This window comes from Coregonus clupeaformis, chromosome 21 (assembly GCF_020615455.1).
Source record: "Coregonus clupeaformis isolate EN_2021a chromosome 21, ASM2061545v1, whole genome shotgun sequence".
NCBI lineage: Eukaryota > Metazoa > Chordata > Actinopteri > Salmoniformes > Salmonidae > Coregonus > Coregonus clupeaformis.
This window is the reverse complement of record NC_059212.1, coordinates 5,672,895-5,961,252: the sequence shown is the minus strand read 5'-3', so window position 1 is coordinate 5,961,252 and position 288,358 is coordinate 5,672,895. Positions and strand designations below refer to the sequence as shown.

Below are 288,358 nucleotides of genomic sequence, written 5' to 3'. Positions count from 1 at the left end.
CTCCCTCCTGAGTAACCTAACCCTAACCCTCTCTCTCTCCGGAGTAACCTAACCCTAACTCTCTCTCCCTCCGGAGTAACCTAACCCTAACCCTCTCTCCCTCCTGAGTAACCTAACCCTAACCCTCTCTCTCTCCGGAGTAACCTAACCCTAACTCTCTCTCCCTCCAGAGTAACCTAACCCTAACCCTCTCTCCCTCCTGAGGAACCTAACCCTCTCTCTCTCCGGAGTAACCTAACCCCTAACCCTCTCTCTCTCCGGAGTAAGCTAACCCTAACCCTCTCTCCCTCCTGAGTAACCTAACCCTAACCTCTCTCCCTCCGGAGTAACCTAACCCTCTCTCCCTCCGGAGTAACCTAACCCTCTCTCCCTCCGGAGTAACCTAACCCTAACCCTCTCTCCCTCCTGAGTAACCTAACCCTAACCCTCTTTCTCTCCGGAGTAACCTAACCCTAACCCTCTCTCCCTCCGGAGTAACCTAACCCTAACCCTCTCTCCCTCCTGAGTAACCTAACCCTCTCTCTCTCCGGAGTAACCTAACCCTAACCCTCTCTCTCTCCGGAGTAACCTAACCCTCTCTCCCTCCTTAGTAACCTAACCCTAACCCTCTCTCTCTCCGGAGTAACCTAACCCTAACTCTCTCTCCCTCCGGAGTAACCTAACCCTAACCCTCTCTCCCTCCTGAGTAACCTAACCTAACCCTCTCTCTCTCCGGAGTAACCTAACCCTAACTCTCTCTCCCTCCGGAGTAACCTAACCCTAACCCTCTCTCCCTCCTGAGTAACCTAACCCTAACCCTCTCTCTCTCCGGAGTAACCTAACCCTAACTCTCTCTCCCTCCAGAGTAACCTAACCCTAACCCTCTCTCCCTCCTGAGGAACCTAACCCTCTCTCTCTCCGGAGTAACCTAACCCTAACCCTCTCTCTCTCCGGAGTAAGCTAACCCTAACCCTCTCTCCCTCCTTAGTAACCTAACCCTCTCTCTCTCCGGAGTAACCTAACCCTCTCTCTCTCCGGAGTAACCTAACCCTAACCCTCTCTCCCTCCGGAGTAACCTAACCCTAACCCTCTCTCTCTCCGGAGTAACCTAACCCTAACCCTCTCTCCCTCCGGAGTAACCTAACCCTAACCCTCTCTCTCTCCGGAGTAACCTAACCCTAACCCTCTCTCCCTCCGGAGTAACCTAACTCTAACCCTCTCTCCCTCCGGAGTAACCTAACCCTAACCCTCTCTCCCTCCGGAGTAACCTAACTCTAACCCTCTCTCCCTCCTTAGTAACCTAACCCTCTCTCTCTCCGGAGTAACCTAACCCTAACCCTCTCTCTCTCCGGAGTAACCTAACCCTAACCCTCTCTCCCTCCTGAGTAACCTAACCCTAACCCTCTCTCCCTCCGGAGTAACCTAACCCTAACCCTCTCTCCCTCCGGAGTAACCTAACCCTCTCTCCCTCCGGAGTAACCTAACCCTAACCCTCTCTCCCTCCTGAGTAACCTAACCCTAACCCTCTCTCCCTCCTGAGTAACCTAACCCTAACCCTCTCTCCCTCCTGAGTAACCTAACCCTCTCTCCCTCCGGAGTAACCTAACCCTAACCCTCTCTCCCTCCTGAGTAACCTAACCCTAACCCTCTCTCCCTCCTGAGTAACCTAACCCTAACCCTCTCTCTCCGGAGTAACCTAACCCTAACCCTCTCTCTCTCCGGAGTAACCTAACCCTAACCCTCTCTCCCTCCTGAGTAACCTAACCCTAACCCTCTCTCCCTCCGGAGTAACCTAACCCTAACCCTCTCTCCCTCCGGAGTAACCTAACCCTCTCTCCCTCCGGAGTAACCTAACCCTAACCCTCTCTCCCTCCTGAGTAACCTAACCCTAACCCTCTCTCCCTCCTGAGTAACCTAACCCTAACCCTCTCTCCTCCGGAGTAACCTAACCCTCTCTCCCTCCGGAGTAACCTAACCCTAACCCTCTCTCCCTCCGGAGTAACCTAACCCTAACCCTCTCTCCCTCCTGAGTAACCTAACCCTAACCCTCTCTCCCTCCTGAGTAACCTAACCCTAACCCTCTCTCTCCGGAGTAACCTAACCCTAACCCTCTCTCTCTCCGGAGTAACCTAACCCTAACCCTCTCTCCCTCCTGAGTAACCTAACCCTAACCCTCTCTCCCTCCGGAGTAACCTAACCCCTAACCCTCTCTCCCTCCGGAGTAACCTAACCCTCTCTCTCCCTCCGGAGTAACCTAACCCTAACCCTCTCTCCCTCCTGAGTAACCTAACCCTAACCCTCTCTCCCTCCTGAGTAACCTAACCCTAACCCTCTCTCCCTCCGGAGTAACCTAACCCTAACCCTCTCTCCCTCCGGAGTAACCTAACCCTAACCCTCTCTCCCTCCTGAGTAACCTAACCCTAACCCTCTCTCCCTCCTGAGTAACCTAACCCTCACCCTCTCTCCCTCCTGAGTAACCTAACCCTAACCCTCTCTCTCCGGAGTAACCTAACCCTAACCCTCTCTCTCCGGAGTAACCTAACCCTAACCCTCTCTCCCTCCAGATGATAAGAGGGCTTGATGGCACGGCCTCACTACTCCCTAGTACTCTGCCTCCAATTAGGCTGCAGGGACAAACAAAGTAGTTCTTCCTTTTTATATATTTCCCCACGGCTCTTTCATACAGAGTAGGGATGAAATCTTAGACGCAGGCGTTCCTTTCAGAAGTTGGAACGTCTAAATGATTAAAGTCTTGCTTTCCCTTTCAGCTCCAGTCAACCCTCACTTGAGTAAGTACATCTCTTATATATATAGTATATCACTCCTATGAATGGACCCCCTAACCCTTAGGCAGTTTGATCCAAATATTTAATAAGACAAGCCAACCAAAATGTTTTAATTAAAAAACGGCCAGAGATTAAGAAAAAGGTAGTGTTATACACAGTTTATAATGTTATACACAGTTTATAATGTTATACACAGTTCAGTTTATAATGTTATACACAGTTTATAATGTTATACACAGTTTATAATGTTATACACAGTTCAGTTTATAATGTTATACACAGTTTATAATGTTATACACAGTTTATAATGTTAGACACAGTTCAGTTTATAATGTTATACACAGTTTATAATGTTATACACAGTTTATAATGTTATACACAGTTTATAATGTTATACACTTTATAATGTTATACACAGTTTATAATGTTATACACAGTTTATAATGTTATACACTTTATAATGTTATACACAGTTTATAATGTTATACACAGTTTATAATGTTATACACAGTTTATAATGTTATACACAGTTTATAATGTTATACACAGTTCAGTTTATAATGTTATGCACAGTTTGTATATGTTATGCACCGTATTTTTTTTGTTGAAAAATAAAATATTTCCTATGAATACCGTCTTCATAATGCATTATAAGCACATTTCATAATCGTCAGTAAGATGTTTGAACATGCATAAAGTCTATCTTTCCTGACATTCATGTACAGTAGCATCTAAATGTCTTCTCTGTGTGTCTTCCCCATCAGGAGAGTTCCAGTGCAGCTTTGAGGACGAGGCCGTGTGTATGTTCACCCAGGACAAGACGGAGGACTTTGACTGGACCCGACACAGCGCCGCCACCAGAAACACCAAGTATACGCCCAACACCGGGCCCAGCAGTGACCGAGTCGGCTCCAAGCAAGGTTAGCACACACACAAATGTACATTCACACGCATGCACACTCTCACCCAACTCTTATCTTTCAACTAATTTATCCATTCTGTTCTGCTCTCATGTAGTTGTAGAGCCCTGCACGGGCCTGAATTTTAAGCCCAAGCCCTACCCATGCCCGCAACATTCATGCCTTACCCTACCCAGACCCGATTGCTTCTGCCAAATGTAAGGCCCGGCCCTGCCCAAAACCCAAAATCAGAAATTACTTCCACCGTTAGTAAATCGATTTAGCTGCTCCTCTCCGTCTGTCACTCACTCCCTGCGTTCATGGTGGCTCTGCGTCTGTGAGTATCCATAGCAACGGCTCCGCTTGGGCTGCTCTCCTCAATGAAGAGACATGAGAGAGCAGTTAGCTGTTAGCTACTTTGTCACTCTAAACTCTGACAAAACTCAAGGAACATTATTATTTTCTGTGAAATAATCTCTCCTGTCTTATATTTGATGATGTTGAAGCGCTTCTGACACCATGTTATTATGATCTTAGTCAGATATGACTGTACTGCGCAGCAGAGCACAAGCAAAATGTTAGTGATCAATTGAGTGATACCCGAGCCCTTCCTGTTCCCTAGTTATTGATGAAAAAACAGGCCTTACCCACATCATGGTCAATGTAGTTGACATTGACCATGATGGTGTACAGTGATGAGATGACATATCAGGAGGTCCAACTATTGTAAATAGTCATGTCGCTAAATCATGCCGCTTGTCATTTGCATAACATTGGTACTTTCTCAACTCTGGTCGCCAAATCTATAGTTGTCAAATTGCTAAATCCAGTAGTAAACAATTAGAATCCTTTGTTAGTGATGGCCTGACAGAAAAACATAGATTAATTGTTGTTTGACACTGCAATTACAAAGGGACAGCCTCAGCCTGCTGCTTTAGTCAGGCCAGTATACATGGGCGTTTATGTGGCAAACATTTCAAGGACATTTATGCAACTGCATTGATGAATGGAAACCATGTTTTAAACAATGTTTGAAATGTATTTTCTATTCTCTCCATGTTACCTACAGTACTGAAAACCATGCATACCATGCTATGGGATGTGGGACATGGGATGCATTCAGAATAGAATCAATAGATCTCTTTCTTTCTTAATACAGTATTTTCACAAAGCAACACAGAAGTCAACACAAAGAGTACAATACAATGCATTCTGTAAATCTGAGAAGGCCACTTCTGGGAAGTGTTCATGGTTCTTGCTATGTACAGTGTTGCCATGGTAGGGAGGGAGGGAGGTTCTGATAGATTGTTTCTGGAGTTGATATTCCAGCAGGTCCGGGAGGTCAAGGACAGTGTTCAGTTTTGTTCAGTTGTCATATACACATGATCTACGTGGGCACACAGTGCAATGAAATGCTGACTTGCAGGTTTACCTCTCAACAATGCTACAACAATAAGTGAATGAAACAGTAATAAAAAGCTCAATGAATGAAAAAAAGGATACAAATTTAGCAAAACATATAATGCAAGAAGGCACACAAACAGATTGAAGTGCTGCAGGCTAGTAAATACAGCCAGTCTAGCTGAAGGCTAGTAAATACAGCCAGTCTAGCTGAAGGCTGGTAAATACAGCCAGTCTAGTTGAAGGCTAGTAAATACAGCCAGTCTAGTTGAAGGCTAGTAAATACAGCCAGTCTAGTTGAAGGCTGGTAAATACAGCCAGTCTAGTTGAAGGCTAGTAAATACAGCCAGTCCAGTTGAAGGCTAGTAAATACAGCCAGTCTAGTTGAAGGCTAGTAAATACAGCCAGTCTAGTTGAAGGCTGGTAAATACAGCCAGTCTAGTTGAAGGCTGGTAAATACAGCCAGTCTAGTTGAAGGCTAGTAAATACAGCCAGTCTAGTTGAAGGCTAGTAAATACAGCCAGTCTAGCTGAAGGCTGGTAAATACAGCCAGTCTAGCTGAAGGCTGGTAAATACAGCCAGTCTAGCTGAAGGCTAGTAAATACAGCCAGTCTAGCTGAAGGCTGGTAAATACAGCCAGTCTAGTTGAAGGCTAGTAAATACAGCCAGTCTAGTTGAAGGCTAGTAAATACAGCCAGTCTAGTTGAAGGCTGGTAAATACAGCCAGTCTAGCTGAAGGCTAGTAAATACAGCCAGTCTAGCTGAAGGCTGGTAAATACAGCCAGTCTAGCTGAAGGCTGGTAAATACAGCCAGTCTAGTTGAAGGCTGGTAAATACAGCCAGTCTAGTTGAAGGCTAGTAAATACAGCCAGTCTAGCTGAAGGCTGGTAAATACAGCCAGTCTAGCTGAAGGCTGGTAAATACAGCCAGTCTAGTTGAAGGCTAGTAAATACAGCCAGTCTAGCTGAAGGCTAGTAAATACAGCCAGTCTAGCTGAAGGCTGGTAAATACAGCCAGTCTAGCTGAAGGCTGGTAAATACAGCCAGTCTAGTTGAAGGCTAGTAAATACAGCCAGTCTAGCTGAAGGCTGGTAAATACAGCCAGTCTAGTTGAAGGCTAGTAAATACAGCCAGTCTAGCTGAAGGCTAGTAAATACAGCCAGTCTAGCTGCAGGCTAGTAAATACAGCCAGTCTAGTTGAAGGCTAGTAAATACAGCCAGTCTAGCTGAAGGCTGGTAAATACAGCCAGTCTAGTTGAAGGCTAGTAAATACAGCCAGTCTAGTTGAAGGCTGGTAAATACAGCCAGTCTAGTTGAAGGCTGGTAAATACAGCCAGTCTAGTTGAAGGCTGGTAAATACAGCCAGTCTAGTTGAAGGCTAGTAAATACAGCCAGTCTAGCTGAAGGCTGGTAAATACAGCCAGTCTAGTTGAAGGCTGGTAAATACAGCCAGTCTAGTTGAAGGCTAGTAAATACAGCCAGTCTAGTTGAAGGCTGGTAAATACAGCCAGTCTAGTTGAAGGCTAGTAAATACAGCCAGTCTAGTTGAAGGCTAGTAAATACAGCCAGTCTAGCTGAAGGCTGGTAAATACAGCCAGTCTAGTTGAAGGCTGGTAAATACAGCCAGTCTAGTTGAAGGCTAGTAAATACAGCCAGTCTAGTTGAAGGCTGGTAAATACAGCCAGTCTAGCTGCAGGCTAGTAAATACAGCCAGTCTAGCTGCAGGCTAGTAAATACAGCCAGTCTAGCTGAAGGCTAGTAAATACAGCCAGTCTAGTTGAAGGCTGGTAAATACAGCCAGTCTAGTTGAAGGCTAGTAAATACAGCCAGTCTAGCTGAAGGCTAGTAAATACAGCCAGTCTAGTTGAAGGCTGGTAAATACAGCCAGTCTAGTTGAAGGCTAGTAAATACAGCCAGTCTAGTTGAAGGCTAGTAAATACAGCCAGTCTAGCTGAAGGCTAGTAAATACAGCCAGTCTAGTTGAAGGCTGGTAAATACAGCCAGTCTAGTTGAAGGCTGGTAAATACAGCCAGTCTAGCTGCAGGCTAGTAAATACAGCCAGTCTAGTTGAAGGCTAGTAAATACAGCCAGTCTAGTTGAAGGCTGGTAAATACAGCCAGTCTAGCTGCAGGCTAGTAAATACAGCCAGTCTAGCTGAAGGCTGGTAAATACAGCCAGTCTAGCTGAAGGCTAGTAAATACAGCCAGTCTAGCTGAAGGCTGGTAAATACAGCCAGTCTAGCTGAAGGCTGGTAAATACAGCCAGTCTAGTTGAAGGCTAGTAAATACAGCCAGTCTAGCTGAAGGCTAGTAAATACAGCCAGTCTAGCTGAAGGCTGGTAAATACAGCCAGTCTAGCTGAAGGCTGGTAAATACAGCCAGTCTAGCTGCAGGCTAGTAAATACAGCCAGTCTAGCTGCAGGCTAGTAAATACAGCCAGTCTAGCTGCAGGCTAGTAAATACAGCCAGTCTAGCTGCAGGCTAGTAAATACAGCCAGTCTAGCTGAAGGCTAGTAAATACAGCCAGTCTAGCTGCAGGCTAGTAAATACAGCCAGTCTAGCTGAAGGCTAGTAAATACAGCCAGTCTAGTTGAAGGCTAGTAAATACAGCCAGTCTAGTTGAAGGCTGGTAAATACAGCCAGTCTAGTTGAAGGCTAGTAAATACAGCCAGTCTAGTTGAAGGCTAGTAAATACAGCCAGTCTAGTTGAAGGCTAGTAAATACAGCCAGTCTAGCTGAAGGCTGGTAAATACAGCCAGTCTAGTTGAAGGCTAGTAAATACAGCCAGTCTAGCTGAAGGCTGGTAAATACAGCCAGTCTAGTTGAAGGCTAGTAAATACAGCCAGTCTAGCTGAAGTCTAGTAAATACAGCCAGTCTAGTTGAAGGCTAGTAAATACAGCCAGTCTAGTTGAAGGCTAGTAAATACAGCCAGTCTAGTTGAAGGCTAGTAAATACAGCCAGTCTAGTTGAAGGCTAGTAAATACAGCCAGTCTAGTTGAAGGCTAGTAAATACAGCCAGTCTAGTTGAAGGCTAGTAAATACAGCCAGTCTAGCTGAAGGCTGGTAAATACAGCCAGTCTAGCTGAAGGCTGGTAAATACAGCCAGTCTAGTTGAAGGCTAGTAAATACAGCCAGTCTAGCTGAAGGCTAGTAAATACAGCCAGTCTAGTTGAAGGCTAGTAAATACAGCCAGTCTAGTTGAAGGCTAGTAAATACAGCCAGTCTAGTTGAAGGCTAGTAAATACAGCCAGTCTAGTTGAAGGCTGGTAAATACAGCCAGTCTAGTTGAAGGCTAGTAAATACAGCCAGTCTAGCTGAAGGCTGGTAAATACAGCCAGTCTAGTTGAAGGCTGGTAAATACAGCCAGTCTAGTTGAAGGCTGGTAAATACAGCCAGTCTAGTTGAAGGCTGGTAAATACAGCCAGTCTAGTTGAAGGCTAGTAAATACAGCCAGTCTAGCTGAAGGCTAGTAAATACAGCCAGTCTAGCTGAAGGCTGGTAAATACAGCCAGTCTAGCTGAAGGCTGGTAAATACAGCCAGTCTAGCTGAAGGCTGGTAAATACAGCCAGTCTAGTTGAAGGCTGGTAAATACAGCCAGTCTAGTTGAAGGCTGGTAAATACAGCCAGTCTAGTTGAAGGCTAGTAAATACAGCCAGTCTAGCTGAAGGCTAGTAAATACAGCCAGTTAGCTTCATAATTGCAATCAATTAGCCCAAGTCATGAAAATAATTTAACACTTAAGCGCTTATCAGAGTCCAAAACATTTACGTGTCCGCACAGCAGTGTTCTAGAATACTGGACTATTGGCTTTCAATTCTCAGCCTGGCTCAAGACATTCCTCCAACCGCCACCCCATTCAAATGAATAGAAGACACCTACTCAGAGCCACAGTGTTAGGGAATTATGGGGAGGTGGGCGGTCGGGCTGTGCGTCCCTCGCGGACGGTAGTCTCAGAGCCATGTATCTATGGCACAATGGGCCGCAGCTTTGGACTCTGAATTACACTTCAGCCAACAGGTATATGATGCAATTATAATGCATTGTAAGACTTGTCATACGCAAGTCTACTTTACGTATCATATGTTAGTTTTCTTTGCAGTTGCCATTTGTACTTTTCTTTACTGAAGTTGGTATGCTCCCCTGTTGTATAGTACCTCCTCCTCCTCCGCCCCATCGCCGCCCCATCGCCGCCGCCGCCTCCTCCTCTGCCCCTTCTCATCCTCCTCCTCCGCCCCATCTCATCCTCCTCCTCTGCCCCATCTCATCCTCCTCCTCTGCCCCATCTCATCCTCCTCCTCCGCCCCATCTCATCCTCCTCCTCTGCCCCTTCTCATCCTCCTCCTCTGCCCCATTTCATCCTCCTCCTCCTCCTCCTCCGCCCCATCTCATCCTCCTCCTCCGCCCCATCTCATCCTCCTCCTCCGCCCCATTTCATCCTCCTCCTCCGCCCCATCTCATCCTCCTCCTCCGCCCCATCTCATCCTCCTCCTCCGCCCCATTTCATCCTCCTCCTCCGCCCCATCTCATCCTCCTCCTCCTCATCTCCTCCTCCTCCGCCCCATCTCCTCCTCATCTCATCCTCCTCCTCCTCCTCTGTTCTGTGTCTTTATTGGGTATGGTAGCTGTGATGGACATCTGCAGCACTGCGGGGATGGCTGTGACATTTCCTTTAGAGAGCGGGCAGCATTATGAAATATGAGTGTCTGTCACTGCCTGCCCGTCGACATCCGCCTTAAGGGAACTAGCAGTAGCCATTCCCCCCAAAGTACAATCTCCCGCAATTCCATCCACTCGTTAAATGCCAAAAAATAAAGTCGTTAAATAAACCAATTAATCGGTGGGACTCCTCGGGGATACATTTGTTTAAGTGTTTTAGGGCATGTTAAGATGGATTATGTTAGAAATAATGCATTACTTTTAATTATCCAAGGCATTACGATGAAACACTTGGCTCACAGTTTCCCAACGTTACTTGCTCTAAGAAGGTGAAACGGTCTTCTTTTTCTTCCTTCTGATTGGTATCCACGGATAAGGCCTGTATTATGGATTGCACTGTATACAATGTCAGACAGAGGGTTGCAGTGCAGAAACCTCTCCCAATACCACAACAGTTTATGGCCTTCTAACGGCAGTGCCTAAGCTGCAAACTTGTAGCAGTTATTAGAGAGATGAACTCTGCCGTTTGGTTTAGAATTCTGATGGTCTCTCCATTGCAGTGGAACGCCATCACATCAGACCTGGGTTCAAATAGTATTTGTTGTCATTCAAATACTTGTATCTTTAGCTGTGCTTGCCTGGCGCAATTGCACCAATAATCCCAAATGTGCAAAGCCAGCCCTTCTGGCACTCGAGGCAGACTTAATGAAACTATCAATGTATTTGAAAGAAGATAAATATTAATGGAACCCAGGTCAGAATCACATTACCATGGCAGGACAGAGAGGGTTACCATGGCAGGACAGAGAGGGTTACCATGGCAGGGCAGAGAGGGTTACCATGGCAGGACAGAGAGGGTTACCATGGCAGGACAGAGAGGGTTACCATGGAAGGACAGAGAGGGTTACCATGGCAGGACAGAGAGGGTTACCATGGAAGGACAGAGAGGGTTACCATGGCAGGACAGAGAGGGTTACCATGGAAGGACAGAGAGGGTTACCATGGCAGGACAGAGAGGGTTACCATGGAAGGACAGAGAGGGTTACCATGGCAGGACAGAGAGGGTTACCATGGAAGGACAGAGAGGGTTACTTTTTGGGGTTTTACATACAATATGTTGCATTGTTCAGTCAGTGACTTTGTTTTACCATCATACAGCTTTCTACTTTGATTGTCGTTGTTTTGCCAACATACAGCTTTCTACTTTGATTGTCGTTGTTTTGCCAACATACAGGTTTCTACATGTACATCGAGACGTCTCGACCGCGCCTGGAGGGAGAAAAGGCCCGACTGTTGACCCCCACTTTCAACGTCGCCCCCAAAAGCCCCTATGGGACTGTGACGTCCTCTCCAACCTATTGCTTTGGCTTCTACTACCATATGTATGGGAAACACATAGGTAAGATGCCTGGGTGCTAGCAGGCATGGTATGTATGGTACAAGGATGAATGCAAATGAAGTGCTATAGCTTTTTCATCAGGCCAATCTATTTCAGCATGGAGGGAGTGGGTTTGACTTGTTAATACCTACCTGCTAGCTTTCAATCAGCATCCACTTGCAATCTTATCCCCCACTTCCCTGTTCGGTACCTCCCTGATGATTAGATAAAAGTGTTTGCTTACCACTTAAGTTGTACACCCACCTTTCTTTTTTTAAAATTTGACAACCACTCAATAACACTTCAATGCCAGAATATCTGAAGCCCCCTGGGCGTTGGTGAAAAATTGCAGTTGAACTCTCACTATTTCTGGGTTTTTACGACCATTCCATTAAAATATGAATAACTTTATCCTCCGTCAAATTCTATTCAGGCTCCTCTGCTTATGTGACCAAGGTTGCTGTTTCACACCCCTGCTCTCCTGTTGGCGCAGTGTCTTAATCAGACAGACAGTTGCACTTGAGCGATGGGTGTGACCCCTGACCTGCCAGACACGCTTGTAACCACAATTTTCTGCTCCACAAAGCTGTCGCGATTCTGAATAGGACGTGTCAAAGGGCCCTCTCTCTCTCTGCTCTCTCAGCCTCAGCAACCAGCAGCCCAGAGTCAGAAATGTATCCTAACCTGTCTGTTTCCTTTCACTGGTTTCTGTTAGAGAAAGAAAGGTAACCTGCATTCAGAGCTTTTTTTGATTATGTGCAGAATGTGTGACTGGGTGGTGGAGAGACTGAGTTCTCATTTGAAGTAGAGGGCATTTTGCAGGAGTTTGTTGTTGGTGTCATTTGATCATGCAGTGAGATCTTGCAGACACTGTAGCGTTTTTGGGGACATTACTCTAGTATTTACTACAGTGTTTTTATGTGGATAATACTGTTGTATTTACTATAGTATTCTACAATATACTACAAAATTCTACACAGATGGTCAGGGGACCGGAAAATAATTATAAGAATTTGTAGACTGCATATTGATCACAACTAAGCCCAAAAAATAAATTGTATTTGAAAATAACAATCATTTCATACCTGAGACACGATCACATATGTCTTCTCTCTTGTGTGGGAATACTTGGGAACAGATTTCCTAAAGTAAACTCATTTTTAGCTGAATTCCTTTTTTTTTAACCAAAAACTAAAATCACCCCCAAAATGTTTGTGTATTGCATTCTATAGTAAGCACTACATGATCGAGGGATACTACAGTGTGGAGTATAGTATTATACAGTATACTACAGAATTACATAGAATTCTATAGTAAGTACTATAGTATTCTATAGTAAACTGTAGTATTTTTTCATGTGGGTCTATACATCAGAGCACTCTATTTGGCATCACCTCGTTTGTACTGAAAAGAAACATACAAGATTTCACTTCCATGATCATCCCTTGACAAGTAAATTATATTGTCAAATGAATCCATTGTGATACATCCCACTCTCTCATTAAAAGCCATAACTCAATAATGGGAGGTTAATGTGTAGACCCCTTGAATCATTTAGTATTTTCAGTTAGGCTACAGTGGGGAAAAAAAGTATTTAGTCAGCCACTCGTTACCTGTATTAATGGCACCTGTTTGAACTTGTTATTAGTATAAAAGACACCTGTCCACAACCTCAAACAGTCACACTCCAAACTCCACTATGGCCAAGACCAAAGAGCTGTCAAAGGACACCAGAAACAAAATTGTAGACCTGCACCAGGCTGGGAAGACTGAATCTGCAATAGGTAAGCAGCTTGGTTTGAAGAAATCAACTGTGGGAGCAATTATTAGGAAATGGAAGACATACAAGACCACTGATAATCTCCCTCGATCTGGGGCTCCACGCAAGATCTCACCCCGTGGGGTCAAAATGATCACAAGAACGGTGAGCAAAAATCCCAGAACCACACGGGGGGACCTAGTGAATGACCTGCAGAGAGCTGGGACCAAAGTAACAAAGCCTACCATCAGTAACACACTACGCCGCCAGGGACTCAAATCCTGCAGTGCCAGACGTGTCCCCCTGCTTAAGCCAGTACATGTCCAGGCCCGTCTGAAGTTTGCTAGAGTGCATTTGGATGATCCAGAAGAGGATTGGGAGAATGTCATATGGTCAGATGAAACCAAAATAGAACACCATACCTACTGTGAAGCATGGGGGTGGAAACATCATGCTTTGGGGCTGTTTTTCTGCAAAGGGACCAGGACGACTGATCCGTGTAAAGGAAAGAATGAATGGGGCCATGTATCGTGAGATTTTGAGTGAAAACCTCCTTCCATCAGCAAGGGCATTGAAGATGAAACGTGGCTGGGTCTTTCAGCATGACAATGATCCCAAACACACCGCCCGGGCAACGAAGGAGTGGCTTCGTAAGAAGCATTTCAAGGTCCTGGAGTGGCCTAGCCAGTCTCCAGATCTCAACCCCATAGAAAATCTTTGGAGGGAGTTGAAAGTCTGTGTTGCCCAGCGACAGCCCCAAAACATCACTGCTCTAGAGGAGATCTGCATGGAGGAATGGGCCAAAATACCAGCAACAGTGTGTGAAAACCTTGTGAAGACTTACAGAAAACGTTTGACCTGTGTCATTGCCAACAAAGGGTATATAACAAAGTATTGAGAAACTTTTGTTATTGACCAAATACTTATTTTCCACCATAATTTGCAAATAAATTCATTAAAAATCCTACAATGTGATTTTCTGGATTTTATTTTCTCATTTTGTCTGTCATAGTTGATGTGTACCTATGATGAAAATTACAGGCCTCTCTCATCTTTTTAAGTGGGAGAACTTGCACAATTGGTGGCTGACTAAATACTTTTTTTCCCCACTGTATGTGTTTTTTTATCAGGTCATACATTAATAATTATAAAAACTATAATCTATAAATAAGGAGATGTGCTGCCATGATGAGGCCATAGATGATATCAGATCTGGGTTCAAATTGTACTTGAACTCTTTCAAATACTTAAGCTGTGTTTGATTGAGCTTCCCTGGCACAATGTGGTCCATAAAGTGCTTGATGTTTTCTCCTCTAGGGGCGTTGAAGGCGTACTTACGGCAGAAGGGCCAGTCAGGCGCAGACAGTTCCGTGTGGACCCTGGTCGGGAACCAAGGGGACCGATGGAAGCAAGCCAAAGTCAACATTCACCCAACAGCCTCTTTCCAGGTGGGTACAGCTCTTTGGGAGGAGCAGTGGGTCACCAATGCAGAACTACGGTGGCCCTAAGGTACAAAGTACAAAACTGCCTTCATCTGTGCTTCCTCTCTTATGCCCATGTCTTATATAAACATGTCTTATATATTTTGCTATATGCTTCACAGAATTAGTCATTATTTGTAGCAGAAAGACATTTAAGCAGTTTGTGTTAACATGTTTTGTCTTTGTCCTTCGTATCCTGTTTTGGTAGTTGGTTCTGGAAGGAATTCGTGGTCCCGGTATAGAAGGGGATATCGCCATAGATGATGTCACCATTGAGGAAGGAGAATGTAAAGACCCTCCACCCAACAGTAAGTGCTATTTTTTTGGGGGGGGCATGACAACCATGACAACCATGGACCTATACATCATCCAGAACCAATCAATCATGAAGAGGCAAGCCTTATAACATACATTTATATCATTCCTCTTAGGAATTATAAATCAAGTACTAAATCAGGTATTGTTAGCTCTTCAAAACAGGTTTACTCACCAAGAGTATATGCCACTGTATTCTGGTTTCAGGCATCGTCAGGCATCATCAGTGAAAATACATTTTAGAGGTTATGAATAAACATCTGCGTCGAAATATTATGCATGCCAGAAAATTGGACTGTCTGATTGACCTAAAAAGACAAATCTAATTTTCATTCCCTCGTTACTTACATTACTTAAATTATGTTAAATCTCCTCCCAAATGGTAGATATCAGCCTCATTAAATATTAGCCGTTAGATGCACTGCCGCTTGTACACTGGAGACTGTCGGCTGGGTCTCTTTGCTGATAAACAAGGTTCCGTACAAATGCTACTAATGGAAATGTTTTTAAGAACCTCTTAACTGTTTGTCGAATTGTCTCACACAGTACTTGATGTATTTCGACAGTAAGTATAATGCATACTTGTTGCTGAGCTGCCACTTAAGTATTTGTGAGTCTACATCAGGAGAAATCACATTACATCTACATGCCAGAGGAGACTCCTCCAGAGAAGAAGAGGACGGTCCTCTTCAGAACAACTAAAAACAATCAAATATATTCAAAAGTCTTCCTTAAATCAAACACGGAATTGTACACGTTACCCACACGTCATCCCATTAGCTTAATTAAAACGTTTTGAAATTTATTTTCATACATCAGCCTCCCTAGATTATCTACATCACTATCTTTTTCTTTCTCTGTCCCTACAGATCTGAGGTCACTGGCTCCTCCCACCGCGCACCATATATGGCAGTTATTGGTCACACTGACCCTGATGTTTGTGGGTCATCAGAGGTGACGCCTCTCTCCCAGGAGGAGCAACCTGATGCCGGCCCCACCCCTGTGGAAGAATCTGCAGCCTTTCACTGTCTAAACCCCCAAAACGACCAAAGATTCAGTCTTCAGGAGAGCAGCAGCAGTCCAGCGCTGGTCCAGGTTGGAGCAGGAAACAAAAAAACTCTGTCAATCTGGATTTTTCTGAAATATGCACAGAGAACATTTCAAGGTCAGGACTCCAGGGTCAGTATGGAGAGCCGGGTTCTCCATAGTAGACGCTGCTGTAGTACGGGCTCCACTTCATATTTTCTCTCCCCAAGGTGAAGCCAGCGAGGCAGAGTGTGGGTGCCGTCATTGTGTATATTGGCTCGAGGATTCGGAACGGAATAGTACATTTCTGTAAAGCACAAGGACGCATGTTGTGGTCCCATTTCTTTCTTTCCATTTTCATATGTGGTTTTGTTTGCTGCTTGTCAAGCCCAAGGAATTATGATAATTGATTGCTTAATGAGATGGGTGTAGAAGAGGTTGATTTTATGTTAAGAGTATAAATGTACGAAATTCGCTCAACAACCCACACTGACCCGAAGCTATTTTCTCATGAATATGTTAGAGACTGCTATTCCTCTTGCGTTGTCGCTTTCACCCCTTTTAAAACTCAAAGGCTGCCTGGGGTCGGATTCATCAAAATGTGGATAAACAAACACATGTGCGTACCTTCTACCCAGAGGCTAAACTTTGACTGCTTAGTGCGTTATATGCATATCTGTAAGTTAATTAATCACAATTATTCCTTTGTGTGTTTTCTTTTAGTTTTTACCTTTGAGGTTGCTTAATGTTGGTTTCATTAAAAAGTGCGTACACTTGTTAGATAGGTTACTCTATTATGCAGTGGCTGAACTATGGTGCATTGTATGCCTGGTGGAACCAACCTCTGGACTCCTCGTAGTCAACTCTATGTGATCGAGACCTTAGATCCTTTCGAAGTACTGTAGCGGCTTCTCTGTGTCCCAGCTGCCCTTAACTTCCAGAATGTGATTTAATGAACAGTGACATGACATATCTCTTCCGTTATCTAAAAGGGATTGATGAGGGATTATAAAACTGAAGTACTCTAGCTTGTATTAACAATGGTAATTGCAATCCAGTCATTTGAATGAAAAGGTTAACTTTTATCCTCATCTCCTTGTTTTTCACTTTCCATTACCTAGCTTCTCGATTGGAGCCTGCTTTCTCCGTTCACCTCCTGACCAATCACGAATCGGTCAGGTCACGTGTGACGCTTAAAGACCAGGGCCCAGTTTCCCAAAAGCATCTCAAGGCTAAATTCATCGTTAGAACCTTCGTAGGAGCATGGTTAAATCTTCGAGCTGTTTCCCAAAACCATCGTTATTAACGGTTGCACTTGAAAATGCTTGAAATCTAACGCCTGCCTCAGACCACTTGTAGAACAGCTAAATGCATCGTTAGATGCTTTTTTTTTGCCCTCCTGCGTCACTTTATACACAGAAAATCTCAGCTAAACATAGAATCACATGGTTTATCCGCGCCGATAACGTCAGAACAAAGTTGACTACAAATACAAAGTTGCCAATGTCTTTTCAATTGATCAAAACAAGCGACGTAGAGTATAAGAAGATGCTTGAAATTAAAACCGAAACGACTGCATTCAAATATAAATACAGGAGGCTATAGGCCTATTTCAATCACATTGAAATACTGTACATTTCATGTTCAATCAATTGAGTTCTATTTTGCTACTTGTAGGCTATTGTCTGTAATTTGTCTCAATATATTTCATGATGTGTAGCCTAATATGTGCTCAAATGATGTGCTAAATCTTGATTTAGTGCATTATTATAGGGTAAACATTAGAACAAGCCAACCTCAATATTTGAAGCCATAGGTGATAAAATCTTTCTAGGAGCTGATCCATTGTCAGTGTTGTTGAATAATTCTAATGTTAAGGTATACTTTGAATGGGGAAAGCTGATCTGAGATCAGCGCTGCCTTCCTTTCCATCCTATCGGTATCGACACATGCCTCAACGACGCACTTAGAGAACGTTCTCTCTTCGTCCGTTGTAGGAAAGCTGCATTGTTAAAAACACTTGTAAGCCTAAATTACATCGCTATCAGGAAACCGGGCCCAGGTGCATCGTTATTTACGAGCCAACTTTTGAAGTGTTTCCCAAACAAGCACGTAGAGAGAATGTTTGCTAAGTGTGTCGTTAGACAATGTGTCGATACTGACAGGATCGAAGGTAATGCACTGCTGCTCTCGGATCGGCTTTCTCCATTAAAATCTTACCTTATCATTATAATCATTCCACAATACGGACGATGGATCAGCTCCTAGAGAGATATTAGCGTTGTTAAAACACTGGAATCATCCTCTCCTAACGTACCTTACGTTAAGGACACGTGGTCATCAGGTAGCCTAGCGGTTAAGAGCGTTGGGCCAGTAACCAAAAGGTCACTGGTTCGAATCACCGAGCCTACTAGGTGAAAAATCTGTGGATATGCCCTTGAGCAAGGCACTTAACCCTAGTTGATTCTGTAAGTCTCTCTGGAAAAGAGTGTCTGCTAAATGTCAAAAAAGTATAATGAAAAAAATACTGGAGGAAATTCAAGCTTATTTGAATTCAGGTTGTAGTAGTTTCTCTCTTGCAACTGCCAAGATTAACACCCGTTTTCAATACAAGTCATTGTCCTGACCTTTGATTTCAGCATGGCTCAGTAAAGCATATAAAAATAGGTACAAAAAAGAAAAACCTTGAATGTCAATGCTATCTTTCTTTCCCTGCATGAGTTGTCTCATTGATCATGATACTGTGCCCGTGCATGCTTGTGGCAGTCTTCGGAAGGTTACTTTATGAGCAGTCGAAAGAGCAGGTTTTTGCATCTTTTGGTCCGATCTCAACAGCTAGTCCTCTCGGGATGAGATAAGACGCTGCTGTCTGCCATGAAATCAAGTGCCTTCAGACTTAGTGGAAGATTGCGTGAGTGGAAAAACCGACATGGGCTTGTTTACCATACAAGCATTTGCCCCTTAGGCACATTTTATAGAGAAAGAAACAATCATGCTGTAATCTGCAGCTAACTCTAGAATCAAGGGTCAACTATGCATGTGGTGGCACAGTGTCAAGGTATGGATGTCTACACGGCTCTCTTTATTTTGACCTAGGAGAATGACTTACTGCCCTTGATGGTCAAGGCTTTTGGAGTGGGACTTGTGCTCAACCAGAGGAAGGACGGTGGCTTTGTCCGAGTGACTGAGTGAGAACGGGGAGTTCTTAGAAATAAGCAATGGGATCCGACAAAAAAACTACTTGGAGGGAAGGGAGGCTTTTGAAGTCTCCCCATTCATTTCAGCTGGACCCGCTGAGAAAGACATTTTTGCGACTTCGTCCAGGGACTGTAAATGGAAGACCTTTCAGGTGTGACTCTTACGGCTGATAATGGCCTTGGTTTACCTGGGTGTCTGTCAGTCGATTAGATCAGACTGTGTGGTTCTCACAGACCTATTTTAGTACTCAAATGAGAGTGTAACTCTACTTTTACAGAAACGGTAAAGACCTTGGAACTACCTGAGACCATGAGTTACCGTAACCAGCTGGTTTTTGAAAAAAACGTATTGTAAAATTACTCTACTATTGTTCGTAAAAATGTTTTGGGAGAAAAGTTTTACATTTCCCTTTTCATTTGGGGATTTTTTTTACAATTATTTTCTGATTCCTTTTTCTTTACAGAGTAATCAGAAATAGGCTATAAGGGCCCGATTCTGACTTAGGAAATTAGGCCTTTCTTACTCAAGCCTTTCCTAGGCACTTCTCAGTAGTTGGTATTCAGACTTACCTTATGAAGGCATGTTAAGGGCTTTGCAGGCGTGGTTCTTTAGCGAGCAATGAATAAATGTATTTCAACTGCTGAAAACCCTCCCTCTAGCTGGCCAACGGATTTTCTCGTGGAGTTTTCATTCAATAGGGTATTCAGTACATTTATCTTAAGCCATCCCATTAAATACGTTGTACCTTTTTAATACGAATTTTGGCGACAGCGAACGGGTTCAGAATATTAGGGATCAATTAAAGAAGTCCATCTAAATATTGTATATGCATCGTCTCCATTTCAGCACCAATTGGTAGATTTTAAAATACTCTGATCTTGTAGATTATTTAGGTTTCGGAGAATATTTATGATTAATAAAAAACAGGTTTGGAGAGCCTTTAGGCAAGAAAGAAAGAAAACGGTGGTATGATTCATTCAGAAAATTGCCACATTCAATTCTTTAACCCATGGTAATATTGGAAGATTAGTGTACATAGAATTATAATAGGGAGAATAGTGTACCATAGTAGGCTATACCCTCGTCTGTTGCCTGCACTAACCATGGAACTGTGTGATGACACAGCCAAGTACTGCACCATGTGTCGGCTTCAAACTGTTACAGCTTGGTCTGCGCTCAGCGCCATAACAATTTAAATCTTTAAAAATATATATTATCAACTGTTACTAATGATCATCATCAACAACCACACGGCCGTGACGGCGTTTACACAGGAAGCAAATGAAGGTTAACGAAACAATGGAATGACATTTAAATTGCAACTGAAGGGAACTAACAGTAAATTGTCAGTTGAATATGTGTTGTTATTAGGCCTACTGATGGTCGATACTGATAGTGGCTAATATTTAACATGATAGAAATAGGAAACAGGGAAAGTCAGGGGTAGCCTATAATTAAGACATTAGAGAGTGCCCATCCCTGCAAGTTAAAATGCAGTACAATTTAAATTCTGCATAATGGCACAGCATTTCATCAACTTTACTGTGGGTATGTTGATATGTTGATATGCTTCAGTTTGCTGCCATATGACTTGTTTCACATTTGTCTCCAGCGACTATAAGGTAAAATAAATCTAAAACAAGTGTCATTTAATATTTATAATTCCCTTATCCAAACGGAATACTAATTTATCTAGCTCTTCTTAATAGCTCTTATCAAGCTGTAAATAACAGTGCATGGAGAATGGTGTTATTTCTAGCGGAAAAAATAAAGTAGATGCCCTTTTCCACTTGGAACCGGTAGGTTCGCTAGACCTTATTCATGGTTTCCTCTCACGTAAAGGTGGTGGAATCATTAGGGAATTCAAGTCAGTCAGAAAATGGCGTGTCTTTAGACTCACCTCCGCCACACCTTCATTTATTCGATCTCCACCCAGAACGAATAGCAGGTGAATAGCGTGCTGTTCTCATGCTTAAGTTCAAGGTCAGAATACGGGTAGAGAGAACAGTGTGTAAAAGGGAAATACGTTCCATTAACCCACGCTTAACTCAAGTCAGAATCGGACCCTAAGCAAATACATTTGGTGAAAAGATTCTATAAGAAACCATTTGTCATTCAAAAAGCACAAGATGACACAAAACCGATGACAAACTGATTTTTACTAAATGTAGTACATTTCTCACACAGATTTAGGCCTATACAGTTCCTCTCAGCAACCTGTTAAAATAGAAGAAAATATCTTCTTCTCTGTTCAATGAAATTATTAATGTAAATCATAGCATGTATGGTCACTTCTAATAATGGAAAATATAACATTTCATCGAACAGTTAGCTTTATAACTTCCATTCCCCCATGTCTCTCAATTCAATATCTGATGGCATTGTTTATCTACAAATTTGTGCAGACATTAAAGGGAAAATCCACTCAAACTATATTTTGTATATATTTTTTTAATTAGTCATGCCGCGTTCAAAACAACTCGGAACTGGGAAATCTCAGACTTCAGTGCTTTTAAAACAATGGGAAACTCGGAAAGAAACAAGCTCGGACTGGGAAAAATAGTTTTGAACGGTCATCCAATTCGGAATTTGAAGTCGGAAACTCTGCATCTCTCTAAAGCGCTGACTTTCTGACCTGAAGATCATTGACATCATGATTTGACCTTGTTTCTTCCTGAGTTCCCAGTTGTTTTGAAAGCACCATCATTTCAAGAAGCAAAGTGTCACTGATTCTTGAAAGTCCAATATCTTGAAAACATCACTGCTGACATGCAAAACATTGTGGGACTCTATCAACAGTAGAATATAGTTTTTGGGTGGATTTTACCTCACGACTACTGGTGTTTATTATTTCAAAGGAATGGATACAGATACAGCAGATACATTTTTCAACTCTCCTCACCATTGCTTCTGGTCCACTCTGTCATTCTATACTGAACAAAAATATAAACGCAACGTTAAGCAGGGCTGCCCAACCCTCTTCCTGGAGATCTGCCGTCCTGTGGGTTTTCAGTCCAACCCTAATTTAACACACCGGATTCTACTTATTAGCTGCTCAACAAGACCTTAACTAGCTAAATCAGATATGCGAAATTAGGATTGGACTGAAAACCTACAGGACAGTAGATCTCCAGGAAGAGGGTTGCGCAGCCCTGATGTAAAGTGTTGGTCCCATGATTCATGAGCTGAAATAAAAGATCCCAGAAAGTTTCCATATGCACAAAAAGCTTATTTCTCTCAAATTTGGTGCACAAATTTGTTTACATCCCTGTTAGTGAGCATTTCTCCTTTGCCAAGATATTCCATCCACCTGACAGGTGTGGCATATCAAGAAGTTGATTAAGCAGCATGATCATTACACAGGTGCACCTTGTGCTGGGGACAATAAGAGGCCACTCTAAAATGTGCAGTTGTGTCACACAACACAATGCCACAGATGTCTCAAGTGTTGAGGGACCGTGCAATTGGCATGTTGACTGCAGGAATGTCCAACAGCGCTGTTGCCAGAGAGTTTACTGTTCATTTCTCTACCATAAGCCGCCTCCAACATCGTTTTAGAGAATTTGGCAGTACATCTTACTGGCCTCACAATCGCAGACCATGTGTAACCATGGCAGCCCAGGACCTCCACATCCGGCTTCTTCACCTGCGGGATCGTCTGAGGAGGGGTGGGGGGGGGGGGTGCTGATAAAGCCCTTTTGTGGGGAAAAACTCATTCTGATTGGCTGGGCCTGGCTCCCAAGTTGGTGTGCCTATGCCCTCCCAGGCCCACCCCTGGCTGCGCCCCTGCCCAGTCATTTGAAATCTATAGATTAGGGCCTAATTATCTAAATTGACTGATTTTCTTCTATGAACTGTAACGCAGTAAAATCTTTGAAATTGTTGCATGTTGCGTTTATATTTTTGTTCAGTATACATAAGTACCATCAGCAAACTGATTTATTCGATTGATTTCATTGCATGTTGATTAATTTTTTTCTCCCCCAGCCTACCATCTTGAGCCAAGCGAGAGTTTCAATTATACCGTAAAAAATAAACAAATGCAGTGAGGGAAAAAAGTATCTGATCCCCTGCTGATTTTGTACGTTTGCCCACTGACAAAGAAATTATCAGTCTATAATTTTAATGGTAGGTTTATTTGAACAGTGAGAGACAGAATAACAACAAAATAATCCAGAAAAACGCATGTCAAAAATGTTATAAATTGATTTGTATTTTTAATGAGTGAAATAAGTATTTGACCCCCTCTCAATCAGAAAGATTTCTGGCTCCCAGGTGTCTTTTATACAGGTAACGAGCTGAGATTAGGAGCACACTCTTAAAGGGAGTTTGTTACCTGTATAAAAGACACCTGTCCACAGAAGCAATCAATCAATCAGATTCCAAACTCTCCACCATGGCCAAGACCAAAGAGCTCTCCAAGGATGTCAGGGACAAGATTGTAGACCTACACAAGGCTGGAATGGGCTACAAAACCATCGCCAAGCAGCTTGGTGAGAAGGTGACAACAGTTGGTGGGATTATTTGCAAATGGAAGAAACACAAAAGAACTGTCAATCTCCCTTGGCCTGGGGCTCCATGCAAGATCTCACCTCGTGGACTTGCAATGATCATGAGAACGGTGAGGAATCAGCCCAGAACTACACGGGATGATCTCAAGGCAGCTGGGACCATAGTCACCAAGAAAACAATTGGTAACACACTATGCCGTGAAAGGACTGAAATCCTGCAGTGCCCGCAAGGTCCCCCGCTCAAGAAAGCACATATACAGGCCCGTCTGAAGTTTGCCAATGAACATCTGAATGATTCAGAGGAGAACTGGGTGAAAGTGTTGTGGTCAGATGAGACCAAAATGGAGCTCTTTGGCATCAACTCAACTCGTCGTGTTTGGAGGAGGAGGAATGCTGCCTATGATCCCAAGAACACCATCCCCACCGTCAAACATGGAGGTGGAAACATTATGCTTTGGGGGTGTTTTTCTGCTAAGGGGACAGGACAACTTCACCGCATCAAAGGGACGATGGACGGGGCCATGTACCGTCAAATCTTGGGTGAGAACCTCCTTCCCTCAGCCAGGGCATTGAAAATGGGTCTTTGACCCAAAACACACGGCCAAGGCAACAAAGGAGTGGCTCAACAAGAAGCACATTAAGGTCCTGGAGTGGCCTAGCCAGTCTCCAGACCTTAATCCCATAGAAAATCTTTAGAGGGAGCTGAAGGTTCGAGTTGCCAAACGTCAGGCTCGAAACCTTAATGACTTGGAGAAGATCTGCAAAGAGGAGTGGGACAAAATCCCTCCTGAGATGTGTGCAAACCTGGTGGCCAACTACAAGAAACGTCTGACCTCTGTGATTGCCAACAAGGGTTTTGCCACCAAGTACTAAGTCATGTTTTGCAGAGGGGTCAAATACTTATTTCCCTCATTAAAATGCAAATCAATTTATAACATTTTTGACATGCGTTTTTCTGGATTTTTTTGTTGTTATTCTGTCTCTTACTGTTCAAATAAACCTACCATTAAAATTATAGACTGATCATGTCTTTTTCAGTGGGCAAACGTACCAAATCAGCAGGGGATCAAATACTTTTTTCCCTCACTGTATATTCTATTGTACAGCAGATTTCAACTGGCACTTTAACTCAATAATGCATTTGCTCTAATGGGAACAAAATAAATGTATTATTTGGTGTAATCATTCTCTTGACAACAACACCCCAGAACAGAACTTTGTCTAACTTTATCAGAAATAATATTTTTTTAGAACTATAATTATCTGCAATAGACTTCCTGTCATAATTTGGATTTGATTTCCCAGATGATTACATTGCATTAATATGAATAAATACCCTTCAAATGTCTCCATCCTGTGCCATCTGTTTATTAGACAACTATTAGTCAGTGAAATGATCGGTAATATTTCATCATGTTGTTACTCATCACCAGAAAATACATCTTTGAAGAATGTGTCTGATTAGTGAGTTGATGAGAGAGATGTATTTATTATTTACAGTGATCTATAAAAATACTGAATAGGACCAAATAGTTCCTTTTCAGTAGAGTTCTTTAGACTTCTCACAATTCTTTGATTCCAAGAAAGCCCCTACACCTGATAACTGTCTTCTAGCCACAGAGCACCATTGCATCTTCTGTTAACGTTAATTATTGGTGTTTCCTGTCCCTTGGCCTTCGGTTAGCCCCTGCTAAACAACTCAATATTTATTTCATACACTGTAAGCCCTGGGGATACCTTACCAACCTTACCTTGAGTTGAAATGCAATGTGTATACAGCTTGTGTTCTCACCATTAATGCATTGTTTATGTATTCAGTAAGTAAACATTATTTCCCGGGCCACCTGTCACGGTTCAGACAGACGACAAGAGGACCACAATTAGTCCACACCAGAAAGTTTATTTAAACTTAAGGGGAAAGGGATGTAGGGAGGAGTGAAGGCTCCAGGGGTTATCCCGTCCGATGTGCTGGGTCTGTGCCTCCCCCAGTGGCAGCGATGCGTCCGATGACGCCGGTGGTTGGTGGTCCAGGAAGTCCTGGGGGGAGGAAACACAGACACAACGGGGCGGAATGGAAACCAGGCAGCAGTACAGTTCAAGGGAAATCCAAAATACGTAGTAGCAAGGCAGAAGGCTGGTCAGAGTTACCGGGATTGAAGAGTAGTCAGGAGTCGTACTGGCAGAAGCAGGTCTGGATCTCCTGAGGCAGAAGAGTATCCAAAAACCAGGCAGGTCCGGGGTCACAAAACCAGGGTGAGCCAGAAGCGCGAGCAAACAGGTTCCGGGTGTGAGCTTTGCAGACGATCTGACACCGGAGAGCTGAAAGACAGGGCCTTAAATACTGGGAGAGGTTAGTGGGTAATGCAGCGCAGCTGGCAGAGTAATTAGAGCCGAGCAGAGCAGGGACAGGTGGAGCTAGTTAGGCTGAGTAGAGAGAGTGGTGAGCAGAGTGGAAGAACTTAAGGTGGTAACCCAGTGGAGTGAGAGGGCTCATGACAGAACCCCCCCCCCAAGGGACGGCCCCAGAAGTCCCAAGAGCAACACCACGCCGGGCGGGAGGAGGGGAGCCGGAGGAGGGCTAGAACTCCTCCGAACGGTCCGAGCGAACGTCCTCATCCTCGGAGGAAGCCGGAGGGCCGTGGTCGGGAGATGGGACAGGTCCCGAGACAGGATCAGGCACAGGACAGGAAGCCGAGCGGGCAGGACGGTTAGGGATCCCTCTGGGGCGGCCCCTACGGATTGCAGGTTGATCAGGATGCCGTTGGTGGAAAGCGGTGATGAGAGTCCTATCCACAATCCGACTAGCTGGCACCCAGGTCCTTTCCTCAGGTCCATAGCCCTCCCAGTCAATGAGGTACTGGAGACCCCTACCCCTCCGTCTGGACCGAAGCAGGCGGCGGACGGTGTAAACCAGACCACCATCGACCGAGCCGTGGAGGAGGAGGACAAGGCGCAGCAGGGACCAGCGGACTCCTGGGCACAGGCAGGGGCTGCAGCAATCCAGCTGGGGGGCTGGCAGAACGACTTGTGTTGGTTGCAGATGGGGCAGGCTTGGACGAATTCCCGTACATCCTTCCTCAGAGAGGGCCACCAGAACCTCTGGGCGAGCAGGTTGTAAGTGCGGGTGGAGCCAGGGTGACAAGCTAGGCGGGGAGTCATGTCCCCACTGAACGACCTGGGACCTCAGGTCTTCGGGGACAAAAGGCGGTCAGCTGGGCAAGTGCTGGGACCTGGCTGGTTACGGAGAGCCTCCAGCACCTGTTCCTCAACAGCCCAGGTCAGAGCTGCAACGATGCAGGGACTTGGCAGAATCGACACAGGGTCCTTGGAGGGGTCAGGAGCGGAGTTAGTAGGTACTGGCCGAGGGGGTAGTGCGGGCGGCAAGCAGGCAGGTTCGGTGGCAGTCCTCTCCCCACTCCCTGATCACCCCGGTCACCCAGTCGAGCTGAGGGTTGTGCCGGGCGGAGCCATGGGTAACCCAGGATGAGGGGTTGGCCTGGAGAGGGGAGCAGGTGAAACTGGATAGTTTCTTGATGGTTTCCGGACAGACCCATCGAGACCGGGGCCGTGACATGAGTGACCGATCCGAGTAAGTGTCCGTCCAGTGCCCGGGCAGGAATAGGAGGTGTCAAACGGAGGTTCTCCAGTCCCAGTTGGCGTGCCAGCTTGATGTCCATTATGTTGGCTTCGGGCGCCAGAATCCACCAGAGCAGCCAGGGTGTGAGTTGGAGTCAGGGAGGCGGAGGTGAACTTGCAGCAGGGGGTTTGCGGTCGGAGGACTGGATGGTCGTTGAACTCAACCGGACTCCCCCTATGCCCGGTGAGCTTCGGCCCTTTAAAGGGCAGGTTACCACACGATGTCCATCACCTCCACAATAGAGGCAGAGGTTTGAGGTGAAGCTGTCGCTGGCGCTCTGCAGGAGTGAGAGAGGCTCGCCCAATCTCCATAGGCTCAGACTGATCAAGCTGACCTGGGTGAGTGGCAGTAGATGACAGGAGCCCAGTCGGATCTCTCCGAATGCCGGTAGTAGGTGGACCTTGGCGCCCCCTCCCACGACGACGGGTCTGTATCCTACTGTCGATCCTGACAGTCAGTGCGATGGCTTCATCAAGAGTGGAAGGCAGTTCATGGGAGACCAACTCGTCCTTGATATAGTCAGCCAAACTATGGAAGAACGCGTCCACCAACGAGGGTGTGTTCCAAGAACTTCGTCTAGCCAGGGTTCGGAAGTCGATGGAATGGTCTGCGACTGTACGTCTGCCTTGTCGAATACTGAACAGTTCACGAGACGCCTCTGCGGTTGGGGAATCCAGGTCAAACACCTTCAGCATCTCCTCAGCAAACAGGTCGAAGGTTGCACATGCGGGGTTTGACGTTCGAACTCTGCTGTTCCCCAGAGTCGAGCTCGGCCCGTCAGGTGAGTGATGGCATACCCAACTTTAGCCCCCTCCGTGGCGAAGGTCCTTGGCTGCAAGGAGAACTGAAGTCGGCAGCTAGTCAGGAATGGCCGGACCTGGGTTGAATCGCCGTTGAACCGCTCGGGGTTACCAATCTTGGGTTCCGGAGCAGCGGCTGCAATGACCGGGGCAGGTAACTCGGGGGCAGGGCTGGTGGGCAGACTGGCTGGGGTCAGGTTGGTGAGGAGTTGAATGATCATGGCGAGTTGTTGTTGCTGCTGCTGGGACTGCTGCTGGTGCTGCAGGAACTGCTGATGCTGTTGGTGGCCGACCTGAAGCAGAGAGGGAGATGACGCTCGCTCATGCGGCCTAGCTCTCTCTCAGTGTGTTCCAGGCGTAGCATGGCGGTGGGTTGCTCAGGCTCTTCGGTTTCCATGTCGGGGGAAGTGTGCGCTGAGTCCATGATGGTCAGATCGCACTGTCACGGTTCAGACAGACGACAAGAGGACCACAATTGCGTCACACCAGAAAGTTTATTTAAACTTAAGGGGAAAGGGATGTAGGGAGTGAGTGAAGGCTCCAGGGGTTATCCCGTCCGATGTGCTGGGTCTGTGCCTCCCCCAGTGGCAGCGATGCGTCCGATGACGCCGGTGGTTGGTGGTCCAGAAGTCCTGGGGGAGGAAACACAGACACAACGGGGCGGAATGAAACCAGGCAGCAGTACAGTTCAAGGGAAATCCAAAATACGTAGTAGCAAGGCAGAAGGCTGGTCAGAGTTACCGGGATTGAAGAGTAGTCAGGAGTCGTACTGGCAGAAGCAGGTCTGGATCTCCTGAGGCAGAAGAGTATCCAAAACCAGGCAGGTCCGGGGTCACAAAACCAGGGTGAGCCAGAAGCGCGAGCAAACAGGTTCCGGTGTGAGCTTTGCAGACGATCTGACACCGGAGAGCTGAAAGACAGGGCCTTAAATACTGGGAGAGGTTAGTGGGTAATGCAGCGCAGCTGGCAGAGTAATTAGAGCCGAGCAGAGCAGGGACAGGTGGAGCTAGTTAGGCTGAGTAGAGAGAGTGGTGAGCAGAGTGGAAGAACTTAAGGTGGTAACCCAGTGGAGTGAGAGGGCTCATGACACCACCAGGCAAAGCGTCTTCTCTCGGTGCAGACGAGATGCTGGACATTGTTTACATCTGGCCAGGAGGGCCCCCATCTGCTCCCAGGTACAGTACAAAGACTCGCTCATGCATAATAGCCGGTAACATTTGGCCCCGTTGATAGCTAGTCTAAAGTTAACCTGAATGTTCTTAAAGCGTGAACACAGTAGGTCTGATGGGTTTTTCCCTTCCTAATCCAGAACTGTTATCTCACGTGTTATACAGTATGAAGATTACTCTTGAGCCTTAAGGGTTTTGCAGGATTTATATATACTGAACAAAAATATAAACGTAACAATTTCAAAGATTTTACTGAGTTACAGTTAATATAAGGAAATCAGTCAATTGAAATTAATTAGGCCCTAATCTATGGATTTCACATGACTGGGCAGGGATGCAGCGATGGGTGGGCCTTGGAGGGCATAGGCACACCCACTTGGCAGCCAGGCCCACCCACTGGGGAGCCAGGCCCTGCCAATCAGAATGAGTTTTTCCACCACAAAAGGGCTTTATTACAGACAGAAATACTCCTCAGCTCCCCCCTCAGACGATCCCGCAGGTGAAGAAGCTGGATGTGGAGGTCCTGGGCTGGCGTAGTTACACGTGGTCTGCGGTTGTGAGGCTGGTTGGACGTACTGCCAAATGATCTAAAACGGCGTTGGAGGCAGCTTATGGTAGAGAAATGAACATTCAATTATCTGGCAACAGCTCTGGTGGACATTCCTGCAGTCAGCATGCCAATTGTACACTCCCTCAAAACTTGAGACATCTGTGGCATTGTGTTGTGTGACAAAACTGCACATTTTAAAGTGGCCTTTTATTGTCACCAGCACAAGGTGCACCTGTGTAATGATTATGCTGTTTAATCAGCTTCTTGATACGCCACACCTGTCAGGTGGATGGAATATCTTGGCAAAGGAGAAATGCTCACTATCAGGGATGTTATCAAATTTGTGCACGAACCTTGAGATAAATAAGCTTTTTGTGAGTCTGGAAATTTCAGGCATTTTTTTTTCTTCAGCTCATGAAACATGGGACCAACATGTTTATATTTTTGTTCAGTGTAGTTTTCATAGCTAGTCACGATCACAGTGAAGCGACAACACAGTATCCTGGGTCTGGATCTGACGCTGACTGACACTGCATACATTGGAGAAGACTTGGGTTCAAATAGTATTTGAAATCCTTTTCAAAATATTTCAAATACTTTAGCTGTGGTCGATGAAGATTGCCTGCCGCAATGGAACCAATGGAATAGTCCTAAAAGTGCAAACTTCGCCCATCTGTCACTCCAACCAGGCTCAAGCAAATGCTCAAAGTATTTTAATACTATCTAAACCCATCCGTTGAGGATGTTTATTCCAGGGGAAATACTGTTCATCTCTAAACCCATCCGTTGAGGATGTTTATTCCAGGAGAAATACTGTTCACGTCTAAACCCATCCGTTGAGGATGTTTATTCCAGGGGAAATACTGTTCATCTCTAAACCCATCTGTTGAGGATGTTTATTCCAGGGGAAATACTGTTCATCTCTAAACCCATCCGTTGAGGATGTTTATTCCAGGGGAAATACTGTTCACGTCTAAACCCATCCGTTGAGGATGTTTATTCCAGGGGAAATACTGTTCATCTCTAAACCCATCCGTTGAGGATGTTTATTCCAGGGGAAATACTGTTCATCTCTAAACCCATCTGTTGAGGATGTTTATTCCAGGGGAAATACTGTTCATCTCTAAACCCATCCGTTGAGGATGTTTATTCCAGGGGAAATACTGTTCACGTCTAAACCCATCCGTTGAGGATGTTTATTCCAGGGGAAATACTGTTCACGTCTAAACCCATCCGTTGAGGATGTTTATTCCAGGGGAAATACTGTTCATCTCTAAACCCATCCGTTGAGGATGTTTATTCCAGGGGAAATACTGTTCACGTCTAAACCCATCCGTTGAGGATGTTTATTGATATTGAGGGTTATTTTCTTGTATGAGAAGAAAACACAAAAGTTATTAGACAGAACATGCTGATTGGTTATCACACAATTTATGCTGCATAATCCAGGTGTGTACAGTAATAATCCAGGTGTGTAATGTAAATGTACAGTACACGTTTACCAGATCCTGTCATGGCATCCTGTCAAATCAAATCAAATCAAATTGTATTTGTCACATACACGTGTTTAGCAGATGTTATAACGGGTGTAGCGAAATGCCTCCGACAGTGCAGTAATATCTAACAAGTAATATCTAACAATTTCACAACATATACCCAATACACACAAAACTAGTAAAGAATGGAATTTAAGAATATATACATATATGGACAAGCAATGACAGAGCGGGATGGACTAAGATACAGTAGAATATTATAGAATAGAATACAGTATATACATATAGTGCAAGATATGGAAACATGATTAAAGTGACTAGTGTTCCATTTCTTAAAGTGGCCAGTGATTTCAATAGGCAGAAGCAGCCTCTGATGTGCTAGTGATGGCTATTTAACAGTCTGATGGCCTTGAGATAGAAGCTGTTTTTCATTCTCTCGGTCCCAGCTTTGATGCACCTGTACTGACCTTGCCTTCTGGATGATAGCGGGGTGAACAGGCAGTGGCTCGGGTGGTTGATGTCCTTAATGATATTTTTGTCCTTCCTGAGACATCGGGTGCTGTATGTGTCTTGGAGGGCGGGTAGTTTGACCCCGGTAATGCGTTCGGCAGACCGCACCACCCTCTGGAGAGCCCTGTGGTTGCAGGCGGTGCAGTTGCCGTACCAGGAGGTGATACAGATACGACAGGATGCTCTCAATTGTGCATCTGTAAAAGTTTGTGAGGGTTTTATGTGCCAAGCCGAATTTATTTAGCCTTCTGAGGTTGAAGAGGCTCTGTTGTGCCTTCTTCACCACACTGTCTGCGTGGATGGTCATGGCATCCTATCATGGCATCCTGTCATAGCATCCTATCATCAGTATCACAGGCTGATGCTGTAATTGTATGGCCTGGCATGGAGGCAGTGTCACCTCCATTAACGCTAGGGTGGAAGAGTGATAGCCAAGTTACAGGTCACGGTGATGAAAGATATGGAGGCTGTGGAGACACGTACATTTCCCAGCTGCCTTCTAAGCTGACATTGAGATTTTTCTTTCCACTATAGATGGTATTCTCCAAGGCCTTTCGATAATATTTTACATACTTCTGTTTGTTTGTTTATCTACTGCAGGGATGGGCAACTGGTGGCCCACAAAGGCCCTTGAATCAATCCCCCCTTGTTACGTCCGTAAGTTAGTTTAGCGGCCAGCTATCTGAACTTGTTATATCATGGTCGAATTACCGGCCGGGGGGCCCCCGTTGATTTTGTTAGTCAGTCTCACTCAGATATCATATTAAAAACTGAAAACATTTCTATCCACGCTATGGCAAAATGTGTAGTTATAAAATTGTAAAAACAATTCTCCTGAACTTATTTCGGTTTGCCATAACAAAGGGGTTGACAACTTAATGACTCAAGACAAACATTTGTCTAAACATAATTCTTTATGGGGTATTGTGTGTAGGCCAGTGACACAAAATCATTTAAATTCAGGCTGTAACACAATAAAATGTGGAAAAAGTCAAGGGGTGTGAATACTTTCTGAAGGCACTGTAAGTTCAGGAGTAAAAAAAAATCTTAAGTCACATAAATTGCATGGACTCACTCTGTGTGCAATAATAGTCTTTAACATGAATTTTGAATGACTACCTCATCTCTGTACCCCACACATACAATTATCTGTAAGGTCCCTCAGTCAAGCAGTGAATTTCAAACACGGATTCAACCACAAAGAACACAGAGGTTTTCCAATAGTTCGCAAAGAAGGACCCCTATTGGTAGATGGGGGGGAAAAAAAGAAGATGAAGAGGATGAAGATACAGGCGTCCTTCCTAACTCAGTTGAGGAAGGAAACCACTCAGATATCACCGTGAAGCCAATGGTGATTTTAAAAACAGTTACAGAGTTTAATGGCTGTGTTAGAAGAAAACTGAGGATGGATCCACAACATTGTAGTTACTCCACAATACTAACCTAATTGACAGAGTGAAAAGAAGGAAGCCTGTACAGAATAAAAAATATTCCAAAACATGCATCCTGTTTGCAATAAGGCACTAAAGTAATGCTGCAAAAATGTGTCAAAGAAATGAACTTTTTGTCCTGAATACAAAGCGTTATGTTTGGGGAAAATCCAACACAACACATCATTGAGTAGTCACGCTTCATATTTTCAAGCATGGTTGTGGCCTGCATCATGTTATGGGTATGCTTGTCATCGGTAAGGACTAGGGAGTTTTTTTTAAAGATAAAAATAAATGGAATAGAGCTAAGCACAAGTAAAAACCTAGAGGAAAACTTGGTTCAGTCTGCTTTCCAACAGACACTGGGAGAAAAATTCACCTTTCAGCAGGACAATAACCTAAAACACAAGGCCAAATATACACTGGAGTTGCTTACTGAGATGACATTGAATGTTCCTGAGTGGCCTAGTTAAAGTTTTTTGACATAAATCGGCTTGATAATCTATGGCAAGACTTGAAAATGGCTGTCTAGTAATGATTAACAACCAACTTGACAGAGCTTGATTAATTTTAAGAGTTATGTGCAAATATTGTACAATCCAGGTGTGCAAAGCTCTTAGAGACTTACCCAAAAAGACTCACAGCTGTAATCGCTGCAAAAGTTGATTCTAACATGTATTGACTCAGGGGGTTGAATACTTATCTAATCAAGATATTTTAGTGTTTTATCTTCCATAATGTTTATAAAATGTTAGTATTTTCCTTCCACTTTGACATTACAGAGTATTTTGTGTAGATTGTTGACAAAAAAAATACAATTAAATCTATTTTAATCCCACTTTAACACAACAAAATGTGGAAAAAGTCAGGGGTGTGAATACTTTCTGAAGGCACTGTATATTTGTGAATACACTTATTATTTAAATGCTGTAGCAATGGTAGAATGTGCTTTGCCGTATGCGCAGTCAGATTATATATTTCCTCCAGCATTAAATTAAATTTAAATTCAAGTCACAAATCAAGAGATAACTATGCTAATCATACTGTCAACAAAACACTGGAATAGATCAATATGTATTTCCAACATTTGCATTTCTTCTGACTTTAACATTACCCTAAGCATTCATAGTTCAATATTTTCACAAAGGTATACGTTTGATCCCGGATGAGCCCGCAAATGTTGGAAAATATCCTTCTATTAATAACTTTTCCTATGGCCTACAGCTTCCTGTTGCCTTATATTTTGCTCCTGTTGTGGTCAGAGTGGGATGAGAAAGAAGATAGTTACTTCTAATCTTATCCAGATTCCCTCCCGCGTCTCCGATATGAACATCCTCACCTCGGGGAACCTTTTAAGACGAGGACACATCAAAGGAAATTAGAAGGCTTTGAACTGGTGGTCCTCATTTGATCCCTCTCGTGTTCATGTTCTAAAATAACTTTGGAGAATCTTTGTAAAGAGGAGGTTGGATTTCCTTGCTTTCCACAGATTGAAGTCACCATCTATAGTCTGGGTTCAGTTACATCACTATATGGAGACGACAATCTGGAGTTTATTGGCTGTTCAGACCCCTTTATCAGAGCCCTCAGGATCCCATATTTTAATAGAAAACAATCTTCAGAAGTACATACTGCATTTGTTTGATTTATTAGCTATTGTTATTCAAGATATTACATACCACTTTCCGAGGGGTCTCAGGGAGAGTTGGGATATGCAAAAAAACACATTTCCAATTCACAGATGCGTACAATACACACTCGTTCATGTGTGAAATAGGACAAATATAATCACCCACCAAATTATTTGTTATTATTATTATTTTCAATTGTTGAACTTGAGTGTCAAACACCCTTTGTCATGATTGATTTCCTCCAAAAGTATCTCACAGCTTTGCTTCTCTGAAATACACTCCCCACATCATGGACAATATACGTGTGGTATATTATAATATATACTATTGGGAAGTGGGAAACTGTGAAGTGCGAAGTTGTAAATCCGACATGATTGTGTTCAAGTGCTTTAGAAGTCAGAAAAATTATTCAACCGATAAGATTTTAGGTAAGCTAGCAAACATTGCTAATAATAAGGTTAGCTAGCTTGCTTAAAGCTGGAGTACTTATTGGTGAAACTACCACGTCCGGTTGCGATATTACATCAACAATGAAGTTACCGCAAACAACGATCACTGTTTTTCCCTCTGACATCATAGCACGCGCGATAGAACAGTAGAACAGCGTTTTGATGCGCGAAGCTCCCCATCCTGCCCCACCTCGGTTTCGTCAACAAAACAATAACAGCAGTGGCGCTGTTTACCCCTACTGTGGATTCTATCTTTAAAATTGACACTATGGTCAAACTTGCTACATTATCTATATTGATAAATTTGTAATTGTCAAACATTTTATTTGTTGTCACCGTTTGGTTTAAAAGGTCAGTGGTGAAACATCACAACTCAGCAACTCGGGTAAAAACGTTTTTTGGAAGTTTACCACTGGTAATTACGACTTGGGGGTCGTTCAAGTGAAACTTCCAGTCTGAACTACAAAGTTCTGATAACTCTGATAGCATGTAAACGCCCCACATGTTTCCTTCATATTTGCCAAAAAGTGTGGGTAATGTGAATTAATTGAACTCAATGATTTTCCACCCTTTGCCCATAGCCTGATGGCGTAGTCCAGGGGTAGACAACCCTGGTCCTGGATGGCCGCAGGCACTTCATGTTTTTGATTTAACCGAGCTGGAAGACCAGGTGTGTTGACTTTAGGTAATCACTGAGCTGATCAATTAGCTAAGTAGCTCAGTGTGGCGTCTAATTGGGGCAAAGTCCTGCAGTACCTGCAGCAATCCAGGACCAGTGTTGCCTACCCCTGGCGTAATCGGTGATGATTTGAGGCCTTTCCATTAGGTTATGTCTAAAGTGTAATTTATGGTCTGAAGGCCCCACCCAACAAGCTAGTCCATTTGTCACTTGTGACAACCCCACCACACAAATGTACATCTCGATGTAAAAACTGGAATATAATTACAATCAGACAGCTACCTTGTTGACCACACTCCTTTATTTACCATGTAAAAGCACGGGGAACTTGGACTGAATAGCTACGATACGTCATCCTTAAATGGATTTTCAATTTGGTGTGTTAAGTGGATCAAAGTTAGACCACTATACTGTCTGGAAATTCACTTGCGTATTAGCCATAAGTGGGTTGCTCAGTTCTAGGAAATTATTGTGATTATAGACTGGGTAGTAACAACGCCAGGACATTTCCTAATTTCTCATTTCTGTTACGTTGTTATTGTATACGTGTTCTCAATGACTTAACTAGTTAAATAGAATCATGCTGTGCACTTACCTCAAGTCAGGACTCTCGCTTGTGTACTTGGCCAACTGATGTCTCCATAAAGCTTTGTTTCGATTTATATGGATGATGTCACTCCATGCCTGGCGGTGATGTAATCTGTTCCGTGAGGTAGATTTAGTGGTGGGTCAATGCAGCAGTAATGGTCGGCTATTGAATGAGGGGGATAATACATGAGTGATACAGTGCATGCAAAATACCCACTAAACACGATTAACAGATTGCTCTGTGATACCTTTTACAGGAAGAGGTCTTAAATTGTACTATGCACTGTTGTCCTTTTTTGCTATTGTGTTGATGGAAAGCATACACAATCAAAGTCTCTCAGAATGTCAATCTGAAATCAGAATATGGGTGTGTCTGAAATGACACCCTATTCCCTATAAAGTGCACTACTTTTGACCATGGTGCTATAGGGAATAGGGTGCCTTTTCGGATACAGAATAAAGCATGACTATTACTGTCCAATCCCTGACTGAGTCTTTGTTAAGTTGTGTTCTGATGCGTGGTCTCTGTGTAGGCCAAAGCTCTCTTCCACCGGGGTTCTCTGTGTAGGCCAAAGCTCTCTTCCACCGGGGTTCTCTGTGTAGGCCAAAGCTCTCTTCCACCGGGGTTCTCTGTGTAGGCCAAAGCTCTCTTCCACCGGGGTTCTCTGTGTAGGCCAAAGCTCTCTTCCACCGGGGTTCTCTCTGTGTAGGCCAAAGCTCTCTTCCACCGGGGTTCTCTGTGTAGGCCAAAGCTCTCTTCCACCGGGGTTCTCTGTGTAGGCCAAAGCTCTCTCTTCCACCGGGGTTCTCTGTGTAGGCTAAAGCTCTCTTCCACCGGGGTTCTCTGTGTAGGCCAAAGCTCTCTTCCACCGGGGTTCTCTGTGTAGGCCAAAGCTCTCTTCCACCGGGGTTCTCTGTGTAGGCCAAAGCTCTCTTCCACTGGGGTTCTCTGTGTAGGCCAAAGCTCTCTTCCACTGGGGTTCTCTGTGTAGCCCTGAAGCTTCTACCACTGGGGTTCTCTGTGTAGGCCAAAGCTCTCTTCCACTGGGGTTCTCTGTGTAGGCCAAAGCTCTCTTCCACCGGGGTTCTCTGTGTAGGCCAAAGCTCTCTTCCACCGGGGTTCTCTGTGTAGCCCTGAAGCTTCTACCACTAACCAACCCTGTTTTGTTTTACCCTTCAGGAGGTCATCACCTAGCAGAAATACATTTGAAATTGTAGGCGCTGTGTTTAATCTCTACGGTGTCATGCACTGGAGCAAAACTCCCACTGGAGAAAAACTCCCAATTGCTTTGAAAAATATCAAACGAAAAACACAAATGCAGTGTTTGAAACATATGGAATAAAAACATGAGCTGTGGTCTCAGTACGGGGTGGTTCTGCTATCTGCTGCTTTGGTCTCTGACCTACAGAGAGACCAACAGCAGGGAATCGGCTGCTCTGGTCTTCTCTTTCATCTGGCCACGGGTTAACCTGAGCAAAATCTTGAAAATGTCAATGGAGTTTGTTTGACTGTGACCGTACTACACTGTCACTTTGGGTATGGGTGAATAAAATATGAATGGCAACGGGGGTGAGGCCTTCAAACACTGCGCTGGAAAATAGCACCCGGAGGAGGAGGAGGAGGAGGAGGAGGAGGAGGAGGAGGAGGAAGGAGGGAGGCACACACAGGCAAGACAGACTGCCATTATCATGGCGGATCTGGGACACACTTGCGAAACAAGTGTTGTCTGTTAATTATTTATCTGATGTATCAGTGCTAAAAATGCTCATTATTGCTCAAAGAATTGCCTGTATACTAAAATGTCCCTTTCTCAACGGCACAGTCTCAAAATTCAGGCACATGGATCATACATCCCATTACCTTTGAACTACTGAATTCATCAGGAAGGCAAAGGACATATAAAGGACATATAAATATTTATCTTTGACATCCTGGGCGTCATTCTCCAAGATTCACTTTATAGAACACTCATGCCTCTATGCAGTCACACTCATGCACACACACACACACACACACACACACACACACACACACACAACACACAAACACACACACACACACACACACACACAACAACAACAACAACAACAACAACAACAACAACAACAACAACAACAACAACAACAACAACAACAACAACAACAACAACAACAACAACAACAACAACAACAACAACAGCAGCAGCAGCAGCAGCAGCAGCAGCAGCAGCAGCAGCAGCAGCAGCAGCAGCAGCAGCAGCAGCAGCAGCAGCTCCTCCTCCCCGGGGGCCCAGTGTGACAGTCCCCTGCACCTCTCCAAAATCTGTGTGTGAGTCTTTCGTCGGGGTTGGGTTAAAAGCGGAAGTCAGTTGGACCTTGTGAGTAATTGACCAATAAAGTGATCTTAATCTTTACAATGCGGGGTAGTTTTGATGTAGCCTGGTCCCAGATAGGTTTGTGCTGTCTCACAAGGACCATAATAGTTGTCAATACAGCACAAAAATGATTCTGGGACCAGGCTAGTTTGATAACGTTAATTTACACAAAGCATCATGGGTGAAATTTGGCAAAGCCCAGGTCACAGAAGACAACTAATTTGCTGAGACACTGTTTATTAATGAAGATGAATATTGTCATATACACACTGCACACCTCGATCAATAATACCCTCCTGCCGTGCTGTTGCTATCCATGTTCATTATTCGGACCAATGCTGGTTCAGTAGCTGCACCAATCAATGTAACTTTAAAAAATAAAATCTATTTAAAATGTAAAGGACATATAACCAGTACTTCTATAATCTCGTACAGTGCATTGCACCACATCACACTTGAAGCAGAATGCGGTACGGCACTTCATCAAAGGACAGTCATGTTTTGGTCCCGCCATTCGTCTCTTAATGGCCAATCTGCCTTTTTCTCAGAGTAATCACCTTCTTTCTCTTTAAAGTATTCACTTTCATCTCCTCGATGATTTAGAGAGAGACACACCGAGGACCTTCATGAAAATATGTTTTCGTTTGTGGATGTTACCCTTAGAACTTATGGGGGCAGTTACGCTGACATGCATATGAATCCGTCCTGCGTTGATGAGAGAGCTAGTCGTTGAAGGAATTCAATTTCAGAATGTGTCTTCGACACCGCCCCTCAGCACTGTTGAATAAAGAAAAGCTTTCGGGTCTCCATCGTATTTCATCTGTGATCAGATTGAATAGGCAATCATCCCATCTCATTTGACATTTTAGTCATTTAGCAGACGCTCTTATCCAGAGCGACTTACAGTTAGTGAGTGCATACATTTTTCATACTGGCCCCCCGTGGGAATCGAACCCACAACCCTGGGGTTGCAAGCGGGTTAGGGTCAAGGAGTTCCATAATGGGTTAGGGCCAACGAGTTCTATAATGGGTCAGGGTTAGGGTCACGGAGTTATAGAATGGGTTAGGGTCAAGGAGTTCTATAATGGGTCAGGGTTAGGGTCAAGGAGTTCTATAATGGGTTAGGGTCAAGGAGTTCTATAATGGGTCAGGGTGAGGGTCAAGGAGTTCTATAATGGGTTAGGGTTAGGGTCAAGGAGTTATAGAATGGGTCAGGGTTAGGGTCAAGGAGTTATATAATGAGTCAGGGTTAGGGTCAAGGAGTTATATAATGGGTCAGGGTTAGGGTCAAGGAGTTCTATAATGAGTCAGGGTCAAGGAGTTCTATAATGGTTCAGGGTTAGGGTCAAGGAGTTCTATAATGAGTCAGGGTGAGGGTCAAGGAGTTCTATAATGGGTCAGGGTCAAGGAGTTCTATAATGGGTCAGGGTCAAGGAGTTCTATAATGAGTCAGGGTCAAGGAGTTCTATAATGGTTCAGGGTGAGGGTCAAGGAGTTCTATAATGGGTCAGGGTTAGGGTCAAGGAGTTCTATAATGGGTCAGGGTTAGGGTCAAGGAGTTCTATAATGAGTCAGGGTGAGGGTCAAGGAGTTCTATAATGGGTTAGGGTTAGGGTCAAGGAGTTCTATAATGGGTTAGGGTGAGGGTCAAGGAGTTCTATAATGGGTTAGGGTTAGGGTCAAGGAGTTCTATAATGGGTCAGGGTGAGGGTCAAGGAGTTCTATAATGAGTCATGGTCAAGGAGTTCTATAATTGTTCAGGGTGAGGGTCAAGGAGTTCTATAATGAGTCAGGGTGAGGGTCAAGGAGTTCTATAATGGGTCAGAGTTAGGGTCAAGCAGTTTTATAATGGGTCAGGGTTAGGGTCAAGGAGTTCTATAATGAGTCAGGGTTAGGGTCAATGAGTTCTATAATGGGTGAGGGTGAGGGTCAAGGAGTTCTATAATGGGTTAGGGTCAAGGAATTATATAATGAGTCAGGGTGAGGGTCAAGGAGTTCTATAATGGGTCAGGGTTAGGGTCAAGGAGTTCTATAATGGGTCAGGGTTAGGGTCAAGGAGTTCTATAATGGGTCAGGGTTAGGGTCAAGGAGTTCTATAATGAGTCAGGGTTAGGGTCAATGAGTTCTATAATGGGTCAGGGTTAGGGTCAATGAGTTCTATAATGAGTCAGGGTCAAGGAGTTCTATAATGAGTCAGGGTGAGGGTCAAGGAGTTCTATAATGGGTCAGGGTTAGGGTCAAGGAGTTCTATAATGGGTTAGGGTCAAGGAGTTCTATAATGAGTCAGGGTCAGGGTCAATGAGTTCTATAATGAGTCAGGGTCAAGTAGTTCTATAAGGGTTCAGGGTCAAGTAGTTCTATAATGGGTTAGGGTCAATGAGTTATATAATGAGTCAGGGTCAAGGAGTTCTATAATGGGTCAGGGTTAGGGTCAAGGAGTTCTATAATGGGTCAGGGTGAGGGTCAAGGAGTTCTATAATGGGTCAGGGTGAGGGTCAAGGAGTTATATAATGAGTCAGGGTTAGGGTCAAGGAGTTATATAATGGGTCAGGGTGAGGGTCAAGGAGTTATATAATGAGTCAGGGTTAGGGTCAAGGAGTTCTATAATGAGTCAGGGTCAAGGAGTTCTATAATGGGTCAGGGTTAGGGTCAAGGAGTTCTATAATGGGTCAGGGTTAGGGTCAAGGAGTTCTATAATGGGTCAGGGTTAGGGTCAAGGAGTTATATAATGAGTCAGGGTTAGGGTCAAGGAGTTCTATAATGGGTCAGGGTCAAGGAGTTATATAATGAGTCAGGGTTAGGGTCAAGGAGTTCTATAATGGGTCAGGGTGAGGGTCAAGGAGTTATATAATGAGTCAGGGTGAGGGTCAAGGAGTTCTATAATGGGTCAGGGTGAGGGTCAAGGAGTTATATAATGAGTCAGGGTGAGGGTCAAGGAGTTCTATAATGGTTCAGGGTGAAGGTCAAGTAGTTCTATAATGGTTTAGGGTCCAGTTGTTCTATAATGGGGTGAGGGTCAATGAGTTATATAATGAGTCAGGGTTAGGGTCAAGGAGTTCTATAATGGGTCAGGGTTAGGGTCAAGGAGTTCTATAATGGGTTAGGGTCAAGGAGTTCTATAATGAGTCAGGGTGAGGGTCAAGGAGTTCTATAATGAGTCAGGGTCAATGAGTTCTATAATGAGTCAGGGTTAGGGTCAAGGAGTTCTATAATGGGTGAGGGTCAAGGAGTTCTATAATGGTTCAGGGTTAGGGTCAAGGAGTTATATAATGAGTCAGGGTCAAGGAGTTCTATAATGGGTTAGGGTCAAGGAGTTCTATAATGGGTCAGGGTGAGGGTCAAGGAGTTCTATAATGAGTCAGGGTTAGGGTCAAGGAGTTCTATAATGAGTCAGGGTTAGGGTCAAGGAGTTCTATAATGAGTCATGGTCAAGGAGTTCTATAATGGGTCAGGGTGAGGGTCAAGGAGTTCTATAATGGGTCAGGGTTAGGGTCAAGGAGTTCTATAATGAGTCAGGGTCAAGGAGTTCTATAATGGGTCAGGGTGAAGGTCAAGTAGTTATATAATGGTTTAGGGTCCAGTTGTTCTATAATGGGGTGAGGGTCAAGGAGTTCTATAATGGTTCAGGGTGAGGGTCAAGGAGTTCTATAATGGGTCAGGGTGAGGGTCAAGTTCTATAATGGTTCAGGGTTAGGGTCAAGGAGTTCTATAATGGTTCAGGGTGAGGGTCAAGGAGTTCTATAATGAGTCAGGGTCAAGGAGTTCTATAATGGTTCAGGGTGAGGGTCAAGGAGTTCTATATTGAGTCAGGGTTAGGGTCAAGGAGTTCTATAATGAGTCAGGGTTAGGGTCAAGGAGTTCTATATTGAGTCAGGGTTAGGGTCAAGGAGTTCTATATTGAGTCAGGGTTAGGGTCAAGGAGTTCTATAATGAGTCAGGGTGAGGGTCAAGGAGTTCTATAATGAGTCAAAATGCAACACTTTATATTTAGGTATTTAGGCATGAGATTTTCCAGGGGCGCAACTTTGGTTTTAGAAGTGGGGGGGACATATTTGTAGTTATTATTATTATTTTATCCAGTCGGAAAAACACTCCAAACAGCCTACCCGACCGCTCGGATACGTCCGCATGGTCCTAAAGCACACTGTTGCCTTGTTTTGTATCACATTCCAATGAAAAAACTGAGGGGGGGGGGGGGACATGTCCCCCCCATCCCCAGTGAAAGTTGCGCCCCTGAGATTTTCCCAAGAGCTCTTAAGGTGGGATATGGCAGGAATTTAATTAGAGTACTTACAAATTGTAGTGGAACATTTCTGGAGGCTCCATAAAACAAACGAAATCCTGTGTGTGAGTGATGTGCGAGGGCTGCCTACCTTGCACCTGAAGACAGGAGATAACAGGAGTTCTCCTATGTTCCTGCCACTGATTGTTTATCCCGAAGTCCAGATTCACTCTTCTTTAACGTCAAACTCCTCCCACAACCAAGTGATTAGGAACTGCCTTCCTATAATCTGGCGTCTCTTAATTCTCTCTTGTTCAGATATGCCTCTATAAATGCCCGTATAAATGCCTCTATAAATGCCTGTATAAATTCCTGTATAAAGGCTTCAGAAATCATTAATCAGCAAATGTCATGCTATGTAAAGTGTTATGCTACATTTGACAAAGCACCAGATTTAATGAGCTTTTATGTCACACTTTATGTAGTAATGACTTTTGCTTATAAGTGATACAGTATGTGATAGACGTGTTCTTCATGAATGCCCTATAAAGCCATTATAATGTGTTTAGGGTGACAGACATGTTCTTCATGAATGCCCTATAAAGCCATTATAATGTGTTATTTAGCGTGATAGACTTTAATAAGATAACTAAAATGTCCTGTGCCAGAACTCAATAATAACCAGCCTGTTCTGATTTAAAGCATCCTCCAATGGGGTTACATGTTATGAAAGGGAGAAGGACCTCTGCCAACCTCAACGGGCCCGACTTCAAAAAAATGATGACCTAAATGATGGTTCACTCACTCACACGCGTAACGGTGTGTCATAAAACAAGTCATAGTGCAACAGCACATTGGCTATGCTCAGTTGCATTTAACGATGGGCAGAATATATATAGTCTCTGTGCACCACTGGTATGTGTGTAGCGCGCTGTATAGATAGGGTGCCATTTGGGGCGCACTCTAACTGAAAACGTGGGTCAAAGAAAGTCTCATTGAGTACAATGGTGTTATCTTACAATGGCAGTCCTGCCCTGAACTACCTGGGCAGAGATGAGAGGGACTCAGGTTATCCCCAAATGTAAACAAATGACGGCGCTAAAACCAATGTGCCTTCAGAAAGTATTCACACCCCTTGATGTATTCCACAATTTGTTGTGTTACAGCCTGAATTCAAAATGGATAAAATATATGTTTTTTTTTTTTATAACCCAGCTACACACAATACCCCATAATCACAAAGTGAAAACATGTTTTTAGAGATGTTTGCAAATTTATTGAAAATTAAATACAGAAATATCTAATTTACATAAGAATTCACACCCCTGAGTCAATACTTTGTAGAAGTACCTTTGGCGGTGATTACAGCTGTGAGTCTTTTTGGGTAAGTCTCTAAGAGCTTTGAAAACCTGGATTGTACAATATTTGCCCATTATTCTTTTTAAAAGTCTTCAAGCTCTGGCAAGTTGATTGTTGATCATTGCTAGACAGCCATTTTCAAGTCTTGACATAGATTTTCAAGGTGATTTAAGTCAAAACTGTAACTAGGCCACTCAGGAACATTCAATGTTGTCTTGGTAAGCAACTCCAGCGTAGAACTGTCCTTGTGCTTTAGGTTATTGTCTTGCTGAAAGGTGAATTTGTCTCCCAGTGTCTGCTGGAAAGCAGACTGAACCAGGTTTTGCTTGTGCTTATAGCTGTATTCCGTTACTTTTTATCCTAAAAAACTCCCTAGTCCTTGCAGATGACAAGCATACCCATAACCTAATGCAACCACCACCATGCTTGAAAATATGAAGAGTGGTACTCGGTGATGATTTTCCCTAAACATACAGTAACGCTTTGTATTCAGGACAAAAAGTTAAATTATTTGCCTCATTTTTTGTCTTGTTGCAAACAGGATGCATGTTTTTTGGATGTAGCTCAGTTGGTAGAGCATGGCGTTTGCAACGCCAGGGTTGTGGGTTCGATTCCCACGGGGGGTATGACATTTTTTTAATAAATAAAATAATGTATGCACTCACTAACTGTAAGTCGCTCTGGATAAGAGCGTCTGCTAAATTACTAAAATGTAAATGTAAAATGTTTTGGAATATTTTTTATTCTGTAAAGGCTTCATTCTTTTCACTCTGTCAATTAGGTTAGTATTGTGGAGTGTTGTGCAATGTTGTGGATCCATCCTCAGTTTTCTCATATCACAACCATTCAACTCTGTAACTGTTTTAAAATCACCATTGGCCTCATGGTGAAATCCCTGAGCAGTTTCCTTCCTCTCGGCAACTGAGTTAGGAAGGACGCCTGTATCTTTGTAGTGACTAGGTGTATTGGTAAACCATCCAAAACCATCTACCAATCATTGCCCTTCTTTGTGAGGCATTGAAAAACCTCCCTGGTCTTTGTGGTTGAATCTGTGCTTAAAATTCACTACTCGATTGAGGGACCTTACAGATAATTGTATGTGTGGGTACAGAGATGGGGTAGTCATTCAAAAATCATATTAACCACTATAATTGAACACGGAATGAATCCATGCAACTGATTATGCAATTTGTTAAGCACATTTAGTCCTGAACTTATTTAGGCTTGCCATATCAAAGGGGTTGAATACGTATTGACTGAAGACAGGGCGGGGTTGTGTGTGTGTGTGTGTGTGTGTGTGGATGTGTGTGTGTGGATGTGTGTGTGTGGATGTGTTTAACTATTCTTGTGGGAACCAGAAGTCCCCACAAGAATAGTAAACTAACAAAAATTTGACCAACTGGGGACATTTTGTTAGTCCCCACGAGGGTTTAGGGTTAAGGTTAGAATTAGTGTTAGGGTTAGAATTAGGTTTAGGGTTAGGGTTAGGAGCTAGGGTTAGGTTTAGGGTTAGGGTTAGGAGCTAGGGTTAAAGTTAGGGTTAGGGTTAGGGGTTAGGGAAAATAGGATTTTGAATGGGACTGATTTTGAGTGTGTCCCCACAAGGTTAGCTGTACAAGACTGTGGGGAGAACAAGTATTTGATACACTGCCGATTTTGCAGGTTTTCCTACTTACAAAGCATGTAGAGGTCTGTAATTTTTATCATAGGTACACTTCAACTGTGAGAGACGGAATCTAAAACTAAAATCCAGAAAATCATATTGTATGATTTTTAAGCAATTAATTTGCATTTTATTGCATGACATAAGTATTTGATCACCTACCCACCAGTAAGAATTCCGGCTCTCACAGACCTGTTAGTTTTTCTTTAAGAAGCCCTCCTGTTCTCCACTCATTACCTGTATTAACTGCACCTGTTTGAACTCGTTACCTGTATAAAGACACCTGTCCACACACTCAATCAAACAGACTCCAACCTCTCCACAATGGCCAAGACCAGAGAGCTGTGTAAGGACATCAGGGATAAAATTGTAGACCTGCACAAGGCTGGGATGGGCTACAGGACAATAGGCAAGCAGCTTGGTGAGAAGGCAACAACTGTTGGCGCAATCAGGGACGGCCTGTTCAATAGGGCGATATGGGCGACGCACTGCCAAACGGGAAAAGGAAGGGATTTTTTTCTAATCAATTATATCACGGCAACAGTACTAGTTATCAGTGTTCTAATCTGATCTGACTGCCACTAAATGTCAAATCAGGCTAAAGTCGTGCTTCAAATGGCCCCGCCCGTTTTTGGGGCGATTTCAGTCAGGTTGAAAATCGCCCAGAAGTCTCTCATAGCCTGTCATGTAAAATCTATTTTTTCAAATTTCAAAGCTTTCAATACATTCTCTATGGGTGTCTGTGGGCTTGCACTTACGCGCTTTCGTCATACGTGACGTAACCATGAACGTAACTAAGAAAATAGCAGCTAGCAGCGTCTCTGTTGCGACCTGCAGTGTGGCGTTATTTTATGTTTTTAATTTGTAGACTTAGTTTACAAACATTCTGCCAACCATGGATTTTTACAGTGGTGGGTTTTGGACTGATCTTGTTGATCGTGTACATACCCGCTACGAACGGACTAAATAATGAAAACGCTGCTGGCAGCGGAATCCAATACAGCTGGGAGACTTGGCTGGATGACAGAGTCCCGGACAGAGAAGTGGAGCCGGCCGGCTTCACCCTGGTCAGAGCGGACCGCGATCCTGGTAAGAGAGCGACTCTGTACCCCCGACATTGAACTGCTTTCTGTGTCACTGCGACCTTACTATCTGCCCCGTGAGTTCCCCCAATTGTTTGTTACCGTTGTGTACTGTTGATAATCACAAGTTTACTGGAGAACTGAGACCAAGTAGAGACTTTGGACAGGGTGGATATGGTATAATAAAGGCAGTTTATTCAGAGGTAAAGATATCTGGAATCGCGTGCACGGACCCGTTCGTCAAACTCTTAGGGAGCTATCTGAAGAGAGCCCCGAAAACATTGTGTGCAGACATTTTATACAATAAATGATGTAGGTTGAATCTAGTAGTTCTGATCTTCTGATTGGTCCTGATGAGTTGGGCGAGGTCCCCTCCACTGTTGCATTGGCTCTGAGTCGGGTTCTCTGTCTTCAAATGTTCAGCCTAAAGAGAGGGGATTTTTGTGTGTGTGTGTGTGTGTGTTTAACAGTGATGATGTGTGTGTGTGTGTGTGTCCTCAGAGCAAGAACTCGTGAGTTGGAAGAACTGAGAGACCTATGGCGTGGGTGTTGTCCTTGGCCACCTGCTGACAAGGCTGACAAGATAGGACTCTTTTGTCCATTGTTATAGGATAGGAACAGCATTGATTGAAAACAAACGCCCAACACAAAATGGGTCATGCACAAGATTTTAGTCAGACCAAGCTATAACATTATATATTTACTACGACAGTACATTCAACCAAAAGCTAATATAACAAAGGCATCAGAGATTATTTATAATCTGTCACAGAAACTGGAATCCATCTCCCCAGATCAGTCAATAAATGCTTCTGGTATTGACTTATATGCTGCCCCTGTCTTCATGTTGTTGCTGGACATATCTTTTTTAAAATGTGTGTAGGTCACCTAAATCATCAGAAAAATTGCCCCTCCTGAGAATTTTTTCAGGAGCCGCCACTGGGCGCAATTATTAGAAAATGGAAGAAGTTCAAGATGACGGTCAATCACCCTCGGTCTGGGGCTCCATGCAAGATCTCACCTTGTGGGGCATCAATGATCATGAGGAAGGTGAGGGATCAGCCCAGAACTACACGGTAGGACCTGGTCAATGACCTGAAGAGAGCTGGGACCACAGTCTCAAAGAAAACCTTTAGTAACACACTACGCCGTCATGGATTAAAATTCTGCAGCGCACGCAAGGTCCCCCTGCTCAAGCCAGCGCATGTCCAGGCCCGTCTGAAGTTTGCCAATGACCATCTGGATGATCCAGAGGAGGAATGGGAGAAGGTCATGTGGTCTGATGAGACAAAAATAGAGCTTTTTGGTCTAAACTCCACTCGCCGTGTTTGGAGGAAGAAGAAGGATGAGTACAACCCCAAAAACACCATCCCAACCGTGAAGCATGGAGGTGGAAACATCATTCTTTGGGGATGCTTTTCTGCAAAGGGGACAGGACGACTGCACCGTATTGAGGGGAGGATGGATGGGGCCATGTATCGCGAGATCTTGGCCAACAACCTCCTTCCCTCAGTAAGAGCATTGAAGATGGGTCGTGGCTGGGTCTTCCAGCATGACAACGACCCGAAACACACAGCCAGGGCAACTAAGGAGTGGCTCCATAAGAAGCATCTCAAGGTCCTGGAGTGGCCTAGCCAGTCTCCAGACCTGAACCCTATATAAAATCTTTGGAGGGAGCTGAAAGTCCGTATTGCTCAACGACAGCCCCGAAACCTGAAGGATCTGGAGAAGGTCTGTATGGAGGAGTGGGCCAAAATCCCTGCTGCAGTGTGTGCAAACCTGGTCAAGACCTACAGGAAACGTATGATCTCTGTAATTGCAAACAAAGGTTTCTGTACCAAATATTAAGTTATTATTTTCTGATGTATCAAATACTTATGTCATGCAATAAAATGCAAATTAATTACTTAAAAATCATACAATGTGATTTTCTTGATTTTTGTTTTAGATTCCGTCTCTCACAGTTGAAGTGTACCTATGATAAAAATTACAGACCTCTACATGCTTTGTAAGTAGGAAAACCTGCAAAATCGGCAGTGTATCAAATACTTGTTCTCCCCACTGTATGTGTATGTTTAAAGAGCAGAGGGTCAACAGCTCCAACTCAATAACATAGTCCTTAAACCTACAAGAGCAGGCAGAGGTGCATTTCCCAGTATCAGCACCAGTGGCCAGCAGATAAGAAATGATGAATGCAGATTGTTCCCTCCCTGACAATACCATTAGTCTATAGTGAGTTACCACTCTTTGTTCCAGTTCTGTTTCTGCTCTAACTCTCAGGGCCTGGAAACAGCAGTGACTGATAGCTGATGCCTCTAATCCTGACCCTATGCATGAAAACCAAATGGGCTGCTGCTATCAGACAGACGCCCACTGACAAATAGGCTAGGGAATGGGGATCTACCTACCCCGAGAGAGAGAGCGAGCGAGGCAGGGAGAGAGCCATCTATGTCCACCCTTGATTTAAAATAACCACCTTTGGGGATTTCATATTTATGATTTAGTATTTTAGCAAACAGCTTCACCGTACAGCTCAGATTTATCAGTGACTGAAGAGTAATTGTCGATAGAAATTTGATTTTTAAATTTTTTTTAAATAGACAGTTCGACTATCTCTTAATGTACGGATAAACTGCCATGTCTGTTGCCCGATTCATTTTATTTTGAAGGTTATTTTGTTGATTCGAATGTGACATCAGTTTAGTTCATGCAAATTAAGTGGTTGGTGGTAATTTCCAAGAATACTTTTATTTATTGTGTTAGCCAATACTAATAAGGTATTTAAGAAGCTACGAATGCATTACTACTAATGAGTAATTTATCATAAAAAGGACGTTTCTTGAATTAATGTTAACATATGGATTGCAGTCATGTTGCCAAGTTTGTGGTTATGTCTTGTCTTCAATCAGGAGCTTTATTGGCAGGTATCCCCCCCCTTGGACAATAGCAAAAATATCTCACACCCTCCTCTCTAAAGCCTCGTTTACACCATGGGCTAACGTGAGTTTCCTGATCTGATCAATATGATCCAATCACTATCTGATCAAGGTTTGTCATGTCTACACATTGTATTAAAACACGCCTCTTATCCATCCACTGTGTCCACATTGTGACCAGATTAGTTGGTGCCTCCCTGCACTGATGTAGTCAAGTCACCAAACCTTGAGTACGAGTCAAGTCCCAAGTCCCTAGTGTTCGAGTCTGAGTCCAAGTCAGAGCCCTTTAGTCACGAGTCAAGTCACGAGTCCCTTGGTAGTGCTAAAAGTCGTTGTCCAACCATTTTCTAAGCTTAATTGAATCACAGTGTTGCACATTTGTAAGGGTAAATAGATAATACAGCTATCTAACATTTGCTGCTTCAGCTAATGTGGAGTGGTTGAAAAACGAGTTAATAACTCCAACCTAAGTGTATGTAAACTTCCGACTTCAAATGTATATACAGTTGAAGTCGGAAGTTTACATACACCTTAGCCAAATACATTTAAACTCATTTTTTCACAATTCCTGACATTTAATCCTAGTTAAGATTCCCTGTCTTAGGTCAGTTAGGATCACCACTTTATTTTAAGAATGTGAAATGTCAGAATAATAGTAGAAAGAGTGATTTATTTCAGCTTTTATTTCTTTCATCACCTTCCCAGTGGGTCAGAAGTTTACATACACTCAATTAGTATTTGGTAGCATTGCCTTTCAATTGTGTAACTTGGGTCAAACGTTTCGGGTAGCCTTCCACAAGCTTCCCACAATAAATTGGGAATCACTGGGAATGTGATGAAATAAATAAAACCTGAAATAAATCATTCTGTCTACTGTTATTCTGACATTTCACATTCTTAAAATAAAGTGGTGATCCTAACTGACCTAAGACAGGGAATCTTAACTAGGATTAAATGTCAGAAATTGTGAAAAATGGAGTTTAAATGTATTTGGCTAAGGTGTATGTAAACTTCCGACTTCAACTGTATATATATTTACAAAAAAATACATATGGGGTATTGGAAATTATGCAGACAATTACATTGATGGAAGCTACAATCTACCCTCAAAAAAAAAAAGATCTGAGTCCTAGACTCGAGTATTACAACACTGCCTCCCTGTATGCAAATTATCTTACTGATATTATTTTTAAAATAATATGTAGTTATTTTATGACAATTACTGATGACATAAGTCAATGGTGCGGCCAGTATAACGATGATTTAAATGGTCGACCATCCAGATCTGTTTACACTTGGGTCTGGATTCAATCTGTATCGCTGAATTTCAGCGTTACCAGCGTGATTGAAATTTAAAGGAAATGTTCCAGCGTAACGCTTCAGCGATGCAGATTGAATTCAGCCCTTGATTGATATCCACACAATGCGTGCCGACTTCCTCCGGAGGTGATCAGGAAGATCTGATCACAATGTGTCTTTTAATCGTCTACACAGGACGGGTCTAAATAGGTTGGCACAATCAGAATGTAGACAAGATCAGGACAAAGAGCGCATGTTAGCACCAGGTATAAACAGGGCTTCAAAGTATTTTACTAGTTTCTTGTGCAATAGGAAAGGAATGTTTTTATTTTTTTACATTCTACCTTCATAGGCTAATGAATCAACCAACAGCTGATCTTAGTATGTTCTCACCACATGTTGATGACACTGTAGTTTACAGTGACTTTGGGAAGGACACATCTTTATTTGAGAAATTACTTTTTACACAACTCCTCTTTCACTGGGTGTACAATATGTAGCCTACTGAACTTTGACTGTCCAACACCCATACTGCCATTTTGGGGACACAGAAGGTCACACACATAGTAACCCCTTTCATTAATCTCTCAGTCCACAGCTGAAATTCAATGTGTTTTTTTTTTTTTTTTTTTTTTACAAGCATGTAGTATGAAAAATGTGAAGTGGTAAGGCTTCACCAACACAAGGAGCTAGTGTAGCATTCACACCAGAAAACAAATAAAGCATTTGTTTCTCAGTCATGCCGTCTTACTTTCTAATGACGTCTGATCTGAGCACTCTGAATGATTATTCCTGCCCCGTCTTTAGAGTACTTTTTAAAATTACACATTGAATAATGTATCACATCAAATCTGATCAAAAACATTTTTTGGCACGAGGTGTATTTTATTTATAAAGAAGTCCATCATAAATATATCTTTCTGTTCTGTCATCTCTCAGAGGATACCATTAGAACCTAAATTCAGAAAAATAATAATTTATTAATTGTGTTTCTCCACGCTTTGAGCGAGTTATGAAATAGGAATGGTCTCTCTTTGTATTCAGGGGTCTTCAACCCAATATTCCTATCATCCAGTACAGGCTTAGAAAAGAAAGTGCTATCTAGAACCTAAAAGGGGTTTTCGGCTGTCCCCATAGGAGAACCCTTTGAATAACTATTTTTGGTTCCAGGTAGAACCCTTTTGGGTTCCATGAAGAACCATTTCCACAGGAGGGTTCTACATGAAACCCAAAAAGGATTCTACCTGGAACCAAAAAGGGTTATCCTATGGGGAAATCTGAAGAAGTCTTCTCCCTAAGAGGGTAGTGTAGTGCCCTACTCAAGGGCTGTGCAGACCTTACAGGGGGCAGATGCTTAAAATCTACTGCTGTGGCAGTACTTTTCATATTTAAACTAGGTAGCTTGCTACACACAATCTCTGTACAGGGCAGACTGGGTAAAAAGGCACAACCGGGCGCACGTGAGCTCCGTACAGGGCAGACCAACAGCCCCAAACCAACGGACGGGGTTGACGGTTGAGAACTTGACGATGTCACAACGACTTGCGGGTTCAGAACAACGACAAAAACGGTATACAATTTTGCTTTTATTATACCACCATCCAAAAGGGCACTTGACAAGCAGAGGGGCAAAGGAGCATGTACTCAGCACAGGTAGAATCCTTTATTTCACAACTCCGCCAAGCTATCTTTCGCAAAATTCATTCAACGACTAGGCTACAACTCTAAGAACTAATTGGGTACAACGATGATAACATGACCAAGAGTATCCATTACAAAGATAAATAAGTGGATAAACCCATGTAACTGATCTATTGAAATGCCATTGCTATGTTATCATGGGTTTCCAGCACTTCCCAATCAAAATTAGAACGGATACTGTCAGTAGGCCTGCGTGTGCAAAGTCTCTAGCGAGACAAACAAGGCTCATAGATTATTTAAGCATTATTTACAGTGTTCTGTATTACAAATGTAAGCAATGCATCATATTTGTAAATTACATCGAAAGCTATCCTCACGCAAAGCACTCTCCACTATACATTTGTATTCCGTTGCATGTTAGCGTAAGCATTTTAGTGGGTGTGCAATACTGCTCAGTCTGAACTCCAAAAAAATCATTAAATAGAGTACGGTACAGCCACATCGGTCAGCGATGCTATAGAGTACGGTACAGCCACATCGGTCAGCGATGCTATAGAGTACGGTACAGCCACATAGGTCAGCGATGCTATAGAGTACGGTACAGCCACATCGGTCAGCGATGCTATAGAGTACGGTACAGCCACATCGGTCAGCGATGCTATAGAGTACGGTACAGCCACATCGGTCAGCGATGCTATAGAGTACGGTACAGCCACATCGGTCAGCGATGCTATAGAGTACGGTACAGCCACATCGGTCAGCGATGCTATAGAGTACGGTACAGCCACATAGGTCAGCGATGCTATAGAGTACGGTACAGCCACATAGGTCAGCGATGCTATAGCTAACTGCTGAATATCTCTCAAACTGTTATGCCTTAACTTTTCTGATATATTATTTATGTTCAAATCAATTGGCACTCCAAAAGGAATCCTTAATTACCCAACGGAATAATGCCGTATAGTCACTTTAACGTTCTTGACTGGTAAATCGCCCAACAACAAAGGTCAGAAGCCTCTTTTTCATTGGCCTACTTCTGTTAACATTGAACAAACATGACAGTTAGATTGGGAAGTATCCACAACAGCATAATATGTCATACTAGCATTTTCTATTTGTGCATACATGGGATAAACTTTTGTACTTTGTCTAAAGCTATAGAAAGCATTCTGGGATTGTTTGCAGTCTGTATTTGTTTGGTTTAGCACCAGGTTACTCTTGAGATGTTTAAACCCAGCTATGCATCCACACCCGACTCAGTTACACCAGCTCTGTCAGGAGGAATGGGCCAAAATTCCCCCCAACTTATTGTGGGAAGCTTGTGGAAGGCTACCCGAAACGTTTGACCCAAGTTAAACAATTTAAAGACAATGCTACCAAATACTAATTGAGTGTATGTAAACTTCTGACCCACTGGGAATGTGATGAAAGAAATAAAAGCTGTTTGGTTTAGCACCAGGTCCCTCAGATGTTTAAACCCAGCTATGCATCCACACCACATGTGGCCAGAATAAAGTGGATGAAAAGATTTCAAGAACAAAAAAACAAAAATGACCCTCACAAAAAATACAAAGGTTTCTCACCCTCACAAAAAATTCTAAGGTTTCTCCCATATATGCACAAATAGACATAATACTATTATAAAATATATTTGTGGTGCCTTGTGAATGATAAACATATTTACAGTGACTGAAGAAAACGGAAATTGATAAGCAGTTAATTTAGTTGATGGGCAGTCCTTTGTTGTCAATAACGGAAGTATTTGCAGATTTGAATTTTGCTATTGTTGATTTCTAGAAGTAGGAAGTTGCCCTGCTGTGAGATGATTGAACAGATTGCTTGTGCCAAATTCTTCACTTATATTTGACACATTTAGTATTTTAGACTGTATTTATTAATGATGCTCTCATATTGTCCGATTTTCTAGCTTGTGCTGCGAATGATCTGTGACCTTGTTGTTACCATTTATGCCTGTGTTAATGTTGTCTTTTAAAGAGCTCAATAGAAGAAGAAAAAATGCAGAATAAGGCCAATAAAGTCAACTGATAAATCAGCACTGTGGGGTTATCTGAACAACAACAGTCATTTCCATTCTCGTCTGCCTCATGTTGTGAAGACATTTTGTCTCGTGACAACCCCACAGAGTGATGGATGGTTTGACCTAGCTGAATGCTAAATATTTCAGAGCTTCAATAAACCGTGAAACTCAGAGAGGGGATTGAGCCACATTACATTCAACCCCTGTGAAACAGAAACTAATTACCCTTACAATGAACTTTTTAACTAAGACGTCGAGAGAGTAGAAGCCCATCTGAAGAGGGCGTTCATCTTCTGAGTGTGCGTTTAAACAGCACAGTGCTTGTTTGCTTCTATCAAACTGAGTGGAACTACGCGTTTCAGATAAGATTCTAGGTTCAATTCAAGGTTATGGGTTGAATTCCCACAGGGATCACAGACTCATACTAAAAATGTATGCACCATTTGCTAAGTGGTATACATTAGTGTTATAAGATCATTCTAAACAGACTGAGAGCAACATTGCATTCTAAAAGAGTGTCAGTACTTTATGCCCAAATAGTCAGAATGATGACTGCGTGCTGTAGGCAAATGCATCCCAACTTCTGATCACAATGGCACATTGTGGTAGGGTAAACTACACGTGGTCCTCTGTAGCTCTATTGGTAGAGCATGGCGCTTGTAACGCCAGGGTAGTGGGTTCGATCCCCGGGACCACCCATACGTAAAAATGTATGCACACGACTGTAAGTCGCTGTTACGGATACAGGTATCCTGTGTCTTTTTGTGTTTTTCCTCTCCTTCTGCCCTAATCACAGGTGTCCTGTATGTTCCTGATTGGTGGTCGTTGAGGTGTCTGCTGATTGCTAAGGTGGACCAATCAGTGAACATTCCTCTGCATTGCACCACCTGTTGCTGGTTTTTCAATCACACATCCCATTGTTAAAAAGCCGGTCAGTTGTGTTTGTTGTTAGATACTATTTTCGTATGGATACTGTGGTGTCCTGTATTTTGTTTACTCACTAAGTTGCTGGTTACTCTGTTTGGTAACTTTGTGTGTTTCTGGGAAAAGGGGAGTTTAAGCAAGTTGCCCTTGGGCGTACATTACCCGTAGGAAGAAATCTGTCTAAAAACACTAGTTAGACCTGAGCGGACCACCCACTGTACTTTTGTATGATTAGCAGTAGCTTAGCGGTTCTTGAGGCAGGCAAGATCAGTTTAGGGGTGTTTTACACTATTGTTTCATTTCTTGGGTCCTGCTCAGCCCTTTTCCCAAACCTTTACCGTGTGTTCAGCAATAAACCTTTTATGTTTGACGGTAGTTTATGGTTGTCGTGTAGTTTTTGTTCTCACTGTTCCATGTCACGATTCTAATTTGCATGAATTATGTTACGGGTCTCTTCTCCATCCACCCTAGACGTTTAAAGCCACGGGGTTTGTAACAGTCGCTTTGGATAAAAGCGTCTGCTAAATGGCATATTATTTATATTTTACATCTGTGGGTGGCAACAAAGGTATAAAACGAGAAGTGTGCATACATTTGTCCTTCATTTCACTTTTCAAGGCACTTCCTACTTCCACACAGGTGGGATATGTGGAAGGGGTATGCAGCTTTCGAAATGCATCTCTCTGGACCATCACAAAGATAGCAAGGCAATGTGCTCCAACAGGCTACAGGAAATGATTGACTGACCGACTCTTTGCCATGTGTGTACTGCCCTCTTGAGGCAACTCAGTAGAAGACGGGACGAGATCTGTGATCACTGGAGACTCAACACATCAGTTCATGCCGTAATAGTAGTTGTGTTCAACCACAGAGAAAGCTTTCAGTAGTGCAACTATAATATGGTTCTTTAATCAATCTTAAAACTGATAATCAGCTAATTTTATTGTCAATTGTATTGTCTTTCGTCAAAAAATGTTTTGTTATTGCCAGTAGGAAAATGTATGCACTCACTAAACTGTAAGTCGCTCTGGATAAGAGTGTCTGCTAAATGACTAAAATGTAAAAATGTTGTTTTTGTGCACAATCATTTATTCTGTTCAACCCAATCAAGCGTACACAAGATTCAAACAAAAAATATTGTATAAAATGTCTAATTCTGAATCTGTTCCTGTGTTCTGAACGGTTTGTTTCCCTGTTCTATACACATCCTGTTGACCCTGTTGACCTCACAGAGGTATTGACTTACTAAATATCCTCATAATTTCAGCTGTTTCCTTATTTTGCATCAGCCAAGTTGGCATCGCAAACGTACCTCAAATGATGACCATTTCAACACGTGCTGTTGAAAACATGGGCTACAGTCTACCAGTGTTCACTTCCTCTTAGTGGTTATGTTAGTAGTGAGTACAGTAGCAGCCTGTGGGATCTCTCAGGCCCCGAGAATGGATGATTTGGGTGCTGTGGTTGGTCAGGACCTGCAGCTTGTGGATCAGCTGCAGAAGGTGAGGACTTTGTGCATCCAGGATCTCTAACCGCTCCAAATGCTTCAACTGTTGGAGGCTCAAGAACTCCCTCTCTGGTACATTGTAGTGTCTGAAAAAGTAGAATAGAAAAGTATATCAGTATACAGTGGGGGGAAAAAAGTATTTAGTCAGCCACCAATGGTGCAAGTTCTCCCACTTAAAAAGATGAGAGAGGCCTGTAATTTTCATCATAGGTACACGTCAACTATGACAGACAAAATGAGGAGAAAAAATCCAGAAAATCACATTGTATGATTTTTTATGAATTTATTTGCAAATTATGGTGGAAAATAAGTATTTGGTCAATAACAAAAGTTTCTCAATACTTTGTTATATACCCTTTGTTGGCAATGACACAGGTCAAACGTTTTCTGTAAGTCTTCACAAGGTTTTCACACACTGTTGCTGGTATTTTGGCCCATTCCTCCATGCAGATCTCCTCTAGAGCAGTGATGTTTTGGGGCTGTCGCTGGGCAACACAGACTTTCAACTCCCTCCAAAGATTTTCTATGGGGTTGAGATCTGGAGACTGGCTAGGCCACTCCAGGACCTTGAAATGCTTCTTACGAAGCCACTCCTTCGTTGCCCGGGCGCAGTGGCGGTTTTACACGGAGGCCGGGGGAGGCCCGTGCCTCCCTGGAAATGTCCCTGGCCACCCCTGTGGCCCCCCCGTGCTGACCAAATAAAAAATTATGAATTTATAACTATTTTACACGCGAGCGCCAAAAGCGGAACTAATGCAACGCTCTACACGGCAACGTTCTACACGGGTAAATTAGAGTGGCGCACCCAAAAACTGAGTTTTTTTCTTTGTTACAGAGTCTTTATATGTTTACTTCTTCCTCATATGTGCACCCAAAATGGCTGTCTCTCCAAAGAGAAATGTATGGCAGAACCAGAGAGCTGCAACGTTTAAGCGACACACGTTGCTCATGCCGATTTCTAGCCCTACGTAATATCATGGACACTCTACCTGCCCTTAAACGACTACTGCAAGAGATTGCTCAAGAACGTCATGGTGAAAGAACTGTTGAGGCCCGAGGTCTTCTTGCTCAAATTGACCTAGAATTTGTTGTGCATCTTGTTACTCTGCGTAAGTTGTTTGGGAGACAAAGCTATTGTCTGACATGTTACAGTCACAAACTGTTGATCTGTCAAGTGCTGTTGACTTAGTAAATGCTTTAGTCCTGACATTGAAAGACCACAGGCAGGAGTCTTTCTTTGATGAGTTGTGGGATGAAGCATTGAATATTTGTGAGCAGTGTGATTCTGCAACAAGGTCAGTGGCGAAACGTCAGAAAATGCTGAGCTCTAGACTCAGTGGCTACTGCACGCTAAGCACTGTTGGTCAGAGGGAGGTAGAACGTGACAAAGATATGTTTCTCACATCATTTTTCTATCCTGTAATTGACAGCATGCTCAATGAGTTGAACAGACGTTTCTCCAATACAAACTGTGAGCTCATGAGAAGCATACAGTCTCTCAGTCCCCAGAGTGATACCTTTTTAAAGGAGAGCAATGTTTTTTCATTTGGCCGTTTGTATAATGCAGACATTGATGATTTAGGGCATGAGCTCCATCAATTTAAGAGAGTTTTGGACAGAAAAATACAGAGTGGTGAAGTCAAAAAGCCATGCAGTACAGTTGAGCTGGTTTGTTTTATTGAGCCATACAGGGAAGTTTTCTTTGAGCTCTTTAGACTGTGCAAGATTGCTGTAACCCTTCCTGTAAGCTCAGCCTCTTGCGAACGCAGTTTCTCCACACTGAAACTGATAAAAACCTTCCTGCGGTCCACCACTAGTGATGAGAGACTCAGTGATCTTGGTGTCCTGAGCATAGAGTCCAGAAGGGCCAAGGCTCTGGATCTTGATGTATTTGTGGACCGTTTTGCCAGACAGCACAACCGCCGTATCCTGTTGCTGTAGTGTATCTATATGATATATACGCTAGTAGCGTATGAGTGCCGCTGTGAGGAAAAAGAGATATAATGAACAATAAAACAACAAGCTTGAGCTTCTTAAGACACGGTGGGTTTATCTGTTCTCAATACCACCGGTAAAATGAATGGAGTTAGTCTGGTGTCCACATGAAGTTACGTGTGTAGACAAAGAGTCTGGTGCCCATATGAAGTTACATGTGTAAACAAAGACAGTCTGGTGCCCATATGAAGTTACATGTGTAAACAAAGACAGTCTGGTGTCCATATGAAGTTACATGTGTAAACAAAGACAGTCTGGTGTCCATATGAAGTTACATGTGTAGACAGAGACAGTCTGGTGTCCATATGAAGTTACATGTGTAGACAGAGACAGTCTGGTGTCCATATGAAGTTACATGTGTAAACAAAGACAGTCTGGTGTCCATATGAAGTTACATGTGTAGACAAAGAGTCTGGTGTCCATATGAAGTTACATGTGTAGACAGAGACAGTCTGGTGTCCACATGAAGTTACGTGTGTAGACAGAGACAGTCTGGTGTCCATATGAAGTTACATGTGTAAACAAAGACAGTCTGGTGTCCATATGAAGTTACATGTGTAGACAAAGAGTCTGGTGTCCATATGAAGTTACATGTGTAGACAGAGACAGTCTGGTGTCCACATGAAGTTACGTGTGTAGACAAAGAGTCTGGTGTCCATATGAAGTTACATGTGTAGACAGAGACAGTCTGGTGTCCATATGAAGTTAGATGTGTAGACAGAGACAGTCTGGTGCCCATATGAAGTTACATGTGTAGACAAAGAGTCTGGTGTCCACATGAAGTTACATGTGTAAACAAAGACAGTCTGGTGTCCATATGAAGTTACATGTGTAGACAGAGACAGTCTGGTGTCCATATGAAGTTACATGTGTCTACTTAGATGAACCCACCGTGTCTTAAGAAGCTGAAGCTTGTTTTATTTTTCATTTTACATCATCTATCTTTTTTTCCTCACAGTACCAGTAGTTCCACACACTACTAGAGTGTATGTATGTTTGTATGTATGTATATATATCCCACCAATCCTCTCTCAAGAGGTTTTCAAAAAGGGGCAAACTCATGTCTCAAGACCTGCTTCTGTTGGTTCCCCTCTCCTGCCTGTAACTTTCCATCCACATCCCCAAAGTTTTGTGGCCCATTATGACATCACTCCATTAAGTGATTGCTGCATGTACTGCTCTAAGGAAACACTCTCTCTCTCTCTCTCTCTCTCTCTCTCTCTCGGATAGATAGAGTTTATGATTTTATTCTTTTGAATTATCTCTGCCAAACATCTATGTACTACAAATCTTCAAGCTCCACAGATGTTTTATGGCATCCACTAAACCTCTTTAGATATTTGTAAATTATACAGTGTGATACCTTTCAACGAAAAGTTTATTTTATTTTTTACCAACTATGATTTTTCCTTTTGAAAACAAGCAAAGCAAGAAAAAAAGAAACAAAATCACTCCAATCATTGCACACTTGTGTCGTTCAGACTTTGCAGGTCCAGCTTTGACATGATGATCTAACTAACACTAATATTGTAACTAATATTGTAACTGAAATATGTATGATCCTATGATGAGCGATTGCTTACTTCCCTTTCACTCTTAAAAAATTACTGAAAAAAAATGTGTATAAAAAGGTATATGTAGTACGGTATATGTTTGTTTAGTGAGCATTCATGCTGTCATTTTTTCCTAATGTGAACTATGGTGGAAATGTGCTGTCCTAAATGGACTTGCCCATATATGTTGTAAAGCCTTTTTTTGTACACCTGCTCATCAACTGACAGTGAAGTACACAAAGACACAGACACACACACACACAGACACCTGTAATATTCTTGTTTTCATGTTGTTGCTGATATCCATCAGTGTTGTTCATATTGCTACATTGTGTTGACATGATTGTTGCTTTTAAACGAATGTTAACTTAATGTTTATTGTCTGCATCCTATTGGACTACTGGATGTTAATGTGTAACACGTTTCCCTGTTTATGTGCTTTAGCAATACTGTATGTCAATATGGTCATGCTAGTAAAGCCTCTTTGAATTGAATTTCTTTTCTGATTTGGTTTATTTTACCTAAATGGATACAGGGTAGTGTGTTTTGTTTATAAATCACTCAGAAAGTTTTCTTTCTTAAAACAAAATGTGGAATCAACTGTCCACAGTAGTGGGGCTTCCATAAATAGGAAATGGCACATTGTTGTACCCTTTGTTGTATCCTGGAGTTTTGTTCACATTGAATATGAACCCTGTATTTGTACCCTGTACTTTTTTTTGTTTGTTTTTTTATTTATTTTTTCATTTTTATGGCACTATCTCTCTTGCATCTGCACTCTTGTACAAAATACGTGTTATAATAAATGTCATATGATTTTAAAGTAAAATAAAGTTTATAATCTTTGAATATCATGTGTTGCCAGTTTTTTTATGTGTGCCCCCCTGATTAAACACTGGCCCCTCCTTGGCCCCCCTAGTAAAATGTGTCTAGAACCGCCACTGCCCGGGCGGTGTGTTTGGGATCATTGTCATGCTGAAAGACCCAGCCACGTTTAATCTTCAATGCCCTTGCTGATGGAAGGAGGTTTTCACTCAAAATCTCACGATACATGGCCCCATTAATTATTTCCTTTACACGGATCAGTCGTCCTGGTCCCTTTGCAGAAAAACAGCCCCAAAGCATGATGTTTCCACCCCCATGCTTCACAGTAGGTCTGGTGTTCTTTGGATGCAACTCAGCATTCTTTGTCCTCCAAACACGACGAGTTGAGTTTTTACCAAAAAGTTATATTTTGGTTTCATCTAACATTCTCCCAATCCTCTTCTGGATCATCCAAATGCACTCTAGCAAACTTCAGACGGGCTTGGACATGTACTGGCTTAAGCAGGGGGACACGTCTGGCACTGCAGGATTTGAGTCCCTGGCGGCGTAGTGTGTTACTGATGGTAGGCTTTGTTACTTTGGTCCCAGCTCTCTGCAGGTCATTCACTAGGTCCCCCCCGTGTGGTTCTGGGATTTTTGCTCACCGTTCTTGTGATCATTTTGACCCCACGGGGTGAGATCTTGCGTGATCGAGGGAGATTATCAGTGGTCTTGTATGTCTTCCATTTCCTAATAATTGCTCCCACAGTTGATTTCTTCAAACCAAGCTGCTTACCTATTGCAGATTCAGTCTTCCCAGCCTGGTGCAGGTCTACAATTTTGTTTCTGGTGTCCTTTGACAGCTCTTTGGTCTTGGCCATAGTTGAGTTTGGAGTGTGACTGTTTGAGGTTGTGGACAGGTGTCTTTTATACTGATAACAAGTTCAAACAGGTGCCATTAATACAGGTAACGAGTGGAGGACAGAGGAGCCTCTTAAAGAAGAAGTTACAGGTCTGTGAGAGCCTGAAATCTTGCTTGTTTGTAGGTGACCAAATACTTATTTTCCACCATAATTTGCAAATAAATTCATTAAAAATCCTACAATGTGATTTTCTGGAGAAAAATTCTCAATTTGTCTGTCATAGTTGACGTGTACCTATGATGAAAATTACAGGCCTCTCTCATCTTTTTAAGTGGGAGAACTTGCACAATTGGTGGCTGACTAAATACTTTTTTCCCCCCCACTGTATCTGCTTGGCTTAGATTAATGAGTTAAACCTTTGGAAAAGGTTAACATGTAGACACTTAATTATGATTTCACCAGTAATGTATTACTACATCTGGGTTCGTACCACAACACAGAAGTCAGTTACGGTTTTGTCAATTATGCCAATGTTAATATCTCACCGCATTTTAAGGGTCATGAGCTGGGGGAATATTTTGGGGATCTCTCCGATGCTGCTGCCGCTTTTATAGCTGCATGGGTCAAAGTGCAGATGCAAGAGGCCTGAAGCCTGTTTCCCTAGAGTCTTCATGTCCTTCTGCTCCACCATCACCCGCTGCAGAGTCAAACTGGTCACTGTGCCGGGAATGGAGTGTGCATAAGCACTGACGGGATGGCCTTCTGGGAAACAAAACATACGACAGTCAGACATCCCCAATAGATGCCATAGGACAGTCAGACATCCCCAATAGATGCCATAGGACAGTCAGGACGAGGGGTGCACTGGGGGCAGACTCCATACTGCTGCCCTGTAACCCCACCAACTGTCAGACTCCATACTGCTGCCCTGTAACCCCACCAACTGTCAGACTCCATACTGCTGCCCTGTAACCCCACCAACTGTCAGACTCCATACTGCTGCCCTGTAACCCCACCAACTGTCAGACTCCATACTGCTGCCCTGTAACCCCACCAACTGTCAGACTCCATACTGCTGCCCTGTAACCCCACCAACTGTCAGACTCCATACTGCTGCCCTGTAACCCCACCAACTGTCAGACTCCATACTGCTGCCCTGTAACCCCACCAACTGTCAGACTCCATACTGCTGCCCTGTAACCCCACCAACTGTCAGACTCCATACTGCTGCCCTGTAACCCCACCAACTGTCAGACTCCATACTGCTGCCCTGTAACCCCACCAACTGTCAGACTCCATACTGCTGCCCTGTAACCCCACCAACTGTCAGACTCCATACTGCTGCCCTGTAACCCCACCAACTGTCAGACTCCATACTGCTGCCCTGTAACCCCACCAACTGTCAGACTCCATACTGCTGCCCTGTAACCCCACCAACTGTCAGACTCCATACTGCTGCCCCGTAACCCCACCAACTGTGTAACCCGACCAACAGCGCACAACATGGAAAATGCAAGTTTACCAGCTGGCGAATCACATACTCACTTGCAATGTTGAGAACTGCCAGTTGAGGGAGTTCCCTCAGCCATGTTTTTAGGTGGCACCTGCTGGGATCTACGTCCCTGTCTCTGTAGACCACAGCTAGGCTCTGCAGGGAGGGGAGGCACTTCAGCGCCTCTTCAGATAAGGTGGGGTCCATGTAGTCAAGAAGCTCCAGACTGGTCAAGCCAGGCTGCCCGACCTGCGGATCTTCTAAAGACAGATTTAGTCATTATTGCTGAATTTAATAACATGCAATTTATGATGATATAGGCTACTACAGACATATAACCATATTTCAACATGGACTTCACACACTAGCTATCTAGAACATAGTAGCCTAATCAGCTCGTGAAAACCATGTGGTAGGCTATGCTTACCTAATCATTAATTGTTTCGCCAATGTTTTGTATGAGTAGTAAAAAAAAACTCAGGTTACAACCCAAGCTGTTGTTTTGGGTTGTAACTGTGTAAAGTGCCTCACCTGGAAAGCCATTTATTGTTTTAGAAATTTTAAAATAATCATCTGGGAGAGAGCCATGTTGTGTTCCCATTTTCAAAGACAGATGCTTCAGATGTGGCAAGCGGTTAAGCATTATGTGGAATGTCTGTCTTGGGATAGGATGATTGCCTTCGTGATAGAGTAGAGATGTCAGATGGGAGAGCTTTGAGACAAAACTAATAATATCTGATCTTGGAGCACAGTGCATCTCGCACACACTAAAATGAGTCACTTGCTGTAGAGGCACAATTGCATCAGACAGTCCCTGGCCACAGCGACAGCTGCGAATAGCCAGCCTCTTCAAGTTATGAAATTGCTTGAGAATTTCAAAGGCTTTCACGTCGAAACAATGCTCCACGGCTATTGTGGTGAGCCACGGGAGGGATAGGGCAAGCTGTTTCCATTCTTTCAAACTCGCCCTCTGTACAACAACTGAGCTGATTTTCCTGCGGCGAAGAGTTGTCCAGAACTGCGTGGTGTAGGCACACAGCTTTTTAAGCACCACCGTGTTGCCTTTCCAAAGGGACCAGTGGTCAACCATTTTTTTGAAATATTTGCAGCATGATCTAATGTTTAGTTTGTCTGTTGTTGACAGAAATCCAAACACGTGGACCCATACCTCCGATGGTAGTTGTGCAGCTCCCACCGTATGAAGTGCCATATCTAAGCAGTTGCTGCTATTTTTCGTTTCTTCTTTCCTGCAGGCATTCGCATTAAAAATAGTTTAACAGCAAACGACTATATGCGCACATCTTTCATTTTCTTTTTTACCGCATGATCTAGGCCATCTCGGTGAACGGAAGTTCTTGGCGGAAGTGACGCATTTGAAAATGCCGTCCAATCACACGACATTCGAGGGAAATTCAAATTACGGATCTCTGCGGTGAGTAACGCTAGGTCGCTAATTGTTTGCTATTTTACAGTTTATAATTAATGCATGAATTCACAAATAGTATGTCATATAGAATACATATATTGAGTAAATCAGGAATAAGCGCCAACCAAATAATTTACCTTTGAAACGACATAACGTTATGTCATTGTAGCAGCAAGCTGGCTAATGTTAGCTGGTTATCCAGTCGTTGGCTTTCAGTTTTTAGTACCGCGTAATTCAACGCTAGTACGATGTAAGCTATAGCAGCCAGCTAGCCTAGTAAAACCAGATTCCAGCAAATAAATAATTGTATTCTGTTCCCCTCATAGAAACCAGCAAACAATGGACCATTTTGAAATGATCAGATCGTGGTTGCATGTCGCTTGCTAGTTTATTTCAGTGGCTCCAGTTAAGATTTCTCTACGTGTCGTCCAAAATCGTGAAAAACATGTTTACTCCGTCAAGATACAACAGAGAAGCAACTTATTTTTATGAAGAAGACCCAGTTGGTGGAGACCGAACTTTTTTCCCTGCATTGAAGGCTTTGAGGACAAGCGAGCCGATAACCAGGGAACTCGTTGAAAGCCCAGCCAAGGTATTTGCGAGGATGAAATCTAGAGTTCAGGCAGAGAGAATACCGGTTGAGAACGAGAGGACCAAAACACCTAAACCCGTGAGAGAAAAACAGGTCAGAGAAAAGCGAGTCCAAGAAGAACATGGTGGAGTAATGAACTCGCCAAGAAAACGACATCAGCCTTGGGTGAACTATGAACAAAAGGAAAACGAGGACCTTGAATTCACTTACGAGGCAGAGGCTATGACCCTTTCACCAGTTCAATCGCCAAACAAGGGTTTGACATATTCACACTTTATGGTCCACACACAAGACCTTCAACGACCATCACCCTTGAAAGACCTAGGTAGTAGTGCGTTCAAGCAAACCAACAGAAATACACAAAATAAAGGCCCAGCTCTGGATGCTTTCTCAACAAAGTCCCAAAGGAAAGCTTTGTCATACCCGCACACTCTGCTCAGCTCAAATGACATCCAACAACCAGCACCCCTCAAAGACTTCGAAAGTGCCTCCCAGACAACCAACAGAAGGTCAAAGCATAGGTCGAAGTCAACGGAAGATTGCAATGGGGCACCCAACATTGTACATGATGAATCAGTTTACAGTAAGTTGAGTTGTTTCTCTTATCCTCAATTATTGTCAATCAAGGTTGCTCGGTTGTCAGAAATACTTTTAATTTAAGACTTTGAGAAGCAAAATGATTTGTTTCTGTTTTCTGCACAGGGTCACAAGTTGTTTTGGATAGACTGCCATGCCTGGATTCTCTAGCAAATAGGTTTTCTCTTCTGAAAGAGGGAAGGCGAAAGCGGGACCAACAAGACGGTTATCAAGTGAGCAGCCCACAGGATCCCATGAAAGGAGGTGAGGGCTAGAAATGTAGAGTAGGGACTGTTCTTCCATTATTCTGGTCCTAATTACCCAAACACCATAAGTCAACTGTTATCAACATGTGATGTCGACTCAACAAACAAAGCAATCTTTCATAACCGCTTTCTCTTTACAGGAAGTGCCCGTGTGCGCAGCATGTCGACCCCGGCACATGCCGCCGGGGGCACCGAAGAGGACGCCAGTGTGAACGTGACCTGTAGTGTAACCTCAGTGCCCACTGGCCTATCAGAGACCAGCGTTCCGTCGAGTCCAGATGCCGGCCTCAGCCAGTGTGGGTTCTACCGTGATAAGCCTCCCCCCAAGCCCCTCCCAGACCTGGTGCACGACCCCCTCCTGCAGGTCTCACCGAAGATCTCCATCCCCAAGAAGCGGGAGGCTGTATTCCAAGCCAAGCACCTAGCAGAGTCCACTGGATCCAATGTAAGTAGATGGTCTTGATGACGCTGCTTCCTTTGGATTTATAGGCTGATGACTGGTGCTGTTTCCTCTGAGTTTGTTGCTGTTAGCTTTGTATTTTTGCTTGGAAGTAATGTTCTCTTGTATGGCACTTCATTTTTCTATCAGGACGTGCATATCCATAGATATCTACCTAATATAACTATTAATGTCTATTGCTTGGTAGGCTACAGGGATTCACCTTAGACACTGGCTCCTGAAGAGTAGGAGAGGCAGGTTGTATGTGGATGGTGTCCGTGCGTAAGTAGAATTTGATTGTTTCTCGGAATCATATGAAGTGGTACCACAGGTTCACTAACACGCCATTATTTTTGTAAAAGCAAACATTGATTCATTTACTTAGACTGCCTCTATGCTTTCCACCAAGGGACAACAAGATGCCCTGGCACAGCAACCTCATCGCAGAGCGAATCTCAACCAACGTCCTGAAGACCGCTTCTGGCAGCATTTACATCCTGGTGGGAAAGATGACCCCGGATTTCAGCGGAACTCGTAAGTCAGAAATAATCAGCCATTTTGGAATATACAGTGAGCTCCAAAAATATTGGGGCAGTGACACATTTTGTTGTGGCTCTGTACTCCAGCACTTTGGATTTGAAATGAGATAATGACTGAGGTTAAAGTGCAGATTCAGCTTTAGTTTGAGGGCTATTTTCATCCATATAGGGTGAACCGTTTAGAAATTATAGCAATTTTTTTACATAGTCGCCCAGTTTTAGGGGACCAAAAGTATTGGGACAAATTCACTTATGTGCATTAAAGTAGTCAAAAGTTTAGTATTTGGTCCCATATTCCTAGCACACAATGTTTACATCAAGCTTGTGACTCTACACACTTGTTGGTTGCATTTGCTGTTTGTTTTGGTTGTGTTTTTGAAATAAATTAGGCCCTAATCTATGGATTTCGCATGACTGGACAGGGGCGCAGCCATGGGTGGGCCTGGGAAGGCATAGGCCCACCCACTCAGAATTAGTTTTATTACAGGGCTTTATTACAGACAGAAATACTCCTCAGTTTCATCGGGTGGCTGGTCTCAGACGATCCCGCAGTTGAAGAAGCGGGGTCTGGAGGTCCTGGGCTGGCGTGGTTACACATGGTCTGTGGTTGTGAGACCGATCGGACGTACTGCCACATTTTCTAAAACGACGTTGGAGGTGGCTTATGGTAGCGAAATTAACATTGAATGGCAAAATTTGATATAAATGAGCTTTTTGTGCGTATGGAACATTTCTGGAATCTTTCATTTCAGCTCATGAAACATGGGAGCAACACTTTACATGTTGGGTTTATATTTTTGTTCAGTATACAATGAAAGTGACTCTAAAATGACACAATACATTATTTACCATTCATTTCAATTGGGCACAAAATAATCTGAAACACAACCAAAACAAACAGCAAATGCATCCAACAAGTGTGTAGAGTCACAAGCTTGACGTAATCATTGTGTGCTAGGAATATGGGACCAAATACTAAACTTTTGACTACTTTAATGCACATAAGTGAATTTGTCCCAATACATTTGGTCCTCTAAAACAGGTAGACTATGTACAAAAAGTGCTGTAATTTCTAAACGGTTCACACGATATGGATGAAAATTACCCTCAAATTAAAGCTGACAGTCTGCACTTTAACTTCATAGTCAGGGCGGCGCACAATTGGCCCAGCGTCGTCCGGGTTTGGCCGGTGTAGGCCGTCATTGTAAATAAGAATTTGATCTTAACTGACTTGCCTAGTTAAATTAAAGGTAAGATAAAATAGTAATTGTATCATTTCAAATCCAAAGTGCTGGAGCACAGAGCCAAAACAACAACAAAATGTGTCACTGTCCCAATACTTTTGGAGCTCACTGTATCGTCCTGTGTTAATCATGCACAGCCATAATACAGCTCATTATGAAGCTATTTTCTACTATACAATCCACAAGCAGTGAAGCCGCTCAACTATCCAAGACCCCTCCTCCGAACCACCATCCCCGCCCAATCCAAACAAACTTGCCAACAAATGAGAGAATAAAGAGACAGGAACAACAACATAACAATGGAAAACAAAAGCCATCAAAGATCAATCAAATGTAAAACAGCAAGGCTAACTGTGTGTCTGCATGTGTGGCACTATGTACGTGTGTGGCAGCGAGTGTCATAATGTCGTTTTACCCCTCACTCCCACTCATCTCCGGTTCCAAATTCCAACCCTTGGTTTCCCTCAGGTCATCCCACCTATTTCTGCTGGCCACCCTCTTAGGATTTCTACGCCTCATATCTTTCAACTATGCTGTGATGTTTAACATACAATTTGAATCTTATCTAATCAAATAGAATCCACCGATTTACGAATTGAAGATAAATACTTAATAGTATTAATATTTTATCTATTTACTGACCAGGTCTCTCCAAATCTCCCAACAATGCTATTTCTAGGGTTCATTTTAGATTAATGTTATGCTTTTCTGCCATTCCTGAACCTGAGACCAGAAGCAGGCAACCTGTGGGAAATACCAAAACAAATGGTCTATTGATTATGTATCCTCACAACAAGAGCTGCAATGGTTGTATTTGAGCTGAAAAGCAGAAAGTGTGAAATCTTGCGTCATTTTATATATCCGCTCATACAGTGCCTTCAGAAAGTATTCATACCCCTTGACTTTTTCTAAATGGTGGTGTTAGTCTTAATTCAAAATTGATAGATTTTTTTCTCTCTCACCCATCTACACACAATACCCCATAATGACAAAGTGAAAACATGTTTTTAGAATTTTTAGCAAATTTATTGAAAGTGAAATACATAAATACCTCATTTACATAAGGATTCACACCCCTGAGTCAATACATGTTAGAATCATCTTTGGCAGCGATTTCAGCTTTTTGGGTAAGTCTCTGTTCATTTTTTCAAATTCTTCAAGCTGTGGCAAGTTGGTTGTTGACCATTGCTAGACAGCCATTTTCAAGTCTTGCCATAGATCAACATTTTAAGAATAAAGTTGCAGTTATATTTCAAGATTAAAGTAGGGGATTTGGTTAACCTCATGTCTCATGGTAGAGCACGGCGCTTGTAACGCCAAGGTAGTGGGTTCGATCCCCAGGACCACCCATACACAAAAAAAATAATGTATGCACGCATAAATGTAAGTCGCTTTGGATAAAAGCATCTGCTAAATGGCATATTATTATTTATTTTCATGTCTCACTGGCTCCCTGTTGCTGTGCGTGCCACCATTGAAATGACTGCAGTTAGATGACCTGGTGAAACTATACTTTAGAATTGGCTTTAGTAACAAGGACCTACTTTCTCTTTTAGCACAAAATAACCATATTATTATAAGTAGGCCTATTAGGACCTGGAAGATGTTGTGGCACAGATTATTTTCAGAAGGAGGAACCACTCGGATGAGGTAGAGACAGGTGGGTGTTGTGGGTGGGGGGGGTCTAATACACTCGTTCAAACAGGCGTCTCACATACACACACTGTATCCCCAAAGCAATACCATTCTAACGTTCATGGCACGTTGTCAGACTGCAAAGAGACATGGAGTTGTGTGTATCAAAATGAAATCACATTTTGATTGTCACATACGCCGAATACAACAGGTGTGAAATGCTTACTTACCGTGAAATGCTTACTTACAAGCCCTCAAAGTCAAGAAATGTGTTGCCAAAATATTTACTAAATAAACTAAAGTATAAAATAAAAAGTAACACAGTAAAATGACATAACAATAACGAGGCTATATACAGGGGGTACCGGTACTGAGTCAATGTGCGGGGGTACAGGTTAGTCGAGGTAATTTGTACATGTAGGTAGGGGTAAAGTGACTATGCATAGATAATAAACAGCGAGTAGCAGCAGTGTAAAAATAAACGGGGGGGGTCAATGTAAATAGTCTGGGTGGCCATTTAATTAATTGTTCTTATAGCTGTTAAGGAGCTTTTTTGACCTAGACTTGGCGCTCCGGTACCGCTTGCCGTGCGGTAGCAGAGAGAACAGTCTATGACTAGGGTGGCTGGAGTCTTTGACAATTTTTTGGGCCTTCCTCTGACACCGCCTGGTATAGAGGTCCTGGATGGCAGGAAGCTTGGCCCCAGTGATGTACTGGGCTGTACGCACTACCCTCTGTAGCGCCTTACGGTCGGATGCCGAGCAGTTTCCATACCAGGCGGTGATGGAACCGGTCAGGATGCTCTCTGGTGCAGCTGTAGAACTTTTTGAGGATCTGGGGACCCATGCCAAATCTTTTCAGTCTCCTAAGGGGGAAAAGGTGTTGTCGTGCCCTCTTCACGACTGTCTTGGTGTGTTTGGACCATGATACTTTGGTGATGTGGACACCAAGGAACTTGAAACTCTCGACCCGCTCCACTACAGCCCCGTCGATGTTAATGAGGCCTACTTCCAATGAAGTAGCCTCATAAGCCTGTGTTTTATTGTCTTGTGAATGTAGGTCACGGATTGTGTGGAGAAGGATTGCACGTCCCTGTGGGGCTCAAGGACTGCCCCCAAACCCTTGTCATGGACCTTGCATAGCCACAGGGCAGGGGTTTGGATAAAGCCCCGTCTGAAAACTATTGCTATTACTTCATTGTTGGTTAAGGGCTTGTAAGTAAGTGTTTCACTGTAAGGTCTACACCTGTTGTATTCGGCGCGTGTGGCAAATAACATTTGATTTGAGACAGTAATTTTACATTCCATTATTTTAACCTAACAGCCAACCAGTCTAGCCACTATCCTCTATAAGGTGAACCAGTGGGAGCCTAAATTAGCGGTATAGCCGAGACAAATAGCCTGTAACGGAGACGATGCCCCTGTTTTGGGAAAACCTCCTTCATTCCTCCCATCCTTGAAGACATCACCGATAGATTGTTAGCTTTTTCAAACAGAAATTTGCATCCTGTAGCACTAACTCCAAAAAGTTTTGGGACACTGTAAAGTCCATGGAGAATAAGAGCACCTCCTCCCAGCTACCCACTGCACTGAGGCAAGGTAACACTGTCACCACCGATAAATCTACGATAATCGAGAATTTCAATAAGCATTTTGCTATGGCTGGTCATGCTTTCCACCTGGCTACCCCTACCCCGGCCACCAGCTCTGCACCCTCTGCTGCAACTTGCCCATGCCCCCCCTGCTTCTCCTTCACCCAAATTCAGATAGCTGATGTCCTGAAAGAGCTGCTAAATCTGGACCCCTACAAATCAGATGGGCTAGACAATCTGGACCCTTTCTTTCTAAAATTAGCCGCCGAAATTGTCGCAACCTCTATTACTAGCCTGTTCAACCTCTCTTTCGTATCGTCTGAGATCCCCAGAGATTGGAAAGCTGCCGCGGTCATCCCCTCCTAGATTCAAACTGTTACAGACCTATATCCATCCTGCCTTTAAAAGGTATTTGAAAGCCAAGTTAACAAACAGATCACCAACCATTTCGAATCCCACCGTACCTTCTCCGCTATGCAATCTGGTTTCCGAGCTGGTCATGGGTGCACCTCAGCCACGCTCAAGGTCCTAAACGATATAATAACCGCGATCAATAAAAGACAGTACTGTGCAGCCGTCTTCATCGACCTGGCCAAGGCTTTTGACTCTGTCAATCACCGCATTCTTATTGGCAGACTAAATAGCCTTGGTTTCTCAAATGACTGCCTCGCCTGGTTCACCAACTACTTCTCAGATAGAGTTCAATGTGTCAAATTGGAGGGCCTGTTGTCTGGACCTCTGGCAGTCTCTATGGGGGTGCCACAGGGTTCAATTCTCGGGCAGACTCTATTCTCTGTCTATATCAATGATGTCGCTCTTGCTGCTGGTGACTCTCAGATCCACCTCTAACGAGACGACACCATTTTGTATACATCTGGCCCTTCATTGGACACTGTGTTAACAAACCTCCAAACGAGCTTCAATGCCATACAACACTCCTTCCGTGGCCTCCAACTGCTCTTAAACACTAGTAAAACTAAATGCATGCTCTTCAATCGAACGCTGCTTGCACCAGCCTGCCCGACTAGAATCACTACTCTCGGTGGGTCTGACTTAGAATATGTGAACAACTACAAATACCTAGGTGTCTGGTTAGACTGTAAACTCTCCTTCCAGACTCACATTAAGCATCTCCAATCCAAAGTTAAATCTAGAATCGGCTTCCTATTTCGCAACAAAGCCTCCTTCACTCATGCTGCTAAACATGCCCTCGTAAAACTGACTATCCTACCGATCCTTGACTTCGGCGATGTAATTTACAAAATAGCCTCCAACACTCTACTCAGCAAATTGGATGTAGTCTATCACAGTGCCATCCGTTTTGTCACCAAAGCCCCATATACTACCCACCATTGTGACCTGTACGCTCTCGTTGGCTGGCCCTCACTACATATTCGTTGCCAAACACACTGGCTCCAGGTCATCTATAAATCACTTCTAGGCAAATCCCCGCCTTATCTTAGATAATTGGTCACCATAGCAACACCCACCCGTAGTATGCGCTCCAGCAGGTATATCTCACTGGTCATCCCCAAAGCCAACACCTCCTTTGGCCGCCATTCCTTCCAGTTCTCTGCTGCCAATGACTGGAACGAACTGCAAAAATCTCTGAAGCTGGAGACACTTATCTCCCTCACTAACTTTAAGCATCAGTTGTCAGAGCACCTTACCGATCACTGCACCTGTACACAGCCCATCTGTAATTAGCCCACCCAACTACCTCATCCCCATATTGTTATTTACATTATTTATTTTGCTCATTTGCACCCCAGTATCTCTATTTGCACATCATCTTCTGCACATCTATCACTCCAGTGTTAATACTAAATTGTAATTATTTGGCACTATGGCCTATTTATTGCCTTACCTCCATAACTTACAACATTTTGCACACACTGTATATAGATTTTCTATTGTGTTATTGACTGTACATTTTTGTTTATTCCATACGTAACTCTGTGTTGTTGTTGTTTTTTTACCGCACTGCTTTGCTTTATCTTGGCCAGGTCGCAGTTGTAAATGAGAACTTGTTCTCAACTGGCTTACCTGGTTAAATAAAGGTGAAATAAAAGTCATGTCAGATCAGTGATTATTTCTTTATAGCCTATCATCATTTATCTAATAGACCTGTATTTAGACCAACCATGAATATATTCAAACAGCGCCTCAGATTAGCTGGTTTGCGCCTGCAGGGAGTGGTCCTTGAGTTGCCTTCTCCCACAGACACTTGTGTAAAACCCTTGCTTTCATTGTTCATTCCTCCCGCAGCGGTTGGAGAGGTACTTTCACTTGACCACTGTGTAACGTAAGATTAGCCTACAGGTTTAAGGTACTCAATCTAGTGGGCCGCTATTTGGTTTATAGTGTGCTGAAAATAGCGTTGTTGCAGCTAATTTGGAGAGCAGTTTGACATGTGATACATACACACGCATAGCCAGGATCCAAAAGATAATTTCCATTACGCACAGATTTTTTTGCAAGGTGTTCATCTAGGCTACGCAGCAGAACTTGTAATCGAATTCGGAGGGCAGACTGACAGGGACTCAACCCAAGCTCTTTGCGTTCAGTGCCAATAAAGTTTTTTTTGTTTGTGATCATACCACACCATGGCCGTTAGAGGAGTGCATGCCTAGTCTGAAATTGCCAGGGGGAAACCTGGTGGTGTACGTGCAAGTTATTAGATTGATAAGCGTGAGTGCACAGTGACGCCCGTTTTGAATGAGTTTATTCGATCATTACATCGATAGCCATTTGTTTGTTTTGCCCATACGTTAGTTTATTCTCGAAAAAAGAATGCCTCTTTATTCTCAAAATATTGCAAAAAAAATGTAGGGCACTAGCATTAAAAAAATAATGATCCAAGTACCGCCACCCCTTGCTGTTTTTTACAAATTTATTTTATAAAACTCTACAGTAGTATTGTGTGTAGGCCAGTGCCGTTTTAAATTCAGGCTGTAACACAACAAGATCTCGAAACAGTCGAGGGGTATGAATACTTTCTGAAGTCACTACACCCTGTGCCATGGAATCGGTACATCAAAAATCTCTGTGTATGGCACAGCTGTCAACATCCTGGTCCTCAAATGAAACTGCTATACTTTCCTATTTATGTTATTTGTGTTCCTCTGCCAGTTTTGATCCTTTATATTGGGCAGACAGACCAGTTCCCTACCTCCTCCCACTGCCACCTGCCTCCTCCATTTTTGGGGTAATGCTGTAATCAATTGGTTGAAATCTTGTATTGAGCAGACCTTCCCATACATATCCGATAGCTCCATGTAAGACAACTCTACCATTCCAATTTACAATTTAATTTAAAAAACAAAACTCCCCTTTCAAACACATTTTCCATAAATACAGGTATTTTATCAACCAGTACATTTGAGTTCAACCATAATATTAGTTGTAATGTTTATTGTATTTTCTGGGGGATAACAATTATTTTGTTACCATCTCTGTATTGCCTGTTTGAGAAAGAGATACTTTAAACAAGGTTTCATTTATAAATTATTTATTCTTGTTTTTGTGCCTTTCTCCTCGTCCAGAACTCCCAACATGGCTGTTGAAGAAGTTTCTCTTTGGCTTCCCAAAGAATTGGAAGGAATACCTTGAGCGCTTTTTGTCAGAGCCGAATGGGTAAGTTGTGTCTCTGTGGTCAGGGCCGATTAGGAGCGCTGATCTAGGATCGGGTCCCCATGTGACCGAACAGACCAAACTGATCCTAGATCAACACTCCTAATCTGAGATGCTTGATACAAATGGCTAGTGATGGGGGGTCGATAAGTTACATAGGATGTTATTTTCAACAGTATCCACTATTATTTTTGCGCTAGTCAACTGTACCTGCACCAAAACTGTGAGTAGGACCTTTAAACAGGTCAACATTCACAAAGCCCCAGGACCAGATGGATTTCCAGGATGCGTACTCAGAGCATGTAGTAAGACCTTTAAACCAGTTAACATTCAGAAGGCCCCAGGACCAGATGGATTACCAGGACGCGTACTCCGAGCATGTAGTAAGACCTTTAAACCAGTTAACATTCAGAAGGCCCCAGGACCAGATGGATTACCAGGACGCGTACTCAGAGCATGCGCTACCAGCTGGCAAGTGTCTTCACTGACATTTTCAACCTGTCCCTGACTGAGTCTGTAATACCTACATGTTTCAAGCAGACCACCATAGTCCCTGTGCCCAGAAACGCCAAGATAACCTGTCTAAATGACTACCGCCCCGTAGCACTCACATCTGTAGCCATGAAATGCTTTGAAAGGCTGGTCATGGCTCACCTCAACACCATCATCCCAGACTCCCTGGACCCACTCAAATTCGGATACCGCACCAAAAGATCCACAGATGACGCAATCTCTATCGCACTCCACACTGCCCTTTCCCACCTGGACAAAAGGAACAGCTACGTGAGAATGCTATTCATTGACTACAGCTCAGCGTTCAACAGCATAGTGCCCTCAAAGCTCATTACTAAGCTAAGGACCCTGGGACTGAACATCTCCGTCAGCAACTGGATCTTGTACTTCCTGACGGGCCACCCCCAGCTGGTGAGGGTAGGTAACAACACATCTGCCACACTGACCCTCAACACGGGGGCCCCTCAGGTGCATGCTTAATCCCCTCCTGTACTCCCTGTTCACCCACGACTGCATGGCCACGCACGAATCCAACACCATCAAGTTAGCAGACGACACAACGGTGGTAAGCCTGATCACCGACGACAATGAGACCTGGCAGTGTGGACAACAACCTCTCCCTCAATATTAGCAAGACAAAGCAGCTGAGCAGCTTCGAGTTCCTTGGTGTCCACATCACTAAGGCCCTATCATGGTCCAAACACACCAACAGTCATGAAGAGGGCATGGCTGAAAATGTTTGGCATGGGTCCTCAGATCCTCAAAAAGTTATACAGCTGCACCATCGAGAACATCCTGACTGGTTGCATCACCGCTTGGTATGGCAACTGCTTGGCATTCGACCGCAAGGCACTACAGAGGGTAGTGCGTATGGCCCAGTACATTACTGGGACAGAGCTTCATGCCATCCAGGACCTCTATACCAGGCGGTGTCAGAGGTAGGCCCTAAAAATTGTCCGACTCCAGCCACAAAAGTCATAGACTGTTCTCTCTGGTACCGGAGCGCCAAGTCTGGGACCAAAAGGCTCCTGAACAAGCCATAAGACTGCTGAACACTTAATCAAATTTGCTACCCGGACTATTTGCATTGACCCCATTATTGTATTATAATTTTTCGCACTGACTCTCTTTCACCGTCTCAGTGTACACTCACTAGACTCTAACCACACACTCACACATACTACACTGATACTCCAACACACACACGTGGACACCCACACAAAACAGATACACACACATTCACATTCCTTCACACTCTTCACATACACTGCTGCTACTTTTTGTTTATTATCAATGCATAGTCACTTTACCCCGACCTACATATACACTGCTCAAAAAAATAAAGGGAACACTTAAACAACACAATGTAACTCCAAGTCAATCACACTTCTGTGAAATCAAACTGTCCACTTAGGAAGCAACACTGATTGACAATACATTTCACATGCTGTTGTGCAAATGGAATAGACAACAGGTGGAAATTATAGGCAATTAGCAAGACACCCCCCAATAAAGGACTGGTTTTGCAGGTGGTGACCACAGACCACTTCTCAGTTCCTATGCTTCCTGGCTGATGTTTTGGTCACTTTTGGTGCTTTCACTCTAGTGGTAGCATGAGACGGAGTCTACAACCCACACAAGTGGCTCAGGTAGTGCAGCTCATCCAGGATGGCACATCAATGCGAGCTGTGGCAAGAAGGTTTGCTGTGTCTGTCAGCGTAATGTCCAGAGCATGGAGGCGCTACCAGGAGACAGGCCAGTACATCAGGAGACGTGGAGGAGGCCGTAGGAGAGCAACAACCCAGCAGCAGGACTGCTACCTCCGCCTTTGTGCAAGGAGGAGCAGGAGGAGCACTGCCAGAGCCCTGCAAAATGACCTCCAGCAGGCCACAAATGTGCATGTCTGCTCAAACGGTCAGAAACAGACTCTATGAGGGCCTGACGTCCACAGGTGGGGGTTGTGCTTACAGCCCAACACCGTGCAGGACGTTTGGCATTTGCCAGAGAACACCAAGATTGGCAAATTCGCCACTGGCGCCCTGTGCTCTTCACAGATGAAAGCAGGTTCACACTGAGCACGTGACAGACGTGACAGAGTCTGGAGACACCGTGGAGAACGTTCTGCTGCCTGCAACATCCTCCAGCATGACCGGTTTGGCGGTGGGTCAGTCATGGTGTGGGGTGGCATTTCTTTGGGGGGCCGCACAGCCCTCCATGTGGTCGCCAGAGGTAGCCTGACTGCCATTAGGTACCGAGATGAGATCCTCAGACCCCTTGTGAGACCATATGCTGGTGCGGTTGGCCCTGGGTTCCTCCTAATGCAAGACAATGCTAGACCTTATGTGGCTGGAGTGTGTCAGCAGTTCCTGCAAGAGGAAGGCATTGATGCTATGGACTGGCCCGCCCGTTCCCCAGACCTGAATCCAATTGAGCACATCTGGGACATCATGTCTCGCTCCATCCACCAACGCCACGTTGCACCACAGACTGTCCAGGAGTTGGCGGATGCTTTAGTCCAGGTCTGGGAGGAGATCCCTCAGGAGACCATCCGCCACCTCATCAGGAGCATGCCCAGGCGTTGTAGGGAGGTCATACAGGCACGTGGAGGCCACACACACTACTGAGCCTCATTTTGACTTGTTTTAAGGACATTAAATCAAAGTTGGATCAGCCACTTTAATTTTCCACTTTAATTTTGAGGGTGACTCCAAATCCAGACCTCCATGGGTTGATACATTTGATTTCCATTGATAATTTTTGTGTGATTTTGTCGTCAGCACATTCAACTATGTAAAGAAAAAAGTATTTAATAAGATTATTTCATTCATTCAGATCTAGGATGTGTTGTTTAAGTGTTCCCTTTATTTTTTTGAGCAGTGTACATATTACCTCGACTAACCTGTACCCCCGCACATTGACTCGGTACCGGTACAACCTGTATATAGCCTCGTTATTGTTATTTTACTGTGTTACTGTTTTTCCATTAGTTTTATTTAGCAAATGTTTTGAACTTTTTTAAAAACTCTACATTGTTGGTTAAGGGCTCGTAAGTAAGCATTTCATGGTAAGGTCTACAGCAGTTGTATTCGGTGCATGTGACAAATACAATTTGATTTGAAAACTCCTATTTTTCCTTCATAGCTTGTTCTCCATTTTCAAAAAAAACTTTAAAAAAAACTCCTCTCTGTTCGGCTACTCGGCTTTAACTAAGTGTTGTAGTCATATCTGTTGTGTTAACATCCAGTGTTTCTGCTTTGTCTTCAATTGTTTTTAATGACAAATGCAGTTCAGAAGCTGAACATTCTAAAAAGGGGAGTAAGGACCTGGCAACACCCCAGAACCAAAAACACCTCCCCACGAAGAAGCAGTCTTCCACATCCCAAATGCCAAACGCCACTAAGAGACGTGAGTCCAAAAGTTGGCATCACAAATGCTCACTGTATTTATACTGGTAGTACTCATGTCTCTTGTTTTATCAAAGATTTGATTGGTTGGTATTTCTCTGTAAAGGTAGCGATAATCATCCTGTTTATGTTTAATCTACCTTGTCCTACAGCTGCTCCTTGCAGTGCCACCAGTGCGGTGAGCAGTGCTAAGGTTTCCCGGAGTGGCCGGCTTCTCAAAACCCCTCTGGAGTACTGGAAAGGGGCCAGAGTCATCTTGGATTGCGACATGAACGTCACCATTCATGGGGGTTATGACCAGTCGTCTATACTTTACTCTGTAAGCTGCTGCTCCATGGTCCTCTGCTTCGTTTAGTTTTCTATTGTAGAGCACTGTATCCCCAGCCATTCCACTTATTTCATGTATTGCTGTTCTAACACACCTGAATCCACTAATCACCAAGCCCTTCGTTAGTTGAATCAGGTGTTCTAGTTGTGGAATACATCCAACAAGTGGAACGGCTGGGCGAAATCAGAGGTTTGGGACACAATGTTGTAGAGTGATACCAGCAGCAGACCACCCTGCATCCCACTGCTGCCTTGCCTCTGAAGCTAAGCAGGGTTGGTCCTGGTCGGTCCCTGGATGAGGGCCAGTAGGAGGCACTCTTTCCTCTGGTCTAAAAAATAATAATATCCCAATGCCCCAGGGCAGTGATTGGGGACATTGCCCTGTGTAGGGTGCCGTCTTTCGGATGGGACGTTAAACGGGTGTCCTGGCACTTAACGTAAGAGTAGGGGTGTTAACCCAGGTGTCCTGGCTAAATAACCAATATGGCCCTCATACCATCATGGCCTCCTAATCATCCCCAGCTTCCAATTGGCTCATTCATCCCCCCTCCTCTCCCCTGTAACTATTCCCCAGGTCGTTGCTGTAAATGAGAATGTGTTCTCAGTCAACTTACCTGGTAAAATAATTAATTTATATGCTATTTCCCTACTTTCTCAGCAAGTCAGTACGCCTGTGGCCAGAGTATTGTTAGACGGACCACCAAAACCGGCCAAGGTGTTCTTACCTCCAGCGGAAGGTATGTTGTTTTTCTATACATACGCTTGGGAGTGCATTTATCCTCATATTCCAGCTGCAACAAAGATGGGGACTACATTGTATTTGACAGTGTGATGTTCTACAGAGCGGCTGCGAGGTGACACCAGTGACGAGGAGACTGTGCCACTGAGAAAGGTGAAGGCTTATCACAGGCCTCTGAGGTCGAAGCCAGAGGAGAACCCCCCTCACACGGCCCCTGAGTCTTGGCGGTGTAAGGCTGAAGACGACGCCCTTTCCAGGGGCCCCGAAAGGCCCAAGAAGGCCAGCCCAGAGCCTCACAGGTCCATGTCTTTGGAGAACTCCTCTCACAGGGGCCTAGGAAGACCCAAGAAAGCCAGTCCAAACTCTCAGTGGTCTAAGCCAGAGAACCCCTCTCACAGGGGCAGAGGAAGACCCAAGAGGGTGAGCCCAGCATCTCAGAGGTCCAAGTCTGATGTGATCCTCTCTCCCAAGCACCGGGGACGGCCCAGGAAGACCAGCCCAAGGTTTCAGGGTGCAGCAGCGCCGGCCGCGTACGCAGACCCTGCCCCACAATTCCCAACCCGTCCACGTCACTCTCGCCAGGGCGCCATCAAACAGAGCGCCGATGACAACTCGGACAACACCAATACATCCTCAGAGCTGTTACCAGGGAAACGAGTCAAGGGTTCAAAAAAAGTAGGCCCTCCGAGAGTGCTTGATATGTCAAAGAATAGGGTCAGTCCTCAGAAGAAGCTCCCAGCGAAACTCTGGGATGACATCGTGATGGAAAGGAAAGACACAGGGAAACCTGCGCCCACAAAGACCGTTTCAGCCTCCGTGGGTAGGAGTAGGAACGTTCAGGACGGTGGTCGCGGTACTGCCGGAGAGTCCCAGTCCGATGACGACTTCACACAGAAGAAAAAGCCCAAGGCATTCAAATCGGGACCCATAAAGCCACGGGGTAAGAGGACACGTGGAAGGGTTCCGGAAGATTCCAAGGCAGCATCGAGTGATTCGTCGACTTCCCAGGACGACAGGAAGAGTGAATTGAGTAAAAGGGCCGGCCCGCAGACACTGAGGGGAAAGGGTAGCAAATTCCTCAGGGTTCAGCAGAGAGAAAAGGAAGGAAATGGAGATCAGTGGACAGAGACAGAACTGTTGAGACTACATGAGTAAGTTTGCTACAATTGTCTACATATTGGCATTTTGTACAAGCAAATGGCAGTGAGCAGCCAAATAACCATAATATTTGAAGTAGATGAGAAAGTATGTTATCCAATGCATTGCGTGCGTCACATGCATCACTCGGTTTACTCAACTCTGGTTAAACAATAGCCTCCTTTTTTATAATGCACAATGTTGAAGAAAAGTTTCAAATTAGCTAGCACGTTTAAATGTGTGCAAATTGCCGTGTTTATACAGAAACACGAGTGTATGTCAACTTCTTGTGCGTACGTTTGGCTTTCAGGGCTGTGACGTCACTTCCCAAACACACAAATGACTTCTGGGTGAACGTTGCCATGGTGGTGGGCAGCCGTTCAGCTGAGGAGTGTCAGAAGCGGTACAACGGCCAGGCCCCCACCTCCCTGCCGCCTACCAAGGCCACCAAGAAAAGAGAAGTTCTGCACAAGAGGGATCCATGTAAGTTACCTTGTCTAGCATTTCTATCCATAATAAATCTGTAGAGGGATCTTGATGTCTTAGTGTAGGTCTCCCATCCAAGTGTTCGTGGCTGTTACCATTGTGGTACCGCATCTTTGGTCTTTTAATAGAACTCGATGACAGAACACGTTGGGCTCTCACTGATTTACACATGTATTTTTAAATGGTGAACTTTCTTTTTTTTGGGGGGGGGGGTCACATCTATACAATCTGTACATTCAATAAGAATTACAGAGAATGTATGTATTTGTATTTATTATGGATCCCCATCAGCTACTCTTCCTGTGGTCCAGCATAATTAAGGCAGTTATAACATTACAATACATTCATTACAGAAATCACAACCCATTAAGTGTGTGCCCTCAGGCCCATACTCCACTACCACATATCTACAACACAAAATCCGTGTGTACGGTGTGTGTGTGTGTGTGTGTGTGTGTGTGTGTGTGTGTGTATAATGCGTATATTTGTATGCATGCGTCTGTGCCTATGTTTGTGTTGCTTCCCTGTCCCCGCTGTGACAATGTAATATATTATATTTGAACTGTAGTGGTGGAACCGCCTCGGATAACCGCGAAAAAGGGCACACTGAAGCGGAAGCAGCAGGTGCGGAACCTCCTGGAACACATGCCCAAGGATGACCACGATGACATCTTCAACAGCTCGCCCATGCAGAACAAGCGGGTCAAGGTGCGTTTCCCCCCCGGGCTGCGCCGTTTCAACCACTCAGCAATGTTGCCGGGTTTGAGTTTCTTTAGGAAAATATTGCATATATGTATGTATATTATGTGGTGCTGGAGGTCAAAGAATACATTCGGCAAAATTCAAAGAAGTCTCCGCACACTGCAGTTTTGTATTATTCCGACAGCTGTGTCGTTAAACATATAGAGATAGATTGTCATGTTGCTCATGTGCAAAATGTATATTTAACAACAGCTGATAGATTGCTTCTCTCCCATGTCTAAAAGCTTGGGTACCAAATTGATATTTCAAGACGGCTGACCGCTTAACAACAATCTTGTAGCAATCAGAAATGGGGTGCCCGAACTGAATGGGGTGCCCCGAACTGAATGGGGTGCCCCGAACTGAATGGGGTGCCCCGAACTGAATGGGGTGCCCGAACTGAATGGGGTGCCCGAACTGAATGGGGTGCCCGAACTGAATGGGGTGCCCCGTGAACTGAATGGGGTGCCCCGAACTGAATGGTGCCCGAACTGAATGGGGTGCCCGAACTGAATGGGGTGCCCGAACTGAATGGGGTGCCCGAACTGAATGGGGTGCCCCGAACTGAATGGGGTGCCCCGAACTGAATGGGGTGCCCGAACTGAATGGGGTGCCCCGAACTGAATGGGGTGCCCCGAACTGAATGGGGTGCCCCGAACTGAATGGGGTGCCCCGAACTGAATGGGGTGCCCCGAACTGAATGGGGTGCCCCGAACTGAATGGGGTGCCCCGAACTGAATGGGGTGCCCCGAACTGAATGGGGTGCCCCGAACTGAATGGGGTGCCCCGAACTGAATGGGGTGCCCCGAACTGAATGGGGTGCCCGAACTGAATGGGGTGCCCCGAACTGAATGTGCTCTCTTGTGAATCAGTTGCCCACAGTGTCTCCCAAAGGGAAAGAGGATGTGTTCATGCGCTCTGAGCAAGACCCACAAACCCCCAGCTCATCACGCTTCCCATCGGTGAAAACACCTCAGTGTCTCCACATCACCCCCGGCATGATGGGCTCGGTGAACAGGTAAATGCAACTATCCCACTGACATGGTGGTGCTCTATAGCTCAGTTGGTAGAGCGTGGCGCTTGCAATGCCAGGACAGTGGGTTCGATTCCCGGGACCACCCGTACGTAAGATGCATGCATGACTAAGTTGCTTTGGATAAAAGCATCTGCTAAAATGGCATATATTCTGAAAGGAAAGGTTAACCCAATCACTGCTTATAGTAATGAGCGATTTGAATACTGCATTTCATTTGTAATGTGCGCTGTTATGTTCATTGAGCACGGTTACATGCACAACAATATGATTATTGTGGATAGTCAGATTAATATAATAGTTGGTTTAAACGTTTACATGCGCAACTCCATATTAGGAAGGTGTAACTCCATATTAGGAAGGTGTAACTCCATATTAGGAAGGTGTAACTCCATATTAGGAAGGTGTAACTCCATATTAGGAAGGTGTAACTCCATATTAGGAAGGTGTAACTCCATATTAGGAAGGTGTAACTCCATATTAGGAAGGTGTAACTCCATATTAGGAAGGTGTAACTCCATATTAGGAAGGTGTAACTCCATATTAGGAAGGTACCGGTGCTAGCACATATACAGATCAAATACACTGCTGGAACGGCGATTAAGCTGTTTATGTCCTAATAGTTGGAAAGGTCATGTCCTAATAGTTGGAAAGGTCATGTCCTAATAGTTGGAAAGGTCATGTCCTAATAGTTGGAAAGGTCATGTCCTAATAGTTGGAAAGGTCATGTCCTAATAGTTGGAAAGGTCATGTCCTAATAGTTGGAAAGGTCATGTCCTAATAGTTGGAAAGGTCATGTCCTAATAGTTGGAAAGGTTGCTCAGAAAACCAGGTGTTTTAATCTGCATATGCTTACTTCGATTATGACCTTACGCCGAGTAAGGTAAGCAGAGTAAGGTAAGCAGAGTAAGATGTTTACATGACTGATGCCATACTTGGCCTAATGCTATAATCAGTTTAATATTAAATTATTAGTGTGCTTGTAAACGTACTCATTGACATATTTGTTTGTTTTTTAAATCAGTCACTCATAGTAGACTGTTATTACAAGACAGGTGGTACTACCGGTAAATATGTTGGGTTTTCTCACACCATTGTAAAATCAGAAACTTTTCATAAACATTTTCAGAGACAACGATGACAAGTATATCTACCAACTTCAAAAAAGAATGAAGAAAGGCCAAGCGAAGCTGCATAAATTGGGGGCCGCTTCAAAGGTAGGAGGAGCTTATCGACAAAAGGAGGGCTCAGTCATATATACAGTGTGTCTGGGGCCATTGTGAAAATGAACTCGTCTCAAGGATGTAGCTCAATTGGTAGAGCATGGCGTTTGCAACGCCAGGGTTGTGGGTTCGATTCCCACGGGGGGGGGCCAGTATGAAAAAAAAGTATAATGTATGCACTCACTAACTGTAAGTCGCTCTGGATAAGAGCGTCTGCTAAATGACTAAAAATGTAAAGGATGCCAGGAACAACTGTCTAGTGCAGTGCTCTGGGGAAAATGTGATAGTCGGGAGGGGAGATCTTTTTAAAGTCGTTCACTGTTTTATTGTTTTGTCATATGAATATGCCAATATAATTATTATTGTTAAACAGGATGTATATACCACAGGGGGTTGGTGGTACCTTAATTAGGGAGGATGGGCTCGTGGTCATGGCTGGAGCGGAATGGTATCAAACACATGGTTTCCATGGTTTCCGTGCGTTTGAGGCCATTCAATTCGCTCCGTTCCAGCCATTATTATGAGCCGTCCTCCCCTCAGCAGCCTCCGCTGGTATGTACAGAATGTTATTAAATGTTTTTCTGCATTTTCCATCTAGTACACGCCAACGCCATCAGCCAAACGTGTTTTGAAGAGATGCAACACCGGTCAGTGTTCTTTTTTTTGAATGAAGATTTGTATTGATGTATTTTACACTTGCAGAACTTGAGAATTTGGAAACCTTATTCACTCAATAATATGTTTACTTGTGTTTCAGCAGAGAATGATTCTTCTTTTGTGGTGTGGGAAATGTTCCCTGACAAGGAGGACCATTCAGTGGAAAGTGGGGAAGAAGAGGACTATTATTTTATGGATGATGACTGAGCTGCAGATTTATGGGTCTCTTTACTCCAAGCAGGCTGAAAAGGGGAGGGACATATCTGAGTTTGTCTAATAAGAAACGCTAGTTTTTGTTGCAAAACATTTAGCTATGGTTTGTACTTATACACCCTGTTTGGATGATTACGTTTTAAAACAGGAAATGAAATGCTGTAACATTGTCAATATTTTTATATCTATACACACTGTGTAATTGTCAATTAGGTTCTGTGATTCAATCCCCACGGCTGTTGTTTTAAAATGGGTTTAAAATGTTTTGTTTATATATTGTGCCCCCTGAATGCAGAGCCTTTTTACAATAAATGTTAAGACGACAATTTTGTTCATGGTGGTTGTTTCCATATACTTTTTCACAGAGTACAGGCAAAGATAAAAACCCTCTGGTGTTCTGTAATGCTTGAGTTTCAGAATTAATTTACTTGGCTTATCGCGATCTAGCGACCCCTTGTGGCGGGCCGGGCGCCTGCAGGGTGACATCGGTCGTCAGTTGAACGGTGTTTCCGGGTTAAGTGGGTGGGTGTTAAGAAGCGCGGTCTGACAATGACAAACCAGAGTGTGTATGTAGCCTGTCACAAAAAGGCTTTTTGCATGTTAATAATTTGGCAGACACGACTTGTAAGTGCATTAAACTAAGGTAGGGGAGACGACCACATATCATCATCGTAAGTAGGCTAAAACCTTTTCTAAAAACAGCAGCTCGAAGCAGCCACAAAGCTAGTGAGTGAGGTACCTAATACCAGTGCTACAGTATATACTACCACCGGTTCATCTTTGGCTACTAACATACCACTTAGAATGCATTTGTAAGTAGTACGCTAGTGTGGATATTGGAACAAATTGTACGATATTTGTTTGATCATAGAGATGAATACAGTAGAGAAGACCATGTCAAAGATATATCTGTATCTAGCTCTATGGCTTTGATAATGACTTCTCCTCGGGTCGCCACGCGTCCCAGGAGCGCTTCCTCCAGTGGATGCTCAGCAACATGATGGACATCCCGTGGGTCCACACCATCAGCTACAAGGACGACGAGGACAGCCACCTACATGATGCGCATCACCACTGAGTTCATGAAGGACGGTGTCCGGTAATTTATACTTTTAATAACTTTTACAAATATATTCATATATAGTATTCTTTGTTTATATCTGTGTCCATATTCTCTAAAGTTTCTAGAGGATAGACCATATTTCATTATTTTCAATTTAACTGTAACTCTTCCAACTATTTACTTTTTTCACAACCCCAACCAGTTTGGCGTCAAAACTGTTACAACAAAGTCATATTGACATAGTAAAACAAATGTGTAACAAAATAATATACATGGTATTCACTAAGTTGATGGTTTATGTTTAAGATAATGTTTTACAGCTTTGTCATTCAAATTTTTTATTTTTTTAATCATCTTATTTGATTATTTGATATAGTTTAAATGTGATAAGGCCACACAGAGGGTCGTCACTAGTTACCACAGTCATAAAGCCTGCCTATTTCTACTATTGATCTTCTTAAAATCTGATTCTAAACCTGACCTTAACCACACTGCTAACCTTAAATTCAGACCAAAAAGCTAATTTTAGTTAATGCATTTTTACGATAAATCCAATTTTGACTTTGTGGCTTTGCTATCTAGTGGAAAATTAGACACGTGATAATCTGAAGTACACCCAAAAGGCCACGTTACAAAATTCAAATCAAAGGAGCTAGAAATAGGGCGACCGTATCGGTTGGCGCCATCTTGTTGTAAATTCCTCCCAAAAAAAGTTTACTTTGAACGTTTCCAGTAATATACCCACCCTTTGCAACCCTATCTAGACTACTTGAATAGTGTAAACCCAAGCAGGTGTGGATGTTGTAAGAGGTGAGGTGGCCTTGGTGTCTGTGGTGATGTCATTTGTTACTCTGGTAACGTGTGTGTAGAATCATATGAGTCAGGCAGGCCTATGAAACATTAACACTGCACCATGTTTAACTGAGTAAACTGAAGCCGTGGTGAGTGGATAAATTGCCTCTATCCTCCGTTCTATTGGTGAATGTGCAATCACTGGATAATAAACTGGATGAGCTCCGTTCGAGACTATATTATCAACGTAATCTGAACTGTAATTTCCTATGTTTCTCTGAGTCATGGCTGAACAAGGACGGGAAATATACATTTAGCTGTTTTTTCTATACATCGGCAAGACAGAACGGTGGCGTCGGGAAGCTCAGGGGAGGTGGTGTGTCTCTGTCAACAACAACTGGTGCGTGATCTCGAATATTAAGGAAGTCTCGAGGTTCTGCTCGCCTGTTAGAATGCCTCATGAGAAGCTGTAGGTACTATTTACCAAGAGAGTTTTGATATATATTTTTCATGGCTGTCTATTTACCACCACAAACCGATGCTGGCACTAAGACCACACAACGAGCTGTATAGGGCCATAAGCAAACAAGAAAATGCTCACCCATAGGCGGCGCTCCTAGTGGCCAGTGACTTTAATGCAGGAAAACTGAAAACTGTTTTACCTCAATTCTAACGGCATGACACCTGTGCAACTAGAGACACAAAAACTAGATCACCTTTACTCCACACACAGAGCATACAAAGCTCTCCCTCGCCATCCATTTGGCAAATCTGACCATAACTCTATCCTGCCTCCCGAGTGGCGTAGCGGCCTAAGGCCCGGGTTCGATCCCGGGCTGTGTCGCAGCCGGCCATGACACGAAAAAGGGGTAAAAGGTTATAAAAAATAATACATTTCAAAAAGGCTATCCTCCTGTATTGAGTGCGTCCCTGGTACTTCCTGTGAGTTTTTGCTTGTAAGCAGGAATCAGAAGTGGTCTGATGAAGTGGATGCTAAGCTACAGGACTGTTTCGCTAGCACAGACTGGAATATGTTCCGGGATTCATCCGATGGCATTGAGGAGTTTACCACATCAGTCACTTGCTTCATTAATAAGTGCATCGATGACGTCGTCCCCACAGTGACTGTACGTACATATCCCAACCAGAAGCCATGGTTTTCAGGCAACATCCGCACTGAGCTAAAGGCTAGAGCTGCCGCTTTCAAGGAGCAGGACACTAATCCGGACTCTTATAAGAAAGCCCTCTATGCCCTCAGACAAACTATCAAACAGGCAAAGCGTCAATACAGGCCCAAGATCGAATCCTACTACACTGGCTCTGACGCTCGTCGAATGTGGCAGGGCTTGGAAACTATCACGGATTACAAAGGGAAACCCAGCCGCGAACTGTCCAGTGACGCAAGCCTACCAGACGAGCTAAATACCTTCTATGCTCGCGTCGAGGCTTGCAACACTGAACCATGCATGAGAGCAAAAGCTGTTCCAGACGACCATAGTCCATGTGCCCAGGAACGCCAAGGTAACCTGTCTAAATGACTATCGTCCCGTAGCACTCACATCTGTAGCCATGAAATGCTTTGAAAGGCTGGTCATGGCTCACATCAACACCATCATCCCAGACATCCTGGACCCACTCCAATTCGCATACCGCCCCAACAGATCCACAGATGACGCAATCTGTATTGTACTCCTCACTGCCCTTTCCCATCTGGACAAAAGGAACACCTACGTGAGTGAGAATGCTGTTCATTGACTACAGCTCAGTGTTCAACACCATAGTGCCATCCAAGCTCATCACTAAGCTAAGGACCCTGGGACTGAACACCTCCCTTTGAAACTGGATCCTGGTCTTCTTGACGTGCCACCCCCAAGAGGTGAGGGTAGGCAACAACACATCCACCACACTGACCGTCTACACGGGGGCCCCTCAGTGGTGCATGCTTAATCCCCTTCTGTACTCCGTGTTCACCCACGACTGCATGGCCATGCACGACTCCAACACCATCATTACGTTTGCAGACGACACGTCAGTGGTAGGGCTGATCACTGATGACAATGAGACTGCCTACAGGTAGGAGGTGAGATCTGGCAGTGTTGTGCCGGGACAAAAACCTCTCCCTCAACGTCAGCAAGACAATGGAGCTGATCGTGTACTACAGGAAAGAGAGGGCCGAGCACGCCCCCATCCACATCGACGGGGCTGTAGTTGAGCAGGTCGAGAACTTCAAGTTCCTCTGTGTCCACATCACTAAGAAATTATCATGGTCCAAACACACCAAGACAGTCGTGAAGAGGGCACGACAAAGCCTATTCCCCATAAGGAGGCTGAAAAGATTTGGCATGGGCCATCAGATCCTCAAAAAGTTCTACAGCTGCACCATTGAGAGCATCTTGACTGGTTGCATCACCGCCTGGTATGGCAACTTCTTGGCATCCGACCGCAAGGCGCTACAGAGGGTAGTGCGTACGGCCCAATACATCACTGGGGCCGAGCTCCCAGCCATCCAGGACCTCTACCAGGCGGTGTCAGAGAAATGCCCTAAAAATTGTCAAACTCCAGCCACCCTCTCTCTATCTGCATTGACACCTTTTGCAGTAACTCTTGAATCATCACATTCGCTGCTGTTACTCTTTATCTATCCTTTTGCCTAGTCACTTTATTCTTACCCATATGTACATAACTACCTCAATTACCTCCTACCCCTGCACATCTACTCAGTACTGGTACCCTGTGTATATAGGCAAGTTATCATTACTCATTGTGTATTTATTCCTTGTGTTATTCATTTTCTATTCTTTCTCTCTGCATTGTGGGTAAGGGCCTGTAAGTAAGCATTTCCCTGTTAGTCTACACCTGTTGTTTACGAACGTTGTGACGAATAAAATCTGATTTGATGGTTTGTCACCTGAGCGAGTCATCGATACTGCATACATGGAGTGTCTGAAAGTAGGCGTGTCAACAGAAGTGGGTGTATGGAAAGCGAATCCGCTAATTGGGCAAATTTGTTGCCATTCAAGACCGTTTGGCTGATTGGGCTGCACGACGAGTCGATTGTTGACAACTGTAGCATTTTTGCTAAGTCTAACCCTTTTTCTAACCTTAACCTTGTTCTCGTAACCTGCCACGTTAATTCTCCTAACCTGCTATGTTAAACATTAAGCTGACCCGGTTGCACCTGGCTATCGCCGATCTAACCAGTAATGGAGCACTGATGTTACACCTATCGCTGTTGATCCAACCACTTCTTTTGATACGCCCACTTTCAGACACATGCCAAGTATGCAGTTACCCATACTTGGAGTGAGCAGGTCCAGGGGAAGTGTTTCTGCGTGACACCCAGTCACCAGATGGGTAACTCCTAACTACCCTGCTGGTGGAGAAAAGAACACCTGGGGGGGTTCTGTTTAGACAAATGGAACAATGTTCAGATAGAAATGTAGCTAATAGAGCTGACACTATTTCTATCTGCAACGTTTAACTTCTGAATACACACCTGCCTGCTGATATGGTGCAAGCAAAGTCTCCTTTCTCCCATTGTAAATGTCACTGGACAACAAAAATGTCTCAGGTTGTTTTAAGGACATACTAATTTAAGATGGTCAATTATGTACATTTCTGCATGTTCTGAGATATTTCTGCTCAAAGAGTGGTAAAGTTAGGCCTGTGCTCTACATTTCTCACCTGTATCTTGGACAAAGAGTTTTACACGAGGAGAGAAGAAGCATCTCCCATGTTGTAATTGAGTTCAATCATGTTCTAGTGTTCTGCTGTGGTTGCACAAAGGCCTATACCAAATACTTAACGATGAGTCTTGATGCGCTCATTGAGTAAATTGATTCTGCACTTGTTTTTTCTTTAATACATTTTAGGGAAATGTGTTGAACACTGGGAGAGAAAAAAAAGTGCATTGATTGTAAACATTGAATAGATTTTTATTTTGAAATATATAGGGTCCACTCTTCCTGTCAGTGCTTATTAACTTTAATTTGATTATTGGTCTTTAGGAAATTAGCTATGTACTGGTGGGGATATTTTATTTCCATATCTGCTGTACAGAACTGAACTTAAACTAAAGAATGACATGACCAAGCACAAAGGGATGGACATCGGACTAAAGAGCAAAAATCCACACGGACCATTTACTGAAAATACCGGTCATATATTTTTACATGGTACAACATGTTACAAGTTCCTGTCAACCATTTTATTAAAATGTTGGTACCAGTTTGGAGCGGTCTCTACCAATGGTAAATGTCACATTCAAAATGACTTTAATCAATTACAACTTAACACTACATAAAATAGGAATTCTGAAACAAAATTCTAATAAGTGCTTGCTAATGGGCAGGTTTGTATTGGCAACTTATTGGGAAGGTACATTTTAGCAAAAGTTAATGCTGCCTGTACAATACATTCTAATGATGCAACTGAGCACCACTTCTGGTTGTATTGTGTGTTCAACTAAACAAAGGATTTGATGGACATGACACGATGTGCTCTCTGGCCGTGCAGGGGGGGAAAATAAAACAGTTTAATCCGTTAACACTACTTAAATTACATTGCTATTATCTACACAATTCCAATATATCTGTCCGTCACAATTATACAAAATGAATACCCCCCCCCCCAAAAAAAAAAAAAACATTTTACAAGGGGAAAAGCAGGGAGGTACAATAAACAGCAAATTCTCCATGTAAGAGTTATCACAGATTTCTCTGGGAAAACACACATAAAACAGCTCAGCCAGAGAAAGTGTACAACATGCACACTTAGAAAAAAACCGTACAAAATTAAAAAGCTATTCTTTCGAGATGCTGATGGAGAAGAACTTTTAACTTTAAATGTCGATTCTTTCTCTTTGGGTGCTGCAGTTTTTAAATAACTTTTTCTTTTCGGGTACAGGTCCAAGAAATTAACATCTTCCCAAGGAGAAACTTTATGCTTTTCCTTCAGGATCGTGCCAAGATAAAAGGGTAGGAGGGGGGAGTGAAGCATCTTTAGAGTTCCTAATAATCTCTGTACATATCAAAAAGTCAGTAAGGTCATTCTCTCAAAACATTTTCCTAGAAACAATACAAAGGGGATTTCATAGCTCTTAGGGGGTGTGACGCTTCTGCCGTGGTGAAGATATGGGGGGGGGTATCCTCACGGTGGTTGGTTGGTTCAGTCACTGATTGTTTTTAGCTTTAGCGTGTGTGAGGATGTGAGACTTGAGGTTGGTGGATTGGGCAAACTTCTTGTTGCAGCCGTCGAATGGACAGACGTAGGGTCGGTCTCCAGTGTGAATCCGCACATGCGTGCGTAAGTTAAAGTCCAGGGAGAACCGCTTTCCGCAGCCCTCAAATGTGCACTAAAAGAAAGAGAGTAGATTTTATTACGAGGCTGCATTGCTGGTTGACAATCTGGGCACCTATGGGTGTATGGTCATATACAGTTGAAGTCTGGAGTTTACATACACCTTAGCCAAACACATTTTAACCTAGTTTTTCACAATTCCTGACATTTAATCCTAGTAAAAATTCCATGTCTTAGGTCAGTTAGGATCACCACTTTATTTTAAGAATGTGAAATATCAGAATAATAGTAGAGTGATTTCTTTCAGCTTTTATTTCTTTCATCACATTCCCAGTGGGTCAGAAGTTTACATACACTCAATTAGTAGTTGGTAAATTGTTTAACTTGGAAGGCTACACAAAAAATGTTTTGTGTAGCCTTCTACAAGCTTCCCACAATAAGTTGGGTGAATTTTGGCCCATTCCTCCTGACAGAGCTGGTGTAACACAGGTTTGTAGGCCTCCTTGCTCACACACACTTGTTCAGTTCTGTCCACATTTTCTATAGGATTGAGGTCAGGGCTTTGTGATGGCCACTCCAATACCTTGACTTTGTTGTCCTTAAGCCATTTTGCCACAACTTTGGAAGTATGCTTGGGGTCGTTGTCCATTTGGAAGACCCATTTGCGACCAAGCTTTAACTTCCTGACTGATGTCTTGAGATGTTGCTTCAATATATCCTCATAATTTTCCTTCCTCATGATGCCATCTATTTTGTGAAGTGCACCAGTCCCTCCTGCAGCAAAGCACCCCCACAGCATGATGCTGCCACCCCCGTGCTTCACAGTTGGGATGGTGTTCTTTGGCTTGCAAGCGACCCCCCTTTTCCTCCAAACATAACAATGGTCATTATGGCCAAACAGTTCGATTTTTGTTTCATCAGACCAGAGGACATTTCTACAAAAAGTACGATCTTTGTCCCCATGTGCAGTTGCAAACCGTAGTGTGGCTTTTTTATGCCGGTTTTGGAGCAGTGGCTTCTTCCTTGCTGAGCGGCCTTTCAGGTTATGTCGATATAGGACTTGTTTTACTGTGGATATAGATACTTTTGAATTGTTTCCTCCAGCATCTTCACAAGGTCCTTTGCTGTTGTTCTGGGATTGATTTGCACTTCGCACGAAAGTACGTTCATCTCTAGGAGACAGAACGCGTCTCCTTCCTGAGCGGTATGACGGCTGCGTGGTCCCATGGTGTTTATACTTGCGTACTATTGTTTGTACAGATGAACGTGGTACCTTCAGGCGTTTGGAAATTGCTCCCAATGATGAAGTAGACTTGTGGAGGTCTACAATTATTTTTCTGAGGTCTTGGCTGATTCCTTTTGATTTTCCCACGATGTCAAGCAAAGAGGCACTGAGTTTGAAGGTAGGCCTTGAAATACATCCACAGGTACACCTCCAATTGACTCAAATTATGTCAATTAGCCTATCAGAAGCTTCTAAAGCCATGACATCATTTTCTGGAATTTTCCAAGCTGTTTAAAGGCACAGTAAACAGTGTACAAACTTCTGACCCACTGGAATTGTGATACAGTGAATAAGTGAAATAATCTGTCTGTAAACAATTGTTGGAAAAATTACTTGTGTCATTCACAAAGTAGATGTCCTAACCGACTTGCCAAAACTATAGTTTAACAAAACATTTGTGGAGCGGTTGAAAAACTAATTTTAATGACTCCAACCTAAGTGCATGTAAACTTCCGACTTCAACTGTACATGCCATGTAGACATTAAGCAGGAAGTGTTGTGATTCAAACTAAATGTATACAGTGAAACTAATTGTTTAGACAAGTACATCTCTCAATATGAAGCCATTTTGAAAGGGGTTGGGGGGGAAACATACTTGGAAAGGCTTCTCTCCGGTATGAACAAGTTGATGCCTCTTCAGTTTGGAGCTTTCGACAAAGGCCTTTCCACATTCGGCGCAGACGTGAACACGTGGTCCATGCGTGTGTAAGTGCTTCCTCATCGCAGAGTTATCCCTGAACATTTTAGTGCATCCCTGCAGAGGCAAAGGTAGCAATAAATCACTTGGAACTTCAGAAATGACTAAACCAATTGGTCCACATCAGAGCACTTAATAAGCTATAGGCAACCTCAGAGCATAGCGGCTATTTGACTACCATTATTCACCCAAACAACTGTTCTAGTCTTACCATTGTGTTCTAGTGGCTGCGTTACCATTGTGTTCTAGTGGCTGCGTTACCATTGTGTTCTAGTGGCTGCGTTACCATTGTGTTCTAGTGGCTGCGTTACCATTGTGTTCTAGTGGCTGCGTTACCATTGTGTTCTAGTGGCTGCGTTACCATTCTAATGCCAGTTAGACTAGTAGAGCATACGTACTTTGTGGGGGCAAGCTATCGTCCTGGGAGAGTCGTCCTCCTTTATTTTCCGTGGCTTCATCCTGCAAGATATGACAGATCGTGCTCCACTGTAGATCAGTTGGTAGAGCATGGCGCTTGCAACGCCAGAATAGTGGGTTTGATTCTGGGACCACCCATGACTAAGTCGCTTCGGATAAGTGTCTGCTAAATGGCATATATTATACACTGTATAAAATTGAGCACACAGACATGCAATCGCCATAGACAAACATTGGCAGTAGAATGGCCTTACTGAAGAGCTCAGTGACTTTCAACGTGGCACCGTCATAGGATGACACCTTTCTAACAAGTCAGTTCGTCAAATTTCTGCCCTGCTAGAGCTGCCCCGCTCAACTAAATGTTGTTATTGTGAAGTGAAAATGCCTAGGAGCCACAACGGCTCAGCCGCGAAGTGGTAGGCCACACAAATTAGAATCCACTAATTTAAAGGGGTGTCCACATACTTATGTATAAATTGAACAAACAAACAGGCTTTGCCAAAACGTGAGTCTGTATGTCCCCTCAATAAATCTCAGATCAAAGCAGACAGTGCTCCTTTCACTTTATTTTCCTAGGTAGTCACCCATTGAAGTGTCCTGGAGTAAGGAATGTTTTGGGGGATGTTCAAGTGCCTCAGCTGAGCAACTGAACAATTGTTTTGTTCAAGCTGAGCTGAAGCGCATTTGGGAACACTTTCTTTCCATACTTGTGGAGAGTTCAACAGGAAACAGTTCTAATAGTACATAGGCCTACATAGGGACGCAACGGGAAATGTTTTTCAACAGAAAACAAAACAAATATTTAAATATAAGCCTTCCACAACCATAAAACCCACTAATAATTTAATTATTTTATCTAAGTAGTTTAACCTGTTTTTTTGCAATAATCACTTATCTGGCTTTCAAGTCGGTCTATGAAAATGGCATTTTTGTTACACATTTCACCAGAACCATGCATAATGCACATTCACTTCTTGTAGCAGGCACTATAGAAAATGAACACAAGACTCATAAACCTTCTTTCAAGCCCACATGCTAGTGAGTAGCTAGCTAATATTTATTTTTCAAGTTTAGCCAACTTGGATCTATTTGCTAGCTAAGAAGGCAGAGCAGTTGGATTGTTATGAACACACCCTTCTATCCATCCCCAACTGTTTGAACAGCATGCTAGCCTGTCCACTTTGTTCAGATGTTGAAATAAATTCTCAGAATGAGAATGAATTGTCAATTCCTTATAAGTGTTTTATGCTTATTGCACATTTATAAAACACATACTAGACAGCTAGTATAACAGTCTTTGGCTAAAATGCTGCTAGTGGTACCCCAATGCCACGCATGACAAATTGAGCATACATTTTCCAGAATCAATGTTAATTGAACTCCCGTTTTAGTAGTGTCTGCTCTGCGCACAATTTAAGCAGTTGAGATATAAGGGTATCGTTAGAAAAGTTAAGTTCTCCTCTATTACAGTAAAAACATGTCTCAATGTGTTTCGGTGTCCATATGACCGATTCTGTTGGACCAAACCTCAAATGCAAATAGCGAGTTAAAACTCAGAGGAAGAAGTGATCTCTCATCTTTGTTGTTGTGAGTGGCAGGGGGAGGGCCTTGGTGCGTGTAACAAAATCTATTCAAAATTATCCAGTTTCTATGGACTTAATTTGGACATAAGCTTGTCGCCTGCCTTCCCGCCTTTGGGACAACAACTCCCATTGTTAGGCCGGAGACATGAGCATCTTGACATACACAGATCTCTGGTGTAAATGAAAAGGTGCACAGTACAAGCGGACAAACACTCATAAAATAATTGTGAATATCGCGCAAAAACATATGGGACAGTTTTATGCAATAATATTGAGATGATCTGACTGTTTAATGCTGAAATAGTGCGGTGATTGGTCAAATTTGCAAGCCTTCGCATTATATGCAGGGAATAGTTGATTTTGCACACAAAAAATTAGATCCTGGAGTGACTGACAAATGAACATGTCTCTGTAGCTCACCTAGCGAACTCTGCCAGCTGTTTGGGGTCTGACAGGTCGATCCCTGGGATGCCCCCGGGCGGGAGCTTCTTCCCTGTCATGTACTCTGAGTAATCAGGAGGGGAATTATCCCCAATGACGTGCTCCTCCACCATAGTGTCATGGTCAATGTCCTTCTTGTCATCTGAGATGGAGCACAGGAGCAGAGTTAAAACAGATCAACAGGCATATGTTTTGTGATGTCTGACCCAAATGGTCCATTAGAATACCAATCAACAAAGAATATCACTATTTCAACCATGCTGCACAATCACCAGGAAAATGTATAAAGGCTGGGAGCTTAATTGTGTTCAAGCACAAGGTCTGCACAGCTGAACAGAAAGTGAATGCACATTTTGGGTAGTTTCATTTGAAAGGCCCTATTTTTTTATGGAATGTGTGAATAGCCTTAGTTTTAGATTTTTTTAAAAACGTTTGACGTCGGAACTCCGGTCCGCCCACTCTAGTTGCTACTGAACTCCATCGTAAATCGTTGAGTTGGCTAGTTTACTAAACTAGCTAAATAACTGGTCAACAAACGTAGTAACCATTTTAATACCACTTCTATTCGCTAAATTTCCAGACTAGTCGCCGCTCAACGCCATCGTAAATTGTTGTTTAGTCGGGCTACAGTCAGTATAGCTAATGAAATTAGCTAGCTAGCTAACGTTAACTGTCTGACGAAAGCCAATCTTCTCAGGTCTGTCGGTCTCAAATGTAACAATGTAAACTTTGCTAAAAATGTAATGACTAAAATATCTATTGAGATGCCATTCTTGCAACTCTTCCCCAACGATTAGAAAACTAACTAGCAGTAACACATCCACACAGTCTTGTGACATCTTGCTAGTTGTTACCCTCCCCCCGCTCTTCGAGCAGAGGCCCGGTGCTGAACTGCGCCACAGCGGCCTACTCCGGGGCCAGCAGCAGCGCGCTCGCTCCCACCCGCCGCCATCTTTCCCCGGCCAAATCAACGCCATTTTTTCGGTCCGCCATACTGGTCCAGGGGAACATGGCGGCGCCCATCAACACATAAAACATGGCTTCCCATAAAAACAAAAACATTTCGAATACAGTGCATGCAATTCGGACTTGGAAAAACAGTGCGGAATTCTACTGAAATTAGCCAGAGGCCAGCGTCCGTACGAGGCCTAGTTCTAGGGAATGCACAGTGAGAACAATGCAGGTGGCAAGCTTGCAAAAACATAATTTCGACAGAACTCTAAACTTACCCGATGCCCACATCGTCACCGAAAACTCTCCTTCCAAAGTCTTTATCTGGACTTGTTTCTGTTCCCATTTTCTACCACTGGACTCCGGTGCACCCAAGTAGCTCTTTTTATTTCTCTTCCCGCTTCCCCCCTTCTTCATCCGCCCCGAGCTCTTCCCAGCGACAGTCACCAGAGTCTGTTCGATGTATTCCTCTTCCGCGGCAGGGACTGGGACAGGTATAAGAATTTGGTCCTCGTAATCATCGTCCCGTGCATGTCCGAATCATCTTCACCAACCACCTCTTCTCGGGTTTGCACCAATATTACCTCCTGGTGATGCATTGAGTGTGGATCATCTGAGTCGAGGGGCTGTAACGCGATCATAGGCTGTTCATCGTCGTCCTCTCCAACAACTGTTGTCTCGATTGTCTCCACTTCGATTTCATGAAGTTCCACTATTTCGGCTGGCATCTCCGAGCCGTCCGTTTCGATGTACAGGGTATCATCTGAGGCCATGTTGAAAACCCCTAAATTCTTCACAGTTATGTTTTCAATAGCAGTTCCCCCCCTCTATACTGCCTTCCTCCCCTCTACACTGCCTTCCTCCTTCTTCGACAACAAACTCCACTCTGTTCTACTCTCGTCGCCACTACGCTTTAGCTACATAGTCTCGCGAGACTTCATGGGTTACAGACTTATGCTGCATTCATGTCATGTCGAAAACTCGGAATTTCCCACTGGCTAACCTAGGAGGAAGTATCAGATCTCGAGTTTCCAATTGGGAGGCACCAGAATCAACCAATATGAAGCACTACGCAAATAACTTACGTTCATTTGAACTCGGAGGTCCCGAGTTTCTGACATGAAGTGAACGCTGCATTAGGTTGGGTTCCCCTGCTCAGACGTTGTATGCGTCATTAACCAATGGTTGCGTGCGACGTAATCGATTGACAGATTGCTATAACATATGTGGTTAGCTGATACTTAAAATACCTATCCAGGCGTTGTAAGATCTGGCAGGCATCAGCAACTCCTGGGCATAGGCGCGCGCCCATTTACAGCCATTGGGCTTGTTCGACATTGCAGATGATCAGCGAGATGACTGCCGACTGACTGATCTACAATCACCTTGCATCATAAATAACTACCATTATTTGTAGATCAGTCAAATCAAATTGTATTTGCCACATGCGCCGAATACAACAGGTGTAGACATTACAGTGAAACGCTTACTTACAAGCCCTTAACCAACAATGCAGTTAAGTAAGTGCAAATAGTCCGGGTAGCCATGATTAGCTGTTCAGGAGTCTTATGGCTTGGGAGTAGAAGCTGTTGAGAAGCCTTTTGGACCTAGTCATTCAACATTTACCCACTATGCATCATATGTATCATATGCACAAACAAATTGACATTTAATATAGTTTAATTTATTGTCACAATATCGACAATGTAAATGTATTGGGTTGTTAATGTGTTTGTTTGTGCAATAAAGGATTCGTGAAAATGTATTCAGATCAATGTGTATAATCAACTCATGCATCTTGTTGAGATTAATTTACAAAGTCTAAATTATGCAACAATATTCTGTTATATCTATAATTGAAGGAGTTTAAAAATAAATAAAATCTATTAGCCTAATGTCACAGGCTATCATTGATATGGAAGGTTTTCACTGTGGAACCCCTTTTAAACACTGCGAACTAAACATGGGTAGTTAATATAACGTTGACTTTTCCTCATAGCCTATGCTCGTATTTTTTTTATCAATTCTTGCTGTTCTGTGTTTTGGCTTATGAATACAGACTACATTAATATTGCCTGCTGAATTCGATCACCTCAGTTAAAAGTGTATTTAAACTTGACAAACGCAGGAATTACTATCGGCTAGGGAGGAGCTTTTTTGGTCACACACCTTTCACCTTTACCTTTGATAGGGTGTGTTTTTAAAGACGTGTGTGTAGGTGAGGCACACATAGCCGCTGCGCTCCCGCGGGCTTGAAGAGCATCGAAATGGGAAAGACAGGTGAACGGGGAGACTTTGAATGGGTCTACAATGATCAGCCTCATACTTCACGAAGAAAAGAAATATTAGGTAAGCTGGTGTCTTAAAACATAAACGAAATAACTACGGTTTAAAGTAAAGTTGTACTGCTTATACAAAGTCATACTGTTCCTTTTTTATTTTACTTCTTTTTAAAATCGTATCCGGTTTTACCTGTTTTCAAATGGACAACTTACGTCTTACCTGTCAGAAATGTCGCAACCTGGAGTTTAACAACCTGGAAGTATATGATTTATTGGAGTAGCCCAGTTCATTAACCATGAAATGAGACTACAGTACTAGGCTATTTGCCAATGCTGAAACTTAAGGGAATATGGACTCCTATTTTTTCACAAGCAAAGCAGCCTACTAGATTTGCCAAACAAAACCACCTGTCCTACTTTTAACTTCTTATGAATTCATATTGTAATATTATCTTGTGAATTAAAAACAGCTTATTTTTTATTTGTATTTTTTTATTTAACCTTTATTTAACCAGGTAAGCCAGTTGAGAACAAGTTCTCATTTACAACTGCGACCTGGCCAAGATAAAGCAAAGCAGTGCGATAAAAACAACAACACAGAGTTACATATGGAATAAACAAAACGTACAGTCAATAACACAATAGAAAATCTATATACAGTGTGTGCAAATGTAGTAAGTTCTGGAGGTAAGGCAATAAATAGGCCATAGTGTAAAATAATTACAATTTAGTATTAAGTGATTGGTAAGATGCTGTGACAACTGATGCTTAAAGTTAGTGAGGGAGATAAGTGTCTCCAGCTTCAGAGATTTTTGCAGTTCGTTCCAGTCATTTGCAGCAGAGAACTGGAAGGAATGGGGGCCAAAGGAGGTGTTGGCTTTGGGGATGACCAGTGAGATATACCTGCTGGAACGCATTCTACAGGTGGGTGTTGCTATGGTGACCAATGATCTAAGATAAGGCGGGGATTTGCCTAGAAGTGATTTATAGATGACCTGGAGCCAGTGGGTTTGGCGACGAATATGTAGTGAGGGCCAGCCAACGAGAGCGTACAGGTCACAATGGTGGGTAGTATATGGGGCTTTGGTGACAAAACGGATGGCACCGTGATCGACTACATCCACTTTGCTGAGTAGAGTGTTGGAAGCTATTTTGTAAATGACATCGCCAAAGTCAAGGATCGGTAGGATAGTCAGTTTTACGAGGGCATGTTTAGCAGCATGCGTGAAGGAGGCTTTGTTGCGAAATAGGAAGCCGATTCTAGATTTAACTTTGGATTGGAGATGCTTACTGTGAGTCTGGAAGGAGAGTTTACGGTCTAACCAAACACCTAGGTATTTGTAGTTGTCCACATATTCTAAGTCAGACCCGCCGAGAGTAGTGATTCTAGTCGGGCGGGCGGGTGCAAGCAGTGTTCGATTGAAGAGCATGCATTTAGTTTTACTAGCGTTTAAGAGCAGTTGGAGGCCACGGAAGGAGTGTTGTATGGCATTGAAGCTCGTTTGGAGTTTTGTTAACACAGTGTCCAATGAAGGACCAGATGTATACAAAATGGTGTCGTCTGCGTAGAGGTGGATCTGAGAGTCACCAGCAGCAAGAGCGACATCATTGATATACACAGAGAATAGAGTCGGCCCGAGAATTGAACCCTGTGGCACCCCCATAGACTGCCAGAGGTCCAGACAACAGGCCCTCCGATTTGACACATTGAACTCTATCTGAGAAGTAGTTGGTGAACCAGGCGAGGCAGTCATTTGAGAAACCAAGGATATTTAGTCTGCCAATAAGAATGCGTGATTGACAGAGTCAAAAGCCTTGGCCAGGTCGATGAAGACGGCTGCACAGTACTGTCTTTTATCGATCGCGGTTATTATATCGTTTAGGACCTTGAGCGTGGCTGAGGTGCACCCATGACCAGCTCGGAAACCAGATTGCATAGCAGAGAAGGTACGGTGGGATTCGAAATGGTCGGTGATCTGTTTGTTAACTTGGCTTTCAAATACTTTCGAAAGGCGGGGCAGGATGGATATAGGTCTGTAACTGTTTGGATCTAGAGTGTCACCCCCTTTAAAGAGGGGGATGACCGCGGCAGCTTTCCAATCTCTGGGGATCTCAGACGATACGAAAGAGAGGTTGAACAGGCTAGTAATAGGGGTTGCGACAATTTCGGCTGCCAATTTTAGAAAGAAAGGGTCCAGATTGTCTAGCCCATCTGATTTGTAGGGGTCCAGATTTAGCAGCTCTTTCAGGACATCAGCTATCTGAATTTGGGTGAAGGAGAAGCGGGGGGGGGGGGGCATGGGCAAGTTGCAGTGGAGGGTGCAGAGCTGGTGGCCGGGGTAGGGGTAGCCAGGTGGAAAGCATGGCCAGCCATAGCAAAGTGCTTATTGAAATTCTCGATTATCGTCGATTTATCGGTGGTGACAGTGTTTCCAAGCCTCAGTGCAGTGGGTAGCTGGGAGGAGGTGCTCTTATTCTCCATGGACTTTACAGTGTCCCAAAACTTTTTTGAGTTAGTGCTACAGGATGCACATTTCTGTTTGAAAAAGCTAGCCTTTGCTTTCCTAACTGATTGTGTATATTGTTTCCTGACTTCCCTGAAAAGCTGCATATCGCGGGGGCTGTTCGATGCTAATGCAGTACGCCACAGGATGTTTTTGTGCTGGTCAAGGGCAGTCAAGTCTGGGGTGAACCAGGGGCTATATATGTTCTTAGTTCTGAATTGTTTGAATGGGGCATGCTTATTTAAGATGGAGAGGAAAGTACTTTTGAAGAACATCCAGGCATCCTCTACTGACGGAATGAGGTCAATATCCATCCAGGATACCCGGGCCAGGTCAATTAGAAAGGCCTGCTCGCTGAAGTGTTTTAGGGAGTGTTTGACAGTGATGAGGGGTGGACGTTTGCAGGCAATGAGGCAGTGATCGCTGAGATCCTGGTTGAAGACAGCGGAGGTGTATTTAGAGGGTAAATTAGTCAGGATGATATCTATGAGGGTGCCCATGTTTATGGATTTAGGGTTGTACCTGGTAGGTTCCTTGATGATAATTTGTGAGATTGAGGGCATTTAGTTTTGATTGTAGGATGGCCGGGGTGTTAAGCATATCCCAGTTTAGGTCACCAAGCAGTACGAATTCTGAGGATAGATGGGGGGCAAGCAATTCACATATGGTGTCCAGGGCACAACTGGGGGCTGAGGGGGGTCTGTAGCAAGCGGCAACAGTGAGAGACTTATTTCTGGAATGGTGGATTTTTAGAAGTAGAAGCTCAAACTGTTTGGGCACAGACCTGGATAGTATGATAGAGCTCTGCAGGCTCTCTCTACAGTAGATTGCAACTCCGCCCCCTTTGGCAGTTCTATCTAGACGGAAAATGTTGTAGTTCGGAATGGAAATGTCTGAATTTTTGGTGGCCTTCCTAAGCCAAGATTCAGACACTGCTAGAACATCAGGGTTGGCAGAGTGTGCTAACACAGTGAATAACTCAAACTTGGGGAGGAGACTTCTGATGTTAACATGCAAGAAACCGATGGCTTTTACGGTTACAGAAGTCAACAAACGATAGCGCCTGGGGGGTAGGAGTGATACTGGGGGCTACAGGGCCTGGGTTAACCTCTACATCACCAGAGGAACAGAGGAGGAATATAATAAGGATACGGCTAAAGGCTTTAAGAACTGGTCTTCTAGTGCTTTGTGTGCAAAGAAAAGGGGCAGATTTCCGGGCGTTGTAGAATAGATTCAGGGTATTATGTACAGACAAGGATATGGAAGGATATTAGTACAGTGGAGGTACACCTAAGCATTGGGTAACTATGAAAGAGATAGGCTCAATCGGTACCTCCAGTGATGCTGTCTCCGTGTGTATGGGGGGTGGGACAAAGGAGCTCTCTGAGGCTGGTTGAGCTGAACTTGGGGCTCTACAGTGAAATTGTATAATAAGAACTAACCCAAACAACAATAGGCAAGGCATATTGACATGGGAGAGAGGCATAACGCAATCACAGGTGTTATTCGAGAGGGCTAAGACAACAACTGGTAATGGCGACAAAAGTTTGGGCTGAGGCTAAACAGATAAACAGGATGGGGTACCGTGTAAAGGAACAGTCCAGCAGACATCAGCTGTGTAGCTGAGTGATCATAAGGTCCAGTGAACAGCACTAAGTAAGTCCGGGAGCAGATCATTGGCTGCTAAAGCACAGGCGAGCAGGAGGCACGGCTGTTGATTGCGTGTGCTAGCGGGCTGGGGCTAGCAGATGGATCTTCGTGGTCGTCGCAACGGGAAGCCTGTTGAAACCACATCAGACGATTACGTCAGCAGACCAGTCGTGATGGATCGGTGGGGCTCCGTGTCGACACTAGGAGATCCCGTTCGGTTGACAGAGAGGTAGATAGCCGGGAGATGGGCCTGGCTCGAGGCTAGCTCAAGGCTAACTGGTACGTCGGGAAGTGGTGATTAGCCAACAACAGCCATTCGGTTGTAGCTAGCTAGTTGCGATGGTCCGGTGTTAAGGTCCAGTGATTCAGTGATTCTGGCAGAAAATCCGATATGCTCTGGGTCGATAGCACGCTGTGCAGACTGGCCGATAATTGTCCAGGCTAGAGCTGGCTGGTAGGTAGTGCAGGCCACGGACAGTGGTGAAGACCGCTAACGGTGGCTAATAGCAAGTAGCTAGTAAGCTGGCTAGTTTCAGCCGTAGGTGCTTGATAAAAATAAAGAAATAATAGAATCCGTTCCACATTGGGTGAGGTGGGTTGCAGGAAAGTATATTTAGTTAAAGGATGGAAAGTGAGATAGAGGTGTGTGATGACAAGCACAACAGAAGCAAATGAACGCCAGTTTTGTCATTATGACAAAATCGAAGCTGACCGTGATCAACAGTGGATCTCTTTCTTAAGACACATAATAAACGTTACATAAAATGGTTGACATTCGGAGGATGGGGTCCTCCCATTCATATGTAAACCAGTGGAGGCTGCTGAGGGGAGGACAGCTCATAATAATGCCTGGAATGGAGCTAATGGAATGGCATCAAACACATGGAAATCATGTTTTGAAGTATTTTTAACCATTCCGCTCCAGCCATTAGCACAAGCCCCTTCTCCCCAATTAAGATGCCACCAACCTCCTGTGATGGAAACTGATTCCCTGTTTTATCTTTTGGACATGTAGAACAATGGGCAACATGTTGCTAACAGGTGCAGCTGACTAGGACCATTGGCTTTGCTAGGTAACAAGACACATTCCCCTCTAATGGCCCAATGTCAAAGACCGATGCAAAGGATAGCATGACAGTCACCAACCATTAAGTCACAGGGTCAGACCCTCAGAGGAGCCATAAAGAAAATGAATAGGTTAATGAGTAATTATATTTCTATGAGAGGAGCTCGCTATTGTTCTATCCAGAATGCTCTATCATTATACAACAGCCGTAATGCCCACATTGTGGTAACGCTTTAGGCTCCACAAGCCTGGTTTTTCAAGAGGGTAATTCCATGTTGTTTGATCAAGCCGTGACACCCACCGTCTCAGATTGTTCGGAAATCGTTTCTGTATTTAGAAAAAGATGGGATTAGCATTACTGCAACATTATTTAGTTGAAATATAATTTTATATCTGAGAAGATAAGGTAATTGATTGCACCCAAATTGGCAATTTTTTATTTATAGGATTCATATAATATTCAATCAATATAGTACCTTACATCCGATTTGGACCAAACTTTTTTTCTAACAATGAGTAAGACAAGATATGAGGAATCCAAATAAATTGTCAAAGTTAGTGTTTGAAACAGTGGCCAACAAAACCAAGCATGGGTTGTTGTCATACCTTGTTGGGGATTCCTCATGTCTTGTCTTACTCATTGTTAGTAAAAAGTTTGGTCCCCTCCAAATCAAATGTTAGGTACTATATTTATTGAATATTATATGAATCCTATAAATTTCATTTCCCAATTTGGATGCAATCAGTTAGCTTAATTTCTCCAAGATCAACTTATATTTCAACAAAATAATGTTGCAGGAATACTAATCTTATCTGTTTCTAACAACAGAAATGATTTCAGTTCAATCTGAGATGGTGGGTCAAACCTCTTTCTTGTGCTTTTTGAGGTGGAACGAAACCCAAGACATACTTTTATTGTAGTGTCTTACTTGGTCTAATATCTGAGCAATCAACATTTTCTTAAGCTCATCCTTGAAAACATATTTTTGCAATAATTCATATGTGTATTTAATGTGGCCCATGGCCATCCCCTTTATCATTCCCCGTGAATGAAAAGGCCAAATGGTGATCCATCCGTTGCTAGGCTCCTAAATTATTAAAAGCTTTTGGTTTTTATGATCCAACAGGACTGAGGAAATTAGACTCACAATGAGAGAGGTGGCCAGCCGTCTGCTGGTGCTTGTGGTATTGTATCTTAGCCAGGGTGTTTTGGCTCCATCACACCATACTGTTACATACATTCATAGACGTACTTTTCTGTTTCATGAAATTATGTTGTTTATCGATCAAGTTCTCATTTGGGTATTTATTGAAATCAATAAAAGTATTTTTTTAAATTTAATTTTAGTTTAGTCAATTAAGTTTATTTAAAAATCTGGTCCTGGTTTCCCAATAGTAATGGAATGTAGGCTTAAGAGTGTTTTTAACGATGCGTCTTTCCTACAACGGCCGAATATGTAACATGCGTTTCCCAAAACACCACGCGGAGAAAACGGTCGCTAAGGGCATGGTTGGTGCATTCAAATCTTACCTTAACATTATTTCACAATACTGAGGACGGATCCACTCCTAGACAAATATTACCACCTACGGCTGCAAATATTAACAAGGCTTATTCTAATGCTAACCCAATAAAATGCATTAAATCACCGATTGGGCACATCATGTTAGGCTACCTCATCCCTATATTCATCATGTTAGGCTACCTCATCCCTATATTGTTATTTATTTTGCTCTTTTGCACCCCAGTATCTCTATTTGCACATAATCTCTTGCACATCTAGCATTCCAGTGTTAATACTATTGTAATTATTCTGCACTATAGCCTATTTATTGCCTTACCTCCATAACTTGCTACATTTGCACACACTGTATATATATTTTCTGTTGTATTTCTGACTTTATGTTTTTTTTTTACCCCATATGTAACTCTGTGTTGTTTTTATTGCACTACTTTGCTTTATCTTGGCCAGGTCGCAGTTGTAAATGAGAACCTGTTCTCAACTGGCTTACCTGGTTAAATAAAGGTTAAATAAAAAAATAAAAGGCTACACATCATAACAAATTACAGACAGTAGCCTAGCCTACAAGTAACAAAATATAACTCAATTGATTGAACATGAAATGTCTTTCAATATGATTAAAATACATTTAAATTTTTAGTCATTTAGCAGACGCTCTTATCCAGAGCGACTTACAGGAGCAATTAGGGTTAAGTGCCTTGCTTAAGGGCACATCGACAGATTTTTCACCCAGTCGGCTCGGGGATTAGAACCAGCGACCTTTCGATTACTGGCACAACGCTCTTACCCACTAAATAGGCCTATATAGCCTACTGTTTATATTTTAATGCGGTCATCTCGGTTTTCATTTTAATCATATTTTTATATGTCGCTTGTTTATCAATATTACCCATATACTGCATGTACACTAAGTGTACAAAACATTATGAACACCCGCTCTTTCCATGACACTGACCAGGTGAATCCAGATGAAAGCTATGATCCCTTATTGATGTCACCTGTTGAATCCACTTCAATCAGTGTAGATGAAGGGGAAGAGACAGGTTAAAGAAGGATTTTTAAGCTTTTAGACAATTGAGACATGGATTGTGTACGTGTGTCATTCACAGGGTGAATGGATTACGAAAGATAGTGTGCCCTTTGAACGAGGTATGGTAGTAGGTACCGGTTTGTGTCTGGCAAGAACTGCAACACTGCTGGGTTTTTCATGCTCAACAGTTTCCCGTGTGTATCAAGAACGGTCCACAGATAATGGTCCACAGACTAAATTAAACGGGGCTATTTATATAATGAATATGAATTCGGAGGACGGATATGATTAAATATTAAAGCATTAGACCTATCACTAAAAGCTTCAGTCATACAAAAGTTATACTTAAATCCGAACTGGTTCTCTACCAAATTAGTAAAATTGTCTCACCCCATGTTCAAGAATGGCCCTTTTCCCTTTATTCAGATTACAACCTCTCACTTTCAGTTATTTTAAAAGGAAATCGTCTCCCAAATATCACTATTTCTTAAACAAGCCATAGAAAGTTGGTTGTAATTTCAATTTAATCCTCCAGAAACGACAGAACAAATAATGCAACAAATATTGTGGGTAAACTCAAATATACTAATTGATAATAAAAAAAGGATAATCTTCGTTAATGATGTCATAGGTAAGACTGGTGGAGTTATGTCGCACATGCAGCTAACAAAAACATATGGAAATGTCTGCTCTACCCAAAATTACAACCAACTAATTGCAGCATTACCGCAAAAATGGAAGAGGAAGGGGGGAAAAGTAAGGAACTTGTCTGTCGGCACTGCATTAAAGACCATCATTGGTTAAAGAAAATGAGTGATAAATAAAAAAAAGTATACCAGTTTCATTTAAGGACCAAAGGATTGACAGCCGTCCCATATAGATTGCAAAATAGTTCGGAAGAGATTTTTGACGTACCGATTCCATGGCATAGTGTTTATGAACTGAATTTTTCAATTTAAATTATGATATAAAATTCTTGCTACCAATAGAATGTTATTTATATGGAGGATACAACCTTCCCAGCTCTGCAGATTTTGCTGCGAAGAGACAGAATCATTAGATAATTTGTTTTGGTACTGTCCATTTGTAGCTTGTTTTTGGTCACAGGTCCAGGAATGGCTGAAGGATTGCAATATTTACCTGGAGCTAACCCTGCAGATAGCACTACTGGGTGATCTGAAAAGTCATAGTCAATCGATCAATAATATAATTATACTTTTAGCAAAAAGTTTATTTTCAATTTACAATCTGTAGAAACAATGAGAATAGAAGGGTACAGAACGTTTGAAATATCACAGTACAGTTGAAAAATATATGGCAAATAGAAATCCAATATGGATGGTGTTAAGAGATAGATGGGAGGTGTTGAATGGAGCTGAAGGATGGGACTAATAACAAGGAACAACAACTAATAACAACAACATAACTAATGTAAAGCATACGGTGTCCATAATAAGTATATAGGTTATAGGTTGAGAGCGTTTGTGAATGAGCACAGTTAGAAAGATATGGCATATAGAAGCAAACTGGATGGACATGAAAATGATCAGAGGTTGAGGGTAGAGGAAGTTCAGGAGTAAAAACAAACAAAATATAATTATTGTAAAATTGACTGCGTCCATAAAATGTATATAGTATGTATAAGCTGGAAGTAGAGGCCTAAGCGTTATTGTTCACTAGTTTACTCCAATTAGGGGAGGGGTGGTGGGGTTGGAAAGTAATAAAAGGAAATATATATTTTTAAAAGGACATGTGTGTGTACACTACTGTTCAAAAGTTTGGGGTCACTTAGAAATGTCCTTGTTTTCCATGAAAACATACATGAAATTAGTTTGAATAGGAAATATAGCAAAATGAATAGGAAATGTAGTCATTGACAAGGTTAGAAATAATGGTTTTTTAATTGAAATAATTGTGTCCTTCAAACTTTGCTTTCGTCAAAGAATCCTCCATTTGCAGCAATTACAGCCTTGCAGACCTTTGGCATTCTAGTTGTCAATTTGTTGAGGTAATCTGAAGAGATTTCACCCCATGCTTCCTGAAGCACCTCCCACAAGTTGGATTGGCTTGGTGGGCACTTCTTACGTACCATACGGTCAAGCTGCTCCCCCAACAGCTCAATAGGGTTGAGATCCGGTGACTGTGCTGGCCACTCCATTATAGACAGAATACCAGCTGACTGCTTCTTCCCTAAATAGTTATTGCATAGTTTGGAGCTGTGCTTTGGGTCATTGTCCTGTTGTAGGAGGACATTGGCACCAATCAAGCGCCGTCCACAGGGTATGGCATGGCGTTGCAAAATGGAGTGATAGCCTTCCTTCTTCAAGATCCCTTTTACCCTGTACAAACCTCCCACTTTACCACCACCAAAGCACCCCCAGACCATCACATTGCCTCCACCATGCATGACAGATGGCATCAAGCACTCCTCCAGCATCTTTTCATTTGGTCTGCGTCTCACCAATGTTCTTCTTTGTGATCCGAACACCTCAAACTGCGATTCGTCTGTCCCTAACACTTTTTTCCAATCTTCCTCTGTCCAGTGTCTGTGTTCTTTTGCCCATCTTAATCTTTTATTTTTATTGGCCAGTCTGAGATATGGCTTTTTCTTTGCAACTCTGCCTAGAAGGTCAGCATCCCGGAGTCGCCTCTTTACTGTTGACGTTGAGACTGGTGTTTTGCGGGTACTATTTAATGAAGCTGCCAGTTGAGGACCTGTGAGGCGTCTGTTTCTCAAACTAGACACTCTAATGTATTCGTCCTCTTGCTCAGTTGTGCACCGGGGCCTCCCACTCCTCTTTCTATTCTGGTTAGAGCCAATTTGCGCTGTTCTGTGAAGGGAGTAGTACACAGCGTTGTACGAGATCTTCAGTTTCTTGGCAATTTCTCGCATGGAATAGCCTTCCTTTCTAAGAACAAGAATAGACTGACGAGTTTCAGAAGAAAGTTATTTGTTTCTGGCCATTTTGATCCTGTAATCGAACCCACAATTGCTTATGCTCCAGATACTCAACTAGTCTCAAGAAGGCCCGTTTTATTGCTTCTTTAATCAGCACAACAGTTTTCAGCTGTGCTAACATAATTGCAAAAGGGTTTTCTAATGATCAATTAGCCTTTTAAAATGATAAACTTGGATTAGCAAACACAACATGCCATTGGAACACAGGACTGATGGTTGCTGATAATGGGCCTCTGTACGCCTATGTAGATATTCCATTAAAAATCAGCCGTTTCCAGCTACAATAGCCATTTACAACATTAACAATGTCTACATTGTATTTCTGATCAATTTGATGTTATTTTAATGGACAAAAAAAATCTTTCGAAAACAAGGACCCCAAACCTTTGAATGGTTGTGTGTGTGTGTATATGTGTGTATATATATGTATAAATCAATTGTGAGTTGGCAAACGAAAGGGAGAACCGTAGGTAGGTGAGACTATGGGTTTACTATGCCTTCAGAAAGTATTCACACCCCTTCACTTTTCACATTTTGCTGGATTACATCCAGAATTTAAAATTGATTAAATTTAGATTTTGTGTCACTGATCTACACACAATACACCATAATGTCAAAGTGGAATTATGTTTTTAGACATTTTTACTTTATAATAAATGAAAAGCTGAAAAGCTGAAATGTCTTGAGTCAATAGGTATTTTCTGTCAAGCCTAAATAACTTCAGGAGTAAAATTGTGCTTAACAAGTCAAATAAGTTGCATTGACTCACTCTGTGTGCAATAATGGTGTTTAACATAATTTTTGAATGACTACCCCATCTCTGTACCCCACACATACAATTATCTGTCAGGTCCCTCAATCGAGCAGTGAATTTCAAACACAGATTCAACCAAAGACCAGGGAGGTTTTCCAATGCCTCACAAAGAAGGGCACCTATTGGCAGATGGGTAAAAATAAAACAAAGCAGACATTGAATATCCCTTTGAGCATGGTGAAGTTATTAATTACACTTTGGATGGTGTATCAATACACCCAGTCACTACAAAGATACAGGCGTCCTTCCTAACTCAGTTGACCAGTTTAATGGCTGTGATAGGAGAACTGAGGATGGATCAACAACATTGAAGTTACTCCACAATACTAACCTAAATGACAGAGTGGAAAGGAAACCTGTACAGAATACAAATATTCCAAAACACACATCCTGTTTGCAACAAGGCACTAAAGTAAAACTTCATGTGGCAAAGAAATCAACTTTTTGTTCTGAATACAAAGCATTACGTTTACTAGTTACTGTTTTGACTTAAAATCGGCTTAAATCTATGGGAAGACTTGAATGTCTGTCTAGCAATGATCAACAACTAACTTGACAGAGCTTGAATAAATAAAATAAAAGAATAATGGGCAAATATTATTAAACAATCCAGAGACTTATCCAGAAAGACTCACAGCTGTAGTCGCTGCCAAATGTGATTGTAACGTATTGACTCATGGGGTTGAATGCTTATCTAATCAAACTTCATTAATAAAAAAAAATATATAGTTTTTCTTCCAGTATTTTGTGTAGATCTTCGACAAAAAAATGACAATTAAATCAATTTTAATCCCACTTTGTAACACAACTGTGGAAAATATCAAGGGGTGTGAATACTTTCTGAAGGCACCATACAATATTGTGTTCCAGTTTCCTTCTCTTCAGATCAGTTTTCATGCTGCGGTTACGCAAACGAGGTGAAAGCAATGTGACAGACCAAATTTGCATTAGCCAATGGGCTCCTCCAATTCTGGACAGCAGAAAATAAGTGTACGAACCAATGTGATGTCTAACCTCGAATCAACTTCTGTGAGAGAAATACAGAAACCGATACAGAAACAGTTACAATGCAGAGAAACTGACAAGGGTCAGTGTAATGTGTTTACTTTTGAATGAGTCTCATTCTGTGATTTTTGTGTCCTCCTAAGCAAAGTACCCAGAGATTAAGTCCCTGATGGGGCCTGACCCACAGTTGAAGTGGGTGGTGACGGGGATGGTCCTCACCCAGCTTCTGGCCTGCTATATGGTCCATAGCCTCTCCTGGAAGTGGGTGTTCTTCTGGTCGTACGGCTTCGGCGGCTGCATCAACCACTCGCTGACCCTCGCCATCCACGACATCTCGCATAACGTGGCCTTCGGCAACAAGCTGGCACGCCTCAACCGCTGGTTCGCCATGTGGGCCAACCTCCCCATCGGACTGCCCTATTCGGCCTCGTTCAAGAAGTACCACATCGACCACCACCGTTACCTGGGTGGCGACGGCCTAGATGTGGACATCCCCACGGACGTTGAGGGCTGGTTCTTCTGCACACCCCTGCGTAAGGTCCTGTGGCTCTTTCTCCAGCCATTGTTCTACGCACTGCGCCCCCTAGTGGTGAACCCCAAGCCGGTCTCTAGACTAGAGATTATTAACGCTGCCGTTCAATTTGCAGTGAACTTCCTGATATTCTACCTGTGGGGGCTGAAGCCCATCGTTTACCTCATAGCCGGGTCCATTCTATGCATGGGCCTACACCCCATCTCTGGACACTTCATAGCGGAGCACTACATGTTCCTGAAGGGACACGAGACGTACTCCTACTATGGCCCACTGAACTGGATCACCTTCAACGTGGGCTACCACATGGAGCACCATGACTTCCCCAGTATACCTGGCAGTAAGCTGCCTCAGGTGAGTTGAAATCTCAAACACAGTGTTGATAGTGGACCACAATTTTAGGTCAACTATGATTTTAAGTAAACCCAATCTGAAATCTCAATGGACTACCATGATTTTAGGTCCAATATTAAATCTCAATAGTGTACCATGATTTTAGGTCCACCAATCCCCCCCCCCTCACAAAATTGTACCCCTGTATGTGGCTTACTTGATCAGTGGAAATTATCGCTGGTGGCAGATGTCTGTCTCAAGATAATGCTCTAAACAATGTCACCAATGGGAGAAGCATCAGATAGCAGATGAGAGAGGCGTTTCAACCACAGGAGGTTGGTGCCACCTTATTTGGGGAGGACAGGCTTATGGTAACGGTAGGAGTGGAATAGTGGAATGGTATCAAATACATCAAACACATGGTTTGAATCCATTCCATTCACTCCTTTCCAGCCATTATTATGAGCCGTCCTCCCCTCAGCAGCCTCCACTGGTTTCAACTGCAAGTATTGATTAAAAGACTGGCCTGAATTTATAACTCATGAACTATTGGTGTAACGCCTGAGACCAATATGATCATTTTTACACTTTCTAACCTCTACAAATATGCACTCTAAAGTCAACTGTTGTGTGTTTTTTTTTTCTTTGTCTTCAGAAAATGTGTGCACCTCCTATTAGTTTTGTCAGTTGTGGGGAAAGATGATTATTCTCCTTCTAAATGACAAGCCCTAGTGCTATTTGCTGTTATGTTACCTAGGAATACAAGTCATTATCAACCTCCAAATAATACCCTGACATGTTGCAGTCTGACAATGCTTCTGTTGGCTCCTCGTGCGGACAAAGCCCCCTCTAACTGCCCTGTTATCTGTCCCAGGTGAAGATGATAGCAGCAGAGTACTACGACTCCCTACCACAGCACACTTCCTGGACCCGGGTGTTGTGGGACTTTGTCTTTGATGACAGCATCGGTCCCTACACCAGGATCAAGCGGGAATATAAGCTGGTCAAGCAGGAGTAGGTGCCACAACAAAACACTTTCCCCCAATATTCAGTGCTACCGATTGTCATAGTGAAACATCGTTTTTTTGCCTCGTTTTAATCATGTGATTTACTTGACAATAGCATATGTGGGCAGGCGAAAGGCACAATGTCGATCCTAAAGTTTTCCATACCGTGAGTGTGCAGAACAGTGCAGAGATTGAAACATTGAAACTTACCTTGCAGTATGAGGAGCTGTTTTTTTCAGTGAAGCTCTGTTTGATGCTCACCACACAAAAGTTAGTTTTTTTTAAATCAAGAAGATAAATATATAATATTGCTAACAATGTTCCTGACAAAAATGTAATTTAATAAAAAGTTATGTTATTACATGTGAGAGGATTCTGTGTGTGAATACAAAATGTGTATTGCCAGAACTATATAACGGGTATTTCTTTACGAGAGCTATTTTAAGAACAAAAGCACATAACGTCTATATTAGGTTTTGTATAGCCTACACTGTAAATACTTGTACATTCAGTGTCTTTTTACTATTGTAACATAATCTGATGGAAAATGTTTTTTATTGTCATAATGATTGATGAATGAAACACACCACTCCATACTGTAGACAGGAGACAGGTCTATGGTTTGGTTTAAATTAATTTACTTTCTGTTTTGAAATTTAATTCAGAACTTAGTCAAAGTTAATGTCACAACCGATATTCAATCAAATATTTTCTCCCAATATTTTTTTTCCTATCATCACAAAAAACGTTTGCACTGATTCATGTATACTTTTAATTTGCAAGAGCAACTGACTCCCATTTTCACATATCAAATTCAAGTTCAACCTTAAAGTAACTGTCCAGTGAAAATGTCACTTTTAAAACTTCATATTCTGTTAAATCATATCCAAATAATGTTGATGACTCATCCTATACTCGTCTTTGTGGCCAAAGCATAATTTTGAGAAAAAAACACTTCAAAAACCCCACCTCAAACTTGTATCTCAAACAGACCGATTCAAAAATGCTTGCTATTTCCTCATAGCGAATGATGTCACCCTGCCTCATTGGCTGAGCTGGCCAATCAGCAGTCTACTCGCATGAATATTTTTAATGACCAGTATATGCCCACACCATTCTGTTGGGGGTATGCCCACACCTTTCAATATAGAAAAGCTGCTTTTTAACATGCCTTTCCTTCCAAAAGATTGTAATTTAAGTATTTCACTCATATTGTAATTCATTATAGGTAATATTTAATCAATCTGGAAACACTGGACAGTTACTTTAAATAGCAAGGTAGATATTCACAAAAACTAACCACCATTGTAAATGTACCACCATTTTTGAAACCCAATAAAAAAATTCATAAAGATTAGATTCATGCATGGTTAATACACCGGACCAAACCATATATACCAGGGGTGTCAAACATAGGGGTTCCAATCCCATGAGGGGGTCCGATCTGGCCCGTGGGTGGTTTGAGTTAAAACAAATAATTATTTAGCAATTATTTTTTTTTCTTGGGGGGCCAACTCAATATACTTTAAAATGACTAAAACCAAACTGTGTAAAAATGAAAATGGACCTACATTCATACAGTTTCTTGACGGTGTCCAACTCGCTAATAATCACCTAAATGAAAGCTAGACAGTCAGTGAGTATCAAATTCCCAAAATGATGGATAGACCATTTTTTGTAGCAAATTTTGACAGCAAGGAAATTTAACCAATTTTCAGTGCGGTCCTCCGGACCTCGTTTGACACCACTGATATAGACTATACTGTATAGTTCCTCTGGGTTTCGTAGGGGCAGCCAAGGGATCAGTTCATCTATTTTGGGAAAACATAGGTGGTGAATTTACAGTTGTGGGTACGTTTTGTGAATGATCCCCAAATTACAGTGATTTCATACACCGGGATTGTGTTCATTATGGCACAAAATGGAAAATATTTTCAAAACCATTTGCAATGGAGAATGGAAATGTGTATTTCTTATTGGACAGGTCCAGGTAGTCCCTCCCTGTTGATCAGTTTTCTTCCATTTCGGGCCCAATGAACACTGCCCTGTTACTGGTAAATAGATAAAAAGCTTTTTAAAAACTGAGGTCAGGTGACTAAAGCACAGTATGTGCCATATGTGCTGGTCAAACACCCAAGGGTAAAGTAAATCATATAAAATATAAAAGGCTGATATATTGTAATTGGTGTACAAGTTTCCTCCAGGACCCACCAATGTAGAACAACAGTTTTGCCTTTTGTCTCTCTCGCTCTATAATAGTACGAATAATAAAATAATCACAGTTAAAAAAATTAAAATTAATAAAATAAAATAAATAAAAACAGTAACTTAGAAAACAAAAATATTTTATTTTGTAAGACTTCGAACAGACTGAGAGCTGGACTGAGTCTCGAAATGCACAGAGGAAAAAAACGGAAAACGGTGCAAACGTCCGTCCATCCTTCCGTCCGTCCATCCTTCCGTCCGCACATCCTTTGTTGATTTAACCAATCTTTTCTCTCTCATTCTCTTTCTTTCTCTGACTTTTTTTTCTTTCTCCACCTCTCCGTTCTGCACAGCAGACTCAATGTTGGCTCAACCTTTCTGCAGCGTCACAGCAATATTTTCATAGCGTCACAGAAACGTTGAGAACATTCCTTCCGACCACATCTTCTTATCCTTCGTACTTCCAGCACATCCTGCTGTCCACAGATTAAGAGGTATGGATTCGACCAATTTCTTGTCTAATGGCTGAAAGAGAAGACAAAATGGAGAAAATGTTGCCGCGTGTGTGTGTGTGTGTGTGTGTGTGTGTGTGTGCGCGTGTGCGTGTGCGTGTGTTGGTTAGAGGATGGGGGACGGCCTTATCACTGAACCTTTGTCTATTTCAAAAGGAATGGGGATTACTATGAATTAGTAAACAGGTGAACTGTATGGCTAGCATCCTCTCAGGACATACTTAATTAGGAGACCTTTGTTAATTAGGATACCTTTGTTTGCTGTAACAGAAACTGAATTGGACTATAGAAAGTGGATGAATAAGAATGAATAAGAATGGCCTTAGTTGGTTTGCAGGTTAATTGCTCACTGATGCTGTGCGTGCCTTTTTATGAGTAACATAACACAATGCATTAACACTCTGTGTCCCCTACCATTAATGATCTCATCTTTCACCTTCTGCAATTCACGTACAACTTCATCCAAGATTTCCTGTGGGGTTAAAAAATACTTTTTACATTTCTTCCACAATACTTTTCTTCCATTGAACAATTTGAAGAACAGTTTTGGAATGAGTTTCATACCTGCTTCATTCTGTCAAAGTCTAGATCTCCCTCACTAGTGCAGCCCACTGGTCGCACCCTGCAAAACAACATCAAAAACATTAGGGATGATTTTAAATCATCGATAAATATACATTTGTTAGAACTTTCAGAGTAAATTACCTAGATTTACCCAAAATAGACAGTAGATAAAGTAGACCTTTTTATATATAAAATAGACTGTAGATAAAGTCATGTTTTCTCCAGCTAATTTACTGCTGCCATAGGGCTGTTTACATTTACTGATATCACAAGCTTCCTCAATGCAATAAGCAAACACTCCCACGGTTTCTGTTTCCCACAGAATAAGCTGATAAACCACACCCACATATTTTAGTGTATCTGTGTATTTAACGATGTCCATGATTAATTTGCTAAGCCTTTATCTTCTTACCGAATGGCCATTGCTATTGGGTCCCCCCCCCCCCAAATTAGTCTAATTTGGTGAAGGAAAAACGATTTAACATTCTGTCATAAAGAGCACATGGTCAACTTCATACCAAGTTTTCCCATCTCTAGGAATCTTTTTTTTTTTTTTTAAAGTAAGTGCCAAACATCTGCATTGTTTACTTTGAATGCGATCTCCGCGACAACGGTAACAACCGAAAAGGGGCAATCGGATTGAATCCAGGCCTAGATCTTTTTAAAAGGTTTGGGAGCCTCTATGAAACGGATGGCGCTAACCTTGATACCAGTGAGGCCTTGTCTACAGAGTTGGCTCGGTCCCATGGATTCTTCCCTGCATCTATAGAGAGAGAGCATCACAATTATAAGATAATCATTTTATAAAGCACCCTGGCTCAATGCAGCCAATAACAAAGATAATGGTCAGAAAATGTGGAGGCAGGAGAGTGTTTACCTGTGGAGTTCTGCCCTGGCTTGGGATCCTCCTGTAATGGAAAATGAAAATGGATGATGTGTGTGTGTGTGTGTGTGTGTGTGTGTGTGCGCAATCATCTTTAGATTGATTGATTGAATGCAATTATTGTTGCTGGATAGACCCACCCTGTTGAATTTATAATTGATATTTTTCAAATAAGATCAAGTGAATTACCTCTTCAGGTTTCTCGGAGGCTTTCCGTCTGCAGGAAAAGTAAATTCAGGCAATTAGAGACGATCCAAAGCTGATGGAAAAGACAACTCCAGTCATGTTGCAAATCACTAGGGGTATTTCACAGGCTAGTAGTCTATCTACTTACAATCACATCAAGGAATACCTTTTTTTGTGATGATCTTCAATGAAAATGTTCAACTCCAGAATATTCTTTATCAAAATGATACACTGGCCAAACCCTCCCCTAACCCGGACGATGCTGGGCCAATTGTGCACTGTCCTATGGGACTCCCGGCCACGGCCGGTTGTGGCACAGTCCGGGAATGAACCCGGGTCTGTAGTAACGCCTCTAGCACTGCGATGCAGTGCCTTAGACCGCTGCACCACTCGGGAGGCCCAGAATAGGGATTTTCAATTAAATTAAATTTGATTCATCGTTCTTTCACACACAGTTGTGTTCCTCTCACCTGCGTGCTAGAAGGGCGTTCATTTCCTGCATCAGCCCCTCCCCTCCACCACCACTACCTCCACTGGAGCGGTTGCCGTCGTTCTTGGCTCCACCTGTTCCTGGCGGACTGTTCTCATCCTGAGGACACAACAATGGCCACCATATGAGTTCCATCTCATAGAAGTCAACCAACAGGCAATGTGTATATGCAATGGTATGAATGTCCAAGCAGTTTCCACATAGGTGTGAATGGTCTTGTTCAGTGGGGCACACCATAGCAAAACATTTTAAAACGTATTGGAAAGGGAAACAAAAAAAGAATGTTTCTTATTGGACATGTTCAGATAGTACCTCCCTGTTTCAAAATGTTTTCTTTCTACTCACCACGATCTGAGTCTAAGCTGAGATACTAACCCTTGCAACTTTGCGGAGTTTGGCTCCAGCCAGGGCGGCAGCCAGTCCTGAGAGTGGCTGCGCTAGCTCGTTCCCTGCCCCCTCTATCGGAGGCCCCCCGGGCCCTCCACCAACCGGTAGTGGGGGGGGCATGGGCGGTGGCACCGTGGCCGGAGGCGGGGGGCCCGGTGGAGGAGGGGGGGCCATGGGTGCCATAGGGGCAGGGGGGGCCATAGGCATGGGTGGGGCCACCGGTGGGGCCACAGCGAGCATGGTGGGGAGAGAAACCGGACCTGGGAGGAAACCAATAGACAGCATAGGTTCACATCAGGTGACATCATACTCCTCATTGGCTAACACTGCTGGCAAGCTCTGATTTGAATAAATAGTCCTCAGATAAGAGCAATTGGATTTAAAGTGAATCAAAAAGCAAAAGTACAGTAGCAGATGGCTGAATATGGGGACTGTTATTGTAGCAGATGGCTGAATCTGGGGACTGTTATTGGATTCATAATGGGTATATACTTCCATCCACATAAGCCAGTGGAGTCCCCACTAGTTGCCCAAGTGCCTTGCTCTTTGAGCTCTGCATGTACTTACTGCAGCTGGCCGTGGCAGCCTGAGAGTTGGGAGAGGGCGTCTGCTTGGGTGAGCTCCCCTCTGATGGGGCTGTGGTGTATGAGGGGGGAAAGAATTGGGCTGCTGGTGGTGGTGGTGGGGGCGCGGCCTGGGGGTGGTGGAAGGAGGAGGGGTACTGGGGTTGGTTGGAGGAGACAGGGACGGGGCCCTGGGCAGACTGACCAATCAGAGGGGGCAAGGAAGTAGCCTCACAGTAACCTAGCTGCTGCTGTTGTTGCTGCTGCTGAGTGAGGTCATAATAATCCTCTGATAGGCCATTGGCGTGGGGGTGGGGGTGGGGCGGGATGTGGGGTTGGCCGGCCAGGTCCAGGTGGTGGGGCGGCAGAGGGAGGGCCACTGGGAGGACAGGCTGGGGCACGGGGGGCATGTGCACGGGCATCATGCCCACCACGGGGGGCGTGGAGGGCACGGGGCCGTAAATGTGGGCATGGGAGGCGGACCAGGTGCTGTGTTTGGGGGGCAGCACAGGGTCCTGCCGGGGGTCACCCTGGTGGAGGGCCCGCGCCGTGGGGGGAGAGAGGGGGATCTGGCGCACCTGCCGGGTCAGGGCCGTGGGCACCCCTGAATGGACAGGGGAGAGGGCCGAGGCCAGGGAGGTGGAGAGCTGGGCGGAGTTGTCACCAGCCCGTCCGCCCGCCACCTCTCTCTCCTGGGAGGAAGGGGAGGAGTTGGAGGCCACTCGGGCGTAGGAGGGCGGCAGTGTGGCGGCCCGGTAGTGTCTATACTCAGGAGGGGTGTTAGAGGGGTGAGAGGGAGGGGAGGACACCTTATACTGGAGGGTGGAAACAACTATAACACACCACAGAGGAGGAGGGGGGAACACCACAGAGGAGGAGGGGGGGGGACATCACAGAGGAGGAGGAGGAGGAGGGGGGAGGGGGGGACATCACAGAGGAGGAGGGAGGGGGGGGACATCACAGAGGAGGAGGAGGAGGGGGAGGGGGGGGACATCACAGAGGAGGAGGAGGAGGAGGAGGGGGACACCACAGAGGAGGGGGGGGACACCACAGAGGAAGAGGGGGGACACCACAGAGGAAGAGGGGGGGGACACCACAGAGGAGGAGGGGGAGGGGGGGACATCACAGAGGAGGAGGAGGAGGGGAGGGGGGGACATCACAGAGGAGGAGGAGGAGGAGGGGGAGGGGGGGACACCACAGAGGAGGAGGGGGGACACCACAGAGGAGGAGGGGGGACACCACAGAGGAGGAGGGGGGAACACCACAGAGGAGGGAGGAGGGGGGACACCACAGAGGAGGGAGGAGGGGGGGAACACCACAGAGGAGGGAGGGGGGACACCACAGAGGAGGAGGAGGGGGGGACACCACAGAGGAGGGAGGAGGGGGGGGACACCACAGAGGAGGAGGAGGGGGGGAACACCACAGAGGAGGAGGAGGGAGGGGGGACACCACAGAGGAGGAGGAGGGGGGAACACCACAGAGGAGGGAGGGGGGGGACACCACAGAGGAGGAGGAGGGGGGGGGACACCACAGAGGAGGAGGAGGGGGGGAACACCACAGAGGGAGGAGGAGGAGGGGGGAACACCACAGAGGAGGGAGGAGGGGGGGACACCACAGAGGAGGAGGAGGAGGAGGGGGGAACACCACAGAGGAGGAGGGAGGGAACACCACAGAGGAGGGAGGAGGGGGGACACCACAGAGGAGGAGGAGGAGGAGGAGGAGGGGGGGGAACACCACAGAGGAGGAGGAGGAGGGGGGGAACACCACAGAGGAGGAGGAGGAGGAGGAGGGGGGGAATACCACAGAGGAGGAGGGGGGAACACCACAGAGGAGGAGGAGGGGGGGAACACCACAGAGGAGGAGGAGGAGGGGGGGCACCACAGAGGAGGAGGAGGAGGAGGAGGGGGGCACCACAGAGGAGGAGGAGGGAACACCACAGAGGAGGAGGAGGGGGGAACACCACAGAGGAGGAGGAGGAGGGGGGGCACCACAGAGGAGGAGGAGGAGGGGGGAACACCACAGAGGAGGAGGAGGAGGGGGGGGAACACAGAGGAGGAGGGGGGGAACACCACAGAGGAGGAGGAGGAGGAGGGGGGAATACCACAGAGAGGAGGAGGGGGGGAACACCACAGAGGAGGGAGGAGGGGGGGAACACCACAGAGGAGGAGGAGGAGGGGGGAACACCACAGAGGAGGAGGGGGGGGGAACACCACAGAGGAGGGAGGAGGGGGGGAACACCACAGAGGAGGAGGAGGAGGAGGGGGGAACACAGAGGAGGAGGGGGGGAACACCACAGAGGAGGGAGGAGGGGGGGGAACACCACAGAGGAGGAGGAGGAGGGGGGGGAACACCACAGAGGAGGAGGGGGGGGAACACCACAGAGGAGGGAGGAGGGGGGGGAACACCACAGAGGAGGAGGAGGAGGAGGAGGGGGGGAACACAGAGGGAGGAGGGGGGAACACCACAGAGGAGGAGGAGGAGGAGGGGGGTATACCACAGAGGAGGAGGGGGGGAACACCACAGAGGAGGAGGAGGAGGGGGGGAACACCACAGAGGAGGAGGAGGAGGAGGAGGGGGGGCACCACAGAGGAGGAGGGGGGGGAACACCACAGAGGAGGAGGAGGAGGGGGGGACACCACAGAGGAGGAGGAGGAGGGGGGGCACCACAGAGGAGGAGGAGGGGGGGAACACCACAGAGGAGGAGGAGGGGGGAACCCCAGAGGAGGAGGAGGAGGAGGAGGAGGGGGGGCACCACAGAGGAGGAGGGGGGGGGGACACCACAGAGGAGGAGGGGGGGGGACACCACAGAGGAGGAGGAGGAGGAGGGGGGGTGGAAGACAAATGAAAAAAAAAGAGAGAGAGAATAATGAGAAACCAAGCAAAGATGATAAATCACAAACGGAGAACACAATCACAGAGAAGAAAAAGAAGCAGAATGCAACATGACCAAACTCTGTCACATTGTCACCCAGCTGCCGGTAACGCGCTGGCAGAATGAGTGTCTCTATGGCCCAACATGACCAAACTCTCTGTCACATTGTCCCCCAGCTGCCGGTAACACGCTGGCAGAATGAGTGTCTCTATGGCCCAACATGACCAAACTCTCTGTCACATTGTCCCCCAGCTGCCGGTAACACGCTGGCAGAATGAGTGTCTCTATGGCCCTGGGGAATGTTGATGTTTGTGTATGGATAAGCATGAGTAAACGGAGGGCAGGAGGGAGGGGGATTCAACACAAACACAGATGTGTCCGAGGTAACGCTATATCTATGGTCGTAGTCATTAGGGCACACTGTAGCAAAACGCTTTGCAGCCGAAAAACAATCATGAGCGTATCTTATTGGCCAAGTTCAGGTAGTCCCTCCCTGTTTCAGTCAGTTTTTCTTCCATTTGGAGCCTAATGAACACAACCAACATGCGCTACACTGGGCTATTTGGTTACCATGATTACCATGCTATCCCCATGGAGAGAATAGACGTTATCTGTGAGATGGTGTATTGACGTGGGCGAAACGTATTGTGGCTTGTAGGTTGACAGACCCTGCCTTGCCTGACATGATAGTGTTTGTCCACAGTAGGTGTGTTTGTCCACAGTAGGTGTGTTTGTCCACAGTAGGTGTGTTTGTCCACAGTAGGTGTGTTTGTCCACAGTAGGTGTGTTTGTCCACAGTAGGTGTGTTTGTCCACAGTAGGTGTGTTTTGTCCACAGTAGGTGTGTTTGTCCACAGTAGGTGTGTTTGTCCACAGTAGGTGTGTTTGTCCACAGTAGGTGTGTTTGTCCACAGTAGGTGTGTTTGTCCACAGTAGGTGTGTTTGTCCACAGTAGGTGTGTTTGTCCACAGTAGGTGTGTTTGTCCACAGTAGGTGTGTTTGTCCACAGTAGGTGTGTTTGTCCACAGTAGGTGTGTTTGTCCACAGTAGGTGTGTTTGTCCACAGTAGGTGTGTTTGTCCACAGTAGGTGTGTTTGTCCACAGTAGGTGTGTTTGTCCACAGTAGGTGTGTTTGTCCACAGTAGGTGTGTTTGTCCACAGTAGGTGTGTTTTGTCCACAGTAGGTGTGTTTGTCCACAGTAGGTGTGTTTTGTCCACAGTAGGTGTGTTTTGTCCACAGTAGGTGTGTTTGTCCACAGTAGGTGTGTTTGTCCACAGTAGGTGTGTTTGTCCACAGTAGGTGTGTTTGTCCACAGTAGGTGTGTTTGTCCACAGTAGGTGTGTTTGTCCACAGTAGGTGTGTTTGTCCACAGTAGGTGTGTTTGTCCACAGTAGGTGTGTTTGTCCACAGTAGGTGTGTTTGTCCACAGTAGGTGTGTTTGTCCACAGTAGGTGTGTTTGTCCACAGTAGGTGTGTTTGTCCACAGTAGGTGTGTTTGTCCACAGTAGGTGTGTTTGTCCACAGTAGGTGTGTTTGTCCACAGTAGGTGTGTTTGTCCACAGTAGGTGTGTTTGTCCACAGTAGGTGTGTTTTGTCCACAGTAGGTGTGTTTGTCCACAGTAGGTGTGTTTGTCCACAGTAGGTGTGTTTGTCCACAGTAGGTGTGTTTGTCCACAGTAGGTGTGTTTGTCCACAGTAGGTGTGTTTGTCCACAGTAGGTGTGTTTGTCCACAGTAGGTGTGTTTGTCCACAGTAGGTGTGTTTGTCCACAGTAGGTGTGTTTGTCCACAGTAGGTGTGTTTTGTCCACAGTAGGTGTGTTTGTCCACAGTAGGTGTGTTTGTCCACAGTAGGTGTGTTTGTCCACAGTAGGTGTGTTTGTCCACAGTAGGTGTGTTTGTCCACAGTAGGTGTGTTTGTCCACAGTAGGTGTGTTTTGTCGGCAGTAGGTGTGTTTGTCCACAGTAGGTGTGTTTTGTCGGCAGGCCTTACCTGAGCCAGACGTCCGTCGCTCCCTCTCTTTGTGGGTCACTCCCTGCATCTGATGCGGCTCCATCATTTGTCTGCAGATACAAAGAGGGCACAGACACATGTTTTAGCCTCTCCCTATAGCCAGCCTTTCAATCTGTGCCCATGAATAGATTGCTGCTTGACATTGCCTCTAATTTTCTACTGCTTGAGTACTGGCTCCACTTATAAAAAAGGGTAAACAAATATTAAGCCAGAAGGGCATACTACAAAGCAGGATCAATGAGTTAGCCAGCTAACATGCTTCACTGTTCAGAAATAACTTCACATGTTTTAGGAATATATGTCCTACAATGGACATGGATTGATTCAATTGTTTCAACAAACAACCAATATTCAAGTCTAGATTCATTAATGAACCAGAAACTATTTTTATTTCTGAATGTTCATCAAAGTTAGCTGGCTAACTCGTTGATCCTGCTAACTCATTGATCATGTTAAGTAAAAAAATAGATATACAAATTAAAATAACAAATAATTAAAGAGCAGCAGTAAAATAAAATAACAGTAGGGAGGCTATATACAGGGGGGTACCGGTACAGAGTCAATGTGCGGGGGCACAGCTACCGGTCTGAGCGCACTACCTCGGCAACACCGGAATGGAAACCCAACGCACCCTAATCACCTCCAGCGCACCTGCACCTCATCATCTCATCACTACCCCTATACAGCCATGGACTGTTCAGCGTTGTGTTGTGTGATTGTTAGTGTCATGTCGTGTACTCGCTCTTTGTTGTTCTCTTGCTCAGTGTTAAGGAAACCTTTACATTGTTGATTCCTGCGTCTGCGTCCTGCCTCTTCGTATCCTCAGAACTCGTCACAGTAATATGTACATGTGGGTAGAGTTAAAGTGACTATGCATAGATTATAAACGTAGTAGCAGCAGCGTAAAAAAGGGGGTGGGGTAGAATGGGGTGGGGGGGAACAATGCAAATAGTCCGGGTAGCCATGATTAGCTGTTCAGGAGTCTAATGGCTTGGGGGTAAAAGCTGTTAAGAAGCCTTTTGGACCTAGACTTGGCGCTCCGGTACCGCTTGCCGTGCGGTAGCAGAGAGAACAGTCTATGACTAGGGTGGCTGGAGTCTTTGACAATTTTTAGGGCCTTCCTCTGACACCGCCTGGTACAGAGGTCCTGGATGGCAGGAAGCTTGGCCCCAGTGATGTACTGGGCCGTACGCACTACTAACTGTAGTGCCTTGCGGTCGGAGGCCGAGCAGTTGCCATACCAGGCAGTGATGCAACCAGTCAGGATGCTCTCGATGGTGCAGCTGTTGAACTTTTTGAGGATCTGAGGACACATGCCAAATCTTTTCAGTCTCCTGAGGGCGAATAGGCTTTGTCGTGCCCTCTTCACGACTGTCTTGGTGTGTTTGGACCATGATAGTGTGTTGGTGATGTGGACACCAAGGAACTTGAAGCTCTCAACCTGTTCCACTACAGCCCCGTTGATAAGAATGGGGGCGTGCTCAGTGCTCTTTTTTTTCCTGTAGTCCACAATCATCCCCTTTGTCTTGATCACATTGAGGGAGAGGTTGTTGTCCTGGCACCACACAGCCAGGTCTCTAACCTCCTCCCTATAGGCTGTCTCATCGTTGTCGGTGATCAGGCCTACCACTGTTGTGTCGTCGGCAAACTTAATGATGGTGTTGGAGTCGTGCCTGGCCATGCAGTCATGGGTGAACAGAGAGTACAGGAGGGGACTGAGCACGCACCCCTGAGGGGCCCCCGTGTTGAGGATCAGCGTGGCAGATGTGTTGCCACCTACCCTTACCACCTGGGGGTGGCCCGTCAGGAAGTCTAGGATCCAGTTGCAGAGGGAGGTGTTTAGTCCCAGGGTCCTTAGCTTAGTGATGAGCTTTGAGGGCACTATGGTGTTGAATGCTGAGCTGTAGTCAATTAATAGCATTCTCACGTAGGTGTTCCTCTTGTCCAGGTGGGAAAGGGCAGTGTGGAGTGCAATAGAGATTGCATCATCTGTGGATCTGTTGGGGCGGTATGCAAATTGGAGTGGGTGTAGAGTTTCTGGGATAATGGTGTTGATGTGAGCCATGACCAGCCTTTCAAAGCACTTCATGGCTACAGATGTGGTATGGGATATGTGATAGGCCTGATATGGTTTGGGATATGTGTTAGGCCTGATGTGGTATGGAATATGTGGTAGGCCTGATGCGGTAGGGGATACGTGGTAGGTCTGATGTGGTAAGGGTTATGTTGTAGGGGATATGTGGTAGGCCTGATGTGGTTGATGTGGTAAGGGATATGTGGTAGGCCTGATGTGGTAAGGGATATGTGGTAGGGGATATGTGGTAGGCCTGATGTGGTAAGGGGATATGTGGTAGGGGATATGTGGTAGGCCTGATGTGGTAAGGGATATGTGGTAGGGGATATGTGGTAGGCCTGATGTGGTAAGGGATATGTGGTAGGGGATATGTGGTAGGCCTGATGTGGTAAGGGATATGTGGTAAGGGATATGTGGTAGGCCTGATGTGGTAGGGGATATGTAGTAGGCCTGATGTGGTAAGGGATATGTGGTAGAGGATATGTGGTAGGCCTGATGTGTTTTGTACCCTCAAACAAACTACTTTCAGACAAATGAAATAAGGGAACACGTTTGATGATGGATTCTAGCAAGTTTTACCAGACTTGAAGTCACTGGTTTGAGATGCTTTGGATGCTATTTTACAAACCAGTTCTTTATCTACTGTGTGTTCTACTGTGTGTTCTACTGTGTGTTCTGTTGTGTGTTCTGCTGTGTGTTCTACTGTGTGTTCTACTGTGTGTTCTGCTGTGTGTTCTACTGTGTGTTCTGCTGTGTGTTCTACTGTGTGTTCTACTGTGTGTTCTGCTGTGTGTTCTACTGTGTGTTCTACTGTGTGTTCTGCTGTGTGTTCTACCGTGTGTTCTACTGTGTGTTCTACTGTGTGTTCTGCTGTGTGTTCTGCTGTGTGTTCTACTGTGTGTTCTGCTGTGTGTTCTACTGTGTGTTCTACTGTGTGTTCTGCTGTGTGTTCTACTGTGTGTTCTACTGTGTGTTCTACTGTGTGTTCTACTGTGTGTTCTGCTGTGTGTTCTACTGTGTGTTCTACCGTGTGTTCTACTGTACACTGAGCTTGATTTATATCACTATTTGGTGTCTTTCTGAAGGTTGGATGTTCTTACCTCCTCTGTGCATCGGGGTCGTCTGAGGAGGGCCCATTTTGGCGTTGGACAGCAGGGCCTGAGGTGGGGAACAGAAACAGGTGAACGTATTTAGCTAGGTATGAAATGACCTATATCTTTGGTGTTTGTGAATAGTTTTTTCATATGCCACACCCTCCCCTGCAGTAGTAGAGGTACATTCAACATGCTAAATATGACTGAGGTTACATACAGTATAACAACACCAGTGCCCTCTGTAATTATTGGGACAGTGAAGCATTTTTTATTATTTTGGCTCTTTACTCCATAACAATGACTATGAGGTTGTGCAGACGGTCGGCTTTCATTTTATGGTATTTTCATCCATATCGAGTGAACCATTTAGAAATGACAGCACTTTTTGTACATAGTCCCCAGATTTTAGGGGGTCAAAAGTATTGGGACAAATCCACTTATACAGTATGTGTATTAAAGTAGTAAAACCTTTAGTATCCATATTCATAGCACGCAATAACTACATTAAGCTTGTGACTACAAATTTGTTGGATGTATTTTCTGTTGTTACATTATAGTGTTTAGAAGCACATTCTATTCTTATTTACAATAAAAGTGACACAATACATTATTTACCATTAATTTCTATTGGGTACAAAATAATCTGCAACACAACCAAAATGAACAGCAAATGCTATGAATATGGGACCAAATACTACACCTTTTACTGCTTTAATACACATATAAGTGAATTTGTCCCAATACTTTTGGTCTCCTAAAATGGGGGGGGGGGGGACTATGTAAAATAAAAAAAGTCTTAATTTCTAAATGGTTCAACCAATATGGATGAAAATACCCTCATATTAAAGCTGACCGTCTGCACTTTAACCTCGTAGTCATTGTTTTGGAGTAAAGAGCCAAAATAAGAAAAAATGCTTCACTGTCCCAATAATTACGGAGGGCACTGTCCATGATGATGCACAGGTCTGCTTCGCCACTAGCGTTAGTCACCACAACTTTCATGTTTCATGCACCCCCTCACCACACTATTCAAGTATATGCTGTTATCTGTTAAATAGACTTCGGTAGCAGTGTCTATTTTGCCCGTGGTGGTATTTTTTTTAATAACATTCATATTTGTACAGTATGTCGTTGCTGTCTGATGAAAACCTTTATTTAAAGAAAAAAAAAAAAAATTGTACTTGTATTGAAAGTAGTAACTCCCCTTAATGCACTGTGAACATTTCATGACTCTAGGACCAAGAAAATATATCTAAAATATCTACTGAAGTATCATAATTGTATGTTTGTTAATGGGAAAATATGGCCGTTATTTTTTCCATTTCCAGTTTTGGAGATGAGAGGTTTTCATCAGACAGCGCCGATGTGCTCACAGACACGTAGTGAGCCTTGTCAATTTAGTTTAACAAGAAACCACTATTTCTCACTTAGTTACATCTATGGCTGCCTTTACTTTGGCAGCTACAAAAGGGTATCAAAGAAAAGCGCAGTAGTTGAACGTAGCAAAAATAATGACCATGTGACCTAACATCCAAAATAACCGCCTCAAATGCAGGCAGGGCTTTGACAGAGAGCCAGTTAATTCCATAAATTGCATGCTGGGGGTCAAATTGCATGCTGGGTCATCTCACAAGCGAAGGGTGTCCCTCCCCCTGTCCCCCGTCTGGCTGCTGCTGTGTGTCCTCACGCTCTTCCTCTCCTCTGGATTCTCCTGAGCCACACACTCGATTAGCCACGGCATGTCTTGTTTGTATACATTCAGATTTTAGCATTAGCACGGTGTTTATATAGCATTAGCACTAGACATTAGCACGGTGTTTATTGCATTAGCACTAGACATTAGAACGGTGTTTATTGCATTAGCACTAGACATTAGCACGGTGTTTATAGCATTAGCACTAGACGTTAGCACGGTGTTTATTGCATTAGCACTAGACATTAGCACGGTGTTTATAGCATTAGCACTAGACGTTAGCACGGTGTTTATAGCATTAGCACTAGACATTAGCACGGTGTTTATAGCATTAGCACTAGACGTTAGCATGGTGTTTCCCAGATCTGTTTGTACTGTCTTGTCAACTCCTTTGTAGTCATTGGCATGATGACCATAGTTGGCTATCCAGCACAAGCAGATCTGGGACCAGGCTATGCGGGGTGGGAACCACACCAGGCATCACATGAGGTTCTACGCTTCTGCCTAGAGAGAGACACTGTGTTTTTTTTTCTCCCACAGCATGATTGATGCAAACCACAGGCATTTCCACAGGAAACCGCAACAAAACAGGGCCAGCAGACTGTAGACCAGAATAGACCTGACCTGCCCTCCCCTCCTTCCCACATCTGTGTACAGCTCCTACAGTGCATTCTGCATTCAACACAACAAATGCATGAACCAAACCATCCTTGATCGCCAATCCTGAACCAGATTGGATGGAATGTAATATTCCTCATTTCCATTGGAACAACGTCTAACTTCACCAGTCTTTGTCAAGAGATATTCAACAACAACAGGATCAACAAATAAAGTACATGGAGACAATGGCCCGGTGCAGAAACCCCCAACCCAGCAGACAAAACTGTCATTATGCCATCATGGTAAGGTATACTAGACGTTTTTTTAAACATATTTTTACTGACCACATAACAACCAAAATATGACGTCTTTATGACGTACCTTGACGTCACTGGGGTGCTGCACAGAGGTGTGTGTGAAGGGGTGACTGTGAGACATACTCTAGTTCCCCAGCTAACTGAGGAGGAGAGCCTATTCTGAGAGACGCCTGTTATAAAAGGCCATCTGGGAGACCACGTATTGCATATCAGGAATGCCAACCAATAAACCCTTGATGCCCCTTTGCAACACTAGACCGCCCTTGGGTGTCATTTCCGCTGGGTGTGGTCGGCATGAGGGACACATGGAGCATCTTTATATGGACACTGCTTACCCAGTCAGCGCAAGGCATTGAAAATACGTATTTTCAACATCCTTTCAACCAAAAATACGTTTTTCCCAACGTCTTTTCAACGTCTTTTTCTCATAGGGTAACTGGAGTTCTGCCTCAGAAACAGAGAGGATTCCTCTGTCCTACCGTATCCAACCATCTGGAGGGTTTCTAAACTTGGTGACATAATGAATTCATCTCATTCACAATGAGCAACTAAGGCGAGGTTGTTGGCTGAGTTGTTTTGGAATAAAGTACTGTGGTTTTGGAATATAGTGCTGTAACGCTTTCTAAAACTAGATTCATTCCCAACCCCAAACCGTCTCATGTTTCATCTCTCACAGTCTCTCCCCTTCTTAGCAGCTGATCGTTATCCGCACGTCTCCTCTAAACTCCCCTTCTTAGCAGCTGATCGTTATCTGCACGTCTCCTCTAAACTCCCCTTCTTAGCAGCTGATCGTTATCTGCACGTCTCCTCTAAACTCCCCTTCTTAGCAGCTGATCGTTATCCGCACGTCTCCTCTAAACTCCCCTTCTTAGCAGCTGATCGTTATCCGCACGTCTCCTCTAAACTCCCCTTCTTAGCAGCTGATCGTTATCCGCACGTCTCCTCTAAACTCCCCTTCTTAGCAGCTGATCGTTATCTGCACGTCTCCTCTAAACTCCCCTTCTTAGCAGCTGATCGTTATCTGCACGTCTCCTCTAAACTCCCCTTCTTAGCAGCTGATCGTTATCTGCACGTCTCCTCTAAACTCCCCTTCTTAGCAGCTGATCGTTATCTGCACGTCTCCTCTAAACTCCCCTTCTTAGCAGCTGATCGTTATCCGCACGTCTCCTCTAAACTCCCCTTCTTAGCAGCTGATCGTTATCTGCACGTCTCCTCTAAACTCCCCTTCTTAGCAGCTGATCGTTATCTGCACGTCTCCTCTAAACTCCCCTTCTTAGCAGCTGATCTATTACTTTAATATACTATTTGCCAGCAAATTAAACCATTGCAAAGCTAATATGCAATTTTATGCTTTCTTTTGGTAGACATACTTCCAGATCCAGACACAACAAAGTAACTAAATGTTAGATAGGGTCTAGGTTATTATTGGACAGGTAAAGTATTTCCTAATATTTTAAAGGAAATGATCAACTATTAAAATACAACAATGTGGACCACTCTAGTCAATACCACTTACCAACTGCAGCCTCACAGCCTAGTGACTACACAATTAAATGCTTTTAGATTAGTGACACAACAGCCAACACCATTAACACAATCAATGGTTATTATGAACGCTACACAACACATCTACAGACGTTAACAGGAAGGTTGTGTACGTGCCGAATTAGCTTGGCTGGTGCATGATGAAGCACAGAGGCCTGACATATGGGGTCCTGGCTGTTGCCATGGTGAGGTGAGAGAAGTAGTGCCCCAGGGGAGTGCTAGGGCTTGATCAGGCCTGTCACAGTAAGGATGGAAGCCCTCAAGGAACAAAACAAGGCCTACTTTCTCTCTAACTCAGATGGTGATTATCTAATTGCCAAAATGGGGGTTCTTTGAGCTAAATATGATGCTATTAAAGAGTATTTCAAACCTCAGGAGCCACAGCTAAACACCCTGTGGGGCTGTAGCCCCAAAACATGACATGTAACAGCTACTTTGACCCATTAGGGCCCCTTGGGGCCACAGTTGTGTTTGAATGGAAAACCTTAATTTGCAGTCAACAGAAATGCATACAGCTTAAGCTTACACGTCAACATAGGCATTTTCCGGAACATCACCTCCCTATTTTAGCCCTACAGTGAAAGAGGTGAGAGAGGTGTTGCCAATACCACCAGCCTCACATTGTCAGCTGCACCATCGTTCAATAGATAGCCCTGATCCCGCCCCCTCCCTCTATCACCTACTCCTGCATCAACTATCATCACGGGAACATTCATCAGTACTTACTGAGGGTGATCTTCGCAGAAGTGCACCTTCTGATAGTGGCCGGTGACATCTCTGGAGTAAGACTCATCGTGAGACCCTCTCTGCAGTCCCTACAGTGTCTTTAGAAAGCTATTACTGTTTGGTACTAACTAAGGCTTCTAGTCAGGCACCTGTCCAGGCTACTGGAATAGCATTAGCCACGAGCCGGGTGATCCAACATGGGACCCCAGTAGCAGGTATAAAGCAGTAGAATGCCTGCGTCTGCGTTCCCTGGACAGAAGAAGCACCTTGGGTCTGCGTGTGGAGCCCCATAGCTCAGCTCACATCCAACACCTCCCTCTTGTTCCCCAAAAGATTTCCCCCCCAAAAAAAGGAGAGTGCCATGTGAGATTTGGCGGTCTGAAACAGTTTAGCTCCATGGGTATTTTAGCCAGGCTGTGCACCAATAGGAAGGCTAGTGTATGGAATGGGGCCACCACCGGACTCCCCATCCCAACAGCTTATAAGTAGCAGCAACTCGTAACAGGAGAGGCCCATGTGCTATTTCTTAAGAGTAAGGATTCATATACAGTCTATTTTATGTTGCCATAAACTAGATGGCACCATGCATCTCCTCTAACACAGGTCTTTACAAGTGTCTGTCCTGGCGGTGTAGTGGTAATGGTTGTAAGGATTAACTGTAATGGTTGGTTTGGATAGTGTCGCTTCCCGGCATACAGTGTATCGTCACGAGTGTCTGCAATCGGCCCTCATATTTGATGCTTAGATGACCAATTGCCAGGCCACTGAACGTATCCAAGTCTGGCAGCCTGGGCTCTAGAGTTGTGTTCAGTAGATCTTTTTTATTAACTAAGTGAAATAGGGAGGTACTATTTGAACTATTAAGAAATGCTTGTTTTCATTTTCTGTTTCATAACTATTTTAAATGTTTTGCTACAATGTGCCCTACTGAACACAATTTAGGTCACTGAGTTTATAGTCTGGCAGGGTTCTATGGTTTGTTTTTTATTCCCAGTTTCCCACACACTGCTGAAAGCTTTCACCCAGAGCCATAGAGATGCCGTATGTCTGGCTGTGTTTTCGCTCCAGAGCTTGATGTCCAGCAGAGGGAGGTAGAACTCAGTGGAGATCGACCCAGCAACCAGGCCGACTGGCACCTGCAGCCCTAACATCATTGGCTGGACCAAGTGTAAACTGAACAGGTTGAGAGCGTTTCTGAAAATAGATTATTCTTATTACAACCTAAACACGTTCAACCAAATATTATGTTCATCCAACAATCCTTAAAATATCGTTGAGCTATACTGGCCACAACAATCCTTAAAATATAGGGGAGCTATACTGACCACAAATGACTGGATAAAAACATCTGCACTTCGACTGACAATTAGTAGCTGGCGTGCCGAGATTAACTGATCATTAGTATACATCAGTTTCAGCTAAAGTCCAGCTAAGCCTGACTGTGACATAAACAGACAGGTGGACGAACGGACGGGCAGACGGACAGGCAGACAGATGGACAGACTGATTATTTCCACACGGGAAAGGGTCCCACCTCCGTCTTGCGAGCTGAGCGTGTTGAGGGCGAACATCATGGCGTTGGAGAAGGTGGTGGCCTCCTCTTTGCTGGCGAAGTTGAGGCCGTACACCTGCCTGGCATCGCGCCACTGGTGAAAGGTGGGCGTGGCCTGGTTATACTTCAGCCCCTTCACTATGGAGTAGTTGATCACCACCTGAGAGACAGACAGCCAATCACTCATTCATTCATTATTCACCAATTACTATGGTCAGCTTAGGTCAATGTACTGTAACTATAGAGATAACTATGTTTTGCATAACTATAGAGATAACTACACTACCAGTCAAGTTTGGACACACCTACACTCATTCAAGGGTTTTTCTTTATTTTTTAAATTGTAGAATAATAGTGAAGACATCAAAACTATGATATAACACACATGGAATCATGTAGTAACCAAAAAAGTGTTAAACAAATCAGAATATATGTTATATGTGAGATTCTTCAAAGTAGCCACCCTTTGCCTTGATGACAGCATTGCACACTCTTGGCATTCTCTCAACCAGCTTCATGAGGTAGTCACCTGTAATACATTTCAATTAACAGGTGTGCCTTCTTAAAAGTTAATTTGTGGAATTTCTTTCCTTCTTAATGCGTTTGAGCCAATCAGTTGTGTTGTGACAAGGTAGGGAGGGTATACAGAAGTTAGCCCTATTTGGTAAAAGACCAAGTCCATATTATGGCAAGAACAGCTCAAATAAGCAAAGCAAAACGACAGTCCATCATTAATTTAAGAGACAAAGGTCAGTCAATACGGAACATTTCAAGAACTTTGAACGTTTCTTCAAGTGCAGTCGCAAAAACCATCAAGCGCTATGATGAAACTGGCTCTCATGAGGACCGCCACAGGAATAGAAGACCCAGCGTTACCTCTGCTGCAGAGGATAAGTTCATTAGAGTTACCAGCCTCAGAAATTGCAGCCCAAATAAATGCTTCACAGAGTTCAAGTAACAGACACATTTCAACATCAACTGTTCAGAGGGGACTCTGTGAATCAGGCCTTCATGGTCGAATTGCTGCAAAGAAACCATTACTAAAGGACACCAATAAGAAGAAGAGACCTGCTTGGGCCAAGAAACACGAGCAATGGACATTAGACCGGTGGAAATTTGTCCTTTGGTCTGGAGTCCAAATTGGAGATTTTTGGTTCAAACCGCTGTCTTTGTGAGACGCGGTGTGGGTGAACGGATGATCTCTGCATGTGTAGTTCCCACCGTAAAGCATGGAGGATGTGTTATGGTGTGGGGGTGCTTTGCTGGTGACACTGTCTGTGATTTATTTAGAATTCAAGGCACACTTAACCAGCATGGCTACCACAGCATTCTGCAGCGATACGCCATCCCATCTGGTTGGGCTTAGTGGGACTATCATTTGTTTTTCAACAGGACAATGACCCAATACACCTCCAGGCTGTGTAAGGGCTATTTGACCAAGAAGGAGAGTGATGTAGTGCTGCATCAGATGACCTGGCCTCCACAATGCCCCGACCTCAACCCAATTGAGATGGTTTGGGATGAGTCGGACGGCAGGGTGAAGGAAAAGCAGCCAACAAGTGCTCAGCATATGTGGGAACTCCTTCAAGAGTTGTTGGAGAAGCATTCCTGGTGAAGCTGGTTGAGAGAATGCCAAGAGTGTGCAAAGCTGTCATCAAGGCAAAGGGTGGCTATTTGAAGAATATCAAATATAACATATATTTTGATTTGTTTAACACTTTTTTGGTTACTAAATAATTATGTATGTGTTATTTCATAAGAAAGTCCCTTGAATGAGTAGGTGTGTCCAAACTTTTGACTGGTACTGTATGTCTTACATAACTATAGAGATAACTATGTCTTGCAAACTATAGAGATAACTAGTAACTAATGTGTGTGATGGAGATGATCTCTATAACTAAAGCCAGTGTGTGTGATGGAGATGATCTCTATAACTAAAGCCAGTGTGTGTGATGGAGATGATCTCTATAACTAAAGCCAGTGTGTGTGATGGAGATGTAATGGCTTGCATTGTGACTAGTCTTCCACCAGATCTACATCAGATTTGTAGGTCCATAGAAATTACTAACATTACTAGAACAGACAAATTCCCTCAGACAATGGCAATTGGGGTGTGTGTGTGTACCTGCTGGTCCTGTAGTTTGACCCCGACCACACGGAAGGTGTTGTTGGCCGTGTTGTGGTAGATGTTGATCCGGCTGAAGCCCTGCTGGCCCGGCTTGATTGGAACCCACTTCTTACTGGCGTCATCATACACCATGACAGAGGCGCGGGCTTGGCAGATACTCTGTTCACTGTGGAGGAGGACGACACAGGGGTTTAGAGGTCACCATGACAGAGGCGCGGGCTTGGCAGATACTCTGTTCACTGTGGAGGAGGACGACACAGGGGTTTAGAGGTCACCATGACAGAGGCACGGGCTTGGCAGATACTCTGTTCACTGTGGAGGAGGACGACACAGGGGTTTAGAGGTCACCATGACAGAGGCGCGGGCTTGGCAGATACTCTGTTCACTGTGGAGGAGGACGACACAGGGGTTTAGAGGTCACCATGACAGAGGCGCGGGCTTGGCAGATACTCTGTTCACTGTGGAGGAGGACGACACAGGGGGTTAGAGGTCACCATGACAGAGGGGTTAGAGGTCACCATGACAGAGGGGTTAGAGGTCACCATGACAGAGGGGTTAGAGGTCACCATGACAGAGGGGTTAGAGGTCACCATGACAGAGGGGTTAGAGGTCACCATGACAGAGGGGTTAGAGGTCAACAATAAGGACATAGGGTGAATCTCAAACATATTTCCTCGATTCCTTGCATCCTCTCCTCCCCTCCTTCTCGAAACGGATTGGAGGAGAACCTAGAATCTCCAATGAGTTTTGAGAAGGAGGTGAGGAGAGAAGATGCAATACTTTATGTAGGTACCTCCCACTACAGGTGGATGTGGGGCTGTGTAGTACTGTACTGTTAGCCAGCTTGTTCAGTAGTGGAACACTCAAAGGAGCCACAACTCTCTAATGGTACCATTTTGAATTTGACAGTGTGTCCCTGAGAAGAAGGGGGGACGGCTAACACTAACCCAAACTAACCCCAACCCTCCAACAATGTCTCTCCCTGTGTTGTGCTTTGCTGTGGTATCATAATTGCATATTTCAGAATGTTTGGAGACATGGGCAGAAGGGTATGTGTCGCTGATCTATGATAATAACACAGTGAGAGAAAACAGAAGTGTCTAATTAACTACAGTGAGGGAAAAAAGTGTATTTGATCCCCTGCTGATTTTGTACGTTTGCCCACTGACAAATACATGATCAGTCTATAATTTTAATGGTAGGTTTATTTGAACAGTGAGAGACAGAATAACAACAAAAAATCCAGAAAAACGCATGTCAAAAATGTTATAAATTGATTTGCATTTTAATGAGGGAAATAAGTATTTGACCCCTCTGCAAAACATGACTTAGTACTTGGTGGCAAAACCCTTATTGGCAATCACAGAGGTCAAATGTTTCTTGTAGTTGGCCATCAGGTTTGCACACATCTCAGGAGGGATTTTGTTCCACTCCTCTTTGCAGATCTTCTCCAAGTCATTAGGGTTTCGAGGCTGACGTTTGGCAACTCGAACCTTCAGCTCCCTCCACAGATTTTCTTTGGGATTAAGGTCTGGAGACTGGCTAGGCCACTCCAGGACCTTAATGTGCTTCTTCTTGAGCCACTCCTTTGTTGCCTTGGCCGTGTGTTTTGGGTCATTGTCATGCTGGAATACCCATCCACGACCCATTTTCAATGCCCTGGCTGAGGGAAGGAGGTTCTCACCCAAGATTTGACGGTACATGGCCCCGTCCATCGTCCCTTTGATGCAGTGAAGTTGTCCTGTCCCCTTAACAGAAAAACACCCCCAAAGCATAATGTTTCCACCTCCATGTTTGACGGTGGGGATGGTGTTCTTGGGGTCATAGGCAGCATTCCTCCTCCTCCAAATACGGCGAGTTGAGTTGATGCCAAAGAGCTCGATTTTGGTCTCATCTGACCACAACACTTTCACCCAGTTCTCCTCTGAATCATTCAGATGTTCATTGGCAAACTTCAGACGGGCCTGTATATGTGCTTTCTTGAGCAGGGGGACCTTGCGGGTGCTGCAGGATTTCAGTCCTTCACGGCGTAGTGTGTTACCAATTGTTTTCTTGGTGACTATGGTCCCAGCTGCCTTGAGATCATTGACAAGATCCTCCTGTGTAGTTCTGGGCTGATTCCTCACCGTTCTCATGATCATTGCAACTCCACGAGGTGAGATCTTGCATGGAGCCCCAGGCCGAGGGAGATTGACAGTTCTTTTGTGTTTCGTCCATTTGAGAATAATCGCACCAACTGTTGTCACCTTCTCACCAAGCTGCTTGGCGATGGTCTTGTAGCCCATTCTAGCCTTGTGTAGGTCTACAATCTTGTCCCTGACATCCTTGGAGAGCTCTTTGGTCTTGGCCATGGTGGAGAGTTTGGAATCTGATTGATTGATTGCTTCTGTGGACAGGTGTCTTTTATACAGGTAACAAACTGAGATTAGGAGCACTCCCTTTAAGTGTGTGCTCCTAATCTCAGCTCGTTACCTGTATAAAAGACACCTGGGAGCCAGAAATCTTTCTGATTGAGAGGGGGTCAAATACTTATTTCCCTCATTAAAATGCAAATCAATTTATAACATTTTTGACATGCGTTTTTCTGGATTTTTTTGTTGATATTCTGTCTCTCACTGTTCAAATAAACCTTCCATTAAAATTATAGACTGATCATTTCTTTGTCAGTGGGTAAACGTACAAAATCAGCAGGGGATCAAATACTTTTTTCCCTCACTGTATCTGATCACCAGATGGGAGGGATTTATCTGTCAAACCAGATACATTGTGAATTTCCATCCACATCTTGGTTTTGGTCCAGGCACAGACTAGACTGACTTGATTCCAAACTCTCCATTCCTTTCGACAACAACAATGAAACTATTGAATTATGTGGTGAACATGTACAACCATAGTACACCTATAGTACATTTCAAAGCACTAATGCGCACTCCTCAGAAGTGGAGAAACCTCCATGCTTCACCTTTACAATACATGGAGGCGGTGACGTCTTTCAATGTATATAAAGACAAAATCCACATCAACAAAAATTGAGATACAAGGTTTTTTCAGTATACCGACGAAGGGTAAGATATCTAAGGGTATGAATAACAATATGGTGTGATATGGTGTAATATGGCATGATATGGTGTAATATGGTGTAATATGGCGTAATATGGCGTGATATGGTGTAAAATGGCGTGATATGGTGTGATATGGCTTGATATGGTGTAATATGGTGTAAGATGGTGTGATATGGCATGATATAGTGTAATAGGGTGTGATATGGCATGATATGGTGTAATATGGTGTAATATGGCATGATATGGTGTAATATGGTGTAAGATGGTGTGATATGGCATGATATGGTGTAATATGGTGTAAATGGTGTGATATGGCATGATATAGTGTAATAGGGTATAATATGGCGTGATATGGTGTAATATGGCGTGATATGGTATAATATGGTGTGATATGGCATGATATGGTGTAATATGGTGTAATATGGCATGATATGGTGTAATATGCGCCCGAGTGGCGCAGTGGTCTAAGGCACTGCATCGCAGTGCTAGCTGTGCCACTAGAGATCCTGGTTCGAATCCAGGCTCTGTCGCAGCCGGCCGCGACCGGGAGACCCATGGGGCGGCGCGCAATTGGCCCAGCGTCGTCCAGGGTAGGGGAGGGAATGGCCGGCAGGGATGTAGCTCAGTTGATAGAGCATGGCGTTTGCAACGCCAGGGTTGTGGGTTCGATTCCCACAGGGAAAAAAATAAAAAAATAAAAAAAATTATATAGTATAATAATAATGTGACTAAACTGTAAGTCGCTCTGGATAAGAGCGTCTGCTAAATGACTAAAATGTAATGTAAATCTAATATGGCGTGATATGGTGTAATATGGTGTGATATGGCATGATATGGTGTAATATGGTGTAATATGGTGTGATATGGTGTGATATGGCGTGATATGGTGTAATATGGCGTGATATGGTGTAATATGGTGTAATATGATGTAATATGGCGTGATATGGCATGAAATGGTGTAAAATGGCGTGATATGGTGTAATATGGCATGATATGGTGTAATATGGTGTGATATGGTGTAATATGGTGTAATATGGCATGATATGGTGTAATATGGCGTGATATGGTGTAATATGGCGTGATATGGTGTAATATGGTGTAATATGATGTAATATGGCGTGATATGGCATGAAATGGTGTAAAATGGCGTGATATGGTGTAATATGGCATGATATGGTGTAATATGGCGTGATATGGTGTAATATGGCATGATATGGTGTAATATGGCGTGATATGGTGTAATATGGCATGATATGGTGTAATATGGCGTGATATGGCATGATATGGTGTAAAATGGCGTGATATGGTGTAATATGGCATGATATGGTGTAATATGGCGTGATATGGTGTAATATGGCGTGATATGGCATGATATGGTGTAATATGGCGTGATATGGTGTAATATGGCATGATATGGTGTAATATGGCGTGATATGGTGTAATATGCCTGACAGCATGACAGACTATAGCTGCTTCACTCATAGAGGTCTAGGAGGTGAGATTGACTTACGCCCTCAGGGGACTGTGAAGCGACAAAGTTTCTTAACGTTCACACCATGACTACCACAGGGGACATCTCTGCTCGAACGGCTTTAAATACTCAGCTACTCAACATTCTCAGTCTTTATTGTACGGACTGTCAAATTAGCACTGTGCATTCACAGCTGTCATTTCTAGACAGCAATTCTTAGAAATAGAAAGCAAAATAAGTCTATTGTGGAAGTCTTTTTGATATCCCCAAAAAGCTGTATCAATATCCCAACTAAATAAAGATTCCACCACAGAGACAGACAGTGGGTTGTCTTGGCTCCAAGGTCCCTAGGGCATCACTATCCTTCAAATGCCAGGATGTGACCGTCCTCTTCGATCTGCTTCCTCCTTACGAGATGGAGAACATGGAGGCTGACACTTCAGCCATGTCTCAGCGCAGCACAGTGTATGGGTGAGGCAGTATCAGTGCAGGATTCGGAACATCCTCTACCAACATATCTTACCAGCAGATGTGCACTACTACAACAATATTAGAGGGTCAGGCTCTGAAAGCATGTCGGGAGCCACAGCTGTCCCTCCTCGATTACTACCCTACTGTAAGCCTCACAAGCCTGGCACTGACTGACACATTCTCACCACTCCTCAGTATCCATCAGACAACCATCATTGAACCATCATATCCTTGCAAGTGCTTTTCAAATTCAATTGAAGCGCGGTCTGGTATGTTTTAGAGTAAATCTGTAAGCGCAAATCAATCAATTACAGATACACATTTTAAAAAATCCAATCATTGTACAGTAAGCCCTTGAGGACGCACTGAACATGCAATCGGATATAGAAAGTTTGGTTTAGGCCTACCCTTTTACATTACAGCTCTGCCAGTTAGGTGCAGAAGAGGACAGTGTGTGTTGTGCTTCATTTGAGGTGTTGAGTGAGGAGTAGTTTGACACAGTAGGTGAAATAGTATCTCAGCAGAAGGAAACAAAGGCTAACGGCTAACAGCTAAACGCTAACAGTTAAAGGCTATCAGTTAAAGGCTAACGGCTAAAGGTTAAAGGCTAACGGCTAAAGGCTAACAATGATAAATGAAGCAGAAGGTGTGAGTGCATCTTAATTTCAATGTAAAGACTACTGGGACTGTAATTAGATTTTCTATCTGGTTCTCAATCGAGTTGGGCTCAATCTAACCACATAACAGGCGCTTCTACACAGCACAGAGACCACCCATGTCCCTGAGAAGATCCTCAGCTCTTTAGTGTCTGACAGATCCGCTTACAAAAACAAGCCCTATTTCTGGAGCCATTTGGGGTCGAGGGTTAACATGCCTTCTCTGTGAAGCATTGGTTTCATTCAAATGCTTCGCAGTCACTGGGGACGGAAAAATAACTTAAGGGCGGCGTGACAAACACAACTAAGCTAAAGCTGGTGATAGAACAGCAAGTCAGGGTGACGGAGTGGGAAATGCCTGGACCTACATGACAAAACGCAAAGGGTCAAGTCATGCAGATTACAAATCATGCACTGCCCCTATGAGCGTCACATTTCTGAGTGATGGTTCACCAGCATGTGAACTGCTACACATACAAAGGCCAAGTCATACAACTGCAGCACATCTTTAAAGCATTCTACCCTGAGTATACACAACATTAGGAACACCTGCTCTTTCCATGACATAGACTGACCAGGTGACTCCAGGTGAAAGCTTATGATCCCTTATTGATGTCCCCTGTTAAATCCACTTCAATCAGGGTAGATGAAGGGGAGGAGACAGGTTAAAGAAGGACTTTTAAGCCTTGAGACAATTGAGACATGGATTGTGTATGTGTGCCATTCAGAGGGTGAAGGGGCAAGACAAAATATTTAAGTGCCTTTGAACGGGGTATGGTAGTATGTGCCAGGTCTGTCAAGAACTGCAACACTGCTGGGTTTTTCACGCTAAACAGTTTCCCGTGTGTATCAAGAATGGTCCACCACCCAAAGGACATCCAGCCAACTTGACACAACTGTGGGAAGCATTGGAGTCAACATGGGCCAGCATCCCTGTGGAAGGCTTTCGACACCTTGTGCAGACCATGCCCCGACGAATTGAGGCTGTTCTGTGGGCAAAAGGGGGTGCAACAATATTAGGAAGGTGTTCCTAATGTTTTGTACATTCAGTGTGTATTGGGGTAGACTACAATGACTTGTATTGGTTTGTGGTTAGAGAATGCTAATATTAGCACTTGGTGGTAGTGGTAAACAAACACCATCTTTCTGGTTCAAGATTGGTTCTCGTAGGTTGCAGCACACTGCACCTTTAAAGAATCAATACAAACCTAAAAAGGTTGTAAATTAATAGGCCTAACCAATAATAAATGGGAGTTGTGTCACGACTTCCGCAGAGGCTGCCTCCTCTCCTTGTTCGGGCAGGTTTCGGCGTTCGTCGTCACCGGCTTACTAGCTGCTGCCGATCCATTTATCATCACTCCACTTGTCTTCTCTAATTAATCACACACACCTGGTCCTTATCCCCAATTAGTCATTGTATAAGTGTTCCCTCTGCTTCCTTGTCTGTGTGGGTGATTGTTTGTAGTGAGCTGTGTGTAGCTACCCTTACCTTGTTGTTGCCAGGGTAGATATTTCCCCTGTGCCTGAGTGGTGTTGTCGCATACTTGCCCAACTGTTTATTGACGGAATAAACTCTTTGGACGCGTATTACTCTCCTGAGCCTGACTCCTTCTATCACACGCATCACAAGTGGATCCTAGATCCACTGTCCAAACGATCCAAATATTAGAATACAACATGAGATGACATACAGCATGTAGCTACAGTTAAAGAAGGAATCAGCAGTTGGGGGTAACAACGCGACTGTCTGCCCCAAAGCCCTTCTATTGTTTTTGTTTAGTTGACGTCAAGATAAAATATGCTGCTGTTCTATCGCGCGTGCAATGATGTCCGACGGGAAAAAAACAGTGTTCGTTGTTTGATGTAACTTCCTTTTGTTGATGTAATATCGCAAGCGGACGTGGCAGTTTGACCATTACGGATACCAGCTTTAATTGAGGACGTGAGCAGCGACTGTTGCTCCCCTTGGCAATCACTCTGGGCTTAAACCCTGTCGGTCTTCCTTATATCCTAGACTACACCTTTAAAAAACACAGAAGTACTTTTATGGCCAATAAAATATAAAAATGAGCCCTGAATAATTCAATGGCCGTGGACAGGCTATGTGTATGTGACCAATAACATTTGATTTGATATCTATTTGAGACTTTTGTGTAAATGATTTAGTTTTAAGGAACATCCATTCAATATAACCAGTCAATAACCCAGTAATTAAATAACACGACTCACCCCTGTACGTGTGTAAGTGAGTTATTTCAACCAATGACATCTTTAAAAGCCGTTTCTGCTCACTGGGATTGGACAGGAGTGCTCAAACACATCACCATTTTAATCCGGGATTAGCTTTTGCTTTGGGGATACCTTGAAATTCTCCCCCAAATGACTCATGTCACACAAGGCCTCTCCTCTGATTTGATTGTTTCATTGGACAATCTCAATAATTACACAGAGAGAGGTAGTACACAATCCATTACAGGCTTAGAAGGATATAGAAGCGGAAGTTGAGAGAAATGCCTCCAGTGACAGACTGCAAATGCGTTCTAGCTAGAATAGTGCCAGTGGGATTGAGAGGCTGGATGGGGGCTTCTGTTACACTGAGTGCTTAACCATGTCAAATAAGTCCCATAGGCGAGCTGGAGAAAGTAGGCCACCAGCCACCATGTTTCTAGCCTTTTGAATTAAGCAAGCCTCTGCCCCTACACACACACACGCACACACACACACACACACACACACACACACACACACACACACACACACACACACACACACACACACACACACACACACACACACACATTAAGCAAGCCTGTGTCAATCACTGACAGTCACTAAATTAGACTAGTTAGTCTAGCCAGCTATCTAAACTTGACCGGATTACCGACCAGGCACGTGCCCAGGGGCCCTGACCTCCAGGGGCCCTGACCTCCAGGGGGCCCCCATTGATTTTGTTAGTCACTCCCTGATATATTAACCTGGCAGAAGTAATAAGTAACGGCAAAATGGGTAGAATTGCTGAAAAATTGATGTAAAACTGAAAAAAAAAAAAAAAGCATTCTGTAAAGCAAACGTATTTGTTTACCATTTGTTAATCAAATACTTTTCCTGCTAACAGATCCCTCAGTATGTATTCAATTATAGTTTTTAATCCCTGTGCTGAGTTAATGTGAGTTAATGTGTAGCGGCTAATTGTATAGCTAATAGGCTATGTGTTTGTAGATAGACTGAGGTGAATGAAGCTACAGAAACCAATGTGATAATGTCTGGGGTCATTTTTGCTGTTCTCCAAATAGCATTTTAGAGTTTTTAAATTGTATAGAAATGCAGTAAATGAGCTTGAACTTTCTAAACATTTCTTTTGGGATTTTTTGTTTTTAGTTGCTAAATGTTTTGCTACTGCGTGCAACAACCCTGGTTTACTGGCCTTGTCCAGGACTACTAAAATGGGGGAGATGGTAAATGAACAGTTGGGTAAGGGGGCAGCCTTTTTCTAAAACAGGCTGCCAGTTTGGCACAGCAGTTGTAGGCCTAATTTCCCCATCAACACAACTAAATTACATGTTGCCTGGGCAAGAGTCAGGGTTTCCATGGGAACCCTGGAGGCAGAGTAAGCTTCAGGCAGTGAGAGGGTGGTGCCCAGCCAGCCAGCGGGCAGAGCCTTTGTTGCCGGGCAGGGTAATTGTTGAATGCTGCTGGTTCAGTGGAACGTACCTGAAATAATAGGCCACAACACAGCATCACACACTCTGTTCGCCGCATCATGTGAGCTATTTGATTGGTAAGACCTTTCTCTATCACTCCCTGTTTTCTGGTTACCAATGACATGTCTGCTAGTCTGCTAATTGTAGTTCAGATATCAGTCACTTCAAGTGCAAGGCCAAAAATAGAGTACGACACCACTAATGAAAAACATGTAAGGCAGATGATGAGGAAATCCCACCTCTGCCACCAAAAGTAAGGCTGATGATAAAATGTAAAGATCCAGGGACACTGTGACTTTGACAGTTTTAGACTTCAAGGTTTAATTAGAGACTACCCAACTCAAATACAAATAGTATAAGCAGAGAGCTAGGACCTGCAGTGGCACCAGACTCTGAACTGGAGATCTCCCAGAAACCCCTGCTCTATACTTCAGAGTGTATGCGTCTCTCGGTACAGGTCCCACACATGCATGCTGTGGAACATAGCAGTCATTGTCTCTTGTCTTGCACAGACAGGTAGCCACATCCTCCGGCGTAGTAGAGACCAGTGAGAAGGAAACCAGAGCTGCCAGTGCCAGCAGCAGTAGAGAGGGACTCCCATTAGAACAGAAGACGTAATTAAAGCTACCTCCCCATTCAGCTCCAGTCTATACCCTCCCTGCCTCCTCACTCCTCTCCCATTCAGCTCCAGTCTCTACCCTCCCTGCCTCCTCACTCCTCTCCCATTCAGCTCCAGTCTCTACCCTCCCTGCCTCCTCACTCCTCTCCCATTCAGCTCCAGTCTATACCCTCCCTGCCTCCTCACTCCTCTCCCATTCAGCTCCAGTCTCTACCCTCCCTGCCTCCTCACTCCTCTCCCATTCAGCTCCAGTTATACCCTCCCTGCCTTCTCACTCCTCTCCCATTCAGCTCCAGTCTCTACCCTCCCTGCCTCCTCACTCCTCTCCCATTCAGCTCCAGTCTATACCCTCCCTGCCTCCTCACTCCTCTCCCATTCAGCTCCAGTCTCTACCCTCCCTGCCTCCTCACTCCTCTCCCATTCAGCTCCAGTCTCTACCCTCCCTGCCTCCTCACTCCTCTCCCATTCAGCTCCAGTCTATACCCTCCCTGCCTCCTGCCTCCTCACTCCTCTACAATTCAGCTCCAGTCTCTACCCTCCCTGCCTCCTCACTCCTCTACAATTCAGCTCCAGTCTCTACCCTCCCTGCCTCCTGCCTCCTCACTCCTCTCCCATTCAGCTCCAGTCTCTACCCTCCCTGCCTCCTGCCTCCTCACTCCTCTCCCATTCAGCTCCAGTCTCTACCCTCCCTGCCTCCTCACTCCTCTCCCATTCAGCTCCAGTTATACCCTCCCTGCCTTCTCACTCCTCTCCCATTCAGCTCCAGTCTCTACCCTCCCTGCCTCCTCACTCCTCTCCCATTCAGCTCCAGTCTATACCCTCCCTGCCTCCTCACTCCTCTCCCATTCAGCTCCAGTCTATACCCTCCCTGCCTCCTCACTCCTCTCCCATTCAGCTCCAGTCTCTACCCTCCCTGCCTCCTCACTCCTCTCCCATTCAGCTCCAGTCTCTACCCTCCCTGCCTCCTCACTCCTCTCCCATTCAGCTCCAGTCTCTACCCTCCCTGCCTCCTCGCTCCTCTCCCATTCAGCTCCAGTCTCTACCCTCCCTGCCTCCTCACTCCTCTCCCATTCAGCTCCAGTCTATACCCTCCCTGCCTCCTCACTCCTCTCCCATTCAGCTCCAGTCTCTACCCTCCCTGCCTCCTCACTCCTCTCCCATTCAGCTCCAGTCTATACCCTCCCTGCCTCCTCACTCCTCTCCCATTCAGCTCCAGTCTCTACCCTCCCTGCCTCCTCACTTCTCTCCCATTCAGCTCCAGTCTCTACCCTCCCTGCCTCCTGCCTCCTCACTCCTCTCCCATTCAGCTCCAGTCTCTACCCTCCCTGCCTCCTCGCTCCACGCACCAACAATCACAAAGATGAGTCTGTAACCCAATCCCAGGGCTCTATGGTGGATAAGAGATGTCTCCACAGAGCTCTATGGTGGATAAGAGATGTCTCCACAGAGCTCTATGGTGGATAAGAGATGTCTCCACAGAGCTCTATGGTGGATAAGAGATGTCTCCACAGAGCTCTATGGTGGATAAGAGATGTCTCCACAGAGCTCTATGGTGGATAAGAGATGTCTCCACAGAGCTCTATGGTGGATAAGAGATGTCTCCACAGAGCTCTATGGTGGATAAGAGATGTCTCCACAGAGCTCTATGGTGGATAAGAGATGTCTCCACAGGGCAGACTCCACTCATTCTTGTCTCAAGTAACTGGCTCGGACATCAATTTGTCACACAGGTCAAGGTTAACGACTGCATCCAACTAGTTTCTCCATTTTCATTTATAATACAAGTTTCCTTCTGCCCAGCACCCCTTAACAAGTGATGTGCGTTTGACTATACAGACAATTTTCTCTATCCTGCGAGCCACTTTTTTCACGTTCCTTTCTTGGGTAGTTTGTTTTGTTAATGATTGGACAAGGATATTTGTGTGGAATTGTGAGTTGCTATCAAGAGATGTTGGTAAAAGTCAGAAGTGTTAAGGTGCGTACAGTCATAAGCTCCCTACAAATTGCAATAAAACATAGGCTTCTAACTGAACCACCATGTCCTGCTTTGGCATAGAACACTAAGCTCCAGAACATACAGCTGATGTATGGCATAAACTCTAAATAACGGCGAGGACCCTGCACATTTTGGTGAATGAGTTGAAAAAGGAGAAGTTTAGTTCCTTCCCTGTTATTAGAAATATGGCAGCAGGGAGGGGATAGAGTGGATTATGCACTCTAGTGTTTTTCCCAGAGTGCAGTGCAGTATAATCATTTTGAGGGCGGCTCCACCACACACTCGCGTGCACACACACCAGCTGTGAGAGAACGTCTCAGTGGATTACAGGCGACTTCAGAGGAAACCGTTACCTCACATCCGTCTTAAAGCTAAATGATCTAGGCTTTAACTCTCACACAAGCACAAGGCTGTAATCTCAGCACAGAGGAAGTCAGGCTGGAAGGGAGTTTTGTAAAAACAGTGGACAGAGGACTACAGTAACTGTGCGGCCAGCTGGAAGGGTCTGGGTGGTATTCATAAAGCAGCAAACTGTAGAAATTGACAGAAACAGGGAGGGAATTTGGCCAATAAGAAACACTTGTTTTCCTTTGAAGTTGCAAAACATTTTGTTACGGTGTAAGCTTATTAACGCCACTCTGGTGGAAGACCGGGTGGCCAGTGTGGTTATATCAAAGGACAGACAGACTGTCAGGACCATATATAAAATGGACAGACAGACTGTCAGGACCATATATAAAATGGACAGACAGACTGTCAGGACCATATATAAAATGGACAGACAGACTGTCAGGACCATATATAAAATGGACAGACAGTTTGTCAGGACCATTTTCAGACAATGATGTGTGAACTGCTTACAAGCAAAAACTCAAACAGGAAGTACTAGTTGCATTCTCAATTCGGAAGTGGTCCGATTAAGCGGATGCTAAGCTATAGGACTGTTTCATTAGCACAGACTGGAATATGTTCCGGGATTCATCCGATGGTATTGAGGAGTTTACCACATCAGTCACCGGCTTCATTAATAAGTGCATCGACGATGTCGTCCCCACAGTGACCGTACGTACATATCCCAAAGCCATGAATTACAGGCAACATCGGCACTGAGCTAAAGGCTAGAGCTGCCACTTTTAAGGAGTGGGACACTAATCTGGATGCTTATAAGAAATCCCGTTACGCCCTCCGACGAACCATCAAACAAGTAAAGCATCAATACAGGACTTGATCAAATCCTACTACACCGGCTCTGACGCTCGTCAGATTACAAAGGGAAATCCAGTCGCGAGCTGCCCAGTGATGTGAGCCTTCCAGACAAGCTAAATTACTTCTATGTTCGCTTTGAGGCTAGCAACACTGAACCATGCATGAGAGCACCAGCTGTTCCGGATGACCGTGTGATCATGCTCTCCGTAGCCGATGTTAGTAAGACCTTTAAACAGGTCAACATTCACAAGGCCGCAGGGCCAGACGGATTACCAGGACGCATACTCAGAGCATGAGCTGATCAGCTGACAAGTGTCTTCACTGACATTTTCAACCTCTTCCTGACCCAGTCTGTAATACTTACAGTGGGGAGAACAAGTATTTGATACACTACCAATTTTGCAGGTTTTCCTACTTACAAAGCATGTAGAGGTCTGTAATTTTTATCATAGGTACACTTCAACTGTGAGAGACGGAATCTAAAACAAAAATCCAGAAAATCACATTGTATGATTTTTAAGTAATTCATTTGCATTTTATTGCATTACATAAGTATTTGATACATCAGAAAAGCAGAACTTAATATTTGGTACAGAAACCTTTGTTTGCAATTACAGAGATCATACGTTTCCTGTAGGTCTTGACCAGGTTTGCACACACTGCAGCAGGGATTTTGGCCCACTCCTCCATACAGACCTTCTCCAGATCCTTCAGGTTTCGGGGCTGTCGCTGGGCAATATGGACTTTCAGCTCCCTCCAAAGATTTTCTATTGGGTTCAGGTCTGGAGACTGGCTAGGCCACTCCAGGACCTTGAGATGCTTCTTATGGAGCCACTCCTTAGTTGCCCTGGCTGTGTGTTTTGGGTCGTTGTCATGCTGGAAGACCCAGCCACGACCCATCTTCAATGCTCTTACTGGGGGAAGGAGGTTGTTGGCCAAGATCTCGCGATACATGGCCCCATCCATCCTCCCCTCAATACGGTGCAGTCGTCGTGTCCCCTTTGCAGAAAAGCATCCCCAAAGAATGATGTTTCCACCTCCATGCGTCACGGTTGGGATGGTGTTCTTGGGGTTGTACTCATCCTTCTTCTTCCTCCAAACACGGCGAGTGGAGTTTAGACCAAAAAACTATATTTTTGTCTCATCAGACCACATGACCTTCTCCCATTCCTCCTCTGGATCATCCAGATGGTCATTGGCAAACTTCAGACGGGCCTGGACATGCACTGGCTTGAGCAGGGGGACCTTGCGTGCGCTGCAGGATTTTAATCCATGACGGCGTAGTGTGTTACTAATGGTTTTCTTTGAGACTGTGGTCCCAGCTCTCTTCAGGTCATTGACCAGGTCCTGCCGTGTAGTTCTGGGCTGATCCCTCACCTTCCTCATGATCATTGATGCCCCACGAGATGAGATCTTGCATGGAGCCCCAGACCGAGGGTGATTGACCGTCATCTTGAACTTCTTCCATTTTCTAATAATTGCGCCAACAGTTGTTGCCTTCTCACCAAGCTGCTTGCCTATTGTCCTGTAGCCCATCCCAGCCTTGTGCAGGTCTACAATTTTATCCCTGATGTCCTTACACAGCTCTCTGGTCTTGGCCATTGTGGAGAGGTTGGAGTCTGTTTGATTGAGTGTGTGGTCAGGTGTCTTTTATACAGGTAACGAGTTCAAACAGGTGCAGTTAATACAGGTAATGAGTGGAGAACAGGAGGGCTTCTTAAAGAAAAACTAAAAGGTCTGTGAGAGCTGTAATTCTTACTGGTTGGTAGGTGATCAAATACTTATGTCATGCAATAAAATGCAAATTAATTACTTAAAAATCATACAATGTGATTTTCTGGATTTTTGTTTTAGATTCCGTCTCTCACAGTTGAAGTGTACCTATGATAAAAATTACAGACCTCTACATGCTTTGTAAGTAGAAAAACCTGCAAAATCGGCAGTGTATCAAATACTTGTTCTCCCCACTGTATATGTTTCAAGCAGACCACAATAGTCTCTGTGCCCAACAACGCCAAGGTAACCTTTTTACTATTTATGCATAGTCACTTTTTAACTCTACCCACATGTACATATGACCTCAATTACCTCGACTAGCCGGTGCCCCCGCACATTGACTCTGTACCGGTACCCTCCTGTATATAGCCTCCCTACTGCTATTTTATTTTACTGCTGCTCTTTAGCTATTTGCTTTTATTTTATTGTTTTCTTAATTAACACTTTTTTATTTTACATTTTTCTTTAGAAAACTGCATTGTTGATTAAGGGCTTGTAAGCAAGCATTTCACTGTAATGTCTACACCTGTTATATTCGGCACATGTGGCAAATACAATTTGATTTGATTTGATTTGAACGTAACCTGTCTAAATTACTACCGCCCCGTAGCACACACGTCTGTAGCCATGAAATGCCTTAAAAGGCTGGTCATGGCTCACCTCAACACCATCATCCCAGACACCCAGGACCCACTCCAATTCGCATACCGCCCCAACAGATCGACAGATGACGAAATCTCTATTGCACTCCACACTGCCCTTTCCCACCTACACAAAAGGAACAGCTACGTGAGAATGCTGTTCATTGACTACAGCTCAGCGTTCAACACCATAGTGCCCTCAAAGCTCATCACTAAGCTAAGGACCCTGGGACTGAACACCTCCCTCTGCAACTGGATCCTGGACTTCCTGACGGGCTGCCCCCAGGTGGTGAGGGTAGGCAGCAACACGTCCGCCATGTTGACCCTCAACACGGGGGCCCCTCAGGAGTGCGTGCTCAGTCCCCTCCTGTACTCCCTGTTCACCCACGACTGTGTGGCCGTGCACGACTCCAACATCATCATTAAGTTTGCAGACGAAACAACAGTGGTAGGCCTGATCACCGACAATGAAGAGACAGCCTTTAGGGATGAGGTCAGAGACCTGGCAGTGTGGTGCCAGGACAAACAACTTTTCCCTCAACGTCAGCAAGACAAAGAAGCTGACAGGGATGTAGTGGAGCAGATCGAGATCTTTAAGTTCTCCCTAACAGTTGCCAAATGGCCACAGTAAAACCAGTGGGTTACACTTCATAATCCGTTTTATGAATAACCATTATAAATGCATATACGTGTGTTTAAATTCGGATGAACGCTTATGAATGGCTTGTGAACCGTTTATAAAACATTTATTAATGCTTATTCATTAAAAGTTATTATGAAGCGTTAACAAATAAATGTACAACCGACCTGGCTGAGTAGTTGTTGTAGAAGAGTCCAGAGCCGCTGACACTGGGGCATTTAGAAGCGCTGCGCTTGGAGGTGGTGGATGTCCATGTTGATGGAGAAAAAACACTTCTATTGTTGCAAAACTGTCTCTGTCTTACATTACTGGGTGTGTTTCTTTCCAGCGCTTTGAAAATTAAGTCTACCGCTCAGATGTTTGACCCTGGGAGATTAGCCCATATCCCACTCCAACCCCCAGCTGTGACAGGGGGCAGACCACACACACACACACACACACACACTCATAAATATACTCACACATGCGCACAGACACACACACACACACTGAGAACGTATAGATCACACACACACACACACACACACACTCATACATATACTCACACATGCGCACAGACACACACACACACACACACACACTGAGAACGTATAGATCACACACACACACACACACACACACACACACACACACACACACACACACACACACACACAGGGTCCTAGCTGGTCCCCTAAAGCCTGCTGATTAAGGCAGGGGGTGGGTGGGTACACGCCCCTCTCTCTCTCTCAGTCCCCCACCCTACTGTCTACTATAGCCCCTACCTTAAACCAGCCAGCTGTTGCCATGACCGCACGTGTGCAGCCTGTCCTCATAGACCGTATTGATTGGGCTGCCCTGTGCTGTGCCCTCCAGCAGTGGCTCTGGATTTACACTGAAGTCAATGAGACTATGGTGGAGGTGACGAGTGTTTGCACATTGCACTTGACAACTTGTGGAAGGGCTCCGTCTGAATAAGGTCAAATACTTATAGTTGATCTGTCTATGGCACACAAGTCAGTTATGAGCTTACATACACACAAACACATACACGCAAACACATACACACAAAAACACAAACACACACACATATACACAAACACACTCTCAGCAGACGTACAATACCATGACATATCATTAGAAATGGAATGTAGTGATTTGAGTAATGGTGGGTGGTTGACTTGAGCCAGAGGGCAGTCTCTAAACCACACTGTGTGAATGATCTGTCCCATGCTCCGTCCCCCAACCCTGAACACCCTCAATAACACTAATGATCTGTCCCATGCTCCGTCCCCCAACCCTGAACACCCTCAATAACACTACTGATCTGTCCCATGCTCCGTCCCCCAACCCTGAACACCCTCAATAACACTAATGATCTGTCCCATGCTCTGTCCCCCAACCCTGAACACCCTCAATAACACTAATGATCTGTCCCATGCTCTGTCCCCCAACCCTGAACACCCTCAATAACACTAATGCTTGTTGTGTCAGATAAAAAGGGGAACAAAATGTAATGATGATAGTTACAGTACGCTATACTCATTATGATAGTTACAGTACGACTATACTCATGATGATAGTTACAGTACGCTATACTCATGATGATAGTTACAGTACGATATACTCATTATGATAGTTATAGTAAGCTATACTCATGATGATAGTTACAGTATGCTATACTCATTATGATAGTTACAGTACACTATACTCATTATGATAGTTACAGTACACTATACTCAGTAATGACGTGGTCTGTGGTCGCCAAGGCGACGCGAGGGGTAAGGAAGTAGTAGACAAATGGCTTCAGCCCCTCCCCCCACCTCCATCCCAAGCCCTCTGTACAGGCAGGTCCCTGTCTGTCACTAATCCTTATCCTTAAAGGGAAATGCAGTCATTGTGGTACTGTAGCAGCTGGCTAGTTATGGGTCCGAGGAAGCACTCCCACTGGGGAGTTAGGATAGCAGCTAGGACAATTTTGATCTGTTTGATGTTAAGGGGCAGTCGTCAACTGAAAGGTAAGGAGGATAGCAGATGTGGTGAGAGAGAGAGAGAGGGTTAGAGAGAGAGAAAGTGAGAGAGAGAGGGTTAGAGAGAGAGAGAGGGTTAGAGAGAAGCCAGGGGGAGTGAGATTTAGAGAGAGAGAGGGAAGTGAGGGAAGTGAGGGGAGAGAGAGAGGGAAGAGAGATAGAGGCTGAGGTAGTTTAAAAGCCAATAAATGCAGGTTCAGCAACAGCAAAGCTCCCCAAGGATGCCAGGCGCTGTTGTACCTCCAGAATGCACAGGAAAATGGCTGCCGAGGTAAACAGAATCCTGACCAGAGTGAAAACGATATGCTTGTCATTCTATAAGGACTTTTATTACATTTTATTTTCACACGCTCATAAGCATATTATAAGCTTGCTATTACAGCATTAAACCGTTGAGCGGTCTCCAACTGGGTTCACTTTGGGGGTAAATACATTTAGTTTGTCAAGTGACAATGTTCCTAAAGCTCTCACTCCCCGAAGATAAGTTATGTCATCATTGTGCCTACAGTCAGTTGTAAGCTCCACACACGGACAGAAAGCATTTGTCCACAGTCCTGTGTGTGAAACCTGGTATTGGCCCTTAGCTAGAGAGTCATTAAACAGCTAAATTCCCCTCAGTCCCAGTCAGGGCCAATCACATTTCAATTCGGGGGGGGGGGGTAGGAATGACCGTTGAGAAAAAGCTAGTGTGGAAAGAGCTTTTTACTGACACAAACAGAGACCAACTGGTTTCTTACGGAGTTGAAGACATAGTTTCAGTTTAGCATAAGAACTACCTAGCAACACCATTAACCTTTTATATTACTGTCATTGTTGTCCAATCACATCTCTGATTTATACAGTTCCCACCTGAATAGTCAAATTCCCAACAACGGCAACATCAGTTTTGTATCTAAGAACTAGCTACCAATACCATTTCTCATCTATCCTGAACATATAGTATACTACTGTATCAACAGAAAATTCTGAGGCAGATGGACAAGGCAAAAGCAACACAGTGAGAAAGGCATTATCCTTTCCCGAAATCGTCAAAGGAATACATGGTTGGCAGATGGTTTCAATGGAGGAGGCAGAAGTGGATACTTTTGCATGAGACGAAAAGGTGGGAGGGATTACACGGAAGGGAAAGCATCAGTGAGAGTGGAGAGGTGGCGAAAACCAAGAGCATTCTCAAGGAGCCTAATGTAGGGTTTAGGTTTGCTCTGTTGTAGGGTTTAGGTTTCCTAATGTAGGGTTTAGGTTTACTCTGTTGTAGGGTTTAGGTTTCCTAATGTAGGGTTTAGGTTTACGCATTGAAGAGTATGTATGGGGACGGCTACTACAACGAAACAATATGCTGGTGGGAGTCTATGGTCAAACAGGAAGCCAGATAGGACCCAAACCGGGGTGTATTGGGTCTGTTCTGATGATGAGCTTGACACACACACACACACACACACACACACACACACACATAAACTGAGTGTACAAAACATTAAGGACACCTAATCTTTCCATGACATAGACTGACCAGGTGAATCCAGGTGAAAGCTATGATCCCTTATTGATGTCACCTGTTAAATCCACTTCAGTCAGTGTAGATGAAGGGGAGGAGACAGGTTAAAGAAGGATTTTTAAGCCTTGAGACAACTGAGACATGGATTGTGTATGTGTGCCATTCAGAGGGTGAAGGGGCAAGACAAAATATTGAAGTGCCTTTGAACGGGGTATGGTAGTAGATGCCAGGCGCACTGGTTAGTGTCAAGAACTGCAACGCTGCTGGGTTTTTCACGCTCAACAGTTTCCTGTGTGTATCAAGAATGGTCCACCACCCAAAGGACAACCAGCCAACTTGACACAACAGTGGGAAGCATTGGAGTCAACATGGGCAAGCATCCCTTTGCAAAGCTTTCGACACCTTGTAGAGTCCATGCCCCAACGAATTGAGGCTGTTCTAAGGTGAAAAGGGGGGGTGCAACTCAATATTAGGAAGGTGTTCCTAATGTTTTGTACACTCAGTGTATACACACACACATACACACAGACTGCAAAGAACATGCCAAATAAGGATTCCTTTTATTTTCTAGAGCTGAGATTTAGAGTAATTTGATACTACATGGTTGGTTGGTTTGGTTTCTGAGTGAGAATACAAGAAGCAGACTGTCTCTTCATCAATAAACTGCAGAGGACATCTTAGTAGAATACGATAGGGTTAGAGGTCATCGAGCTCTATCACACGAACCACCACTGATCTGAGAAGCCTGAAGAAAAACGCAGAACTTAGCGTTTTCAGAGCGCGTTCTACCTTTTTTCGGTGGATGAGTCACCACGGCAATCGCATTAACGTTTCCCAGGAGATTTCTCCATATGCAATGACTGAGTATGGCTGGCCGGGAGAATACAGATGAATCATAGCATGATAAAACACTTATGCTAAAGCTATAAATAGCCCTGCAGAGGAAAGTTGTGGATTGCAGTGGCTGCAATGGCAGTACTGAGGTTGAATAAATAATTTCATTGAATCTGTTCCCCGGTTTCCAGTCACCTTGTGTCCTTCTGATGATTTAAGACTCCCCTTTAAGACACCCCTTTAACACTCCCCTTTAACACTCCCCTTTAAGACTGCCCTTTAAGACTCCTCTTTAAGACTGCCCTTTAAGATCCCCTTTAAGACACCCCTTTAAGACACCCCTTTAAGACACCCCTTTAAGACTCCCCTTTAACACTCCCCTTTAACACTCCCCTTTAAGACTCCCCTTTAAGACTGCCCTTTAAGACTGCCCTTTAAGACTGCTCTTTAAGACTGCCCTTTAAGACTGCCATTTAACACCCCTTTAAGACTCCCCTTTAAGACTCCTCTTTAAGACTCCCCTTTTGCTTCCTGACTGAAAGAACAGCCTCTGGACAGACATAGGCTACAGGACACACAGAGAGCTTCGAAGAGCAAGATATAGGACACACACATTCATCCCTTCATACAATGAGACAATATATGAATCGTACATGTACACTGAGTGTACAAAACATTAGGAACACCTTTCATAAACTGAAAGAACAGCCTCTGGACAGACATAGGCTACAGGACACACAGAGAGCTTCGAAGAGCAAGATATAGGACACACACATTCATCCCTTCATACAATGAGACAATATATGAATCGTACATGTACACTGAGTGTACAAAACATTAGGAACACCTTTCATAATATTGAGTTGCACACCCCCCCTTAAAGACTCCTCTTAGGAGTCTTTGAAAAGTGTTCCTAATGTTCCAAAACATTAGGAACACCTTTCATAATATTGAGTTGCACCCCCCCCCTCTTTTGCCCTCAGAACAGCCTCAATTCATGGGGGCATGGACTCTACAAGGTGTCGAAAGCTTTACACAGGGATGCTGGCCCATGATGACTCCAATGCTTCCCACAGTTGTGTCAAATTGGCTGGATGTCCTTTGGGTGGTGGACCATTCTTGATACACACGGGAAACTGTTGAGCGTGAAAAACCCAGCAGCGTTGCAGTTCTTGACAGACCAAAAACGGTGCAGTGAGGGAAAAAAGTATTTGATCCCCTGCTGATTTTGTACGTTTGCCCACTGACAAAGACATGATCAGTCTATAATTTTAATGGTAGGTTTATATGAATCGTACATGTACACTGAGTGTACAAAACATTAGGAACACCTTTCATAATATTGAGTTGCACCCCCCCCTCTTTTGCCCTCAGAACAGCCTCAATTCGTTGGGGCATGGACTCTACAAGGTGTCGAAAGCTTTACACAGGGATGCTGGCCCATCATGACTCCAATGCTTCCCACAGTTGTGTCAAACTGGCTGGATGTCCTTTGGGTGGTGGACCATTCTTGATACACATGGGAAACTGTTGAGCGTGAAAAACCCAGCAGCGTTGCAGTTCTTGACAGACTAAAACCGGTGCAGTGAGGGAAAAAAGTATTTGATCCCCTGCTGATTTTGTACGTTTGCCCACTGACAAAGACATGATCAGTCTATAATTTTCATGGTAGGTTTATTTGAACTGTGAGAGACAGAATAACAACAAAAAAATCCAGAAAAACGCATGTCAAAAATGTTATAAATTGATTTGCATTTTAATGAGGGAAATAAGTATTTGACCCCTCTGCAAAACATGACTTAGTACTTGGTGGCAAAACCCTTGTTGGCAATCACAGAGGTCAGACGTTTCTTGTAGTTGGCCACCAGGTTTGCACACATCTCAGGAGGGATTTTGTCCCACTCCTCTTTGCAGATCTTCTCCAAGTCATTAAGGTTTCGAGCCTGACGTTTGGCAACTCGAACCTTCAGCTCCCTCCACAGATTTTCTATGGGATTAAGGTCTGGAGACTGGCTAGGCCACTCCAGGACCTTAATGTGCTTCTTCTTGAGCCACACCTTTGTTGCCTTGGCCGTGTGTTTTGGGTCATTGTCATGCTGGAATACCCATCCACAACCCATTTTCAATGCCCTGGCTGAGGGAAGGAGGTTCTCACCCAAGATTTGACGGTACATGGCCCCGTCCATCGTCCCTTTGATGCGGTGAAGTTGTCCTGTCCCCTTAGCAGAAAAACACCCCCAAAGCATAATGTTTCCACCTCCATGTTTGACGGTGGGGATGGTGTTCTTGGGGTCATAGGCAGCATTCCTCCTCCTCCAAACACGGCGAGTTGAGTTGATGCCAAAGAGCTTGATTTTTGTCTCATCTGACCACAACACTTTCACCCAGTTCTCCTCTGAATCATTCAGATGTTCATTGGCAAACTTCAGATGGCCCTGTATATGTGCTTTCTTGAGCAGGGGGACCTTGCGGGCGCTGCAGGATTTCAGTCCTTCACGGCGTAGTGTGTTACCAATTGTTTTCTTGGTGACTATGGTCCCAGCTGCCTTGATATCATTGACAAGATCATCCCTTGTAGTTCTGGGCTGATTCCTCACCGTTCTCATGATCATTGCAACTCCACGAGGTGAGATCTTGCATGGAGCCCCAGGCCGAGGGAGATTGACAGTTATTTTGTGTTTCTTCCATTTGCGAATAATCGCACCAACTGTTGTCACCTTCTCACCAAGCTGCTTGGCGATGGTCTTGTAGCCCATTCCAAATCCCTGACATCCTTGGAGAGCTCTTTGGTCTTGGCCATGGTGGAGAGTTTGGAATCTGATTGATTGATTGCTTCTGTGGACAGGTGTCTTTTATACAGGTAACAAACTGAGATTAGGAGCACTCCCTTTAAGAGTGTGCTCCTAATCTCAGCTCGTTACCTGTATAAAAGATACCTGGGAGCCAGAAATCTTTCTGATTGAGAGGGGGTCAAATACTTATTTCCCTCATTAAAATGCAAATCAATTTTTAAAAAATGTTTACATGGGTTTTTCTGGATTGTTTTGTTATTATTCTGTCTCTCACTGTTCAAATAAACCTACCATTAAAATTATAGACTGATAATTTCTTTGTCAGTGGGCAAACGTACATAATCAGCAGGGGATATAATACTTTTTTCCTTCACTGTACTACCATACCCCATTCAAAGGCACTTCAATCTTTTGTCTTGCCCATTCACCCTCTGAATGGCACACATACACAATCCATGTCTCAACTGTCTCAAGGCTTAAAAATCCTTCTTTAACCTGTCTCCTCCCCTTCATCTACACTGATTTAAGTGGATTTAACAAGTGACATCAATAAGGGATCATAGCTTTCAACCGGTATTCACCTGGTCAGTCTACGCTCAGTGTTTACCAAGGTGTTATATGAGACACATCAACTTGTCAAGCATGTAGAAACTGTATAAACTGTGTTTCAGTGATGTTACACTCAAGCAGATTTTGATGACATGGGGATGTATCCTTGGCACAGTGTAATATTGTTCTGTGTAGTGTGTCTCCAAGATATAGCTACAGACGTAGGATCTTAATTTGATCACTGTTTTGTTGCTGAGAATTTTCCTGCACTGCAGGACATGTAGATGAGCTTTGTGATTTACATAAATTCACTCAAACCCACACTAACACACATTACTGAAAACCCACACTAACACACGTTACTGAAAACCCACACTAACACACGTTTATGTTAAGAGTATTTAACTTTTCATGTAGCCTACTTTTGTTCAGCTAATAGCCTAACCACTGATCAACATTATGGACTAAACGTAAAAATCCTGTTGCTGCAGGATTATTTTTGCTGTGACAATACAGGTGAAATTAAGATCCTACATTTGTATCTCTCTATCTTTCATAATTTGGTGTAAATGGAAAAATGAGCCTTAGGCCTATAACAACAGCATAGTGGTGCTAAACATGGCTTCAAACAAAGTGTGTGTGTGTGTGTGTGTGTGTGTGTGTGTGTGTACACACACTAGTATTAGTCTCATAGCTACCAGTGGTTAATAGACTGATGTACTTGGTGAGAATATAACATTGGGCTGCTGTAGCACATTATAGCGTGGAAACATGAAGCCATTCCTCTCTATACAGCTCATACACAGACATATAGCAACCACTGTCACCATGAAGACAATCTCGTGTCCAACCACAAATAGTTCCCACCCAAAACATCAGCCCTCTGCTGATGAGCTAATGTCTACAAACAAAGAGCATAGGGCAATGACCTACACCTGTGTCTAGCTGTCAGAGAAAACCCAAAACTACAAATCTCTTTACACTCTTATCCAGAGCAATTAAGGGTTATGTGCCTTGCTCAAGGGCAAATCAACAGATTTTTCACTTAGTCAGCTTGGGGATTTGAACCAGCAACCTTTCAGTTACTGACTAAACCCTCTTAACCACTAGGGTACCAAATTGTTGTTTTGAATTTGACAGCTCGACGGGGACAGATAAAGTGAATGCACACATAGAATCACAGAGACTCCCTACTGTATTTCTCCGTATTCAGGTAGGGTGTTCAGGCCTTGGTGTAGGCCTATAGGCCGTTGCATACCAACAGAACCGAAGGTCCCAAAATACAATTGACCAACAGGGCACAGGATTTATTTGACACTTACACCTAGTTATTTTCAACACACGAAGGCCATAGCCTTACAATATTTCTCATCCGCCCATGAAAGCGCTTTGAGCTGAGAACTGTCATTTGTGTGTCAGAGCTCCCAATAATTTTTTTGTCTTCGCTATTCTGTTGTTGTTGTTGACTGATCTATCATAATGATGCAGCTAGACCAGTCAATAATAGGCTAAGTATATGGCCTGTACAGGAATATGTGTGTGTGGTCTCGTTTCCATGACAACATTGCGATTTAATGCAGGCCATCTAATAAAGGAAATGGATAGGTGTGTACAGAATGAGAATTAATAGGATAGAGTAGAAGGAAAAACACGTATGGATTCTATAGTTCTATATTCTGTATTATTCTATAGAATACCCTACCGATGCTCATTTTTACGAGTTTATAATGGCGGTGATCCTTCACAAATAACTGATTTGTCTATTGTGTAAATTATCTAATGCATAAACGAGGCCACACATGTATATTACATGGATATTACTCTAGAAAAGTAGCATACCATGCTGTGATTAGGCCTATTCATATATAATATTTCGTCTAGATATTTCGTCTACATCGTGAATTTATTCCCGTCCACATTATTATAAAGCCAACATCATGTCGCGTTCTGACAAATGACGCGGCATTGCAAACCCAACACATGCTCAATAGCTTACCTCATTGTTTTTCTCCTATTCAATTAGACGATGACATGAAGAAATTGATATATAGCGGTGTTTCCCTCTCAGACCGTTTGTAAAGCAGAACGTTCAAATTCAATATAACTAAAAGATAATACGCCAATGTTCACCGATTATGTATGGCTGTCGGCAATGCAGTCAGTCTGCTGCTGAAATACAATGCGAGGATCCGAACGTTTTCACTTTCTCTCTCAAAAGCTTTTCACTCCGTTTATTCTCTTGCATCCTTAATTCCATGTTCAAATGATGGTCGCGGTTGTCTCAAGAAGACGGGAGATTGTGGTTGACAGCAGCCTCCGAGTTGCCATATTTCCACCGTATTCGTGGTGTTTTGGCAAGGTGGAGATTTTATGAAATAGTTGACAACAGCATGCGACCGGTCCAATGCTGCCCCCTTGAGATGACCACCTAGAACAGCATCATCATCTCCCTCTATACCAGAACAATGGAATTATATAATAAAATCACTTATAGTCTACCCTGCATAAATCGCATTTATATCACACACCTTTTCTTTCCGAATCATTACATAATTTCAACACACCCAAAATAAACTTTGGAATTTCAAAATGTCAATCGAAAAGAGGACAAAAAGTCAGTCTCAAAGATTTGAAGGATTTTCAGTCTTTACTGTCAAAGAAATTAGTACTGTATTCATAAGTGTTGTGACGAACTAAAACATTTTACATTCACGCTGAATGGTTGTGTTCTGCGTCAGTTTTCATACACTCAAACAAAGACCCAAACAAGGACAACAACTTATTATTTTAAGAATTTTTTATTTGAATATTATTCCATCATGGTTACACTGTTATGGTCAAACATCTGCATATAATCCAATCATTAGGTTTGGAGCTGCAAAGAAAAGGGCTACGTTCAGGAGGCAAACGTTTTGGAATGTTGCTGATATAAATGTAATGAATAGTGCTGACACGATTCTTTATCCTACATGTCAGAAAGGTCTGATTGTTCTACATAGTATATTTCTATCTGAACGTTCCACAATGTTGTGCCCTGCTGAATGCAGCCCAGGTATAACAATGTCATGCATGCTCTGGACACTTTTTAAATAACTTTTTTATTACTATAAAACAAACCCCTGATGAATGACCAGTCCAGTCCAGACATCACCAGTGTGGTACAGATAACTCTTGGTGCGATTACTTTTGGCAGGCTGTGAGAAAGATTTCAATATGCATGACATGTTTTGTTCATGGATATTCCAAGTAAACAAGAAGCAGGAGTCAAGGTGAAAAGGTCAGTATGGTAGCTAAGTCACAGGTTTAAGATGGTTCTCTCTCCTTTAAGCCTTGGAGTGATCAAAAACGGCTGTAAATATCACAGAGTGGACCTTTAATAAGCCTTGGAGTAGTGATTCCTTGCAGGTGGCATAAAGTAGGGTAGCATTACCAAGCCAAACCGAGCTGTACTGAGCTAGTCTGGTTACACTTCCACCATAGTTGATGGAGCCATGCTGAAAAGGACCAAGTGAAAATATAATAATCGAGCCAGCACAGTACGGTTTGGTTCGGCACTATAGTGTGAAAGGGGTATTGGAGAGGAAACAATTACAGTGCAATGGTCTGATTAGTGCAAACCTCTTATTTACAGAACTAGTTTGAGACAGGAAGAGAAGGGAGACTCAGGAAGGAAGTGACCTTGGCAGCAGATAATATATAACAGTGTAGTCCAAATATGTTTGAAACAGAGGCTGGTGGGAGGAGCTATAGGAGGCCAGGCTCATTGTAAAGACTGGAACGCAATTAATGGAACGGTATCAAACGCATCAAACATATGGAAACCATGTTAGACTCCATTCCATTAATTCCATTCCAGCCATTACTATGAGCCCGTCCTCCTATAGCTCCTCCCACCCGCCTCCTGAAACGAAGTTCTACTTTAGCTCTGTCAAGCACAGAATAGCCTCCCAAAATGATGCTTTTCAACAGGTGTAAATAATTATTGATTGTTCATTGAATAATTATTTATTTGTTTTTAAAGGGCTCTTTGAAATGCCAGTGTGATACTTTATCATATTATAGTTTGCAGAGTAATGAAGTCGTTGTTATGACACATGCAATACCTCAGGAAGCCAGACGGTGGCAGCAGAGTTTAATATCGTCATATTTCTATGTAGCCTCATAGAATTCATCCGCACACTTGGCCTAGTAACCAACTGCCTGGGGTAAACCTGCTGCATTCATTGTAAAATACACATCACAAGATGAAATATTGTCATTTTACTCTATCAGCTTCAGTTGGAACCAAATGTATGTGCTTTCAGTATAGACCAAATGCACATCATCAATATAAATCTCTCTTTGTCTTTCCAAGGCGGAGTGGTATCTGTAGCAGGCCAGATAGGCTGCCATTGATATGGCATAGGGAAGAAATTCAACTCCTGCTTTTCTATTGGTTTCCTGAGCTGTGAAATATACAAAATAAAGGAGAAAGACAGAGCGATAAAACCAAAACAACATGTACTGCCTGTTGTATCCCCCCTCCCCCAACAAGCCAATCCTATGAACTGATCTAGGATCAGCTTGTCCTCCTTAACGATTAATGGGGGAAATGCAAAACCAGGGGCGGGTCTAAGGGCAACTTCCTCCTACTCCAATAAGCTCATTGGGATCCATGTACAGGAAAGCCTCTGGGAGTGCTCCTTCCCTACCCGCCCCCACCCTACCCCCACCCACCCTACCCCCACCCCACCCTACCCCACCCTACCCTACCCCACCCTATCCTACCCCACCCTGATCCATAAAGAAACTGCATGTATGTCTCACACTATTCGCCACTGCATGACACTCATGTCCTTGCCCCCAGTGGAAACCAGGCAACTGTCGTCAAACAGGAAGTTCACATTGGTCACATGACTGCTGTGTCCGCCATAGACATGACTGGGAGCCTGGAAGGAGAAATAAAACTCAACCAATGGGCTCATATAATCTTTACAGGCTCTTCTCAATTTATATATCTAACTCATTTTTGTATCTTACCCGGAATTGGGAGCAGGGGTATGAGAAAAGGCAGACTTTTCCAAAGTCGTCTCCTGTGACAAGCAGCTGCTTCTCATTGGATCTGGAGACTGCGTTGATGTCAGTCCCGTCGGAGCCATCAGGCCATAACCCTGTGGACCAGAGAGTTACAGTATCGGTCCCATTATGTTATATTCTCTTCTCCCTGCACTCTGCACACAATGTGAATGGCCTTATAGTATGGCTGATGTCACACAGCCAGCCCAATTATTGGCAAAACAGCTGATCTGATTGGTCAAAAGACCAATTAGTGGCGAAAAGATCAGAATTGGGCTGCCTATTTAAATGCAGCCTATGTCTCCAGCTTCTTCAACAAGTAAATTATCCAGCTACTTCAACAAATAGATTCTCCAGCTGCTTCAACAAATAGATTCTCCAGCTGCTTCAACATTCCTCACCAAAGACTTGGAAGCCCAGAGTGCATGTGGAGGTGGCCCAGGGGATGTCCCGGGTGGTCTCCACACTCACCACCTGTTTGCACACAGACGGGATCCCTGGAACGACATACAGCTGATTGAAACGGGGAGGTGCTACCTGAACTTGTCCAATAAGAACACAGACTTTAATTTTCCGTTTGAATGAACATGACAATACTTACAATAGAGTATCTCATAGTCTCCTGAGTTGGACACCAGGTACTGAGAGTCCACTGACCAGTCCAGATGGGTGATGAAGCTGGAGTGGCCCTGAGAGACAGAATGAGAGAGACAGAGAGAAACAGAGAGAGAGACAGTGAGAGAGAAAGAGATACAGAGACAGTGAGAGGGAGAGAGACAGTGAGAGAGAGAGGAGAAAGAGAGAGAGTGTGTGTGTGTGTGTGTGTGTGTGTGTGTGTGTGTGTGGTGTTTGTATGTGTGCGAGAGAGGGGATGGAAGGTAGCGGGAGAGAGAGAGTAGAGGAGAGAGAAGAGAGAGAGAGATGATGGGAATCAGCTATAGTCGGAATGGATGACTCAGCTTGTTTTAAACCATAATGCACTAGGGCTGTTGAGTGTGCGTAATTTAGCATGTCCTCCTGGTGTGATGCTGAGGAGAAGAGGGGGTAGGTCTTAAAAATAAAAGGTGCTCACCGAGCACTTCCCCAATCTGCTGTACTTCCTGCCACCGTTCCCCACTGCGTAGATATAGATGTAGTTATCGTGAGAGCCGATGGCCAGGAAATTACCATCTAGGAATAACAACAGGAGATGTAGGTTAGAACAGATACTGTGGCCTGTATCAGTATTACTGTTAACCTGTAACTGTTAGGAGTTCTCTCACAGCAGGCCTACCGTAGACCTCTTGGTATCACTTTACAGAAGGCAGGTTATAATGCATTATGATGCAGCTATAAAGCATTATAAGTATAACCCCCTTGTATTTTCTTACAACCATCTGATAACGATCATGACTAGATAACAGCCATTTAATATTCCTGACTAGATAACAGCCATTTAATGATCCTGACTAGATAACAGCCATTTAATGATCCTGACTAGATAACAGCCATTTAATGATCCTGACTAGATAACAGCCATTTAATATTCCTGACTAGATAACAGCCATTTAATGATCCTGACTAAATAACAGCCATTTTCATTTAAAAGATGTACTATAAATATGAATCCTTATGAGTCATTATAAAGCCTCATACATGCTTATAACAAGTAGCCTAATAAAGCCTATAACAGCACTTACCTGGAGCAAAGCGGACAACAGACAGCTGTTCATTTCCATCAGTGTGCACTGTGACTAGATCCTTAGAGTCGGTATCCAGCACCAGCCACCTGTATGATGGAAGACACCCATCCTCTCATCATCAAAAGCATACTAACACATCACATCTCTCCTGTAGTTTCACAAAGCCCACTTTGAGACTCCTATTGTAATGAAAAACACTATACAGATGATGATTATTATTATTATTATTACTGGTAGATCTCTATGGTTTCTTGTGATGGAATTGGCATAGTGTGATTCTCCTCAAGCACCACTTTGTCACCTGCCGGTCTGCGTTCCTATAGCAACCACTGCTCCAGAGGGATGGAATCCAGCAGACTGGGCCGCGTCCTGTCCACAAAAGAAAACAAAAAGGAAGTCTCATGTCAATGCTGCATCCTGAAACATTCACCACACCTCAGTGAATAACTAATACAACACAAAAGAGACTGAAGCTTTTTCAGAGATGTCTTGAGATATTACCCTACGCTTTCCTCCACTATCTTATAACTAGGGCCCAAACTGTGTTTTTCCTGAATCAGGTCATGTGGTCAGCAAAAGCTTGTGGCAGCCTGCTCCCAGCCACAGCCAACATAGTTGGCATGACAACATTATTGGCAATACAATACAAACAGATATGGGACCAAGCTAAGCTTGTGGCCCTTCTACAGTTATCTGAGTGTAACGTGTGAGGCTCAGAGTTGTCCCCAGGGGGCGCTGTCTGTCTGTCTACCTCCATAGTCTTGGTCCAGACAGGCTGGTATGAGGAGGAGTCCCACAGGCTGACGTGCTTGTCGTGACCACAGGTGAGGAAGTGGGGTTTCCAGGGGTGCACGGCCAACCCCCACAACTCATCGGTGTGACCCTGGAGAAGTTAGGGACGCCAGTTAGCATACCATAATTTAACAGCTGCAGTGTTTTGCTTATAATGTAATTGTTAGGCATCTTTCGAAACTTTAGGTTTAATGTCTGCATGAACTAGAATGTCAGATAATTGTACCCACTTGTGTGATGGGGGTAAATTCGCCATATAAACTGCCTTGTAGAACATAGTTCCTGGTGGTCCCAATAAGCACACTCTCCCCTTTGCCCTCGGCAACAGTCCGGACGGGACCAAATAATTCAGGAACCTGGGAAAGGTGGGAAAATAAATATTATTATTCATACCAACGGTAAGCTTCCTGCCACAGTGGATGTGAGGGTTGTTTTCTTTGTCTTTTCAATGTTTGATTTCACAGATGGCTGAGTGGGGGGATGGGGGAGAGGGGGATGGGGGGAGAGGGGGGATGGGGGGAGAGGGGGGATGGGGGAGGGAGGGGAGTGGGGGGATGGGGGAGGGAGGGGATGGGGAGAGCGGAGGTTGTACAGTACAGAGAGAGGACATGGCCCATTGTAAAACAGAGCGTTGTAAAACAGAGCGTTGTAAAACAGAGCGTTGTTTGCATTGTACAAATCATTGGCATTATTCTTTTCATCATATGAATACAGTGGGGAGAACAAGTATTTGATACACTGCCGATTTTGCAGGTTTTCCTACTTACAAAGCATGTAGAGGTCTGTAATTTTTATCATAGGTACACTTCAACTGTGAGAGACGGAATCTAATCCAGAAATCTAAAAAATCCAGAAAATCACATTGTATGATTTTAAAGTAATTAATTTGCCATTGTCCATTCGGAAGACCCATTTGTGACCAAGCTTTAACTTCCTGACTGATGTGTTGAGATGTTGCTTCAATATATCCACATAATTTCCCTTCCTCATGATGCCATCTATTTTGTGAAGTGCACCAGTCCCTCCTGCAGCAAAGCATCCCCACAGCATGATGCTGCCACCCCCGTGCTTCACGGTTGGGATGGTGTTCTTCGGCTTGCAAGCAGCCCCCTTTTTCCTCCAAACATAACGATGGTCATTATGGCCAAACAGTTCTATTTTTGTTTCATCAGACCAGAGGACATTTCTCCAAAAAGTACGATCTTTGTCCACATGTGCAGTTGCAAACCTGCCTTTTTTATGGTGGTTTTGGAGCAGTGGCTTCTTCCTTGCTGAGCGGCCTTTCAGGTTATGGCGATATAGGACTTGTTTTACTGTAGATATAGATACTTTTGTACCTGTTTCCTCCAGCATCTTCACAAGGTCCTTTGCTGTTGTTCTGGGATTGATTTGCACTTTTTGCACCAAAGTAAGTTTATCTCTAGGAGACAGAGCACGTCTCCTTCCTGAGCGGTATGACGGCTGCGTGGTCCCATGGTGTTTATACTTGTGTACTATTGTTTGTACAGATGAACGTGGTACCTTCAGGCGTTTGGAAATTGCTCCCAAGGATCAACCAGACTTGTGGAGGTCTACAATTCTTTTTCAGAGGTCTTGGCTGATTTCTTTTGATTTTCCCATGATGTCAAGCAAAGAGGCACTGAGTATGAAGGTAGGCCTTGAAATACATCCACAGGTACACCTCCAATTGACTCAAATGATGTCAATTAGCCTATCAGAAGCTTCTAAAGCCATGACATAATTTTCTGGAATTTGCCAAGCTGTTTAAAGGCACAGTCAACTTAGTGTATGTAAACTTCTGACCCACTGGAATTGTGATACAGTGAATTATAAGTGAAATAATCTGTCTGTAAACAATGGTTGGAAGAATTACTTGTGTCATGCACAAAGTAGATGTCCTAACCGACTTGCCAAAACTATAGTTTGTTAAAAAGAAATTTGTGGAGTGGTTGAAAAACGAGTTTTAATGACTCCAACCTAAGTGTATGTCAACTTCCGACTTCAACTGTATCTCACCGGAGACGGCATCCGAGCGAGCGAAACAGCGACCCCCTCTGTTTCAGTATATGTAGCCCATGTATCTGATGCTGTCTGGACTGAAAGTGTATGACATTATTGCCGCCCGTAGCATTGAATTCAATAGCAAGGGAAGCCAGCGAGCATTTGGCCTCCCCTGATAATTTTTTAAAATAAAATAAAAGCCAATCAGTGTTGAGCTAAACCGAGTGAGGTCAACTGTGAATGGTCCTGGTGCACAAAAAAAAAAGGTAAAGGGATGACAAAAAAAACATGAACGATTATTGTCACTGTGTCGTTGTCCTTCGGTGGCTAGCGAGCTAAAATTGTCCCTTTCCTAAATTAGCCATGGATGGAGACAGGGATTTGGACTTGTGGTTTTGCTTAATTCTCCGTACTGGCCAATGATTATAACGGCGATTCTGATCCAACCATTAATTCATACATTGTGCCCCTGGCCTGAGAGGATGGGAGTTAAATATGTACAGTGAGGGAAAAAAGTATTTGATCCCCTGCTGATTTTGTACGTTTGCCCACTGACAAAGAAATGATCAGTCTATAATTTTAATGGTAGGTTTATTTGAACAGTGAGAGACAGAATAACAACAAAAAAATCCAGAAAAATGCATATCAAAAATGTTATAAATTGATTTGCATTTTAATGAGGGAAATAAGTATTTAACCCCCTCTCAATTAGAAAGATTTCTGGCTCCCAGGTGTCTTTTATACAGGTTACGAGCTGAGATTAGGAGCACACTCTTAAAGGGAGTGCTCCTAATCTCAGTTTGTTACCTTTATAAAAAAATAAATAAAAAAAATGTATTCACTAACTGTAAGTCGCTCTGGATAAGAGCGTCTGCTAAATGACTAAAATGTAATGTAAATGTGACAACAGTTGGTGCGATTATTTGCAAATGGAAGAAACACAAAATAACTGTCAATAACTGCAAGATCTCACCTCGTGGAGTTGCAATGATCATGAGAACGGTGAGGAATCAGCCCAGAATTACACGGGAGGATCTTGTCAATGATCTCAAGGCAGCTGGAACCATAGTCACCAAGAAAACAATTGGTAACACACTACGCCGTGAAGGACTGAAATCCTGCAGCGCCTGCAAAGTCCCCCTGCTCAAGAAAGCAAATATACAGGCCCGTCTGAAGTTTGCCAATGAACATCTGAATGATTCAGAGGAGAACTGGGTGAAAGTGTTGTGGTCAGATGAGACCAAAATCGAGCTCTTTGGCATCAACTCAACTCGCCGTGTTTGGAGGAGGAGGAATGCTGCCTATGACCCCAAGAACACCATCCCCACCGTCAAACATGGAGGTGGAAACATTATGCTTTGGGGGTGTTTTTCTGCTAAGGGGACAGGACAACTTCACCGCATCAAAGGGACGATGGACAGTGCCATGTACCGTCAATTCTTGGGTGAGAACCTCCTTCCCTCAGCCAGGGCATTGAAAATGGGTCGTGGATGGGTATTACAGCATGACAATGACCCAAAACACACGGCCAAGGCAACAAAGGAATGGCCTAGCCAGTCTCCAGACCTTAATCCCATAGAAAATCTGTGGACGGAGCTGAAGGTTCGAGTTGCCAAACGTCAGCCTCGAAACCTTAATGACTTGGAGAAGATCTGCAAAGAGGAGTGTGACAAAATCCCTACTGAGATGTGTGCAAACCTGGTGGCCAACTACAAGAAACGTCTGACCTCTCAGATTGCCAACAAGGGTTTTGCCACCAAGTACTAAGTCATGTTTTGCAGAGGGGTCAAATACTTATTTCCTTCGTTAAAATGCAAATCAATTTATAACATTTTTGACATGCGTTTTTCTGGATTTTTTTGTTGTTACTTTGTCTCTCACTGTTCAAATAAACCTACCATTAAAATTATAGACTGATCATGTCTTTGTCAGTGGGCAAACGTACAAAATCAGCAGGGAATCAAATACTTTTTTCCCCTCACTGTAGCTAGATGTGGTAGGCTAATGTTAACTAGTATGCTCATCGTTGCCCATGAAAGGAAGTTAGGCTAGTGAGTAAGCATTTTAGCCAGGTAGCCTAGGACAACAAAAAATAAAAGGGTGTACTGTATGACAGATTCATAGACCGTTTCGGCAACATGAAAGAGAGGAGGATGGGATTTGCGTTTCTTTACAAGTAGGGTGAGTCAACATGTTTTTTCTACTTGCAAGCACACACAGAAATCAGTACCATGGACAGCCACATCATATTTAGCTTATGTTGATTGGACTAAATTGTTTTTGGTATCTTTAAGTTGTCACTGTATTAGACTAAGCAGAGGTGATTTGATGATGTTGAAATGTTGAAGTTGAAATGGTGCTGGAATAGTGGAGGCAGCTTTGCGACTTGCAATAACTCTCCGTAGTTCTAAATCAATAGTTGTTTAGTGGTCCGAAAATGTTGGAAATGCTGTAGGTCATGTAACTGTTTGATTACATGCAATATTTGCTTTGTGGACTTCATCAAACAGATGTTGCTCTCCGGTTTTGTGATGAAACAAACGTGTGGTTGAATTTATTCTGCCACTGTGTGACTTTTTGTTGTCTCGGCCTTATTGTATATCACGGTGGGGTATGAACTAACAGGTTACACGGAAAAAAACAACACAATTATCAAGTTTTGTTTTTCTGGCTTCCCAAGTGATTTTACCCTCACACTGCTACTGGTCTCACCTCAACCGATTGTATCTGCTGGTAGCTCCCATCCCAAGAGATGAGTTTCCGATCCTTTCCCCCTGACACCAGTGTGCCACTCCTCAACATGCACAGTGCAAAGATGCTCCCATCGTGTGCGCCCTGAATGGCATGGCTAATTCGATTAGTGCCTGCATGACAGAGAGAAAGACAGAACACCCTTGGAGAAGGCAGAATATAGCGGTTTGTTTTAACCTCACAACACGTGGTCAGGAGCAGTTCTTCTCACAAGACAGGCTTTTGTTGTTCTATCCTAGGAATGACCCCGTTCTGACCCCAGCATCCTGCCAACTGTCTCATAGTAAAGAGCCTTTGATGAGCCAAAACATCTGACATCAGTGGCACAGCCCAGAAGTAACAGATACAAACTTTGAAAACAACGTGACGGTCAGCTGGGGTAGGATAAATACTCAGCAGGTCTGTTTCATTTGCTTCGCTTTCGATCAGAAAACCTTTCCGTAGTGTTATTTTCTCTTCAAGATGTATGCGTGGAACTTGTGAGGCTCTTGATGTATGTGAGCTTTGCTTATTGCTTCACTTTCCTTATAGCTGACACACAGTAGTAAAGAATGACAGCGTTTACCTTTCCCCCACACCAGAATATTTCCACTTGAGTCTCCAGTTATGGTATCTCCATTTTCTGAAAAAGTCACACTCAAGACAAACTTGGGCTTCTCTTGTTTCTGTAAGAAATATAAATATGGCTTTATTTACTTGGGGTGGGGTGGGGGCAGAGATACAACAGAGTTGTGGTAGTCACAAAACATACAGAGACAGACATGCAGCTTCACTGACACTACAGAACCTTTCTAACATGGGGCAGAGAACTAAAGCAACACAGCCAGTCCTAGCTACGTCCACTTTGGGCAAAAAGCGTCTGCTAAATGGCATATGTCATATTGATTTTGACAAATACATTTTCCCCCTAAAATTCAGATTATCTAGCAGATGAACGCGAGGCCTGTGTAAATAAGAGATCTTGAGTCGTACCTCAAACAAGCCTTGTTTCTTGACAAGGGTGCCCCGTTCCAGAGTCCAGAAGTAGAGGTGGGACTTCCCACACGTGACTATAATGTTGGTGTCAGTGGGGTGGAAGTCGGCAGCGAACACTGCCTCGTTGGAACACTGTAACGGGACAGAAAGAGTCATGGTCACTCGTGTTTCAGAGTGCCTCTGACTCCATCTGTTCAGGGGCAAATGTGAACATTCTGAGGCTATGGCTGAACATTCACCTTACAAATCATGAGAACATTTCAAAATGTCTATGAGGATATATATAGAGCAACTCAAAAGCCAGGTAAGCTTTCCTGAGACCTGAAGACTTGCGTTGGATTCCCCAAGCTAATGCCTAGAATTTAGCTCAAAGGGCTAAGACAGTCTTGATGCGCACAGGTTCAAACCCTGGTCGCACGCACGCACGCACACAGACACTCACCTTGACGTCAGCCAGTCTGTCCTCTCTCTGCCAGTCCCACACAGAGAGCACATGGTCGTTGGAGTCATCTACCACACACAGCATGTTACCGGCGTTCTGCACAGACCAACAGAGCGGGATCAGCCCTGTCCTCAGTTGTTTAGGAAAGCTTTTTCTGACCAGTAAAGGCACACTCAAAATCTGGTTCATGTATTAGCTATGATTGTTTTCATGAAGGTCCATAGCTTACCGACTTGGAGAAGGCAAGGCAAACCAGGGCGCGGTCAAAGAAGCCTGTTCCCAGAACGTGGAGGGTGTTGAGGCTCACTGAGTCCCAAACCCGCACATGAGGAGCCAGCTGCTGTCAGTACACACACACACACACACACACACACACACACACACACACACACACACACACACACACACACACTATTTCTAATCATGAAATCAGTGTACTGATCATAGATTTAAAGTTATGTGACAATGAGAGGTCTCTTACTTTGCCATCAGAAGAGGTGCCTGCCACCTGTCCTGTTGCTATGGTGATTTTATCAGGATGGACAGCCAGGCTATAGAACAGACACATAGGAACAGAGAGACGGCAAACACTTTGAACATCTGAAGGGTGGATTTGAAAAATGATGACAAAACCACAGAGACCTCAAAGCAGATCAAAGACAAGTGTTTTGTGTCTTACGAAACTGTGAGTTGCTATCATATAATATATGTTGTTCTGTCAAACTGAAGGTCATGTGGTGTCGTTACAGTAGGTAATGTCTGATTTCATTCTTACTGATGTTGACAAGACTCCCCCCTCTTCTATTACTGACAGCAGATAGAAGGGCACTACAGAAGGGCACTACAGAAGGGCACTACAGAAGGACACTACAGAAGGACACTACAGAAGGACACTACAGAAGGACACTACAGAAGGACACTACAGAAGGACACTACAGAAGGGCACTACAGAAGGGCACTACAGAAGGACACTACAGAAGGACACTACAGAAGGACACTACAGAAGGACACTACAGAAGGACACTACAGAAGGGCACTACAGAAGGACACTACAGAAGGGCACTACAGAAGGACACTACAGAAGGGCACTACAGAAGGACACTACAGAAGGACACTACAGAAGGACACTACAGAAGGACACTACAGAAGGACACTACAGAAGGACACTACAGAAGGACACTACAGAAGGACACTACAGAAGGGCACTACAGAAGGACACTACAGAAGGGCACTACAGAAGGACACTACAGAAGGACACTATGCCTTACAGAGAGATAAGAGAATGTCAGAGGACTCTTTACTACAGAGTGAAAAGGAAGCTAACATCTCCCTGTGCCCTGCCACGAATCAACGCTTTATTAGTTAGATATTCATTATCAGCATGACCCCAGGCCGACCCTTCGCCTGTTAATATGCCAGTCGTCATTGCTGAGTTTTTAGCTCATTATATTTCTTACCAGCCTTTTCTGTCTGAGATAATTACCTGCCCAACACGTTAACTTAGGAAAAACAGCTACAGACCAGCCACCTGTTTACTTTAGTCTGTCTCATTATGAAGGGGTTATTCCATAGGATTAGACAGGAATACTGATCAAAGCATTGCTGAGACAAGGTACCTCTGTCTGCACTAAAATACATGGAGGATTTAATACGACGGTGTGCAACAGGCCTCTGCATCAAGGTGCATAACAAAGCATAGCCTTTTCAGCATAAATTAAACACTTTCAACTTGGAGTTGTGTTGCATGTTTCTTTGGATAGCGGAAAGATAGCATAGTTATCAACAAATTATTTAAATACATCGCTTTTAATAAATGTTGAATACTGTCGGTCTGAGAATACTGTACACGGGAGATGGTGACAATGATTTAAGGGTTAAATAGGGCAGTCTCTCTTCTGGCATGACCCCAGTTACCTCTCTGACTCTTAGGCCCTACTACTCAATGTTTGACAAGTAAAGTGTCCAGATAAGAACATCAACACACATCCACATCGGAACACAGTATACAGGGAGAAATATAGTGTTGTGTCATATTCTGTTTCCTCTCACCACTTGATGTCGTCAGTGTGCCTGGTGTAGTGTCTCTGGAGCTGATCGTCCACATTGTAGAGAACCACCACAGAAGCAATGAAGTACACCGTCTCTCCCGTGGGTAGCAGGTACAGGTTACTGCGACAGTCACGCCCCCGGTACCCATAACTGGACATTTAGGTCAAGAGCCACACAACTTCCAACGGAACATCAACTGTAGCCTACATATAAACCAATCTAGTTTGACTGAATTCAATGAGGCACGTTAATAAAAGCTCTTGGCACCTTAGGGCCACCGTAGTCTATATTTACAACCTATCACTCAGCATCACCCATCATGCATACAGCTACCCTCTGTAACCTTCCGGAGTTCCAAATGGATAATTCAGTAAGATACGATAGACGCACTTCTGTTGAAAGTCAGTTCTATCCATCTTCCCTTTTTTTGGAAAATCCACAGTCGCCTTCAGGCAAAACACTAGACCGAACACAGAACATTCATAGTTTCATCCTGATCCTGGTGTTTCCAGAAATATGCTTTTTTTTAAATAATCAGTATAATCTCCTCTCTCTCACTCTAATGAAATGGGGGTCGATACCTTCAGGGACAGAGAGGAGGAGAAAATAGGGTGCAGCCTGCTGGCTTCTGGGCTATAGGCAATTGCTGAATACAAGAAAGCAGGGTTTGTATTTCAGTATGCAGTGGAGATGAATAGGAAATAAATATCTACTGGAACATCCAGGATGTTTTCATTCACAGCTGTGCAATAGAGTGCATTCTGAATTTAACTTAGCAATACATGGGGGATACATCTAGCAATGCATCTCTGGCCTGAAAGAGTAGATTTTCAAGCCTGTTGTTATGAACATAACTAAAATGTTGTAATGCCACGTAACAATCCGTTTCTTATCTTTTGAAACATACATTTTCTATTAGCCTTCCATTTTGAAAAATGACTCCACAACAGTGAAAAAAGGATACACCCAGTCCAGTTTGAGCTTCTTGTTTGGCAGGTCCGATTTGGCTTCCAGGCAGTAGGTATCCACAAGGTCTTTGGGCATGTACATGGTGATGGGTCGTCCCTTCAAATACATTTTCACATACCCTTCCTCTAAAAGAAGCAACAGACATTTTCAGTGGACAATTTGTCATGAATCATTGGTAACAAGGAGGAGTGTTTGTGATGGTGAGAACAGTGTATGAGACTCACGAGAATGAAAGAGGGGTGTATGAGACTCATGAGAATGAAAGAGGGGTGTATGAGACTCACGAGAATGAAAGAGGGGTGTATGAGACTCATGAGAATGAAAGAGGGGTGTATGAGACTCATGAGAATGAAAGAGGGGTGTATGAGACTCACGAGAATGAAAGAGGGGTGTATGAGACTCATGAGAATGAAAGAGGGGTGTATGAGACTCATGAGAATGAAAGAGGGGTGTATGAGACTCAGGAGAATGAAAGAGGGGTGTATGAGACTCATGAGAATGAAAGAGGGGTGTATGAGACTCATGAGAATGAAAGAGGGGTGTATGAGACTCAGGAGAATGAAAGAGGGGTGTATGAGACTCATGAGAATGAAAGAGGGGTGTATGAGACTCATGAGAATGAAAGAGGGGTGTATGAGACTCATGAGAATGAAAGAGGGGTGTATGAGACTCAGGAGAATGAAAGAGGGGTGTATGAGACTCATGAGAATGAAAGAGGGGTGTATGAGACTCATGAGAATGAAAGAGGGGTGTAGAGCAGTGGAGGCTGCTGAGGGGAGGACGGCTCATAATAATGTCTGGAAAGGAGTGAATGGATTCAAACCATGTGTTTGATGTATTTGATACCATTCCACTCATTCCACTCCTACCATTACCATAAGCCTGTCCTCCCCAAATAAGGTGGCACCAACCTCCTGTGGTGTAGAGACGATCAATAGTTTAGAGGGGTGTCATGGTTATGAGATGTTGATATACAGTACCAGTCAAAAGTTTGGACACACCTACTCATTCAAGGGTTTTTCTTTATTTTTACATTTTTTTTACATTGTAGAATTATAGTGAAGACATCAAAACTATGAAATAACACACATGGAATCATGTAGTAACCAAAAAACAAATAAAAAAATGTTTTTTATTTGAGATTCTTCAAAGTAGCCACCCTTTGCCTTGATGACAGCTTTGCACACTATTGGCATTCTCTCAACCAGATTCATGAGGTATACAGACGATAGCCCTATTTGGTAAAAGACCAAGTCCATATTATGGCAAGAACAGCTCAAATAATCAAAGAGAAACGACAGTCCATCATTACTTTACGACATGAAGGTCAGTCAATCCGGAAACTTTTGAATGTTTCTTCAAGTGCACTATGATGAAACTGGCTCTCATGAGGACCGCCACAGGAAAGGAAGACCCAGAGTTACCTCTGCTGCAGAGGATACGTTTATTAGAGTTACCAGCATCAGAAATTGCAGCCCAAATAAGTGCTTCACAGAGTTCAACTAACAGACACATCTCAACATCAACTGTTCAGAGGAGACTGCGTGAATCAAGCCTTCATGGTCGAATTACTGCAAAGAAACCATTACTAAAGGACACCAATAAGAAGAGACTTGCTTGGGCCAAGAAACACGAGCAGTGGACATTAGACTGATGTAAATCTGTCCTTTGGTCTGGAGTCCAAATTGGAGATTTTTGGTTCCAACCGCTGTGTCTTTGTGAGACGCAGTGTAGGTGAACGGATGAGCTCCGCATGTGTAGTTCCCACCATGAAGCATGGAGGAGGAGGTGTGATGGTGTGGGGGTGCTTTGCTGGTGACATTCTGTTTTTATTTAGAATTCAATGCACAATTAACCAGCATGGCTATAACAGCATTCTGCAGCGATACGCCATTCAATCTGGTTTGGGCTTAGTGGGACAATCATTTGTTTTTCAACAGGACAATGACCCAACACACCTCCAGGCTGTGTAAGGGCTATTTGACCAAAAAGGAGAGTGATGGAGCACATTTATATTTACATTTACGTCATTTAGCAGACGCTCTTATCCAGAGCGACTTACAGTTAGTGCATACATTATTCTTTTTTATTTTCATACTGGCCCCCCATGGGAAACGAACCCACAACCCTGGTGTTGCAAACACCATGCTCTACCAACTGAGCTACCTCCCTGCCGGCCATTCCCTCCCCTACCCGGGACGACGCTGGGCCAATTGTGCACCGCCCGATTGGTCTCCCGGTTGCGGCCGGCTACAGCAGAGCCTGGATTCGAACCAGAATCTCTAGTGGCACAGCTAGCACTGCGATGCAGTGCCTTAGACCACTGCGCCACTCGGGAGACCTACATCAGATGACCTGGCCTCCACAATCCCTCGACCTCAACCCAATTGAGATGGTTTGGGATGAGTTGGACCGCAGAATGAAGGAAAAGCAGCCAACAAGTGCTCAGCATATGTGGGAACTCCTTCAAGACTGTTGGAAAAGCATTCCAGGTGAAGCTGGTTGAGAGAATGCCAAGAGTGTGCAAAGCTGTCATCAAGGCAAAGGGTGGCTACTTTGAAGAATCTAAAATCAAAAATATATTTTGATTTGTTTAACACTTTTTTGGTTCCTACATGATTCCGTGTGTTATTTCATTAGTTTTTATGTCTTCACTATTATTCTACAATGTAGAAAATAGCTAAAATAAAGAAAAACCCTTGAATGAGTAGGTGTGTCCAAACTTTTGACTGGTACTGTACATTTAAAAAATAAAAAGTTTCAAAAGAAGTGAATGAATTGAGTAAAGGAAATGATAGATCAGCAAACACAGAGATAGATTTTAGAGGCTTTCGATGTCCTTTTATTCGTCATTTCAAATACATTCAGATAATAACAAGGAACGGTGCAAAATGAACTGAGAAGACAAAACATGCATAGGGTAATGGTGCCACAGCAAGGGAAGCAAACCAACCTGAAGACTCAAAAATAAGAGTCAAAAACCAAAAAAGACGAAAAAACATAAAACATGACAGTCATGGAGAGGAATGTTTTTTTTTTCAAGTCAATTTTTACATTCAAGTTTAACACAGAACTTCTTTCAATCTAATGCCAAGTGCTGGTTTAGGCCTAGCTTAGTAACAGATTTGGAAGTACTGGCTGGGGGATTTGACGGGGCTCCTGTAGCTCGGAGTGTCTAAGGGGGAGTAGGAAGACTGGCTGACTGACTTTCTCAGGGGGATGGTGAACGTCGGCGTCTTCCTGACTCCAGTGGACCTGACAGACTTGTCAGATTCGCTCTTGGAGTCAGGCGTGTGGGGAGCAGAGGAGCGGCCAGACAAGGCCGCTACGCAGGATTTGGGCGCCTCAGCGGTTCCAGTCCTTTTTGACGGGCGGGTCAGATATATCTGCACGGTTACTAGGTAGGTGAGGTGGTAGAGTTGGAGAGGGGCCAGTGGGAAGGGGGAGGAGGGGTCGGTAGAATATATCCAAGTTAGATGTGATCGACAACTTGCTGTTACGCCACAATGGACGACCACAAAACACAGGACTGGTACAAAACAAGCTACGGTATCTACTGGTTAACAACAGCTGGACTGGTACAAAACAAGCAACGGTATCTACTGGTTAACAACAGCTGGACTGGTACAAAACAAGCTACGGTATCTACTGGTTAACAACAGCTGGACTGGTACAAAACAAGCAACGGTATCTACTGGTTAACAACAGCTGGACTGGTACAAAACAAGCTACGGTATCTACTGGTTAACAACAGCTGGACTGGTACAAAACAAGCTACGGTATCTACTGGTTAACAACAGCTGGACTGGTACAAAACAAGCTACGGTATCTACTGGTTAACAACAGCTGGACTGGTACAAAACAAGCTGCGGTATATATTGGTTAACAACAGCTGGACTGGTACAAAACAAGCTACGGTATCTACTGGTTAACAACAGCTGGACTGGTACAAAACAAGCTACGGTATCTACTGGTTAACAACAGCTGGACTGGTACAAAACAAGCTACGGTATCTACTGGTTAACAACAGCTGGACTGGTACAAAACAAGCTACGGTATCTACTGGTTAACAACAGCTGGACTGGTACAAAACAAGCTACGGTATCTACTGGTTAACAACAGCTGGATGGCTAATCTACTGGGGCTTTGTACTCTTTAAGTTAAACTTCAGACTTTTACTAAAAGAGTGCATCAGTGGCTCGACATATAACTAATGTCTATGGTAAACATGACACAATAAAGCGTCTCTTTTTTGGTCTACTTTAGCCGGCATCAGGGTGAATGACAGTCTTTAAATAGGTTCACTTCACTTGACCTACCATTTACTATGGACCTGCTTTTATTATGTATTTCATTATTATTCTATATATTTTTGCCACTGACAGCCTTGAATCTGTCACAGGGACCATGAGTTTCACGACAGTCTGCTTCCAAACATGTCTCTTTCATCTTTCATTAGCAAAGCTTATGGAAATTAGCCACAAGCTGTCCATCAAACAGTCGTTTGAAGGCCATGCAAGAGAAGGCAACTCCAAAAAGAATTCAAAAGCTATAACGTAAAGACATTGTAATACAAACAGCCCTTTTGAGGATACATGATACCAAGACAAGACAATTGGCTTTTTGTGCTCTGAAAAGGGGACTCTTAGGAGATCAGGGTGCACTGCAGGAAATATTTGGTGGGGTTCCTATGGTGACAAGGACAAAAGAGTGCTGTGTGGCTGTGAGCAAACATCTCTAGAATGTGGCAATTCCACACTAAGGTTAAACAGCTAGTCTAAAAAGCATCACTGCAATCAACCACACACAGTTCAGACTCAGTGTGTTAGAGCATGGTTTCCCAAACTCGCCCCCCCCCCCAGGTGCACATTTTGGTTTTTGCACTATAACTACACAGCTGATTCAAATAATCAACTCATCATTAAGCTTTGTTTTTTTTAAATCAGCTGTGTAGTGCTGGGGCCAAAAACAAAACGTGCACCCGGGGGCAGGGACAGAGTTTGGGAAACCCTGTGTTAGAGAGTGTATATTAGTCCACAGTTGGCTGACATATTGGGGAGGGATCCTATCACACTCACTGTCAACCCAAACCCACCCATGCCATGGGCCAGCTCTCTGTGCATTGGGCCTATGAGCCAGTAGCCTATACTGTACGTTCTCGCACCAGACAAGAACAAGAGCTGTAGTCTAAGTGTAATAGCTCCAGGTATGTGCAACGTAATATCCTGCCGACTACGCCATATTGTGGCATGGAGGGGTCTTACATTTGACATTTTAGTCATTTAGCAGACGCTCTTATCCAGAGCGACTTACAGTTAGTGAGTGCATACATTTTCGTACTAGCTACCACACTATTTCTTTGGGCGCAATTCCCATGATGGTGGCGTAGTGCGTTAGATAACCCCCCCCACGCCACATACGGCTAATTTATGCATAGATTAACTATTTTTCTAAGGCCTTAAGAGAACACAATGTCCAGAGAGCTGCTAAGGTAAGGGGGCTTGAGGACCAAGGCCTACCTTTGCAGTGCGTCACTCGTCGCATCCCTTTCAGAGAGAAGGGGACAGAAGGACCAGGTGAGGTTTTGCTTCCTGTTCCTGACCTGGGCTTCCTGTTCCTGACCTGGACTTCCTCATCATTGTGACTTCTTACACTTCCTCCGTTTTATGCAAGTGCCTTGCCTCAGCGTCTTCTTGACAACACTTAGGCTATTGTGCTTGAGGTATTTTCTGTTTGAATCTAGGCAAATCATCCATCCATCCATCCATCCATCCATCCATCCATCCATCCATCCATCTGATCTACCAGTCTGAACAGGAGCATCTGACAATTTCACATAGGCTAGAGGCTAAGCATGTAGGGTTGGTGTCACTTGTTTGGTCCTTAAGGATTAGTGGAAGGTTGGATGGGCTATAGAGAGATTCTAATCGACAGAAAACAATTCCACAGATTATATGAAGGCACAGTGTCCATTGGGATTATTCAGGATTTATCATCTTGATACATTGATTCGTTGACTTCTTCTTAAGGTTGAAAGTTTATGACACTACCCTGGGACTGTACTAGTCTGATCAGGGTATTATAGACAGTAACTGATTCAAATCATCAACAAGGCTATGTTAATGGTGGTGCCAGTACATTTTCTCTGCTGATCAGCACCCACTGTCTTGCTGGAATCAATCCCCAGCCACAGTAAGGTTCAGCAAGAATCAACCCCGAGCCACAGAAAGTTTCAGCAAGAATCAACCCCCGGCCACAGTAAGGTTCAGCAAGAATCAACCCCGAGCCACAGAAAGTTTCAGCAAGAATCAACCCCCGGCCACAGAAAGTTTCAGCAAGAATCAACCCCCGGCCACAGAAAGTTTCAGCAAGAATCAACCCCCGGCCACAGAAAGTTTCAGCAAGAATCAACCCCCGGCCACAGTAAGGTTCAGCAAGAATCAACCCCCGGCCACAGAAATGTTCAGCAAGAATCAACCCCCGGCCACAGAAAGTTTCAGCAAGAATCAACCCCCGGCCACAGTAAGGTTCAGCAAGAATCAACCCCCAGCCACAGAAATGTTCAGCAAGAATCAACCCCCGGCCACAGAAAGGTTCAGCAAGAATCAACCCCCAGCCACAGAAAGGTTCAGCAAGAATCAACCCCCAGCCACAGAAAGGTTCAGCAAGAATCAACCCCCGGCCACAGAAAGGTTCAGCAAGAATCAACCCCCGGCCACAGAAAGGTTCAGAGGGGTGATGATCAATCAGGGAGAATTACACCAGATAAATCAACCTAATGGGATACAGCAATCTAATTTATCCAGCGATCAATACCATCCTGGAGATCTCATAGTGTTTACTGTTACTACCACTGTATACAAACTCATACAGTAAAACATGTAGTACAGGTGCATTACTCCTGGTAAGGAAAGGAAAAAAGGAAATTATAGATGACAATGGAGGTTGAAATGCTTCATCAGAATTTATGGGAGGATGGAAGTGGTTATGGAGGGTTGGATGATTATTGGTTGGAGGATGATTGTTTTCAGCACGTTACAACAGAAACATCACCACTGTACATCACAGCACATCACAGAACAGCCTTGACTGGTACTCTAAGAGCTGGGTATTAACCAAGTGAGCAAAAGTGTCATTACAACGTCATTACAACCAAACTTGTGTCACTAATGACATCATTGCAACCAGTTTGGCCTGCTGGGGAGGAGGCGCTGACTTTAACCTGCAAAGACCCTGTAACATACCTTACAATTGGTTTTGCACGTCTGACAACCAATGCTGACAAATTGAAGGAATCCAACCATTTAATTAAATAATGGCTCAAATGTTCAGTTGATAACAGCTATCATATATGTCTAGAATAGATCGTGCAAAACAAAATCAATGACATTTTCCAGGGTTACGTTACGATACGCTTCTCAAAATCTTTAACCCTCTCTAACTCACAGGGAGCCAATGAGTGCATGGCATCACTGATTAGAGTCCTGTTGGCTCTTACCTGTATTGAAAACGGGCTCCTTCAGTTTGCTGCAGGGTGGGTGAAAAAAAATCTGTGTCAACACTGAACCCGGCACTGCGCCAGGTATGTTCAATCAAGCGCAGATAAAGTATTTGAACGATAAGAAACACTACTTGAACCCAGGGGTCATGTGCAGTAGGGTAAAACGTTTTGAAACTGACTGAAACGGTTAGGTTTCCAATAAGAAATGCTTGTTTTAGTTTTACGTTTCAAATTTATAGTTTTACGTTTCAAAACATTTCACTACGGTGTGCCCTACTGAACACTACCCAGGTCTGGCTGTGAAGGACCAGTCATTGTTGTTATGCTGGCTGTACCTTTCGCTGGCTCTCTTGCCGCTGGAGTTGCTCCCGGTGGAGCCGGCGCGGGTGCGGTTGGTCTTGGAGTCGCCGCTGTCTTTGCGCGTCAGCGTACTCATCGTTTCGTTGGAGTTGGTTCTCCTCACAGTGCTGGGGAGAGATGGTAAAATGGACGATAAAACTACCTGATGGTGCCTTTTAAATGAATACAGGTGCTTAAAAGATATCGTCCAAGGAATTATGTTTTCTAAGGCGCATAAGGAGTACTTCGTTACTTGCCTGTAAACTATTGAAATGAACACCCAAGATTTCTCTCTCTGGGGAAGAGATAGTAAAATGGATGATCAAATGCCCTGATGGTAAAAGAGAGAAGCCTAACATGAATTGTCTGGGGAATACCGTTAAAATAGCCTGTTATTTAGCTGTATCCCCTCAGAGGGTTTTCAGGTGCAAATCCTTCTGGAAAACATGATCTATCATCTGAAAATCCTTCTGGAAAACATGATCTATCATCTGAAAATCCTTCTGGAAAACATGATCTATCATCTGAAAAATCAAAGACTTCAATTTATTTGAGTGTAGCGGCAAGGACAAGCAAGGACCATACCAGCAAGCTATAAATACCACTATCTGTTACAAGTCCTCATATGTCCCTGTAAGTATCATAGGAAGGCCCTATACTAGGAAACGAGATTACTGATCCACGACAGAGAGACTTTTCCCTCGCTTTCCACTGTGGATTTGTGAGGGTATTAGAGGAGATAGTTGAAACATGTCAAAAGGCTTTCCATTAAAATGCCTGTACAAAGGAAGGGCCTTTTCAGCAGTCCATTGGCTAGAATGGCTTCCAGGCTCAAGTCTAATCCGGCCTACAAAACCCAAATCTATTCACTCCTGCCGTTGGGGCTGATGTTATCCCCCTGAAACAAGGTCCGGGGATATGTGTGTGTGTGTGTGTGTGTGTGTGTGTGTGTGTGTGTGGGGGGGTAGTTGAGGTATGCCAGGCAGCAGGCATACCTCGATCAGGAATGGAGTTAATTAGGTCATTGGGCTTTAGGTTGGCATGGGAGCAGCACCTACTGTAGTTGATTTAATCAACACACACACAAAGAGGGAGGGAGAGAGAGAGATCGAGAGAGAGATTCATTCATTTGTTTGTTGAATTATTAATTAATTAATTAATTCCATTTAATTTATACAGGATAGTCCACTCAGAAACAATAACAATTGCCACTGCTTTCCAGGGAGAGATATGTTTTGTGATGAATGTTGTTATTCATTGTTCATAGAAATGATCTGTAAATGAAATGACTCATTAATCTATGGGGGATGGGTAGCATTGAGGTAACATTATGAGCATTTAGGATGATGATAACATCTCAGTCTGGGGGTCTGGGGGGTTAGGGCCAGACAGACTGGAGAGACTGGGTCTGGGGGTTAGGGCCAGACAGACTGGAGAGACTGGGTCTGGGGGTTAGGGCCAGACAGACTGGAGAGACTGGGTCTGGGGGGTTAGGGCCAGACAGACTGGAGAGACTGGGTCTGGGGGGGGTTAGGGCCAGACAGACTGGAGAGACTGGGTCTGGGGGGGTTAGGGCCAGACAGACTGGAGAGACTGGGTCTGGGGGGGTTAGGGCCAGACAGACTGGAGAGACTGGGTCTGGGGGGTTAGGGCCAGACAGACTGGAGAGACTGGGTCTGGGGGGGTTAGGGCCAGACAGACTGGAGAGACTGGGTCTGGGGGGGGTTAGGGCCAGACAGACTGGAGAGACTGGGTCTGGGGGGGTCTGGGGGTTAGGGCCAGACAGACTGGAGAGACTGGGTCTGGGGGGTTAGGGCCAGACAGACTGAAGAGACTGGGTCTGGGGGTTAGGGCCAGACAGACTGGAGAGACTGGGTCTGGGGGGGTTAGGAGCCAGACAGACTGAAGAGACTGGGTCTGGGGGTTAGGGCCAGACAGACTGGAGAGACTGGGTCTGGGGGTTAGGGCCAGACAGACTGAAGAGACTGGGTCTGGGGGGTTAGGGCCAGACAGACTGGAGAGACTGGGTCTGGGGGGTTAGGGCCAGACAGACTGAAGAGACTGGGTCTGGGGGGTTAGGGCCAGACAGACTGGAGAGACTGGGTCTGGGGGGGGTTAGGGCCAGACAGACTGGAGAGACTGGGTCTGGGGGGTTTATGATACCACTCTCTGTGATATATGATACCACTCTCTGTGATTTATGATACCACTCTCTGTGATTTATGATACCACTCTCTGTGATTTATGATACCACTCTCTGTGATTTATGATACCACTCTCTGTGATTTATGATACCACTCTCTGTGATTTATGATACCACTCTCTGTGATTTATGATACCACTCTCTGTGATTTATGATACCACTCTCTGTGATATATGATACCACTCTCTGTGATATATGATACCACTCTCTGTGATATATGATACCACTCTCTGTGATTTATGATACCACTCTCTGTGATTTATGATACCACTCTCTGTGATATATGATACCACTCTCTGTGATTTATGATACCACTCTCTGTGATTTATGATACCACTCTCTGTGATTTATGATACCACTCTCTGTGATTTATGATACCACTCTCTGTGATTTATGATACCACTCTCTGTGATTTATGATACCACTCTCTGTGATTTATGATACCACTCTCTGTGATTTATGATACCACTCTCTGTGATTTATGATACCACTCTCTGTGATTTATGATACCACTCTCTGTGATATATGATACCACTCTCTGTGATTTATGATACCACTCTGTGATTTATGATACCACTCTCTGTGATACATGATACCACTCTCTGTGATACATGATACCACTCTCTGTGATACATGATACCACTCTCTGTGATACATGATACCACTCTCTGTGATACATGATACCACTCTCTGTGATACATGATACCACTCTCTGTGATTTATGATACCACTCTCTGTGATTTATGATACCACTCTCTGTGATATATGATACCACTCTCTGTGATACATGATACCACTCTCTGTGATACATGATACCACTCTCTGTGATACATGATACCACTCTCTGTGATACATGATACCACTCTCTGTGATTTATGATACCACTCTCTGTGATATATGATACCACTCTCTGTGATATATGATACCACTCTCTGTGATTTATGATACCACTCTCTGTGATATATGATACCACTCTCTGTGATTTATGATACCACTCTCTGTGATTTATGATACCACTCTCTGTGATTTATGATACCACTCTCTGTGATTTATGATACCACTCTCTGTGATTTATGATACCACTCTCTGTGATTTATGATACCACTCTCTGTGATTTTTAGGAGAATTGAGGTGTGCCTGTATGAAGGGAACTCGTGTGAACATCGGCATACCTCAAAATACAAATAATAGTCTCCAATGTAAACAATTCAGCTTCCTGAAGACTCCCTTCCGTCTCTTAACACAGAGATAGGACGTGTAAACTATCCTTTCTGCAAAGAGTTAGAATTCAGAGGTCCGGATATAAGGGAGGCCTCTATGTGCACACGACCAGGGAGGCACTGTTCATCTCATCATTGGACAAAACACTTACACCTCTAATCCTATTAAGACACAACAGACCATTGACATTTCCCCTGTGCCTTAGTGTGTCAATGTGTCTGGCCTGGTCCGCTACATACTGAGCGTACAAAACATTAGGAACACCTGCTCTTTTTCCATGACATAGACTGACCAGATAAATCCAGGTGAAAGCTATGATCCCTTATTGATGTCGCTTGTTAAATCCACTTAAATCAGGGTAGATGAAGGGGAGGAGACAGGTTAAAGAAGGATTTTTAACCCTTGAGACAACTGAGACATGGATTGTGTATGTGTGCCATTCTGAGGGTGAATGGGCAAGACAAAATATTTAAATGCCTTTGAACGGGGTATGGTAGTAGGTGCCAGGCGCACCGGTTTGAGTGTTTCAAGAACTGCAACGCTGCTGGGTTTTTCACACTCAACAGTTTCCCGTGTGTATCAAAATGGTCCACCACCCAAAGGACATCCAGCCAACTTGACACATCCAGCCAACTTGACACATCCAGCCAACTTGACACATCCAGCCAACTTGAGTCAACATGAACTAGTATCCCTGTGGAACACTTTCGACACCTTCTAGAGTCCATGCCCCGATTAATTGAGGATGTTCTTAAGGCAAAAAGAGGTGCAACTCAATATTAGGAAGGTGTTCTTAATGTTTTGTACACTCAGTGTATATCACTCTAGCTCTATTGATTCAGTCTGGAGAAGGTTCATTGACACGGCATCCATATTAGGAACTCCCTCCCTCTTCTCCCCTTTGTATCAATTTACTCTAGAGTCTATAATCTCATCCATCCACCATCCACTCGTCAGTCCTGGATTATGATCATTCGACTCCAGGCATAACCATCAGTGGAGGAGCACCTTTTGTTCCCCTGACAGTAGGGATTGATTACCTGCTCTCCCCTTTCCCCAGTCAGCCCCAGTCAGTTAAATCAAGGCCTGGTCTCTGAATGCCACGGCGGTGGATATGGGGACGGCTGTGACAGCACTGTCCATTTGTTTTACTACCCATGTAAAATGTCAATGTCTCTCCCTTCGGAGGAGGAGGGGACATTTATGAGGGGGAAATGAGACGTGGCAGACAGACAGACAGACAGACAAACAGGGGAGATAGTAGTTACACAGTGAAGAGAAACAGTGTGGGTTTGTAGCAGACATAATGTGGGTTTGTAGCAGACAATGTGGGTTTGTAGGAGACATAATGTGGGTTTGTAGGAGACATAATGTGGGTTTGTAGGAGACATAATGTAGGTTTGTAGGAGACATAATGTGGTTTTGTAGGAGACATAATGTGGGTTTGAGGAGACATAATGTGGGTATGTAGGAGACATAATGTGGGTTTGTAGGAGACATAATGTGGGTTTGTAGGAGATATAATGTGGGTTTGTAGGAGACATAATGTGGGTTTGTAGGAGACATAATGTGGGTTTGTAGCAGACATAATGTGGGTTTGTCTACAAACCCACATTGTCTCCTACAAACCCTTATGTCTGCTACAAACCCACATTGTCTCTTACAAACCCACATTACGTCTCCTACAAACCCACATTATATCTCCTACAAACCCACATTATGTCTGCTACAAACCCACATTATGTCTCCTACAAACCCACATTATGTCTCCTACAAACCCACATTGTCTGCTACAAACCCACATTATGTCTCCTACAAACACAAATTATGTCTACTACGGAGACATAATGTGGGTTTGTAAGAGACAATGTGGGTTTGTAGCAGACATAAGGGTTTGTAGGAGACATAATGTGGGTTTGTAAGAGACAATGTGTGTTTGTAGCAGACATAATGTGGGTTTGTAGGAGACATAATGTGGGTTTGTAGGAGACATAATGTGGGTTTGTAGCAGACATAATGTGGGTTTGTAGGAGACATAATGTGGGTTTGTAGCAGACATAAGGGTTTGTAGGAGACATAATGTGGGTTTGTAAGAGACATAATGTGGGTTTGTAAGAGACATAATGTGGGTTTGTAAGAGACAATGTGGGTTTGTAGCAGACATAAGGGTTTGTAGGAGACATAATGTGGGTTTGTAGGAGACATAATGTGGGTTTGTAGGAGACATAATGTGGGTTTGTAGGAGACAATGTGGGTTTGTAGCAGACATAATGTGGGTTTGTAGGAGACATAATGTGGGTTTGTAGGAGACATAATGTGGGTTTGTAGGAGACATAATGTGGGTTTGTAGGAGACATAATGTGGGTTTGTAGGAGACAATGTGGGTTTGTAGCAGACATAATGTGGGTTTGTAGGAGACATAATGTGGGTTTGTAGGAGACATAATGTGGGTTTGTAAGAGACAATGTGGGTTTGTAGCAGACATAAGGGTTTGTAGGAGATATAATGTGGGTTTGTAGGAGACATAATGTGGGTTTGTAAGAGAAAATGTGGGTTTGTAGCAGACATAAGGGTTTGTAGGAGACATAATGTGGGTTTGTAAGAGACAATGTGTGTTTGTAGCAGACATAATGTGGGTTTGTAGGAGACATAATGTGGGTTTGTAGGAGACAATGTGGGTTTGTAGGAGACAATGTGGGTTTGTAGGAGACATAATGTGAGTTTGTAGCAGACATAATGTGGGTTTGTAAGAGACAATGTGGGTTTGTAGCAGACATAAGGGTTTGTAGGAGACATAATGTGGGTTTGTAGGAGACATAATGTGGGTTTGTAGGAGACATAATGTGGGTTTGTAGGAGACAATGTGGGTTTGTAGCAGACATAATGTGGGTTTGTAGCAGACATAAGGGTTTGTAGGAGACATAATGTGGGTTTGTAGGAGACATAATGTGGGTTTGTAGGAGACATAATGTGGGTTTGTAGCAGACATAATGTGGGTTTGTAGCAGACATAATGTGGGTTTGTAGGAGACATAATGTGGGTTTGTAGGAGACATAATGTGGGTTTGTAAGAGACAATGTGGGTTTGTAGCAGACATAAGGGTTTGTAGGAGACATAATGTGGGTTTGTAGGATACATAATGTGGGTTTGTAGGAGACATAATGTGGGTTTGTAGGAGACAATGTGGGTTTGTAGCAGACATAATGTGGGTTTGTAGCAGACATAAGGGTTTGTAGGAGACATAATGTGGGTTTGTAGGAGACATAATGTGGGTTTGTAGGAGACATAATGTGGGTTTGTAGGAGACAATGTGGGTTTGTAGCAGACATAATGTGGGTTTGTAGGAGACATAATGTGGGTTTGTAGGAGACATAATGTGGGTTTGTAAGAGACAATGTGGGTTTGTAGCAGACATAAGGGTTTGTAGGAGATATAATGTGGGTTTGTAGGAGACATAATGTGGGTTTGTAAGAGACAATGTGTGTTTGTAGCAGACAATGTGGGTTTGTAGGAGACATAATGTGGGTTTGTAGGAGACAATGTGGGTTTGTAGGAGACAATGTGGGTTTGTAGGAGACATAATGTGAGTTTGTAGCAGACATAATGTGGGTTTGTAGGAGACATAATGTGGGTTTGTAGGAGACATAATGTGGGTTTGTAGCAGACATTATGTGGGTTTGTAGCAGACATAATGTGGGTTTGTAGGAGACATAATGTGGGTTTGTGGGAGACATAATGTGGGTTTGTAGGAGACATAATGTGGGTTTGTAGGAGACATAATGTGGGTTTGTGGGAGACATAATGTGGGTTTGTAGGAGACATAATGTGGGTTTGTAGGAGACATAATGTGGGTTTGTAGGAGACATAATGTGGGTTTGAGGAGACATAATGTGGGTTTGTAGGAGACATAATGTGGGTTTGAGGAGACATAATGTGGGTTTGTAGGAGACATAATGTGGGTTTGTGGGAGACATAATGTGGGTTTGTAGGAGACATAATGTGGGTTTGTAGGAGACATAATGTGGGTTTGTAGGAGACATAATGTGGGTTTGAGGAGACATAATGTGGGTTTGTAGGAGACATAATGTGGGTTTGAGGAGACATAATGTGGGTTTGTAGGAGACATAATGTGGGTTTGAGGAGACATAATGTGGGTTTGTAGGAGACATAATGTGGGTTTGAGGAGACATAATGTGGGTTTGTAGGAGACATAATGTGGGTTTGTAGGAGACATAATGTGGGTTTGTAGGAGACATAATGTGGGTTTGTAGGAGACATAATGTGTCGACTTAGTGGACTAATCAAATAAACACACCACAGGTGTGATTATTTCCTATGTTGAGGTAGAAATGTGTATTTCAATAGTGTGCACGTATTGAGCTTCAGGGTACAATTTACTTTGACTACGTTCAAATATTCATACTAGCAGCTGGAAGCAAACCAGACCAAAATGTGGTTCTCAGCGTGGAACACAGTCATTACTGTTTTCATAGGATCAATAAGCCAACACTAAAACACTAAGGTTGGTTTTACTCAAAGCAAGAAAAATACTGTCGAAAGATACCTCATAAGCTGACCCTATTTCTCATTAACTGACCCTATGTCTCATAAACTGACCCTAAATCGGGTCACGTGGTCAGGAAAACCTTAGGCCTACCAAAAGGTAATGGGAGGGATTTGAGTTGTGTTTACCTCTTGGTTGCTGGTGCAGCAGCATCCTTCCTAGAGCCGGAGAGGGCCGGTAACGTGCCACCACTTTTCTTTGGTAGGACAGTACCGTTGTTGACCATGGGCCTTAGAGGCAGGGCAGCCATCATGGGTCTGGCTGTAAAACAAACACACACAGTAGCACAGAGTGAGTGGCGCTTTGCATTGAACCAGCTGCAACTGATGCTCTGCCCTGAACCAGCTACAGCACACAGAAAAGACCCACTCCTCATGGTGACTAGCTGTTGGGAACTGTCATAGTCAGGTGTGAAGTGAATGAACCGGAGAGGAGATTGTGACAACAATGTAAAGGCAATAATTAACAGGAAAGGTTGAATACAATGCATTGGAGAATGTGAATGGTCTGTCCTCCGACAAATCAACTGTACATTTCGGTGTTCCTCAAGGTTCCGTTTTAGGACCACTATTGTTTTCACTATATATTTTACCTCTTGGGGATGTTATTCGAAAACATAATGTTAACTTTCACTGCTATGCGGATGACACACAGCTGTACATTTCAATGAAACATGGTGAAGCCCCAAAATTGCCCTCGCTAGAAGCCTGTGTTTCAGACATAAGGAAGTGGATGGCTGAAAACGTTTTACTTTTAAACTCGGACAAAACAGAGATGCTTGTTCTAGGTCCCAAGAAACAAAGAGATCTTCTGTTAAATCTGACAATTCATCTTGATGGTTGTAAAGTCGTCTCAAATAAAACTGTGAAGGACCTCGGCGTTACTCTTGACCCTGATCTCTCTTTTGACGAACATATCAAGACTGTTTCAAGGACAGCTTTTTTCCATCTACGTAACATTGCAAAAATCAGAAATTTTCTGTCCAAAAATGATGCAGAAAAATTAATCCATGCATTTGTTACTTCTAGGTTAGACTACTGCAATGCTCTATTTTCCGGCTACCCGGATAAAGCACTAAATAAACTTCAGTTAGTGCTAAATACGGCTGCTAGAATCCTGACTAGAACCAAGAAATTTGATCATATTACTCCAGTGCTAGCTTCCCTACACTGGCTTCCTGTTAAGGCAAGGGCTGATTTCAAGGTTTTACTGTTAACCTATAAAGCGTTACATGGGCTTGCTCCTACCTATCTTTCCGAGTTGGTCCTGCCGTACATACCAATACGTACGCTACGGTCACAAGACGCAGGCCTCCTAATTGTCCCTAGAATTTCTAAGCAAACAGCGGGAGGCAGGGCTTTCTCCTATAGATCTCCATTTTTATGGAACAGTCTGCCTACCCATGTGAGAGACGCAGACTCGGTCTCAACCTTTAAGTCTTTACTGAAGACTTATCTCTTCAGTAGGTCATATGATTGAGTGTAGTCTGGCCCAGGAGTGTGAAGGTGAACGGAAAGGCTCTGGAGCAACGAACAGCCCTTGCTGTCTCTGCCGGGCCGGTTCCCCTCTCCACTGGGGTTCTCTGCCTCTAACCCTGTTGCAGGGGCTGAGTCACTGGCTTGCTGGTGCTCTTTCATGCCGTCCCTGGGAGGGGTGCGTCACTTGAGTGGGTTGAGTTACTGACGTGATCTTCCTGTCTGGGTTGGCGCCCCCCTTGGTTTGTGCTGTGGTGGAGACCTCTGTGGGCTATACTCGGCCTTGTCTCAGGATTGTAAGTTGGTGGTTGAGGATATCCCTCTAGTGGTGCGGGGGCTGTGCTTTGGCAGAGTGGGTGGGGTTATATCCTTCCTGTTTGGCCCTGTCCGGGGTTTCTTCGGATGGGGCCACAGTGTCTCCGGACCGCTCCTGTCTCAGCCTCCAGTATTTATGCTGCAGTAGTTTATGTGTCGGGGGGCTGGGGTTAGTTGGTTATACCTGGAGTACTTCTCCTGTCTTATCCAGTGTCCTGTGTGAATTTAAGTATGCTCTCTCTAATTCTCTCGTTCTCTCTTTCTCTCTGAGAACCTGAGCCCTAGGACCATACGTCAGGACTACCGGGCATGATGACACCTTTGCTGTCCCCAGTCCGCCTGGCCTTGCTGCTATTCCAGTTTCAACTGTTCTGCCTGCGGTTACGAAACCCCTACCTGTCCCAGACCTGCTGTTTTCAACTCTTAATGATCGGCTATGAAAAGCCAACTGAGAGACCTGAGCACCTAGGACCATACGTCGGGACTACCGGCCGTGGTGACTCCCTTGCTGTCCCCAGTCCGCCTGGCCTTGCTGCTATTCCAGTTTCAACTGTTCTGCCTGCGGTTATGGAACCCCTACCTGTCCCAGACCTGCTGTTTTCAACTCTTAATGATCGGCTATGAAAAGCCAACTGAGATTTATTCCTGATTATTATTTGACCATGCTTGTCACTTATGAACATTTTTGAACATCTTGGCATGGTTCTGTTATAATCTTCACCCGGCACAGCCAGAAGAGGACTGGCCACCCCTCATAGCCTGGTTCCTCTCTAGGTTTCTTCCTAGGTTTTCGCCTTTCTAGGGAGTTTTTCCTAGCCACCGTGCTTCTACACCTGCATTACTAGCTGTTTGGGGTTTTAGGCTGGGTTTCTGTACAGCACTTCGAGATATTAGCTGATGTAAGAAGGGCTATATAAAATAAAATTGATTGATTGATTGATCCCAGCGATGTCATTAAAACCGATGACATTATAACCAGAAACTGGTTGAAATGTCATTATAACATAATTTCAACCGGTTTTGCCAAGTTTTTTCCCCGCTGGAATTGACCACATGGAAGCATACCCAATACTGTACACTTCCACTGATCTTCTGACTCGGTCTATCATTTTGAATGGAGATGGAAGTCACTAAACTGCCCTCGTCACGAGGTGTACAACTAACAGGCTGATGGGAAACTAATGGAGGAAGCCGAGTCATCGGATGACGCACTGAACGTGGCCGAGATGTTTAACTCTTGAACCCGGTATGCACATTCCACATTTCTTTACCGATGCTGGGCCAAAAAAGACTGATGACATAATGGAAGAAAAGCCCACACAGGGTTAGGGTTATATATAATATATACAGTATGCTTCTCCCGTGATCTATTTCTGCATTTACAACATTTTGGCTGAAACAGCCTTCATCAATAGTCTTCATCAGCCTTCATCATCAGCCTTCATCCTGATCGGTTGCGTCACCAACTGGTATGGCAACTGCTTGGTATCCGACCGTAAGGCACTACGGAGGGTAGTGCGTACGGCCCAGTACATCACTGGGGCCAAGCTTCCTGCCATCCAGGACCTCTAAACTAGGTGGTGTCAGAGGAAGGCCCAAAAAATTGTCAAAGACTCCAGCCACTCTAGTCATAGACTGTTCTCTCTGCTACCGCACGGCAAGCGGTACTGGAGTGCCAAGTCTAGGTCCAAAAGGCTCCTTAACAGCTTCTACCCCCAAGCCATAAGACTGCTGAACAATTAATGAAATGGCTACCCAGACTATTTACATTGAACCCCCCTTTGTTTTTACACTGCTGCTACTCGCTGTTTATTATCTATGCATAGTCACTTTACCCCTACCTACATGTACAAATTACCTGGACTAACCTGTACCCCCGCACATTGACTCAGTACCGGTACCCACTGTATATAGCCTCATTATTGTTATTTTATTGTGTAACTTTTTTTAAAACTTTAGTTTATTTAGTAAATATTTTCTCAACTCTATTTCCTTAAAACTGGATTTTGTTGGTTAATTAAGGGCTTGTAAGTAAGCATTTCACGGTAAGGTGTACCAAAAATCTTTTTTTTTATGGTTATCAAACCTTTTGTGTTATGAAAACATTTGCATTTTTATATTTGATTACGTGTTGTATTCGGTGCATGTGACCAATAAAATTTGATTTGATATTTGATTTGATCATCAGACTTAAATCAGTCTTCACCATCAGCCTTCATCATCAATCTTCATCCGCCTTCACCAGCCTTCATCAATAGCCTTCATCATCAGCCTTCATCATCAGCCTTCACCAGCCTTCATCAATAGCCTTCATCAATAGTCTTCACCAGCCTTCATCAATAGCCTTCATCATCAGCCGTCATCATCAGCCGTCATCATCAGCCTTCATCAATAGCCTTCATCATCAGCTTTCATCAATAGTCTTCACCAGCCTTCATCAATAGCCTTCATCATCAGCCTTCATCAATAGCCTTCATCATCAGCTTTCATCAATAGCCTTCATCAATAGCCTTCATCATCAGCCTTCATCATCAGCCTTCATCATCAGCCTTCATCATCAGACTTCATCATTAGCCTCCAACTTGACTAGACGTTGTGTACTGTAAATTGTATGTGGATGCAGGAATAAAGAACAGGAGCAGACTTCACTTCCTTTATTAGAACTCATGCGCAGTCAGTCACACTGCTGGAACATCACTCACACCTTGAGTGACTCCCAGCGCTCCATTCTAACATCATTAGGGGCCCACTTTACTTCCTCAGCATAATTGCTAAACAGGACTGATAAGGGTTGCCAGGCCTGTATTTGTATGGATGGCAGAACAGTGGCTATAAAATATTTATCACTGCAGATAAAGCTGCTGGGGTTTGTTATGCTTGCTTTGCCCGGCTGGCATGCGCGCGTGTGTGTGTGCGTGCGTGCAATCTTTGATTTCTGTGTTTGCGTGTGTATGCAGCAGAATCACTCTTGGCAGGGCATACTGACAGTATATATAGCAGAATTAGACCAAACAGAGGCACCAGGCAGACACACACACAGAGAGAGAGAGAGAGAGAGAGAGAGAGAGAGAGAGAGAGAGAGAGAGAGAGAGAGAGAGAGAGAGAGAGAGAGAGAGAGAGAGAGAGAGAGAGAGAGAGAGAGAGAAGAGGAGTGATGACTCTCACCGCCAAAATATGCATAATGTGACTAAATTCAGCTACATAACTAGGTGCACTGCGAATGATGATGTTCTCACAGCTGTTGTCTGAATTGTAGCCACATAATATGATTTAGTGTGGGTATCAGGACATGCTAGAATGAAGGAAAAACCATGCAAGTGTTTCCACAGCTACCACCTCTCTATGGAATGGAATGGCATGCAGTCTGGTGCAGTCTGGTGCAGTCTGGTGCAGTCCGGTGCAGTCCGGTGCACCACCAACATCAGAATGCTGCATCGCAGTGCTAGCTGTGCCACTAGAGATCCTGGTTCGAATCCAGGCTCTGTCGTAGCCGGCCGCGAGCGGGAGACCCATGCGACGGCGCACAATTGGCCCAGCGTCGTCCAGGGTAGGGGAGGGAATGGCCGACAGGGATGTAGCTCAGTTGGTAGAGCATGGCGTTTGCAATGCCAGGGTTGTGGGTTCGATTCCCACGGGGGGCCAGTATGAAAAAAATATATATAAAAAAAATTATGAATGCACTCACTAACTGTAAGTCGCTCTGGATAAGAGCGTCTGCTAAATGACTAAAATGTAAATGTAATGCTCTCCATTGACCGTGTCACAGTAGACGCCAGGGCTCAGTAGACGCCAGGGCTCAGTAGACACCAGGGTTCAGTAGACACCAGGGTTCAGTAGACGCCAGGGCTCAGTAGACGCCAGGGTTCAGTAGACACCAGGGTTCAGTAGACACCAGGGTTCAGTAGACGCCAGGGTTCAGTAGACACCAGGGTTCAGTAGACACCAGGGTTCAGTAGACACCAGGGTTCAGTAGACACCAGGGTTCAGTAGACGCCAGGGCTCAGTAGACGCCAGGGTTCAGTAGACACCAGGGCTCAGTAGACGCCGGGGCTCAGTAGACGCCAGGGCTCAGTAGACGCCAGGGTTCAGTAGACGCCAGGGTTCAGTAGACACCGGGGCTCAGTAGACGCCGGGGCTCAGTAGACGCCGGGGCTCAGTAGACACCAGGGTTCAGTAGACACCAGGGTTCAGTAGACACCAGGGTTCAGTAGACACCAGGGTCCGTAGACACCAGGGTTCAGTAGACACCAGGGTTCAGTAGACACCAGGGCTCAGTAGACACCAGGGTTCAGTAGACACCAGGGTTCAGTAGACACCAGGGCTCAGTAGACACCAGGGTTCAGTAGACACCAGGGCTCAGTAGACACCAGGGTTCAGTAGTATAATGTACATTTTAAAGACATCCCTTTCATTATGTCATAGGTAGTAGGGATGTCTGGAAATGTACACCATACATTAAACACAGTTGACTCCATAGACACATGGCAGTGCTCAGTAGGGTTGCACAAAGCAGGCCATGTTAGAGGGGACAGATCCTACCTGGCTTTCCACCATTGCTTTCTGATGAGGGGGACCTTTTCATCAAAGCTGGGTCTACAGCCGTAGGTACACAGACCCACAACAACAACAGAGTCCAGGGGAGGAGAACAGGAGGATGAAAGAGTATCAGAAGTAGAAGAAGAGATAGATGGAGGAGAGGAAGAGATAGATGGAGGAGAGGAAGAGATAGATGGAGGAGAGGAAGAGATAGATGGAGGAGAGGAAGAGATAGATGGAGGAGAGGAAGTGATAGATGGAGGAGAGGAAGAGATAGATGGAGGAGAGGAAGAGATAGATGGAGGAGAGGAAGAGATAGATGGAGGAGAGGAAGTGATAGATGGAGGAGAGGAAGTGATGGGACTGGAATGGGTGACTTTCTGTTTGTCACCGAAAGGGGTTAAAGTATTGCATCTTTTTGAATTCAGTATGTATGTTTGTGTCTGTCTGTGTGTGTCTACCTGTGTGTGTCTACCTGTGTGTTTACCTGTGTGTGTCTGCCTGTTTGTGTCTACCTGTGTGTGTGTGTGTATGTTTACCTGTGTGTGTGTGTGCGTGTGTCTACCTGTGTGTGTCTGCCTGTGTGTGTCTACCTGTGTGTGTTCTATGAGTTCTTTGTGTGTACAATACATCTGTGTGTGCATACACATGTACGTGTGTATATGTGTGTATATGTGTGTGTATATGTGTGTGTGTGTATATGTGTGTATACACAGTTGAAGTCGGAAGTTTACATACACCTTAGCCAAATACATTTAAACTCAGTTTTTCACAATTCCTGACATTTAATCCTAGTAAAAAGTCCCTGTTTTAGGTCAGTTAGGATCACCACTTTATTTTAAGAATGTGAAATGTTAGAATAATAGTATAAATAATTATTTATTTCAGCTTTGATTTATTTCATCACATTCCGGGTGGGTCAGAAGTTTACATACACTCAATTAGTATTTGGTAGCATTGTCTTTAAATTGTTTAACTTGGGTCAAACGTTTCAGGTAGCTTTCCACAAGCTTCCCACAATAAATTGGGTGAATTTTGGCCCATTCCTCCTGACAGAGCTGGTGTAACTGAGTCAGGTTTGTAGGCCTCCTTGCTCGCACACGCTTTTTCAGTTCTGCCCACACATTTTCTATGGGATTGAGGTCAGGGCTTTGTGATGGCCACTCCAATACCTTGACTTTGTTGTCCTTAAGCCATTTTGCCACAACTTTGGAAGTATGCTTGGGGTCATTGTCCATTTGGAAGACCAATTTGCGACCATGCTTTAACTTCCTGACTGATGTCTTGAGATGTTGCTTCAATATATCCACATCATTTCCTTCCTCATGATGCCATCTATTTTGTGAAGTGCACCAGTCCCTCCTGCAGCAAACCACCCCCACAGCATGACGCTGCCACCTCCGTGCTTCATCGTTGGGTTGGTGTTCTTCGGCTTGCAAGCATCCCCCTTTTTCCTCCAAACACAACGATGGTCATTATGGCCAAACAGTTCTATTTTTGTTTCATCAGACCAGAGGACATTTCTCCAAAAAGTACGATCTTTGTCCCCATGTGCAATTGCAAACCGTAGTCTGGCTTTTTTATGGTGGTTTTGGAGCAGTGGCTTCTTCCTTGCTTAGCGGCCTTTCAGGTTATGTTGATATAGGACTCGTTTTACTGTGGATATAGATACTTTTGTACCTGTTTCCTCCAGCATCTTCACAAGGTCCTTTGCTGTTGTTCTGGGATTGATTTGCACTTTTCGCACGAAAGTACATTCATCTCTAGGAGACAGAACGCGTCTCCTTCCTGAGCGGTATGACGGCTGCGTGGTCCCATGGTGTTTATACTTGCGTACTATTGTTTGTACAGATGAACGTGGTACCTTCAGGCGTTTGGAAATTGCTCCCAAGGATGAACCAGACTTGTGGAGGTCTGGCTGATTTCTTTTGATTTTCCCCTGATGCCAAGCAAAGAGGTACTGAGTTTGAAGGTAGGCCTTGAAATACATCCACAGGTACACCTCCAATTGACTCAAATTATGTCAATTAGCCTATCAGAAGCTTCTAAAGCCATGACATCATTTTCTGGAATTTTCCAAGCTGTTTAAAGGCACAGTCAACTTAGTGTATGTAAACTTCTGACCCACTGGAATTGTGATACAGTGAATTATAAGTGAAATAATCTGTCTGTAAACAATTGTTGGAAATATTACTTGTGTCATGCACAAAGTAGATGTCCTAACTGCCTTGCCAAAACAATAGTTTGTTAAAAAGAAATTTGTGGAGTGGTTGAAAAACAAGTTTTAATGACTCCAACCTAAGTGTATGTAAACTTCTGACTTCAACTGTATGTGTGTGTGTATGTGTGTGTATATGTGTATGTACGTGTGTATATGTCTGTATGTGTGTATGTGTGTGTGTGTATATGTGTGTGTGTATATGTGTATGTGTGTGTGTATATGTGTGTATATGTGTGTGTGTGTGTATATGTGTGTATATGTGTGTATGTGTGTATACAGTGGGGAGAACAAGTATTTGATACACTGCCGATTTTGCAGGTTTTCCTACTTACAAAGCATGTAGAGGTCTGTAATTTTTTATCATAGGTACACTTCAACTGTGAGAGACAGAATCTAAAACAAAAATCCAGAAAATCACATTGTATGATTTTTAAGTAATTAATTTGCATTTTATTGCATGACATAAGTATTTGATCACCTACCAACCAGTAAGAATTCCGGCTCTCACAGACTTGTTAGTTTTTCTTTAAGAAGCCCTCCTGTTCTCCACTCATTACCTGTATTAACTGCACCTAATTGAACCCGTTACCTGTATAAAAGACACCTGTCCACACACTCAATCAAACAGACTCCAACCTCTCCACAATGGCCAAGACCAGAGAGATGTGTAAGGACATCAGGGATAAAATTGTAGACCTGCACAAGGCTGGGATGTGCTACAGGACAATAGGCAAGCAGCTTGGTGAGAAGGCAACAACTGTTGGCACAATTATTAGAAAATGGAAGAAGTTCAAGATGACAGTCAATTACCCTCGCTCTGGGGCTCCATGCAAGATCTCACCTCGTGGGGCATCAATGATCATGAGGAAGGTGAGGGATCAGCCCAGAACCACACGGCAGGACCTGGTCAATGACCTGAAGAGAGCTGGGACCACAGTCTCAAAGAAAACCATTAGTAACACACTACGCCGTCATGGATTAAAATCCTGCAGCGCACGCAAGGTCCCCCTGCTCAAGCCAGCGCATGTCCAGGTCCGTCTAAAGTTTGCCAATGACCATCTGGATGATCCAGAGGAGGAATGGGAGAAGGTTATGTGGTCTGATGAGACATAAATAGAGCTTTTTGGTCTAAACTCCACTTGCCGTGTTTGGAGGAAGAAGAAGGATGAGTACAACCCCAAGAACACCATCCCAACCGTGAAGCATGGAGGTGGAAACATCATTCTTTGGGGATGCTTTTCTGCAAAGGGGACAGGACGACTCCACCGTATTGAGGGGAGGATGGATGGGGCCATGTATCGCGAGATCTTGGCCAACAACCTCCTTCCCTCAGTAAGAACATTGAAGATGGGTCGTGGCTGGGTCTTCCAGCATGACAACGACCCGAAACACACAGCTAGGGCAACTAAGGAGTGGCTCTGTAAGAAGCATCTCAAGGTCCTGGAGTGGCCTAGCCAGTCTCCAGACCTGAACCCAATAGAACATATTTGGAGGGAGCTGAAAGTCCGTATTGCCCAGCGACAGCCCCGAAACCTGAAGGATCTGGAGAAGGTCTGTATGGAGGAGTGGGCCAAAATCCCTGCTGCAGTGTGTGCAAACCTGGTCAAGACCTACAGGAAACGTATGATCTCTGTAATTGCAAACAAAGGTTTCTGTACCAAATATTACGTTCCGCTTTTCTGATGTATCAAATACTCATGTCATGCAATAAAATGCAAATTAATTACTTAAAAATCATACAATGTGATTTTCTGGATTTTTGTTTTAGATTCCGTCTCTCACAGTTGAAGTGTACCTATGATAAAGATTACAGACCTCTACATGCTTTGTAAGTAGGAAAACCTGCAAAATCGGCAGTGTATCAAATACTTGTTCTCCCCACTGTATGTGTGTGTGTGTTTACCTGTATATGTGTATATATGTGTATGTGTGTGTGTACGCGTGTCTACGTCTGTGCTTGTATGTGTGTGACTCAGTTACCTTTGGTGGGCCCCCTCCTATTGGTCACGGTGTTTTGCTCCTCAGAGATGCTGAGGCGGCGCACCACGTCGGCCAGCGCCGACTTGAGCAGCTGGATCTCGTCCTCCTGCATCTGGACACGCTGCTCCAGGGAGGCGATGCGGTCCGTCACCTCCATGCTGCTGGCTGCCGACACACTGTCATCTGGGGACGACACGCACGCACGCACACACACACACACACACACACACACACACACACACACAATGGTGGTCACATGTATCTCACAGGCTCCCAGAGTGTTGTTGCAGTAGCTACTGTATTGATTATGGCTTTCTCTTTCTCTCTCTCTGTGTCCTTGAATGATTTTGGTATTAGCGTAGTTTAGTACATCTGTGCACCATCCATGGAACATCAGCATCTGACAAATCTACAGAACAGTGGTGGCGGTGCCAAATGTACCGTGATGCCCGTCACCGTCCCCATCCGTCAGATCAATAGCCCCATACAGCCCCAGCCAGCCACCCAGCGGCCGACACCCCTCAAACTCAAAGGGCAAAGGCTTTTGTACAAGACAGCTTTATTCATGAGCTCTCTGTCTGTCTGTCTTTGTCATGTCATGTCTGTCATGTCTGTTCGCATATTAGCCTTCCGGCCTGTTGGTCTGTTTGTCCATCCGTTCAAAGCCCTCCTCGTGGCCTCCAGCTGCCCCCACTTTAAATTCACTTCGCATCCCTACAGTAATGATTACAGGCATTACTGTACCCTGTTGATTAATGCTCCATTGGAGAGACAGGCCAGGCTAAGCCTCAACACCGTTTCACACTGGGCCCATACTGCCGGATAGCCTTCAGACATAGTTCTATAATAGGCTACCGTTAGTCATGGAAGTACACCGTAGATGGATAGATCTGAATGAGATATACTAACATCAAGGTCAAGGTGGTGTGGTCTTCTTTCATGGCTCGTCCCTTTCAATTTGATCTGCACTACAGTCAATCTCTTAGTAGGTTAGATAGGTTCTGCATGCTCCATGGTTCCAGGATCATTGGAGTGTTACGTTAACCTAACAGGTTACACTACAAATTATCTGAACTCACATTAGATTGATTTCCCTCAATGAAAACCAACCATGGACTGTAGATTCTAGAAAATTGGCTTTGATGGGAAATAAAGGTGCACAACCCAAATCAATCACGATGACAAATAAATAATGAGGAAGACGTCTAAATTGCTTACTAGGCCTTTAAACATACGATACTCAAACAAAGGGCCGCCTAAACCCAATGTGAAGGCTTTTTATTCGACTATAAATGATTCCTTTAATGGAGGCCTTCTTTAGATTCAGCTGTAAAGCCGGATCTGCTATTACAGCGATGTTCTCTAAAGAAGTACAAAGCCCAAATCTCAGTGCTAGCAGCTGCTTGGGGCATGGTACGAGCACGGATACAATGACTGCCTGTCACAGCCCCGATACCGCTGCGATTGGTTAGCCGATTGTACCGCTCACTAATGTCACCTGGGCTCTCAAATGGAATTGACTACTCCCACAGCAGACTGCTCAAAAACAGAGAGAATAAGTCAGGCAATGGAATCAGAGTAAACACACATCGGTGTTCTCCTCCCCGAAAGATGCTCCTTCATGAGACAGTACCGGTCCCTGCGATGATGCCGACCAGTTCCTGAGAAGGTTCTCAAGCGCTAATTGAATGTTAACTGTCCCCAAGGAGGAAGGACAATTGCTTGTCAATCCCTGGTACAGGAAGGACCATTGCTTGTCGATCCCTGGTACAGGAAATACCATTGTTTGCCAGAGCCTGGGCCTGGTACCAAAAAGGTTGAGAAACACTGGATCAGGTCATAGGACAGAAGATGATAGATTTCTAAGCGGAAAGCCGTGAGAAAAAGAACGCACAAAACATTCTGTTTGTTTTCTTTCAATTGCACTTGTTTTGTCTCGAAACCGAGACGTTTGTGTAGTGGGCTTGTATCTATCTGGCTGTCCTCTTTAACCTCAGTGTCAATACCAATCCACTCAGGATAGATGCTGTCCCAAGAAGTGTCAGACTCAATTAGAGAACAATCCTTGTAGCCGCTCCTCTCTCTCTCTGCTAACCCATCCACCTGTCCATCAACATTCTCCCAAATGGTTCTCCATCAACATATTCCTCACTGTGATTACCTTTCTCCAAAAATAACCAATGTCGTGACGGGTGAACGGCCACGTCTGCTTCTTTAAGCGCATGCTGATCAACCGATCCTTGGCGTTTCGACCTAAGGCAGCCAAGAGGAAGCAAGGCACTCTACTTTGCACCACAGACATTTCTGAGTAGCTTTTTTCAAGCACCTGATGCCATTAATGCACCTTAACCTCCCCCTTTCCCCCCATCCATTTCACAAGCTTCTGTCAGCCTCCGACAGGTCTAGTTAACGGTGCACCGAGGAGACAGGAGTAAAAAGGGGCTGCTGTGGATTGTGCATGATCAAAGCAGAGGGGGACTCTCTTTCTGTCTATGTATTCCGGTGTAACATCATTAATAATACATCTCGTCTGCCTGCGCTATCTATCTATCTCGCTGACTCACTCTGCTTGACTTTATATTAGCCAGAATGGCGGCATCTGAGGTGAGATTGAGATGAGAAGTGAAGGAGAAATGAACAAGAAATGAAAGAGAAATGGAAAGGAATCGCCACAGAGGACTCATCTTTGTTGCTTCATAAGATTATCTCAGAATGTTCTCATATTTCTAGGCTGTTGCCTCTCTAGGAGAAAATATATCAGTCCTAGCTGTGTGATTGATGTGCATTATATTTCCCTTCAGTATGCTGGAGAGGCCAAACAATAGAGCTAAATTGACTTATGAAAACGGGACTGTGAGCACCGACAGCAGGCGTCACATCTCTCAGGACCAGTGAGTCATGCTACAGACACCATTTCTACACGAAATCCATCTGGCGGCCTGGCTTCACTGAAAGCCTAGCAGATTAGCACAAAGTGCTTTCCAAAAGGCAGATTTAACCTAACACTGGCTCTCAAATGGAAAATGATTAAATCGTGGGGCTGATACGAGTCTTTCAACCAATCCTTTTTTTCCTCAAGGCCATGAACAAAGATCACAATTCATTGACTGGCTTGCAGGATGACACCTAAAGTTCATCATCCTCCAGATTCAATTTGTCTGAATGGTCACTCTCCTGATTTAGAAGCTGTGAATCAAGTCAGATAAAATTGAGTTAAAAGCATATTGTTGGGTGGCCTGGGGTTAGTCTAGTGCAGGGATGAGAAACTTTGATGGGGGGTGGGGGCCACAAAAAATCTGAACTCATCATGAGGGCCCGCAGTTGCTCGCGGGTCTGCGTACCCACATGTGCGTACAGCCCCCCTTTTGACAGCGGAGAGAAATATTTGACGTATAATTTTGTGCAATTCTACACATTTTGCCATGGGACAGAGAGGAACATTTGCTGTTTTACAGCTAATTTCCTGCAATTCTACACATTTTTCCATAGGGTGGAGAGAAATGTTTACAGGTTTAAATATGATATCTGAGTGAGACTGAAATCAAATGGGGGCCCCCACGCCGGTAATTCGACAATGATTGCTAAGTTTAGATAGCTGGCCGATAGACTAATTTACCAATCTAAAAATATTTTGCTGACGTGCGCTAATTGAGTGACTATAAGTGACTGACATCACAAGGGAACAACTAGTTGCCCATCCCTGGTGGGTAACACCACGCGCCACCTTTCAGCGCATATCTGCCCGGTCCCATCGCTAATTAGGCACAAAACACTCACATTGTAGTATCCAACCTAATCTAACCCAGCTGTCATTGAGAGGTGGTGGGTCAACTGACAGAGGTGTATTAGCCAATGAGCTGGACAGATTACAGTTTGTCCATTTGGCTAACGCACGCCCTGGCTTCTGCTGGAACGGCCGGGGCTTAGGGCCTATAAATAGTACGGGGAGGATCAGAGGGACCGCTTATATTTTTCGATGACCTGTGTAAAAGAGGAAAGAAAGGAGGAAGATTCTAGATGATCGAGGGGCCCAACTTCCCCCTGGGACCCCACCAGATGTCCTTGGAGGAATACTCAAGAATCCTCCTGACATCAGCCACATCCTTCCTCAGGTCAAACAGCGGTCAACGTGTAACAGCATTAGAACCACACGCCCTCCCCCAGTTTTACACCCTGCTGGTTTAGGGTTTCGTTAGGGAACGGTTGGTCTGACCTAGTCCCGCATTACCACACTCCCAAGACAAACGTGAAGAAGCCTGGAAATCAAGGCGAGGTCACCTCAGAGATGGATCTTGGTGCGTCTGGGGAGATGAGTGGTCCTCTGTAGCTCAGCTGGTAGAGCACGGCGCTTGTAACGCCAAGGTAGTGGGTTCGATCCCCGGGACCACCCATACACAAAAATGTATGCACGCATGACTGTAAGTCGCTTTGGATAAAAGCGTCTGCTAAATGGCATATTATTATTATTTATTATTATTATGAAAGAGATAAGTGAAGCATTGTGTGGTGTTTACAAGGTCTGGTTGAAGGGATACTAGTGCTAAGCGATTAGTGCTTTTTGAGGTCGGTTTGTTTTCAGTTAGATTATTTAAAAAATAATCACGATTTCAGTTTAGATGAATTTGTTTAGTTTTTTACATTAAATGCACTATGCATTATGTGGGTTGAATGCTGTAACAACACAGAATAAAACTATTAACAAAAGTCCCATGATGGTAGTGACTGCCCATTACTGCTTATCACTTATTAACCATCAGTTATTCACATTACTTGAATAAAACATTTCAGTTGTTGTGTATATTACATTTGTTTTATTTGATTTTTTTTTTTTTTTTGTGGCTGATGTCAGGAGGATGTCAGGAGGATGTCAGGAGGATTCTTGAGTATTCCTCCAAGGACATCTGGTGGGGTCCCAGGGGGAAGTTGGGCCCCTCGATCATCTAGAATCTTCCTCCTTTCTTTCCTCTTTTACACAGGTCATCGAAAAATATAAGCGGTCCCTCTGATCCTCCCCGTACTATTTATAGGCCCTAAGCCCCGGCCGTTTTTATTATTTCATTCCAAGTCATCATCTCATCTCTATAGAGCTGCTGTCTGACTAAATCACTATTTTAGTAGTTTCTTCAAAGTAAATAAGGCAGGCTTTTATGACTGCTGAATACCAACTATCAATCACTTAGATCATGTATTTTCAGGTAGAGATACCTCACGAAGAAACTGCTCTCTTGGTATCCACTCTTGATCAAGCATTCTTCTTTCACCTACATAGCGGGCGCAAAAGAAACACAGACCGGACAAATAGCCGCGCAATGGATTATGGTCATTCAGATAAAACTATAAACTAAAAATAACCAATATTTCGGTTAATTGCTCAGCACTAAGGGATACGTGAAAACTGAGTGCTAGGAGCACAATGCTAGGAGCACAATGCTAGGAGCACAATGCTGGGAGCACAATGCTGGGAGCACAATGCTGGGAGCACAATGCTAGGAGCACAATGCTGGGAGCACAATGCTGGGAGCACAATGGGTCGTCCCCCTCCACCCATTCTGTCAAACCCCCTCTGCTCTGTCTGTAAAAGGTCCCAGGAGAGTGGCAAGCACTGGGGAGATGGGTGGACCGACTGTTGTTTGCTATATAGGCTATAGTCTAATCATACAATTTCAGTCAGAGGACAGTCAAGAGATCCAGCCTGGCAGTGCTCTCTGAGGCAGAACCAACCACAGCAGCCTCCTTTCCCCCCCCACACGTCCACCCACACAAACACACACACGTGCACCTCCACACACACACACACACACACACACACACTCACACTCACCCCTCCATTCCCCACCAGGCTCAGTGGCACGAGACCAGAGAAGGAACACAGAGGAGTCCCATTGCGTTCCTCTCCAGAGCTTCTGTTAAAGGGCGAGCGGCCACAATGCAGGCAGAGTATTAAGGAGGGGGATACTGTGCCCATATTGGTCAATGGTTATCACTATAAACTCAAGGGGGGGTTGGGGGTATAGATTTATGTTCTCATTGATGCAGGTTCTGTTTACCTCAACTGACATTGTAGTGTGTAGGTCTCTGGGACAACAACAACAACAACAACAACAGCTGGGTGAACATGGGTAAGATGCCACAAAATGTCCGCTCTCTCTCTTGATTCCTGTCCACGCTAAAACATCTGTCCAAGGTCATTTTTATTAAATTATTTTACTCTCCTAAATTATTTTTGCTCTCCTATTAACAGTAAATACATGTTTTATAGGCACTGTGTGTAAAAGCAATCTGGCCTCATCTGAGAAGAGACATTTACCAGAGCCAACAAACAAAAAAACTAATCTGTATGCCAACCAATTAAACAGGGCTCAAATCGTCCAGGTGACTAGTAAAACTGGACACTAACAAAGAAAGGTACAGCTGATACCATGTGTTGCAATGGCCGCACAGGGCTGGTAACGTTGTATGATATTGGGATCCTGTCTCTATCCAGATGAAGAACTCCCTCCCACCTTTCTACATTCATCATCCACGCATTCCCTAGGACCCGCTCCAAGCCTCGCCCAGGCCCCAGCTTACGGTAAGTTACTCACTCCATCATAGAACACAGCAAAAACTGATAGAACGCAGCATAGAAATGAGGCAGCCTTTTCTGCTGACTCATCACCAATCTCTATGGGAGGAGGGTACACCAGTGCCCTGATGGCAATTAAGGATTACACACACACACACACACACACACACACACACACACACACACACACACACACACACACACACACACACACATACACATACACACAGCTTTGACTTTAAGAAGTGGGGCAGAACATAAGGGCCATATATATATGTCATGGTTTGCTCGACTCCCTACTTTGACACAATGCTCTTTTCAGTGTGCCCGATTGGCCAACCTTTTCTCCCACAAACAAGGCTTTGTGCACGAATAACAAACGGCAGGGAACTTTGGGCTTATTCAGACAGTGTTGTTGTAAGAGTTGGGATTTACATGGTGTGGAAATCAAATGAGAAGAGAAACATTGGACAATCAGGGACGTTCCAGGCCAGATTCGATGTATGGGCCTGATCATATGTCAAGCAGTTGGCTTAGAAGAATGGCCCAGAAATGCAACCTTGTTTATAAAACTATCCTTATAGGGGCACAAAGACCGCATAAAGGCAGAGTAAAACTTAACTAGTATTTGAGGGGAAAGACTGAACCACCAAAAGCTACTTGAATACTTTTGAAAATGAATTTCATTGATCTCATTCTCTTTATTCCCTTAGATGGGATATTTAATGTTTTCTATATATATTTCTCTGTATAAACTGGGTGGGTCGAGCCCTGAATGCTGATTGGCTGGCAGCCGTGGTATATCAGACCGTATACCACTGGTATGACAAAACATTTATTTGTACTGCTCTAATTAGGTTGGTAACCAGTTTATAATGGCAATAAGGCACCTCGGGGGTTTGTGATATATGGCCAATATACCACGGCTAAGGGCTGTATCCAGGCACTCTGTGTTGCGTCGTGCATAAGAACAGCCCTTAGCCGTGGTATATTGGCCATATCCCACACCCCCTCTGGCCTTATTGCTTAAGTATACAACCACAAGCTAATGGGAATGGCATCTCTTAGCCATCCATCTACTTAACTGGGCTTATTTCCCATTTCCCCCTGTAATAACAGCAATCAACCAATCAAACCACTCAGCTCTGAGAGACACTCTAACCAGCATCAGGTTAATTATATCTGGTAAGATTAGAACTGGGCAATGAAAATATGGCTTTGATTTATAAGGTGAAGCCAGGACATGTGATGGGCCCTGGCCTTGGGGTGGGGTAGTATTCAAATACAGAGAATTACACGATAATTAAATAATTGCGCTCACCGCTCAGTGATCACCTTCTCATACAACATTTACATTTTACATTTTAGTAGACGCTCTTATCCAGAGCGACTTACAGTTAGTGAGTGCATACATTATTTGTATTTTATTTTTCATACTGGCCCCCCCCCCCGGGAATCGAACCCACAACCCTGGCGTTGCAAACGCCATGCTCTACCAACTGAGCTACATCCCTGCCGGCCATTCCCTCCCCTACCCTGGGCCAATTGTGCGCTGCCCCATGGGTCTCCCGGTCGCGGCCGGCTACGTCAGAGCCTGGATTCGAAACCAGGATCTCTAGTGGCACAGCTAGCACTGCGATGCAGTGCCTTAGACCACTGCGCCACTTGGGGGATACTAATTGAATTCATCCACTGGTCATAATATTTTCAGTGAAACATACATTACAGTTGGCTTACTGGTCTAACTATTTACATATTAAATCCAAATACCAGATTGGAATAATCCTGTTAATTTGTTATAAACAAACCTTTGTTTCCCGTAGAGTTGTGCTGAATCCTTTTAACATCAGGGTTGTGTTCCCTATTACATGCAGAAAAGGTTTTAAAACAATTTTCTAACGGAAAACGAAAATGAATGTTTCTTATTGGACAGGAAGTCCCTCTCAGTTTTGGTCCCTTGTCTTTCGGTTGGTATCCAACGAGCACGACCCAGACGAGGAATGAGGAGATACCTCCTCAACGTTAACCAGAGCACTAAACAGCTTCTCCCCGGAATCCTGCTGCTGAAAGTTTGATGATTTATGACCCCTCCAGTTCCCTGTACTAAACTGCAAAGCCCCAGCAGTAGAATACCTCTCGCACCAACACTTCCACACATCCAATAGAACATTGCACTTTTATCATGCTCTCCCATTGTTATTCATACGCATGAAATGCAGCTCAAGGAATGCTTGTGTGGAGGAGTTGTATTCCCCCTGCATGTGTTTCATGACCTCATTATCTGTCTGCATCTTACACATTCAAAATGCTAGCGGCTTATACTTCCATCCCCCGCCCCCCCCCCCACCAAACACAGACACTCTCACTGCTATTTCCACTCTCCCTTCCACAGATGGGAACATTACGAGGAAAAGAGGCGATGACCTGCTGTCACTAACCTCCTTATTACACTCATCCTCACAGTAGGGCACCTCAGGAAGCATTAGCTACACTATGTATTTCAGACATATATTTAGCACAAGCCTTTACGCTGTTCTCTGCGTGTTCCATAGTTTAATAAGGGTCATCGTGGGTTGATGATGCCGTGTTCCATAGTTTAATAAGGGTCATCGTGGGTTGATGACGCCGTGTTCCATAGTTTAATAAGGGTCATCGTGGGTTGATGACACCGTGTTCCAAAGTTAATAAGGGTCATCGTGGGTTGATGATGCCGTGTTCCATAGTTTAATAAGGGTCATCGTGGGTTGATGACACAGTGCTCCATAGTTTAATAAGGGTCATCGTGGGTTAATGACACCGTGTTCCATAGTTAATAAGGGTCATTGTGGGTTGATGATGCCGTGTTCCATAGTTAATAAGGGTCATCGTGGGTTGATGACACCGTGTTTAATAAGGGTCATCGTGGGTTGGTGACACAGTGTTCCATAGTTAATAAGGGTCATCGTGGGTTGGTGACACAGTGTTCCATAGTTTAATAAGGGTCATCGTGGGTTGATGATGCCGTGTTCCATAGTTTAATAAGGGTCATCGTGGGTTGATGACGCCGTGTTCCATAGTTTAATAAGGGTCATCGTGGGTTGATGACACAGTGTTCCATAGTTTAATAAGGGTCATCGTGGGTTGATGACACCGTGTTCCATAGTTTAATAAGGGTCATCGTGGGTTGATGACACCGTGTTCCATAGTTTAATAAGGGTCATCGTGGGTTGATGACACCGTGTTCCATAGTTTAATAAGGGTCATCGTGGGTTGATGACACAGTGTTCCATAGTTTAATAAGGGTCATCGTGGGTTGATGACACCGTGTTCCATAGTTTAATAAGGGTCATCGTGGGTTGATGAAAGGAAAATCACGGCCATGCTGTCACTGTATGTATGTATGATACACAACATGAAATGACTTGCCCGATGTTTGATGAAACAGATGTTAACTTCTCCAGTATATCTGTTTTACTGGACACTTAGACATTGATGAATTAGACTTATTGCATTTGAATAACGCAGGCAAAGATCTTATGGATTGAATCAGAAAATATATAACTTTTACTTTCAGTCCCTCCATGTATTCATGGTGCTGCTTCATACTACCATGAACCAAGCCCTTTCAGTAAGACTATCATCACACTGAGGATAAAGGTACAGGTAGCAGTGTTCATTTCATCATCAAAAAGTGACAAAAATAGTCGTCAAAAACATATTTTTCTGTGGCAATTGACGCAACTATATCTGACTAAACAAACCCAGAAAAAAACTATAACTAAACAAAAATGATTTTTCATTTCAGTTGACTAAAATTGTGACTAAAATCGGACTACGAAGTGGACTGGACAAGAGTTTTTGGAGAGATTGAGAGCTTTTCAGTGATAAGCACAATTAATATTAGCAGCAGAGATTAGCAGTGCTGTTCTGTTCAACAGGGGGAAGGACGCGCCACACCCGGCACACACAGCCTAGCCTACATCAGCTGGTGAGCTGCGGGGGAGCAAGCGATGGGTGCGGGCAGACAGGCTCCGCTCCGGCTCCCGCCTCCGATTTTACCCACAACCCAGGCGACTCTTGGTTTCCCTGTAGCTAACCAGTCACCACCAGCCTTCTAGTAAGCTACCCTTTGCCTGGTTAAGAAACACAAGCAGCTTTACGAAATTAAAAACAATAGCAGCGTTGAGTTTAATAGTAAAACAATCGTCTAGCTCCCTTAAGTATATAGAAAAGTAGGCAGTGTTTGAATTTGTAGTCTTGCTCAACCTTCCCACTTTCTCCACTGCAACGCATAGGAACGTAGCCAAGTCTCCTTTTCCTCGGCTTAATTCTAGCCCTTACCGTTCAAGAGATATGACCCATAATACCGACGCTACGTTTTTTCTTCTTCTTTCTATCGTGCATTGACAGGCCACATTTTACATTCATAAAACATATCGCGGGCCGGTCTAAAATTAGGCTACTTGCGGACATGACCGTTAACCATTTGTTTAGGCTACACCTTGTTCTGTCATGTAACCTCATTGGCTAGATATAGCTAACAACCTGGGGGCGCGTTCAGCAGGACGCAACGTTTTGGAACGTTCAGATATAAATATGCTATGTGGAACAAACATGCCTCTCTGACATGTTGAATAAGGAATAATGTCAGCTCTATTCAGGAAATTTCTATCTGCAATGTTTGAGTTTGTTTTGCAACGGAACGTGGCCCTGGTAACATTACCAGTAAACTGCTGAACGTGGCCCTGGTAAAATTACCAGTAGTCTACTGAACGTAACCCTGGTAACATTACCAGTAACCTGTTGAACGTAACCCTGGTAACATTACCAGTAGCCTGCTGAACGTAGCCCTGGTAACATTACCAGTAGCCTGCTGAACGTAACCCTGGTAACATTACCAGTAGCATACTGAACGTAACCCTGGTAACATTACCAGTAACCTGCTGAACGTAGCCCTGGTAACATTAACAGTAGCCTACTGAACGTAACCCTGGTAACATTACCAGTACCCTACTGAACGTAACCCTGGTAACATTACCAGTAACCTGCTGAACGTAGCCCTGGTAACATTACCAGTAGCCTGCTGAACGTAACCCTGGTAACATTACCAGTAGCATACTGAACGTAACCCTGGTAACATTACCAGTAGCCTACTGAACGTAACCCTGGTAACATTACCAGTAGCCTGCTGAATGTAACCCTGGTAACATTACCAGTAGCCTACTGAACGTAACCCTGGTAACATTACCAGTACCCTACTGAACGTAACCCTGGTAACATTACCAGTAACCTGCTGAACGTAGCCCTGGTAACATTACCAGTAGCCTGCTGAACGTAACCCTGGTAACATTACCAGTAGCATACTGAACGTAACCCTGGTAACATTACCAGTAGCCTACTGAACGTAACCCTGGTAACATTACCAGTAGCCTACTGAACGTGGCCCTGGTAACATTACCAGTAGCCTGCTGAACGTAACCCTGGTAACATTACCAGTAGCCTGCTGAACGTAACCCTGGTAACATTACCAGTAGCCTACTGAACGTAACCCTGGTAACATTACCAGTAGCCTACTGAACGTAACCCTGGTAACATTACCAGTAGCCTACTGAACGTAACCCTGGTAACATTACCAGTAGCCTACTGAACGTAACCCTGGTAACATTACCAGTAGCCTACTGAACGTAACCCTGGTAACATTACCAGTAGCCTGCTGAATGTAACCCTGGTAACATTACCAGTAGCATACTGAACGTAACCCTGGTAACATTACCAGTAGCCTACTGAACGTAACCCTGGTAACATTACCAGTAGCCTGCTGAATGTAACCCTGGTAACATTACCAGTAGCCTACTGATGACGGATGGTCTGACATTCTCCTGTAGAATTCTCTAATACTGAGCAGAATTCATGGTTCCTTCTATTAAGGCAAGTTGTCCACGTCCTGAGGCAGCAAAGCATCCCCAAACCATCACACCACCACCACCATGCTTGACCTTTGGTATGATGTTCTTACTGTGGAATGCAGAGTTTGGTTTTCGCCAGGCATTACTGGAACCATGTCGTCCAAAAACGTATACTTTTGAATCATCTGTCCATAGAACGTTCTTCCAAGAGTCTTGATGATCATCCAGGTGCTTTTTGGCAAACTTGAGTCAACTTTTGAGATGTTGTGGCAGGACTTGAAACGAGCAGTTCATGCTTGAAAACCCACACGTCACTGAGTTAAAGCAGTTCTGCATGGAAGAGTGGGCCAAAATTCCTCCACAGCGACGTGAGAGACTGATCAACAACTACAGGAAGCATTTGGTTGGAGTCATTACAGCTAAAGGTGGCAAAACCAGTTATTGAGAGTAAGCGGGCAATTACTTTTTCACACAGGGGAATTGGGTGTTGCATAACTTTATTTATGAAATAAATAAATAAATATTTAATTGTTGTGTTATTTGTTCACTTATGTTCCCTTTATCTAATATTAGGTTTTGGTTGAAGATCTGATAACATTCAGTATCACAAATATGCAAAAGTAGAGAAAATTAGAAAGGGGGCAAACACTTTTTCACAGCACTGTAACTCCTCTAACCACTACACTATATCTGACTGGTTAATAACTCCTTTAACCACTACACTATATCTGACTGGGTTAATAACTCCTCTTACCACTACACTATATCTGACTGGGTTAATAACTCCTCTCACCACTACACTATATCTGACTGGGTTAATAACTCCTCTCACCACTACACTATATCTGACTGGGTTAATAACTCCTCTCACCACTACACTATATCTGACTGGTTAATAACTCCTCTCACCACTACACTATATCTGACTGGTTAATAACTCCTTTAACCACTACACTATATCTGACTGGGTTAATAACTCCTTTAACCACTACACTATATCTGACTGGGTTAATAACTCCTCTAACCACTACACTATATCTGACTGGGTTAATAACTCCTCTCACCACTACACTATATCTGACTGGTTAATAACTCCTCTTACCACTACACTATATCTGACTGGTTAATAACTCCTCTCACCACTACACTATATCTGACTGGGTTAATAACTCCTCTTACCATTACACTATATCTGACTGGGTTAATAACTCCTTTAACCACTACACTATATCTGACTGGTTAATAAATCCTTTAACCACTACACTATATCTGACTGGTTAATAAATCCTTTAACCACTACACTATATCTGACTGGTTAATAAATCCTTTAACCACTACACTATATCTGACTGGTTAATAACTCCTCTTACCACTACACTATATCTGACTGGTTAATAAATCCTTTAACCACTACACTATATCTGACTGGGTTAATAACTCCTCTCACCACTACACTATATCTGACTGGGTTAATAACTCCTCTTACCACTACACTATATCTGACTGGTTAATAACTCCTCTTACCACTACACTATATCTGACTGGTTAATAACTCCTCTCACCACTACACTATATCTGACTGGTTAATAACTCCTCTTACCACTACACTATATCTGACTGGTTAATAACTCCTTTAACCACTACACTATATCTGACTGGGTTAATAACTCCTTTAACCACTACACTATATCTGACTGGGTTAATAACTCCTCTTACCACTACACTATATCTGACTGGTTAATAACTCCTTTAACCACTACACTATATCTGACTGGTTAATAAATCCTTTAACCACTACACTATATCTGACTGGTTAATAACTCCTCTCACCACTACACTATATCTGACTGGTTAATAACTCCTCTTACCACTACACTATATCTGACTGGGTTAATAACTCCTCTTACCACTACACTATATCTGACTGGGTTAATAACTCCTCTTACCACTACACTATATCTGACTGGGTTAATAACTCCTCTCACCACTACACTATATCTGACTGGTTAATAACTCCTCTTACCACTACACTATATCTGACTGGTTAATAACTCCTCTCACCACTACACTATATCTGACTGGGTTAATAACTCCTCTCACCACTACACTATATCTGACTGGGTTAATAACTCCTCTTACCACTACACTATATCTGACTGGGTTAATAACTCCTCTTACCACTACACTATATCTGACTGGGTTAATAACTCCTCTCACCACTACACTATATCTGACTGGTTAATAACTCCTCTCACCACTACACTATATCTGACTGGTTAATAACTCCTCTTACCACTACACTATATCTGACTGGTTAATAACTCCTTTAACCACTACACTATATCTGACTGGTTAATAACTCCTTTAACCACTACACTATATCTGACTGGTTAATAACTCCTCTCACCACTACACTATATCTGACTGGGTTAATAACTCCTCTTACCACTACACTATATCTGACTGGGTTAATAACTCCTCTTACCACTACACTATATCTGACTGGGTTAATAACTCCTCTCACCACTACACTATATCTGACTGGGTTAATAACTCCTCGTCACTACACTATATCTGACTGGGTTAATAACTCCTCTCACCACTACACTATATCTGACTGGTTAATAACTCCTCTTACCACTACACTATATCTGACTGGGTTAATAACTCCTCTTACCACTACACTATATCTGACTGGTTAATAACTCCTCTTACCACTACACTATATCTGACTGGGTTAATAACTCCTCTTACCACTACACTATATCTGACTGGGTTAATAACTCCTCTTACCACTACACTATATCTGACTGGGTTAATAACTCCTCTCACCACTACACTATATCTGACTGGGTTAATAACTCCTCTTACCACTACACTATATCTGACTGGGTTAATAACTCCTCTTACCACTACACTATATCTGACTGGGTTAATAACTCCTCTCACCACTACACTATATCTGACTGGGTTAATAACTCCTCTCACCACTACACTATATCTGACTGGGTTAATAACTCCTCTTACCACTACACTATATCTGACTGGGTTAATAACTCCTCTTACCACTACACTATATCTGACTGGGTTAATAACTCCTCTTACCACTACACTATATCTGACTGGGTTAATAACTCCTCTTACCACTACACTATATCTGACTGGGTTAATAACTCCTCTTACCACTACACTATATCTGACTGGGTTAATAACTCCTCTCACCACTACACTCTATCTGACTGGTTAATAACTCCTCTCACCACTACACTATATCTGACTGGGTTAATAACTCCTCTCACCACTACACTATATCTGACTGGGTTAATAACTCCTCTTACCACTACACTATATCTGACTGGGTTAATAACTCCTCGTCACTACACTATATCTGACTGGTTAATAACCCCTCTCACCACTACACTATATCTGACTGGGTAAATAACTCCTCGTCACTACACTATATCTGACTGGGCCAAAATTAGCACTGCTAGGTAGTGTACATCATGTTATAAAAGCAGATGATTCATACATCACATGGCGATCAGACGGTTGGCATTACATAAGTAGAATAATTTCTGAACTGGCAACAGTGAGGGCAGCTACAGCCACTCAGCCAGTCTGCGGTTTCAGACAAGACGCTCCACAGTCCCCAGGAGCGGAGCAGTTAATGGCTTCGTATCCGACAACAGAACATTAGCCAGGAGGAGGAAAAGAAAGGCTGCTAGGTGAGGTCATCCTGACGCTGCTTTAACAACCCAAACAGGTTTCTTCAACCAGACCCGTTGCACATGCTTTGGTTAACGGCTTTACAGGGGGGGGGGGGACTGTGCCACTCTGTTGGTTACTGTGCCAAGTACCAATCTCTTGGCGACATTGGTGATGCTGTGGGTAGGGCCAGCACAGTAGGCCCTAGAGGAGCGGGGATGTAGGGCAGTGACAAGGATGTCTGGTGAAATCTGAAGGAACTTCCATCTTGTTGCCAGGGAAAGAGTGAATTCTCTGGATTTACCAGGTCGTCGTCTATTAGCTGATCATTCATAACAACACTAAGTGGATATGACCAGCTGATCCACTGCCAGTATTAAAGGCATTCCAGAGTTGTGGAGGATACATTCAACACTGTAGATCCTCTTCTAGAAATACAGTTCCCTGATAATTGGACTACTGCACTACTAATGGGGCTAATTTCCCTTAGTAGCCCATCTCCTCAGGACAAAATAATGCTTTTCTAGTTTGTTGAGTCGCTGACCCAGTCCCCCTGCCATTAGTCTGGTTGGCTAACAAATGAAGCGTTCAAGAACAAAATGACATGACTTTTACAGACAGTTCTACAGCTGGCCAGCGCACCATTGGGTGATCTCAGCGCCTCCAGACTACACACTCAACGAAGTCGTGTGTTGGAACAATGAGGCCCTCTCGCCTGATATGAACCACGCCCCTCAGTCAGTGTGACAGTGAGTTTTTCTAGTGAGAGAACATTGGAAAATCCCTGGCAACAGATTCACAACAGCTTGGTATGTTTGGTCTTCTGGCTTGTAAGAGGGAACTTTCTGAAGTAATTACAAACCGTGTAGGGCAGTGTTTTGAAGCGCTCGCAGGCTTTTCGCTTCCACAGAAGTGTCATTAACCCACTACAGAATTAGAAAATGTCAACCACGTCAGAGTAGGGCGTGGTTCTGTGCCAATTGGGAGACTTGAGAACATTCAAAACCCAGAGACATTAGTAAATATTTTTGTGTTTGACAACAGTGTGAAAGGTGATTTTGACTTGATTCTTGCACTTATTTGAATTATTAAACACCCTTTAGTGTGACAGCGATTAAACAGTATGTCACATTGCAATAACCTTTCTTCTTTCTGTCAGATTACAGGATCATTATTGACAGTGTGAAAGGTCAACATCATCCTCGGAGGAGGAAGCTTTATTTCTTTTGAACCAGCTTACACCTGTTTTTCAGGTAACCCAGCATGCCTGAGTTAATCATTGACATTATCACCAAGTCCTGCACACCACACAGCACACTTCAGCATCAGTTCTGTTCAGGACTTGACTTTGTAAATGTCATTGGTTGTCTCATTTCTCAACAATGGTAATTAAGTTCTATAACGTCAACCTTCTATAATTCATTAACCAACCACGTCATTAGATGATGTTTGAGTATTCTGTTTATTTTGCTACATGGTACAGATCTAGGAATAGCTTCCCCTATCCAAATCCTAACCTTAACCATTGGTGGATGAAATGCAAAATGTAAAACAAGACCAGCGTCTAGAGGCAACCTACTCCCTTTGGCTCAGCAGAGCTCTAAGTAAGAATGTCAGACAGTGTCTCCTGTATCTGGGCAGACGTCAGGCTGTGTTGAGAAGAGATATTGATTGGTTGTGACAAAGTGATGTGTCATGCACCTTCACTCACTCTACTAATAACCTGCAACCCCAACTCCACTTCCTGTCTCCAGCTATCACACTTGAACTGTCCAGCATACAAGCGGATGACAATCAGCACATCCACAACGCTTTATGAGAACACAGGAGCCACAGACCAGACATCTGGTTAAATCCCTTATCCATTTCCTCATCCAGATCATTATCTTTTTTTCCCTGCTGGTTGACATTTTTTGCAGAGCGTGTTGACAATCCTTCGACCCAGATTCTTGGCAGAAACATTTCCTCGGCGGGTTTTGATATTATTTTCGCATGGTTCAACTCTAAATTGTAATATTGTTCCCAGCTAAGTCTGAATTAGGTTCATGTTATAGCCTACAATCCCATCTATGTCTTCCACATAAGACAGCATCTTTCTCAGCACCAAGGATAAACGTTCACTTTCATCAAAGCCCTAAATCGAGCTTGAGCTGCAAAATAGCCATCACGCCTGCAATAACAGCCCTGCCGGCAGGGACTACCTCTTTGGTGCTAAGTTTAAATCAGGCAGTGGTGACATCTCACGTTAAGCACACAGACAGATTGATGACCAGGAGGAGATGAGTTTACCGTTACAGAACTGCAGCAGCGAAGAGGTGTCATAGAGGCTGCTGTAGCTGGAAAACCCGTCCTCCATTCTGGACTTCCACCGCGCTCCTCCACACCCTCCTCTCTTGTTCCCTCTCTCCTCCAGCGAGTTCCCGTTACTTTCGCTTGCTTGCTACCACCGAGGCTCTTCCTCCATTCAACATCCAGTTTTCCCGGGTCAGGCTACCAGTGTCAGTTAACATGGCAACCCGTTCACTACGATTATGTAATGTGAACCTCAGACTCTCTTCTCTTCTTTGAATGGTCCTGAGGACAAACTCAAAAAAATTAGAGGGGGTGAACCTCCGGGAGAAGTTCAAAACACAGGTTCTCCTCTCCTCTCCTTCCCTCAGTCCCTCCAGTTGAAGCTGTGTGGCGTTAAACCGTGTGCTGAGCTCCACAAGAAAAACAGATTTGAGAGGCTTGAGCTGTAAGTGGAGCGCTGGCAGCAGAGTGTGTGTGCACGAGAGAGAGAGAGAGAGACAGAGAGAGAGAGAGAGAGAGAGACAGAGAGAGAGAGTGAGTGAGTGTGTGTGTTTGTGCGTGTGAGTGTTTGGATAATGCCTTGGACAGAGTTCCCCGGCCCAGACTTTCACTGACTGTGGACGAGTGAGAGCAGAGGGGGTTGGGCCTCTTTCAAAACACAGATCCTCCCTCTTGCCTAGATAGGACACAGAGAAAGAGAAAGAGAGAGAGAGAGAGAGAGAGAGAGAGAGAGAGAGAGAGAGAGAGAGAGAGAGAGAGAGAGAGAGCACCTATGATCACCAGAAAGGAAGGGAATAAAGGGAAACAAGGAAGAAGAAAAATTGCAGCTAGTAGAAGGAAATGAAATTAGATGTAGTAAGTAAGAAGCTGTCTTGTTGTTCAGCTCTTCTAGCCTGCTGACAGAAACCATCCTGTCAGAATAATCATCCCAAAACAGCCACTGATACGAGAGAAACCCAACGGATATGAACAAATATAGAATAAAGCTCTTTCTCAGTCTCAAAGAGAAGAGAGGAATCTGTCCATTCAGGAGAAAAAGAACAGAGACAGATGGAAGTGTAACACAGAGAAGAGATAGAGGGTCGCTGAGACTAGAATAGGGACTTCTATGGAAGAACAGTGTCCCAGTCTACCTACCGGTCAGAGTTAAACGGGTTCAGATAGAAATAGATGACAAAGAACAAACATGGCTCTCTGACAAGCGGAACAAGAAATCACATCCGGTCTATTCGTAACATTCCTATCTGCAACGTTCCACAACATTTGGCTCCGGAGTCAGACTGGGGCAGAGAGGGATTTGGATCACAACGTCACAAAACAAATGTGAAGTCACATCTTCCCGCACCATTTTCCCAAGAAGCTAAACAAGAAGGTAGTTGAACACAATCAGAATTGAAGCTAAACATGATTATTATCAGCCTTATCGGTCTTAAAGCAGACAGTGTAATCATCAAAGAAGAAGAAGAGGGGGAGAGAAGGAGGGAGGGAGGGAAAGTGCCTCTATTTTGACTGGGGGTTTTCTGCAGCCGTCAAAGAAGAGATAGGGGAGGATGAGAAGGAGAGAAAGGGAAGGAAGGAAGGAAGGAAGGCATGCAGGCAGGCAGGCAGGCAGGCAGGCAGGCAGGCAGGCAGGCAGGCAGGCAGGCAGGCAGGCAGGCAGGCAGGCAGGCAGGCAGGCAGGCAGGCAGGCAGGCAGGCAGGCAGGCAGGCAGGCAGGCAGGCAGGAAGGAAGGAAGGAAGGAAGGAAGGAAGGAAGGAAGGAAGGAAGGAAGGAAGGAAGGAAGGAAGGAAGGAAGGAAGGAAGGAAGGAAGGAAGGAAGGAAGGAAGGATCTACATTTTGACTGTGGGTCTCCTGACTGCAGCAGTCACGGGGGAAAACCTATTTCAATTATTCATGCGCCTGGCGTGGGATGGAAAAGATATATGCATAAAGATGACTGTGACCTATATTTACTTCTCAAACACTCCTCACTGTTCTGCCTCACGAAACAAAACAGGGCCAAAAACACAACAATGCTTTAATGATGGTTGCAAGAAGGGAGAGATCTCGGATCTGTTTTCCACCTGGACTGCTATGTCTCGGCGCATGGCAGTGATTTGTTAGGGGCTTTTCAACTGACCCTAGAACAGCCGGGGTAGGGCATCTCAGTGTTCTCTTCTATTTCCCCTCAGGGGATTGCACTGTGCGCTCTGTTCTGTCCCACCTAGCTAGCCTATTACACAACAGGATAAAGCCCCCCTAACACTTCTATTTTCTGGCAACCTACAGGAGCTAACAAGGCTCCCCCCTTTTAGCGCTTTTATATCAGAGACGTTGGAAACATTACTGGATCTCTCGGTCTGTATCAATGCTGCAGTGCTGCCTTCACTTGTCCATGTTTTCCCTTCTGCATCACAAATAAGAATGATGGGGACACCCTTTGAAAGATGTTTATCTGTCTGTTGATATTTAAATCATTTTTCTCCTGGCATAGTGGTATGTAATACAAATTTGCACACACAAAAAATACCAATGTACATGTAGGCCTACGTATAAAAACACAATGGTAGGTATTTCCTTTAGATGCCCTCAATTGAAAACCACAATATTGTCTGAGGAAAGCTTCACTGTGACTGAACTAGAATACAGTCAGATTAGAGAGTATTTTACTGTAGCCCCCCCAACCCCCCCCAGTCTTTATGAAGGCAGTTCTAGATTAGGGCAGGAGAGGGTGAGGTAATCCGGTGGTTGGTTGAGGGGCGTGAGGCAGGGGTATCCCACGGGTGGCAGCTGGAGGAGGGCTCTACTCCCCCTCAACCCTCACACCCCCCCGCCCCGTCCCCAGCGCCCCGACCGCCACCCCCCCTTCACCAGCCCCCTCACTGCTTTGGGGCATAATTAGTGGGCCCGCCAGTCTGCCAGGATTAAAGCCACAATCAAAGGTAGATGGCTGTCCTAGAGGATTCATCCATTTTCTATAGTGTAGCTACAGTGAGGGAAAAAAGTATTTGATCCCCTGCTAATTTTGTACGTTTGCCCACTGACAAAGACATGATCAGTCTATAATTTTAATGGTAGGTTTATTTGAACAGTGAGAGACAGAATAACAACAAAAAAATCCAGAAAAACGCATGTCAAAAATGTTATAAATTGATTTGCATTTTAATGAGGGAAATAAGTATTTGACCCCTCTGCAAAACATGACTTAGTACTTGGTGGCAAAACCCTTGTTGGCAATCACAGAGGTCAGACGTTTCTTGTAGTTGGCCACCAGGTTTGCACACATCTCAGGAGGGATTTTGTCCCACTCCTCTTTGCAGATCTTCTCCAAGTCATTAAGGTTTCGAGGCTGACGTTTGGCAACTCGAACCTTCAGCTCCGTCCACAGATTTTCTATGGGGTTGAGATCTGGAGACTGGCTAGGCCACTCCAGGACCTTGAAATGCTTCTTACGAAGCCACTCCTTCGTTGCCCGGGCGGTGTGTTTGGGATCATTGTCATGCTGAAAGACCCAGCCACGTTTCATCTTCAATGCCCTTGCTGATGGAAGGAGGTTTTCACTCAAAATCTCACGATACATGGCCCCATTCATTATTTCCTTTACACGGATCAGTCGTCCTGGTCTCTTTGCAGAAAAACAGCCCCAACGCATGATGTTTCCACCCCCATGCTTCACAGTAGGTATGGTGTTCTTAGGATGCAACTCAGCATTCTTTGTCCTCCAAACACGACGAGTTGAGTTTTTACCAAAAAGTTATATTTTGGTTTCATCTGACCATATGACATTCTCCCAATCCTCTTCTGGATCATCCAAATGCACTCTAGTAAACTTCAGACGGGCCTGGACATGTACTGGCTTATGCAGGGGGACACGTCTGGCACTGCAGGATTTGAGTCCCTGGCGGCTTTGTTACTTTGGTCCCAGCTCTCTGCAGGTCATTCACTAGGTCCCCCCGTGTGGTTCTGGGATTTTTGCTCACCATTCTTGTGATCATTTTGACCCCACGGGGTGAGATCTTGCGTGGAGCCCCAGATCGAGGGAGATTATCAGTGGTCTTGTATGTCTTCCATTTCCTAATAATTGCTCCCACAGTTGATTTATTCAAACCAAGCTGCTTACCTATTGCAGATTCAGTCTTCCCAGCCTGGTGCAGGTCTACAATTTTGTTTCTGGTGTCCTTTGACAGCTCTTTGGTCTTGGCCATAGTGGAGTTTGGAGTGTGACTGTTTCAGGTTGTGGACAGGTGTCTTTTATACTGATAACAAGTTCAAACAGGTGCCATTAATACAGGTAACGAGTGGAGGACAGAGGAGCCTCTTAAAGAAGAAGTTACAGGTCTGTGAGAGCCAGAAATCTTGGTTGTTTGTAGGTGACCAAATACTTATTTTCCACCATAATTTGCAAATAAATTCATTAAAAATACTACAATGTGATTTTCTGGAATTTTTTTCTCTCAATTTGTCTGTCATAGTTGACGTGTACCTATGATGAAAATTACAAGCCTCTCTCATCTTTTTAAGTGGGAGAACTTGCACAATTGGTGGCTGACTAAATACTTTTTTCCCCCACTGTATTTCCCTCATTAAAATGCAAATCAATTTATAACATTTTTGACATGAGTTTTTCTGGATTTTTTTGTTGTTATTCTGTCTCTCACTGTTCAAATAAACCTACCATTAAAATTATAGACTGATAATTTCTTTGTCAGTGGGCAAACGTACAAAATCAGCAGGGGATCAAATACTTTTTTCCCCTCACTGTACCATCTGCCTGGGGGCTGACGACCCCAATCTGTTATTACTAGGGTGCGTCACACAACTAAGTCCCCCTAGCCTCAGTCAAACATTAGAGTCAACCCCAATTTGTCCTGTTTGGAGAGATCTGAGGGCACCCAATATGCTCTAAATGGATTGCAGCCAAAATGTCTGTCTTTGTGTAAAAGTTTTTCCCCCAAGTGTTGGGGAGTTACACAAATGACCTAGTAGTCAACTATTTGGTCAACCCTAGCCTAGGGACGACGTTAGGTCAACCCCAATTTGTCTGTTGGAGATCTGAGAACACAAATGAGTTGGAGGAAAACGGTAACCAAAATGGTGTTAGTCTGTCTGATGGGCTGAGAGAGAGAGCCGGATTGATGATGCCCAAGGTTCAAAAAGGGGTAATCAGCGGTCTCGGCAGTACACCAACACACTGTCAGAGCCTCAGACTGGAGCTCTATTCTATCTAACACTGGCTCATCTGGCTGTGAGAGCCGGATAGTGTGACAGCAGGTCATTTTCCTCCTAATGTTCCCATCTGTGGAAGGGAGAGTGGAAATAGCAGTGGAGTGAGTGAGAGTGTGTGTGTGTGTGTGTGTGTGTGTGTGTGTGTGTGTGTGTTTGTGAGCGCGTGCGTGCGTGCATTCCTCCTGTGTTCAGGCCTCAACTAAATGTAGCCTCTTTCGGAAATGAAAGCCTGAGCCTGCCTGACTCTCTCCACCACTGGATCCTAGCTAATTTCTCCCCAGGCAAGCCCTGTTTGCGGTATGTCTCACCACCAAGCAACAGCAACTGTCCAAACAAAAATCATAAATATTTGTCACTGCGGTATGTATAAATCGGCAGGAATAATATATTGACCTAAAAACCCAGAAGCCACACTATGTGACGGACTGTTAATGCTCAGCTGTACAGTCACTCATGTTGGGTTCATCCAACCACAAATCAATATTCTGGTTGTAATAATAAATAAATAAATAAAACATATAAAATGTCCTTATTCTTTCCTCATTATAATAGGAGTGGCATGTGACTGGTGGAACTGTCATACAATGTGACCAGCCAGTATCCTAACATGACTAGCCAGTATCCTAACATGACCAGCCAGTATCCTAACATGACTAGCCAGTATCCTAACATGACCAGCCAGTATCCTAACATGACCAGCCAGTATCCTAACATGACCAGCCAGTATCCTAACATGACTAGCCAGTATCCTAACATGACCAGCCAGTATCCTAACATGACCAGCCAGTATCCTAACATGACTAGCCAGTATCGTAACATGACCAGCCAGTATCGTAACATGACCAGCCAGTATCCTAACATGACTAGCCAGTATCATAACATGACCAGCCAGTATCCTAACATGACCAGCCAGTATCCTAACATGACTAGCCAGTATCCTAACATGATCAGCCAGTATTCTAACATGGCCAGCCAGTATTCTAACATGGCCAGCCAGTATCCTAACATGACCAGCCAGTATCCTAACATGACCAGCCAGTATTCTAACATGGCCAGCCAGTATCCTAACATGACTAGCCAGTATCCTAACATGACCAGCCAGTATCCTAACATGACCAGCCAGTATTCTAACATGGCCAGCCAGTATCCTAACATGACTAGCCAGTATCCTAACATGACCAGCCAGTATCCTAACATGACTAGCCAGTATCCTAACATGACCAGCCAGTATCCTAACATGACCAGCCAGTATCATAACATGACCATCCAGTATCATAACATGACCAGTCAGTATCATAACATGACCAGCCAGAATCATATCATGACCAGCCAGTATCATAACATAACCAGCCAACTGTCACAGCACATCAAAGTGCCTCATGTTTAGCCAGCAGCAGACCACCCTGCATCCCACTGCTGCCTTGCCTCTGAAGCTAAGCAGGGTTGGTCCTGGTCGGTCCCTGGATGAGGGCCAGTAGGAGGCACTCTTTCCTCTGGTATAAAAAAATATCCCAATGCCCCAGGGCAGTGATTGGGGACAATGCCCTGTGCAGGATGCCGTCTTTTGGATGGGATGTTAAACAGGTGTCCTGACTCTCTGTGGTCACTAAATATCCCATGGCACTTATTGTAAGAGTAGGGGTGTTAACCCCGGTGTCCTGGCTAAATTCCCAATCTGGCCCTCATACAATCATGGCCACCTAATCATCCCCAGCTTCCAATTGGGTCATTCATCCCCCCCTCCTCTCCCCTGTAACTATTCCCCAGGTCGTTGCTGTAAATGAGTGTGTTCTCAGTCAACTTACCTGGTAAAATACAACTTTAATAAAATGTCAAACAGAGGGACTGGGAACAGAGGGAATAACATGTTATTCCTATTGATTTCATCCTCTCAGTTCTATTCTAAACGTCACAGGTTCAGTACAGCAGCATTGCCACGGTAACTGTGTACCCAGAAGTGCTAGTGCCAGATCATAGAAGCTAAGGTTCTTCTGATTTCTGAATCTGGGTCAATCTTTTGTTCTGATTTAGCCTTCCATCAGTCTATAATTGCATTTTGTGCATATTTAAAATGACTACCATTTCCTATCTTACTACTACCACCTCACTATCATGATGTCTGTCCTTGATTCACGTGGTTACTAACGCCACCAAAATGGCTACTACTAGCAACAGTTCAACTACCTAGTACACTGTTCTCTCTCTAATTCAAGGTTAAGTGAATCTGTTTTGGGGGAGCCACTGTTCTCGTCACCGAGGCTCCAAACAGAGCGCCCTGTCTCCCTGGCTTCAGGTACCGTAGATAGAGCTACATAAAGTAAGATTCCATTCAACCGCCAATCAAAGCACCAAAGGATCTGGGTGCAAAACACAGTTATTAAGCTATTCCAAAAGTCAACTTTGAAGCCGAATCTTTAAAAATCAATCAAAATAGTTTTTTTATGTAGTCAAATTGAAATTGACTTTGGGTCTTTACAGAAAATGTCAATGCTTGATCTGTGAAACATCTTCATAGCTGTGAAGATGAGATTGTTAGTGTGTCAGTCAGGCTGGCACGGACCCACCACAGGAACAGACAGAGCCTCATTAGCCCAGGCTGCGTCCCAAATGGCACCCTGTCCTCTGTATAGCTAGTGCAGTAGGGTGCCTGTCCTCTGTATAGCTAGTGCAGTAGGGTGCCTGTCCTCTGTATAGCTAGTGCAGTAGGGTGCCTGTCCTCTGTATAGCTAGTGCAGTAGGGTACCGTTTGGGATGCTGACACACACAGCACGCCACGTGTCCCATCACACTGGCATGCGTCTGGCTCTGACTGTGTGTTCGCTAATGAGGTCGATGATCTCTTCAAATCACAAGTGTTAAAACAGCAAGAGGTTACATGCACTAAATGCTGCTGGTGATTTGGCTGTGAGCACAGTACTGAGAAGTCCCATTCAATCCAATTAAAAACGGAATAAACATTATTAATCTCTGATGGGCAATTATACAACTACTCCGTCCTCTCGTAGATACAATGCATTTAGCCTTCCATCATTCCTTTAACTGTGTAACTTCAATGCGTAACTGCTGTTCACCATGTCTGGTCATCATGACCTTCATAGCTAAGTCCTACGTCCACAGTACCCTCTGGGCTTCAGTGGATTCCTTCTAGTCAGCCAATGACGTCATAAAGGTCTCTGTGCCCCTGTTGGAACCCCTGGAGTGCTCAATAGGATATGTGCTCAACATGCGCACAATTGAACACACACAGATGCACACACACATCGCTGGTTGACCTCACTCTCCCCTTTTAGGCCAACTGAGCTGATGATGTCATTGAGGTGTGGATCCAATTTGTAAGTCGCTCTGGATAAGAGCGTCTGCTAAATGACGTAAATGTAAATGTAAATGATTAGGGTCCATAAGCCATGGCAGGCTAGCAGCAGTGAGGCTGGTTACCCACAATGCATAGCTCCTGTGTGCATACAACTGAGGGTCAATGGACAGTTGGGAAACTATAGTTTGAATAGCATAGACCACACATACACAAATGTATGTGGACACCCCAACATCATGCTTTGGGGCTGTTTTTCTGCAAAGGGACCAGGACGACTGATCCGTGTAAAGGAAAGAATGAATGGAGCCATGTATCGTGAGATTTTGAGTGAAAACCTCCTTCCATCAGCAAGGGCATTGAAGATGAAACGTGGCTGGGTCTTTCAGCATGACAATGATCCCAAACACACCGCCCGGGCAACGAAGGAGTGGCTTCGTAAGAAGAATTTCAAGGTCCTGGAGTGGCCTAGCCAGTCTCCAGATCTCAACCCCATAGAAAATCTTTGGAGGGAGTTGAAAGTCTGTGTTGCCCAGCGACAGCCCCAAAACATCACTGCTCTAGAGGAGATCTGCATGGAGGAATGGGCCAAAATACCAGCAACAGTGTGTGAAAACCTTGTGAAGACTTACAGAAAACGTTTGACCTGTGTCATTGCCAACAAAGGGTATATAACAAAGTATTGAGAAACTTTTGTTATTGACCAAATACTTATTTTCCACCATAATTTGCAAATAAATTCATAAAAAATCCTACAATGTGATTTCCTGGAAAATAAATTCTCATTTTGTCTGTCATAGTTGACGTGTACCTATGATGAAAATTACAGGCATCTTTTTAAGTGGGAGAACTTGCACAATTGGTGGCTGACCAAATACTTTTTCCCCCCACTGTATGTATGTATGTATGTATGTATGTATGTATGTATGTATGTATGTATGTATGTATGTATGTATGTATATATATATATATATATATATATATATATATATATATATATATATATATACATATATATATACACACACACACACACACACACACACACTACCGTTCAAAAGTTTGGGGTCACTTAAAAATTCTTGTTTTCTAATGAAAAGCAATTATTTGTCCATTAAAATAACATCAAATTGATCAGAAATACAGTGTAGACATTGTTCATGTTGTAAATGGCTATTGTAAATGGAAACGGAAGATTTTTAATGGAATATCTACATAGGCATACAGAGGCCCATTATCAGCAACCATCAGTCCTGTGTTCCAATGGCATGTTGTGTTTGCTTAACCAAGTTTATCATTTTAAAAGGCTAATTAATTAGAAAACCCGTTTGCAATTATGTTAGCACGGCTGAAAACTGTTGTGCTGATTAAAGAAGCAATAAAACTGGCCTTCTTGAGACTAGTTGAGTATCTGGAGCATCAGCAATTGTGGGTTACAGGATCAAAATGGCCAGAAACACAGAGCAGTGAAGAGGCGACTCCGGGATGCTGACCTTCTAGGCAGAGTTGCAAAGAAAAAGCCATATCTCAGACTGCCCATCTTTAATTAATCTTTTATTTTTATTGGCCAGTGTGAGATATGGCTTTTTCTTTGCAACTCTGCCTAGAAGGTCAGCATCCCGGAGTCGCCTCTTCATTATTTAATGAAGCTGCCAGTTGAGGACCAGTTGAGGACCTGTGAGGCGTCTGTTTCTCAAACTAGACACTAATGTATTTGTCCTCTTGCTCAGTTGTGCACCGGGGCCTCCCACTCCTCTTTCTATTCTGGTTAGAGCCAGTTTGCGCTGTTCTGTGAAGGGAGTAGTACACAGCATTGTACGAGATCTTCAGTTTCTTGGCAATTTCTCGCATGGAATAGCCTTCATTTCTCAGAACAAGAATAGACTGATGGGTTTCAGATGAAAGTTCTTTGTTTCTGGCCATTTTGAGCCTGTAATCGAACCCACAATTGCTGATGCTCCAGATACTCAACTAGTCTCAAGAAGGCCAGTTTTATTGCTTCTTTAATCAGCACAACAGTTTTCAGCTGTGCTAACATAGTTGCAAAAGGGTTTTCTAATGATCAATTAGCCTTTTAAAATGATAAACTTGGATTAGCAAACACAACATGCCGTTGGAACACAGGACTGATGGTTGCTGATAATGGGCCTCTGTACGCCTATGTAGATATTCTATTAAAAATCAGCAGTTTCCAGCTACAATAGCCATTTACAACATTAACAATGTCTACACTGTATTTCTGATCAATGCTATTTTAATGGACAAAATAATTGCTTTTCTTTTGAAAACAAGGACATTTCTAAGTGACCCCAAACTTTTGAACGGTAACATATATATATATATACACACACACACACACACACATACACACACGTTGTAGTTTTTTTAAAGGAACTCGATCTGGATATAAACTTACTGTTGAAAGTTTTAATAGCAGAATGCACAACGTGCAATTTACCTTAGAGAGCTATTTATAACTTGTCAGAAATGTCCAGGGTCAACCAGCCCATGTGAGATGTTTCCACAAATTGATTGGACATGATTTGCAAAGGCACACACCTGTCTATATAAGGTCCCACAGTTGACAGTGCATGTCTTAGCAAAAAGCAAGCCACAAGGTCAAAATAATTGTCCGTAGAGCTCCGAGACAGGATTGTGTCGAGGCACAGATCTGAGGAAGGGTAGGAAAATATTTATGTAGCATTGAAGGTCCCCAAGAACACAGTAGCCTCCCATCATTCTTAAATGGAAGAAGTTTTGACCCACCAAGACTCTTCCTAGAGCTGGCCGCCCAGCCAAACTGAGCAATTGGGGTAAAAGGGCCTTGGTCAAGGAGGTGACCAAGAACCTGATGGTCACTCTGACAGAGCTCTAGAGTTCCTCTGTGGAGATGGGAGAACCTTCCAGAAGGACAACCATCTCTGCAGCACTCCATCAATTAGGCCTTTATGGTAGAGTGGCCAGACAGAAGCCACTCCTCAGTAAAAGGCACGACAGCCCGCTTGGAGTTTGCCAAAAGGACTCTCAGACCATGAGAAACAAGATTGTCTGGTCTGATGAAACCAAGATTGAACTCTTTTGCCTGAACTGCTGCTCTTTAATTATTTAAATGTTTTGTTGTTTATTTTTTACTTAACACTTATTTTTCTTAAAACGGCATTGTTGGTTAAGGGCTTGTCAGTAAGCATTTCACTGTAAAGTTGTATTTGGCGCATGTGACAAATACAATTTGATTTGAATTGAATGCCAAGCGTCACGTCTGGAGGAAACCTTGCACCACCCCTACGGTGAAGAATGGTGGCGGCAGCATCATGCTGTGGGAATGTTTTTCAGTGGCAGGGACTGGGAGACTAGTCAGGATCAAGGCAAAGATCAACAGAGCAAAGTACAGAGAGATCCTTGATGAAAACCTGCTCCAGAGCGCTCAGGACCTCAGAATGGGGGTGAAGGTTCACCTTCCAACAGGACAACGACCCTAAGCACACAGCCAAGACAATGCAGAAGTGGCTTCGGGACAAGTCTCTGAATGTCCCTGAGTGGCCCAGCCAGAGCCCGGACTTGAACTAGAACAAACATCTCTGGAGAGACCTGAAAATAGCTGTGCAGCAACTCTCCCCATCCAACATGAGAGCTTGAGAGGATCTGCAGAGAAGAATGGGAGAAACTCCCCAAATACAGGTGTGCCAAGCTTGTAGCGTCATACCCAAGAAGACTCCATGCTGTAATCGCTGCCAAAGGTGCTTCAACAAAGTAGTGAGTAAAGGGTCTGAATACTTATGTAAATGTGATATTTCCGTTTTTTATTTTTAATAAATTAGCTGACATTTCTAAAAACCAGTTTTTGCTTTGTCATTATGGGGTATTATGTGTAGATTGATGAGGGAAAAAACAATTTAATCAATTTTAGAATAAGGCTGTAACGTAACAAAATGTGGAAAAAGTCAAGGGGTCTGAATACTTTCAGAAGGCACTGTAAGTATCAAAAGTAAATGGAATTGCTAAAATATACTTAAATATCAAAAGTAAAAATCAATTCCTTAAATTAAGCAAACCAGACGGCACAAATGTTTTATTTTAGTTTTTTTACGGATAGCTACGGGCACACAAAATTTACAAACAAAGCATTTGCTTTTAGTGAATCCACCAGATCAAAGGCAGTAGGGATGACCAGGGATGTTGTCTTGATAAGTGTGTGAATTGGACCATTTTCCTGTCTTGCTAAGCATTCAAAATGTAAAGAGTACTTTTGGGTGTCAGGGAAAATGTATGGAGTAAAAACTACATTATTTTCTTCAGGAATGAAGAGGAGTAAAAGTAAAAGTTGTCAAAAATATAAATAGTAAAGTAAAATACAGATGCCCCCAAAAAACTACTAAGGTAGTACTTTAAAGTATTTCTACTTAAGTACTTTACACCACTGGACACAGGTAGGTCAGATGATGTATAGAATTGCAAGAAAATGTGCTTTAAACCTGCAAAACTCTCTCCACCAACAAGAGGGGTGTTAACAGTTTGTGTCATGAACAGTGCTTGTGCCCATAGAAATAGATGTGGCGGGGCGCGGGATGTTCCCCAATGCTGGAAGGGGGGGGGGGTCCAGAGTGAAAAGGTTTGGGAACCCCTGCCCTACAGAGTGTAGATCTCCTAGTGTTGACATTCCAGTGGACTCCATCACCATTTGTATTTTGTGAGGCGTGCGATGCTTCATGTTCTGTGTAGCGACTACAATATTAAATCACATCTGACTTGGCTGCTCTGAATTCGTGTTCGTCCCCTCCCCCACTTCCTGTACCGATAGGAACACAGATAGCAGGACACACACACACACACACACACACACACACACGTACACAAACACACACATTTACTCTGCATCCGACACAGGCTTTGAATGCATCACTTGGAAAGCAATTCACGTAATCTCAGCTAGACCTACAGTCAAAAGGCACACAGACTCAGTAATCAATACAGCCAAGAATAAAAACGCAGCTTGTGAAACCATGCACCTCAGCATCCACAGCGGAGGACATTCCAATGTCCTGTAAACATTGGTCATAAACTACATTTCCATCAATGATGTATATGAACCCTGGATGACTGAAGCCACCGTGCAGCCACATTGGCACTCCTCCATTGTAAAAAATAATTTTGGAAGCTTCAGAAATGCATTTATTAAATGTCTACATTCGTTTTTGACACGTTTATTCTATTTCAGACACCTTAAAATGAATACTTTTAAATTATATTATGTGTTTTGTTTTGAGAGTACTAACGTTGGTTGCTGTCCCCACTACAACAACAAAGAAATACTTAAATACATGTAATCTGTAATTGAAACATTTAATTGATCTACTGTAGGACTGCTCCTACTGGGGAGTGCCAATATGGCCGACCGGCGGCTTCAAAGCCTCTCAATGGCCAATGCATAGCATCAGCAATCCGGGGTTTATATACGTCATTGGTTTCCATCCAACCATTTCATTAAGATGAATTACCTGACAAAAGTCACAACTGGGCTGTTGGAAATGCCTGTACAATTTTTATAAATGCTGTCGTGACGTGACTTTAACATTAATCTGAAGACTGTTATTTATCTAAATCAACTAACTATGTTTAAATTGTTACCCGATTAAATTAATCATGTAACAATTAAATCATTAGGATCTGGGGCACCACGAGAGCGGTCCTTTAAAAGAGTTACCATCTCCCAAATTAAACTCTAAAAAGGTCTTTACCTAACACATCTATAAACAGTCAACTTATTAATCATAACCTCGTATCATCATTCTGAGTCGTAACCTCCTTGCGTCTGCAAAAACCAGAGCCTTAATTATGATTCAGTACTACACAAATTGGTTTAATTATTTACTAGCTAATTAAATGGGAACACAGGAAAAACACACACACACTGTACCGGTTATTAACTGGAAACTTAATTAGATGAAAACAGGTCCCTAGCAGAATGACAACAACATTGATGCTTGTTAAAGAAGAGAGGGAGAGGGACACTTAACATTGCCACATTCAGAAACTACTCTCCTCTATAGTAACCATATACTTTGCACACGAACCGCCGCCCTCTTTGAGTAAGAAATCATGAATGTACATTTTACATTTACATTTTAGTCATTTAGCAGACGCTCTTATCCAGAGCGACTTACAGTTAGTGAATACATCTTTTTTTATACTGGCCCCCCGTGGGAATCGAACCCGCAACCCTGGCGTTGCAAACGCCATGCTCTATCAACTGAGCTACATCCCTGCCGGCCATTCCCTCCCCTACCCTGGACGACGCTGGGCCAATTGTGCGCCACCCATGAGTCTCCTGGTCGCGGCCGGCTGCGACAGAGCCTGGATTCGAACCAGGATCTCTAGTGGCACAGTTAGCACTGCGATGCAGTGCCTTAGACCACTGCGCCACTCAGGAGCCATGTATTTACGTGAAATGCCTGGATCGCCGTGCATCTCTCTCGGTGGACAGGACCGCCCTGGAAAGGGTGTTGGGCCTTCTCGCGGCACGCTTGTAAAGGGTCTGATTGTCCAAAAAGTTCCAACAAGTCTTCTACTGTTGTTCTCCTCTGTAGTTGTCCGGTATCCAGTGACTTGTCATGTAGTCCTGAACAGAACTACAGAATAGATTTTCCTTCCATTTGCTCTTGAAGTTGCTTCTTTAAAGATAGGCTAGCCAGCCGTATCGATGATTCCCAGTGGGGTGATGGGCGTGGCGTAACGGGATGGGCCTACTTCAATTCGCTTTCGAAGATACTTTACTTAGGACAGCCAATCAGCCGTACCCGTGATTGACCGGGGAGGTGAGTTCCAAACCATTTTAAAACGTGTAGCGGCCGCTCTGCGTCTTTCTGGTCTAATGTGTTAATTCGTAACCCATACGCTCTGCTCAAAAGGGGGCGGTTCCGTCAGGCTAACACACTTTCTGACCTCACTTTGGGCGGCGACTACTAACTGTGCCAAGTTATGAAAAACAATCTCAATATTACTTCTCAAATCCCATCCCTCTCTTAACAAAAAAATACTTCCATCATTTTTCATATTACACGGACAACGTATAGGATGGACACTTCCTACATGTAGTGGGTATACTTTCCAAGTTATAGTATTTCCTTTATAATATTTTTAATGACATCACAAAATAACAAACAAAATGACCTTAGTGTCCAATAGATCACCTCTGACCGTTCCCCAAGTTCTACGTTAGGAATATAATTCCAGTATTCGCTTTTGAACGTGTTAAAGTTTCAGCAAGGAAAAAGTATGTTGAAACAAAGACATTCCTTTGGGGGATCTTGAAAGGGAGAGCCTGGCCTTCTTTGTTGATTTATAACAGGGTGTGAGCTGTTAACCCCCCTCTATGGGTGAGAGGGGGTCTGATTTAAGTTATTCATTGCAAACCTGATCTATTTGGATTCTCGTGGACAGTCATGACATGCAGTTTATTAGGCTATAGATGAAATAAGTTATGTGCACCCATTTAGCAAAATGTTGTTGAAAAGACAACTATGCTCGACGTCCAATCTATGTTCGGTTTTGGTTGAAAGTTGAAAAGACGTATTTTTCATGTTGAAAATGTATTTTTTTTATGTTGTTGAAAAGACGACTATACAAATACGTCCATCTACGTTCAGTTTTGGTTGAAAGTTGAAAATACATTTTTCAGGTCGTTGCTTCAATGACTTGAAAACTTGATTTTAACGTACTTGCATACACATGGACACAGTATCAAAAATTGGTCTATGAATTTTTTAAATATCATACATCACTCCAGTATCTACACACAGTATTTATTTACATCAATCAAGTGCTAATTGTCTTCATTCCACTACTGAAAAAGCATGAATCAAATCACCTGCTCATATTGGTCCATATTGGTCCTCTGTAGCTCAGCTGGTAGAGCACGGCACTTGTAACGCCAAGGTAGAGGGTTCAATCCCCGGGACCACCCATACACACACAAAAAATGTATGCACGCATGACTGTAAGTCGCTTTGGATAAAAGTGTCTGCTAAATGGCATATTATTATTATTATATTTCAAATATCCGACATGACAAAAGATACATTTTTAATTATTCCTTGGCTCACCATTAAATGAATTATTGCCAACACATATTAACAAAGAAGTTTCCATTCGATTTTGATATTTCATATATACATTTCATGTAACATTTAGTAATCATGATTTATGCAACCAACTGAGAATTTATTTGTACAATTATATATTGTAGACAAACAATGGAATAGAACAGGCTTATATTTCCGGTTGGGCATCCTACTCTCACTCTTCCAATCAATGGCATCAACATATTGGAAAACCAATCAACCAATCAATCAACCAACTCTTGCAAAACCGATGAGCAAATATGTGAAAAAGCAACACACATATCTTGGTCCATCTTAGTATGAAAAACAGTATAAATTCAGTATGTATATTCCACATGTCAAAATTGTACATGGTATGTACAGTGTACAAAACGCTATGGACACCTGCTCTTTCCAAGACTGACCAGGTGAATCCAGGTGAAAGATCCCTTATTGATGTCACTTGTTAAATCCACTTCAATCAGTGTAGATGAAGGGGAGGAGACAGGTTAAAGAAAGATTTGTAAGCCTTGAGACACGGATTGTGTATGTGTGCCATTCAGAGGGTGAATGGGCAAGACAAAATATTGAAGTGCCTTTGAACGGGGTATGGTAGTAGGTGCTAAGCGCACCGGTTTGTGTCAAGAACTGCAATGCTGCTGGTTTCTTCACGCTCAACAGTTTCCCGTGTGTATCAAGAACGGTCAACCACCCAAAGGACATCCAGCCAACTTGACAACTGTGGGAAGCATTGGAGTCATCATGGGCCAGCAGCCCTGTGGAACGCTTGACACCTTAAGGAGTCCAAAGCAACACTGTATCTTGGTCCATCTTAGCGTAAAAACGGTATAAATTCAGTTCTCCAGCAGCTTCCAGCACACCCTCTGCCACACCATGTCTGAGGAGAAGCGAGGGACTAGCACTTCAAAACACCAACCCTGTAACTCTTCTGATGAATGGAAAAGTGTTGCAGTTGACAATCATTAATGCCGGAGGAACACCATGTTGAATGCAGCTTTGCTTACCACTGTGTCCCTGAACACAAGCCTTCCCCAGTGCATGGGCCACAATAGTCAGGGAGCAGTCTTTTCCATCTGGTAACAACACAGTGTATTGACAGTGAGTGACACACAATAACATACATGTTCAATGTAGACAGTTAAAAACAACAATAAATAGGCCCTTAATAAGAATGTACTATATTGCATTAAATAACCACCATCTGCATGGACATACAAACCTTTGAGCCTGACAGGTTCTCTAGCGCAGTCTAAGGATGTTTATAAAAACTACTTAAATGCTTAGTCCCCTCCCATAATCAAACAAGTATATTGGCAAAGTTTAGAGCTTGTCAGTGAAATATTACCAAATTGAATTGTTTTTTCACCATACAAACACGTATTGTTCTTGTATCATATCTACATGCGTATTGGATCGTCCTGAAAGAGAATGATAAACCTTTTGGACCTGATTAATGATTTTGCGCACTTAAAACATGTTTGACTAACTAACTAACTAACTAACTAACTAACACAAATCGTGCAGTAATCAAATGTATCACGGCAGAAAAGTGCGTGCTGGCGCACCAACAGTAGGTAAATTTAGCCAACCTCTTTCCTCTCTTTTAGCGACATATTAAGCCCCTCTTACGAGCTAACTAACTAGCTAGCTATGATATTATGATGGATAACTACAGCAAGCTAGTTAGCTAGTTAACAAACCAGCTAGCTATGCTTTCCCGCCTTGTTAACTAGCTACGTAACTTAGCATCTGACTGCAGACTGTTAGCTGCTAGAGTAAAAAAATGTTTTATAACGTTAGCTATCTAGCTACATAATCTAACAGTTAGCTACACACACCAATGACTAGCTAATCCCCAGCAGTAGCTAGCTAGCTACATTTGGCCAACTATTTGTCCTCGTCTCCCCTTCTTAGTGGCTTTTAATGCACCTTTCTCTCGAACTATGATAGCTAGTTAGATAGCTATATTGAACAAAAATATAAACGCAACATGCAACAATTTCAAAGATTTTACCGAGTTACAGCTCAAATAAGGAAATCAGTCAATTGAAATAAATTAATTAGGCCCTAATCTATAGATTTCACATGACCGGGATTACAGATACCTTTAAAAAAAAGGTAGGGGCATGGATCCAAAAACCAGTCAGTATCTGGTTTGACCAGCATTTGCCTCATGCAGCGCGACATCTCCTTCGCATAGAGTTGATCAGGCCGTTGATTGTGGTCTGTGGAATGTTATCCCACTCCTCGTCAATGGCTGTGCGAAGTTGCTGGATAATTGCGGGAACTGGAACACGCTGTCGTACACGTCGATCCAGGGTATCCCAAACATGCTCAATGGGTCACAATGTCTGGTGAGTATGCAGGCCATGGAAGAACTGGGACATTTTCAGCTTCCCGGAATTGTGTACAGATCCTTGCGACATGGGGCCGTGCCTTATCATGCTGAAACATGAGGTGATGGCGGTGGATGAATGGCACGACAATGGGCCTCAGGATCTCGTCACAGTATCTCTGTGCATTCAAATTGCCATTGACAAAATGCAATTGTGTTCATTGTCCGTAGCTTATGCTTGCCCATACCATAAAACCACCGCCACCATGGAGCACTCTGTTCACAATATTGGCATCAGCAAACAGCTCGGCCACACGACGCCATACACGTGGTCTGCTATTGTGAGACCGGTTGGACATACTGCCAAATTCTCTAAAACGACGTTGGACGTGGATTATGGTAGAGAAATTAACATGCAATTATCTGGCAACAGTTCTGGTGCACTTTCCTGCAGTCAGCATGCCAATTGCACACTCCCTCAAAACTTGAGACATCTGTGGCATTGTGTTGTGTGACAAAACTGCACATTTTTGAGTGGCCTTTTATTGTCCCCAGCACAAGGTGCACCTGTGTAATGATTATGCTGTTTAATCAGCTTCTTGATATGCCACATCTGTCGGGTGGATGGATTATCTTGGCAAAGGAGAAATGCTCACTAACAAAGATGTAAACAAATTTGTGCACATAATTTGAGAGAAATAAGCTTGTGGTACATTTCTGGGATCTTTATTTCAACTCATGAAACATGGGACCAACACTTTACATGTTACGTTTATATTTTTGTTCAGTGTAGTTAACCCATACAGAAAGTTAGATAGTAAGCAAATCAGTTAGCTAGCTATGCTTTCCCAACTTGTAGCTAGTCAAATATATTTAGCTATCCACTTCTGTCTGTGTTGTAACGTTAGTTAGCTAGCTATCTAGCATCTGCATTCTATAGAAAAGTCTAGAGAAAATAATAAGTTTGCGACCTGAACAGATTACAAAAATGTTTAGAAAATGATTCTGACAAAAATGTGTACTTACAGTCCCCACTCTCGCATGTCCTCAAGCTTTTGAAGGTCGGCGCTGTGCTGTGTGGCTTCTGCGTGGTCGCTGGAGGAGTGAATGGAGCGAATGGCTCAATCTTTTGTTCTCCTAGCACTTACGCCGTAAGGTTGTCACAGAAGTAAATTGGTGGTTAAAATATCTAATTCAAATAGTTATACATTTTGTTGTTAAATTGTGCACCCATAAGATTACAGGCCATTTTCACTCATATTCTGCATTATGTCAGAACATCTGACAATTTGACAAGCTACATTTGTCGAAAAACAAATAATATTTTATGAAGATTGTATTGTGGATATTTCCATGAAGCCACCATAATTTAATCCATATAGGCTATGCAATATATGATTACTTTCATGGATCTCATGTTTTCAGAGAGTACAGCAAGTGATACAATTTTTGGCCGACCTGATATAGCCCATAACTCGACATCCATGGATGTCACCTGCTGAGTGGGCAAGGTGACGAGCTTAATTCTCCTTTCCAATAAATATCGAGGGTCATATTCTGGTGAAATGATGATCGATGCTTGGCTGCCATTTGACAAATTCGAATAATATCGCTCTTATCCACCATCATCTACAGTGAGGGAAAAAAGTATTTGATCCCCTGCTGATTATGTACGTTTGCCCACTGACAAATAAATGATCAGTCTACAATTTTTTAATGGTAGGTTTATTTGAACAGTGAGAGACAGAATAACAACAACAAAATCCAGAAAAACGCATGTCAAAAATGTTATAAATTGATTTGCATTTTAATGAGGGAAATAAGTATTTGACCCCCTCTCAATCAGAAAGATTTCTGGCTCCCAGGTGTCTTTTATATAGGTAACGAGCTTAGATTAGGAGCACACTCTTAAAGGGAGTGCTCCTAATCTCAGTTTGTTACCTGTATAAAAGAAACCTGTCCACAGAAGCAATCAGTCAATCAGATTCCAAACTCTCCACCATGGCCAAGACCAAAGAGCTCTCCAAGGATGTCAGGGACAAGATTGTAGACCTACACAAGGCTGGAATGGGCTACAAGTCCATCGCCAAGCAGTTTGGTGAGAGGTGACAACAGTTGGTGAGATTATTCGCAAATTGAAGAAACACAAAAGAACTGTCAATCTCCCTCAGCCTGGGGCTCCATGCAAGATCTCACCTCGTGGAGTTGCAATGATCATGAGAACGGTGAGGAATCAGTCCAGAACTACACGGGAGGATCTTGTCAATGATCTCAAGGCAGCTGGGACCATAGTCACCAAGAAAACAATTGGTAACACACTACGCCGTGAAGGACTGAAATCCTGCAGCGCCCGCAAAGTCCCCCTGCTCAAGAAAGCACATATACAGGCCCGTCTGAAGTTTGCCAATGAACATCTGAATGATTCAGAGGAGAACTGGGTGAAAGTGTTGTGGTCAGATGAGACCAAAATCGAGCTCTTTGGCATCAACTCAACTCGCCGTGTTTGGAGGAGGAGGAATGCTGCTTATGACCCCAAGAACACCACCCCCACCGTCAAACATGGAGGTGGAAACATTATGCTTTGGGGGTGTTTTTCTGCTAAGGGGACAGGACAACTTCACCGCATCAAAGGGACGATGGACGGGGCCATGTACCGTCAAATCTTGGGTGAGAACCTCCTTCCCTCAGCCAGGGCATTGAAAATGGGTTGTGGATGGGTATTCCAGCATGACAATGACCCAAAACACACGGCCAAGGCAACAAAGGAGTGGCTCAAGAAGAAGCACATTAAGGTCCTGGAGTGGCCTAGCCAGTCTCCAGACCTTAATCCCATAGAAAATCTGTGGAGGGAGCTGAAGGTTCGAGTTGCCAAACGTCAGCCTCGAAACCTTAATGACTTCGAGAAGATCTGCAAAGAGGAGTGGGACAAAATCCCTCCTGAGATGTGTGCAAACCTGGTGGCCAACTACAAGAAATGTCTGACCTCTGTGATTGCCAACAAGGGTTTTGCCACCAAGTACTAAGTAATGTATTGCAGAGGGGTCAAATACTTATTTCCCTCATTAAAATGCAAATCAATTCAGAACATTTTTGACATGCGTTTTTCTGGATTTTATTGTTGTTATTCTGTCTCTCACTGTTCAAATAAACCTTCCATTAAAATTATTGACTGATCATTTCTTTGTCAGTGGGCAAACCAACAAAATCAGCAGGGGATCAAATACTTTTTTCCCTCACTGTAGGTAGGCTACACGCACTGTATCTGCGAGCTGTTGGCTAGATCGCATGTGCCAAGACCAGCATGGGAACATTTGCTTTATAACGCAACAGTTTTTAAAGAAAACATTATCAGTAGAGCTGAAAATGCAATGGAAACCCATCTAACTTTTATTTTTCATTCGGTACATGGGAATTTAACATCAAAAGTTATTTGTATGTGCACTAGGTCATCACGCACAGCCTTCTATTCGCAAAAAGTCAGTTTGACAGAAACATCTCTGGTGGGAAAATGTGCATATTGTTTTATGCAGATTTGAGAATATTCACATGTAAATCTGTCGCAAATTGCATGGAAACCTAGCTATATACCTCGATTAAATATTCCTGTCAGTTTGATTGGAGGATCCAATCCAATCCAAACTCAAAGCAACATTCCGCGATAGATTTGTAATACCTCACTAGCCTACTGTGTGTAAGGCGAAGCTAGGCTACAATAGGATGTCATATCACTAGGGGTACTTGTCGTCAAGCGATAGAGGGATGCCTGCTTGACATCAGTGTCCCAGAAACTATGCCCATCCCCATGTAATGTCTGCAGCTCTCCGAGTTAAAGCTGTTGGCTATTTGTCACACATGCTGAACTGTCAACTCTCACCACATGTATAATACATCTCAGTTACACCAGGCAGGTACCCAATGCTGCTTCCCATTTTGCCTCACCTCCATCTGCCACCTCCTCCACATTCTCCCCATCCTTTGTTTCTTGCCCCAGGATGACCGTGGTATGAGCTCGCACTGCAAATCATTTGGAGAGTAAAGGTATTGCGTCAAACAGAGAATCATGTGTCTTGGACATGGCTAAAGGTAGATATGGTGTGCTGTGGATTTTTACAATCAATATAGCTGACATCGTGATTATAGCCTACAATATGTCACGTTTTAGTTCATATGCTTCATTAAGAGTACTGTATACTCTTACCACAGGCAATACGTGTCTATAAAAGCATCAGACCTCAAAATAATCTCTGTCCATATTACAGTTCTTGAAAGCCTTACAGTTTTCACTACTTTTGATCATGTTTTTCCAGTCAGGTACTTGCCTTCGTTCCATAAAACGCTGACATTGCCTCACATTCGTCCTTATGCATTGATGTCACTACAACCACAAACATTTCCACTTCCAGCATTTGCTTATACTGAAGGAATGTACACATTTGTAAATATGTGTGCATACTGACACCTAGTGGTAGGGAGTTGTAGCACATGAGACTGTCAGGGTTGTTAACATCTGGGCAAGTCATAATCAGATTTTAAACTTAACCCTAACATTAACACCACCGTTAACTTTAACTTTATGCCTAACCCTAACCTTAAATTAAGAACACTTTAGCAAATTTTGACTTTGCCACTTGCCCATCTAGTGGGAACCTAGCTGTCGAGAACCCAAGGGGGCCGACAGCTTCCCTAGTCTTGGGTTCTCAGCTGAACATATCGACCACAGCTGGCTCCATGGGAACTACAATCTCGATGCTCTGTTTAAACATTTGGAAAGCGTTAATAATCCTTGCTTGCGATACGTTTTTGGAAACCCTCTACATACACTACCAGTCGAAAGTTTGGACACACCTACTCATTCAAGGGTTTTTCTTTATTTTTACTATACTTTACACTGTAGAATAATAGTGAAGACATCGAAACTATGAAATAACATATATGGAATCATGTAGTAACCAAAAAAGTGTTAACAAATCAAAATATATTTTATATCTTCAAATAGCCACCCTTTGCCTTGATGACAGCTTTGCACACTCTTGGCATTCTCTCAACCAGCTTCATGAAGTAGTCACCTGGAATGCATTTCAATTAACAGGTGTGCCTTCTTAAAAGTTAATTTGTGGAATTACTTTTATTCTTAATGCATTTGAGGCAATCAGATGTGTTGTGACAAGGTAGGGGGGGGGGGGGGGTATACAGAAGATATCCCTATTTGGTTAAAGACCAAGTCCATATTATGGCAAGAACAGCTCAAATAAGCAAAGAGAAACGACAGTCCATCATTACTTTAAGACATTAAGGTCAGTCAATACAGAACATAGAATCTTTCTTCAAGTGCAGTCGCAAAAACCATCAAGCGCTATGATGAAACTGGCTCTCATGAGGACCACCACAGGAATGGAAGACCCAGAGTTACCTCTGCTGCAGAGGATAAGTTAATTAGAGTTACCAACCTCAGAAATTGCAACCCAAATAAATGCTTCACAGAGTTCAAGTAACAGACACATCTCAACGTCAACTGTTCAGAGGGGATTGTGTGAATCAGGCCTTCATGGTCGAATTGCTGCAAAGAAACCACTACTAAAGGACACCAATAATAAGAAGAGACCTGCTTGGGCCAAGAAACACGAGCAATGGACATTAGACCGGTGGAAATTTGTCCTTTGGTCTGGAGTCCAAATTGGAGATTTTTGGTTCCAACCGCCATGTCTTTGTGAGACGCAGAGTAGGTGAACGGATGATCTCCACATGTGTAGTTCCCACCGTAAAGCATGGAGGAGGAGGTGTTATGGTGTGGGGGTGCTTTGCTGGTGACACTGTCTGTGATTTATTTAGAATTCAAGGCACACTTAACCAGAATGGCTCCCACAGCATTCTGCAGCGATATGCCATCCCATCTGGTTTGGGCTTAGTGGAACTATCATTTGTTTTTCAACAGGACAATGACCCAACACACCTCCAGGCTGTGTAAGGTCTATTTTACCAAGAAGGAGAGTGATGGAGTAAAGCATCAGATGACCTGGCCTCCACAATCCCCTGACCTCAACCCAATTGAGATGGTTTGGGATGAGTCGGACGGCAGAGTGAAGGAAAAGCAGCCAACTAGTGCTAAGCATATGTGGGAACTCCTTCAAGACTGTTGGAAAAGCATTCCAGGTGAAGCTGGTTGAGAGAATGCCAAGAGTGTGCAAAGCTGTCATCAAGGCAAAGGGTGGCTATTTGAAGAATCTCAAATATAAAATATATTTTGATTTGTTTAGCACTTTTTTGGTTACTACAGTGGGGAGAACAAGTATTTGATACACTGCCGATTTTGCAGGTTTTCCTACTTACAAAGCATGTAGAGGTCTGTAATCTTTTATTATAGGTACACTTCAACTGTGAGAGATGGAATCTAAAACAAAAATCCAGAAAATCACATTGTATGATTTTTAAGTAATTAATTTGCATTTTATTGCATGACATAAGTTTTTGATCCCCTACGATCCAGTAAGAATTCCGGCTCTCACAGACCTGTTAGTTTTTCTTTAAGAAGCCCTCCTGTTCTCCACTCATTACCTGTATTAACTGCACCTGTTTGAACTCGTTACCTGTATAAAAGACACCTGTCCACACACTCAATCAAACAGACTCCAACCTCTCCACAATGGCCAAGACCAGAGAGCTGTGTAAGGACATCAGGGATAAAATTGTAGACCTGCACAAGGCTGGGATGGGCTACAGGACAATAGGCAAGCAGCTTGGTGAGAAGGCAACAACTGTTGGCGCAATTATTAGAAAATGGAAGAAGTTCAAGATGACGGTCAATCACCCTCGGTCTGGGGCTCCATGTAAGATCTCTACTCGTGGGGCATCAATAATCATGAGGAAGGTGAGGGATCAGCCCAGAACTACACGGCAGGACCTGATCAATGACCTGAAGAGAGCTCGGACCACAGTCTCAAAGAAAACCATTAGTAACACACTACGCCGTCATGGATTAAAATCCTGCAGCGCACGCAAGGTCAGCCTGCTCAAGCCAGCGCATGTCCAGGCCTGTCTGAAGTTTGCCAATGACCATCTGGATGATCCAGAGGAGGAATGGGAGAAGGTCATGTGGTCTGATGAGACAAAAATAGAGCTTTTTGGTCTAAACTCCACTCGCCGTGTTTGGAGGAAGAAGAAGGATGAGTACAACCCCAAGAACACCATCCCAACCGTGAAGCATGGAGGTGGAAACATCATTCTTTGGGGATGCTTTTCTGCAAAGGAGACAGGACGACTGCACCGTATTGAGGGGAGGATGGATGGGGCCATGTATCGCGAGATCTTGGCCAACAACCTCCTTCCCTCAGTAAGAGCATTGAAGATGGGTTGTGGCTGGGTCTTCCAGCATGACAACGACCAGAAGCACACAGCCAGGGCAACTAAGGAGTGGCTCTGTAAGAAGCATTTCAAGGCTCTGGAGTGGCCTAGCCAGTCTCCAGACCTGAACCCAATAGAAAATCTTTGGAGGGAGCTGAAAGTCCGTATTGCCCAGCGACAGCCCCGAAACCTGAAGGATCTGGAGAAGGTCTGTATGGAGCAGTGGACCAAAATCCCAGCTGCAGTGTGTGCAAACCTGGTCAAGACCTACAGGAAACGTATGATCTCTGTAATTGCAAACAAAGGTTTCTGTACCAAATATTAAGTTCTGCTTTTCTGATGTATCAAATACTTATGTCATGCAATAAAATGCAAATGAATTACTTAAAAATCATACAATGTGATTTTCTGGATTCCAAATGTGCTTCTCCCCCTCTGAACCCTGTAGTAGAAGTTCTCTGCTTTTGGCATTAACTATTCATTCTGCTATCTATTACTGGTTTATTGAGCGTGTCTGGTTAGCTGAAGAGAAGCATGCTAACCACATAACATCCCAAATGGAAGTATTTTCAATCAATCAATCAATTTTATTTTATATAGCCCTTCTTACATCAGCTAATATCTCGAAGTGCTGTACAGAAACCCAGCCTAAAACCCCAAACAGCTAGTAATGCAGGTGTAGAAGCACGGTGGCTAGGAAAAACTCCCTAGAAAGGCCAAAACCTAGGAAGAAACCTAGAGAGGAACCAGGCTATGAGGGGTGGCCAGTCCTCTTCTGGCTGTGCCGGGTGAAGATTATAACAGAACCATGCCAAGATGTTCAAAAATGTTCATAAGTGACAAGCATGGTCAAATAATAATCAGGAATAAATCTCAGTTGGCTTTTCATAGCCGATCATTAAGAGTTTAAAACAGCAGGTCTGGGACAGGTAGGGGTTCCATAACCGCAGGCAGAACAGTTGAAACTGGAATAGCAGCAAGGCCAGGCGGACTGGGGACAGCAAGGAGTCACCACGGCCGGTAGTCCCGACGTATGGTCCTAGGGCTCAGGTCTCTCAGTTGGCTTTTCATAGCCGATCATTAAGAGTTGAAAACAGCAGGTCTGGGACAGGTAGGGGTTTCGTAGCCGCAGGCAGAACAGTTGAAACTGGAATAGCAGCAAGGCCAGGCGGACTGGGGACAGCAAGGTGTCATCATGCCCGGTAGTCCTGACGTATGGTCCTAGGGCTCAGGTTCTCAGAGAGAAAGAGAGAACGAGAGAATTAGAGAGAGCATACTTAAATTCACACAGGACACTGGATAAGACAGGAGAAGTACTCCAGGTATAACCAACTAACCCCAGCCCCCGACACATAAACTACTGCAGCATAAATACTGGAGGCTGAGACAGGAGCGGTCCGGAGACACTGTGGCCCCATCCGAAGAAACCCCGGACAGGGCCAAACAGGAAGGATATAACCCCACCCACTCCGCCAAAGCACAGCCCCCGCACCACTAGAGGGATATCCCCAACCACCAACTTACAATCCTGAGACAAGGCCGAGTATAGCCCACAGAGGTCTCCACCACAGCACAAACCAAGGGGGGGCGCCAACCCAGACAGGAAGATCACGTCAGTAACTCAACCCACTCAAGTGACGCACCCTCCCAGGGACGGCATGAAAGAGCACCAGCAAGCCAGTGACTCAGCCCCTGCAACAGGGTTAGAGGCAGAGAACCCCAGTGGAGAGGGGAACCGGCCTGGCAGAGACAGCAAGGGCTGTTCGTTGCTCCAGCCTTTCCGTTCACCTTCACACTCCTGGGCCAGACTACACTCAATCATATGACCTACTGAAGAGATAAGTCTTCAGTAAAGACTTAAAAGTTGAGACCGAGTCTGCGTCTCTCACATGGGTAGGCAGACTGTTCCATAAAAATGGAGATCTATAGGAGAAAGCCCTGCCTCCCGCTGTTTGCTTAGAAATTCTAGGGACAATTAGGAGGCCTGCGTCTTGTGACCGTAGCGTACGTATTGGTATGTACGGCAGGACCAACTCGGAAAGATAGGTAGGAGCAAGCCCATGTAACGCTTTATAGGTTAACAGTAAAACCTTGAAATCAGCCCTTGCCTTAACAGGAAGCCAGTGTAGGGAAGCTAGCACTGGAGTAATATGATCAAATTTCTTGGTTCTAGTCAGGATTCTAGCAGCCGTATTTAGCACTAACTGAAGTTTATTTAGTGCTTTATCCGGGTAGCCGGAAAATAGAGCATTGCAGTAGTCTAACCTAGAAGTAACAAATGCATGGATTAATTTTTCTGCATCATTTTGGACAGAAAATTTCTGATTTTTGCAATGTTACGTAGATGGAAAAAAGCTGTCCTTGAAACAGTCTTGATATGTTCGCCAAAAGAGAGATCAGGGTCAAGAGTAACGCCGAGGTCCTTCACAGTTTTATTTGAGACGACTTTACAACCATCAAGATGAATTGTCAGATTTAACAGAAGATCTCTTTGTTTCTTGGGACCTAGAACAAGCATCTCTGTTTTGTCCGAGTTTAAAAGTAAAAAGTTTTCAGCCATCCACTTCCTTATGTCTGAAACACAGGCTTCTAGCGAGGGCAATTTTGGGGCTTCACCATGTTTCATTGAAATGTACAGCTGTGTGTCATCCGCATAGCAGTGAAAGTTAACATTATGTTTTCGAATAACATCCCCAAGAGGTAAAATATATAGTGAAAACAATAGTGGTCCTAAAACGGAACCTTGAGGAACACCGAAATGTACAGTTGATTTGTCGGAGGACAGACCATTCACAGAGACAAACTGATATCTTTCCGACAGGTAGGATCTAAACCAGGCCAGAACTTGTCCGTGTAGACCAATTTGGGTTTCCAGTCTCTCCAAAAGAATGTGGTGATCGATGGTGTCAAAGGCAGCACTAAGGTCTAGTAGCACGAGGACAGATGCAGAGCCCTCGGTCTGACGCCATTAAAAGGTCATTTACCACCTTCACAAGTGCAGTCTCAGTGCTATGATGGGGGTCTAAAACCAGACTGAAGCATTTCGTATACATTGTTTGTCTTCAGAAAGGCAGTGAGTTGCTGCGCAACAGCTTTTTCTAAAATTTTTTGAGAGGAATGGAAGATTCGATATAGGCCGATAGTTTTTTATATTTTCCGGGTCAAGGTTTGGCTTTTTCAAGAGAGGCTTTATCACTGCCACTTTTAGTGAGTTTGGTACACATCCGGTGGATAGAGAGCTGTTTATTATGTTCAACATAGGAGGGCCAAGCACAGGAAGCAGCTCCTTCAGCAGTTTAGTAGGAATAGGATCCAGTATGCAGCTTGAAGGTTTAGAGGCCATGATTATTTTCATCATTGTGTCAAGAGATATAGTACTAAAACACTTAAGTGTCTCTCCCGATCCCAGGCCCTCGCAGAGCTGTGCAGATCCAGGACAGCTAAGCCCTGGAGGAATACGCAGATTCAAAGAGGAGTCCGTAATTTGCTTTCTAATGGTCATGATCTTTTCCTCAAAGAAGTTCATGAATTTATCACTGCTGAAGTGAAAGCCATCCTCTCTTGGGGAATGCTGCTTTTTAGTTAGCTTTGCAACAGTATCAAAAGAAATTTTGGATTGTTCTTATTTTCCTCGATTTAGTTGGAAAAGTAGGATGATCGAGCAGCAGTGAGGGCTCTTCGGTACTGCACGGTACTGTCTTTCCAAGCTAGTCGGAAGACTTCCAGTTTGGTGTGGCGCCATTTCGTTCCAATTTCCTGGAAGCTTGCTTCAAAGCTCGGGTATTTTCTGTATACCAGGGAGCTAGTTTCTTATGACAAATGTTTTTCGTTTTTAGGGGTGCAACTGCATCTAGGGTATTGCGCAAGGTTAAATTGAGTTCCTCAGTTAAGTGGTTAACTGATTTTTGTCCTCTGACGTCCTTGGGTAGGCAGAAGGAGTCTGGAAGGGCATCAATGAATTTTTGTGTTGTTTGAGAATTTATAGCACGACTTTTGATGCTCCTTGGTTGGGGTCTGAGCAGATTATTTGTTGCGATTGCAAATGTAATAAAATGGTGGTCCGATAGTCCAGGATTTTGTGGAAAAACATTAAGATCTACAACATTTATTCCATGGGACAAAACTAGGTCCAGAGTATGACTGTGGCAGTGAGTAGGTCCAGAGACATGTTGGACAAAACCCACTGAGTCGATAATGGCTCCGAAAGACTTTTGGAGTGGGTCTGTGGACTTCTCCATGTGAATATTAAAATCACCAAAAATTAGAATATGATCTGCTATGACTACAAGGTCTGATAGGAATTCAGGAAACTCAGAGAGGAACGCTGTATATGGCCCAGGAGGCCTGTAAACAGTAGCTATAAAAAGTGATTGAGTAGGCTGCATAGATTTCATGACTAGAAGCTCAAAAGATGAAAACGCCATTTTTTTTTTGTAAATTGAAATTTGCTATCGTAAATGTTAGCAACACCTCCGCCTTTGCGGGATGCACGGGGAATATGGTCACTAGTGTAACCAGGAGGTGAGGCCTCATTTAACACAGCAAATTCATCAGGCTTAAGCCATGTTTCAGTCAGGCCAATCACATCAAGATTATGATCAGTGATTAGTTCATTGACTATGACTGCCTTTGAAGTGAGGGATCTAACATTAAGTAACCCTATTTTGAGATGTGAGGTATCACGATCTCTTTCAATAATGGCAGGAATGGAGGAGGTCTTTATCCTAATAAGATTGCTAGGGTGAACACCGCCATGTTTAGTTTTGCCCAACCTAGGTCGAGGCACAGACACAGTCTCAATGGGTATGGCTGAGCTGACTACACTGACTGTGCTATTGGCAGACTCCACTAAGCTGGCAGGTTGGCTAACAGCCTGCTGCCTGGCCTGCACCCTATTTCACTGTGGGGCTAGAGGAGTTAGAGCCCTATCTATGTTGGTAGATAAGAGGAGAGCACCCTCCAGCTAGGATGGAGTCCGTCACTCCTCAGCAGGTCAGGCTTGGTCCTGTTTGTGGGTGAGTCCCAGAAAGAGGGCCAATTATCCACAAATGTTATCTTTTGGGAGGGGCAGAAAACAGTTTTCAACCAGCGATTAAGTGCTGAGACTCTGCTGTAGAGCTCGTCACTTCCCCTAACTGGGAGGGGGCCAGAGACAATTACTCGATGCCGACACATCTTTCTAGCTGATTTACACGCTGAAGCTATGTTGCACTTGGTGACCTCTGACTGTTTCATCCTAACATCGTTGGTGCCGACGTGGATAACAATATCTCTATACTCTCTACACTCGCCAGTTTTAGCTTTAGCCAGCACCATCTTTAGATTAGCCTTAACGTCGGTAGCCCTGCCCCCTGGTAAACAGTGTATGATCGCTGGGTGATTCGTTTAAGTCTAATACTGCGGGTAATGGAGTCGCCAATGACTAGGGTTTTCAATTTGTCAGAGCTAATGGTGGGAGCCTTGGCGTCTCAGACCCCGTAACGGGAGGAGTAGAGACAAGAGAAGACTCAGACTCAGACTCCGACTCGCTACATAATGGGGAAAACCGGTTGAAGGTTTCTGTCGGCTGAATGAGCGACACCGGTTGAGCATTCCAACAGTATTTCCCTCCAGAAGCCATGAGAAAGTTGTCCGGCTGCGGGGACTGTGCGGGGGATTTATACTAACGTTACTGTCTGTACTTACTGGTGGCACAGACGCTGTTTCTTCCTTTCCTACACTGAGATTACCCTTGCCTAACGATTGCGTCTGAAGCTGGGCTTGTAGCACAGCTATTCTCGCCGTAAGGCGATCGTTCTCCTGTATATTATGAGTACAGCGACTGCAATTAGAAGACATCATGTTAATGTTACTACTTAGCTTCGGCTGTTGAAGATGTTGATGAACCATGTCCAGATAAAGCGTCCGGGTGAAAAAGTTGAATAAGGGAAAAAAGTTGCGATGGAAAAAAGGAAAATAACGTAAAGTTGGCAGCTAAAACGCACAGGAAAATGACTCTTCTGTCTCGGGATAAACGTCCGGGGTGAAAAAGTTTAACGAAAAAAGATGAGTGAGGACAAAACTAAAAAGTTGGTAAATTTGTTGAACACAGAGATTGATTAAACGTTTATTAAAAGTAAAACGTGAATAGTTTGGCAGGTAGCCAAGTAGCAACAAACAGCACAGCAGCACGGAGACAATGCGGAAGCGAGACGGAAGTCACGTGAAAATTGTCACTATTCAGTTTTGTGAGATTCAATTAATGAGACAGTGATAGAGGGACTTATGTCATGCAATAAAATGCAAAGTAATTACTTTAAAATCATACAATGTGATTTTCTGGATTTTTGTTTTAGATTCCATCTCTCACAGTTGAAGTGTACCTATGATAAAAATTACAGACCTCTACATGCTTTGTTAGTAGGAAAACCTGCTAAATCGGCAGTGTATCAAATACTTGTTCTCCCCACTGTACATGATTCCATATGTGTTATTTCATAGTTTTGATGTCTCCACTATTATTCTACAATGTAGAAAATAGTAAAAATAAAGAAAAACCCTTGAATGAGCAGGTGTGTCCAAACTTTTGACTGGTACTGTATATACAGTGCATTCAGAAAGTATTCAGATCCCTTGACCTTTTCCACAATTTGTTACGTTACAGTCTTATTCTAAAATTGATTAAATTAAATTTTTCCCCTCATCAATCTACACACAATACCCATAATGACAAAGTGAAAACAGGTTTTTAGAAATTTTAGCAAATTTATTAAAAATAAAAAACAGAAATACCTTATTTACATTAGTATTCAGACCCTTTGCTATGAGACTCTAAATTGAGCTCAGGTGCATCCTGTTTCCATTGATCATCCTTAAAATGTTTCTACAACTTGATTGGAGTCCACCTGTGGTAAATTCAATTGATTGGACATGATTTGGAAATGCACACATATATATACACCACCGTTCAAAAGTTTGGAATCACTTAGAAATGTCCTTGTTTTCCATGAAAACATACATGAAAGGAGTTTGAATAGGAAATATAGCAAAATGCATAGGAAATGTAGTCATTGAAAAGGTTAGAAATAATGATTTTTAATAGAAATATTAATTGTGTCTTCAAACTTTGCTTTCGTCAAAGAATCCTCCATTTGCAGCAATTACAGCCTTGCAGACCTTTGGCATTCTAGTTGTCAATTTGTTGAGGTAATCTGAAGCGATTTCACGCAATGCTTCCTGAAGCACCTCCCACAAGTTGGATTGGCTTGATGGGCACTTCTAACGTACCATACAGTCAAGCTGCTCCCACAACAGCTCAGTAGGGTTGAGATCCGGTGACTGTGCTGGCCACTCCATTATAGACAGAATACCAGCTGACTGCTTCTTCCCTAAATAGTTCTTGCATAGTTTGGAGCTGTGCTTTGGGTCATTGTCCTGTTGTAGGAGGAAATTGGCTCCAATCAAGCGCCGTCCACAGGGTAAGGCATGGCGTTGCAAAATGGAGTGATAGCCTTCCTTCTTCAAGATCCCTTTTACCCTGTACAAATCTCCCACTTTACCACCACCAAAGCACCCCCAGACCATCACATTGCCTCCACCATGCTTGACAGATGGCATCAAGCACTCCTCCAGCATCTTTTCGTTTGGTCTGCGTCTCACAAATGTTCTTCTTTGTGATCCGAACACCTCAAACTTCGATTAGTCTGTCCATAACACTTTTTTCCAATCTTCCTCTGTCCAGTGTCTTCGTTCTTTTGCCCATCTTAATATTTTCTTTTTATTGGCCAGTCTGAGATACAGTGAGGGAAAAAAGTATTTGATCCCCTGCTGATTTTGTACGTTTGCCCACTGACAAAGAAATGATCAGTCTATAATTTTAATGGTAGGTTTATTTGAACAGTGAGATACAGAATAACAACAAAAAAATCCAGAAAAACGCATGTCAAAAATGTTATAAATTAATTTGCATTTTAATGAGGGAAATAAGTATTTGACCCCCTCTCAATCAGAAAGATTTCTAGCTCCCAGGTGTCTTTTATACTGGTAACGAGCTGAGATTAGGAGCACACTCTTAAAGGGAGTGCTCCTAATCTCAGCTTGTTACCTATATAAAAGACACCTGTCCACAGAAGCAATCAATCAATCAGATTCCAAACTCTCCACCATGGCCAATACCAAAGAGGTCTCCAAGGATGTCAGGGACAAGATTGTAGACCTACACAAGGCTGGGATGGGCTACAAGACCATCGCCAAGCAGCTTGGTGAGAAGGTGACAACAGTTGGTGCAATTATACGCAAATGGAAGAAACACAAAAGAACTGTCAATCTCCCTCAGCCTGGGGCTCCATGCAGGATCTCACTTCATGGAGTTGCAATGATCATGAGAACGGTGAGGAATCAGCCCAGAACTACACGGGAGGATCTTGTCAATGATCTCAAGGCAGCTAGGATCATAGTCACCAAGAAAACAATTGGTAACACACTACGCCGTGAAGGACTGAAATTCTGCAGCGCCCGCAAGGTCCCCCTGCTCAAGAAAGCACATATACAGGGCCGTCTCAAGTTTGCCAATGAACATCTGAATGATTCAGAGGAGAACTGGGTGAAAGTGTTGTGGTCAGATGAGACCAAAATCGAGCTCTTTGGCATCAACTCAACTCGCTGTGTTTGGAGGAGGAGGAATGCTGCCTATGACCCCAAGAACACCATCCCCACCGTCAAACATGGAGGTGGAAACATTATGCTTTGGGGGTGTTTTTCTGCTAAGGGGACAGGACAACTTCACCGCATCAAAGGGACAATGGACGGGGCCATGTACCGTCAAATCTTGGGTGAGAACCTCCTTCCCTCAGCCAGGGCATTGAAAATGGGTCGTGGATGGGTATTCCAGCATGACAATGACCCAAAACACACGGCCAAGGCAACAAAGGAGTGGCTCAAGAAGAAGCACATTAAGGTCCTGGAGTGGCCTAGCCAGTCTCCAGACCTTAATCCCATAGAAAATCTGTGGAGGGAGTTGAAGGTTCGAGTTGCCAAACATCAAGCTCGAAACCTTAATGACTTGGAGAAGATCAGCAAAGAGGAGTGGGACAAAATCCCTCCTGAGATGTGTGCAAACCTGGTGGCCAACTACAAGAAATGTCTGACCTCTGTGATTGCCAACAAGGGTTTTGCCACCAAGTACTAAGTAATGTTTTGCAGAGGGGTCAAATACTTATTTCCCTCATTAAAATGCAAATCAATGTATATATTTTTTATGACATGCGTTTTGGGGGATTTTTTTGTTGTTATTCTGTCTCTCACTGTTCAAATAAACCTACCATTAAAATTATAGACTGATCATGTCTTTGTCAGTGGGCAAACGTACAAAATCAGCAGGGGATCAAATACTTTTTTCCCTCACTGTATGGCTTTTTCTTTAAAACTCTGCCAAGAAGGTCAGCATCCTGGAGTCGCCTCTTCACTGTTGACGTTGAGACTGGTGTTTTGCGGGTACTATTTAATGAAGCTGCCAGTTGAGGACCTGTGAGGCATCTGTTTCTCAAACTAGACACTCTAATGTATTTGTCCTCTTGCTCAGTTGTGCACCGGGGCCTCCCACTCCTCTTTCTATTCTGGTTAGAGCCAGTTTGCGCTGTTCTGTGAAGGAAGTAGCACACATCGTTGTACGAGATCGAACCCACAATTGCTGATGCTCCAGATACTCAACTAGTCTCAAGAAGGCCAGTTTTATTGCTTCTTTAATCAGCACAAGAGTTTTCAGCTGTGCTAACATAATTGCAAAAGGGTTTTCTAATGATCAATTAGCCTTTTAAAATGATAAACTTGGATTAGCAAACACAACATGCCATTGGAACACAGGACTGATGGTTGCTGATAATGGGCTTCTGTATGCCTATGTATATATTCCATTAAAAAATCAGCAGTTTCCAGCTACAATAGCCATTTACAACATTAACAATGTCTACACTGTATTTCTGATCAATTTGATGTTATTTTAATGGACAAAAAAATTGCTTTTCTTTTGAAAACAAGGACATTTCTAAGTGACCCCAAACTTTTGAACGGTAGTGTATATACAGTGCATTCGGAAAGTGTTCAGACCCCTTGACCTTTTTCACATTTTGTTACGTTACCTTCGACCTCATGGCTTGGTTTTTGCTCTGACATGCACTGTCAACTGTGGGACAGTTGTGTCTATATATTTTTTTCCTGGTTCCCCTTTCCCATTTTGTATTGCAAAGTGTAATGGATCTATACTATAGTTCAGTTGGGGGCAGTAATTAAACATATTGGATGCCAACTGCCGTTAAACATTTAAATTTTAAATTTTTTGTCATTTAGCAGACGCTCTTATCCAGAGCGACTTACAGTTAGTGAGTGCATACATTTTTAAACCTCACCAAAGAAGAAGAAGAACCTTTTGTCTTTTGAAAAAGGTTTTTTGTCGATAAGAAAGTTCCAAAGGGTTCCAAAACCCTTTCACCATTAAGGCGTATCGATGTTTAGACAGTTTAACATTAGCGTCTATTGAATGGGCTAGTGGGAAGCCTCTGAGCCAAAATGATGCACTGTTTCTATGCTATAATTAAGCAATAAGGCCTGAGGGGGTGTGGTATATGGCCAATATACCACGGCTAAGGGCTGTTCTTATGCACGACACAACGCGGAGTGGCTGGATACAGCCCTTAGCCGTGGTATATTGGCCATATACCACAAACCCCAGAGGTGCCTTATTGCTATTATAAACTGGTTACCGTCGTAATTAGAGCAGTAAAAATAAAAGTTTTGTCATACCCGTGGTCTGATATACCACGGCTGTCAGCCAATCAGCATTCAGAGCTCGAATCACCCAGTTTATAATGCAGTGTAGCCTATTTATATAGGCAACCCGAATAACAGCTGTCCCATTCTTTCTAACACGATTCCACCATAAATCTTCATGCATGTCAGTCTGGAGAGAACCCAGTCTATATGCTGTATAGAGAACAGTGGGCTATTTAAATGAACAGGAATGTGAATCCCATCCATTTCAATGTGCATACTGTATATCCACAAAGAACATATGACACAAGGACCTAAGTGTTGGTATAGCTGTATAGCTGTCTATCAATAGATCCGAACAAAGATACTCCTCAAGGGAAGAGAATAGGAGTGTCTGCTCTAGTCATTCTATTTCTATGATTAAACTTCTACTATGCCATTCTCTTGCTTTAAGGCAGAGCTGCTTCGCATAGGTGCGTCTTTTTTTAAATCATGGCCCAACATTAGCCAAGTAGCCTATGAATAAAGGGTTTTTAGATCTGTTTTTTCTAGCGTGAGGCAGCTTGATTGGTCCTCTGTAGCTCAGCTGGTAGAGCACGGCGCTTGTAACGCCAAGGTAGTGGGTTCGATCCCCGGGACCACCCATACACAAAAATGTATGCACGCATGACTGTAAGTCGCTTTGGATAAAAGCGTCTGCTAAATGGCATATTATTATTTTATTATTGATGTACAAGTACACTGGACAGGACACTAGTCTATCCACAGGGTCTTACCCCCCAATCTGAGTGTCAAGCAGAGACACATCGGGTCCCATTTTTACAGTCTTTGGTATGACTCAGCCCGGGGACCGAACTGCCAACCTTCCTATTTAAGGGCAGACACTACAAGGCCACTGAGTCGGTTAATAATAAAAAACAAAGGCTGGTCAATGAAAAACAAAACACGTTCAAATTAAATAATTAGACGTAGGAATCTATTTCCTATTTGTTTTATTTTAATAAACTTTAAAGAATTGTATGTCTTCACAACGTAGTTAGGATGAGCCATGAAGATGTCTTGAACACGCCCATGTCCCTTTTTCTCAACTTACGGTCTGTTTAGCTAGTTTAGTGCTACACATTTGGATTTAGTATAGCTATGGAGTGAGAGTGCCGGGGGTGAGAGACTGAAGGGACTATCCCAGACCGCATGGGGAGGGCAGGGGTGAGAGCCCATTGTTTCTCCTCCCCTGCCGGTGCTGCTGTCAACCTTCAGCTCTTCTCAGTCTCAGGCTCTACTTGTGTGAAATGACCCCTCACTTAATGCCCGTCGGTCACACAAGATGTGGGCACACATAAGCACACAACCCCATGTGGGAACAGCTCGTTACCCTTTGTTGCTGATGCCATGTCAGAGAGACTAGATGACTCCGGTTCCCCTCTGGAATAGGACACCACTTACAGTAAATGTAATGACACAGAAATCACTATCGGCCACTCGCTGTGAGGCACTGTCAAGCAGAAAATCATTGTTAAGAACCCCTCCCTCTCTCATACAAACATGCACACAGTTACGTACATAAGTCTCGATGTGACAGAAAAGTACTGAAAATTAAGTCTCCATATATGGTCACAATGTGAAGCTCTCCTCTGGCTGAATATTTGCAGGGTGAGCTGTCCCAGTGGTCTCAGATCAACACAGGATGGAGCTGATCGGCCCTGTCTGTCTGTCTGTCTGTCTGTCTGTCTGTCTGCCTGCCCTCTCAGTCTACTTGCCTGCCCTGTCTGTCTGTCTGTCTGTCTGCCTGCCCTGTCTGTCTGCCTGTCTGTCCGACCTCTCTGTCTGCCTGTCTGTCTGCCTGCTTGCCTTCTCTCTCTGTCTGTCTACCTGTCTTGTCTGTCTGTCTGTCTGTCTGACACTCACCCATAGGCAGTCCCTCGCAGCCGCAGTCTGACATGTTGACGGGGGACAGTTAGTAAAGTCCTTCTCCTTCACCTCCCGCGGTGTCAGATTGCTCCTGCTTCTCCTCCTCTCACAGAGCGTGTGTATGAGCGTGTGTGTGAGCGTGTGTGTGAGCCCCTCCTCTACACGGCTGGCTGTGTGAGACCCTGGAGCGGAGTGGCCACCGTCGAACAGGCCGTAGGTCTGTCTGTCTCTCTGAGTGTGTTATGACTGCGGGACCCTAAGCATGCCTATCAAGCACTAATGTCCAGGCTGCTATTGGACAGTGCATCCGTTGGCAGACCTACCCATCGGGATGACTCACCTCATTTCATCTTATGAATATTGAGAGGCCTCCTTATTAGATTTCTGAACCTCAAAACGGTGTCAAATCCATGTTGTTTTCTTTTAGATTTTAAATGTCCATACATTTTCGATAAATTTCCTGGAACAGAGATAAATTATCTTGAAAAACAAAAAGAGACATTAACAAATACAATCTTTACTTTTTCGTACGCGCTTATCCAGAGCGACTGCCATGCTCTACCAACTGAGCTACATCCCTGCCGGCCATTCCCTCCCCTACCCTGGGCCAATTGTGCTCCACCCCATGGGTCTCCCGGTTGCGGCCGGCTACAACAGAGCCTGGATTCGAACCAGGATCTCTAGTGGCACAGCTAGCAGTGCCTTAGACCACTGCGCCACTCGTACCGGAGAAACATTATATTGTCGGATGTTACTTTTCAAAGGGAATGTGGCATCCACAGCAGAGAGCGGATTTCATCCTGAACACAGCTGTTGCTTTATGGAATGTTACCTCCTCAGTCAAAAAAGACTTATGTGACAAAGACATATATGTGCCAACTGGTCGAACGCTGGGATTGCTGCTCTGCCAAATACAAGCTCCTGTGGATACTTTGGCTCGGTTGGCAGTAGTAGTAGTGTATTTCTGCCGCTAGAGGGCGCCAATGTCACATTGCACACTGTATTGGTCTCCATGCTCAACACTACAAAGGCTCAATTGCTCAAAAATCTGTCATCTTGTCTCCCACCCTTAATCTGCATTGATTAGAACAGATTTAATAGGTGACTACAACATGGTGCTCACCATTAGGCTGGCTTTCAGCTGGTCAGTGCAGTGAAGAAGAGGAGGTAAGGTGGCGACAGACTTCTGTTTTATTTTTATTTAACCTTCATTTTGACAGGAATTGTCAGGGAGTTATGCTGAGACCAAGGTCACTTTTGCAGATGAGCCCTTTACACATCAATACAATATGAAAAGGCAAACAGAGATACCAAAACACTGTCATAGAAAACAAACACATTCTTCATTTTTAAAAATGGGGACACGGTTAGTGTGGGCACCATCCAACGTACTAATGCATAATGCTGTCTTTCAGGTGGGTCTTTAAATGGGTGTCCTGACTCTGTGGTCACTAAAGATTTATCGTAAGAGTATCCTGGCTAAATAACCAATCTGGCCCTCATACCATCATGGCCACCTAATCATCCCCAGCTTCCAATTGGCTCATTCATCCCCCCTCCTCTCCCCTGTAACTATTCCCCAGTTCGTTGCTGTACATGAGAATGTGTTCTCAGTCAACTTACCTGGTCAAATAAGGGTGCATAAAAATATATATATATATATATATATATATTCAGATACATTTTTAAGTGTTTTGGAAAATAAAATATACTTGGTTTTACCCGCCATTAGGGCAGTTTAAAACCCTAATGATAAATGAGTTCACTGAGGTGTGGAATTGTTTTTGATTACCTTTAAATCATTTATGATGCCTGTGATGTTCTAATGTAATTTACTTGTTATTGTGTCTTGTTACTGTGTCTTGTAGTTTTATATTTTATTTTATGTCCTCAGAGCACCATTGAAAATGAGACTCTGGTCTCAATTGGGCTCCTCTGACTAAATAGAGGTTAATAAAATATATAATTAAGTACCAATTTCAGTTTAACAAAGGCTTTCTGCAAAGCAGATTGTAGCTCCAAAAGAGCCTGGTCAACCGTGGGGGCAATAGCATACACAACAGAGTCATCTGCATACAGGTATGTTAATTTTTTTTTGCAGATAGACCAATATTGTTTATATAGGAAGTAAAAAGTACAGGACCTAAAATCAGCCCCTGTGGGACATCTTTCATAATATCAAGGAAACCTGACTCAACACCATCATAAAATACACATTGTGTCCTGTCTGTCAGGTAGTTTTTAAACCAATTACATGACACCTGATCCAGGCCAATTGCAGACAATCTTTCAATTAGTAGAGCATGGTCAACAGTGTCAAACGCTTTGACAGGTCAATAAAGAGGGCAGCACAGTGATTCCTTTTGTCCATACAATTTACCACATCATTTAAAACCAGGGATGCAGCTGAGATGGTGCTATGACCTGGCATGAAACCAGATTGATAAACACATCTTTCATTTCATAGCCAGGAAAGATTCCCAAAAATGTGCTAGGCAAGACAGTTTAGAGATCGAGCGATAATTATTGAGGTCGGAGGGGTCACCACCTTTGTGGAGAGGGAGCACATCGGCCGCATTCCAATCCCTGGAGATAATTATCAGGTAAAAAATATTTGTCAATGATTCTGTAATCAGGGGAGCAGAAATCTGCAGGATCAAAGGATCAAGCAGATCAGCCAAAGTAGAAAGTAGAAAGTTGTTGAAATAAAAACAAAGATTCACTAGAAGTTGATGGATCTTCCATCGAGCCAACTAGAGGCTGGGAGATGGAAGAGCAGTCGACTGACTGACCAGGGTAAATTAAACCAACATCTCAAAAGCATCACTTATCATATGTTTCTCAGTAATTATGCCAGAGTCTGACAACTTGCTTAGACAGGGAAGGAGTGGAATTTCCATGCTTTTAGACAATTGAGAAAGAGCCAAAGTGACAATTGAGAAAGAGCCAAAGTGCCTTGAGGAAGGCAGTATAAATACCTCATAACTGCCAAAGATATAATGATGGAAAGTTCACGATTTACAGGGTATATTCAAGTATAGTGAAATGAGTCTGTGAGGACCTAGTAAATCTAAACCTTCTCACTGAACTGGTCTGAACAAGTATTTATCGCATTATTAACATATTTGGAAGATGTGATCATATTCCAAACACATTCATCTCCTCATCTTCTTATTACATTATTTTATCAGAATATCTGATTATTTTATCTGATTATTTTATCAGAATAACTGATTATTTTATCAGATTATCAGATTCTTTTATCAGATTATATGAGATGAGATTATTTTATCAATTATCAGAATATTTCTTATCACAAGTCAATGGTGTGAGCGATGACATGCCATGCTTGTTTGAAGGGAGACGCAAGATCCATTTCCCCAAGGAGATGCAGTTAAAGTCTGGACTGTATCCAGGCTGGGCTGCCTTGGTAGGACTGGAGGCGATCACAGCCCAGTGCTGACAGACAAGCCTTGTAGATTGACTGGGCTGCCTAGACCCCGAGGCCCTAATCCCTCTCCCGAGGCCCTGCCTAGACCCCGAGGCCCTGCTCCGTCTCCCGAGGCCCTGCCTAGACCTCGAGGCCCTGCTCCCTCTCCCAAGGCCCTGCCTAGACCCCGAGGCCCTGCTCCCTCTCCCGAGGCCCTGCTCCCTCTCCCAAGGCCCTGCCTAGACCCCGAGGCCCTGCTCCCTCTCCCGAGGCCCTGCTCCCTCTCCCAAGGCCCTGCCTAGACCCCGAGGCCCTGCTCCCTCTCCAGAGGCCCTGCTCCCTTTCCAGAGGCCCTGCTCCCTCTCCAGAGGCCCTGCTCCCTCTCCCGAGGCCCTGCTCCCGAGGCCCTGCTCCCGAGGCCCTGCCTAGACCACGACCAATCAGAATATCTGATTATTTTATCTGATTATTTTATCAGAATAACTGATTATTTTATCAGATTATAATATCAGATTATATGAGATGAGATTATTTTATCAATTATCAGAATATTTGAGCATATTTCTTATCACAAGTCAATGGTCTGAGCGATGACATGCCATGCTTGTTTGAAGGGAGACGCAAGACCCATTTCCCCAAGGGGATGCAGTTAAAGTCTGGACTGTATCCAGGCTGGGCTGCCTTGGTAGGACTGAGGCGGTCACAGCCCAGTGCTGACAGACAAGCCTTGTAGATTGACATAGCAATATATTTTTCATTTTCATACATGTCATATTCACGTGTGGGAAAAAGATGACAAAATATCTCATCATCATCGATATATGATTTGTCTAACTCTGATAAGTCCTTCGCAGTTAAAAAATAAATAAATAAATCCACATGCCCTTAAAACTACTTCAGCTACACAAGTATTTTGCCGTGTCACTTGTAGGTCATAGCACCCAAAGCTTGTTGGTCCATTCAGCTGAGTTGTTGTGTTAAAACATGGCCACCGTGTTGGGTCTGTCACCGTGATGTTTATCTTTGAGGATGTTCAAACGAGAGAGGGATGAGAGGGAAGGGAGAGAGAGAGGAGGAAAGACAGGAAAGGAATACAGGAGAGAGAGGGGGAAGGGAGAGAGAGAGGAGAGAGAGGGAGAAGGGAGAGAGAGGGAGGAAGGAAGAGAGGGAGGAAGAAAGGGAAAGAGGAAGGAAGGGAGAGAGGAGGGAGAGGGGGAAGGGAATGAGGAGGAAGGGAGAGAGAGAGGTGGGAGAGGGGGGAAGGGAGTGAGAGGAGGAAGGGAGGGAGAGGGGGGAGAGGGGGAAGAGGGGAGAGGGGGAAGGGAGGGAGAGGGAGAGGAGGGGGGAGGGAGAGAGAGAGGAGGGGGGAGGGAGAGAAGGAAGGGAGAGAGAGAGAGGAGGGAGAGGGGGAAGGGGGGGAGAGAGAGAGAGAGAGAGAGAGAGAGAGAGAGAGAGAGAGAGAGAGAGAGAGAGAGAGAAGGGAGAGAGAGGGGGGAAGACAGGAAAGGAATACGGCCTGTCAGCCACTTCAAACCTCTTCTGTGACCCTAAACGACAGCAGAGAGCGAGTAGGTAACTTTATCTAAGCTGGCTGGGGGTTAAGTTGTGTTTTGAAGGGGAAAGGGAAGGGGCACTCGGTTGTGACAGCTCTGGGCAGCTCCATCTCCCGAGGCCCTGCTCCGTCTCCCGAGGCCCTGCGCCGTCTCCCGAGGCCCTGCTCCGTCTCCCGAGGCCCTGCCTAGACCCCGAGGCACTGCTCCATCTCCCGAGGCCCTGCCTAGACCCCGAGGCACTGCTCCCTCTCCCAAAGCCCTGCCTAGACCCCGAGGCACTGCTCCCTCTCCCAAAGCCCTGGCTAGACCCTGAGGCCCTGCTCCGTCTCCCGAGGCCCTGCCTAGACCCCGAGGCCCTGCTCCGTCTCCCGAGGCCCTGCTTAGACCCAGAGGCCCTGCTTAGACCCAGAGGCCCTGCTCCCTCTCCAGAGGCCCTGCTCCCTCTCCCAAGGCCCTGCCTAGACCCAGAGGCCCTGCTCCGTCTCCAGAGGCCCTGCTCCCTCTCCCAAGGCCCTGCCTAGACCCAGAGGCCCTGCTCCGTCTCCAGAGGCCCTGCTCCCTCTCCAGAGGCCCTGCCTAGACCCTGAGGCCCTGCTCCCGAAGCCCTGCTCCCGAGGCCCTGCCTAGACCACGACCAAAACCCTCTTCTTTGATCTCCAACCAGTTTGCATAAGAGCTTAAGGGTTCTCTCCCAAACATCACTCAAACCCCACCTCATAAAACCCTCTCTGCTGAATAAGTTTGGGATCGGCGCAGTCCGTTTTTACGTCTCTAACCGTGGAAGATTACTTTCGCTGGAAGTAATATCCTCCACAACCCCAAAGTGCTTGCTCCCATTTACGCAATATAAACGTGATCGTAAAAATATCAATGTTATTAGATGATGCTGTGCAAATTAAACTTTCGGGCAGACTTCAGTTGGGCAGCCAGCAAAAATATAATTATGTGAAATATAATGGAATGATTCTTCTAATTCGTTTTTCTCACTAAATATGTAGGCCTGCACTTTAAAAAGGGGCATTACGGTGCCGGATTGGATTCAGTGTGTTTACTGGCTCTTAGTTACAGCCTTGCCAGATACCTTCATTTCTAATGGCCTGCCTGAAGTAATGGTCTGCCTGAAGTGAGCCAGCTCTATGAGTCATTACCACAGGTAGCCAGCCAAGGATTTGCATTTAATTAATATAAATGGTGACCATTTAATGGCACTATGTTAATGATGGAGCACTTTATGCCCTAATCATCTCCTAATGGTGCTAACTTTTACATCCCCTCAATGATTCCCCTAACTGTTTTATGACTGTTGAGGCAACACGCTAATCAGGGACTTGTGGCTGTTCGTGGTGTTTTGCAGAGTTTCGCAGGTCTCTCCACAGTTTAACGGTGGTAAGGAGGATGCGTCCATCGTTGTTCAAATCTCCGCTTGGCGTGTCAGAGCACAATCATTAACAAACCAAGTAAATAAATAAATATATATATACAGTGGCTTGCGAAAGTATTCACCCCCCTTGGCATTTTTCCTATTTTGTTGCCTTACAACCTATAATAAAAAAAAAAATGCTTTTTGGGGGGTTTGTATCATTTGATTTACACAAACATGCCTACCACTTTGAAAAATGCAAAATAGGTTTTATTGTGAAACAAACAAGAAATAAGACAAAACAGAAAACTTGGGGTATGTCTCTATAAGCTTGGCACATCTAGCCACTGGGATTTTTGCCCATTCTTCAAGGCAAAACTGCTCCAGCTCCTTCAAGTTGGATGGGTTCTGCTGGTGTACAGCAATCTTTAAGTCATACCACAGATTCTCAATTGGATTGAGGTCTGGGCTTTGACTAGGCCATTCCAAGACATTTAAATGTTTCCCCTTAAAATCACTTGAGTGTTGCTTTAGCAGTATGCTTAGGGTCGTTGTCCTGCTGGAAGGTGAACCTCCGTCCCAGTCTAAAATCTCTGGAAGACTGAAACAGGTTTCCCTCAAGAATTTTCCTGTATTTAGCGCCATCCATCATTCCTTCAATATTGACCAGTTTCCCAGTCCATGCCGATGAAGAACATCCCCACAGCATGATGCTGCCACCACCATGCTTCACTGTGGGGATGGTGTTCTCGGGGTGATGAGAGGTGTTGGGTTTGCGCCAGACATAGGGTTTTCCTTGATGGCCAAAAAGCTCAATTTTAGTCTCATCTGACCAGAGTACCTTCTTCCATATGTTTGGGGAGTCTCCCACATGCCTTTTGGCGAACACCAAACGTGTTTGATTATTTTTTTCTTTAAGCAATGGCTTTTTTCTGGCCACTCTTCCGTAAAGCCCAGCTCTGTGGAGTGTACGGCTTAAAGTGGTCCTATGGACAGATACTCCAATCTCCGCTGTGGAGCTTTGCAGCTCCATCAGGGTAATCTTTGGTGTCTTTGTTGTATCTCTGATTAATGCCCTCCTTGCCTGGTCTGTGAGTTTTGGTAGGCAGCCCTCTCTTGGCAGGTTTATTGTGGTGCCATATTCTTTCAATTTTTTAATAATGGATTTAAATGGTGCTCCGTGGGATGTTCAAAGTTTCAGATCTTTTTTTAGAACCCAACCCTGATCTGTACTTCTCCACAACTTTGTCCCTGACCTGTTTGGAGAGCTCCTTGGTCTTCATGGTGCTGCTTGCTTGGTGGTGCCCCTTGCTTAGTTGTGTTGCAGACTCTGGGGCCTTTCAGAACAGGTCTATATATACACTGAGATCATGTGACACTTAGATTGCACACAGGTGGACTATATTTAACTAATTATGTGACTTCTGAAGGTAATTGGTTGCACCAGATCTTATTTAGGGGCTTCGTAGCAAAGGGGGTGAATACATATGCATGCACCACTTTTCCGTTATTTATTTGTTAGAATTTTCTTAAACAAGTTATTTTAATTTCACTTCACCAATTTGGACTATTTTGTGTAAGTCCATTACATGAAATCCAAATAGGGAAAAACCCCAAGGGGGATGAATACTTTTGCAAGGCACTGCATGGAATCATGCAGTAACCAAAAAAGTGTTAAACAATTCAAAATATATTTTATATTTGAGATTCTTCAAATAGCCACCCTTTGCCTTGATGACAGCTTTGCATACGCTTGGCATTCTCTCAACAAGCTTCACCTGGAATGCTTTTCCAACAGTCTTGAAGGAGTTCCCACATATGCTGAGCACTTGTTGGCTGCTTTTCCTTCACTCTGCCATCCGACTCATCCGAAACCATCTCAACAGCCTGGAGGTGTGTTGGGTCATCGTCCTGATGAAAAACAAATGATAGTCCCACTTAGCCCAAACCAGATGTGATGGCATATTGCTGCAGAATGCTGTGGTAGCCATGCTGGTTAAGTGTGCCTTGAATTCTAAATAAATCACAGACAGTGTCACCAGCAAAGCACCCCCACACCATAACACCTCCCATGCTTTACGGTGGGAACTACACATGCGGAAATCATCCGTTCACCCACACTGCGTCTCACAAAGACACAGCGGTTTGAACCCAAAATCTCAAATTTGGACTCCAGACCAAAGGACACATTTCCACCGGTCTAATGTCCATTGCTCGTGTTTCTTGGCCCAAGCAGGTCTCTTCTTATTATCGGTGTCCTTTAGTAGTGCTTAGGCCTCTACATCCAGCTTATACATACTTATACGCTGCTTACCATGCGCAGCCCTCGACGCACAAACCCGTATTCCTACGGCAAGCCACAAGGTGCATTATCATCAAAGTGTATTTGTGTAAGAGTTTCTATTTCCCCTCAGAGTGGGGTTTGGAGTCCTACCACTGGCTCCATGTAACCTCGCAAACAAACACAACACACAAGGCAAAGAAAGAGATGCAGAGGTGGGAACAAAGAGGGTACCATTGTTTTCATAATTATACCTCAAGGGAAATCCCTTTAAATAGTTATTGGCAGCACACTGGATTGGCAGCCAGATCAAACGAGCCACTGAGCAAAAGCCCTATAAATATATCACATTCATTTATTTTCTTCAAAAACAAACCTCCCCCCACCCCATTTTCCACACTCCTGTTGTCTCACTCCTTATACCGTAGTTCCTGTTGAGGCTTTCATCTTTTTCAAATACACCTCCGAGTTCACATCTGAAACCAGATGGCTGAAACCGCTTCGGAACGAGGCGAGGAGCCGGCCTGCTGACAAGCAAAGGGAAAGAAATAAGACAAATGTAAAGTTCTTCAGTGACTCAGAATTAAAGTAAATCTTAACTGGAGCTTGATATCAGGTTTAAAGTACTCAGCGTTAAGGGGATTCAACGAGAATGATTTACGCTTTTTAGTGACAACAAGGAGTTCCCAAATTGAAATCGTTTTGATTGTAAAAATGTGTGTTTTTAAAAAGGTGAATTTAAGCATGTTACATTGTTGACTTCCCAGAGCGTCATTTTCCAATTCCACCCCTGATGACAACCCCGTTTCAGTCAATGTCTCAAGGCTGACAATCAGTGACACTAACCTGTCCACTTCCTCTGGTTGTTCAGGATGAAGATAGTGAGGATGGGAGTTACAGATGAAGGCCACCTCCTTGGCGCTGTGCACCGACTGCACCGACAGCCTTGGTGGTTGTACGAGGGCCAGCATCTGGATTGCATATTTCCAGAGGTGCTCTTGCCTCTCGTGACTGCATAATCTAATGGGAGGGAGAAGAAACACCAGGGTCTTTCTGAGACGTTGTGGGGCCTGGGACAAACTTATCTGCTAAACATTAGCATGGGATGTGAATTAGGAGCGCCTGCCTCCCCCCCTCCAACCCAACATCAGAACAGAAGTCAACTCATTCACAGTGAGAGGAAGGTGGCAGGGGTGTCATGTTATGCCATTGGTATTCTTTCACCTAAACCTACAAGGCTGGGGTTGGAAATGTTGGGGGGCACACTAATGGGGGGGGACAAGTGCTTCAGTTGGGGCATTTGTCAGGCAAACAGAGGCTCACTTTAAAAGTGAAAAATTAAGCCTGTCACTGGAAACAAAATGGTGACAGGTTAGAGCTCCAGAAACACACTGTTCCTTTATAAGAACAATCAGTAGAAAAAATAATCTGGAAAAAGGGGGAGAACATTAGGTTGATCTGTTTTAGTTTAAGCCTTGGACAGTGAGTCTCTTCTGGATTTCCTCTGTCTATGGTGTTCCAAAATAGAACCCGATGCTAAATCAACATACAGAGACCATTCATAAGATCTATAGGCCCAGGAATGCGTTTAGCCTGTAACTGAAGACACATACTGGAGCTACAGTTACATTTTAGAACTAATTTGCCAGAACCCAGCAGCTTATAGTGTTAATACATCACAAACACTGTTTGTCTAAAACATGACTTCATATTTCCAGGCTCAGTCCACTCAAGTCTACTTTCCAGGTTTTACGATGATTACTATTCACAATGCAGCTGCATAACCCAGCGCTGGAGCATGGAAAATATCACTGCAGGATCTGAGCCGGGTCATTTTTAGTTATTAATATTTCATAGAGTGAAGGGCTGGAGAGTTTGGAGGGGAGGGGTCCAGAGCACTGTAAAAGCCATTTAGACCAGAGGCTGTAGTAAGACAGGGTTTTTTTCATAGCACATTACCTCTGATTAATGATGGAGGCACGTTGTCCAGGTGCCTGTCGGACTTGTACAGATGGAGCATGTCTTCAAAGGCTTCTAACGTGTCATTCACGCCCCCTTTCATCTCTCCTGGAGAAACACAGGTCAGCACAGAAAAAGGCATGAGTGGAAACACCACTGGAATTAGTCATATGCTTGGTTATATATGTGAACAATAATATTTCCCCACACAAATGTGAACAAAAAAGTGTTTTTCCCTGGTCAGGCAGGCCCATGTGGTCGGTCCAAACACCTAGCCCTAGTTTGGGCTGTGGCGGTCATGACATTTTGTCAGCTGGTGATTGTCAAGAAAATAACTGACAGTCTGACGGTAATTGACCGTTATTAACAAAAACGTTTAGCATCTCCTGGCTTCCACGAATAGCCTACAAGCCAGATGCAGACCTTTGGAACATCTACATTTTAAAAAAGTATAATAAATCCATTTAATATAGCCTACACCATCACATTAAATCCATTATTTATTTTAGACAGGCCTAAAGAAACATTATATGAAGAAAATGTAGTCTATTTCAGAAGAACATAATAGCATTCTCTGAGTTGTCCTTATGTTAGGTCCTGATCTGGCTATGCCATATGGCTGTGGACTACACTAGTTCATTTAGCAGACAAGATTTGGTTAGAATTCCATGGCATTATTTAAGTCGCTCTGGATAAGAGCGTCTGCTAAATGACATAAATGTAAATGTAAATTATTTCATATTATTTTATAGTATGAAGAATACAAATTGAACATAGCTGAATAAAAAACAAAGGATCTTTTCTCCAAACGATTTCCGAGGGTGCACACATGCGGCTATTCTGTGTTGAGCGGTTAACAAAGAAACAGGTCCTTCTATGTGCTTCATTTAGAGTTATTTATGCAACTTTAGTTGTGATACAAATGTTGAGCTATATGTTTTGATTTTTATTACATTCTAAGGCTGCATGATGCGACTCTAATGATGATTTGAAAAAAGGTTGCATGAAAGGCATGAGCTCTGCTTTGTTTCTTGTGCAGGCTGCACACACTTCATCAGTCTCTCATTCACAATTTGGCAAGCACTTGAGAATATTCTCACCAGGCCTCGAATTCCCGGCGGCATCCCCCTTGCCGTAATGCCCCCTAAAAAATCCATGCCTTTTGCGGCCAAAGTGGCCGTTGTGCCCTTGGGCTGAATATAATAATTATATTTCCCTTCTCCTGGCTGCCAATCGCCGTGCTCTGAAGCACCGCTCACTCACATGGCTCTCTCAGATATCTCAATTATTATTAGCCAATGCCCGTCACGTGATTGGGTCCTTCTCACAGGCATCTCAGCTCTGAAGTAGGCTACAAGTGAAGACATTGGGGACTCAACTGCGCGCGTCCCTCTTATCAAATTCCGAGGCGCATATTGAATATGTTCGAAAAACTGTCGACATTTACATTTCCGTCAGCCAACAAGATGAGTAGGCCTAACGAACAGCAAAAGCACTAGCCTATGTCAATCTACTAACCCCCATAGTACAAAAGTTGACTTATTCTAAATAAATATTCCAAACATACTCTGGGACAGTTGTGGGATGAAATAGATCCCAAATTAATACAACCACTCGCATTAAAAAAAACGTTTAAAAAGCAATGAGGCTGATGCAACGGATCAGAACGTTTAGCTTAAAATGTTGATAAACTATTAGGCTATTTCTTCACATTATAAGCGCAGCAATGCGCACACGGCAGTGGGCTATAAGTGAGAATGTTCCAAAATGTCATCAATTAGCGGAAAAACACTGTTCTCAAAAGTGACCGCAAATGCGATTATGCATGTAATGCTTTATTATAAAAAGGTGCATTTTTTATGGTGAAAATTATCTTCCCCAAACTTGAAACTCACGCGCCGCCTATGTATTCCAGTTGTAAAGCGTATTAATGTGCTTAATTTTAAGACGTTATTTGGCCACTTTAGTTGTGATACAAACCATATAGGCCTATGGGCTAGGCTACATGAGGTGTGCGACTATGATTTAAAAAAGTTGCAAAAAAAAGGTGTGCGCCGTTTCTTGCCTTACTGCACACGCTGGGCATCATTCACAAGTGACAATACATACTGTAATTCACAAGTGATAGCCTAATATTGTCACCCATCAGACTATTCTTGATTTTAATATTGTCTTTACATATACTAAGTAATATAATGTGTGAAATTAGTTTTCATTTAGAATGAACCATTATCATACACCTGTCTCAGAACAGGGGCAGAAAAAAGTTATACATGTCATCTATGCACTTAAATAGCGAATGGAGGACGCTTTTCCCGTGGTTCAATTTCATGCCCGCCAGGTCGGCTATACTCCTGTTGTAAAGAGAAGCAATGTGCTTAATATTAGGATAGTTGAGAAATAAATATGGTAGGCCTAGCCTATAGAAAGCTGATGGGATCCTCCTCTTTTTATTAGAGGCCATCAAAACTCTGTTTTCTCACGCAATTGCATAGCCTATATACATTTCCATTAATGTCAGAGTGATTAGCGGGACAACAGAGTGCTGAGTACCAGGCAGTTAGCAAGTTTGGTAGGCTACTAATGACCATCAGCAGCATCAGAACTTGGAGAAGGCTAAATGGTCATGTGGAATTTGACTGTGGTCAAGACTCGTGACCGCCGGTGTTGCGGTAATACGGTCACCGTAACAGCCCTAGCCCTAGTTATATTGATATGCAGGAAAAATATATATATTTTTCACATGGAAGTGCAGGGCCTACAGTTGTAGGGAAAAACTCTGGGCTCTAACATATGAAAAGGCCATATTATGTCTTTCAGAGGATTAATAGCAATGGGCGGGTCATGTTCAGTAGGGCTGGGAATTGCCAGGGACCTCACAATACGATATTATCACGACACTTAGGTGCCGATACGATATGTATTGCGATTCTCACGATTCTATATGTATTGCGATTCTATACTGTGATTTTATTGTGATTCGATGTTCCAAACATTTTGCTCACCATATGTCTGCTGAAGATGGACAAGAGAGAGCCATGAGAAAACTATTTTTGATCAGTCATGGAAATAAAAAGTTTTGAAAACAAATTGTCTCCCTATTTAAAAAGAAGACGGAGAACGAGCTATAAAAGGAAACTACTAGAGTTTTGGTGCAGGCACAGCCAACCAGCACAAAAATAATACTGCGATATTGTCAAAACAATACGATATATCATCAAAAATAATATCCCAATATGTAACTGTATCGATTTCCCCCCCTCCATCACTAACGTTCAGTCTACTCCAGTCCTCACCCGTTGAGTTCATGATGTGATCCACCAGATGTCTCAGAGCAGGTGGGGCTTGGTGAGGCAACAGGTAGGTGAAGAAATACCTGAGGTGGGGGAAAAGAAGCAATGTTGACTCCTCCTCACAGTGTTAAAACAAGCGTGCAGTAAACCTGTCAGGATCATGAGTGAATACATGTAGCCTTCAAAATGGAACAAAGCGAGGTATGATCTAGCTAAACCAACAAAGACTGGGGATATGATGCAACATCACGACTACCTTACCAATGGTTCTTGTTTTTTTTTTACCAATGTTTCGTTTTTTACCAAGGGGCTGGTTTCCTAGACTTATATTAAGCCTATTCCTGTACTTAAATTCACTTTCAATGAAATTTCTCCATTGAGCTGCATATATTTTTTATTTATTTAACTAGGCAAGTCAGTTAAGAACAAATTAGCTTAACAGAGCAGCTAGCTGTATTACCTGTAGGCATTGTAAAGATTCCTCATCTCGTTGAGGCCCTCGCACACTCCCTGGGCCGAGCAGGGCTGGCTGAAGTTGCGGAGGGGGAACTGTAAGACACAGTCCTGGTCCGTCTGACAGGCGGGCTCCGTCACGCTGGCATCGTCCAGGTCTGTGAGTTTCAGCTCCCCAGACACCATGACGAACTGACGGGGCTGGAAGTCCAGCAGAGCCACGGAGCCCAGAGGGGAGTGGGAGAGGAAGTGGAGGAGTCTCACCAAGCCCAAACAAACCTGAGGGGAGAATGTACAGGTTGGATGATGTTGTTGACGTTATGGTTGTCATACTCTACTCTGTTGTCCATTGACATGTATATTGTCATGTATCATCGTAATACATGATGATGATTTCATCATACATGATAATATCGTTTAGACTGTCTGCTGTGTTATGTAAAAAATTTGTTGTAATACAGTGTTGTTACAAGTGTAATTACAGGGTTATTACACAGGCAGCAGTATCGCAAAAATGAAAGCGCAAACCACCGCATTTAACCACAGCAAGGGAATGTAGATGTGTAGAAAAAGAGCAGCTATGACCTCCTTAAGGCAATCAAAGAGGCAAAACGACAGTACAGGGACAAAGTGTAGTTGCAATTAAATGGCTCAGACACAAGAGAAATGTGGCAGGGCCTCCAGACAATCACGGTTTATAAAGAGAAAGCCAGCCACCTCACTCCCGGACAAGCTAAACACCTTCTTCACCCGCGTCGAGGAAAACAACACCGAGCTGCCGATGTGGGCCTCCGCCGTTCACGAGGACTGTGTGCTCCCGATCTCCATGGCTGATATGATTAAGACGTTCATGTATGTTAACCCTCGCAAGGCTGTGGGCCCGGACGGCATCCCAAGGCGGGTCCTCAGAGCATGTGCAGACCAGCTGGCTGGAGTGTTTACGGACATACTCAATCTCTCCCTATACCAGTCTGCGGTCCCCACTTGCTCAATCATTGTTCCTGTACCCAAGAAAGAGAAGATAACTGAACCAAATGACTATTGCCCCGGAGCACTCACTTCTGTCATCATGAAGTGCTTTGAGAGGCTAGTTAAGGACCATATCACCTCCACCTTACCCAACACCCTAGACCCACTACGAATTGCATACCGCCCCAACAGATCCACAGATGACGCCATTGCACTGCACACTGCCTTATCCCACCTGGACAAGAGGAATACCTACTTGTGAGAATGCTGTTCATGGGGCCTCCCGAGTGGCGCAGCGTTCTAAGGCACAGCATCGCAGTGCTTGAGGCGTCACTACCAGGAGACCCATGAGGCGGCGCACAATTGGCCCAGCGTCGTCCAGATTAGGGGAGGGTTTGGCTGGCCGGGATGCTGACACGGTTGCCAGTTGTACGGTGTTTCCTCTGACACATTGGGGCGGCTGGCTTCCGGGTTAAGCGAGCAGTGTGTCAAGAAGCAGTGCAGCTTGGCAGGGTCGTGTTTCGAAGACGAGTCCATCATGAAATTGGGGAGAAAAAGGGGTAAAAAGTCTATAATGTTCATCGACTACAGCTCAGCCTTCAACACTTTAGTGCCCTCCAAACGCATCATTAAGCCCTGGGTCTGAACCCCTCCCTGTGCAACTGGGTCCTAGACTTTCCTGACGGGACGACCCCAGGTGGTGAAGGTAGGTAACACGGGGGCCCCACAGGGGTGTGTGCTCAGCCCCCTCCTGTATTCACTGTTCACCCATGACTGTGTTGTTACGCACGTTTCCAACTCAATCATCAAGTTTGCTGACGACACAGTGGTAGGCCTGATTACAAACAACGATGAGACAGCCTATAGATAGGGGGTGAGAGCCCTGGCAGAGCGGTGACAGGAAAATAACCTCTCCGTCAACAAAGCTAAGGAGCTGATTGTGGACTACATGAGATGGCAGAGAGAGCACGCCCCCATCCACATTGACGGGGCCGCTGTGGAGAAGGTCAAAAACTTCACTGAGGACCTGAAATGGTCACTCCACACCGATACTGTGGCGAAGGCAGCGCAACAGCACCTCTTCAACCTAAAAAGGCTGAAGAAATGTATCTTGGCTCTGTCGCAGCTGGCCGCGACCGGGAGACTCATGGGCGGCGCACAATTGGCCCAGCGTCGTCCAGGGTAGGGGAGGGAATGGCCGGCAGGGATGTAGCTCAGTTGATAGAGCATGGCGTTTGCAACGCCAGGGTTGTGGGTTCGATTCCCACGGGGGGCCAGTATAAAAAAATAAAAAAAATAGATATGTATTCACTAACTGTAAGTCGCTCTGGATAAGAGCGTCTGCTAAATGACTAAAATGTAAATGTAAATCTTGGCCCCTCACAAGCACTCTGTCAGGCTGTATAATAATAATAATAATAATAATAATAATAATAAAATATGCCATTTTAGCAGACGCTTTTATCCAAAGCGACTTACAGTCATGCGTGCATAATTTTTTTGGGGTGTATGGGTGGTCCCGGGGATCGAAACCACTACCTTAGCGTTACAAGCGCCGTGCTCTACCAGCTGAGCTACAGAGGACCACACTATCACTGCCTGGTACGGCAACTGCACCGCCCGCAACTGCAGGGCTCTCCAGATGGTGGTGCGGTCAGCCCAAGGCATCACAGGGGGCATACTGCCTGCCCTCCGGCACATCTACAGTGCATTCGGAAAGTATTCAGACCCCTTGACTTTTTCCAAGTTGTTACATTACAACCTTATTCTAAAATGGATTAATCATCAATCTACACACAATACCCCAAAACGACAAAGCAAAAACAGGTTTAGAATTTTTTGAAAATGTATTAAAAATAAATAACGTCAATATTACTTAGCTTAGTGGTTAAGAGCGTTGTGCCAGTAACCGAAAGGTCGCTGGTTCTAATCCCCGAGCCGACTAGGTGACAAATCTGTCGATGTGCCCTTGAGCAAGGCACTTAACCCTAATTGCTCCTGTAAGTCTCTCTGGATAAGAGTGTCTGCTAAATGACTAAAAATGTAAAACAATTACATTTACATAAGTATTCAGACCCTTTACTCAGTACTTTGTTAAAGCACCTTTGGCAGCGATTACAGCCTCGAGTCTTCTTGGGTATGACGCTACAAGCTTGGCACACCTGTATTTGAGGAGTTTCTCCCATTCTTCTCTGCAGATCCTCTCAAGCTCTGTCAAGTTGGAGGGGGAGCGTCGCTGCACAGCTATTTTCAGGTTTCTCCAGAGATGTTCAATCGGTTTCAAGTCCGGGCTCTGGCTGGGCCACTCAACGACCTTCAGAGACTTGTCCCGAAGCCACTCCTGCGTTGTCTTGGCTGTGTGCTTAGGGTCATTAAACTGTTGGAAGGTCTGACCGCTCTGGAGCAGGTTCTAATCAAGGATCTCTCTGTACTTTGCGCCGTTTATCTTTCCCTTGATCCTGACTAGTCTCCCAGTCCCTTCCACTGAAAATCATCCCCACAGCATGATGCTGCCACCACCATGCTTCACCGTAGGGATGGTACTGGCCAGGTGATGAGCGATGCATGGTTTCCTCCAGACGTGACACTTGGCATTCAGGCCAAATAGTTCAATCTTGGTTTTATCAGACCAGAGAATCTTGTTTCTCATGGTCTGAGAGTCTTTAGGTGCATTTTGGCAAACTCCAAGCAGGCTGTCATGTGCCTTTTACTGAGGAGTGGCTTCCGTCTGGCCACTCTACCATTTCTAAAAACCTGTTTTCAATTCGTCATTGGTATTGTGTGTAGATTGCAGATTTTCAAAATCAATTTTAGAATAAGGCTGTAACGTAACAAAATGTGGAAAACGTAAATGGGTCTAAATGCTTTCCCAAGGCACTGTACGTGACTTGTTTCAGGAAACTAGGCGTATGTCGCGCATCACTACTTCACAGGAGAGGCATTTATTTTATGATTATTTTTGGCAGAAATGCCTTCTGGAACATGTGACTTTTCAATACCTTAAAAACAAAACTTGTATGTAATCTGTAAATACAAATACAATTATTAAATTACAAGCCTAGTTGGTTTAGCCACGGAAAAAGACATGAACCTTCCCGCTAGCCATGATTGGCTGAGATAATGGATGGGTTGGACGTGATTGGTCTGCCATGTAGCACGCTTCTGTCTATAACGTGAGCTACTTAGTATGTGTAGGTAATCCTTTCTAAAAGAACTGCACAAGTGGTGCTTAGGCTTTTCAGTTTCTGGAGGACCAAGTTTTGAAATCAGTGTAATGCCCGGTGGAAGCAGAGTACGACAGCTAAGGAGATGGAGAAAATTCAGGCGTTTGATTGCAGATGCGGAGGGAGTCGAAAAGAGAAAACAGAAGGCTGTTGTATAAAACACCTGTCTGGATTACATCTTCAAACTAAGGGCATCCATGTATACGAGTAAGAGAGTCTAGCTTGCCCCTAGCTTGCTACATTTTCAGATATGATATGTTTCTAATTTAGTCAGAAAGTCATTTTCATTGCAAGTTAAAGCATACTGTTGCTAGCTAGCTAACGTTAGCTGGCTAGCTAATGTTACGTCTATGATCTGTGTAGTAATGTCATTCATGTCTCAGAGTCATTTCACATTGCTAGTTGTAGCCTAATGTTAGCTAGCTAGCTAACATTGAACCTAGCTAGTTGGTTAGCTTTAGCTACCTGTAGATTCATGCGGGGTAGTAACATCATGAGTTGGGATTATGGTTCATTGTTTAGCTAGCTAGCTACATGTCTAAACAAAAGACTCCACTATGCAAGTAACCATTTCACTGTACCGTTTACACCTTCTAACAAGCAACGAAACGAACCAAAACTATTGTTTTAGAAAGTTGCTTTTAGTTACCTGGTTTACTAGATTGACATATACTAAATTCATTTTTAAACGGATGGGTTTATTGGTGTTAAAATACACCAGTTATGCTATTTTTGGACCACCAGGTTGCTGATGTCATGCAGCCTGTCGTTGTTGTGTTTATACTTTTTCATAACGACAAGTTTGATATCGGACGACAATAGAATGTTCATGATGTCACTGAAGTAGTATAAAACCAGCCTTTAGTCTTGAAATCTTTGGTTGTACACTACTGTACTCTCTGTTTAGCACATGGCCTCACATGTGAATCCTTAAAGAGATGGTTGGGGAGAAGGCTTAAGAGGGTGTAAATGATGCTCAATGTGTGTAGACAAAGAAGAGTTCTCCACTAGGTATCCCAAAACATTCAAGGGCCATTTTCTCAAAAGTGGGGTTACAAGATTATCAACTTTCAAAGCATAAATACTTTCCCATTTGTTCCTCAACTGCAGTGAATGATATACTATTTTCTAGCTCTGAGTCTACAATGTAAAAAACCCTATTTCAAATATTGCTACATAACACCGAATCGAGGCGGTCGGTCACATATTTATATTCAAGACTGATATTGCTCGTTCTGATGTTTCTTAATATCTTGTTTCTTCGTCTTTTTATTTATAATTTTTTTCTTCTTGAGATTATTTGTGTATTAGTATTGTACTGTTATACATTTACTGCAATACTGGAGCGAGAACACAAGCATTTCGCTACACTTGCTTTAACATCTGCTAATCTGTGTATTTGACAAATAAGCTTTGAAGGACCAGGCACCTCACCCCTACTGTTACTCATTTCTCACCTTCATGGATCCCCAAATTACTACGCCTGATGACTCAGCACCATGTGTTATAATGAGCATATCTTTGCAAACAGGAACACTTCTGGACGCACACCCACGCATGTTCTCTCACACACATGCACACACGCACTGACATATATGGTACACTCTACGCACACTAGAAAATAGTAGAGGGTTTAAGGCGCGAGAGAGGGGGGCAAACATTCAAGATCCACCTGAGCACAGACATCTGTCCTTCAGCATATTTTAATCAGGCCCAGTTGGAAGAATGTCATCCTCCCAGTAGCAGCTTCCTCTCCAACCGCATCCCTATCATCCAGCCCAGGTATGCCCCAGTGGGAGCCAGGGGACGGGCCACTCCTGATTAACACTCTCTCCAGGGATGTGGAGGAGGAGGAGGAGGAGGAGGGTAGAGAGAGAGAGAGAGGAGAAAGAGCAGAGCAAGCGAGAGAAGAGAGAGCAGAGAGAGCAGAGAGAGCAGAGCGAGAGCAGACAGAGAAAGATTTGCTGATGATCTGGTGCTTCTGTCCCCAGCCAAGGACGGTCTACAACAGCCCCTAGATCTTCTGCACAGATACTGTCAGACCTGGCCTTGACAGTAAATCTCAGTAAGACAAAAAATTATGGTGTTCCAAAAAAAGGTCCAGTTGCCTGGAATGGGACAAACACCAAATTGAGACTCTGCATGCAGAATTCTGCAAAAAAAATCCTCCTTGTACATCGGAAAACACAAAATAATGCATGCAGAGCAGAATTAGGCCGATACCCCGCTAATTATCAAATTCCAGAAAAGAGCTGTTAAATTCTACAGCCACCTAAAATGAAGCGATTCCGAAACCTTCCATAACAAAGCCATCACCTACTGAGAGATTAATCTGGAGAAGATCCCCTAAACAAGCTGGTCCTGGGGCTCTGTTTAAAAACACAACCATAGGTCCAGGACAGCAACACAATTAGACCCAACCAAATCATGAGAAAACAAAAAGATAATACTTGACACATTGGAAAGAACTAACAAAAAAACAGAGCAAACTAGAATGCTATTTGGCACTAAACAGAGTGTACACAGTGGCAGAATACCTGACCATTGTGACAGACCAAAAATTAAGGAAAGCTTTGACTATGTACAGACTCAGTGAGCATAGCCTTGCTAAACTCCCATGTTTATTGGGTGAAATACCACAGTGTGCCATCACAGCAGCAAGATGTGTGACCTGTTGCCACAAGAAAAGGGCAACCAGTGAAGAACAAACACCATTGTAAATAAAACCCATATTTATGTTAATTTATTTTCCCCTTTGTACTTTAACTATTTGCACATCATTATAACACTATACATAGCCATAATATGACATTCAAAATGTGTCTGTTCCTTTGGAACTTGTGAGTATAATGTTTACTGTTATTTTTTTATTGTTTATTTCACTTTTGTCTGCAATGTAAACATATGTTTCCCATGCCAATAAAGCCAGAGAGAGAGAGAAAGCCAGAGAGAGAGAGAAAGCCAGAGAGAGAAAGCCAGAGAGAGAGAGAGAAAGCCAGAGAGAGAGAGAAAGCCAGAGAGAGAGAGAAAGCCAGAGAGAGAGAGATAGAGAGAGAGAGAAAGCCAGAGAGAGAGAGAGATAGAGAGAGAGAGAGAAAGCCAGAGAGAGAGAAAGCCAGAGAGAGAGAGCCATAGAGAGAGAGAGAGAGAGAGATAAAGCCAGAGAGAGAGAGAGAGAAAGAGAAAGCCAGAGAAAGCCAGAGAGAGAGAGAAAGACAGAGAGAGAAAGAGAGAGAAAGAAAGAGAGAGAAGAGAGAGAAAGAAAGAGAGAGAAAGAGAGAGAAAGAAAGAGAAAGAAAGAAAGAAAGAGAAAGAGAAAGAGAAAGAGAAGAGAGAGAGAGAGAGAGAGAGAGACAGAGAGAGCCAGAGAGAGCCAGAGAGAGCCAGAGACAGAGAGAGAGAGAAAGCCAGAGAGAGAGAGAGAGAGAGAGAGAGAGAGAGAGAGAGCCTAGTGGTCTTCTTACCCGAAAGCGTTCCTCCCAGCGGCTCTGTAGTAGCTGGATCATCTGCAGTGGGAAGCCCTGCTCCAAGATGGCTGTGATACCACCTGCCCCCTTACTGTCTTCACAGTGGCCTCGGAGCTGCAGGGATATACTGCATTATTAGGAGACAATTACGAGAACGCAGCATAACTGTTTTCTCAGGACAAACCAGTAAAATGTGGTCTATTACTTTGGTCTGTTACAGTGAATAGGTTAAATTGTGTTCATGAAGGTAGTCATTACAGGAGCCTTCAACTAGTTACGTTCAAGTTGCAAATTAGACTGAAATGAATTGATTAAATAGAGTTGGTGGATTTTTTTTTGAGTAATGGGCAGAGTAGCGGACAGAGGGACATTGTATCTCCTCCAGCTGCTGATGCAGAACTGAGACCCAAGGTCAGGAGAGGTTCAAGAGGAATTACATGGGAAGGTCCTACAAGATGCACATTGAGGCTTTTCATCCATTTTACACACACAGCAGAGCATAAAACACACAGAGAAGGGGATAGCTCCTTAAATAGACAACTAAGTCACACTGATGTTTCTAGGTTTCTAACACTGCAGCTCTATGTTAGTCTCCTGAGTGGCGCAGCGGTCTAAGGCACTGCATCGCAGTGCTAACTGTGCCACTAGAGATCCTGGTTCGAATCCAGGCTCTGTCGCAGCCGGCCGCGACCAGGAGACTCATGGGTGGCGCACAATTGGTCCAGGGTAGGGGAGGGAATGGCCGGCAGGGATGTAGCTCAGTTGATAGAGCATGGCGTTTGCAACGCCAGGGTTGTGGGTTCGATTCCCACGGGGGGAACTAACTGTAAGTTGCTCTGGATAAGAGCGTCTGCTAAATGACTAAAATGTATGTTGTGTTTGTGTAAGCCTCTGACACCTTGATTAGCCTGTAGTCCCTGGAGATCAATAAAGTTATATTCTATTCCTTAGGCTATTTAATCAATGAATACCCTTTTCACTTACCTTGATGATGTTTGGATGTTGCAGTCTCTGCAACAAAACTATTTCTTTTTTCAGTTTGAAAGACACAAGCTTGTGACAGCCCAAGGGGTCTTTAAAATCCTCGAGACATCTCCCCATGTCAGTTCCTTGCTCATACACAGTCTTCAATGCCACAGACTGTCCCTCTGATAGCACAACTTTGAGCACTATTTTGGTATAGCCCGAGCCAAGGATAGCCACAGCTTTCATATCAACAAGCTGATCACAGCCAATTTGATCCTTATTCGTTCTAATAGATCCAATGGAAACTTCACTTTCATTCTCCAAACTAATATCCAAATGATTACTTTCAAAAGATTGGTGTTGCGCAAAATGTCCCGACTCATCCAACAACCTCTCTACCCCAGAAGAGATGAGGAAAGGGAGGATTTCCTTGCGTCTTTCGTTGATTTCATGAACTAATGGGTTATGCTCCATAACAAAATCATCCTCAAGAGTTCCATTTTCAAAAACTCCTTTATGAACTCTGAAGTGCCAACTGTTCATAAAAAATGTTAAAGAAAAGACCAGAAAATATAAAAGTGCCGCGGCGCACAGAGGGCTGCCCGTCGTGGACATGTCGTGCGCGGGTTCTAGGAAAACGCACTAAAAGCTGTCAATTCAATCGGATGAGAGATCTCTTTTGTAGTCGAGAGAAAGGTTGAGATCGTTTTTTACCTCTTGAGGCACGCCCACCAGAGGCGTTTCTTCCCGTAAAATCACGCCCCTTTGTTAGCTGGTGCAGTGATTTCACAAGTAAAATTGTTTAAATCAGGGATGGACGACTGGCGGCCTGGGGCAGCATAAGACCCTCAGATCAATTTCCACAAAAAAATTGAACTCAGTCAGGGTCTCAACCTACTGTTGCAAATTATAATAGTAGAATACACAAGGTGCAATTTCGAAATGTGGTTGTGCATCAGCAGTTTTCCTCTTGTTATGTCAGTCACTGATAGTCAGTCAATCAGCCCATGTCATAAAAAAAAAAATTGATTGCTAAATTAATTTGCCATGGAAACTTCTACATCTGCATTGCTTGCTGTTTGGGGTTTTAGGCTGGGTTTCTGTATTGCACTTTGGCATCTGCTGATATAGAAAGGGCTTTATAAATCAATTTGATTGATTGATTGATTGATTGATTTTTCATGATCAAATTACCGGCTAGGGGGCCCCCATTGATTTTGTCAGTCAGTTTCACTCAGATATTATATTAAAAACTGCAAACATTTCTCTCCGCGCTTTGGCAAAATGAGTAGAATTGGGGGGCACACCACCATCAAAGTTGCCCATCCCTGGTTTAAATGCATAAGCCTAATTCAAGAATTACAGGATAGAAAAAATTCACAGAATATTCAAGTTCATATTCTTCCAAATCATTTAGCAGACACTCTTATCCAGAGTGACTTACAGTACCAGTCAAAAGTTTTTTGTTTGTTAGTTTTCTACATTGTAGAATAATAGTGAAGACATCAAAACGATGAAATAACACATAGAGAATCATGTAGTAACCAAAAAAGTGTTAAACAAATCAAAATATATTTTATATTTGAGATTATTCAAATAGCCACCCTTTGCCTTGATGACAGCTTTGCACACTCTTGGCATTCTCTCAACCAGCTTCACCTGGAATGCTTTTCCAACAGTCTTGAAGGAGTTCCCACATATGCTTAGTACTTGTTGGCTGCTTTTCCTTCACTCTGTCGTCCCAAACCATCTCAATTGGGTTGAGGTCGGGGGATTGTGGAGGCCAGGTCATCTGATGCAGCACTCCATCACTCTATTTCTTGGTAAAATAGCCCTTACACAGCTTAGAGGTGTGTTGGGTCATTGCCAGGACAGAGAAGAGCATTGACTGGGCTGAGAGGGAGCTGCCCTCCCGTAGGGGTGGGAGAGCCAAGAGATCAGAGGTGGCAGAACGGAGTGCTCGGTTTGGGGTGTAGGTTTTGACCCTAGCCTGAAAGTAGGGAGGGGCAGTTCCCCTTGCTCCTCCATAGGCAACACCAGGGTCTTGAAGATGATGCGAGCCTCGACTGGAATTCAGTGGAGTGTGTGGAGGAGCGGGGTGACATGGGAGAACCTGAACACCAGGCGTGCTGCGGTGTTCTGGATAAGTTGCAGGGGTTTGATAGCACAAGTTGCAATATTCTAGACAGGAGATGACAAAATCACAGTCGTCTACACAAGTTAGCAGCTGTTATAGCGGGAGCAGCAACAAAAACAAAAGTGTTATTTTATATTTGTACTCCCCAATTTCGTGATATCCGATTGGTAGTTACTGTCTTGTCCCATCACTGCAACTCCCGTGCGGACTCGGGAGAGGCGAAGGTCAGGAGCCTCCGAAACACGACCCCGCCAAGCCGCACTGCTTCTTGACACACTGCTCGCTTAACCGGGAAGCCAGCCAGACAAATGTGTCAGAGGAAACACTGTACAGCTGGCGACCGAAGCCAGCGTACAAGCGCCCGGCCGGCACAAGGAGTCGCTAGAATGCGATGGGACAAAGACATCCCAGCCGGCCAAACCCTCCCCTAACCCGGACGAAGCTGAGCGAGTCACTGCTTTGATGTTGCAGAGATTGACAGGGTGTTGTCCAGGGTCATGCCAAGGTTCTTTGCACTCTGGGAGGGGGACACTGTGGACACCCACCCACCCACCCGTCCAAACCCAACCCTGGGTAGGCCTAAAGCCCGAAACTACCTACACAGTATAGAGACTAGTAGTCTAACAGTAGGCCTACCCAGTATAGTGACTAGTAGTCTAACAGCAGGCCTACCTAGTATGGTTACTAGTAGTCTAACAGTAGGCCTACCCAGTATAGTGACTAGTAGTCTAACAGTAGGCCTACCTAGTATAGTTACTAGTAG

General features: G+C 43.9%; 8 protein-coding genes across 20 annotated transcripts in view; 3 read left to right on the top strand and 5 right to left on the bottom strand.

Moving 5' to 3' along the window:
- Window positions 1-16,952, top strand: part of LOC121539027 (MAM domain-containing glycosylphosphatidylinositol anchor protein 2-like) — a 195,640-nt gene extending 178,688 nt beyond the window's left edge. For both annotated transcript variants that reach the window (XM_041847215.2, XM_045206173.1), the window contains exons 12-17: window positions 2,748-2,768; window positions 3,530-3,685; window positions 10,956-11,120; window positions 14,176-14,306; window positions 14,548-14,647; window positions 15,524-16,952. In XM_041847215.2, the coding sequence (XP_041703149.1) occupies window positions 2,748-2,768; window positions 3,530-3,685; window positions 10,956-11,120; window positions 14,176-14,306; window positions 14,548-14,647; window positions 15,524-15,612 (662 nt within the window). In that variant the 3' untranslated portion in view covers window positions 15,613-16,952. The remainder of the gene's footprint in view (window positions 1-2,747; window positions 2,769-3,529; window positions 3,686-10,955; window positions 11,121-14,175; window positions 14,307-14,547; window positions 14,648-15,523) is intronic.
- A 39,418-nt stretch (window positions 16,953-56,370) lies between these two features.
- im:7136021 lies at window positions 56,371-65,316 on the bottom strand. 4 transcript variants are annotated; one of them, XM_041847220.2, is made up of 4 exons: window positions 65,229-65,316; window positions 64,114-64,320; window positions 63,114-63,330; window positions 56,371-57,439 (listed from the first exon to the last, which is right to left on the bottom strand). In XM_041847220.2, the coding sequence occupies exons 2-4, from the start codon at window positions 64,265-64,267 to the stop codon at window positions 57,241-57,243; spliced, it is 570 nt and encodes a 189-aa protein (XP_041703154.1). In that variant the 5' UTR covers window positions 64,268-64,320; window positions 65,229-65,316; the 3' UTR covers window positions 56,371-57,240. The 4 variants fall into 4 exon arrangements, with proteins under 4 accessions (XP_041703154.1, XP_041703155.1, XP_041703151.1 ...); XM_041847221.2 differs by having other exon boundaries at window positions 64,114-64,317; window positions 65,229-65,315; XM_041847217.2 differs by having other exon boundaries at window positions 64,592-65,270.
- An 88-nt stretch (window positions 65,317-65,404) lies between these two features.
- On the top strand, window positions 65,405-86,797 carry LOC121539030. Of its 2 annotated transcripts, none has more exons than XM_045206172.1 (17): window positions 65,405-65,492; window positions 65,813-66,661; window positions 66,781-66,918; window positions 67,061-67,365; window positions 67,568-67,641; window positions 67,769-67,893; window positions 75,914-76,004; window positions 79,801-79,919; window positions 80,071-80,237; window positions 80,904-80,982; window positions 81,088-82,135; window positions 82,432-82,604; window positions 83,176-83,315; window positions 84,221-84,366; window positions 85,511-85,598; window positions 86,203-86,251; window positions 86,365-86,797. In XM_045206172.1, exons 2-17 carry the CDS (start codon window positions 65,860-65,862, stop codon window positions 86,466-86,468), a joined length of 3,648 nt encoding a protein of 1,215 aa, XP_045062107.1. In that variant the 5' UTR covers window positions 65,405-65,492; window positions 65,813-65,859; the 3' UTR covers window positions 86,469-86,797. The 2 variants fall into 2 exon arrangements, with proteins under 2 accessions (XP_045062107.1, XP_041703150.2); XM_041847216.2 differs by having other exon boundaries at window positions 86,362-86,797.
- Window positions 86,798-92,444: 5,647 nt separating this feature from the next.
- yy1a (YY1 transcription factor a) lies at window positions 92,445-99,894 on the bottom strand. Its single transcript, XM_041847224.2, is given in 6 exon segments — window positions 92,445-93,682; window positions 95,508-95,666; window positions 96,008-96,068; window positions 98,030-98,192; window positions 99,280-99,528; window positions 99,531-99,894. Coding segments are annotated over 6 exon segments (1,059 nt in total). The 5' UTR covers window positions 99,775-99,894; the 3' UTR covers window positions 92,445-93,499.
- A 1,266-nt stretch (window positions 99,895-101,160) lies between these two features.
- degs2 (delta(4)-desaturase, sphingolipid 2) lies at window positions 101,161-116,031 on the top strand. 2 transcript variants are annotated; one of them, XM_041847229.2, is made up of 4 exons: window positions 101,161-101,350; window positions 113,978-114,367; window positions 114,482-114,720; window positions 115,574-116,031. In XM_041847229.2, exons 1-4 carry the CDS (start codon window positions 101,269-101,271, stop codon window positions 115,715-115,717), a joined length of 855 nt encoding a protein of 284 aa, XP_041703163.1. In that variant the 5' UTR covers window positions 101,161-101,268; the 3' UTR covers window positions 115,718-116,031. The 2 variants fall into 2 exon arrangements, with proteins under 2 accessions (XP_041703163.1, XP_041703161.1); XM_041847227.2 differs by having other exon boundaries at window positions 113,978-114,720.
- Window positions 116,032-116,322: 291 nt separating this feature from the next.
- LOC121539034 (ena/VASP-like protein) lies at window positions 116,323-164,431 on the bottom strand. Of its 2 annotated transcripts, XM_041847225.2 has the most exons (14): window positions 164,024-164,431; window positions 138,107-138,275; window positions 135,964-136,141; window positions 129,555-129,612; window positions 126,360-126,430; window positions 121,501-122,328; window positions 120,922-121,193; window positions 120,527-120,645; window positions 120,060-120,087; window positions 119,865-119,895; window positions 119,690-119,750; window positions 118,988-119,045; window positions 118,838-118,895; window positions 116,323-118,436 (listed from the first exon to the last, which is right to left on the bottom strand). In XM_041847225.2, exons 1-14 carry the CDS (start codon window positions 164,026-164,028, stop codon window positions 118,399-118,401), a joined length of 1,974 nt encoding a protein of 657 aa, XP_041703159.1. In that variant the 5' UTR covers window positions 164,029-164,431; the 3' UTR covers window positions 116,323-118,398. The 2 variants fall into 2 exon arrangements, with proteins under 2 accessions (XP_041703159.1, XP_041703160.1); XM_041847226.2 differs by lacking the exons at window positions 135,964-136,141; window positions 138,107-138,275; window positions 164,024-164,431 and adding an exon at window positions 134,430-134,858.
- A 2,358-nt stretch (window positions 164,432-166,789) lies between these two features.
- On the bottom strand, window positions 166,790-262,736 carry eml1 (EMAP like 1). Of its 6 annotated transcripts, none has more exons than XM_041847230.2 (24): window positions 262,501-262,736; window positions 246,454-246,528; window positions 205,099-205,281; window positions 194,700-194,832; window positions 186,580-186,711; window positions 186,242-186,270; window positions 184,263-184,289; window positions 178,739-178,868; window positions 177,775-177,924; window positions 176,207-176,276; window positions 175,955-176,065; window positions 175,726-175,821; window positions 175,281-175,415; window positions 174,874-174,973; window positions 174,270-174,421; window positions 169,787-169,912; window positions 169,516-169,647; window positions 169,066-169,133; window positions 168,762-168,850; window positions 168,155-168,252; window positions 167,684-167,771; window positions 167,484-167,579; window positions 167,047-167,177; window positions 166,790-166,955 (listed from the first exon to the last, which is right to left on the bottom strand). In XM_041847230.2, the coding sequence occupies exons 1-24, from the start codon at window positions 262,532-262,534 to the stop codon at window positions 166,830-166,832; spliced, it is 2,511 nt and encodes an 836-aa protein (XP_041703164.2). In that variant the 5' UTR covers window positions 262,535-262,736; the 3' UTR covers window positions 166,790-166,829. The 6 variants fall into 6 exon arrangements, with proteins under 6 accessions (XP_041703164.2, XP_041703165.2, XP_041703166.2 ...); XM_041847231.2 differs by having other exon boundaries at window positions 175,955-176,062; XM_041847232.2 differs by lacking the exon at window positions 184,263-184,289 and having other exon boundaries at window positions 262,501-262,735.
- Window positions 262,737-266,172: 3,436 nt separating this feature from the next.
- LOC121539708 (extracellular tyrosine-protein kinase PKDCC-like) lies at window positions 266,173-286,131 on the bottom strand. Its single transcript, XM_041848422.1, has 9 exons — window positions 285,477-286,131; window positions 284,490-284,606; window positions 276,840-277,111; window positions 276,383-276,462; window positions 273,087-273,194; window positions 271,974-272,147; window positions 271,551-271,654; window positions 270,698-270,757; window positions 266,173-266,358 (listed from the first exon to the last, which is right to left on the bottom strand). The coding sequence occupies exons 1-9, from the start codon at window positions 286,071-286,073 to the stop codon at window positions 266,173-266,175; spliced, it is 1,698 nt and encodes a 565-aa protein (XP_041704356.1). The 5' UTR covers window positions 286,074-286,131.
- Window positions 286,132-288,358: the final 2,227 nt, after the last annotated feature.

Bases quoted from the DNA above. Each gene is read 5' to 3' on its own strand.
- im:7136021 (XM_041847217.2), bottom strand. From the start codon at position 65,270: ATGGCACTTCATACGGTGGGAGCTGCACAACTACCATCGGAGGTATGG. The intron at 64,321-64,591 runs GTGAGGCACTTT...ATCTGTCTTTAG, and splicing joins AACAATAAATGGCTTTCCAG to AAGATCCGCAGGTCGGGCAG. The intron at 57,440-63,113 runs GTGAGATATTAA...CTACTTTTTCAG, and splicing joins CTCATGACCCTTAAAATGCG to ACACTACAATGTACCAGAGA.
- LOC121539030 (XM_041847216.2), top strand. From the start codon at position 65,860: ATGTCGCTTGCTAGTTTATTTCAGTGGCTCCAGTTAAGATTTCTCTAC. The intron at 79,920-80,070 runs GTGAGTCCAAAA...CTTGTCCTACAG, and splicing joins GCCAAACGCCACTAAGAGAC to CTGCTCCTTGCAGTGCCACC. The intron at 82,605-83,175 runs GTAAGTTACCTT...TTTGAACTGTAG, and splicing joins TCTGCACAAGAGGGATCCAT to TGGTGGAACCGCCTCGGATA.
- degs2 (XM_041847227.2), top strand. From the start codon at position 101,269: ATGGGAAAGACAGGTGAACGGGGAGACTTTGAATGGGTCTACAATGAT. The intron at 101,351-113,977 runs GTAAGCTGGTGT...TGTCCTCCTAAG, and splicing joins ACGAAGAAAAGAAATATTAG to CAAAGTACCCAGAGATTAAG. The intron at 114,721-115,573 runs GTGAGTTGAAAT...TATCTGTCCCAG, and splicing joins CTGGCAGTAAGCTGCCTCAG to GTGAAGATGATAGCAGCAGA.
- LOC121539034 (XM_041847225.2), bottom strand. The intron at 136,142-138,106 runs GTACACACACAC...TCTGTCTCTCAG, and splicing joins TCAAACTACAGGACCAGCAG to GTGGTGATCAACTACTCCAT. The intron at 119,751-119,864 runs GTAAACACTCTC...CTCTCTCTATAG, and splicing joins GCCAGGGCAGAACTCCACAG to ATGCAGGGAAGAATCCATGG.
- eml1 (XM_041847230.2), bottom strand. From the start codon at position 262,534: ATGTCAGACTGCGGCTGCGAGGGACTGCCTATGG. The intron at 177,925-178,738 runs GTATCCTTTTTT...CTAAATGTCCAG, and splicing joins AAGCTCAAACTGGACTGGGT to TTATGGGTACCGGGGGCGTG. The intron at 174,422-174,873 runs GTAAACGCTGTC...TCTGTCATGCAG, and splicing joins TATTCTGGTGTGGGGGAAAG to GCACTAATCGAATTAGCCAT.
- LOC121539708 (XM_041848422.1), bottom strand. From the start codon at position 286,073: ATGTCCACGACGGGCAGCCCTCTGTGCGCCGCGGCACTTTTATATTTT. The intron at 273,195-276,382 runs GTGAGGACTGGA...GTGTTTCTCCAG, and splicing joins TCACATCATGAACTCAACGG to GAGAGATGAAAGGGGGCGTG. The intron at 270,758-271,550 runs GTATAAGGAGTG...GTTTTTCATCAG, and splicing joins AAGCCTCAACAGGAACTACG to GACGATGACCCAACACACCT.